Below are 224,501 nucleotides of genomic sequence, written 5' to 3'. Positions count from 1 at the left end.
GGAACCACTGGTCAACGCACTAACATGTTTGTATACGTACTTATAGGGGGATGTTTGGCTGTGTAACTTTGCAAACTATTTTCTGCAAGTAAACCATGCTTTAGAATAAAAAAAATAGAAAATCACCTCCCTAGAGAGTAATTTTATTAAACTCTCTCACAGGTGAAATACTCATTTGTGCGTGTAATGACTTCTTATAAAACTAAATTAAAGTATATGAGGTCCAAGGCAGCATGTACTTGTACATTGGGGGGAGGGGGTAATTCTGTATAGGTTGCCTAAGGAGGATATGCTCTAAGCATGAATTCTCTATTGGCAAATTATGTGTGTAATTGCAGTTATAGAGCACTAATATAAGTTTTAAGTTACACGCCTAACTTTATGCATGAGCACCGATTCTAGCTCAAAGGCTGGTGAAACGTTAGATATGCCGTCAACAACAACAGACAAAATCACAGCATCATCCCCTCCCCCCAACGATAATGCTAGTATTTTTTTTTAACCCAAGTGTTAGGCACACCCCTGACCACTGTTCCCTCTACGCTGAGCAGGAGTCCTCCACCGGCCAGTAGAGGGTGCTGTTTCACTATCACGTTTTCAATAGTGAGGGACAGACCAGCTGTGCCAGACTCCTAGTCAGTGTTGCCAGGTGGGCGGTTTTACCGCCCAATTGGGCGGTTTTCCGCAACCCGCCGCGGGAAACTTTTGCCCGTGGCGGGTTGCGGTTTTTTGGGCTTCTTTTTTTTCTTTTGGCCGGTTTTCAGGCGGTTTTTTCGGCCGCGGGGGCGGGGTTAGTGACGTTCTGGGCTGGGCCGATGAAGGGGGAGGCAGGGCCGATGACGGTGGGGTTGATAACGGCGGGGGCGGGGTTGATGACGGCGGGGGCGGGGGTGTCAGGGGCGGGGTTTGAGTTTGGGCGGGGTTTGGGCTGTTTTTAGGCTGGATTGGGTGGGAAAAAAATTTTCCACCTGGCAACCCTGCTCCTAGTGATTGCAACACACTGGCAGCAATGCAGCTTAGCGGGAACAGTGCCCCTGACTCACCCACATCTCTCGTTGCATGCACAATTGATAAAATACTGATTGCAAATAGTGCGAATTAACAGCAGTTACAGCCAATTATAGCGTAACACCAATTAGCAGCTAATTAAGCAATTAATTTACGCACATAACTGACACTATCCTATAACTTGCATGCACAGTGTAAAATTGCGCGTGCAAGATTATAGAATTAGGGGGTAGAAATGCTTGTGAGCAGAGTTGTGATGTGAAACACACTCATCCATTTGCACCTCTCAAGCAGAGTAATGTCCGTACCATCGGTCTAAGTGCAATTTCTGAACCCTCTAAGCGTCCTCCTCCAATAAAAATATTAGTGTGTGTTTTATCATGTCATTTCTTTATAAATGTACTTTCCTCTGAAGTAAAACTAAATGTTTTAGCTCAATCAATATGATAAACAGCAGCACCACTAATGCTTTCTTTTGTGCGGTATTTGCCTCACTCACCAGCTGTAGCTCACAGTTGGCATTTGGCTGAACACGGAGGTTTCTTACCATTACATTTTTTATTCTAATTTCCTTTAAAACTGGTGCAGTATGGTGACTCTGTAATGCTGCCCTTCTTATCTCTGTGAGCAAAGCTCGGCTTTGTTTGCTGTTGACAGTGCCGTGGTCTAGTTAGTAGCAGGGCCTGGTGCATTGCAGGGTGTGTAATTCCCTGCCCTCTCTATAGATCCCTTTCACGCTCTCTACTGCCAGCATCCATGTCCACATTGCTCATCTCACCCCTTGCCCCTCTTCCTTGATCTTCCCCCTTCCTAACCTAGCCTTTTCCCTGCAACCCCCCCCCCCCCCCCCAAACAAACCTCAATCCCTTCTTTTGGCCCTTAGTCGGACCACAGCATAATCCTCCTCCTTCCTAACCTACCTTTCAGAGCCTTGTCTAGTCCAGTGGTTCCCAAACCTGGTCCTGGAGGTTTTCAGTATATCCACAATGAATATTCATGGGAGAGATTTGCATGCAGTGAAGGCAGTGTGATCTTGGGCAAGTCACTTAACCCTCCATTGCCTCAGGTACAAACTTAGATTGTGAGCCCTCCTGGGACAGAGATGTAATTCACCTTGAGCTACCACTAAAAAAAGGTGTGAGCAAAATCTAAATAAATAATAATAATTCTGGGTATCCTAAAAACCTGACTGGCTGGGGTGCCTCCAGGACCAGGATTGGGAGCCACTGGTCTAGTACATTCCATGACCCATGCAGACTGTTGCGCTCACCCCAGTGGAATCTTTTACCCTCGAGGCAGGGGGTCAGTATGTCTATGCTTCCAACCCCAGACGGCCATGTGTCTGAGCCTCCAGTGTCATATGTTCTGGTGCTGCTGTTCAAAAGCTCAGACATGTGCATGTATGTAGTGGACATGATTGGATCCCGTTTTTTTGTTTTTCTATAGACAGGCAAAACACAGCATAAATATCTTTAAATGAGAACCACATCAATAAAAGGCACTGAAACTTTATCAATTTTCTTTTCACCAACATACTTTTTAAAGTTATGATAAAATTAACCAGACAAGTTAGCCTGTCTCTTCTCCTTCATGAGCAACACATCCAGGAGTTTAACTCTGTTACAAAAAAAATGTTAAATTTGTAGAAATAGGCTGAAATTGAGCAGTTGAAATATTTAGATTTGTTTTTGACATTTTGAAGGACTGTATTTCAGGATTAACAGCTTCACATTTGTGAGTCCTACAAGGTGTTTTTCCCCCTATTAATTATACCAAGGAACTTATTAGGGTGAATTCTATTGTAGCAAATCACCAAGCATAACATTTTTGAAAGCATGCAGTTCAGCAGTCTCATGAAAACATTCTTTTAATAGACACGTCTGTTTAATATTTACTGTCATTCAGCTCTAAAGGATCATTTACACTTGTGTAATAACTTGCAAATCAAAGTATTAACTGTGTCCTGTTTCCAGCCTACATAAGAGCATGATAAATGGTAAATTATTCTTATAACAGGTCCTGGGTGCTTAGTTTGAATTCATTCTAGTGCTGCAAGAGAGAACTCTATCCCCATGAGGCTTGATATAGTTTTTCATGTTTAAGATGCAAAATTAGGGGGAAATCATCTTCCTGAATCTGTTGAATCCCCAGACATATTGGCTTTTTCTGTGGCCAACCATGGAGAGACCCATCGAGAGAGAGGAGTAGCCTAACGGTTAGTGCAGTGACCTGAAAACCAGGGGAACTGAGTTTGATTCCTGCTGAGGCTCCAGGGGCCTTCTTACTAAGCTGTGGGAGGGCAAACACGCGCACCAAATACACGCTACCGCTGGGGTCGCGCAGCCGCCTAACGGTAATTCCAAAGTTGGCATGCACTGTTTCCCAAGGTAGAAAATCATTTTCTATCACGGGGCGGGGGGACATTTCCAGCGATTATCGGCAGCACGGCCGCATTGCCGTGTGCGCTGTCTGATTACCGCGCAAGTAGTGCATGAGCCCTTACCGCCAAGTAAAACGGGTGGTGGTAAGGGCTCAGGCAGTAAATAGCTGCATGCTTCTTTTTAATATTAGCACATGGTCATTTACTGCCCCATTTTAAAAAAAGGCCTATTTACCCGCCATGGTAAAAACAATGGCCCAGCGCGTGCCAATATGGGTCTCCCACACTAGCGCAGGCTACTTTTTACTGCAGCTTAGTAAAAGGGACCCTAAGAGGGTCTTTTACAAAGACGTGCTAGTGTTTTTAGTGCATGCTAAAAATTCACGTGCGCTAAATGCCAAGAAAGGAATATAATGGTCATCTTAGCATTTAGCGCACACTAAAAACGCTAGTGTGCCTTTTTAAAAGGGGCCCTTAACCCTCTATTGCCCCAGGTACAAAATGAGTACCAGTATATAAAATGTAAACTGCTTTGACTGTAACCACACAAAGGTGGTATATCAAATCCCACCCCTTCTAACCCTGTCTGCCTGTATTTTTATTTATTTTTTATTAGCTAAATTTGAAATTATCTAATTTTGGTGTTTCTAAAAAAAAAAAAAGGACAAACGTGTTGCGCTATTAAATCTGGAGGGCTCTGAAAAGACATTTTTGGTTTGGGTTTTTCTTGTCCTGTATGCCAAGACCAGGTCTAAAATCTGTAAGTTTGTAGTTAGTGTACAGAACATGATTTATGTATATTGCTGTAAAATATTATAATTTATGTACTATATAAAGAATGCCTTATTAAATTTCTACTTCAGTGTAATTTCATCTCTGCTCATCTGTGTGCCTTGCATGTACATACTGGAAAGCATTGTTCCAGGTACTGTTCATCTGGTTTCCTTTTTTTTCTTATATGTAACAGAAATAGGTTTAAAAAAGTTATAAGATTTAACACTGCTTATTTATATAAGGCTATTGCTTTTCAGGATGGTCTATATAGACTTACAGGTGTCCCTCTCCTTTTCTTTATAGACCTTACTTACTTACTTAACATTTCTAAAGCGCTACTAGGGTTACGCAGCACTGTACAATTTAACATGGAAAGACGGTCCCTGCTCGAAGAGCTTACAATCTAAAAGACAAATGTACAGTTAATCTGATAGGTCAGACAGATAGGGGCAACCTATATGTTCGAAAGACCCATAAACTAGGAGGTTGATTTAGTAAAAATTTAGCACTATTGCTCACACGATTCAGTCAGCAAAGTTCATAACTTTTCAGCTGAAAATTCATCTTAATTTAAAAGTTATGCTCTTAAAATATAAGCCTGCGGTTCGTTTGCCTGGATTTATGAGCCCAGTGCTGAAAATCAGTGCTAAGCTCCTAAGGGACCTGTTTACTAAGCTGCGCTATAGGCGTGCTAGCGTTTTTAGCAAATGCTAACGCTAGAGACACCCATAGGAATATGTGGGTGTCTCTAGCATTAGCACACCTTAGTAAACAATGCCTCAACTTCTTTTCTCCACTCTAAATCCATGTGCTCCTAAATTTAAGAGTTGAGTGAAATTTTGAGTAAAGCTTTATGCACTCATCCCTAGTAAATTTTCAAAGAGGTCTATTTCTGAGCATAACTCTTGAAGTGAGCCTTTTACAAAGGCACAAGCATTTTTAGCGTGTGTTAAATGCTAGAGACACCCATTATTACTATGGGCGTCTCTAGCATTTAGCGTGCACTAAAAACGCTACCATGCTGTTGTAAAAGACCCTCAAAGTTAGGAGCATAAATGTTTTGAATTTTGCAAAAGTCTTCACTTTAGTTGATTAAAATATACACAAATGGTCACTAGGTAGGCATGGAGTGCTCGTAAAAGAAATTTCCAGAAAAGAGAGAGTCTAAAGTCCCTGCTAAGGACTGTTGCATTTTCAGAAGTACTACCTATCTGTCGAAAGGGAGGGGAAAGGCAATGTCCAACAGACAACTTCCATAGGTGGCTCCAAACCTCATGTAAACAGGATGGCATAGTGGCTCAGGCAATGTATGGAAAAACAACAAAAAAAGCCTTTTTCATATGATATGTGGGTACAGGGATATAGAATCAAAAGCAACCTCAGGAAATAGGGGATGGATGAATGTTACCAACAATAATTTTACAGAGGAGTGATCATGAAGCTTTGACTCCTGAGAATGGCATTTCATGTTGAAACATGGCATTGTGTTACGTCCTGGTTTAACTTGATGTTTGAATAAAGGTTGACTTTTGTGTTTACCTTTGGAAGTCACCTCTTGGATTTGTTTTGGAAGCCTGTTTGACATCCCTACTTTGGTGTTTTTGGACTTGAACATAAGAACAGCCATAGTAGGAGGTCCTTTTACAAAGGTGCGCCGACAAATGGCCTGCACTGTCGTATTGGAAGTGAGCAGGTCCATTTTTCAGCGCACCTGCAAAAAAAAAAAAAAAAGGCCTCTTTTTTTTTTTTTGGACTTAAAATGGATGTGCAGCAAAATAAAAATTGGCGTGTGTCCATTTTGGGCATGAGACCTTACCACCACCTATTGACTTACATAAGTATTGCCATACTGGGAAAGACCAAAGGTTCATCAAGCCCAGCGTCCTGTTTCCAACAGTGGCCAATCCAGATCACAAATACCTGGCAAGATCCCAAAAAAGTACAAAACATTTTATACTGCTTATCCCAGAAATAGTGGATTTTCCCCAAGCCCATTTAATAATCGTCTATGGACTTTTCCTTTAGGAAGCAGTCCAAACCTTTTTTAAACTCCGCTAAGCTAACTGCCTTTGCCACATTCTCTAGCAACAAATTCCAGAGTTTAATTACACGTTGAGTGAAGAAACATTTTCTCCGATTCGTTTTAAATTTACTACATTGTAGCTTCATCGCATGCCCCCTAGTCCTAGTATTTTTGGAAAGCGTAAACAGACTCTTCACATCTACCCGTTCAACTCCACTCATTATTTTATAGACCTCTATCATATCTCCCCTAAGCCACCTTTTCTCCAAGCTGAAGAGCCCTAGCCACTTTAGCCTTTCCTCATAGGGAAGTCGTCCCTCCCTTCCCCTTTATCATTTTCGTCGCCCTTCTCTGCACCTTTTCTAATTCCACTATATCTTTTTTGAGATGCAGTGACCAGAATTGAACACAATATTCGAGGTGCGGTCGCACCATGGAGCGATACAAAGGCGTTATAACTTCCTCATTTTTGTTTTCCATTCCTTTTCTAACACTACTACTACTACTATTTAACATTTCTAGAGCACTACAAAGTGTACGCAGCGCTGTACAAACACAGAAGAAAGACAGTCCCTGCTCAAAGAGCTTACAATCTAATAGACAAAAAGTAAAGCATTTAAATTTAAAATATTTAAGCAGTCAAGCACAAGAGAACAGTCACAGAAGGACTGAAGATGTTGAAGGGTGGTCAGTGTGATTAGGTGTAACTCTGGTTACATTCTATTTGCTTTCTTAGCCGCAGCAGCACACTGAGCAGAAGGTTTCAACTTAGTGGTAAGGTTTCACATGTTAACCAGATGGTAATTGTCAGCACATGTACACTGCTGATTACCGCCCAGTTAGCACCATGCGGTAAAAAATAAAATATATTTTTGGACGCGCATAAAAAATGGAATTACTGCCTGGGGCATGCTGTAGACAGGTGGAAGTTCCAAATTTACGGGCGCTGGACACACGTAGGCACCCCTTAGTAAAAGGGCCTATAGGTCAGATCAGACTGAGGTCCATCTAGCCCAGTATCCAGCTTTCAGCAGCAACCAATCCAGTCGCAAGTACCTGGTAAAATCCCAAAGAGGAGCAAGATTCCAGAACCCCAAAGAGTATCAAGATCATGTTACTGATCCCAGGCTTCCCCATTTCTTGGACTTTTCCTCCAGGAACTTGTCCGTCTTTTTTAAACCCAGATATGCTAACTTTTGTTACCACATCCTCTGGCAATGAGTTCCAGAACCTAATTATTTGCTGAATGAAATAAGTATTTTCTTCTGCTTGTTTTAACAGTATTACCATGTAACTTTATGGAGTGTCCCCTAGTCTTTGAACTTTTTGAAACCATACACAATTGATTTGCATTTCCCTGTTCTACTTCACTCAGGATTTTGTAGACCTCTATCATATCTCCCCTCATCCATCTCTTTTCCAAGCTGAAGAGCCCTAACCTCTTTAGCCTTTCCTCATAGGAGAGGAGTTCCATACCCTTAATCATTATGGTTGCCCTTTGTAGAACCTTTTCTAATTCTACTATATCTTTTTTGAGATATGGTGACCAGAATTGCCTGAAATGTCCTGCTGAAGGAGGAGGTGAAGGACTGGGATAAACACAGTGTGGCCAATATTCAGGCAGTAGTGGTCAGTATACTTTTCGCCATCGCTGGCAACATTCCTGGATGTTCAATGCTGGGCTATGCCCAGTCACTGCCACTGAATATCCAGTTATACATAACCGGATCAGTGAGATCTGGATAACACGATATTCAATACTTAAGTGGATGTTAAACCAGATCAAGACAGGACTGTGTTTTATATGGTAGACTGCCTTTATTAAAGATGCTAAAATCTACAATGATTAAGATGTATACACACAATGATTAGCTATATAACTAAAAGAAACTATCTATAAACAATCATTACATCATTGGTCTCTACATCTAAGCAATACTAAAAGATCCTAGACCAGGAAAAGAAGCAATAAAACAATCATCGCTGGTCCTTATATCATCCAAGCTCTTATCAGCTTGGGGGGGGGGAGGAGGGGGCTGTTCACAGCGAAAGCCAGGAGCTTCTTTGACCAGGAAACATGGTTCTCTGCGCAGTTCGTACGTTACTCACAGATGAGCTCCCACTTCACTGCCAGAGGCCTCCCTTTTTTATTAGGTTTAGAACTCTTGTTCAGAGCTAAGGAAAATTACAGAATGCTTCTCTGTTTAGGTAAACAAGCCGTACTGTGGGAATGTGGTCACATGTTTCCTAGTCCAGGTGGCCAGTCTGAACTCAAAAACAGGCCCCATCTTTCCCTTCACATAAGACACAGCTCTAATTAATTTGTTATCTTCTACATTCCAACTTATTTTTACACAATCAAAGTTAAACAATCATTTCCAAACAGAACCACTTCTAATCAAACATATAGACCTCGAGTGCAATGGTCGGTCAAGGCAGAGTTGAAAAACAATCTTTAAAATTCACTTTTATTGCATATGGTCCTCTTTATCCAGTTCTACATGAGTATCAGCACTTAACCGGATAAGTGCCAACTCCACCTTGGACCGCTCACAAAATAGCTGAGTTCAACTTAGACGCTAACCCCCAGATTCTATAAACAGCAAGTAAAGTTGTGTGCACAAATCCGCATGCATAGCTGATTTGTGCGTGTAACTTAATTAACAAGCTAATCACCAATAATTGGCTGCTAACAGCAATTATCAGCACATTAGAATTTACGTATTCTGTAAAGTGGTGCCCATAAATTCTAATGTGCCGATCATAAAAGTGGGTGGGGCATGGGCACTGTTACAGAATATGCCCAATCTGTGCCTAAATAATATGTGGGCATTTATTCTAGGTTTTAGATGGTGTAAATGGCTGCGCCTAAATTTCAGTCATGGGATGGCCACATAAAGAATCCTGACCCTAACTGGGTATATTTAGCAGCACTACCCGTTTAAGTGCTGCTTGAATATACCTGGTTAGTCCCTGACAAGCAATTTAAATGGCCAGGAGCTTCTCCTGACTGTTGTAGAAAACGAACCTAACTATGAACATCGGTTCAGGCCTAAAATGATTATAAAAACTGACAGGCCACAGCTTGTGTGACACTGGCCTGAACTCCAGTGTGGCTCAACTCATGATCTGCTGAGACACCCTGGTGCAAGCAGAAATGAGGAAGGGGCGAGGATGGAAAAAGAGAGTAACATGGTTTAGCAACATGGTGGGCACAGATGTTTTAGTGAAAAATACAGCAAGATAACTCCTCAGGAAGATGATTTAGTCTTCCAAGAAGAGTTAGTCCATTATTAGCTTTTCCAGTAAGTACTAACCACATTTTTATAATAGCCAATCAGTGTTAACTATAATATTATCATATATCCAATAAGTGTGATTATTGTCAGATTACCTATGTATGGCCTGTTATGTTAATGAACGTATATAAGTGATTGTATTTCCTACTTCTTAGGAGACAGTCACAGCCAGTACCTTTGTGCAAGCAGGGCTGCTCTCCCATGAGAAACTAATCAATTGTATCTGCATTGGCAAGTAATAATAAAAGAATTGTTTTTCTTATAAGGAATAAATCCTATTGCTTTCTCATACGTAGCCTTGGGTCTTTTATCTCTGCAAATAGGCTTTGGCTGGTAATTTGGGGTGGGGGTGAAAAAGACCCTAAATTCATACTTATGTATAGCAGTTCTGTACTCTCATGAGAAATTACTATTTGTTATCTATGCTTGGTAAGTAATAAACAATTGCAATTCACATTCCTACATAGCCTTGGTTTATTTATTCCACCTATTAGGGGGTGGCTGGTCCATACTACTCTAGTAAGGGATAAATAAACCTAAATAATTCACTGTTTAAATTGCTTTATCAACCCCAGTGAATCCCTAAAGGGCAAGAGGATAGAAACCAAGAATGGAATACCTCAGCTCAAAAACAGCTGAGAAATGACTTGTAAACCATGGGGCAAGTAAGTGCACTGTGCAGCAGGTACTGCCCTGACCACCTTACTGGGCAGACTGGATAGTCCCTATTGATCTTTATCTGCCATCATTTACTATGGTACCATGATGCTCTGATGATTGGTGCTAATGCTCCCAATTTTCAGACCTGTGCTAATTCAGCCCCTTACTTTTTCTCCCCTGTTTTTAAGCCGTGTGCTAATGCTAACACAGCCTGTCCGGGGGTCCTTTACGGTAAAGAGGGCCCTGCACTAGCAACGGGGGCTGTTTTTGCCTCATGCTGCAGCGGGTAGAAAAGGCTAGAAATAGCCATGGCCATGCAGTAAGATTGCTTAGCGTGTGGCCATGCAAGAGGGAGCACTTAACCGCCACCCTCTGAGGTGGTGGTAAGGGTTCCTATGCTAACTGCCATGCTAGAAAATAGGGTCATGCGCTAGGGCTGGAACTACTGCTGGTGCGTGTGTTGGGCTGGCAGTAGCTCCCTATTGGCATGTGGTAAGCCTGCGTTGGGGTTACTGCCACTCTGTAAAAGGGCCCCTCACTTTGAATAGGCTGTGTCGGCATTGCCGTGTGGGTTAGTATGTATTCAATATGGGCTTGATTTTATAACAGGGCACCTATTGTAAAATAAGCTTTACAAAACAGGCTCCCAGAAGAAGCTCAATAGTGCATAAATGCACAGACACACACACGCACCTGCGGCATGTGTGAAATCTACACCTGAAACTACATATTTTATAAAATGCACAAGTAAGTCTTAACCTCCACCTCCTCCCCTGTAGATTTGGCCCTGCCCCCCCCCCCCCACTGCTGCCAACCCCTTCGACCCTCCCACCGCCAACCCTCCCCCACTGCCGTCGGGTACCTTTGCTGGCAGGGGTCCCCAACCCCCGCCAGCCGAGGTCCTCTTCTCCGGTGCGGCCGCGTTGCTGATCTGCAAGGGCAGGCTTCTGTTTCTGTGAGTCTGACCCAATGGCGGGGGAGGGTTGGCAGTGGGGGGGGGGGGGGGGAGGAGGGGGTCGAAGGTGGTGGTGGTGGCGGTGGGGGCGGGGGCTAAAATGTGCCCCTCACCTCAGGCTCTGGACCCCCCTCCCGCCAAAGTCTGGCTACGCCCCTGATGTGGGTACTTTGATAATACCCTTTCTAACTGTAAAGCAAGCTTTATAAAATTCCCCCACTCCCCCCCCCCCCCCCGCCCCACTATGCACAGGTATTTTCCTATATTTATTTTATCTGTTGCAGGTGCATGCACTTAAGGTTCTATTTAATAAAATTCAAATGCCACATCAATGACTGAAAATCCTGAAAATAATTTATATTTTCTTCTCATGCAACAGTTGCCGCAGATGTTCTTCCCTTCGTGGAGATTTATACTTGTGTATAATTTTTCCTGCATGGTCCTTCGGAGATAATAGGATCAAATTTAGGCATGCGGCTATTGAAACAGGCATGTCAAAAACCAGAGAGACTGTTTTTACTACATGAAATATCTAATACTATTCAAACATTAACTGGTCGACTGGTTTTTTTTTTTTTTCTACAGCTGTTTTGTAGGAATTGTATAGGTTAAATAAATTAGGCAGGTGTCAAAACCCTGCACTTGGAAGCACTGAAACATACGGACCAATTAATCCAGCGTGAGTCGCTACACTACCATCCTTTTAAAACAGCTGCTCCAGAGCAACAGAAAATACACACAAAGATTTTATAGTAACATCAGTGTGTTTTCTCTAGCAAAAAAGGTGCCGGTACTCAGGCACTCCTTCAGGAGTGGGGTGATCACTGAGGGACCCACCCCATAATAGACAGGCCCCCTGCAACTAGTCATAGAATCTATGACAAGACAGAATTGTTGTATAGAGCCTGAGCTCTATCAATAAAACTTGGGGTCCATGGATCAATTTTAGCAAACAGTGGAAAAGGTGCCGGTAGTTAGTAACATAGTAAATGACGGCAGATAAAGACCTGTATGGTCCATCCAGTCTGCCCAACAAGATAAATTCATTTACATGGTATGTGATACTTTATACGTATACCATAGAAGTCTGCCCAGCACTGTTCTTGTACTAAAAGTTCTGAAGCTAACATCAAAGTCCCAAGTACTCCCTCAAAAAAAAAAGCCCTGAGTAACATACAGCCATCAAATACACGTTGCTTTTACTGAGCATCGCAGAATGCAAAATATACAACGAATCACAAAAAGAATCTCACGCATGAGTGAAGCGTTTTACCTACTAATGTATTTGTATAATCTTAGCAGTTAAAGGGAATCACACAATTCTACAGCTCCAAAGCGCAAGAAGTGGCAGGGGAGCCAACTTTCCAAAATGTTTGGGGGTGCTAAACCTGGACACAGTCAAGGAGTTTTGCTCAATGTTGGAGGGGGGGGGGTGCTCAGGCACCCACAGAGTTGGCTCTTACTACGGTCAGTAGTTTACCCTTTCCTGTCTCGCTTAATGCCCAGTCCTGCCCGAATGCTCCCCCTCCCTCTTCGCTCACAAACTCACTACAAGGCGGAAACGCTCCCGGCTTTACCTTTCCCTGAGAATCAGATTCAATTGGCTTGTGTTGGGGCTTTAACTATGACGTCACAAAACGTCGGCATCCAAAGATTAGGAGAAGCCAAGAAACGTGTGGATCCTTGTGGGGAATAATGCAAACCACGAGGAGATGAGGTAATGTAATGCGCAGGCGCAGGGGAGAGGTTGGGGCTGTGCGCGTCGTTTCAATTGTGGTAGCCTGAGGAAGTGGAAATTTCAGCGTTCCTGTACGTTCAACGCCGTTGATTCTTATTTTTAATTTTGGTAACCTTGTTTATTTGATTAATGCTGTGATTTTGAACCCATGGACAAGATTAGTACTAGCTTTATGAGCAAAAATATTGCGAAACTTAAAAATAGTCTACACTCCTCTATTCATTAGTAAAACCCTTTTACCAAAATATGTTAGAAGTAGGGTAGAGATGGGGGGGGTAAAGCCGCCTTTTTGGAATTAACAGTAAATCCACTGTGGATTCATAGAGCTCTTGCTATTAGGTGGAAGAAGCTGTTTTAAGATTTTTTTTATCTGAAGCAATAAGTCATTTATAACATGGTTATTGGATGTCAAAAGCCATAGTACAAATACTGGACTCGTGCAGTGAAACAGACGTTTGAACTGGTGAGGTGTGTGTGCTTGTTTCACGGATAAAGGTAATCTGTTGCTAAATTTGATAGGCTCTGGCATTAATGAGACCAGCCTTTGTTGAAAGGGAAGGTTTGTTAAGGTTAGGACTGGTCTTGTAGCCCCCCCCCCCCCCCCCCGCAAAACCTGGTTTTCTTTGGGAACTAGAAAGAGAGAAATTCTATAAGTCTATAAGTGCAATGGGATAGAGCCAGGACTATTCTCTTAATTTGGTTGACTTGCAGCTATCCAACATAAGATACTCATCTGTTAAAAAGGAGGGAAGGGGGATACTAAGCTGCCAAAAGATTTGGAACATTGATTTGCTTTCTGTTCCTTTTAGTGACAATCCTATACTAATTAATTTGAGAGTCTGAACCACTTTAAATATTAACTTTGAAGTAAATTAAAATGTTCTATCATTCTCAGAAATGTGAGAATATTGTTAAATGTCCCCATGCAAAATTGTATAGCTTTTATTCTCCGAGGACAAGCAGGCTGCTTGTTCTCACTGATGGGTGACGTCCACGGCAGCCCCTCCAATCGGAAACTTCACTAGCAAAGTCCTTTGCTAGCCCTCGCGCGCCCGCGCGCACCGCGCATGCGCGGCCGTCTTCCCGCCCGAAACCGGCTCGAGCCGGCCAGTCTTCTTTTGTCCGCACTCGGTACGGTCGTGTTTTCGCCGTGTCGAGCCCCGGAAAGTCGACCTCGCGCGTCCAATTTGTTTGAGCGTGTTTTTTTCCTTCGGGAAAGTTTTCTACTTAGTCGGGAAGTGCTCCGGAAACCCCCCGCCGGGTTTCGTGTAAATCCTCCCCGTACTTCCAGCTTTTTGCCCCGGTAAGTTTTCTTTCGTCGTCGGGGTAGGCCTCTTTTTGGCCTCGGTCGAGATTTTTCTCCCTCTAAATTTTGGTGCTTCAATTTTCGCCATTTTGGCTTTTGATTTCGCCGGCGTGATTTTTCCGCCCATGACATCGAAGCCTTCCAGCGGCTTCAAGAAGTGCACCCAGTGCGCCCGGGTTATCTCGCTCACTGATCGACACTCGTCGTGTCTTCAGTGTCTGGGGGCCGAGCACCGCCCTCAGAACTGCAGTCTGTGTTCCCTGCTTCAAAGGCGGACTCAGGTAGCGAGACTAGCCCAGTGGAACGTGTTGTTCTCGGGCTCTTCGTCGGCATCGGCACCGGGATCTTCGAGTGCATCGACGTCGTCAGCGTCCAGACCATCTTCCTCGGCCGCCACTGCATCGAGTGCATCGAGGCATCGGGCCTCTGCATCGGCGCCGAGACATCGGATAGCTGCATCGACGTCGGTGGTACCAGGACCTCGTCTGCTGATGTCGTCGGACGGTGGTGCATCGGGTGGAGTGCAGGTGAGGGCTGTCCATTCCCCTGCTGGTGGCGGTGAGCCCTCGGGTGGGTCTCCGCCTACCCTGAGGGCTCCTGCGGTACAGCCCCCCCGAGATCGACCTTCTTCAGTCTCGGCCCCGAGGAAGCGACGGATGGATTCGACGTCCTCCTCGTCGGTGCCGGGGAGCTCCGGTGACATGCTTCGGAAGAAATCGAAGAAGCATCGACACCGGTCTCCTCCCCGTGTCGGCACCGAGAGCTCTGGGTCGCCGAGGGATTCGGCACCCAGCAGGCATCGGCACCGAGAGGACCGCTCACCCTCTGTTCAAGAGGTGTCGATGCGCTCCACTCTGGACAGCCCGGAACAGCCTCCACGCCCGGAACAGGTACTGACGTCGACGCCTGCATCGACCTCTCAGCCTTTCTCTGCAGCCACTCTAAACGAGAGCCTCCGGGCCGTTCTCCCAGAGATTCTGGGAGAGCTGTTGCGCCCTACCCCTCCGGTACCGGCGGTGCTTGCGCCTCCGGTACCGTCGAGCGTGGCGCCGGCTGGCCCATCGCCCAGGTTGAGGTCCCCGACGTCGGTACCGCGTGCGGTGCCGACCGCGGCCACCTCCCAGGAAGGCTCCCCGACCACGTCGGCGGAGGGAGCTTCGCCGATGCGGGCAAGGGAGTCTACCTCTCGACGCCCCCATCGTGGACGGGGTTCCACGGAGTCGAGCAGGGCGAGGTTGCAGACACAGGTCCGGGAACTTGTGTCTGACACCGAGGGTGAGGCCTCGTGGGAGGAAGAGGAAGATCCCAGATATTTCTCTGACGAGGAGTCTGAGGGTCTTCCGTCTGATCCCACTCCCTCTCCTGAGAGACAGCTTTCTCCTCCCGAGAGTCTGTCTTTCGCTTCCTTTGTCCGGGAGATGTCTACGGCCATCCCCTTCCCGGTGGTTGTGGAGGACGAGCCCAGGGCTGAAATGTTTGAGCTCCTGGACTATCCTTCTCCACCTAAGGAAGCGTCCACTGTTCCCTTGCACCATGTCCTGAAGAAGACATTGCTTGCGAACTGGACCAAGCCATTAACTAATCCCCACATTCCCAAGAAGATCGAGTCCCAGTACCGGATCCATGGGGACCCAGAGCTGATGCGCACGCAGTTGCCTCATGACTCTGGAGTTGTGGATTTGGCCCTAAAGAAGGCTAAGAGTTCTAGGGAACATGCTTCGGCGCCCCCGGGCAAGGATGCTAGAACCTTAGACTCCTTTGGGAGGAAGGCCTACCATTCCTCTATGCTCGTGTCCAAGATCCAGTCTTACCAGCTCTACACGAGCATACACATGCGGAACAATGTGCGGCAGTTGGCGGGCTTGGTTGATGCTCTTCCCCCTGAGCAAGCCAAGCCTTTTCAGGAGGTGGTCAGGCAGCTGAAGGCGTGCAGAAAATTCCTGGCCAGAGGAGTTTATGACACTTTTGATGTTGCGTCCAGGGCCGCTGCTCAAGGTGTGGTGATGCGCAGGCTCTCATGGCTGCGTGCCGCCGACCTGGAGAATAGACTCCAGCAGCGGATTGCGGACTCGCCTTGCCGTGCGGATAACATTTTTGGCGAAAAAGTCGAACAGGTGGTAGAGTCTCTCCACCAGCGGGACACCGCATTCGACAAGTTCGCCCGCCGGCAGCCTTCAGCTTCTACCTCTACAGGTAGACGATTTTTCGGGGGAAGGAAGACTGTTCCCTATACTTCTGGCAAGCGTAGGTACAATCCTCCTTCCCGACAGCCTGCGGCCCAGGCTAAGCCCCAGCGCGCTCGCTCTCGTCAGCAGCGTGCGACTCAGCAAGGCCCCGCGGCTCCCCAGCAAAAGCAAGGGGCGAGCTTTTGACTGGCTCCAGCAGAGCATAGCCGACATCCAAGTGTCAGTGCCGGGCGACCTGCCTGTCGGAGGGAGGTTGAAAGCTTTTCACCAAAGGTGGCCTCTCATAACCTCCGATCAGTGGGTTCTCCAAATAGTCCGGCAAGGATACACCCTCAATTTGGCCTCAAAACCTCCAAATTGTCCTCCGGGAGCTCAGTCCTACAGCTTCCAGCACAAGCAGGTACTTGCAGAGGAACTCTCCGCCCTTCTCAGCGCCAATGCGGTCGAGCCCGTGCCATCCGGGCAAGAAGGGCTGGGATTCTATTCCAGGTACTTCCTTGTGGAAAAGAAAACAGGGGGGATGCGTCCCATCCTAGACCTAAGGGCCCTGAACAAATATCTCGTAAAAGAAAAGTTCAGGATGCTTTCCCTGGGCACCCTTCTCCCCATGATTCAGCAAAACGATTGGCTATGCTCTCTGGACTTGAAGGATGCCTACACACACATCCCGATACTGCCAGCTCACAGACAGTATCTGCGATTTCAGCTGGGCACACGCCACTTCCAGTACTGTGTGCTACCCTTTGGGCTCGCCTCCGCGCCCAGGGTGTTCACAAAGTGCCTAGCTGTGGTAGCAGCGGCGCTTCGCAGGCTGGGGGTGCACGTGTTCCCATATCTCGACGATTGGCTGGTGAAGAACACATCCGAGGCAGGAGCCCTGCAGTCCATGCAGATGACTATTCGCCTCCTGGAGCTTCTGGGGTTTGTGATAAATTACCCAAAGTCCCATCTTCTCCCAGTGCAGAAACTCGAATTCATCGGAGCCCTGCTGGATTCTCGGACGGCTCGTGCCTATCTCCCAGAGACGAGAGCCAACAACTTGTTGTCCCTCGTCTCGCGGGTGCGAGCGTCCCAGCAGACCACAGCTCGGCAGATGTTGAGATTGCTGGGCCACATGGCCTCCACAGTTCATGTGACTCCCATGGCCCGCCTTCACATGAGATCTGCTCAATGGACCCTAGCCTCCCAGTGGTATCAGGCCGCTGGGGGTCTAGAGGACGTGATCCACCTGTCCACGAGTTTTCTCGAATCCCTGTTTTGGTGGACGATTTGCTCCAATTTGACTCTGGGACGTCCCTTCCAAATTCCTCAGCCACAAAAAGTGCTGACCACGGATGCGTCTCTCCTGGGATGGGGAGCTCATGTCGATGGGCTTCACACCCAAGGAAGTTGGTCCCTCCAAGAACGCGATCTACAGATCAATCTTCTGGAGTTGCGAGCGATCTGGAACGCTCTGAAGGCTTTCAGAGATCGGCTGTCCCACCAAATTATCCAAATTCAGACAGACAATCAGGTTGCCATGTACTATGTCAACAAGCAGGGGGGCACCGGATCTCGCCCCCTGTGTCAGGAAGCCGTCAGCATGTGGCTCTGGGCTCGCCGTCAGGGCATGGTGCTCCAAGCCACATATCTGGCAGGCGTAAACAACAGTCTGGCCGACAGGTTGAGCAGGATTATGCAACCTCACGAGTGGTCGCTCAATTCCCGTGTGGTGCGACAGATCTTCCAGGCGTGGGGCACCCCCCTGGTGGATCTCTTCGCATCTCAAGTGAACCACAAGGTCCCTCAGTTCTGTTCCAGGCTTCAGGCCCACGGCAGACTGGCGTCGGATGCCTTCCTCCTGGATTGGGGGGAAGGTCTGCTGTATGCTTATCCTCCCATACCTCTGGTGGGGAAGACTTTGTTGAAACTCAAGCAAGACCGAGGCACCATGATTCTGATTGCTCCCTTTTGGCCGCGTCAGATCTGGTTCCCTCTTCTTCTGGAGTTATCCTCCGAAGAACCGTGGAGATTGGAGTGTTTTCCGACCCTCATCACGCAGGACGACGGGGCTCTTCTGCATCCCAACCTCCAGTCCCTGGCTCTCACGGCCTGGATGTTGAGGGCGTAGACTTTGCCTCTTTGGGTCTGCCAGAGGGTGTCTCCCGCATCTTGCTTGCTTCCAGGAAAGACTCCACTAAGAGAAGTTACTTCTTTCATTGGAGGAGGTTTGCCGTCTGGTGTGACAGCAAGGCCCTAGATCCTCGCTCTTGTCCTACACAGACCCTGCTTGAATACCTTCTGCACTTGTCTGAGTCTGGTCTGAAGACCAACTCCGTAAGGGTTCACCTTAGTGCAATCAGTGCATACCATTACCAAGTGGAAGGTAAGCCGATCTCAGGACAGCCTTTAGTTGTTCGCTTCATGAGAGGTTTGCTTCTGTCAAAGCCCCCTGTCAAGCCTCCTACAGTGTCATGGGATCTCAATGTCGTTCTCACCCAGCTGATGAAACCTCCTTTTGAGCCACTGAATTCCTGCCTTCCGAAGTACTTGACCTGGAAGGTCATTTTCTTGGTGGCAGTTACTTCGGCTCGTAGAGTCAGTGAGCTTCAGGCCCTGGTAGCCCAGGCCCCTTACACCAAATTTCATCACAACAGAGTAGTCCTCCGCACTCACCCTAAGTTTCTGCCAAAGGTCGTGTCGGAGTTCCATCTGAACCAGTCAATTGTCTTGCCAACATTCTTTCCCCGTCCTCATTCCTGCCCTGCTGAACGTCAGCTGCACACATTGGACTGCAAGAGAGCATTGGCCTTCTACCTGGAGCGGACACAGCCCACCAGACAGTCCGCCCAATTGTTTGTTTCTTTTGACCCCAATAGGAGGGGAGTGGCTGTAGGGAAACGCACCATATCCAATTGGCTAGCAGATTGCATTTCCTTCACTTACGCCCAGGCGGGGCTGGCTCTTGAGGGTCATGTCACGGCTCATAATGTCAGAGCCATGGCTGCGTCGGTAGCCCACTTGAAGTCAGCCTCCATTGAAGAAATTTGCAAAGCTGCGACGTGGTCATCTGTCCACACATTCACATCTCATTACTGCCTGCAGCAGGATACCCGACGTGACAGTCGGTTCGGGCAGTCAGTTCTTCAGAACCTGTTTGGGCTTTAGGATCCAACTCCACCCCCCGAGGGCCCTGTTTGTTCTGTTCCAGGCTACACTCTCAGTTAGTTGGTAAATTTTTTAGGTCAATCTCAGTTATGTCCTCGCCGTTGCGAGGCCCAATTGACCAATGTTATTGTTTTGAGTGAGCCTGGGGGCTAGGGATACCCCATCAGTGAGAACAAGCAGCCTGCTTGTCCTCGGAGAAAGCGAATGCTACATACCTGTAGAAGGTATTCTCCGAGGACAGCAGGCTGATTGTTCTCACAAACCCGCCCGCCTCCCCTTTGGAGTTGAGTCTTCCCTTGAATTGTATTGTCTTGCTACATACTGGACTGGCCGGCTCGAGCCGGTTTCGGGCGGGAAGACGGCCGCGCATGCGCGGTGCGCGCGGGCGCGCGAGGGCTAGCAAAGGACTTTGCTAGTGAAGTTTCCGATTGGAGGGGCTGCCGTGGACGTCACCCATCAGTGAGAACAATCAGCCTGCTGTCCTCGGAGAATACCTTCTACAGGTATGTAGCATTCGCTTTCTCTAGGGAACTGGAACATATGACACATGTAAGTCTTCATGGTGTGGTGTTCAACTGGCATTAGTGGAATAGTTGTGTTGTCTTCATAAAATAGTTTGCCTTCTTTTCCAGGGAGGTGTAACTGAGTGTGTGGATCAGAAGACACTTTCTATCCAGGATTTTGTTTATTTCACGCTTATAAATACTGAGGACTCCAGCAAGTGTGAGCAATGGACCTGTCATCAGCGTCTCCTGCTGCTCGCTGGCTCAGAGCTCTCAGGAGGTAAGATGCACGATTGCCTGTCTTTATGAACAGCCTGACTCTAGTGAAAAAGCATCTGTCTGGAATTATTTCACTTATCAAAAGAATATGGGATCAATTCCTAAATACTTGATTCAAATTGGGGGGGAGGGATGTGCATATTTTTTAGTTTCTGAAATAAACTTGATGCTTTACAAGTCTTCACGCTTTTGTGCACTTTTTATATTCTGCTGTCTAAAAATACAATTCAGAATGCATTAACGTGAGTTTAATTCACTGATCTACATAAAACAGTTCATGTTTTCAATGTAAGATATTATATAGAAGTATTCAAAAAGTACGAATGAGAAACCAAATGTCTTGACTGCATAATCCTTCACATGCTGTGCAAAGTCAGTTATATAAGTACATAAGTAATGCCACACTGGGAAAAGACCAAAGGTCCATCGAGCCCAGCATCCTGTCCACGACAGCAGCCAATCCAGGCCAAGGGCACCTGGCAAGCTTCCCAAACGTACAAACATTCTATACATGTTATTCCTGGAATTGTGGATTTTTCCCAAGTCCATTTATTAGTGGTTTATGGACTTGTCCTTTAGGAAACCGTCTAACCCCTTTTTAAACTCTGCCAAGCTAACCGCCTTCACCACGTTCTCTGGCAATGAATTCGAGTTTATGCGTTGGGTGAAAAAAAAATTTCTTTGATTTGTTTTAAATTTACTACACTGTCGTTTCATCGCATGCCCCCTAGTCCTAGTATTTTTGGAAAGCTTCACATCCACCTGGTCCACTCCACTCATTATTTTATATACCTCTATCATGTCTCCCCTCAGCCGTCTCTTCTCCAAGCTGAAAAGCCCTAGCCTCCTTACTCTTTCTTCATAGGGAAGTCATCCCATCCCCGCTATCATTTTAGTTCTTAAAGGTGTTACATTAGTTACCTATTGAGTTTAGAATAAGATTAAAATTTTTGATCATTTCGATTCTTCTATGCTGCTAATATCCCCTTTCCAGGGTTCAGTACGGTTTACATTCTAGGTGAGACAGAAGCCGATAATGTTATTGTGAGGTATGAGAACAATTAGAGACCATTGGTGTAATGCATGAGACCAAAAACATTATAGGAAAGGATAATGGATGATACTAGGGGGTGGAATTCAATAGATTGTTATAAAGCAGTCTTTGGGAAGAGAGAGGTTTTTAGGCTCTTCTGAAGCTAAGGTAGCTGTTTTCTTTTCTGATGGCAATAGGTAGAGAGTTCCATATTTTAACTCCAAGTACAGGGAACAGAGAGCTGAAAGCAGTGGCGTAGCCAAGGGTGGGCCCAGGCCCACCCACTAGCAACCCACCTATGATGTGGCTGGCAGGGATCCTCAAGACCCACCAGCCAAAAACTCCCAACAACTGGCCCTCCTGCATACCTTGTAAATCGCAGATCTTTGCCTGCAGTGAGCAGCGACTGATACATACTGCTTCCAGCAGCCCCACAGCCTTCCCTCTGATGTATTCCCGCCTATGCAGAAACAGGAAGCATTAGAGGGAAGGCTGTGGGACCAACTTGAGCAGTGTGTATTAGTTGCTGCTCGCTGCTGGTGAAAATCTTCTATTTAAAAGGTATGTATGAGGGGGGGGGGGGATGTTTGAGAGACCATATGGCATGCAGGCGAGAGAGGGAAAGACCACATCAGTTGTGGGACATGGTGGAGTTCTTTTGCCCACCCAAAATTGGGTGTCTGGTTACGCCCCTGGCTGAAAGTCTTCTGATTTTGAACTGATGTTTGAAACAGTGACTCTAGCATCACTTGTTCTTTGTCTGTTAGACTGGACAAAACGTAGTGAAGTGGTCTTAGCAGTTCAGAGGTCAAACCCTGTAAGATTTGAAAAACGAAACAAGCAGCTTTGAACCTGAGTCTTTCTGCTATGGGAAGCCTGTGCAGTGTGATAAGGTTTGTTGAAACACTAGTACATGCAATCCGCTTAAAGTGCAAGGGTTTGGGACCAAAGAAATACATGCAGTTAACCGGAGCATGCACTTAACCGTTGTGACCCAAAGAAGCTTGACATCTGATAAACATATGTACAATACTGTTTATTATACGTACAGTATACAGTCTCCGTTAACTGACGTTAGGCTTACTTGAAGTAATCAGTCATAGTCCTCTGTACACTATTGTGTCTGTGAGTTCCATAGACTACGTTTGCAAGACGGTAAAAACTTGTCATAGCACTGACATCCAGTGGCCTCCAAATAGGCCCGCATGGTGTTGAGACTCTCCAGCGCTCTTGCAAAAGTGACAGGAGGTTGTTGAATTTCGTCAGCATGTGCCTCGCTGCTCATTTCATCATCAGCCGTTGTTGCCTGTGTGTAGGCGCGTATCTCGACATCAGTGCTGTCGTCAGCTGTTTGTAGATCGTAATGTAAACGAGGAAAAATAGAATAAATAAATACTGCTAGGCAGAGTGACTGCTGTGGTTTGGAGAAAGGACTTGGAAACTGTCCTTAAGAGGAGATTAGAGTTTATTTGTGCAATGTTTGAAGTTGTGGCATGTGCAGAGTTTAGAACTTTCACATGCAAGAGCCTGGTAGAATGAGTGATGTCATCAGAACAGTTCAGTTGAAAAACCTGAAGAGAGGCAGAGGCAAGTGTGGCTGCAGTTTGAGTTTTAGGTTAAATTAAGAGGAAAAAAGGTTATAGGTCTCTAATTTCAGGATTTTTAGTAGTCTGGGAGACTATTGTTCCAGTGAGAAAGTAGAAAGGAAACTTCTGTTTGTATGGAGTGAGGATAACACGGCTACCACACTCCTCTACTTATGGAGTGAGGCAAAACGTTGTGAACTAGAAATTTATTTCAGCTGATGTCAGAGCTCTGAAAAGAGTTTGAAGAGCTTGGGATTTCAGAGAAACAACATTCTCCTGAAGGATATGACAGGGGATTATTAAAGAAAGTCATTAATTTCATGATTTCATTTTTAAAAGAAGCTGGTGTTTTTTGAGAGGCTGGTTTTAGAGACAAGAGAGCCTTTTAAAGACCTGATTCAGGGAAGAGTCACTTTAGGGAAAACTGCGTGTTAATAAAAAAAAAAAAAGTGATTTCTGATCCCTTTCCTGAGTTTCTTGGGAGAAAGGGAAAAGCAGAGCTGAAAAACAGTTTAGAACGCCCAGTGCTGCATTGAAGCTGAAGTGTCTTAAAGCTTGAGGCAGCTTTAGAATGTTGGGGTCTGCAGTGCTGGAAGCAGCATAGAACCTTCAGTGCTGCAGAGGCAGCTTAGAATCTGAGCAGTGCTGGAAGCTGCTTAGAGACTGACAAAACCTGAACCTTGCTATTTAGTAGAATTTATGGTTTCTTAAGTGAGAGAGGTTTGTGTGCTGCATTGTTGAGAGTGAACTGTTTAGTGTGCATTAAAAGATTTTATGGGATTTTGGGGATATTAGCACAGGGACAAATAATTGTATTTTGTTTTCAGAATTAGTATACACGGCTTTTCTGCCAAAGAAGACACTGATTCAGCTGCACACACAGGGAGTCAGGGTTTTCCTTCTTTGATTTCTTTGAGAAGGTTAGTAGGTTCTGAAGACACCCTAAAGATCCAAGGAGGGGATCCAGAGACTGAACCTATGGTACCCACCGCAAGAAAGCGATGGAGACGGTGAAGTTGTTTTTAATATATATTTTTTTTGTGTGTGTGCACACTCAGTTTTCATTTTCAAATGCAAATGTCAGTATTGGTGGCATTTTTACATGGACATTGGGCCAGGGCAGAGCAATACTAAAGTGAAAAGCTGTAGTAGCACATTTCTGCCAGGAACATAAAGGCTGCTTAAGCCTAGTTGATTAAAGACCCTCGTTGAAGTATAGTTGTTTAAGGGTCTGAAACCGTTTAGTAATTCACCCAACTGAATCTAGAAAAGGATTAAAAGAAATTAGGATGTTAGAATAATTTTATGTTAGTTTTTTTAATAAACGTTAATTTGTAACCTTTACCTTAATTTGACAAAGGCTCTGGTAGTTTTTTTCTGTGGGGGAAAGCACTGTGACATTTTCAGGGCCCGCTCCTTCAAGTGAGCACTTATGACATCATAGTGGGGGTTTATAGTAATCAACAGCTATGTAGTGATGAAACTCCAGTAACACCGGCTGGGATGCCAATAGCCTGTTCATCTGACGCGTTTGCAACAGCTGCATCTGTTTCGTCCCTCTCCACATCCCTAACAAAGCTTGCCTGCTTGTAGCAGTTCACAATGGTTGCCTGTGTAACATGATTCCAGGCTTCTTTCTGCATATGTAGGGAATCCAACAGTGATAGATTATGAGCCGGTTCAACAGCATGTTTATCCTTGCCAGTCTGGTCATCCATAACGCTCATCAGACGACGTAGCACAAGAACCCGACAATGTTGTTTGAAATTGGCTATTATGCCCTGATCCATAGGTTGGATCAGAGAGGTAGTGTTTTGTGGCAGGAAGACCACCTTGAAGTTAGACAGCCTGACATCATCACTGTGTGCAGCACAATTATCACAAAGCAACAAAATCTGACGCTTTTGTGCCTGCATTCTAGTGTCTAACTTCTTTAGCCACTGCTTCCAAATTTCCCCAGTCATCCATGAATTTGCGTTAGCCTCGTATGACACAGGAAGTCGCTTAACATTCTTGAAGCAACGGGGCTGTTTGCTCTTTCCAATGACGAGTGGTTCCAACTTCTCACTCCCATCCATATTGCAGCAAAGGAGGATCATCAGTCGGTCCTTCGACGTTTTACTTCCTGTAGTTTCGGCTTGTTTGAATGTAAGTGTTCCATCGGAATCGCTCGCCAGTAGAGACCGTTTTCGTCAGCGTTGAAAAAGTCACGAGGTGCAAACTCGTTCAAGATGGTAGGAAGAACTGAAACAGCCTAATTTTATTTATTTATTTGTTGCATTTGTACCCCACATTTTCCCACCTATTAGCAGGCTCAATGTGGCTTACATAGTACTGTGAGGTGTTAGCCACCTCCGGTGATGAAACAAATACAGAGCGATGTTGTTACAGTCACATTAGAGACTCAAGAGAAGAAGAGTAATGTTCATTGCAAGTTTTGGTTTTGTTGTGTTGCTGAGTTCAGGCACTTAAGTTGGATCAATAGGGTATGCCTTTTCGAACAGATCGGTCAGCACCAAAGTCATCAGCGTCTTGTTTTTCACCATGCTGTTTCCTGAATTTTATGTTGTTCCTCTCCTTCCATCTTTCCAACCATCCAACAGTGGCTTTGAACTCAGTTAGTCCAAGACTTTCAGTTAGCTGATTAGCTTTCTCCATAAGCAGTGGACCACTGACAGGAAACTGTCTGCTCCTGACTCGAGAAAACCACCGAAGAAGAGCATCTTCTACATCCTCAGCTTTTCCCGCCCGTTTACGTTTCCGGTGTGGATTTGTATTGTTTTGCCAGTCTTCCAGAAGCTAGTCTTTCTGCTTCAAGATACGTGAAATTTGACTCGGATTGACACCATATTCTTTAGCAATAGATGCTTGACTTTGTTTTCTAATTTTTTAAGAACTTCTATTCATTCAGCCAGTGTTAGTCTTACAGTTGCACGACGATGACTCCAGTGTACACTCTAACAACATTCTTTGGCTTCTTCTGCCTGTGGCAGTTAACCAATGAGATTTCAAATTTACCGCCCCTTTGTCACGCGCCAATTGGCTTCCATATTCCGTGCGTGCGCTTATGTGGAGTCTTTCCTGCAGAGCAGCGGTCTTAAAACCATGCATATAAGCGAATCTTGCACTTACCAGTGGTGCGCTAAACCGAAGTTTGTCCCCATAGAAATTGATGGCGCCAAAAACAGGACCGAAGTACGGCATGCAGTTAAACAGACATGCGCTTATCCGATGTGCACTTAAATGGAGTGCACTGTATATCTGTTCAATCTGTATATTAATCTTGCAGCTGTATTCTGTGTAACTTGTAGTTTTTTTCTGATATTGACAATACCAAGAAATAGAACGTTACAGTAATCCAAGGGAGGTGGGACTAACATTTGGACTACTTGTGCAAAGGTGATGACGATACGTAGGATAATCTGGGGTGAATCATCAGCTAATTTGAATTAATATATTGTAGTACTGAGATCAGAACAGGATGCGCAAGTGCAGTTGTTTCCAAGCCAGAGTGAATAGATTGGCAGGAACAAGTTTAAAAAAACAAAAACATTGACCTGTGAAAACACTACCACTGTGATGCATTTTGAATTGTACTGTTTGGCAGCAGAATGTGACAAAAATGTACTTGGGTAATTTTTACAAGGCGGTCCTTTTACAGTGAGGTCCTTTATGTGAGTCTTTTTCATGCGCTAAGGTCATTTTTAGTGCAGAATTTAAAAATTGCTAATTTTTTAATTAATGGCCACGTAATAATGTTTCAACAACAAAAAAGGTTAGATCAATACACCATATAAAAATGAGAGAAAAATCTAAACATACACTAGGTACTGAAGATTGAACCGGTGGGCAGCATAAGCTATTTTTCGTCTGGTTCTCCAGAAGAAGCCGTTTGCCTAACGGGTCCCTGTCAGGACCTTAGCCGACCTTAGGAGAGAACCGACACGGCATAGTGAGCACAATGGGTGTTATCGCTTGAAGATTGGACTCTCCATACATTTGACTATAAGCCAGGCCATGGATGGTGCTTTAAATCTTCACACAGTGAAAGCTGCGCTGCTGTGCGCCCAAAGTGAAGTGGGATTTCTAATTTTGACATATTATCTGTTTGGTAGATATTACCGATGAGAATTAGTTTTTTATATTATTAAAGCTATCAAACAATATTCGGAGGTTTTTTAGACTGATGCTTATTTTTTGACTGATTACAATGTTAAGTGGCTATATTCAAATTTGGGCCTCAGTCTTTTCCTCCTTGTTTTTGAAAAAGTTATTTGCATATCCTGTATTTTCTTAGAAATTCACCAGTGTTTGTTTAGATTTTTTTCTGACTTTTTTTTAATATCGCGCAATAATGTTGCCGTTAATACATGAGCCCTTACTGTTATTTTGTAGGTGGTAATGGCTCATGCATTAATTATGCGCTTATCAGCGCATGGCAGTGCAGCTGCACTGTTTCTGCTGACATGCCCCCTGTATGGTAAAAATAAAATTTTAACGCGTTGTATGCACATGCTAACCTGAAACTTACCGCAGGGACACCTGAGCTTGCCCTGTGGTAAAAGGACCCCAAGGTGCTGTACATTGATCATGAAGAAAGCTTGCCAGCAATGGCGTAGCTACGTGGGGCTTGGGGGGCCTGGGCCCCCGTAGATTTGGCCCTGGACCCCCCTGTTGACGACCCTCTCGACCTCCCCTCCCCGCCACCAACCCTCCCCCGCCGTTGACGTGAGCTACCTTTGCTGGCAGGGGACCCCAATCCCCGCCAGCCGAGGAGGTCCTCTTCTTGCTCCGAAGGCTTCGTTCTGTTTCTGACGTCCTGCACGTACAACGTGCAGGACGTCAGAAACAGAACGAAGCCTTCGGAGCAAGAAGAGGATTTCCTTGGCTGGCGGGGATTGGGTCCCCCGCCAGCAAAGGTAGTCCACAGTGACGGCGGGGGGGGGGGGGGCATCAAAGTTGGCAGGGGGGTCAGCAATGGCGGAGCGGGGCAGGGGGTCGGTAATGGCCGGGGGGGGGGGGGGTCGGTGGCGCCAGGGGGGGCTAAATGTGCCCCCTCCCTCGGGCTCCGGACCCCCCTCCTGGTGAAGTCTGGCTATACCCCTGCTTGCCAGTTTGAGATGGAAGCAAAATCATAAGTCACCTGAAATCTTTTTATCTTGTTCATGAGCACACAGGGTGAATTATCACACTACAGAGATATTAATGTAGTGTACAATTCATCTAATCAGTAATAACTGTATTTTAGATAAAAGATAAAATAGCATTTTTAGACATCGAGAACTCTTTTCAAATGGACTTTCCTCTTCCTAGAACGGTGTCCGGTGAAAATACCTCGATGAAACCGTCCAACTCCGTCTGTGAAGACATACTTAAGAAATTGCGAGGGGCCTTCATAGCAGGAAGGACCAAGCCTTTCAAATTTCGAATTGCCCAGTTGCAGGCTATTGTTCGGATGCTTAAAAATAATGAAAATCTGTTTGTAGAGGCCTTGGAGAATGATATGCACAGGGTATGTATGAACAGGACAAATCTTATGCTCTGCTTGTTTCTTTTCCTCTTCTGGGGTGTTCAAAACACATTAATCTCTCGAGGTTTTCTGTCTTATCTCTGCTTGCGGGTTTCCAGTTGAAGGCACACCACTCCATTTGCAACCAGCTTGATACTTTTCTTTTTTTATATTAATATATACCCTCCTCCCAACCAAGCATAGCCATAGCTCAGTAATATAGGAAATGTGCCAGAGCCGGGGTTGGGAGGCAGGGCTGGGGAGGTGAGGATAGTGCTGGGCAGACTTATATGGTCTGTGCCTGTGCCAGAGCCGGGGTTGGGAGGCAGGGCTGGGGAGGTGAGGATAGTGCTGGGCAGACTTATATGGTCTGTGCCTGTGCCAGAGCCGGTGGTTGGGAGGTGGGGCTGGTGGTTGGGAGGCGGGGATAGTGCGGGGCAGACTTATACGATCTGTGCCCTGAAGAGCACAGGTACAAATCAAAGTAGGGTATACACAAAAAGCAGCAAATATGAGTTATCTTGTTGGGCAGACTGGATGGACCGTGCAGGTCTTTTTCTGCCGTCATCTACTATGTTACTATGTAAAGCAGATGCACAGACTAGATGGGCCGTAGAGGTCTTTAATAATTTGTTCACATTGTAGCTTAATCATACAATATAATGCAAAATGAATGTACAAAACAGTGTTCTGTTATATTCTTCCCTATACTATGCTTAATTACAGGGTGGACTAGCCTCAGTCACATAGTTACGATACCTGAAAGCTGCTAACTTTCTGGATTCTTTTCCAGAATTAAGCTAAATGTGTATGTATGGACCATAGCAGTCTCTGTATGATGCCATCCTTTTTGCTTCAGGAGGCCACAAACACCAGCTCCTTCCAAAACTTGGCTAATGTGGACCCTAACTTTGACCCATCAGTTTTTTTTGTCCTCTCTAAGGGGCTATAAATACTGCCTTCACGAGGGATAGGACTTTTGGGCACCACTGTGTAGATTCTGGACTTTTGGCCAACATCTAAAAGTCCTTCCTAGATCGGGGGGCTATCTGGATTGGCAGAAGCACAGTGTTGCAGGTGGCAGCAGTCTGGGCTGGCAGCGATGCACCTCCCTTCTGTGAGCAGCGGCAATCATTAGAGCAGAAGGGAGATCATAGCTGCCCCAAGCAGTGCCTGTGCTGGAGGACAGTGCCTGTTCAGTCCTCTTACAGGCACTGCCTGAGGCAGCTATGATCTCTCTTCTATTCCAAGGACCACCACTGCCTCACAGAAGGGAGGTGCCCAGCTGCTGACCCAGACTGTTGCCGCCCACAGCATTGTGCTGGCCTCTTACGCTGCTGCTAATTGTGTGTTGGCCTTACTGAAGTGACATCAAAACACTTTAATTTAATTTTAGTTTTTTTGTCATAACATCAGACATGATTTTAGAATATTTTGGCGGATATGTTGTCGAATTGTTCCATAGATGTGTATGTGATTTAGTGATGGTAAGTGCTTGAAATAATTGAGTTTAAAATATGATATGTCATTTATGATATATAAATCCATTTTTACATGCACATAGAAGCATTTCTTGTCAATAACCAGCAGCCCTTCCTTGGGACTCAGTCTCTTCTCCACCATGACAAAATTATATACCGAATACACTGCAAGAAAACTTTCACTTGCTAACCTTCAATCTCGCTAATTAGGGTGGTGCTTGTAACTTTTCACATTTGGGATGTACTTATTTTTTTTTCTGTGTGTTGACAATTATGGATGTAAGCCCCACCCCTAACCCCACCCCCTTTAGCCTCCCCAAACAGTTGGGCCACCGACCGCCTATGGACCTTAGAGGTCTTAAAGGCATGTAAAGGGCTAACCTATTCTTTAAGTACTCTGGCCTATTTTGTCTGAGCAGCTTGAAAATGAAAAAGAATTTTAAATTTAGCCCTGTAAGGTACTGGTAGCCAGTATGGTTTTTGCAGCCTTTTTATCAGTCGAGCTGCAGCATTCTGAATTAGTTGGAGCTAATGCCAGCTTTTTTTGGTTTGACCGGTGTACAGGGTATTACAGTAGTTGTTGTGGCATGGACGTTATTGTGTCATGGACCACTGTGGTCGCTCTTTTCAGTATATGGAGAGAGACTTCGTAGTTGCTGCAGGTGATAAGAGACCATTTTTAAAGGTTTGAATTTGCTGCCAAGATTCCTGACCTGTGATTTTAGGGGGAGTTTATACGGTTCTAAAAGATATTTTGAAGTTGGGTATTTGTCCACTTGTGTTCGGTACCCAAAGAATCTGTTTTGCTTGGGTTCAGGCAGGATTTGTTGTTGTTTTTTGCCCGAGTTGCAGTCGGTTTATTGAAAGCTGTGGGTAGATCTGGTTCAGTGGGCATGAGTAGTTGCACATCAGCACAGATATGGAATGTTGCGCCAGTTGACTGAAGCAGCTCAGCCAGAGGCTTAGTTGGATATTAAATAAAATGGGAGACAGTATAGATCCTTGTGGCACCCCACAGTCCAGTGCCCAAGGTAATGATGTTGCTGTCTGCCTGACAAATAGGCTTTCATAAAAAAGTAAAAAAACAAGAAGTAGCCTGATCAACTTTTTCCTCAAATAGGATTTTAACCATGTAAATACCATGCCGCTGATACCTGTTTCTGCCAGCCTCATAAGCATGATATTATGATCCACAGTGTCAAAGGCTGCTGAGAAATACAGCAACACTGGTATTGAGGCAGACCCAGTGGCGTACCAAGGTGGGGGCGGTCCGCCCCGGGTGCACGCTGCTGAGGGGGTGCCGCGCGCCTGCCAGCTTCGCTCGTTCTGTGCTCCCTCTGCCCCTGAACAGGTTACTTCCTGTTCCGGGGCAGAGGGAGCATGGAACGAACGAAGCCAACAGGCGTGCGGCACCCCCCCTCCAGGAGGTAAAAACGCACCCGAGGGGGGGGTGTCCTTTCGTTGGGAGGGGGGAATCGTGCTGCACCCAGGGGGGTGTCCTTTCGATTGGGGGGGGATCGCTGCACCTGGGGGGGGGGCGCATCGGTCACCCGCCCCGGGTGTCAGCCACCCTAGGAACGCCACTGGGCAGACCCTGTGTCACAGTTTCTGTGCAGATCATTGAGAAGGGACGTAGTAACTTGTCTCTGTTCCATGCACTGTTTCTTTCATTTAGCCAGTCGTTGAGTTGAATGCAGATTGTCTGTTCTATAAGTTGTTTGGGGTTTTTTTTTGGCCAAGAAAGGAATGTTAGAGACTGGTTGGTAGTTTTCAATCTTGCCCTGGTCAAGGAAACTCTTTTTAGTATTGCTGTCAGCTGCCCTTCCACAAGAGAGGAGTTAACAATGTTTGTAGACCCTTCAGTGAGGCTTGTGCTTGCTCACTTTAATATCTTTTGCTGGGCGCAGGGGTCAAGAGGGCAGCAGACATGCCAAGTCACATGCATTTGGTGTGTGACACACACACACACTTGCCCCTCTTTTTTCCAATGGTCCATCTGGCCCAGTATCTGTTTTCCAAACAGTGGCCAAGCCAGGTCACAAGTACCTGGCAGAAACCCAAATCATGGCAACATTCCATGTAGAACCCCAAAGAATAGCAGCATTCTGGAATCCTAAAGAGTTGACAGGATTCCATGCAGAATCTGAGTAACAACATTCCATGCTACAAATCCCAGGGAAAGCAGTTGCTTCCGATGTCTGTCTGTCTCAATAGCAGACTATGGACTTTTCCTCCACACTAAAGCATCTTTTCTCCAGCATTAGCTCCTCCCCTCCCCACCCCCAGTTCTGCATCTCTCTTCCACTTCTCAGCAGTTGTCACTCGCTCACTTGCTCCCTCTCCCACCCTTTCTGGCCGGCTGTAGCACTGAAAGCAGGCTGTGAGGGGCCTGCGAGGGGGGGGGGGCCTTCCCTCTGCCAGTCCTGGCACAAGGCCCTGCAGACCACTCAGATGGCTTGCTTTCAATGCTGCAGCTGGCCAGGATGTAGGAGGGAGCGAGTGAGTGACACCTGCTGAAGTGGAAGAGAGATGCTGCTGAACCAAGGGGGAAAGAGCAGGAAGGAGGGAAGGGAGCGAGAGATGCCATACTACAAGGGGGGGGGGGGGGAGCTAGAGGATGTGGGATCTTGAGGGAAAGGGAGGGAAATACAAGGGGGGAGGGGTAGGAAGAGAGAGAGAATGAAATGATGCCAGGATCTGCAAGGGATCTGTGGTGGTGGAAGGGGGGGGGGGGGGGGGGGGGTGACAGGAAAGAGAGAGGGTCCTCTGCTGAATTCCTGGGATGGAAGGCATTGTTTATCATTTATTGCTATACCACTTCTCTTGTGTGCAAAATGAAACAGTGTACAATATATAAGATAAACATAAAACAAATCTAATTAATTAAGGGTAGAAAGGGAGAGATGCTGAACATGGGGAGGAGGGAAAGAGACACAGAGGGATGATGCCAGACAGGTGGGGGGCAGGAATAGGGATACAAAGGGATGATGACACATGATGGGAGATGGGGACACAGAAGGGTGATACTGGATAGGGTAAGAATATAGACACACAGAAGAGGGATGCTTAACATGGTGGGAGGATAGGAACAGGGACACAGGGAAGGTGATGGTGACACAGAGGGAAGATGGATAGTGGACATGGAGAGAAAAGAAATGCCAAATGGACCAAGAGACCCTGGGAAGGGAGTTAAGAGAAGACCGAGGAAAGCAGAGAGCAGAGACTGGGACCAACTTGATGAGGAAAATTAAATGACCAGACAAGGTAGAAAAAGGAATTTCATTTTCTATTTATTGATTAGAATATGTAAGTTTTTGGAATGTGCATCTGCCAGAGCCAGTTTTAGACATAGCTGTGTCCCCGTGAGAAAAACCTCACGCTCTGGCTTTCAGATTTAAAATTGAAATGTTGGAAAATCAGGCTAAGGTCTTGAATCTTCGGGCTATTAACTTTCCAAAGATTCCATTAACATTGCTTCGAGAGGTATTTATTAGATATTTGATTGAAATTGTGTAGTTACCGAAAGAATCCTTGCCACCAATGACACTACTACTACTAATAGCATTTATATAGCGCTACCAGACGCACGCAGCGCTGAACATTTGACATATAGACACAAATGTATTATTTGCCTTCAAGTAAGAAGAAAGTAGAAAGAGGAAAAACAATCTGCTATTGGTGTGTATCGCAGATTTTGGAAAATTCTGACCTGAAATTAATGCTGATTATGATGTATACACAGAAGAACAAAAACCCTTGCAGACTTGCAGTCACACAGGAAACAGCGAAGGTGACTCAAAAAGGAGGACTGGACAATGCTCTTGGGTCTAGAGTTTATTGAACAATCTACAGACTCGTTTTCTCCTTTTGGACCAGTGATGCTTTGAGCGCCAGTCCAGCGATTCGTTAGAAAATTCTTCGAGTATTCCAGTAACGGCGGTTATTTCATCTTCCTGCTAAGACCTGCCGTCAGCATTGACTGATCTCACAATTCCAGCTTGAGTTGATGCATGTGCGCCATTAACAGCATTAAGAGACTCCTGAGGAAGGCCCGTTGGCTGAAACACGACTGAGGCTGGTCGCCACATTTCAAAAAAGATATAAAGGAATTAGAAAAGGTGCAGAGAAGGGCGACGAAAATGATAAAAGGGAATGGAACGACTTCCCTATGAGGAAAGGCTGAGAAGGTTAGGGCTCTTCAGCTTGGAAAAAAGGCGGCTGAGGGGTGATATGATAGAAGTCTACAAGATAATGAGCGGAGTAGAGTGGAGAGATGCGAAGCGTTTGTTTACACTTTCAAACAATAATAGAACCAGGGGACACAAGATGAAGCTAGAACACGGTAGATTTAAAACAAATAGGAGAAAGGTTTTCTTTACTCAGCGTGTAGTTGGACTCTGGAACTCGTTGCTGGAGAATGTAGTGACAGCAGCTGGCCTTACGGAATTTAAAGGGGGTTTGGACAGATTCCTGAGGGAAAAGTCCATTGAACATTATTATTTTTTTTTTTTGGGGGGGGGGAGTTGCCGGGTTCTTGGGGCCTGGATTGGCCACTGTCGGGGGCAGGATGCTGGGCTTGATGGAACCTTGGTCTTTTCCCAGTATGGCGGTGCTTATGTGCTTATGTCGAGTCTGTAAGCTGTTCACTAAATTCTTAAGAGCATTGTCCAGTCCTCCTCCTTGTTGAGTCACCGTCGCTGTTTCCTATGTAAGTGCTAATCGTCATATTTAACTGGCTTTTATTTTTGCTGTCCCTATATAGCCTTGTATATAGCCTATATAGCCGCTTGATAACAGTGATCATAATATGATCGGTTTTGATATTGGCATTGAAGGAAGTGAAACTAGGAAATCAAGTACGCTAGAGTTTAACTATAGAAAAGGTGATTACGACAAAATGAGAAAAATGGTGAAAAAAAGACTGAAAGGAGCAGCTCGCGGAGTAAAAAACTTGCATCAGGCGTGGATGCTGTTTAAAAACACCATCCTGGAGGTTCAGGACAAATATATTCCACGTATTAGAAAAAAGGGAAAAAAGACTAAACGTCAGCCGGCGTGGCTAAACAGTAAGATAAAGGAAATCATTAGAGCCAAAAAACAATCCTTCAGAAAGTGGAGAAGAGAACCAACTGAAAGTAACAGGATAGATCATAAGGAATGCCAAGCCAAATGCAAAGCGGAGATAAGGAGGGCAAAAAAGGACTTTGAGAAGAAATTAGCGTTGGAAGCAAAAATACATAGTAAAAATTTTTTTAGATACATTAAAAGCAGGAAACCGGCCAAAGAGTCGGTTGGGCCGCTGGACGAAAATGGTGTTAAAGGGGCGATCAAGGAGGACAAAGCCGTAGCGGAGAAATTAAATGAATTCTTTGCTTCGGTCTTCACCGAGGAGGATTTGGGGGGGACACCGGTGCCGGAAAGAATATTTGAAGCGGGGGAGTCGGAGAAACTAAACAAATTCTCTGTAACCTTGGAGGATGTAATGGGTCAGTTCAGCAAGCTGAAGAGTAGTAAATCACCGGGACCTGATGGTATTCATCCCAGAGTATTAATAGAACTAAAAAATGAACTTGCGGAGCTACTGTTAGAAATATGCAATCTGTCCCTAAAATCGAGTGTAATACCGGAAGACTGGAGGGTAGCCAATGTTACTCCGATTTTTAAGAAGGGTTCCAGAGGAGATCCGGGAAATTATAGACCGGTGAGTCTGACGTCGGTGCCGGGCAAGATGGTGGAGGCTATTATTAAGAATAAAATTGCAGAGCATATACAAAAACATGGACTGATGAGACAAAGTCAGCACGGATTTAGTGAAGGGAAGTCTTGCCTCACCAATCAAATGCATTTTTTTGAGGGGGTAAGCAAACATGTGGACAATGGGGAGCCGGTTGATATTGTATATCTGGATTTTCAGAAGGCGTTTGACAAAGTGCCGCACGAAAGACTCCTGAAGAAATTGCAGAGTCATGGAATCGGAGGTAGGGTACTATTATGGATTAAGAACTGGTTGAAAGATAGGAAGCAGAGAGTAGGATTGCGTGGCCAGTATTCTCAGTGGAGGAGGGTAGTTAGTGGGGTCCCGCAGGGGTCTGTGCTGGGTCCGTTGCTTTTTAATGTATTTATAAATGACCTAGAGATGGGAATAACTAGTGAGGTAATTAAATTCGCCGATGACACAAAGTTATTCAGGGTTGTCAAGTCGCAGGAGGAATGTGAACGATTACAGGAGGACCTTGCGAGACTGGGAGAATGGGCGTGCAAGTGGCAGATGAAGTTCAATGTTGACAAGTGCAAAGTGATGCATGTGGGTAAGAGGAACCCGAATTGTAGCTACGTCTTGCAAGGTTCCACGTTAGGAGTTACGGATCAAGAAAGGGATCTGGGTGTCGTCGTCGATGATACGCTGAAACCTTCTGCTCAGTGTGCTGCTGCGGCTAGGAAAGCGAATAGAATGTTGGGTGTTATTAGGAAGGGTATGGAGTCCAGGTGTGCGGATGTTATAATGCCGTTGTATCGCTCCATGGTGCGACCGCACCTGGAGTATTGTGTTCAGTACTGGTCTCCGTATCTCAAAAAAGATATAGTAGAATTGGAAAAGGTACAGCGAAGGGCGACGAAAATGATAGTGGGGATGGGACGACTTTCCTATGAAGAGAGGCTGAGAAGGCTAGGGCTTTTCAGCTTGGAGAAGAGACGGCTGAGGGGAGATATGATAGAAGTGTATAAAATAATGAGTGGAATGGATCGGGTGGATGTGAAGCGACTGTTCACGCTATCCAAAAATACTAGGACTAGAGGGCATGGGTTGAAGCTGCAGTGTGGTAAATTTAAAACGAATCGGAGAAAATTTTTCTTCACCCAACGTGTAATTAGACTCTGGAATTCGTTGCCGGAGAACGTGGTACGGGCGGTTAGCTTGACTGAGTTTAAAAAGGGGTTAGATAGATTCCTAAAGGACAAGTCCATAGACCGCTATTAAATGGACTTGGAAAAATTCCGCATTTTTAGGTATAACTTGTCTGGAATGTTTTTACGTTTAGGGAGCGTGCCAGGTGCCCTTGACCTGGATTGGCCACTGTCGGTGACAGGATGCTGGGCTAGATGGACCTTTGGTCTTTCCCAGTATGGCACTACTTATGTACTTATGTACTTATGGCCCAGCATTGAATTTCTGGGGATAATGTGGGCCTCTCTCACTTAATATCGGGCCCTTAGAGTTTAAACAGGTGAATTTGGGAAGAACTACTTATTATTCCCTGTATCTCATCCACAGAGATAGGCTTCTCCATATGTCCCCTTTGTTCTTCCGTTAATTTTGGAAGATCCACTCGCTCCAGATATTTCTGTATCTCTATACTGGACCCACTAGTCTCTGAGTATAAAGCTGTATAATACTGGACAAATTGATCCCTAATCTCCCCATCCTGCAGAAAAACCTGATCCCCCTCTCCCCTAATTTTAGCAATAGTACCACTTACTTGGGTGGCAGAGCCAGTGGCGGGAGGCGGGGATGGTGCTGGGCAGACTTATACGGTCTGTGCCAGAACTGGTGGTGGGAGGCGGGGCTGGTGGTTGGGAGGCGGGGATAGTGCTGGGCAGACTTATACGGTCTGTGCCCTGAAAAGGACAGGTACAAATCAAGGTAAGGTATACACAAAAAGTAGCACGTATGAGTTTATCTTGTTGGGCAGACTGGATGGACCGTGCAGGTCTTTTTCTGCTGTCATCTACTATGTAACTAGGTGGGATTGAGCAAGACAAGGCAATTTAAACTGAGTTTGCTGCAAGTGGTGAGGTCTCTTTAAGAGGCGGAACTCGAGAAAAAAAGTAATTCCATGAGATTCACTTGAGAACAGGAACCATTTAATGTGATTGGGGGGAATATCTGACTGGTTTTAGAGTGATAATTATCTGGGCAGGATTATCTCAGCAAATGTAAACATGGCAGAAATGTTTTCTCGGGTTTTATACAAAGTCAGTGGTTGGATTTATGTTCTAAAGTGCCATAGCTTGAATTTTATGCTATCTAGTAAACATAATCTCTCTCTGCAACCATTCTGAAACTTAAGTGCTTACTTTGTAACTTTCATGAATTTTTATCTCTAGCCTAAGTTTGAAACTATATTATTGGAGATCACCACCGTAAAGAATGAGGCACTTTATGCCATCAATAACCTGGAGAAATGGATGCAGCCAGAATACATCAGGAAGGACATGGTAAGGTTTCCTGGAAATTTACACCAATATACTACGTTTGAACGTTTTTTTCACATGCACAGTGGAAGGAAACCTCTAGTACTTCACACTGCAAACCTTTTCATGAGATACCAAGCAGCCTCCATTTTGCTTCAGTTCCCCTTTGGTCATCGTCTTGGTTCTCCTGCGTTTTTATTGGCTTACTCTTCACTTAGTAGCATTTGATAAGGTATTACTTATATTTATTTTTAACTATTAATAGCATTCTAGGTAAAACTGTGTTTTAGTCCTTGCAAAATACTACATAGCTGTCTTAGCGTGGTGTTTATTTATAATCCGCTCTATTATGTGGGTAACAGTAAAAACGTACGTAATGGGCTGGATTCAATAAATAGTTTATGATTTAATTCATTTGATAAAAGAAAGCTTTCTGGGTGGGGGAGACAGAGAAAGCTGTGTTTGAACCTGTTGCGGGGGGGAAGGATGTCGAGCCTGGGGGGGAGGGGGCTCAATTGGATTTGAGGAGAGAGAAAGCTGGGAGAATATTAGGCCTGCAGAGAGTAGGAATGGGGCCTTATGATGGAGGGACAATTCGCTGATATGTTTTGTTAACTTTAGGAATTTTTGCCAGTAGGTTCCTTGGGTCTCCTCTTTCCTTTGATATGCTTTTTTGACTGTTTGCCTAATATACTACCTGTATTTTATGGAGTTCCTTTTCTTGCTTTTATTATTTTTTTGTGATTGTGCATTGCTCTGATTTACTTTGTAATAAGGATAGTTTTATCAAGTCTTAGTGAACTTTGGTGCTCAAAATTGGGCGCTGAACGGTATTCTATACTGGGCGTTCTGGGATCAGCACCCTTTGTAACGGGAATCTGCACCCAACTTTGGGCTTCAGGATTTACACCAACTGAAACCTGGTATAAATCCTGGTGTGTAAGTTTTATTTTAGGTGCAGATCCCTGGTATTCACTAATACTGTGCATATTTGTAGTGAATGCCCCTCCCATGGCCACTCCCCCTTTTCAGTTGCACGCTATAAGATTTGCACCTGGATCTTAATAAAATAGTGCATAGCAGGATGCGCACGCTAATCCAAATTGTTGCCAATTAATGCCATTAATTGCTGGAATAAAAGTAAAACAAAGATGAGCGGAAGCTGTCCAGGAAGAAACATGGACCGTGTTGGGTCACAATAAACTATTTTGGCTTTTACATTTGTGGATTTAGTCTGGTCTTCCTGGACAGCTTCCGCTCATCTTTGTTTTACTTTTGTCGTTTTGCGGGAGACCTTGGACTCTTCTTTGTGTTGTATTAATTGCTGGAACCCAGTTATTGATGCTAGTTGGCTTGTTAGCCAATGTAGTTTTGCATTCATCTCGCAATAGTGCGCAGTTTTGCTTATAGAATCCAGCCAATATGTCAACATAAAACGCAAAACAAATCAATATAGAATTGCAACATATTTACAACATATTTATAAACAAGACATAAATCTTATGTTTTTCTTCCCATAAAACCATTATCGTGTCGCTCTTAAAAAGCTTTTTAAAATAAGTATGCTTTCACTGGTTTTCAAAACTGAAGATAGTTACCAACACGTTGTAAGCCCAGTGGATGTGAGTTCCATAAATATGCTTGCTCTGTATTCGTCTTATCTGATGAAACAATATCTAATAATTCAATAATAACTTATTGTACTTCCATCGTTACAATGTATTGTAAGCCACACTGAGCCTGCAAATAGGTGGGAAAATGTGGGATACAAAAGCAATAAATAATAATAATAACCTAATTATGACACCCTTAGCCAACTATTATCAAACCAAAACCTTAACCCATACATTTACACAGACGACGTAACGATCTACATCCCATTTAAACATGATTTATGTTTCAACAATTTTTATTGATGATATAACAAAATTAACAGTCAACAATCTCAGTATAGAGTGAAGGAGTGGCCTAGTGGTTAGGGTGGTGGACTTTGGTCCTGAGGAACTGAGTTCGATTCCCAGCACAGGCAGCTCCTTGTGACTCTGGGCAAGTCACTTAACCCTCCATTGCCCCATGTAAGCCACATTGAGCCTGCCATGAGTGGGAAAGCGCGGGGTACAAATGTAACAAAAATAAAATAGATACTATTGGAGATTCTACATGGAATGTTGCTACTGTTGGAGATTCTACATTCTACATGGAATGTTGCTAAACATTCCATGTGGAAGGCTGCGCAGGCTTCTGCTTCTGTGAGTCTGACGTCCTGCACAGAAGCACAAGCCTGCGCGGCCACATTGGTGATCTACAAGGGCTGACTTCTACATGGAATGTTGCTAGTGGAATAGCAACATTCCATGTAGAATCTCAAATAGTAGCAACAGTGGAGGAGTGGCCTACTGGTTAGGGTGGTGGACTTTGGTCCTGGGGAACTGAGTTGGATTCCCACTTCAGGCACAGGCAGCTCCTTGTGACTCTGGGCAAGTCACTTAACCCTCCATTCCATATCATCAAGCTGATCAATCCATAGACTGGTGGGTTGTGTCCATCTACCAGCAGGTGGAGATAGAGAGCAAACTTTTGCCTCCCTATATGTGGTCATGTGCTGCCGGAAACTCCTCAGTATGTTCTCTATCTCAGCAGGTGGTGGTCACACACAGCAGCAGCTCTGGCTAGGCCTCCAAGCCTAATTTTTAGGTTTTGTTGAGTGCCTGGGGTTGAGGGCTCTTTTGAGCAAGTGCAAACCTGGTGGTGCCAGGTCCCTCCTTTTCTCCCCCCTCCCGCTGGCTCCGTTTAAAAAAAAAAAAAAAAAAAAAAAAAAATTTTGAACGTCCTTAAAGGCGTTTATTTCGACGTTTATTTAAGCGTCTATTGCAGCTACTCACTGGGACACCAGGTCGTTACAACTTGGAGCGGACAGCAGGTAATTTTTACCTTTTTATAGCGGGCAGGGGGTTCCCCGATTCTTCTCCTCGTGGCATATGGCGTCGGAGGGCGAGGGCGCAAAGGGTCGCTCCCCGGGTCGCTTGAGCGCTTCTAGAGGGGATGCGGGGGTCTTAAAGCCTGATTCGCCCTTGTTGGGTGACAGTTTCGTGACCGATGAATGTCCCGGTCCTTCCTCCGGCGTGGCGGTTTTTCCCGCCATAAACGCCCATCCCCCGCTCCTCGCCTCCGCCATCTTGGCCGGCCACGCGGCTCGGACGGCTTCTTCTTGGCCGCCCTTGAGGTTGGAGACATTAATGCCATGAACGCCCTTAATTTGGGCGACGGCACAGAAGCGGCTAAAGTTAAGAGCCGTTCTTCCCGCGCGGCTCCTTCGCGGAGTTTCGCGCCGGACGCCATTTTGGATGCGCAGCATGTCTCTCCCCCGCTATTGCGAGCGCCGGTTGAGAGTGCGTCTAGGGCTGTTGCCCAGGCTGCGGAAGTGCACAGTCTGGGGGGTTTCTCCCCCGAGTTTGTTTTGCTGCTGCATCAGGCCTTCCTCATGCACAACGCTGCCCCTGCTCCCTCGTCTGGTAAAGAGGTTGAGGTTCCCAGAGGTAAACGCCCTCGGGTTGATTCCCAGGCCTTGGAGGAATTTGTCTTCTCCGATGTAGATGAGGGCAGCGTGTCTGAGGTCTCCCAACGGTCCTTTGCGGATTCCTTGGAGGAGACGGATCCCCGCTCGGATGGAGCGGATGACCCCTCTGCAGCACGGCTTTTTCGCCCAGAGGATTTGCCCAACCTGTTGTTACAGGCCATGGACACTTTGAAGATTTCCTCTCCGGAGGACGTCTCTCCCTCAGCCCCTGTTGGCTCTGCCATTATGCTGGGGACGAAGCGCCCGCCTAGAACCTTCCACGTGCATGATGCCATGCACACCTTAATTTCGGCTCAATGGGATGTCCCAGAAGCGAGCCTTAAAGTGGCTAGGGCTATGTCCCGCCTCTATCCTTTGGCTGTGAGTGAACGTGAGGCCTATCTGTGGCCTACCGTGGATTCTTTAATCACTGCGGTGACTAAGAAAACGGCGTTGCCGGTGGAAGGTGGCACGGCCCTAAAGGACGCCCAAGACAGAAGATTGGAGGCGGCCTTAAGGTCGTCCTTTGAGGCGGCTGCTTTAAGTTTGCAGGCCTCAGTTTGCGGCTCCTATGTGGCCAGGGCGTGCCTGACTATGGTGCAGCGGGCTTCCCCCTCGGATCATTCCTTGAGGGCTGATTGGCCGGCCCTGGAATCGGGCTTAGCCTATTTGGCAGACTTGCTGTATGATGTCTTGAGGGCCTCAGCGAAAGGCATGGCTCAGACAATCTCTGCGCGGCGGTGGCTTTGGCTGAAACATTGGTCTGCTGACCACGCCTCTAAATCCCGCCTGGCTAGGTTGCCTTTTAAAGGCAAGCTGCTCTTTGGGGTCGAGCTGGACAAAATCGTGACCGATCTCGGCACGTCTAAGGGCAAGAAGTTACCAGAGGTCAGGGCTCGGGCTAGTGCTCGTCCCGGTACCTCCAGAGGACGGTTTCAGGAAGCCCGTCGGTACCGCCCGGGCAGGTCGGGTTCTTCTGCCCCCTCTTCCTTTAAGAGGAATTTCTCCCCCAAGCAGCATTCCTTTCGCAGAGACCGCCGTCCCGGAGGTGCTCCCTCCGGTCCTCCCCCAGGGTCTCGTACCCAATGACGGGGTCTGGGTCCACGCCCCAGTGCAGATTGGAGGACGGCTGTCCTCGTTTCTGGGCGAGTGGACCACAATAACTTCAGACGCTTGGGTGCTGGAAGTCATCAGAGACGGCTACAAGCTAGAGTTCTGCCGACCCTTAAGAGACGGGTTTGTACTCTCTCCCTGCAAGTCTCCGGTCAAAGCTGTGGCAGTGCAGCAGACTTTGGACAATCTGATCCGCCTGGGTGCGGTCGTTCCGGTGCCAGAAAGTCAGCTTGGCAAGGGACGTTACTCCATTTACTTTGTGGTACCAAAGAAAGGAGGTTCTGTCCGGCCTATCCTCGACCTCAAAGGGGTCAATCGGGCCTTGAAAGTGCGGCACTTTCGCATGGAGACTCTCCGCTCTGTTATAGCGGCAGTGAAGGCAGGGGAGTACCTGGCATCCTTGGACATCAAGGAAGCATACTTGCATATTCCCATCTGTCCTCCTCATCAACGCTTTCTGCGTTTTGCAGTCCTGGGCCGACACTTCCAGTTCAGAGCCCTCCCGTTCGGGTTGGCTACTGCTCCGCGGACCTTTTCCAAAGTAATGGTGGTCATAGCGGCCTTCCTGTGAAAGGAAGGAGTACAAGTCCATCCTTATCTGGACGACTGGTTGATCCGAGCCCCCTCTTATGCAGAGTGCGGCAAGCTGTGGACCGGGTAGTTGCTCTTTTGAGCTCCCTGGGATGGATCATCAACTGGGAGAAGAGCCAGCTGCGCCCGACTCAGTCCCTGGAGTATCTGGGAGTTCGATTCGACACCCAAGTGGGCAGAGTGTTCCTGCCAGACAATCGGATTGTCAAACTTCAGGCTCAGGTGGACCAGTTCCTAGTAGCCTCTCCCCTTCGGGCTTGGGACTATGTGCAGCTGTTGGGCTCTATGACGGCCACGATGGAAGTTGTGCCCTGGGCCAGGGCTCATATGAGACCACTTCAACACTCTTTGCTGCAGCGCTGGACTCCGATGTCGGAGGATTATGCTGTGCGCCTTCCCTTGGACCCAGCAGTGCGCAAGGCGCTGAGCTGGTGGATGCAGACAGACAAGTTGTCTGCGGGAATGCCTCTGGTGACCCCAGAGTGGATTGTCGTCATGACGGATGCCTCGTTGTCGGGCTGGGGAGCCCACTGCTTGGGAAGGACAGCGCAGGGGCTCTGGTCTCCTGCAGAAGCAAAGTGGTCTATCAACCTCCTGGAACTCAGAGCCATTCGGTTGGCGCTTTTGGAGTTCATCCCGTTACTGGTGTTGAAGCCTGTACGGGTTCTGTCGGACAATGCCACGGCTGTGGCCTATGTCAACCGCCAGGGAGGTACCAAGAGCGCCCCTCTAGCCAAGGAGGCTATGAATCTTTGCCAGTGGGCGGAAGCGAACCTGGAGCAGCTTTCAGCGGCCCACATTGCCGGAGTCATGAATGTCAAGGCGGACTTTCTCAGTCGCCATACCTTGGAGCCCGGAGAGTGGCAGCTATCTGCTCAGGCGTTCTTGGACATCATGAAGCGCTGGGGCCAGCCGAGCCTAGATCTGATGGCGTCATCGGCCAATTGCCAAGTGCCGCGCTTTTTCAGCAGAGGACGGGACCCTCGATCCCTGGGAGTAGATGCTCTTCTCCAACAGTGGCCGACACAAGAGCTTCTCTATGTGTTCCCGCCCTGGCCCATGTTGGGCAGGGTGCTAGACCGGGTGGCAAAGCATCCCGGCAGGGTAATCCTGGTGGGTCCGGATTGGCCCAGACGTCCCTGGTATGCGGACTTGATCAGGCTCTCAGTCGACGATCCTCTGCGGCTGCCAGTGGAGCGGGGCCTGTTACATCAGGGTCCCGTGGTGATGGAGGATCCCTCCCCCTTTGGTCTTACGGCCTGGCTATTGAGCGGCAGCGTTTGAGGAAGAAGGGCTTCTCAGACAAGGTCATCGCCACTATGCTGAGAGCGAGGAAGCGCTCTACTTCTACTGCTTACGCCAGGGTTTGGCGTATCTTTGCAGCGTGGTGTGAAGCAGGCTCACTTTCTCCCTTCACTGCTCCAATTTCTTCAGTGTTGGCGTTCCTGCAAGAAGGTCTGGAGAAAGGCCTGTCGCTCAGTTCCCTTAAAGTCCAGGTAGCGGCTCTGGCTTGCTTCAGGGGCCGCCTGAAGGGTGCTTCCCTGGCTTCGCAGCCAGATGTGGTGCGCTTTCTCAAGGGAGTGAATCACCTGCGCCCTCCTCTGCACTCAGTGGTGCCTGCGTGGAATCTCAACCTGGTGCTAAGAGCATTGCAGAAGCCGCCTTTTGAACCCTTGTCGAGGGCATCTCTGAAAGACCTGACGTTGAAAGCAGTCTTTTTGGTGGCTATCACTTCAGCCAGAAGAGTTTCTGAGCTCCAGGCGCTCTCATGTCGAGAGCCTTTTCTGCAGTTCACTGAGGCAGGAGTGACTATTCGCACAGTGCCTTCCTTCCTGCCCAAGATTGTTTCTCGATTCCATGTGAATCAGCAGCTCTGTCTCCCTTCCTTTCGTAGGGAGGACTACCCAGAGGAGTACTCTGCTCTTAAATATCTGGATGTGAGACGAGTCATCATCAGATACTTGGAAGTGACCAATGATTTCCGGAAATCGGATCATCTGTTTGTCCTGTTTGCAGGTCCTCGTAAGGGTCTGCAGGCTGCTAAGCCTACAGTGGCAAGATGGGTCAAGGAAGCCATTGCAGCGGCTTATGTGGCCGCGGGGAAGGTGCCGCCTATCCAGCTGAAGGCTCACTCCACGAGAGCTCAGGCGGCCTCGATGGCAGAGGCCGGATCCGTCTCCTTGGAAGAGATATGCAAGGCGGCAACTTGGGCTTCGGCTCATACATTCTCCAAGCATTACCGTTTTGACTGTGGCTGCACGGGCGGAGGCCCGGTTTGGAGCTTCAGTGTTGAGGTCAGGGATTTCAATGTCCCGCCCTGGGTGAGTACTGCTTCGGTACATCCCACCAGTCTATGGATTGATCAGCTTGATGATATGGAAGGTAAATTATGTATAATCATACCTGATAATTTTCTTTCCATTAATCATAGCTGATCAATCCATAGCCCCTCCCAGATATCTGTACTGTTTTTATTCTGGTTGCATTTCAGGTTCAAGTTAGTCTTCAGTTACTTCAGAAAGACTTCGTGTTCAAGTTTTTTCACTTGGATTCTTCAAGAGTTAAGACGAGTTTGTGTTACAGTGAGCTGCTGCATTCCTCTCCCCTCCGTTTTACGGGGCTGGATTGAGACTTAAAATTCTGCCGGCACTCCCTCCCGCTTCGTGCGGCTGTAGGGCAGCTTTGTACCCCTCCCGCTTCGGCGGTGTTAGGGTCAGTCAGCTCCTCCCGCGGTTGCGGTTGCAGGATAAGCCAGATCCCCCCGCATCGGCGGGTGTGGTGTCCCTCCCCCGCTCCGCGGGGATGAGCTGGACGGATTCCCCTCCCCCACTTGTGTGGGGATGAGCTGGGTTAATTCCCCTCCCCCGTTTCGGCGGTGGTGAGCTGGGCAGAGTGTCCCTTCGTGGGTGTAATTCTCTAAGTGCTGAGTCCTGCGGATGGAGCTTTGATATCGACATACTGAGGAGTTTCCGGCAGCACATGACCACATATAGGGAGGCAAAAGTTTGCTCTCTATCTCCACCTGCTGGTAGATGGACACAACCCACCAGTCTATGGATTGATCAGCTATGATTAATGGAAAGAAAATTATCAGGTATGATTATACATAATTTTACCTTGCCCCATGTAAGCCACATTGAGCCTGCCATGAGTGGGAAAGCGCAGGGTACAAATGTAACTAAAATAAAATATATCCATTTGAAAACAAGACAAGAGTACCAGCATGGTGAAAATCTCATCATCAAAATATTTAACATTTTTCTCCCCCTCCCCCTCCAACTCCACCCCCCACCCCACCCCCTCAAAGTGTAGTCCACGCTGTTTATTAACTTTTAAGTATAGTTCCAACAAATAGAACTCATCATCTCAATCAATTGCTGTAACCATCAACATTCAAAAGAAGCGTAGAGAGCCTGGATTCTTATAGCTCCCCACCATTTTATGGTTCAACAATTTATCTTAATGATTCAACATTTACATTACAGCCTACAAATTCAATTTGAACCTCCTTAGGTAACATGTCATAGCCCCATTTAAACATGATTTAAAGGAAATTTCAAATGAGATCAACCAAAGCCTCCAGACCATGCAATCATGGGCGGATGCATTTCGGCTGAAAGTTAATGCAGAAAAGACCCAATGCCTAATACTCACCTCTCAACATAACAAGAACAAATACACTGCCATCAACACACCAAATCTGAACCTTCCAATCTCAGAAACCCTGAAAATTCTTGGAGTTACCATCGATCGACACCTAACACTGGACAGCCACGCGAAAAACACAACCAAGAAGATGCTCCACTCAATGTGGAAACTAAAAAGAGTAAGACCTTTCTTCCCAAGGACTGTTTTCCGTAACCTGGTACAATCAATGGTGCACAGTCACCTAGATTACTGTAACACACTCTACGCCGGCTGCAAAGAACAAATAATTAAGAAACTTCAGACAGCCCAGAACACTGAAGCGAGACTCGTATTTGGTAAAACAAAATATGAAAGTGCTAAACCCTTATGAGAAAAACTACACTGGCTCCCAATTAAAGAACGCATCACGTTCAAAATATGCTCCTTAGTCCACAAAATCATTCATGGAGATGCACCAGCCTACGTGTCAGACCTGATAGATTTACCACCCAGGAATGCCAAAAGATCATCCCGCACATTCCTCAATCTGCACTACCCTAACTGCAAAGGTCTAAAATACAAACTAATGCACGCGTCAAACTTTACTTACTTGAGCACACAGCTATGGAATGCATCGCCGCGCAACCTAAAAATGATCTACGAACTAATGAACTTCCGCAAACTGCTGAAGACCCATCTCTTTAACAAGGCATACCACAAAGATCAACCAATGTAACACACACAATTCTTCCACATATATTTAAAACTGTCTTATAATATCTGCTTGTTATACTATTATCTTGCTTTTTCATTATCGTATTGCCCAAGATTCTTCTTTAATACTAAATGTTTATTTTCTAATGTCTTCTATTTTTCAAGATGTATTGTAAGCCACATTGAGCCTGCAAAAAGGTGGGAAAATGTGGGATACAAATGAAATAAATAAATAATTTATTTGTTGACCGTGTTACTGTTAGTGGTAATGACAATAAATATACTTTTTTTTAATGCCAGACTTCCATATTTGATGATTGCTTTGTCCATCGTGAACCAATGGGTGTGGTGCTAATCATAGGTGCTTGGACGTTTCCAATCCAGCTTTGTCTCATTCCTTTGATTGGAGCTATTGCAGCAGGTAGGAAGTGTCGGACAGAAGCATCTTTTTCTTTTCCTGGACGGTGCGACTACTTTTTATTGAGCATTTTTCAAATTTATGTTCTTCTATCTTCTATCCTTTCTTACATTTTTCTTTCAAAATCCTGCTCATGTGCTATAGAGGGTTTAGTTTAGTCGGTAAAACATCGCTTTATAGTAGGGAAGTCAGTAACAATTGTGCAAGATAGGTGATTACAGAACTTGGCTACATTTTGCTTTCATGATTGGAATGTTCTACGTTTTTAGGGGCTGGTGGGCTGACAGCCTCTGTATGTGAGTGGGGTTTTTTTGTTTTGTGTTTTGTTTAATTGCAAAATTACATCATGTGAAATATTATCAGTAACCTGTTGGGCCTTGGGGTAAGTGACATCATTGTAAATCATCTTGGGAATTGAGCCAATCAAATGGCCAGAATAACCTGTCTTCCAGCTGTGAAATATGATGGGTTCCTCTTCAATTACTCTCTTTTTATTTCAGTTTGATGATAAACCTGTGTTTTCTCCCCTCTTTCCAAAGTTCTGTGTCCAGGTTATTGTAAAAGATAGACATGTAGGATTGACCGTCTTGGGCTGGGATAGAGGAAGGAGTGAATGAGTAAACAAACATTCCACACTGCCCTTTTGAGCTGTTGTGGGACCCTGCAACCTTTTGTCCTACCACTGATCTAATCTTACTGCTTAAGACTTTTTTTTTTTCCTCTTTTGGTTAGGTAACTGCATCCTACTAAGGCTTCCAGCGATAAGTTCCAGGGCTTCTGAACTATTACAGAAACTTCTTTCTAACTACCTTGATAGTGTGAGTACTCGCATCAGCTCTGGGGAAAGGAAGTGTTATGCTCCTGAAGGCGATATGAAATATTGGTCTTGAAAACTAATTCTGATACACAGTGGCGTAGCAAGGGTGGGGCGGTCCACCCTGGGTGTCAACGGGTGGGGGTGGGGGTGCTCCGCCCACCCACCCCCGGCGTGGCACGGCTCCCCCCCCCCCCATCCGACAGTCCCCACCAGCCTATCAGCTGAGCTCCATGCACCCGGCACCTCGAATCTGCAGCGCTGCTGACTGTAAAAGAAGAAAATTGTCTCGTCGTTGGCCCTTCCCTCACTGTGTCCCGCCCTCGAGGAAATAGGAAGTTACATCAGAGGGCGGGACACAGTGTGAGGGAAGGGCCAATGACGAGACAATTTTCTTCTTTTACAGTCGGCAGCGCTGCAGATTTGAGGTGCCGGGTGCACGGAGCTCAGCTGGTAGGCAGGTGGGGACTGTCGGCGGGGGGGGGGGGGGAGTGAGAGGCGCTGCGCCGGGGTCCACGCCAGGGGGAGGTGCTGTGCCACGCCGGGGGGGGGGGGGGCGGGCGCCGTGTTGCACTGCAACCGGGGGCGGGTGCGCGCAGCGGCGATCCGCCCCGGGTGTCAGCCAACCACGGAACGCCACTGCTGATAACAACTGTGCTCTGCAGATGTAGTTAGCAGAATTCTGCCTGGGTTGGATGTCTGTTGGTAGAAGATAGGAAAATCTATGATTCATTTCTATTTGAAGCTACAGCTGTCCCTGTTGCTTAATCTTTGCCCTATGGTACTTTACCCGATTCCTATTACTGAGCCCCAGTCCAAAGCATCTGTGTTTTTCTAGCCACTGACTGTGCATGCTGGTGTGTGCTGAATCTCCAACTTGATATAAGCAAATGGAATTAGAAATCTCCAATGATAGTGTACAACTTTTCACCCTGTTTTTGTTTTAATTTTTTTGCCATCTCCTCCCCACCGTTGTCCTATTTCTAATTTAAACGAACAATGTGATCTGCCGAGTGAGAAGGTACCAAAATTGGGGGGGGGGGGGGGGGGGGGTATGTGGTTATTTATACCACAAGATAGAGGGATATGGACTGCATAATCTGCAAAATTTCAGCCTCAGGTATTGACTAATTACATCTTTAAAAAAAAAAAAAAGAGAAACATTTTATTTCAATAAAATAGGGTAAAACACATTTGAAAAATAGCAAACTTAAAACATCTATATCTCTGTAATCCATAGGAAGTTACAGACAAAATGTTGACCATGTTTTGTACAGACCAAATTTATCCCTCCAGACTTCTATAGCCTTTATCTCTGTTATTTGTAACAGCATGTTTGGTACCTTTTCACTCAGTGGGTCACACACAAATTAATTTCCTTCTCAATCCATTCTCCCCCCCACCCAGTCTGGCTTTCTGCGTAGCTGCTATTTCTCTGGCTGAGGGGAGATATGATAGAGGTCTATAAAGTAATGAGTGCAGTGGAATGGTTAGACATGAATCATTGTTACTCTTTCCAAAAATACTAGGACTAGGGGGGCATGTGATGAAGCTACAAAGTAGTAAATTTAATACAAATCGGAGAAAATGTTTCTTCACTCAACGTGTAATTAAACTCTGTAATTCATTGCCAGAGAATGTGGTAAAGGCGGTTAGCTTAGTGGGGTTTAAAAAAGGTCTAGATGGCTTCCTAAAGGAAAAGTCCATAGAACATTATTAAATTGACTTGGGGAAAATCCACTGGTTATTTCTGGCATAAGTAGCATAAAATGTATTGAACTTTTTTGGGATCTTGCCAGGTATTTGTGACCTGGATTGGCCACTGTTGGAAACAGGATGCTGGGCTTGATGGACCTTTGGTCTTTCCCAGTGTGGCAACACTTATGTACTTGGGATTCTAAATGGAATCTTGCTACTCTTTGGGGTTCTACATGGAATGTTGCTACACTTTGAAATTCTGCATGGAATCTTGTTATTCTTTAGAATTCTAGAACCTTTCTATGGTTTGGGGTTCTACATGGAATGTTGCTACTATTTGAGTTTCTGCCAGGTACTTGTGACCTGGATTGGCCACTGTTGGAAACAGGATGGGCTTTGTGGACCTTTGGTCTATCCCAGTGTGGCAATACTTATGTACTTATTTACCCCTAAACAGCTTTGTTTTGCCCCTTGCACCTGCCCCGTGAGCCAATTCTCTGAATGCGTCTGAAATGAGAGCTCGTTTCAGGCATGCTCTTCTTTCCAAGCTCCTGTCACCGCCTTTCTCTTCTTTGCCCTTCAGGAGAGTCTCTCTCCAGCAGCTGGCCTGTACATCATCACTACGTGTTGTGTGTCTGGATCAGATAAGGACCTGGCTGCTGATACGCCTTGAACATTTAAGGGCCAGGTTCTATATACGACGCCTAAAAAAATCCACGTTGAAAACATTTCTGCCTAAGTGTATTCTATAAGCAGCAGCTTTTTAGGTGTGGTATATAGAATAAGCTTAGTTGCTATCCTAGTGCCTAAAACTACGCACATCCATTTACATCAGTGAAAATGTGGCGTAAATCCCGGCTCATAGATTTAGGTGCAGTGGGCCGTATTCTCTAACAGTCCGTGTACATTTTGGAATGCCCACGAAACGCCCATTTCACCGCCATAACCACGCCCCTCCTTGCATGCATTAAAATTTAGGTGCAGTACGTTATAGAATACGCTTAAGTTGTGCGTATAAATTCTAATTATTGCCAATTAGTCCTCATTGTTTTATTGCTGTTAATGCTGATTGGCTTGTTAAGCCAATTAAGTTCCACGCGTTGTTATGGAATACACTTGGATTTCAGCGCAGAACACTAGGTGCGCTATATAGAATCTAGGGGTAAATGGCTCACAAACGCTAGTGAGGCACCACCTGTTGCATTCAAACTCTGGAGGCTAGAGAAAAATTCTTCAGAATACAGCAGCTAGGTTTCTGCTGGGATTAACAAGGCGTGATAGTGTGTGACTGACCCTGCAAAAAATCTGTTGTTTTTTTTGCAGTACGGGGCCCTTTTACTAAGGTGTGCTGAAAGATGGCCTACGCCGGTGTAGACGCATGTATTGACGCGTGCAGTTCCATTTTTCAGCGAGCCTGCAAAAAAAGGTGGTGGGTTTTTTTTTTAAATGAAATGGATGTGCGGCAAAATAAAAATCAGTGCGCGTCCATTTTAGGCTCGAGACCTTACCGCCACCCCATTGCCTTAGCGGTACGGTCTCGTGCATTAACCGGGCAGTAGTCGTCAGTGCGCATACACTGCTGATTACCTCCCAGTTAGCGCCACGCTGTAGAAAATAGAAATTATTTTCTGCCGTGCGTTTTGGATGCATGTTCAGATTAGAATTACCACCAGGTAGCCAGACAGTAGTTCTAATTTGATACGCGTTGTACTTGTGTAGGTGCCTACGTGTCTTAGTAAAAGGGGTTCTTAGTGAGCAACAGGGGCGTAGCTACGGGGGCCTGGGCCCCCGTAGATATGGCCCTGGACCCCTCTGCCGACGACCCTCTTGATCCTCCCTCCTGCCGTCAACCCGCCGCCTACCTTTGCTGGCGGGGGACCCCAACCTGCGCTACCGAGGTCCTCTTCTTCCTTCGTTCTGTTTCTGAGTCTGACGTCCTGCACGTTGTACGTACAGGATGTCAGACTCAGAAATAGAATGAAGGAAGAAGAGGACCTCGGCTGGCGGGGGTTGGAGTCCCCCGCCAGCAAAGGTTAGGCAGTGGCGGGGGAGGGTTGGCGGCAGGAGGGGGGGTTGAGAGAGTCGTCGGCCGGGGGGGGGGTCAAAGTTGGTGGTGGTGGTGGTGGTGGTGGCGGCGGGGGGGGGGGGCTAAAATGTGCCCCCTCACCTTGGGCTCTGGACCCCCCCCACCCGCCAAAGTCTGGCTACGCCCCTGGTGAGCAAACACAATTTAAGGACAAAGGTGCTTCACCAGCAGAGAACAAAATATCTTGTCTCATTTGTTATGGCATGTCCTTGGAAGAGGTCCCCTCAATAAAGGTGATGAGGAAAACTGTTGGCATGGTTAGGACTTTTTGAGTAGTCGATTCTAGACCATGGAACAACCTCCCACTTGACGTACGAGTGCAGTAGAATTTGTTGATGTATAGGGGAAAAGGTGAAAGCTTACTACACCTTAAAAAAACAAGGCAAGCAATCTGCAAGATCCAACGTGGAGATTAAACGAGCAGATCAAAGTGACATCCAAAGGATTTTATTAGAGATATATAGAAGAAAGTTGCCCGACACAGGCCGTGACGGAGTACTGCTTGGTGATTTGAGCACATAATACCCCTGACGCAGCCCTCTGTGGGCAAAACACGGCCTGTGTCGGGCAACTTTCTTATATGATATCTCTAATAAAATCCTTTGGATGTCACTTTGATCTGCTCGTTTAATCTCCAGTTTACCACTTCTTGCCAGAGTGAAAGGCAGCGAATGGTGGCTATATGGGGGGGGGGGGGGGGGGGGAGTGCATAGGTTATTGTGGGTACAGATTACGGTCTCATCTTGTGTTTACTGAATGTGTTATTCTGTAATTATTTTTTATTGATTTATATTATGCAAATTGCCTTCAGTGGTGTGTGTACCAAGGAGGCGGTACATGCATTTTAAAAATTAATGTTAAATTTAATAAGCAGTACATTGTAGCATTTGGGAAGTGTGTGGAGGAGGGGGGAGTGCAGGATATTTACCTTGGAGTGTGTTAAAGTGAAGTCTTTTGAAAGAATAATTTGATGGACAAATCAAAATGTCCTTTTCATTTGGAAGAGTTGATCATTTTTATGATGGAGGATATGTGGGCTAAGACCGAGGTAAATTCTGGATCAGATGTGCCATTATCTTCTGTAAACCAGAATGTTAATTGTTCATAAAATTTGAAATGGCTATTCACAATTTAAAATTTAATCCTTAGTGTAGATAAAGCTTTGGGTAGGACAGTGTTTTTTTAAAGAACAGCAGTGGATGAATAAAGTCCTCACTACTGCACTGCTTGCAATGGGGCTTCCAGATCTGACTTGCTACGATTTCTAGGAGCTGGGTAGGGGTAGAAACCCAGGGGATTTAAGCACACTTTTTTTTATTTTTTTTGGGCTGACCCCTGCTTTCCTTCTTCCTGGCACCCTTTTTTTTACAGGAGTGCTATCAAGTCATTGGTGAAGGACTGATTGACCTCGCAGAAATACTAGAGAGCACGTTTGACCATATTTTTTTCACAGGTAAGCCAATCTGCCAGGATGATTCTGGTGCTGTTCTCCAGACCGTGTTCCAATTTAATTCTTAGGGCCCTGTTTACTAAGGTGCGCTAGCGTTTTTAGTGCACGCTAAAAATTACTCTCTAGCGTTAGCATGCACTCATTTTTTAGCACATGCTAAAAACGCTAGCGCACCTTAGTAAACAGGGCCCTAAGTGTTGACACTATAGGGATGTGTAGCCTAAAAATGAAACGCTTTTGTTTAGTTTCTCATGTTTAAAAAGGAAAAATAAATCCTGTAATTTCAGGCAATGTCGTAAATAGATGCTTTGGGGTGAAAATATATTGGAAATATTTCAAATGAATGCATGTCCTTAGTTGATACCGGAACTGATGAGGACACCAATGCATTATACTTGTCTGTGGGCATCTGACAGATGTGTGAAGCTTAACGGCTAGGTTCTGATACATAACCGTGTGAGGGATCAATATTTAAAGCAAGTTAAGCAGCCAGGGGAGGCTTCTGTCCGGTTAATCTGATTGTTCAGGGCTACCTGTTGATATTCACTTAATCGTTTAATGCCATAGACAGCTGAACTGAAAGCATTTTGTGGGCGGTCCGTGGCCAGAGTTAGCACTTAACCATCTAAGGGGCCCTTTTACTAAAGGGTTGCCCTGTGGCCACCCAGAACTACCGCAGGCCCAACGCGGCTGCTAACAGTACTTCCACCTCCAGAACGCGCCATTTCAGGTGCCGCTGGATTTTCAAAAATACACTGCAGTGGGTTACCTGGTGGTAATTGCTGTCCAGTTACCACCGGGGTAGCACAGGAGCCCTTAGTCACCTCAGTGGGGTGGTGGTGAAGTGCTCCCCCTTTCCGTATGTCCACGCGTTGCTAGCTTACTGCATGGCCATGTGTTTTCTCTGGCTTTTTTACCCGCCATCACTACTGCAGGGCCCTCTATTTTTTTTTATTTTCAACAGTTTTTATTGATGCAGGGGCGTATCTGCGTGGGGCCTCAGGGGCCTGGGCCCCCGCAGATTTTGCCCTGGACCCCCCTACCGCCATCAACCCTCCCCCGCTGCCGTTGCTTACTTTTGCTGGCGGGGGACCCCAACCCCCGCCAGCCGAGGTCCGCTTCCACCTGCCGCTGCCTTAAAAACTACTTCTTCAGCCGGCGGGGGACCCCCAAACCCCCGCCAGCCGCCCCGAGGTGTTTAAAGTTCATCTTCGGCCTCCGTGGCCGTGCTGCTGTTGATAGGAGCTGTTCAATCCACTTCGGAGTCTGACGTCGCAGCACGTACAAGGTACAACGACGTCAGACTCCGAAGTGGATTCAACAGCTCCTATCAACAGCAGCACGGCCACGGAGGCCGAAGATGAATTTTAAACACCTCGGGGCGGGGGTTTGGGGGTCCCCCGCCGGCTGAAGTTTTTAAGGCAGCGGCAGGTGGAAGCGGATCTCGGCTGGCGGGGGTTGGGGCCCCCCGCCAGCAAAGGTAAGCAACGGCATTGGGGGAGGGTTGGCGGCGGGAGGGGGGTGGAGAGAGTCATTGGTGGCAGTGGGGGCTCTGACAATGGCGGGGGGGGGGGGGGGGTGGGCTAAAATGTGCCCCCTCCCTCTGGCTCTGGCCCCCCCTACCGCCGGAGTCCAGATACGCCCCTGTATTGATGACCACTCCAAAAGTACAAATCCACCTGAACATAGCAGTCTCAAAACAGTTGTACAGAACTCAGTGGAACAGCACTTCAAACATGCAACATTACGTACAGCCATCAAATTTTGTAATATAACACTTATCCCTCCCTCCCCCCAAACCCTATTCTGTATTTAACATTTATGTATTAACTATTGTTATGAATGAAGACGTATTGCTAGCAATTCTTCGTTATACAAGAGACGTCTGATAACAGATAATTCTATCTTAACCCATAAACTTCCATATTAAACTCCAATAATTGTCTCGTGTTTTGCTCTGTGTATTATTACCTCATTTAAGTCCCAACAATGTTTACAGACGAGACTTCTGAATATTTTTCTTCAAACGAAACTTTTCCAAACTATTATTGCATGTGTAACCCTTCAATTTACATAGAATCTTACCTTTTCCAAAACGGCTGAGGGGAGACATGATAGAGGTATATAAAATAATGAGTGGAGTGGAACAGGTGGATGTGAAGCGTCTGTTCACGCTTTCCAAAAATACTAGGACTAGGGGGCATGCGATGAAACTACAGTGTAGTAAATTTAAAACAAATCGGAGAAAATTTTTCTTCACCCAACGTGTAATTAAGCTCTGGAATTCGTTGCTGGAGAAAGTGGTGAAGGCGGTTAGCTTAGCAGAGTTTAAAAAGGGGTTGGACGGTTTCCTAAAGGACAAGTCCATAAACCGCTACTAAACGGACTTGGAAAAATCCAAAATTCCAGGAATAACATGTATAGAATGTTTGTACGTTTGGGAAGCGTGCCAGGTGCCCTTGGCCTGGATTGGCCGCTGTAGTGGACAGGATGCTGGGCTCGATGGACCCTTGGTCTTTTCCCAGTATGGCATTACTTATGTACTTATATATCCCCTTCCTCCCTCCCCTCTAGCCTCTTAAACCAACTTTTAACTTCATGGCGTCCCTCTACCTCTCCCCTCAGTATAATTATCAGAGTGTAGGTTAACGTGTCCGGATTCCCCTGGCACTTTCCCCCAATTTTTATTTTATTTTTTTTAAACGCAGCTTGGTAAGAGGGGCCCCTAAGCTGCCAAATCGGACTGCATAAAACACAGTCCTATCTTTATGGAATGTTGCTTAGATGGTTATGTGCTGAATATCGCACTTAACCACATAAGAGAGAGCCGGTCACACAAACCTGAATATTCAAGGTGCCTGGACATGACCCAGCATTGAATATCTGGGGAAACACCAGCGGTGGCTGGAAAAACAAAACAAAACCACTCTCCACCACTGGAAGAAACAGCGGTTTCCACTCTTGTGAGTTACAGTAGTTTACTGCACCTGCTAACTTTCCATTTTTTTTTTTTTAATTGTTTTGCGTTGGTAAATAAGTAGCTGCTGCCGTCTTTGTAGAACTTCCAGACGGGACTATGCTGCTGACTTTATTGGGATTTATTAGCCATCTTTCTGCGGCGATTTCCTGCAGAGTAGGTGAAATCGGCTCCATTAAGATACTGGAAAATGTCGAGAGAAGAACCGTCTCGCTTTGACTTTTATTGGTGAGATTAACATATCCGTGTTGTGGCCTAGTTTTTGGGCCCAACGTATGACATAATCAGAATTGACACAGATTCCTGTTTTCTCCAGCTCCCTTGTCTGCTTAACAGTGAGGACAGGATGGATATGACATGCAGAGGGCAGTGGTTCCCAAAGCTGATCCTGGAGGCACCCCAGCCAGTCAGGTTTTCAGGATGTCCACAATGAATATTCATGAGAGAGACTTGCATGCAGTGGAGGCAATGAATGCAAATCTCTCTCATGAATATTCATTGTGGATATTTTGAAAACCTGACTGGCTGGGGTGCCTCCAGGACTAGGTTTGGGAACCACTGCCTTATGGTATAGTTAGGGTTACCATTTTGTGTCCTCTGAAAAAGAGGACACATGTCACGCCCACTGCCACGCCCCTTTCGGATCCTCATTCCGCCCCCTTTCCCCTCTCTCCGTCACATAGTCCCCTCCCCCGCGCCCCCCATCACATGCTCCCCTCCCCTTCAACTCTCGGCGGCCATTTTGAATCCCTAGCCGAGACCGAGAAGGAGGATGGACAAGGCAGCGCTCCGGGCAGGAAAGAGGGGGTTCTTTCCTGCCCCGAAGGCGTCACTAGACCACCAGGGAAGATGGTAAGGAAGGGGAGGGGAGAGCCATGGTGCCGATGGATCGCGCAACCGCACGCACGCCCTCCCGCACGCACGTTTGTCCAGAAATCCGGACAAACGTGCGTGCGGGCAAAACTCGCTGGATGCCCCGGACATGCCCTCAAAAGAGGACGTGTCGGGGAAATCCGGACGAATGGTAACCCTAGGTATAGTGGGAAGAGGATGTGGCATTGAGAACAAAGATGATGGGTTAGGATTGAGGGAAGTGTAGAAAAGAGGTCGGTGGGAGCTGCTGCTGCCTTTTTCAGGTAATTAGGTCTAGTCAGAACAGTGGCGTACTAAGGTGGGTGTGGTCTGCCCCGGGTGCACGCCGCTGGGGGGGGGGGGTGCCGCGCATCTGTCGGCAACGCTCGTTCCCTGCTCCCTCTGCCCCGGAATGGGTTACTTCCTGTTCTGGGGCAGAGGGAGCAGGGAACGAGCGAAGCCGACAGGCGCGCGGCACCCCCCCCCCCCCCCCCAGCAGGTAAAAATGCACCCGGGGGGGGGGGGTGCCGTTTTGCCGGGGGGGGGGGGGGAGAGGTGTCTGTTGTTTCGCTGGGGATGGGGGGTCGCGCTGCACCCGGGGGGGGGGACGCATCAGCAATCTGCCCCCGGGTGTCAGCCACCCTAGGAACGCCACTGAGTCAGAATTCACACCTGCATTTCTTTGTGGCTCTAGGTGACAATATCACTGCAAAGACCATTATGCAGTCGGCCTGTAAGCACCTAACTCCAGTCTCTCTAGTACTAGGAGGAAAGAATCCTTGTTATGTTGATAAAGACTGCGACGTCCTTGTGGCAGCCAGAAGAATCGCTCTGGCTCGCTTCACGAATGCAGGTCAGAGCTCCCTGGCACCCACCTACGTCCTCTGTCATGTTGACGTTTATGACAAACTGATTCAAGCACTTTATGTGGCTGTGCAAGAGTTCTACGGCAGGGATCCCCGTTCATCAGCACACTTTGGACGTCTGGCAACTGTGGAACAGTACAGAAACGTAAAACAGCTTCTCACCTGCGGAAATGTGGCTTTTGGAGGAGACGCAGAAGAAACTGATAAATACATAGGCATGTATGCTTTTTGTTCATTTTAAATTATTGAATACCTACCCTGGGGGAAAGGAGGGCACTATTTCTATTTTTACCCACTCCTTCCCTTTTTCTTTCTTTCTTTTTTTGTTTTAAATTGAATTTAAATACAATATAGGAACAAATCCTTACAGAAAATGAGTGGAAGTTCACATAAAATAAATCATGAAAATATATTCAACATATTGGAGACGCAGCAAATTACGATGATAAAGGACTTAACAAATCTTAGGCAAAAAATGGAGGTTTTTGATAATTACACTAAGAATCACAATTTGAGATTTGTTAACTTTCCTAGGTTACAAAATGTTCTTCCACTTGAGATGTTGAAACGTTATTTCCTTGAAACTTTGAATATTTTGGAAAAAGATTTTCCACCTTTTTCACAAGTTTATTACATCCCAGAAAAAAACACGAATCCAGAATCTGAAAAACCTATTGACGTTTCTCTTTTGCTTGAGACCTCTGACTCGGAATTGGCGACAGCTGCCACCCTGGTGACGACTGTCGCATTGATTCCTGACAAAAATTGGATTTTCCGTCTGTTTTTCCGTAATAAGGATAAACCCTTTTTGGGTTTTAAAGTAATGTTATTTCCTGACGTCTTCAAGGAGACGAGACGACGGAGGAAACAATTTTTGCTCCTCAAGCCTGGGGTTCTGCACTTGGGGGGTACCTTCTTTTTAAGATACCCCTGCAAGTGCATAATCAGGCTAGGGGGAAAAAAGTATGTGTTTACTGAACCTGGACATTTGTCTTTGCTAATCACCTCAGCTAAGACGGAGAAGCATTAAAGATAAAGTATAGTTCCTAATAGAGAAGGATTTCCTTGTATTAGTTCCTGAGTTATAGTTCTCTCTAAATTTAAATTCATGGATCTCTAATTATGGACTTGAGTGTCTTATATTGCTGAAAGTGTAAAGATTTATTTGCTCTTTCTTTTTCCTGTTTAAAAATTATTTGTCAATTGATGCTTTCCTAAACAAGATGGTTTCTTGTAAAAATTGTTTAAATGAATAAATAATAAATTTAAAAAAATATATATATATATTCAACATAATATTTCTATTCCAAACTAATTTTATCAGCCCTCAATTAGGGGAGATCCAAGTTTGTGGTTAACAAAACTGTGCCTGAAGATGAGTGACTAGATAATAGTGTTTTGCAATGGGTGGTCCTGGTAGGGGTTGAGGGACTGGTGTTTTTAAAATCCGTTTCTTGGAAAATTCATTCATTGCAGCTATTTTACAGTAGGTCATGGGGATCTCTCTATCTTCTATTCTTTCACAGCACCTACTGTGCTAATCGATGTGCGGGAAACTGATCCAGTTACGCAGCAAGACATTTTGGGGCCTGTGCTTCCCGTTGTGACGGTGAAAGGCCTGGAGGAGGCAATACAATTTATAAACCAGAGAGAGAGGCCGCTGGCAACGTATGTCTACTCTGATAATTCTCAGGTGCGTAAGAGGAGTGTGGTAGCCGTGTTAGTCCACTCTTAAGGTTATCAATAGAAATCCAACCAAATAAAACATGGAAAAGAAAATAAGATGATACCTTTTTTATTGGACAGAACTTAATACGTTTCTTGATTAGCTTTCGAAGGTCGCCCTTCTTCCTCAGATAGGAAAGAAGCAAATGTGCTAGCAGACAGTGTATATAAGTGAAAACATTCAAGCATTACTATGACAGTAAAATAGATACCATTGGAGATTCTACATGGAATGTTGCTACTATTGGAGATTCTACATGGAATGTTGCTATTCCACTAGCAACATTCCATGTAGAAGGCTGCGCAGGCTTCTGTTTCTGTGAGTCTGACGTCCTGCATGTACGTGCAGGATGTCAGACTCACAGAAGCAGAAGCCTGCGCGGCCACATAGGTGATCCGCAAGGGCCGACTTCTACATGGAATGTTGTTAGTGGAATAGCAACATTCCATGTAGAATCTATAGAAATCAAACAAAATAAAACACGGAAAAGAAAATAAGATGATACCTATTTTATTGGACATAACTTAATACATTTCTTGATTAGCTTTCGAAGGTCGCCCTTCTTCCTCAGATAGGAAAGAAGCAAATGTGCTAGCAGACAGTGTATATAAGTGAAAACATTCAAGCATTACTATGACAGTCTGACAGGGTGGGAGGATGGGGGTGGGTCGGAGGTATGCATGGGGACATCAAAGCATATCATTGATATTCTAACAGGATGGGTGTGGATAGGTGAGGGGTGGGGTGATCAACAGAGACATACAGCTTTATGGTTTATAATGGGCTAGGAACCCCAGATCCTTGTTAAGTCCTTTCTGTTGGGTGTTAAAATATTCAATCTCCCACCCTGTCAGACTGTCATAGTAATGCTTGAATGTTTTCACTTACATACACTGTCAGCTAGCACATTTGCTTATTTCCGATCTGAGGAAGAAGGGCAACCTTCGAAAGCTAATCAAGAAATGTATTAAGTTATATCCAATAAAAAAGGTATCATCTTATTTTCTTTTCCATGTTTTATTTGGTTTGATTTCTATTGATAACCAGGTGTGTAAGAGAAAGCCGTCTGACTAGAAATGATGTGGGTTGTTCTGAAGAAGCCTCATTTTTATTTAAATCACATCTTGCATTATTAAACGCCTAGAGCTGTAGCATATTGTGGTTATCAACATATTTTCTTTTTACAGATTAGAATAATTACAGATTAGAATATTGACTTTTTTTGGTAACAATTTTAGACTGGCAGTATTTCAGCTAACTTGGGGGAGGCATGTATCGTTGACATTAGTAACTTTCGAAATGTCATTGAGTCAAAATAGGTCTCACTTTCTCTGTAATTATCTGTCCTTAAGTTCTTCTCTATAGAAAAGACTTGACAACTTATTTACCATATATACTCCAAGTCAACATCATTTAGAAGTCGAGGGCAGTTTTAGAGCTAAAAATAGCTAAAAAAGAGCCCTCTCTCCCTCACCTGAGTCGTCACCACTCACCCTCCCTTCCACCTTCAATGGTCCAGAATTGCTCCCTCTCTCTCTTTCCCCTTCCTCTGCTAGCCAGTGGGTTCAGTATCTCAATCCCGCACCCCTGACTGTGTATCTTCTATAGAGCTGCGGCAGTGCATTGATACCCCAAGGAAGCCTTCGACCTGCTGCAGAGCACTGTTGCTGATCCATTCCGTCCCGCCCCTGCATAAACAGGAAGTTGAGTCGGAGGGGGGCAGGACAGACCAGCAAGAGTGCTCTGGAGCAGACTGCAGGCAGCCTAGAAGAACTGTTGCACCGATGCGGTTCTTTTAGATACTTTTGAAGGTACAAAGCAAGGGGTACGGGGATTGAGATGCAGGATCATGCTGCTGATGGGGTTTGGGGGGGGGGGACGGGTGGTGCTTAATTTTTTTTTCAGCCTCATAGATAAGACGACCCTGTTCATAAGGCATTTTTTTTTAGTCAAAATTTCTCCACTTATAGTCAAGTATATACCAGGGGCGTAGCCAGACACCCAATTTTGGGTGGGCCTGGGCCCAAGATGGGTGGGCAGAAGAGAACTGTGCCTTGTCCCACAAGTGATTTGGTCTCTCCCTCTCTTGCCTGCATGCCATATGGTCTGTCAAACATCCCCCCCTCCCCCACATACCTTTTAATTAGCAGATTTTCACGGGCAGCAACTAATACGCACTGCTCATGTTGGCCCCACAGCCTTCCCTCTGATGCAACTTCCTGTTTCCACCTAGGTGGGAATACATCAGAGGGAAGGCTGTGGGGCCAGTGCGAGCAGTATGTATCAGTTGTTGCTCACTGCAGTCAAAAATCTGCTATTTACAAGCAGGGGCGTATCTGGACTTCGCCGGTAGGGGTTCCAGAGCCAAGGTGAGGGGGCACATTTTAGCCCCCCCCCCCCGGTGACCCCCCCCCCCCCCCGCCGCCGTTGCCGCCGCCAGAACCACCTCCAAATGTCGCCTGCCCGCTTGATGACCCTCTCGACCCCCCCGCCCGCTGTTGCTTACCTGTGCTGGCGGGGGACCCCAACCCCCGCCAGACGAAGCCTTCATCCTTCGTTCGTTCTTCTTCTTTTTGAGTCTGACTCTGACATCCTGCATGTACACAACGTGCAGGACATCAGAGTCAGACTCAGAAAGAAGAAAACAAATGAACAAAGGGCTTCAGCTGGCGGGGGTTGGGGTCCTCCGCCAGCAAAGGTAGGCGACAGCAGATTGGCAGCGGGAGGGGGGATTGCGAGGGCCGTTGGTAGGGGGGTCCAAGGCCAAATCTGCGGGGGCCCTGGCCCCGTGGCCTAGTGGTTAGGGTGGACTTTGGTCCTGGGGAACTGAGTTGGATTCCCACTTCAGGCACAGGCAGCTCCTTGTGACTCTGGGCAAGTCACTTAACCCTCCATTGCCCCATGTAAGCTGCATTGAGCCTGCCATGAGTGGGAAAGCGCGGGGTACAAATGTAACAAAAATAAATAAAATAAAAATAAAATTACAGATACGCCCCTGTTTACAAGGTATGCAAGAGGGACAGTTGTTGGGAGTTTTCAGCTTGGGGGGCTTGGCCCTGCCAGCCACATCATAGGTATCCTGCTACCACCCAGGTCCACCCTTGGCTACGCCACTGGTATATACGGTACGTGCAGTTGCGTTGGGTTATGCTATCAGCTGTTTCCCCACCATCTTTTCATCTCTTCTGTAGGTAATTGCAGAGATGATGTCTCGAACTTCCAGTGGAAGCTTCTGCTCTAATGACAGCGCAGTACAGAACCTGTACTTGGGTCTCCCTTGCTGTGGAGCTGGTAAGTACAGTTTGTAACTTGAGTAATTACATCAACATAAAAGAGTTCCTCTTAAACTGAAAGCTTTCGATTTGCAGGTGGCATCGTAGGTATGTTGTAAGGTTTAGGGTGCTACTGGCTAATTTTGTATGCTAATTAATCCATGCCCTTGAATGAGCAGAAAGGAACAAACTGCTTCAGTCCTAGTTCTGACTTGTTTTGTTTTACTTGTGATGAACGTTTGGTGTTGCTGTTCCCTGCATCCCTAGACCATGTTTTGGCAGCACCATATCATGCACATTACAAACTTTTAGGGGTCCTTTTACCAAGCTGCAGGAAAAAGGGCCCTGCGCTAGCCAGGGCTGCCGAGAGACTGGGCCAGGCCCAGGACAAGGCCGCCCCCGGGCCCTCTCTCCACCCCTGGGCCCTCTGCACTGACCTTAAGCGCATCACCTTCGAAAGCGCAGCAAGCAGTGGCAGACCACGCCTTCCTTCTGTGTCCCACCCTCGTGGAAGTTACGTCAGGCGAGGGCGGCACACGGAAGGAAGGAGTGGTCTGCCGCTGCTTGCTGCGCTTTCGAAGGTGAGGCGCTTAAATTCAATGTCAGGAAGCAACGGAGGGCAGGCGGCCTGGACTGCAGTGGCGGCACCCCCCCCCCCCCCCCGGATGCCCAGGCCCGGGGAATTTTGAACCCCCTTTCGGTGGCCCTGGCGCTAGCCGTGGGGGATGTTTCCCCCACGCGTCAGGGCCCTTTTTACTGCAGCGGGTAAAAAGCCCCCAAACATGGCCATGCGGTAAGACAACTCTTACCGCGTGGCCATGCGGTGGTGAACCCTTACCGCTATCCATTGAGGTGGCGATAAGGGCTCCCATGGTAACGAGGCAGCGCATGGCGATACCCGATTACCGCCGTTACCGTCGTGCAAGCCGTTTTGGGGGGTTTTCTATTTTCCCCGGAAATGCCAGGCCCTTGGGGAAGAACTACTGCCGGTGGCCACGTTGGGCCGGCAGAATCCCGATTTAGCATTCGGTAAGGCTCGTTGAGCTTACAGACGCTTCGTAAAAGACCTCCCCCTCTTACCATGATGAGATCTGAGTTTTCCATAGAGTAATGCTACACACCCTCAGCTGGCATTTTAGCCTTCTGGATTGAGGTAGGTTGGAATATTTTAAAGTTAAAGCAAGGTGTGATTTGATAGTTCTGAAGTCGACAAAGATTTTTACACCTCCTTTAGAAATGTGCATTTTTCGTTTAAAAGGTCATAGCTACTTGTATTGGAACAGAAAGCTGAAGGCACCGTTTGTTTCACTTGCAGGAATCGGCGGTGGTCTATATGGAGGCAAATATGGTTTTGACACTTTTTCCCAGAGCCGTGCTTATGTACTGCGACACAGCGTGACCGAGTGTGTCACCCGTTTCCGCTACCCGCCGTACCTGGACACAAACTTGAATCTCATGCTGTGGGTTAACTATCTTTCCCACAAGGACGGGTGGTGCCAAATCTTATAGAATGGTGCTGCTTTAACTACAGACATAGACTGGATTTCTTTTTAACACTAAGACATTTAAAAAAAAAAAAAACCACACATGAATGCTCACCTACATAAATGAGCAACTGTGTGCAGGGCTGTTCTTGGCTTGCTGTGGTATTTTTTTTTTTTTTAATCTCTTTCTACCACCAGCCATTGAATCTTCTGATAAGATACTTTAAGGCAGTATTTTTATTACAACAAACACAATTAATCCACGCTCTTGAAATGTATTAATGCATCTTCACTCCAACTGGTTTATCTTTCAGACATTTGACAGGTTCATTCTGGCGTGGATCCGGCCTAGGTCTATTGCTTGTTTTCCTGTCAACTGGATTTATGGGAGTGGGCTGCTGACTAGAAACAAGTTTCCCACTGGCCTTTACCAGCCCTTCACACTCCATCTTTAAATGAATTTCTTCCCCCAACCCCTCAAATTATTGTATGTATTTTAAGTTCAGAAATGGATTTAATATAAAAATCAACCATATGCATCAAAATTGCACTCTACGAGTCAAATAGATTCTCTCACATCGCCATAGGTAACTCTTCATGAATGGTTTCTAAATCATATCAAATATTTATTATTCTCAAACCTATTTTGTTCAAGTAAGCTTGAAAAGCCTCTAGTTGTAAAGACTCCAGAAGTAAGAAAAAAAATACGGAGATGGCCAGGTATGTCTGAGAATGAAGTATAGAGGGAATGGCAAATGTACTACCTTCAGTCAATAGCATGGATTAAACATAAGGCTTGAAAGGGGAATTTAGCTAGTGATTACATGAAATTGGTAATAAATAGAAATAAAACAACCACAAAAAGATAAAAATAGGAAAATTAAGATGCCATAATTTCTTTTTTTTTAATTGGCCTAACTTCATACATTTTTTGACAAGCTTCTTGAAGGCACAACCTCCTTCCTTGGGTCAGGTAGCTTGAGAAAGAAGGTTCTTTTTTTGAAAAATTTGTGAAAAAAAAAATATGAAGTTTAATCTGTTGGACTATCATCTTATTTTCCTTTTATTATTTCACTACTACCTTTTAAAGTGGATTAAACATTGTAACTTCCCTACTTTTATAAAATAATAATTTAGAAATGAAATCTGAGTTCTTGTGATATCCTTCCAAAACTCTTGCTCCAACACTTGGCCTTGCAGGGGGTTTACAGCGCCCTGCCGATATGCATGGTGTACAAAGCCATAAGCTCCTTCATTACTTCCAACGGAGGTCTTGCTTGATTTGAAGATAATTACAGGTCAGCTTCTAGTTTATTTTATTTTCATTGAACAGAATAAACTGCCTTCCTCTCGATTCAATTCTTATCTACTGTTTTATATGCACTTGACTAACATAACATGATATAAATTCCATGAACATGCTCCATGGGTGCCGTCATGTTAAACGAGATAAATCTTGCCGACAACTTATTTTAAAGATTTAAAAAAATCAACATTGAGTCTGATTCTCAGAAGCAATGACCCACTCAACTTATTAGCTGTCTCAAAAATATAACAATTTGAGATGTTTATCTCAAGTGTTAACTGTTCATAAAAATGCTCCAATAAACCTACTCCAAACAAAAAAAAAATCCCACTACGAAGAGAAACTGTAAATAAAAAAAAATAGAACCAATCCCTATACATAAACAGGAGCCACAAAGGGAACTTTAAACAAATCAAAAGTTTACTACCAAAAAAAAATTAGGAAAATGACCAGGGAAGATTCAGCATGGGCTGCATACCACATCCAAGCACATTCTCTTAAATACTCCATACATCACTATTCAGCCTGAAAACATTTTAACAATATATTTTTTAAATATTTAGAAAACATTTTTAAATGTTTTTTTATTTGTAGTTATAATTGCTTTTTAATATGCAAGACCAAATAGTTCCCAATGAACGTATTGAGTCTACAAAATGATGAAGCCTCCTCCGTCTGCTACCAAAAAGTGTTAAATTCAAGTTGGAAATGGAGTGCGCTACTTTACTTTGAGAGACTGGAGAAATCTGCAGCACCAGTGTCCCAGACAAAGGAGTTTCCGAACCAGGGTGCTCTGCAGGACATTTTTACAATTATTTCAGCTGACTTTAGGACTTTGGTGCTCGATTGACTGATATCTCACAGACACTAATATTCTATGGACTCGAATTAACACCTTTTTGGTAGCAGATGGCGGCTTCCTCATTAGGTAGACTTGATACACTCATTGGGAAGTATTTGGTCTTACATTAGATTAGAACTAAAAAAAGTTATAAAAAATTTTATATATATATATATATAGGGATGTATGGAACATTTTTCTACAGTGTTTTCTCACTGAGAATGTGTTTGGCTATGGTATGCATCCCATGCTGAATCCTCCCTGTTTATTTTCCTAATTTTTTTGGTAGTAAACATTTTTGATTTGTTTAAAATTCCCTTTGTCTGGTTGTCTTTTTTGGAGCTGCTTTGCTTCTGTTTATGTATTTATTTTATTTATTTATTGTACTTGTATCCCACATTTTCCCACCTATTTGCAGGCTCAATGTAGCTTACAAAGAGGGAAGAAATACAATTGGTGTTGCAAAGAGATAAAAGAAAACAAGAGTATCTGGTTATGCAGCTATACGGTGAGATATTCTGAATGAAGGAGTGTAAGGGTTGTGTTCAGGTAGTTATGGGTTCTCGTGGTAGGCTTTGTTAAAGAGACAGGTTTTCAAAGCTTTGCGGAAGCTAATTAATTCGTTGTTTTCACATGAGTTGGTAGTGCATTCCACATCTTCGTACTCATGTAGGAAAAGCTGGACGCATGTGTTAGTTTGTATTTGGCCCCTTTACAGCTGGGGAAGTGTAGGCTGAGAAAGGTGCGGGAAGATCATTTAGCATTTCTGGATGGAAGGTCCACTAGGTCTAGCTTGTAGGTCGGAGCATCTCCATGAAAGATTTTATGAACAATCGTGCATATCTTGAACATGGTACGTTCTTTCAGTGGGAGCCAGTGTAGGTTCTCTCTTAGGAATTGGTTCCCAATAAACCTGCTAACATAAATGTATTTAAAAAATGGTTATGCCATTTGCACACATTTCCCCTCTAGCTGAAGTTTATTAAATAGAAATGTCACAATATATATACAGCAATAGCTTTACAGGTTCGCTGCTTTGTGTGAACAGCTTCATTGGTCATTTTTTGTGTATATGGTTTCTTGGCTCCCTTCCAGTTTTGCTGCATACCGTGCCAAAGTGAAGAGATAGTCACTGAGCCTAGGAAAGAGAACACAGAGCGTCAGACAGTCATGTGACAAAAGTATGTTATTTTAGGGCAGGATGAGAAATGTTCTAGTCCAAGGGCCACACGGAGCCATGCCTGGGGTGTGGAGTCTCCTTAGAGTGGGTAGAGGTACGAGGTGAATGGCAGGGATCTAAAGAACTAAGGCCCCCTTTTACCAAGCTGCGGCAAAAAGGGGGGCCTGTGCTGGTGTTGGCGCGTGTTTTTCACGTGTGCCAAGGCCCCCTTTTTACCGCACTGGGTAAAAGGGAAGTCTCTCTTTCCTGCAGGAAATGGCCATGCGGCCATTTCGGGGGGGGGGGGGGGGGGGGGGGAGGGGGAGCCCTTACCACCTCCACCCATTCAGGTGCCGGTAAGGGCTCCCGCGCTAACCCATTAGTAACTGATAACTGCTGGGTACACTCTGTCGCTACAAAAATAAATATATTTTTGTAGCACCGGCTACGACGGTGCGCTAGGGGTGGGAAGTACTGCTGGGTTGGTGCGGTAGCCCAGCAGTACTTCCAGTTTAGCAAGCGGTAAGCCTGCCTTGCACTTACCGTCGCTTAGTAAAAAGGGGCCCCTTATACTTTGAACTTGCTGGTATGGCAGTAGTAAAAATTTGCATCAAAATCTTGCAAATATAGTCCTTTAGCCCTTGAAGTTGCTCTTTTCACAAAAACACCCACGTTGTCAACCTTTTACTGATGTATGAATGTTGATATGTCAAAAATGGACAATTTGGGCTTTGAATGATGTTATAAGAGCAGCCACCTACTGAGGGCTTGAAGGCCAGGGGCCGAATGCAATTTTGCCAATGCCACCAGAAGAGAGGACCAGAAAGATGGGCTGGTAGTAGTTGCCCAGCCCTACTTGCACTGAAGAAGCAAAAGTCACTGGCAGCTTAAGCTGAAAGAACCTCTTATTCACCCACCAGTACTGCCTGTTGTTAATCTGCAGGGGGGGGGGGGGTCTCTGGGATTGTAGCTCCATTGCCCTACTTAATTCAGCCCTAAGCACAGGGAAATAATTCACTACAGGAGACAGGAGCAACTAGCAGAGTGACTCAAACTTGAGCATACAATCTGGTTCATGTTCCTTCCTTTAGGCATGAACCTTATGCCTTTGGCCAGAATAAAGCCTTGTAGGCTCCTCCCTTTGAAATACCCTCTTTCCCGGACTAAGGACTCTACTTACTTTGGGAGACTTTCAGCCTAAATCCCTGAGTTTAGCAGCTCTTGCCCTTTGCCTCCCTGTCCCCTGACCCTAGCTGTTTGGTACGGTGTAGACAATTATGTGACAGTTCATGGCTATCATCTCTGCCCTCCTTTCCTGAGACCAATGTAGTTCCTCTTTCTTGTATTCATTTTCTCTCTGCCTGCTCTACCTCTTGAATTAATGAATTGTGAACCACTCTGAAGGCCCTGCCCTAGGCTGGTAGATCAAGCCTTAATGAAACTTAAACTAATGGACAAATTGATTCTTTTTAAATGGAAACTTAAAGAGCTTGTCACAATATTACTTTGAGGCGCTGGAAACTATATTCTGTTGATAATCTGTACATTAATAGAGCAAGAACAGCAGGCCAACCCCTTCAGCTTTTGCTATCCTGGCTGAAAGGATTTAAAAGCTGGTCAACAGAGCCAGTCCTAGAGTATCTGATTCCTTAGAGCGGGAGTGGCCAACCTCTGTCCTGAAGGGCCACAACTCAGTTGGGTTTTCAAGATTTCTACGATGAATATGGATGAGATCTAGCTCCATCTAACTGATCTGCAAGTACTGCTTCCATCTCATGCATATTCATTGTGGAAATCTTGAAAACTCAACTGAGTTGCAGCCCTTGAGGACCGTTGTTGGAGTGGAGGAGTGGCCTAGTGGTTAGAGCACCGGTCTTGCAATCCAGCGCTGGCCGGTTCAAATCCCACGGCTGCTGCTTGTGATCTTGGGCAAGTCACTTAACCCTCCATTGCCTCAGGTACAAACTTAGATTGTGAGCCCTCCTGGGACAGAGAAATATCCAGAGTACCTGAATGTATGAAAAAGGTGTGAGCAAAATCTAAATAAATAAAAATAATAAAATTGTTGCCCCACCCCATACATTTTCCCTCCCCCAAGGCCAGCCACCATTGTTGCTTTACCTCTGCCCATGCCTGTGCTCATCAAAACAAAAGTTGAAAGGCCCTGTGCTGACTCATAGCAGCTCTTCAAATTCTGCCTTTGGGTGGATGCCTAGTCCACTTAGTTCCGGCACTGGCCCAATTGATGGAACACTAAACACTATCAAGTTTCCACCCTCTGCATGTTTAGGGACATCTTTGTAGGGTAGGACTCCTCTCAGGGGCGGCCTGACCATTAAGGCCACCTGAGGCAGGGGCGGCTCAGGGCCATACTCTTCCGGAGCGGTATCTCCCTCGTCACGTTCCAAACCCGGCAGTGATTCCCATACGCTGCCCTGCCACCCGCCTCTTCCCTTTACTGTGGCCGACTCTCTTGATGTAACGTCCTGTTTCATCAGAGGTCCAGACAGCCCCAGTAAAGGGAAGAAGCAGGGCAGCATATGGGAACGGCTGCCGGCTTTGGAACGTGATGAGGTAAACGGCATGAATGGGCTGGAGGTAGGAAGGGGAGCAGCATCTTGGCCTGGGGGTGGGGGTGGGTGGAAGCGGCATCCTATCTGCTCGCTACCAAAGACTATATATTCTGATGCGCAACAGCGAGGTTGGATGTTAGAAGGTCCAATAATTAAGCACATACCATTAGTAAATATTTTTAACTAAACCTGCTTAAAAAAAAACAAAAACCTACACTGTTCTAACATGTGGGTACTCTCTTCTACTAAGCTTACACCCCTCCTGACTAGTGCTTGTACGTATGGGAACCACTGAAGGGAAGAAAAGGGGGATTTTGGATTGAGCGCAGGTTCTATACTGGCACATTGTCTTTAAACATAGGAAAGGTGTCCATTTTAATATAATAGATGCTCCACTGCTGCCTAGGACTAACAGTCAATGTATTTCTGTAACTCAATAGCTCATTTTCTCATGTCTGTAAACTATGACCCTATCTATGCTCAAGCTACACTGGCAGCTGGTTTTCATTTTTCCTGGCGGGAGAGACTGTAAGGAAACGTGAAGCTTTCACCTGTTTAAGTATTTTGCAACATTTGGATCTGCCTCGCCGGCTTGCACTACGGGGAGGACACTGAAGAAGAGAAAAGGCAAAGGCAGTTAATATATGCTAGATAATAACGGGGGGAGGGGGGGGGGGTGTTAAACAGAGGGGGATGGGAGCATTTGTTCAATCAATACAGATTTCTACTATCAGGTCTCTTGGTGGTAAATGGTCAAATATACTTATTAGAAAGCAGCTTACAAAAAGCTGTTTGGTTTAGTTTACGCCGTTTTTTGTACTGAATCTAGTAGATGGCAAAAAGTATTGCAATTTGTATAAGTTGGGATCAGCTGGACTTAGTTCACTTTGTGCAGGTAATGACGGAGAAAGGATGTCAGACTGGTAAGGTGGCACATGGGGAAGGACTGAACAGAGGAGACCCAGATGGCTTATACTTTTCGACTGGTTTTCTAGACTATTCAAATAACTGTTCTTGAGCTTATTTCCCTCTGAACATGCCTCTTTTGTTAATTACGCTACAAAGGTTTTGGAGAAGCTGTTGCTTTGTCACCATCCGTGCCTCGGCCAGTACAGGCCCAGCTCGATGACCTATACAGGCCCTCCCGCGGCTGTAAGGATGACTTGCAAGCATGCCCTGCTTTTACTAAGTCAGTACCCTCTGCCTAAAATATGATATGGACCCTGTCTCAGTACTGTTAACAGTTCATAGATATTGATGTCTCAGCCGGCACCCCTGTTTTAATGGACACATTTTATGTACATTCAGATTACAACATAAGAGAACGTTTTGTTTTAGAGCTCTGCTTGTAGGTGAAGTAGCCAAAATTTATCATTTTGCACATTTTTGAGTCTTAGCTTTGTTCTACTATGCCCCATCGTATGGGGGTGGGGAAGTGGTGTACTGATATTCACAAAATGTATTTCCATCCATTTATCAGAAAAGCCTATGTTTTTAGCTGTATTTACTCCAAATGAATCAACAACTGCTGCTGAAACCTCTTTCTTTGCTAATAGTTACAGCCATCTGGCCCTTATTTTACATCTATTAGTATTTTGAATGTCTAAACCAGGGGCGTAGCCAGACAACAGATTTTGGGTGGGCCCCAAATGTTCTTCCCCCCCCCCCCCCCCCCCAAAAAAAAAAATAAAATCTCAGCTGGTGGGAAAACGCTTCTTTCCACCTTGACCTCAGGAATGCACTGAAAACTGAGCATGTGCTGGTGTCATGGAGAGTAGCGTTTTCGTTACCATCAGGGGAAACTCTTCAGCTGGCGGAGCTTGGGATTCCCACCAGTTACCACTAAACATGTACTACTGTTGGGTGGGCCTGAGCCATAAATGGGTGGGGCCCTGGCCCACCCAAGGCTACGCCACTGGTCTAAACACTCGCATTTAGACATCCATATTGCATAAATAGCTATAGCCCAATTTTATAAAGCCAGGATATGACTGTCTAAAACTGCAGTATTCCCTTATGGCAAGGTGTTTTTTTTTTTTGTTGTTGCGGGGGAGGGGGGTTGTAAAATATAGATGTCCAGTTTTGATGTCAGAAGGGAAAAAGGACATCCATGTAAAAAAAAAAAAAAAAAAAAAAGATGGATGTGGTTAGTAAGACCAGTGTTTCCCAAGTCCAGTCCTAGAGTAGCCCTTGCCGGTCAGATTTTCAGGATATCCACAATGAATATGCATGAACTTGATTTGCATACACTGCCTCCATTTTATGCATTTCAGTTACAACTGGAGGAAAGGAGAAACAGGGGTGATATGATAGACGTTCAAATATTTGAAAGGTATTAATCCACAAACGAACCTTTTCTGTAGATGGGAAGGCGGTAGAACTAGAGGACATGAAGTGAGATTGAAGGGGGGCAGACTCAGGAAAGATGTCAGGAAGTATTTTTTCACGGAGAGAGCGGTGGATACTTGGAATGCCCTCCCGCGGGAGGTGGTGGAGATGAAAAATGGGATAAACATAAAGGAATCCTGTTTGGAAGGAATAAATCCTCAGCAGCTTAGTCGAGATTGGGTGGCAGAGTCGGTGGCGGGGCTAGTGCTGGGCAGACTTCTATGGTCTGTACCCTGAAAATGGCAGATACAAATCAAGGTCAGGTATTCACAAAGTAGCACATATGAGTTTATCTTGTTGGGCAGACTGGATGGACCGTACGGGTCTTTTTCTGCCGTCATCATTTTGTAAAGAAAAGGGCCATGGCGGAGCCTGCTACCTCCAGTGATGACTTCGTTGGCGTGACAAGTTTGGTTTCTATATATGGTTGTAAAGTAAGAGAAATCTGCCTCCGTACTTACCACCTCTCTGCTCTGCGACACACAGCTCGGGCCAAGTGCAATGATGCACTACTTTTTCCACCAGACTACAAAAGATGACAGAGTAACCAGGCTGAAGCGACATCTTGCACCATTAAGCAGCATAAATTGCACACCAGCTTTTTAATAGTTCCACTACACATAGAATTTAACAGGAATAGCAACACACTGTACCTACAGGTAAGATGAATGAGGTAAGTGGTGGAAGCTGGTCACAGTACTCATCGATCCACTGCTCCAGTTCTAGGACAGGCTTATCATCAAACGACGTCCTTTCTACGAGATATGAAATGGAGCGCCTGAATTTAAAAAAAGAAATAGCACCCCCCCCCCCCCCCAAAAAAAAAAAAAGTACTTCTAAATGAAGAAATTGTTTTACCTAATAATTTTCTTTCCTTTAGTCCTACTAGACCAGTCCAGATTAAGCTGAAGGTAACAGAAAAAAATAGTTCTAAGTAATTCACCCCCTTAAGAGTATATTGTGCAGCCTTGAATGTTTAGTATTTTAAATAGCCAAGCAATGATGCTCATGACATCTACAGTGAAGAAGATTGCAAATGCCATAACGAAGACACTGGGCCTGAGCTGTAACATGTAGTGTGGCTCTTACCCAACTGACATATTTTGTGGAGTCAGGAGATCCAGGCAGAACTGTAATATGAAGCATGGCTCATACTCAACTGACATACAGAGCTTTCACTGAGTCAGGAGATGTGGCTTGAGCTACAACCTGTAGTGTGGCTCCTACTTGAACATTCCAGGTTTCATGATATACTTAAGAGGGTGAATTACTTGGAACTATTTTTTTTTACCCCTGTCACCTTCTGCTGATGGATGGACATAACCCATTAGTCTGGACTGGTAGAGATTTGGTAACCATAAGTTTCCTTATCCATGAGCTACACCTTGGAAAGAAATGTTGAGACTGTACTGAAATCCACTGTGATGCAGCAGGCATTTCATAAAAAACATTATCTGTTCATTTTGTAGGCAGGTAAAGGTTTTATGGATGGCTGCTTAGCTCTTTGGTAGACACTGTAGCCTAATCTTGGAACGATTAAAGCATCTTGTCCAACCTACAGCCTGCCAACTTAATTTTTCTGGCCCACAGAAACCTGAATTCCTCTGATGAGATTCCTGCTTCAACTCTTAACTGCGAGCTTGAGCCGTGTGGCACTGGAAGTTTGGGTTGGTCCTGCAGTTTCAAGTCTGGCAAGACCAACCCAAACTTCCAGCGCCATGCAGCACAAGCTCGCAGTTATGGCAGGGACGCAGGGATTGTGCCAGAGGACTCTTCTAGAGAGTTGCATGGGGACAGAAATTTCACCCATCCCCACCCATTCCCTGTGCTAAAGTAACCCAACTTGTGGTAAAAAAAAAAACAACAAAACCTCATCTTAACAGTAGTTCATTGATAACTTCCCCTGTCAGTGCTTATGGGGATTTCAATGCAATCAACCATTTCTATTAAGTTTTTAGTGCTATTATAATTACCATAAATATCTGAACAAATATATACCTTTCTGAGAAGAGAATATCACTAATAAATCTCCAAGTACGCTTCACTAATATAAGGATCATTTCACGAAACACAAATCCACAGGTGGTGGAGATGAAAACGGTAACGGAATTCAAACATGCGTGGGATAAACAAAGGAATCCTGTGCACAAGGAAGGGATCCTCAGGAGCTTAGGCTAGAATGGGTGGCAGAGCTGGTGGTTGGGAGGCGGGGCTAGTACTGGGCAGACTTATAGGGTCTGTGCCAGAGCTGGTGGTGGGAGGCGGGGATAGTGCTGGGCAGACTTATACGGTCTATGCCAGAGCTGGTGGTGGGAGGCGGGGTTGGTGGTTGGGAGGCGGGGCTAGGGCTGGCCAGACTTATACGGTCTGTGCCCTGAAGAGGACAGTACAAATAAAAAAAGTAGCACATATGAATTTATCTTCTTGGGCAGACTGGATGGACCGTGCAGGTCTTTTTCTGCCATCACCTACTATGTTTCGTTTTCCTCTGTCAGGAGCTGTAAGCGCAGTCAGCAAAATATGCAGTAACATCACGCCATCTGTTTTAATTTCATTGTGGATCCAGCTAAGTTATAGAATGAAATGCTTTGATGTCCCCATGCATACCCCCACCCTCCCACTCTGTCAGACTGTCAAAGTAATGCTTTGATCTTTCACCTATATATACAGTCATCTACCAACATTTGCTTATTTCCAATCTGACGAAGAAGGGCAACTTTCGAAAGCTAATCAAGAAATGTATTAAGTTATGTCCAATAAAAAAGGTATCATCTTATTTTGTTTGATTTCTATAGAATGATTTGAAAATCAACTGCATATTAGAGAGATTTTGTTCTGCATTTATGAAGCACTGAGTGATTTCTTTATACACCTATATTTCTTATTGTGTACAAGGTTTCAGTCAGTACATTGTGCATTTGTGTTTTGTGAAGCGATCCTTATACTAGTGAAGAGTAGTTGGAGATATAATTGCTATGGCACAAGGAAAGGAAAAGATAGCCTGGCCTGGCCTGGAACTACCCTTCTGCGAGATCCCTGAAGGAACTGCGTCCATCCCCACGGGAGTCCTGTGGAGCTGGAGGGGATCCCCATGGGATTCCCGCTAACCCCGTTCCACTGCAGCTCTCTATATGCCTTTCTTTTTTTCAGTTTTTCTTCCTCTGCTACTTTATGTTCAACTAAATGAACCAAAGATTGGGGGGGGGGGGGGGGGGGGGGGGGGGAAAGGAAGATTTGCATACAACAGAGAGAGAGAATGGGTGACAGTAAGGGGGGGCACATATGAGACAGATTGGGTGACGGTGGGGGGGGGCCACATATGAGACAGATTGGGTGACGGTGAGGGGGGGCCACATATGAGACAGATTGGGTGACGGCGAGGGGGTCACATATGAGACAGATTGGGTGACGGTGAGGGGGGGGGGCCACATATGAGACAGATTGGGTGACGGCGAAGGGGGCCACATATGAGACAGATTGGGTGACGGCGAGGGGGTCACATATGAGACAGATTGGGTGACGGTGAGGGGGGGGCCACATATGAGACAGATTAGGTGACGGGGAGAGGGGGGCCACATATGAGACAGATTGGGTGACGGCGAAGGGGGCCACATATGAGACAGATTGGGTGACGGTGAGAGGGGGGCCACATATGAGACAGATTGGGTGACGGTGAGGGGGGGGGGCCACATATGAGACAGATTGGGTGATGGAGAGGGGGGCCACATATGAGACAGATTGGGTGACGGCGAAGGGGGCCACATATGAGACAGATTGGGTGACGGTGAGAGGGGGGCCACATATGAGACAGATTGGGTGACGGTGAGGGGGGGGGGGCCACATATGAGACAGATTGGGTGATGGAGAGGGGGGCCACATATGAGACAGTGTGTGACAGCGAGGGGGCCACATATGAGAGAAAAAGATAGAATGGGCGACAGCAGGGGGGTACATATGTCGTTCTTAGCACGAGAGAGCGTGTGCACATGTATTTTGCCCCTCTGAATGTTACAAAATATAAAATATGGCCCCCAATAAAAAAAAGGTTGGACAACCCTGGATTAAAAGGTGCTGGCACTTCAGCTGACAATTTGCTTTAAAATGGATTATGACCTCTTATAAAAGTGAGGAGGGGAAAGAATAAGGATGTAAAACTCTTGACTTTCTACTGCTCCGGTCTGGAAAACCATTAATCTAGGTAAAATTAAAAAAAATAGCAAGTACTTAAGTGGCTTTCTCTTGCTGACGATATTGGTGTTGCGACATTAGAGCCAATGTCTTGAAGCATGCACTGAATCTACAATTACCAAGCAGAACAAAGATTAGCCTGATTATAGCAAACACAGAATCCACAAAACGGCAAATCACAAACATAACAAATGTCCATTCTCCAAGGAGAAAATTAACAACCTTGATCTCACAGGGGCGTAGGCATAATTGTCTGGATTCTACTATATGACTTCTTATTTTCAGTGGTGGGTCTATTGTGACATCGGTGGCTTTTGACTTTTGATGCCTTCTTCAACCCCCCCCCCCCCCCCCCCCGGCATGACACAGATCCCATGAACTCTATCTACTGTATGTCAGGGCTTCTCAACCCTCTCCTGGAGGCATATTTAACCAGTCAGGTTTTCAGGATTACCAAAATGAATAGATTCAACAACAGCCCCTCATGATCCTATCCCTTCGCTTTTTGTCAAATTTACTATCCAAGAGCTCGGACCATTTATTTCCCAAATGGTTTGTGCATATACCATGTGTAAACATACATGGTGAAGAAGAATATGTTTTGGTAGTGCAAGAAATTTTCTGAGCCGTAAGTTGGGTTATAGTATATGTTAGGTGATCGAATATAGAGAGATTCTATTCGATCATGGGTTTAAGGCGATGATGCTTGCTCGTTTCAGCAAGGAGGTAAAGTAGTCATTTGATAAAAAGTTTGATTATGTGGTGATCGTGTATAATGTTGTTATTTAGTGTTTAAGGTGAGTGATTATTGTATGTTTTTTTTGAAAAGATCTGTTTTCAGTAGCCTTCGGAAGATGGCCAGGTCTTTCGTTGTCTTTATGGCCTTCGGAAGAGCGTTCCATAACTGCGTGCAGATGTATGAGAAGCTAGTCGCGTATGTGGATTTATAGTTTAGATTAGGGCTGTGCCTCCAGGAGAGAGTTGAGAAACCCTGACACAGGCCATGTAAAAGATGCTACAGTATCAACCTACCCCTCTGACCCTTAGTGCTGCTCAGGGATTGTGTTTAAACCCCTTAAAGACCTCCCGCCGCCCCCTGTAATGATACAGATTAGAACATTTGTAATGAATTAAAGCACATAATTCTTTGGAGGAAAATGTGTTTTAAGCCCTGACGGCCAGGGCTGTTTAGTTGCAGTTTACTTTCAATATACACTGAATTGTTCATGGTACAATTATGGATTTGAATCCCAGTGCAGTTCCTTAACCCTCCATTGCCTCAGGCAGGGGCGTATCTGAACTGCGGCGGTAGGGGGGGGCCAGGGCCAGAGTGAGGGGGCACATTATAGCCCCCCCCCCCGCCGCCGCCACCATTGCCGATCCCCCTCCCCCCAGCCGCTGCCATTGCCGATCCCCCCCCCCCCCGCCGTTGCTGTCGCCTACCTTCGCTGGCGGGGGACCCCAACCCCCGCCAGCCGAGGTCTGCGTCCTCCTGCCGCTGCCGGCTGCCTGTAAAAGAATTCCGTCAGCTGGCGGGGGACCCCCAACCCCCGCCAGCCAAGCCGAGGTCCTTTCATTTCTAAAGCTGGCGCCGAAAGTTTCTTCTGAGTCTGACGTCGCTGCACGTTGTACGTGCAGGACGTCAGACTCAGAAACAGAATGAGCTTCATTCTGTTTCTGAGTCTGATGTCCTGCACGTACAACGTGCAGCGACGTCAGACTCAGAAGAAACTTTCGGCGCCAGCTTTAGAAATGAAAGGACCTCGGCTTGGCTGGCGGGGGTTGGGGGTCCCCCGCCAGCTGACGGAATTCTTTTACAGGCAGCCGGCAGCGGCAGGAGGACGCGGACCTCGGCTGGCGGGGGTTGGGGTCCCCCGCCAGCGAAGGTAGGCGACAGCAACGGAGGGGGAGGGTTGGCAGCGGTAGGGGGGTCCAGGGCGAAATCTGCGGGAGCCCAGGCCCCTGAGGCCCCACGCAGATACGCCCCTGGCCTCAGGTACAAACTCAGAGCTTTCCAGGGACTGAAAAATACCAACTGCGCATGAACATACACTGCTTTGATAATTTTTGGGCTTGCAGGTATGTAAGAAAAAGAAAATTTTGGATATGCCATTGCCTAATTCAATGAAGGCCAGTATTATTTTTTCAATTTTTACCCTAAGAGAGAGCATTTTTCAGTTACCGAAGCCTCGAGATCTGTGGTACGTAGATGAGGTCCTATCTGTCCACAACCCTTTCAGTCTTGCAGCAGTAGGAGGTGTATTCAAACACTTGACTTACAGTATCTTTCCCATTACGGCCTATACAGTTGGTTAGATTTAAGGCTTTCTCTACCAGGGGCGTAGCCAGACCTCGTGGTGGTGGTGGTGGGGGGCACATTTTAGTCTGCCGTCCCACCCACTGCTGCAGCAAATACCTTGGCTGGCGGGGTTCCCCAACTCCCGCCAGCTGAAGCTTTGTCCAGCACCGGTCTCCGGCGCCGCCGCATTGCCTGCCCTGCTCTGTCTTCCTCTCACGTCCTGCACGCTCCTCTTAGTGAAATTGAGCACGCTCAGTTTAACTAAAAGGAGCGTGCCGGGCGTGAGGGGAAGACAGAGCAGGGCAGGCAATGTGGCGGGCGCCGGAGACCAGCACTGGATAACACTTCAGTTGGCTGGGGTTGGGCACCCCCACCAGCAAAACCAGGGGCCCACAGGAAATTTTTTTTGGGGGGGGGGGGGGGGGCAGGGCCCCATGGCCCCACCTAGCTACGCCACTGTTCTCTACAGTGGATGGCTTACACTGCACACAGTATTTTTCTTTTGTCTGTTTATTGATAGAAATTTTGAAATAGAAACGAACAATCTTACTGAGCAGGAAAAGCAGAGTTTGATCATATCTAGGGTTACCATATGTCCGGTTTTACCCGGACATGTCCTCTTTTTGAGGACACTGTGGGAAATCCGAGCGGGTTTTTCCAGCCTGCCCGTTTGTCTGGGTTTGCGGACAAAGGGACAGGCTGGAATCTCTCGCCTGTACATCCCCCAGTGTCCTCAAAAAGAGGACAAGTCTCCCGCTTGCTAGTAGTGCCAGCTCTGCTTCAAAATGGCTGCCGAGACTTAAAGCGGCAGCCTCACGAGACTTCCAGAAGTCATTTCGAAGCAACCGAAGGGAGCTGTGCGGGTGTTCCATTTGCAGCCTGAGACCCTGAAGAAGCAGCGAAATGCTGGCCATCGTCAGCTCAGGGCAGCATATGAAGGACTGCACAGCGGAAACCAGCATCTGATTGATACTACCGCATAAAGATAAGTGGATTAGTATACATTGGACAGCTAGTTAGGCTCCAGTAGTCTCTAGCAGCGATTGATGCATTGAAAATTGGTCAATATTTGTTATTACTTTAAAAGAAAATATACACAAGCATTAAGTGTTTTTGACCACAGTGAATAGATTTTTCAGAACTGTGGCACCAGGGTTTTTTGTCTATGATGAAGAGAGGACCACTGTGTACGTTTAGCTCTGCGAGACCCATTTTTGGTCTCTGAGCTCTTTGAGGCTTTTTCCCTGAGAGTCATTTTGATTTGCGTGGATTTTTTGTTTCTGTTTATACGCCTACAACGCCCATTTCTTCCCCAACCCACTCTCTAGTATGCATTTGGGCCTATACAGCTTTTTCTGTCTTCTCAAGGAGCGACAACTGTATCAGACTGGTCATCAAAGGCTGACAACATTTTAACAATTCTACATTACACCGTAACAATGTATCATCCATAAATAAGTTACACCACAGCAGACAGGACCGTGAATGGGCTGCTGCTGCTACTCACCTTGTCCAACTGATCTACAAATGGATGCCCGTGGTCAATACAGAATTCCCTAGCCAGCCTAAATGATAAAGATGGAACAGAATTAACAAACTTATTAAAAGAAAACACCTAAACTAATCCTACTATGCGTGTGTGGTTTATTTTGTTAACCAGAAATGCTGATTCTTTCAGTTTTGAAGACAGATATGTCCGACTGCATTCCAGAGAATTTTGATACTTCCCGGCACAAGGATCCAAAGAATTTTGATCAATAAGAATGCTTATTGATCAAAGCACTTTTGCCAGCAACACACGAAAGGTTCCGAGGAATGCTGGACTATGGAGGGAATCTTGTAAGCCATAGACTACTATGGTTGGAGGCCTTTTATTCCCAGTGCTTTTGGTTTTGCACCTTTTTCCAGCCCTAAATTGAGCGTGCATGCAAGGTTTCTCCTACTTAAGACTTTGTACGGCCTGTTCTGAACATTGCAAAACTGTGTTGTCAAAGGATCATTTAAGGCCATTAACATTAAGCCGCAGAAATCCAGCAGCTGTGTTAGAATGAAAAAGTGAAGACATTTACTACCCAATGGCTGAACTTAATTCATCCGTTGTTCCCAGGGCTTCAAAGATCTGGTCATCTTTTGGTCTTCTCTCTCCAGTAAATGTACTAGAAAATCCTGATAAACGCATGAAAAGATGTCTCAGTTCAATCAGAACAGACCCAGAGTAACAGCACATTTATGTCCACGAATTAATTTAGCTTTTAAGCTTTAGTATTCACATTTAAATCTCAAAGAAGAGCAATCTAGGCAAGATGAAGGATTCATAATTGCTTATTAAAAAAACACTGATGAGGGAATTCAAATGTGTGTTTATAAAAAATCATGCTACTCTTTCTAATATTACCAGCCCTTTCAGGAGATGTTGAACAAGCACAGTTTGAAAGGTACAAGGATAACGTTAACGGCAAACGGGTCGGCTTAGCGACCAGCTCGCTTAAAGTCCCTGACTGTATAGTTTTAGTCTTAATGAAAACACACGCTTACAAAGGAATCGATATTTCTTTTATCCTATATAATAAAACTCACCCTCAACGTTCTGAAGACACTGACGTCATTGAAGCCAAGCCACTGACGTCACTTCCTTCAACACAGGTTCGAAGGGTTCATGGTGGTGAAGCCACCGAAATCGCCAAGTTGCTGGGCCCCGCCCTCGCGTCAAACATGATGACGTCGAGGGCGGAGCAATGGCGTACGGTGCGTGGAGCAATGGCGTCTGAACGACCAAGGGGACGGTAGGTACGTAGGGAGGGAGAAGGGGGGGTGTTGGGGAGGAAAGCCTTGCTAGCGCCTGTTTTATTTGGTCCAGAAACGGGCCTCTTTTATATCTTAAAATATTGGCAAAGTCCCCCCCCCCCGAAACACATGACGTGCCAGCAGTGTCATCAAATCATTTGGTCCATCATCCATCAGAACTTAAGATTTCACATCCCATGTCCATAGTCAGTTTTCTAATATGTATCTGTGGGTTTGTCTACATATAATTTTTTTATATACAGTAGGATGCCGATTACCCGGATTAACCTCAGCAGAGAGCAGTCCGGAAAATGGAAAATCCAGATTATTGGATATTCCTTTTTGAAACGAGAACACACTTTTGAGAGTTACATGTTGAGCGTTATTTTTTGTTTTCAAATGGGAAAAAATTTCAAGCCATTTGTGATGTTATAACTTTTTTTTTTTACTGTATATCAGGCATAATGTGATAACTGATATAGAGATTATGATAAAAAAAAAACTGGAAAGATAAAGAACTGAAGCAATCCAGATAAATGGACATCCGGATAATTGGAGTTCTTATAATCGGCGTCCTACTGTATTTAAAATTAAACACACACTTTTTGAAAAATGTTGTTTCCCTTTAATATGGAACCTGAGAGTAAGAGGCTGGATTTTCACTTAAGAAGAGGCAAACGCAAGGCACTCTTGTGAAACACAGACCATGTTAGTCCATGTCCTTTTCCAAAGGAAAGTAACATTTTTATAATTTTGTATGTGCAATTAAAAAAAACCATACATAAAAAAGAGCCATGACTATGCTCATTAGATGCTTCAAAACACTAACCAGCTTATTTTCGAAAGAGATTGCCGGCCGTCTTCCAACACAAATCGGGAGATGGCCGGCGATCTCCTGAAGACGGCCAAATCGGTACAATCGAAAGCCAATTTTGGCCGGCTTCAACTGCTTTCCGTCGCGGAGGTGGCCAAACTTCAAGGGGGCGTGTCGGTAGCGTAGCGAAGATGGGAAGGGGGCGGAACGAGGACGTGCTTTGAGATAGCCGGCTTCGCCCGATAATGGAAAAAAGGGCGTTCCTGGCGAAAATTTGGCCCGCTTTATTTGGTCCCTTTTTTTTCAGGTCCAAGTCCCAAAAAAGTGCCCAAACTGACCAGATGACCACCGGAGGGAATCGGGGATCACTTCCCCTGACTCCCCCAGTGGTCACTATCCCCCTCCCACCCTCAAAAAAAACAACTTTAAAACTTTTTTTGCCAGCCTCAAATGTCATACTCAGGTCCATCACAGCAGTATACAGGTCCCTGGAGCAGTTTTAGTGGGTGCAGTGGACTTCAGGCAGGGGGACCCAGGCCCATCCCCCCCTACCTGTTACACTTGTGGTGGTAAATGGGAGCCCTCCAAACCCCCCCCCCCAAACCCACTGTACCCACACATGTAGGTGCCCCCCCTTCACCCATAAGGGCTATGGTAATGGTGTAGAGTTGTGGGGAGTGGGTTTTGGGGGGCTCAGCACCCAAGGTAAGGGAGCTATTTTTATTTTTTAGAAGTGCCCCCTAGGGTGCCCGGTTGGTGTCCTGGCATGTCAGGGGGGACCAGTGCACTACAAATGCTGGCCCCTTCCACGACCAAATGCCTTGGATTTGGCCGGGTTTGAGATGGCCGGCCTCGGTTTCCATTATGGGTAAAAACCGAGGCCAGCCATCTCTGACATTTGGGTGGCCCGAACCGTATTATCGAAAAAAAAAAAGATGGCTGGCCATCTTTTTCGAAAATACGGTTGGCCCTGCCCCTTCGCGGCGCCATCCTCGGAGATGGCCGCCCTTAGAGATGGGCGTCCCCATTTGAAAATGCCCCTCTAAGTTTGTCATTTACTAACAGTTAATGTGCATTATCTGCTGCAGGGTCCAGAGGAATAAAATGGGCCTGCAGACGATAATGCACAGTAACACCTAACAGTTGGGGATTGACCACTTACATGTGTGTTGTCCTTAGGAAAAATATGCTAGGAAGAAAGGACACCACCTTCCCCATTTTAAAACTTTTCACACGGAACAAACTATTTCACACCTATTAACACAATAAACAAGAAATCTCAACCCTATCATGAAACTTTGGATGCGATGCAAGGTACAAACCTTTATCGCCGGTTTTTGTGTAGATCTTTGTTACTTTTGTTTTCTTCTGTTTATATTCAGAACTGGAAGAAAAAGGTTAAGATGGGTTACTGGAACAGAAGTTTACCGAGCTTCGCACTGTATTTCACGGCCTAGTCCAGTGCTTCCTTCCTTCTTAGGCCTGGTACCAACAATTCCTCCTCCTGGCCTGTGTTGCAGTTGATGGAGGCAGCATTGGACTGCACTAGTTGCAGGAGGGGACTACCTCTCCTGCTCTTCCACACTCCACCCATCTTGAATAAGCCAGTGCTTCTTAGTCCTCTCCTGGAGACACATCAGGGGCGTAGCCAGACTTCGGCGGGAGGGGGGTCCAGAGCCCAAGGTGAGGGGGCACATTTTAGCCCCCCCCAGCGCTGCCGATCCCCCCTGCCGCAATTGCCGACTCTCCCCGCCGCCGCCAGCACCACCACCAACAACTTTGACCCCCCCCGCCGACGACCCTCTCGAACCCCCCCCCCCCCGTCCGCCGTCCTTTGTTGGCGGGGGACCCCAACCCCCGCCAGCCGAGGTCCTAGGACTCAGAAACAAAACGAAGGACGAAGACTTCGGCTGGCGGGGGTTGCGGTCCCCCGCCAGCCAAGGTAGCAGACGGCGGGAGGGGGGGGTTGAAAGGGTCGTCGGTAGGGGGGTCCAGGGCCAAATCTACGGGAGCCCAGGCCCCCGTGGCCCCATAGTAGCTAAGCCCCTTAATTCTAGCCACTAACATTTTCAGGATTCTCACAATGAATCTGCAAATATTGGATACCTGTTGCATGCAGATCTGTCTTACGGATATTCATTGTGATAATCTTGAATCCTGACTAGCTCAGGCCTTGACAAATTTTCTCAGGACCTAAGAGCCAGACTTGGACCAACTGTCATTTATGTACTTATGCATACTATATGGATCACCCAAGGTGATAATACAACAAACTACCATTTAGTCGGCCCTTTAAAGAATAAGCTTTTTTTTACCAGCAGCGGTAAAAGGTGGCCTTGGCGCACGGCAATCCCACACGACGCCACCGCGGGCCACCTTTTACCGCCGTTTGGTAAAAAGGCCCCCCAAAAGAGGAAAGACACTGCCACCATTTTTGTTGGCAGCCACTTTTAGGGCATTTTTTAAAAACAAAGTTGTACTAGGGATTCCTGCGCGGTAAATGAGAGGAATCCCACTCGATTGCTATAGGCTTCCTCTCATTTGTCACGCAGGAACCGCTAGTGCGGCTTTGTAAAAGAGGCCTTTACTATTTTGTTCCAATGCAGTGGTGTTACACTGTGAAATGAAGACCCATGTTGGGCTGGGGAGGACTGGTTCACTGAAGAAGATTGTGGTTTGCTTATTTTTCACAGATCAGTTTTATGCTTTAAGTATTGAACACTCACAACACTTAATTTTTGAAATTTGAACTTTGTGCCTTATAGAGATTTTTTTTTGGGGGGGGGGGGAGGGGGACTGATGATTGAGTAAATCCCCAATAGTGAGAGTTACACAACAGGGGCTATATTCTGAGGGGTTTTTTTTCCTCCTATTTAAGGCAAAAGACTTCATTATAAGCAAAACTAACCCATTTGGAGATATTGCCCTGAAAGAATGATGTGATAGGAAGAAAGCAGGGTGGATAAAAATTGGTGATCTTTTTCTATATTAAAATTAGATTTAAACATTCTAAGGACGTCAGAAACAGAAGGAAGCCTTTTGTGAGAAGAGGACCTCGGCTGGCAGGGGTTGGGGTCCCCCGCCAGCAAAGGTAGGCGATGGCGGGTTGGCGGCGAGAGGGGTGGGCAAAGTCAGCAATGGCAGGGGGAGGGGGGTCGGCGGCACCCGGGGGGGGGGCTAAAATGTGCCCCCTCACCTCAGGCTCTGGACCCCCTCCCGCCAAAGTCTGGCTACACCCCTGTGTGGGAGGATATTCAATTGAAGAGTGACAGACATTAAGGAAATCAAGGAATTGTTTAGCATGTAGATTAGCAGCGTTTTCAAGATGTAAATTGATATCTCCAATCATAATAATTTATCAATATTGACACATATGCTGGATATAAATTCAATAAGTTCGGCCTCAGCCAGGTTCCACCTATTGGGAGGAGGCTATAATAATAGGAGGCAGATTTGGATAGGGAATCATTTTTCATAGAGCAGGCAACAATTTCTAGATTAGGGGATTGAAATTCTGTAAGTTTTTCCCTGGAGGAATGACTTATAAATAATAGCTAACCCACTTCATCTCTTAGAAAAACTGGGATGTTATTTTCAGAAACCCAAAATTGTGGGAATCTAAAATACGAACTGAATCAAAATAATAGAAGTAACAGAATAATCTGTTTAGTATATTAATCTTCTTTGAAAAAATATTTAATGGAATAAATGTACAGAGTACAGACACTAAAACCATAGTACATTCATGCTACGAGTGTGCCAATATACGAATGATAAAAGACAACTCCCCAGTCTCCTCTCTCTCCCCCCCCCCCCCCCCCCATCCCCATCCCCATCCCCTGACTCTTAGACCCAACCAAGCCAACACAAGAGCAGGTCAGGGAATGGGGCAAACATTAAGGTCACGTGACGCTCCAGCACCACTCACCTGCCCACCTTTATCCCTTTGCAATATTCAAGTGCCCGCAGTTGCTTTCCCACTGCCCTAGCCAGAGGCAGAGCTCTACCTGCTACCAAAGCCATGACAGCAGCAAGACGCCGACCCGACTAGCACTCGACAATCCCTTCCCGACCTGAGCGACGCTAGCCACACCCTCTCACGCGACTTCCGCACCAGCCCATTCTCCCACTTGATTGGCTGACGGATTCCTCGGCCACACGGTCACCTGCAACCCGATAGGCTGCTTCTATTGACATAGAGCACGGGCGGAGTTAAGCTTCTTGGTGCTGATAGGTTGGAAAAGGGGGCGGGGCGGGGGTTGGTGTCTGTTTGCCCGGCTGTGGGCAGGCGCTGGATGGTAAGGAAGGGATGGAACTTAGGCTCACTGGTCTGCAGGGTGGGCTCGCCAGGTAAGTGCGGAATTAGGGCGCTGTTTCGGGGTTCCTGGATGTGTCTCATCGCGGGAATCCCCTCGGGGATGGGGCAAGTGTGTGTTACCCTGGGTGTTCCCTCATGCATCCCATGACTCCTCCGGGAGGGTGGAGGGCAGGAGGAGTGCGTTACCTCTGGATTCCCTCCCGGAGTGGGCACTGGTATGTATTATATGGCAGTAATCTGCCCTCTGGAGCCATATGGTAACCCTACGAGTAGTGTCTCCCTAGGGGCTAGTTTTGTGGGTATTTGAGCGCTCTCACTATTCAGCAGACTTCTTTAGTGTGTCCAGAGAGGGCTCATTTTTTCGGGGTGAGGTTCAGTACGTTAGCCTCAGTCTCTGGCTGTCTTCAAGTCTAGGCTTAAAGCCCACCTCTTTGCTACTGCTTTCGACTCCTAACCATGACTCTCTTACTCAACACCCTCACTTATCACCCCTAGCTGTCTGTTCGTCTGTCCAATTTAGATTGTAAGCTCTGTTGAGCAGGGACTGTCTTTTTCATGTTCATTTGTACAGCGCTGCGTAAGTCTAGTAGTGCTATAGAAATGTTTAATAGTAGTAGTAGTAGTATGAGCCAAGTATAGGACAGTCAAGCCATTGTGACATCACTGATGAGGTTGACTCTTAGGCATTGGTTGACTGAGGCATTATGACATCACAATGTCAGCTCTGGTTAAATCACCGCAGTTCCTCAGTACCTTTCCGCTCTCATCTCTCCCTACACTCCTCCCCGTGAACTCCGTTTGCTGGGTAAATGTCTCCTGTCGTCCCCCTTCTCCCCCACTGCTAACTCCCGGCTCCGTTCCTTCTATCTCGCTGCTCCCTATGCCTGGAATAGACTCTCTGAGCCAGTAGGTCAGGCTCAGTCTCTGGCTGTCTTCAAGTCTAGGCTTAAAGCCCACCTCTTTGCTACTGCTTTCGACTCCTAACCATGACTCTCTTACTCAACACCCTCACTTATCACCCCTACCACTGCAATTTCCCCACCCCTAGCTGTCTGTTCTCTGTCCAATTTAGATTGTAAGCTCTGTTGAGCAGGGACTGTCTTTTCATGTTCATTTGTACAGCGCTGCGTAAGTCTAGTAGCGCTACAGAAATGTTTAATAGTAGTAGTAGTACCCACAATTGATTTTGTAAAGTTGGTCTCATTTGCTCGTTCTGGCCCCGGTCTCTCAAATGGACAGTTAGTTCTCTTGCATTGTGTCAGAGAGCCTGTGTCTGGCCTTGAGAAGTCATTTGACTGTGATGCTTGGTGGAAATTCGTTTAATTTAGGCCAGCGGTGCCCAGTACAAGGGGGACTGGTCTATATCTTTCTGGTACATTTCCTTGGATTCTGATTTCAGTTTTAGTACTTGAGGATTATAGTCACTTGCATTGCTTCTTCTGTTCTTCTTTATCAGGGTCTGCTCTATTGCATCAAGATTTTAGCTATTAAATGGGAATGGCCTAGCATTAGTTTCTTTATTCTTTGCAACTCTCTCAGGGTTTGAATCCCAGTGTCTTTTTTTTTTTTTCCTATGGCAATCTTGTACCATTTACACACTTTCCAGTGGATGAACTGCGCCACCTTTTTTTCCTCCCTTTTCCCTGTAGAAGAAATAGACTTAGGAAGAATCTAAGAAAATATTCTTTCCCGGAAAGGATGGCGGATGTGTGGCATGGCCTCCTGGTGGAGGTCATGGAGACGAAGACTGCATCTGAATTTAAGAAAGTGTGGGACAGGCAGGTGGGATTCTTAGGAGAAGGAAGAGTTAGTGGTTACTGAGGAAGGCAGACTGGATGGGCCATTGGGATCTTGCCAGGTATTTGTGACCTGGATTGGCCACTGTTGGAAACAGGATAGTGGGCTTGATGGACCTTTGGTCTGTTCCAGTGTGGCAATCCTTATGTACTTATGTGAAATTATTACCAGTTCTGTACTATAGCACCTCACGTATCTGTATTAGCTTTTTTTTTTTTCTTCTTTATTGGCTGTGATCCATCTTGGCCTTAATCCGCTGTGGGGTAGTGATCCAAGAGAGTTATCATGGCATTACCAGTGGTAATATGCTTAGTGCATAATGAAACAAATTGCATAGTCTCACTCGCTGTACAAAAAACTGTAACTCAGCACATACTCAGCATACCATTCCTATACTATGCTGTTGTAACTGTGATGGTGTGGTGAGGTAGGATTGTAGGAGGGGTTGCCAATGTGCCATCCCATGCAGGGTGTTGATGGGCAATGTTGCCTCTATTAATGGCAACCTAAATTCAGGGGGACTTACTGACCAGTTGCACCATTAGAAGGAATACACCTCCTCTGGGGTGCCTGAGACGATGAATAGGACCCCTGCTTACTGACTCTGTATGGTGTTTTACTCTGTGCCACTTTTTTCGTGAAGTATAAAAATGCATTGTATGATTTGTTAGCCACATCTGTTAAATAGAATCTGGTAAAGAGCTGGCATGACCCTTTATATAAATGGTGTGTTTGCTTTGCAGGATTCTACTTAAAAATGCTGGCCCAGGAGTCCATAGTGTCCTCCCCTGGGAAAGTTATCTTACATGGGGAACATGCAGTGGTACATGGAAAGGTAGGGAAACCCGTTTTTTTTTCTATGTTTGGAAACAATACTGTTTGATGTTTATAACATTCTCTTTTCCTTTCTTTCAGCTGTTGATGAACTAAATTTGCAAATAACATCAGCTAGCTCTTTGGAAATCTGTGTATTTTTTTTTCAGTACATGCTGGAATTGAACTTGCACAGAACAGGCAGAGTTAAGAGGGTGTCTGTAAAGCTTTCAAAATGTGCCCCTGTTTTTATAAAGGCAGTGTATGTGTGTGTGTCTGATTCCTAGATTTATTCTCAGTAGTGCACAATCCCTCATATATTTACATCTGCTCCTATACTCCAAAAAACCCTCTGAATATGGGTTTAAAATCTAATTCAGCACCTGGTGTATGCAAAGTAAAACTAACACAGATGAGAAGACCTTTTCCTTGGGGACTTGGTCACTGCTCATAGCCCATTTTATTGTTTCATAGCATATTTTTATTTATTGGGATTTATTAACCGCCTTTCTTAAGAGATTCACCCAAGGCAGTGTACAGCAGGTACGGTTTAACATAAAACTTAGAATTTTGTTAACAGCATAACAATAGTAAAATAACCAAGAATAAATATAAATACAGTAAATTGAAACCTAATAAAATAAGTACATAATGCCACACTGGGAAAAGACCAAGGGTCCATCGAGCCCAGCATCCTGTCCACGACAGCGGCCAATCCAGGCCAAGGGCACCTGGCGAGCTTCCCAAACGTACAAACATTCTATACATGTTATTCCTGGAATTGTGGATTTTTCCCAAGTCCTTTAGGAAACCGTCTAACCCCTTTTTAAACTCTGCCAAGCTAACCGCCTTCACCACGTTCTCCAGCAACGAATTCCAGAGTTTAATTATGCGTTGGGTGAAGAAAGATTTTCTCCGATTTGTTTCAAATTTACTACACTGTAGTTTCATCGCATGCCCCCTAGTCCTAATATAGAACTACAGTGAAACAGTATCAAAAATGTATACATTTAACAGCACTGGAATTTAAATATAAGAAACGGATATAATACAATGTTAGCATGATACTAATGATACACCTAATAAACATGTATTAGAATATTCAACTAATATCGATATGATGCTAAATAGTTTCTACAAGTCAGCTTACCGTATAGCTGAGGGACCAAGAGCAGATACATGATGGGAACAAGATGCATGGTACAGTTGGGATAATTTGTTTTGTAAATACCTGGGACTCAGTTAACACTTACCGTGTTTCCCCGAAAAAAAGACACTGTCTTATATTAATTTTTGCCCCCCAAAATGCGCTAGGTCTTATTTTCAGGGGCTGTCTTATTTTTCGGGGAAACATCGGGGTTGGCCCGCCCGCCCTCCGTCGCTCCCGGAACTAACCTTAAACGCCTCCTTTCACCTTTGCAGCAAGCAGCAGCAGGGCAGGCCACTCCTTCCTTCCGTGTCCCGTCCTCGCTTGATGTAATGTCCGCGAGGGCGGGGCACGGAAGGAAGGAGAGGTCTGCCCTGCTGCTGCTTGCTGCGAAGGTGAAAGGAGGCGTTTAAGGTTAGTTCCGGGAGCGACGGAGGGCGGGTGGAGGGGGGGGGGGCTGGCCCGGGGGCGGCCTTGTCCGGCTCTCGGCGGCCCTGCTTTCAAACAAAAATTTGCTAGGTCTTACTTTCGGGGGAGGCCTTATATCTAGCAATTCAGGAAAACCTCTACTAGGTCTTATTTTCGGGGGATGTCTTACTTTCGGGGAAACAGGGTATGTATTCAGATCTGGTATGTTTAGTGCTGTTTCTTGCTATAGGGTGGTTCAGAGAGCCAACAGTGTTCAGATGGCCCCCACAAGTGCAGGAAGAGAATTCTGCAGATATCATGGGAGGATTAATACTTTTGAAATGAGAAATTGATTTTTATCCCTTTTGACATAACAAAGCATAAAGTTGTTGCGCAAAGCAGCATTATACATTCACAACGCAGATTTCAATGAGTGGACTGTTCACTGTGTTCAAATGTCCCTTTTATTTGTGGAGGGTAATTCTGTAACTGAGCACGCGATAGGAGTCTATTTTGTAAGCACCTACATTCCTTTAGAGCAGGTGTGTCCAACCTTGGCCCGCGCTGGGTCAGGTTTACAGGATTTCCCCAATGAATATGCATGAGATATATTTGTATATAATGGAGGCAAATAGATTTTATGCATATTCATTGGGGGAAATGCTGAAAACCCGAATGGACTGCGGCCCTCGAGAACTGAGGTTGGACACCCCTGCTTTAGAGAATACTCATAAGTTTTTCTATCACGTGCAACAGGCAACAGCACATAACGCCAGCCATAGACCTGGTTCAACATGCCAGAGATACGGGTTAACATGCCTAAGTGAGGGTCCTGCCCTCGTTCCAGCCATGCACACTCCCTCTCCTGGCAGATCTGCGCTATAACCGTTCTGAAGTGCCACAGGCAGGTCAGGTTTGCAGGGTATACACGATGAATATGCATGAGATCTATTTGCATATAATGGAAGCGTATAGATTCATTCATATTGGGGAAATCCTGAATGGACTGAAGCCCTCAAGGACTGAGTTTGGACACCAGTGCTTTAACATAACTGTTTCTATGCACATGTAACAGGCAGCAGCACATAACGCCAGCCATAGAGCTGGTGTAAGTACAGTGGAGTACCTTTAGTACATGCACCATTAAAGCTCCTGATCATTTTACACGCGGTAATAACCTGCCTCCCAAAATCATAAAATGAATGTGTGGTACTCAATAATACACAGTAGACTTCCTGAGCCGTTACGTCAAGCTCCATCTCTGGCCGTCTTCAAATCTAAGCTAAAAGCCCACCTTTTTGATGCTGCTTTTAACTCCTAACCCTTATTCACTTTGTTCAGAACCCTTATTTTATCATCCTCACTTTAATATTCCCTTATCTCTTGTTTGTCTGTCCTAATTAGATTGTAAGCTCTGTCGAGCAGGGACTGTCTCTTCATGTTCAAGTGTACAGCGCTGCGTACGTCTAGTAGCGCTATAGAAATGATAAGTAGTAGTAGTAGTAGTCTTGGGATTCCGGAATCTTGCTACTCTTTGGGATTCTGCACAGAATCTTGCTACTATGGGATTCCGGAATCTTGCTACACTTTGTCCTTATCCCTTATTTGTCCTGTTTGTCTGTCCTCATTAGATTGTAAGCTCTGTCAAGCAGGGACTGTCTCTTCATGTTCAAGTGTAGAGTGCTGCGTACGTCTAGTAGCGCTTTAGAAATGATAAGTAGTAGTAGTAGGCTGTACTGGAAATGACCTTGTGGTAGCTACAACAAGGTTTCTTGGCTTGGAAATGAAGCAAAGCAGCGTCTTTGACACTATAGTATTTTGTTCTTGTTCCAGTAATAATATTGCACTGATAGTATGCGGTTGCATAGCCATGCCTCCCTAACACTGCGTACTAATGGTGCTCCACTGTATTTACATGCCACAGATAGGTTAACACGCCTAAGTGAGGGCCCTGCCCACATTCTACCCATGTTCACCCCCCCTCCCCTGGCAGATCTGCACGTGTCAGACTTGTGAGTTCTTGTACCAAGTAGGGCGCTGCTGAGAGGTTGAGCCCCTAGGTGTGGACGGCCTGCAGGACTTACGAGACTGAGCAGGAAACAGGGTGGTGAACGTAACGGCCAGACAGGCAGCAGGCAGGGTAATAATCCAGGAACAGACAATGCTAACAGGCAGTCAGCAGGCAGGGGAGTAATCCAGGTATAGGCAATGTCAATAGGCAAACAACGGGCAAGAGAGTAATCCAGGCATAGGTAAAGTCAATTATTAATTATTGGTGTTGATTGCCAGCCTTAAAAATTTGCACGCGTATCCTTCTATGCGCTGTTCTGTAAAGCCTAACTTCAGTCACTTGTGTTTGAAAAGGGGGCATGGCCAAGGGCATGTTGGGGGGAGGGGGGGTTGGGCACTGACATTTATACTTTCCTTTTACTAGGTGTAAGTGGTGCCCAAACGTTTGGCGCAGAATCCTCGCTGAGCACTGTTCTAGAAAGGGTGCACTCCCTTTCTAGAATAGCGCTTGGCACTCTTTCAGTGCCGGTTTTTCAGCAACATTTATTGAATTCCTTCCTATGTGAGTAGATACAGAATAGTACTCGGGTAGAATTTTGTCACTTAGGGCCAGATTCTATATATGGCACTTTAAAAATCCGCACGGAAAACATTTCTACCTAAGCGTGTTCTATATGATTTAGGCACAGTATATAGATTACGCTTAGTTGATATCCCAGTGCCTAAAACTACGTGCCTCCATTTACACCAATGAAAACGTGGTGTAAATCCCTGTGCGTAGATTTACACGCCCTGGGCCATATTCTATAACAATGCGTGTAAATTTTGAAATGCCCATTTCCCCCACTTTTGACCACTCCCCTTTTGAACTGCGCACTTTAGAACTTAGGTGCAATTCATTAGGGAATACGCTTAGAGGCTTATTTTCAAAGCACTTAGCCTCCCAAAGTTCCATAGAAACATATGGAACTTAGCCTCCCAAAGTGCTTTGAAAATATGCCTCTTAGCGAGTTGCATGTGTAAATTCTAATTATTGCTAATTAGTGCTCGTTATTGCTTGTTAGGTGCTGCTATCAACACTAATTAGCTTGTTAATCCAATTAAGTTATGCAGGTTTTTATGGAATATACTTAGATTTCAGCGTGGAACGCTATGCATACTATATAGAATTCGGCCCTTAACACACATGCATACGTGTGTATGTGGATGCCATTATCCTAAACATTCACCCTTGTAATGGGCACGTAAGTGTGAGTGTGTATGGATCCTCAGAAGCTTAGCCGAAATTGGGTGGCGGAGCAGGTGGGGGAAGAGGGGTTGGTGGTTGGGAGGCGAGGATAGTGGAGGGCAGACTTATACATTCTATGCCAGCGCCGGTGATGGGAGGTGGGACTGGTGGTTGGGAGGCGGGGAATCCTGCTGGGCAGACTTATACGGTCTGTGCCCTGAAAAAGACAGGTACAAATCAAGGTAAGGTATACACATATGAATTTATCTTGTGGTCAGACTGGATGGACCATGCAGGTCTTTTTCTGCCGTCATCTACTATGTTACGTAAGTGTGAGTGTGTATGTTATGGAATTACTCCTTGACCCTTGTCTTTCCTCGACACTTCGACTGTTTCATTCACTTGCAGTGTTTCTCTGTTTCTGCAGGTTGCCTTGGCTGTCGGCTTGAACTTGAGAACCTTCCTTAGAATAAGATGCAGTAAGCATGGGAAGGTGTTGCTAAATTTACCAAATCTTGGAACCTGTTTAAACTGGGAGGTTGCCACACTACAAACCCTTAAAACAGCATTTCCCGGTAAGTTAAAATGGCTGGTACAGATCTATAAGATAAATGCAGTTTTATTTTGGTTAGGGCAGGGCCAGTTGAAACTTCAGCCTTTGATCCCCTCCCCCATTAACTTTCAGACCCCTCGCACACTCTTTCCCCAAGATTTTGATAATTAAATTGATCATCACATTGCCTGCAGTCCTTTAAAATCATATAGTTGGATGCCTATACTCTTAAATATTAAGCTTTGCTTTGTGTATACATAAAGCTAATTTTCAAAGTTGTTCACCTGGGTAAATGGGCTATTTGAAAACTGCCCGGTGCCCACCTTCCCTGGGAGTAAATGTGTGAGCTGCTGTGGCTGTCACGACCTAGTGTTTTGCTTTGATTATAACCCTTTGCCTCCCTGTCATGGAACCTACCACCCCAGATGTCACGAAATGCCTAGCAGACTCCTGGGGTTAACACTCTGACCACCTGGAGGAGGTCTGTCCCCAGCAGTGCTCAGGCCCGCCTGCACCTGGGCACATGACCTTTACCGGTGTTTCCCATCCAGCCCTGGAGTGCCCCTTGCCAGTCAGGTTTTCAGGATATCCGCAATGAATATGCATGAACTTGATTTCCATACATGTCCTCCATTATATGCAAATCTGGTTCATGCATATTCATTGTGGATATCCTGAAAACCTGACTGGCAAGGGATACTCCAGGACCAGATTTGGGAAACACTGCTCTATACTAGCACCCTCTTCCCACTGACTGGGTCCCACTTGCCTCTGGACTAGTCTCCCACTCCAGGGGTCCCACAGTTCCTAGAAAGCACCCACAGACCCAAAAACGCAAACCATGATTCTTAGTTGGTCCAGGACAGCAGAGTCGATAAACTAATAAGGTTTATTGTCACAGAATTTGAACAGAGTGGCCTAGTGGTTAGGGTGGTGGACTTTGGTCCTGAGGAACTGAGTTCAATTCCCACTTCAGGCACAGGCAGCTCCTTGTGACTCTGGGCAAGTCACTTAACCCTCCATTGCCCCAGGTACAAATAAGTACCTGTATACAATATGTAAGCCGCATTGAGCCTGCCATGAGTGGGAAAGCGCGGGGTACAAATGTAACAAAAAAAAAAAAAACAACAGAAAAAGGTGAACTCAGCCCACAATAACATATAACTGAATATGGATCAATTATAAAACTATCTAAACATTTGTTTACTTCCTGAGTAGTACCTGGGGAGTTCAGGAAATATAGTCATAAGTTTCAACTCATTAAGAATTACATGCTTGAGATAGGTGTTGCACATAAGCTCCCCAAATTGCCCAAAAGTATATCAATTAGACAGGCATCCCAAACTTCCATCATCACTAAGTTGTGAAATACATTCTTCCAATGTCAAAAGATGGGCATATGATCCAAAACTCAATGCTGCATTATACATTTTATGCTAATTATGCATGCTTTATAGACCAAAATCTGTTCATTTCTAGTAAGTGGTCCACAGTGTTCCATTTTGTTAAGATTTCTGGGGATGCTACTGCAATCTAGCCCACTAATATGCATCAATGAACTGAGCCAAAAACGCATGAGACAAGGTATTTTCACGTACACCACATTTAGAACAGAGAGTAGAAATAACACAGCCAACATAAAAAGGCCTGTTTCTGTGGAAAATGTGATCTGGTAAGTATGCAGAATTGACATTAATACATGATTTAATAAATGTTTTAGCTTGTTTGCACTAACCATTTGGAACTGTGAAAACTTAAAATGTACCACTTTAAAAACAGAATTAGGAATAGAGGACATTCCACAAAAGTGGTAACAGTGGTTAGCGTATCTGGGTTTAAAAAAGGTTTGGACAAGTTTCTGGAGGAAAAGTCCATAGTCTGTTATTGAGATGGACATGGGGGAAACCACTGCTTGCTCCGGGATTGGTAGCATGGAATGTTGCTACTAATTGGGTTTCTGCCAGGTAATTGTGACAAAGCAGGATACTGGACTAGATGGACCATGGGTCTGACCCAGTATGGCTATTATGTTCTTATCCAGTTTTAATTCCCATTTTTAACAGGCTTTTTTGTCGGCAAACGGCTGGGTTGTGGAATTTATTTGTAGAGAAGGTGGCCAAGGCTAGGGGCGAGTTTCTAGAGAAGAGATCTATTAACAATTTTTAGCCAGGTAGATGTGGCTTCTCCACTTCATGCTTCTGGGAATGAGCAATATATCATATATGGGTCTGACCAAAGGGGAAATGGGACTTGATATACCGCCTTTCTGAGGTTTTTGCAACTACATTCAAAGCGGTTTACATATATGCAGGTACTTATTTTGTACCAGGGGCAATGGAGGGTTAAGTTACCTGCCCAGAGTCACAAGGAGCTGCAGTGGGAATTGAACTCAGTTCCCCAGGATCAAAATCCACTGCACTAACCACTAGGCCACTTCAAAGGTCCACCAGGGTCAGTATCCTGCTTCCAACAGTGGCCAATCCAGGTCACGAGTACCAGGAGGGATCTTATCGAGTAGACAGATTCCAGGCTGCTTTCCCCAGATCTACCTTGTTAATGGTTTACAGACTTCTCCAGGAATTTGTTCAAATCTTTTTAAAATCCCATTAGGATTTGCTGGGCACATCAGGTGACTTGGGGACTAACCACTGTCAGACAGGATGTAGGACTGGGTGGACCATTGACTTGTCTGGGCACAGCAATTTGTATGGACGTCATTAACTTGTTAAAGCTGAGTATAATTTGTTTCATGTGTGAAACCATTGTGGGGCTATTTTGTATGTATTTATTTTTCATTATTTATATCCTGCTTTAACCAAAGCAGGTAACAATAAATTATACGTAATTATAACCCCATAGAGACATAGCAAGAATCATTTAAACCAGCATCTTTGGACACCAGTAAAGAGTTAATTCCTTCAGAAAAGCTAATTACCTGCTTTTTGACTGTCGATGTTACACTATGAAGAAAGATTAAGAAGGCTAGTGCTATTCAGCTTGGAGAAGAGACGGCTGAGGGGAGAAATGATAGAGGTATATAAAATAATGAGTGGAGTGGAACAGGTGGATGTGAAGCGTCTGTTCACGCTTTCCAAAAATACTAGGACTAGGGGGCATGAGATGAAACTACAGTGTAGTAAATTTAAAACAAATCGGAGAAAAATTTTCTTCACCCAACGTGTAATTAAACTCTGGAATTTGTTGCCGGAGAAAGTGGTGAAGGCGGTTAGCTTAGCAGAGTTTTTAAAAAGGGGTTAGATGATTTCCTAAAGAACAAGTCCATAAACCACTACTAAATGGACTTGGGAAAAATCCACAATTCCAGGAATAACATGTATAGAATGTTTGTACGTTTGGGAAGCTCGCCAGGTGCCCTTGGCTTGGATTGGCCGCTGTCGTGGACAGGATGCTGGGCTCGATGGACCCTTGGTCTTTTCCCAGTATGGCATTACTTATGTACTAGCCTGCGTTTCAGAAGTTGATGTTCATGTTCCTGGTTCCTATTATTGTAATAGTCATGCTGCACTTCTTTCAATAAAAGACCTTGTTAAATTTTTTTTTTAAATATATAAAAGTCATTTTCTCTTCCAGAACTGATCCAGCTGTCGTTCAGAGAGCCTCTTATTTTGAGATGCATCTGAGCTCTGGCTCTATTTATTATAGTGCCTGAAAGTATTCCATTATTCTAACACTTTTGCTGCCCAACTGCATAAATCTGATTTATATTTTAAATAATAAAAAAGAACCCTCCTATAGTGTTTCGCTGGAGAGACATCACAAGGCTAAGGCTGAGAATCTGCATGCCAGACATGGATTTATGTATACCCTCCCTAAGTTGAGAAATAGTGCTCTGCATTTGTGAAAGAAAACTGGATCGTTTTTAAATAGTTTGTGTAATTATACTTTATAACAATTTGTTATATTAAAGCCCTTGAAGGGAATATCTATGTCTATAATCATTTGTATATCACTTGTATCTCTTTGGACACACAGTTAAATGTACAACTTTTATATGTGTGTTGACCCACTATCGCCTCTTATACACTTAGATTGTATGTATAAATAGTTCCACGTTCAGGGCCATGTCTTCTTGGCTGACTATCTTGCTGAATATTGATTTACATTTTTATGTAGCTGTGGCTTTCCCTAGGTCTACTTTAATAAATATATTGACTTTTTCTCCAGGAATTTGTCCAAACGTTTTTGTTAAACTCCGCTTTGCTAACTGCTTTTTAACACATCTCCAAAAATGATGTCCGGAGCTTAACTATGCATTGAATGAAAAAAAATCTTTTTTTTTTCCCGATTTTGTTTTAAATGTAGTATTCCGTAACTTCATGGAGTGTCTTCTAGTCTTTGTTTACTTTTTTCAAAAAAGTACTATCAATTCATGCCTACCCATTCTGCTCCATTCAGGATTTTATAGACGTCTATCATGCCTTGCCTTGGCCGTCTCTTCTCCAAGCTTAAGAGACCTAACCTCTTTAGTCTTTCCTCATATGAGAGTTGTTCATCCCTTTTATTTAATCGCACCAATATTCTTTTGCAGCTGACTCGGATGGTCCTAAATCCCCTTCTCCTGAGCAAATCGCAGCACTGAAAGTGTTTGTCGGGATAGCGAGTGAATCTGCAGATACTGAAAATCTGGCTGTCCTGGCCTTTCTCTACTTATATTTATCTATTGGTGCTAAGTACAGGTAATTTTTATGCACTGTTTAATTTTGTTTAGCGTTTGCAGGTGATCACTTCCTCTCCCCTCCTACCCCTGTTAACTAAGAATCGGTCAAGGCAAGAGTTCTACCTGCTAGACCTGTTGGGGGGGTGGGGGGGGGGGCAGAAAGGAGTTGATGTAGGTTAAGTTGAAGTGTATTAGTCAGATCATAGTAACTGTGTTGAGGTTGATTTGGCCCTACTGGAAGGTATGAGATGGATAAGAAGAATTAAATGGCCTTGGGTTCAACATCTTTAAATAAAGGTATTAATCCGCAAACGAACCTTTTCCGTAGATGGGAAGGCGGTAGAACTAGAGGACATGAAATGAGATTGAAGGGGGGCAGACTCCAGAAAAATATCAGGAAGTATTTTTTCATGGAGAGGGTGGTGGATATGTGGAATGTCCTCCCGCGGGAGGTGGTGGAGATGAAAATGGTAACGGAATTCAAACATGCGTGGGATAAACATAAAGGAATCCTGTTCAGAAGGAATGGATCCTAAGGAGCTTAGCCGAGATTGGGTGGTAGAGCCGATGGTGGGAGGCGGGGCTAGTGGTTGGGAGGTGGGGCTAGTGCTGGGCAAGACTTCTACGGTCTGTGCCCTGAAAATGGCAGATACAAATCAAGGTAAGGTATACACAAAAAGTAGCACATATGAGTTTATCTTGTTGGGCAGACTGGATGGACCGTGCAGGTCTTTTTCTGTCGTCATCTACTATGTTACTATGTTAAAGGGAAGACTATTTGGCCGGATTTTCAGCCATTGTGATAACTGGCTTAAGTTAAATTGTTGGTACCGGTGTTGTAACTTTAATGCAGTTATTTAGCATAGGCTTATCTAAGTTCAGTCCAGGTTTTCAGGATATCCCTAATGAATATGCATGCGAAAGATCTGCGCACAATGGATCTAGTAGGCATTTGGAGTAGGAAGACGGGGATTAATTGGAGGTTTCATGTGGAAGAGAAATAGAGGATATTAAGGGATTGGAAGAGGACAGAAATCAGGAGAGAGATGTCGGAGGACAGGAAATAATGGAAAAGAGGGGAAGGGAGAGACTCTGTGATGGAAAACAGAAAAAGTACAATAACCCCCCCCCCCCCCCCGTTGTTCAAAGCTATTTAACTGGCCAGACACTGCTGCTGATAGTGCCGATATGCTATTAACCAAACTGCGGATATTCAGTGGGACATAAACTGCCCACCGGCCATATGGAGCGACATAGCCTGTTAGGCGTAGATATTCAGTGCTTAACCAGCTATGTTCAGTGGTTAAAATAGGCCTCATAAATAGCAGGCCCATCTTTAACCGCTAAAATTTAACTGGTTAGTGCTGAATATTGGCTTAACCGGTTAACTTTTAGCAGTTAACCCCCCCCCCCCCCCCCCCCAGATATTCAATTCCAGTCACCGGAAACAGCCAGGCATTGAATATCCGGGCTTGACGCCAGGGGGCCCTATGTCATTACCACTGCCATTTTAAACTTGCCGAGCCACCTACCCAGGTTGCTTCCTGCAGGGAAGATCTGTTCACAGGAACTGTGGCAAAAAGTGTGTGAAGTTTTTTTTTTTTGCATTTCTGGATTTTTCCCCAGTCGGTGCACATCAAGGTTGATCTCTTCTGTGAAGAAATTTCTTCTTTTGAATGCTATGGTCTTTTTCAATTTCTTATTTATCCCATCTTGCCTGTTGGGGAAATAAAATCAGCCTCAGTATTTTTGGCAGTGAACTTGCATTGGCTTCCGATGGACAATCTCTGTGCTGCTTTTAAACCTGGTATACTTTTCAGTAACATGTAAAGAGACCAGCTCAGGGTGGAAGAGAGGGTTCTAAAGTAATGTTCTTCAATTTGGCTGAGGGTAGAAGGGGTGGTGGCCCATGAACACACTTTTTGAAAATGAGCTTCAGGACTTGTAGGCATGTATATATTTCTTATCCATTCAGCTAATTTAAAATTTGGTTCGTGTCTTATATGCAACAGGGCTTTGCCAAGCTTGGAAATCATAGTGTGGTCTGAGCTGCCCACTGGAGCGGGTTTGGGATCCAGCGCGGCTTATAATGTGTCCATGGCAGCAGCACTGTTAATGGCTCATGGAGCTGTTGGCTTCCCTGCTCAAGAAGAGGCAGAGTCAGCAAGGTAAACAGTACAGAGTATAACATTTTGTTTCCTGTTTTTAAGGTTATTTTATTTATTTATTTTTGTTACATTTGTACCCCGTGCTTTCCCACTCATGGCAGGCTCAATGCGGCTTACATGGGGCAATGGAGGGTTAAGTGACTTGCCCAGAGTCACAAGGAGCCGCCTGTGCCTGAAGTGGGGATCGAGCTCAGTTCCTCAGTTCCCCAGGACCAAAGTCCACCACCCTAACCACTAGGCCACTCCTCCACTCCATAAGTCGTCCCACTAATGTATGCAGGACTTAGATTGAGACTCTAGTTTCTCCATCCCTTCTGTGCCATAGAAACAGGTAAAGACCTCGGGGTCCAGATGATCTATCCTACTCATACCTGCCGTTGTGCTCTTTTGAGCTTTGGTTTTTATCCCATTTCTTCATAACCATACAAAGGCCATGCTGAGTCAGACCGAGGTCCATTGAGCCCAGCATCCTGTCTCTTTGAGTGGCAAATCTGGATCAGAAACACTCAGCAGATCCCAAAACAATAGATCCAATTTCTCCTAGTTTATTTCCAGGGATGTACAATGGCTCTCCCAAGTCTACCTGGATAATAATTTTCATGGACTTTTCCTCCAGTAACTTGTTCAGATTTCTTCTTTTGAATCTCTCTGTTGGTGTCCTTGCCTACACACTCCAGCAACAGATTCCACAGCTTAATTTTGTACTGCCTAAAAAAAAAATGAATTTTTTTTCTACAATTTGATTTGTCATTAGTTTCATGGCATGTCCTCCTTGTTTCTGTGTTCCCCGTTTAAGCATTCTGTCCCGCTCATGATTTGGTAAACTTCTATCATATCCTGTCTGGGTTGTCTTTTTTTTCTCCATGTTGTAAAGCCCACCCTGTTTTGCCTCTTTTCGTAAGGGTGGTGTTCTATCTTTTATCACCTTTCTCTGAACGTTTTCTAGTTGTATTATATACTAGTAAAAATGGCCCGTTTCTGGCGCCGATGAAACGGGCGCTAGCGGGCACGGGACTCCCTTCCCCTCCTCTTACGGTACCTATTCGTTCGGGGCAGGCAAGAAAGAGCCCCCTCTTTTCTGCCCGTAGCGGTGGTGGTAGCTTGCATCGTGTGGGAGTCCGGCTCTCGGCGTTTCAAAATGGCCGCCGAGAGTTGAAGTCTCGCGAGGCAGCTTGAAGTCTCGGCGGCCATTTTCAAACGCCGAGAGCCGGACTCCCACACGATGCAGCAAGGAAGCCACCGCTGCGGGAGGAAAGAGGGGGCTCTTTCTTTCCAGGCCCGACAGAGCAGGTACCTCTAGACCACCAGGGAGACACGTGTAAGGGGAGGGGAGGTGACAGGGGGGGAGGGAGGTTGGTGAGGTTAAGCGTGTGCTACTGTGGGCGGGGCGGTAAGTTGTAGGGGGCGGGGCTATGTGGCGAAAGGGGCCGGGTTCATCTGCACGTCGGCGGCGGCTGGGATTTGTTGGAAGGGGAGGAGTAACTTCTCCCCATGCGTTAATTTGTTTTGGTGTTCCGCCCTCGACGTCATCACGTGTGACGCGAGGGTGGGGCATGAAGATGTTGTGTGACTTCACCACCATGAAACCACGAACCGGTGTGTGAGTGACTTCAGTGACGTCAGTGTCCTCAGAATGTTGAGGCAGCGTTTTATTATAGTAGATTTTTGAGACGGGGCAACCAGAACTGCACACGGTATTCAAAATGCAGTCATGCCAGGGACCTATTCAGAGGCATAATGATATCCTCAGTTTTGTTCTCTATCCCTTGTTGGATAGTCAATTACATAGCATTTTTCAACTGGTGTGCCGTAGTAATCTGTAGGTATGCTGTGGGAGTTGAGGGTCATTTATTAGTAGACCCAGCTTTATTTATTTATTTAGTTGGATTTTGCTCACACCTTTTTTTCAGTAGAAGCTCAAGTTGAGTTAGTCAGGTACACTGGATATGTTCTCTGTCACAGGAAGGCTGACAACCTGAGGCAGTGAATGGAGGGTTAAGTGATTTGCCCAAGATCACAAGGAGCAGCAGTGGGATTTGAACCGGCCACCTCCGGACTTCAAGACCAGTGCTGTAACCACTAGACCACTCATACCTTTTAAAAGTTTTCTTGTCTCTAGTGGTCGGCGGCAGCAATTCATACATCTTGCTCGCATCAGCCCCGGAACCTTTTCTGTGATGTAACTTCCTGCTTCTGTATAGGCCTAAAAATATCCAACCACTATCAACCATGAAATAAACTTTACTATATATCAAAACTTCTAAAAACACTCAGGGTTCTATACGTAAAACAGCTTAAAACCCTCTCAATTCTCCAAACATTTCAATGTTTTTCATGACTAGTACAATAGGAATATCTCCCTAATAATAGAACACCATATCCTCATTCAATACCACACGTAATCACCAGGGGCGTATCTGAGGTTCGGCGGTAGGGGGGACAGGGGCTAGAGTGAGGGGGCACATTATAACCCTCCCCCGCCTACCGCCAACCCTTTCCCCACCTACCGCGGTCACCTACCCCCCGAGATCCGCTCCTGCCGGTTTTTTTAAACCCCAACCCCTGCCAGCCCAGCCGAGGTCTTTAACTTCTTCATCCTCGTGCTGTTAAACCTGCAATGCTTCCAGTTGGACGGAGTTTGACGTCGCAGCACGTTGACGTCCTGCACGTACAACGCTGTAACAGTTCACAGTTCTTTGAAGGGCTGTTTTACTATGGCGTGCCGAAAAATGGCCTGCGCTAGTCTAGGCGAGTATTTTGGACGCACACAGGTCCATTTTTTTCAGCGCGCCTGCAAAAAAGCCCTATTTTTGTTTGGCCGAAAATGGATGTGCGGCGAAATAAAAATCGGCATGCGTCCATTTTGGGCCTGAGACCTTACCGCCACCCATTCACTTAGCGGTAAGGTCGCACGCGTTAATTGGGCGGTAATTGTCAGCATACGTACGCACCCGGTTAGCACCAAGCGGCAGAAAATAAAAAATGTTTTTCGATGTGCCTATCGGTCGTGCGTAAATAATAGAATTACCGCCGGGGCATGCGGTAGCTCCAAATTGAGGTGCGTTGGATGCGCTTAGGCGCCTACGGGCCTTAGTAAAAGGGCCCCTAAGTTAGTGTGGTTGTCAGGACCTACTGTAGCATTGATTGCGGCTGCTCATTGCCACTCCCTAGAAGCCGCTGTCCTAGGTGGCTGCCTAATCTGCATGATGGTTAAGCCCTGCTCTGTTTGTTGGCATCTCCTAACTTGGGACCAGGAATCCTCTTAATTTTTCTTTGTTTCTGTCTTTGGCATGATAGGGAAGGTGTCAGTCTATGCACGCACCACCCCCATCCTTTTCATTAAGAAATAATTCCTGATGTTGCTCATGAATCTAACCCCTCTCCCCCTTGGAATCAGGGGCGTAGCCAGACCTCGGCGGGAGGGGAGGCCAGAGCCTGAGGTGGGGGTTCACTGTTTAGTTACCTCCCCCCGCCGCAACTCCCCCCTCCCTTTGGACCGCTGCCGCCACCCGCCCTGCCGCCGCTGCATCAGGTACCTTGTTTGCTGGCGGGGGTCCCCAATCCCCGCCAGCCGACGAGTCGTCTTCAGCGCCGGTCGACTCTGGCACATTTGTTGTGGGATCATCTGTTTCGGACGCCTTACGTCCTGCACGGTGCAGGACGTAAGGCATCAAACAGATGATCCCACAACGAAGGCAGGGGTAGGTGTGGCTTAGGTAGGCCAACAAAGTGTGCACACATTCTCTGGTCCTTCCCAGGGCTTTTGTTTATTTAGTACTGAGTGTGAATACTGCTTTTTTTTTTTTTCTTCTCTTCCTAGATGGACTGCAGAAGAGTTGAATCTGATTAACACCTGGGCCTTTCAGGGTGAAAAGATCATCCACGGAAATCCCTCTGGAGTGGATAATGCTGTAGGGACCTGGGGTATGTTGGGTACTGGGGGTTCCACAGATTTTTAAAGTGAAGATATGTGCATACGTCTGCTTTAAAAATTAGCCTAGGGAAATGTTATATGCTTAAATTTTACACCTGCTCTTTGGCACACACACATTTTCCTACCCTGCCCCTGGGAGGCTTCCATTTAGTTTAACGTGTACTGGCTGCATGTGCATATCAAGTGGGGAGCTTTATAAAAGCCTTTTTTTTCCAGAGAAATGCTGTGCAAAATGACCCTACCCGTAACCACTTTTTTGTTTCTCATTTTCTGCACACTAACTGGTGGAACCTCAGGTCAGCACATTCTCTGCTTAGACAACCTGCACTCACGGGCCGCTGATCAGAAGCAAACGCAGGTGCTAGAGGCTATTAGCGCCATACTACCACCCCATAATCAGAGCCCCTGAGCACATGAAACAATGTGCTTGCGGGCTCTGAACGCAATTAGCATTCAGATTCATGCAAAACAGGGCTCTTAGTGCAAGTAGCATGCAAATGTGTGCTAAAAGTATTCCTCCCCAATGATCAGCAAGCAGCGCGCCAAACCCTACGCTAGCTCGGAGCTGGCATTGGGGTTTGCAGACCATTGGGGAGGAATGGTGAGCCCTGTCCAGCATGCATTTGCATGCTAGCAGGCCCCCTATTCCCCCCAATGCAACCCCGACCTCCACCCCGACACAAATTCAGGGGGGACTGGAGGTCCAATGGGTCTCCATCCCCCCTAACCCCCTCTAGCATCCCCCCCCCCCAAAAGAAAAAGCACTGGTATCCCAGTGGGCTGCAAATCAAGCTCCCCCCAACCTGGTGGTCTAATGGCCGTCTTCCCCTCCCCCCACCTTTATTAGAGGAGGGAGGTAGACTCCCTCCTCGTCCAGCAGTGCTGCCTCTAAATTGGCGGCATCCTGCCCTGCCCAGTGCACCCTGGGATCTTTGGGCAGGGCTTCACACCCTAAAAAGGAGAAACTCTGATGATAGGGCGGTAAAGCCCCCTGCTGTTCCATTTTTAGAGCGCTGTTTGGAACAGTGCGGGGCTTTCGATCATCTGGGCATCAGATCTATACTGAGAACTTTTTATGCACCAGCTAGTCTGCGTTTAGTGCTTATACAACACAATAATATATAACTGCTAACTATTTTAAATTTGATTTAACACACACCACTCCTAGCATGTTTGAATTTTGGCATAGACGTGGGATTGTTTTTCCCACTTGGTCCTCATTGCTGTCGATGCTGTGGGTTGTAGACCACCTCCTGGTGAGCCCATTTTGAGGTTTCTAGTGCTTTTTCCGATTTATTTCAAAGCAAATTACACCACTATTTTAGAATACTTAGTACACAAAGAGGCATATTTTCAAAGCACTTAGCCTTCTAAAGTTCCATAGAAACCTATGGAACATTGGAATGCTAAAGTGCTTTGAAAATATGCCTCAAAATGAAATGAGTTACAACATAATCGCTACTTCTTCCACTTACCTGTGTGCTTCCTTCATAAATGTACCATTCAAAATACAGTTCATAAGCTTTCTCTAGGACTGTGACAAGTGGATTTTATGTACAAATGCTTAAAGGTCTCTTCTGTTTCCCCTTCGTTTTTAGGAGGAGCACTGAGATACCATGCAGGAAAAATAACCTCATTAGAGAGGTAACTTTGTTGTATAACCCTTTGTCTTCCTACAAGGATGTAATAAGTAACTTGCAGTCACACAAAAGAGACAAACCAAACAATTATCCCTGATACAGGCACAGGGCTGCCCAGAGACTGGGCTGGGTCCGGGGCAAGGCCGCCCCCCTGAATTCAAATCACAGCGCCTCACCTCGACCTCGCTCCGTGTGAAAGAAGCGCGGCAGTCTGCAGATTGCCTCCCTTCGAGCCTTCCCTCCCTGAGTCTGACGTAAATTGCCCCCCTTGGAGGCCTGGGCCCAGGGAATTTTGTCCCCCCTGCCCCCCCTCTCAGCGGCCCTGCACAGGCAGTGAGTTAAATAGTGGCCATGCTGGGTTTTTGTTTTTGTTTTTTGGTGGTGTTCTGTTTTAATGTGCTAATGAAGTTGGAAGGCTTGTTTTGAATTTTAGCTTAAAACTTTGAATTTCCATTATATTGCTTCCCACTATTCCAGAGCCTATAGGATAATTGTGTCCTTGCCCCTTCCTTGGCCACCTTTAAATCTAGACTGAAAGCCCAACTCTTTAACATTGCTTTTGACTCGTAACCACTCGCCTCCACCTACCCTCCTCTCTTCCTTCCCGTTCACATTAATTGATTTGATTTGCTTACTTTATTTATTTTTTGTCTATTAGATTGTAAGCTCATTGAGCAGGGACTGTCTTTCTTCTATGTTTGTGCAGCGCTGCGTATGCCTTGTAGTGCTATAGAAATGCTAAATAGTAGTAGTAGTAGTAGTGTCCGTCAAGCAGCAGGTGGAGAAGAAAAGACATTTGTTGGAGACCCTGAGGCTGAGTATGAGTCCTGAGCCTTTCTGATCTGTAGTCGGTGAGCTTGGTGGGGGGGGGGGGGAGCAGCCAGCAGGTGCAAGTCCAGCTAAAGTTCGACTCAGAACCGCTTGGAGGGCTGTAAGTTCTACTTGGTGCTGGAGAATGATCCTGACTCACTGCTTGGGACACATTGTGCTGTGCTGGTGACAGAGTGAATGGTGACTGCGGAGGCAGTTAAGCATTGGTCATGCTTTGGGACCCACTGGCCAGCATCGGGGTGTTGCAGTGGGTGCAAGCCTGGAATCCCACGGGGCACAGAGGAAACGGTCAGCAGCAGGCACATCTTTGGATTCTGCACAGCATCCGAATGTACTGGGGCCTTTGGGCTCTCCGGCAGAGCCGGTGCACGGTTTGATGCAGGAGAACATGGGAACGGGTGCCATTTTGTCAGGGCTAACTGGCAGTGAGGTGCAGCCTCTCTGATCACGCGTGGAGCACAGCTGCCGTTTTACAGACCGACAGGAACCGACAGAGCATTCATCTGCACTGGGATCTTTACTTTTGTCTGGAGTTTTTATATATTGCTCTTACAAAAGGCTTATTTACTGAAGCAGGGACAGTCAGAGTTGCTGCAGGGCGCTTCGGTTTTTTTGCCCCGCTGCTCCTCTGGCTCCTAAGAGATTTTGTTTAGCCTCATCTGCCCACTCCTGGAGGTCTAACTATGATTTGTCCCTCAGTCAGTGAAAACTAATGGGTTAAATAAGTCACCTTATATGGTGCTTCCTGAATATTTCGTGTTCTCTTCAAGTTGTCCAGAGATAAGAGGTCCACACATGTTTGCTCACCTGGTCAGTGTTAGGTTAGCTAGTTGTTTAAGGTGGTTGTGTTTTATTCTGAGTTTCTCCTTACTGCTTGTCTATGTAACGGTAACGGAATTCAAACATGCGTGGGATAAACATAAAGGAATCCTGTTCAGAAGGAATGGATCCTCAGGAGCTTAACCGAGATTGGATAGCAGAGCTGGTAGTGGGAGGTGGGGATGGTGCTGGGTAGACTTATACGGTCTGTGCCAGAGCCAGTGGTTGGGAGGTGGGGCTGGTGGTTGGGAGGTGAGGATAGTGCTGGGCAGACTTATACGGTCTGTGCCAGAGCCAGTGGTGGGAGGCGGGGCTGGTGGTTGGGAGGTGAGGATAGTGCTGGGCAGACTTATACGGTCTGTGCCCTGAAGAGCACAGGTACAAATCAAAGTAGGGTTTACACAAAAAGTAGCACACATGAGTTGTCTTGTTGGGCAGACTGGATGGACCGTGCAGGTCTTTTTCTGCTGTCATCTACTATGTTACTATGTAAATACTGAGGAGCTGGACTGGATGCCAAGAGAGATGCCTCGACTCAGTTTTTAGTTCTCTACCTCCTCCTGCTAGTTGATGGACACAGCCAGGGGCGTAGCCAGACTTCGGCAGGAGGGGGGGGGGCAGTCATTGTCGACGCCAACTCGCCGTCGCCTACCTTTGCTGGGGGGGGGGGACCCCCAACCCCCTGCCAGCCGAGGTCCTCCTCCTGTTTCTGACATCCTGCACGCTGTACGTGCAGGACGACAGACTCACAGAACAAAGCCTTGCAGATCAGTTGATCTGCAAGGCTTCGTTCTGTGAGTCTGACGTCCTGCACAGAAGGAAGCCCTTTGCGAGGAGGACCTCGGCTGGCGGGGGATTGGGGTCCCCCGCCAGCAAAGGTAGGCGACGGCGAGTTGGCGGCAGGAGGGGGGGGTCGAGCGGGTCGTCGGTAGGGGGGCCAGGGCCAAATCTACGGGGGCCCAGGCCCCATGTAGCTACGCCACTGGACACAGCTATCCTACAGGTTCTGGAATAGTGGGGAAGGACTAATGGAAGGAAAATTATCAGGTAAGACCTAATTTCTTCTTTGGTTCCATGAGGAGTTTTAATCTGGACTGACTAAGAATCCTGGTGGTTTGTGTTTTGGGTCTGTGGGTTCTTTCTAGGAACTGCGGCCACATTGGTTTGTGCTGCATGGTTACCACGCGGGTAGCGCGTGAGCCCTTACCCCGCTAGGTTAATGGCTGGCGGTAAGGGCTCAGGCCATTAATAGGCACGCACTCGTTTTAATTTTTGTGCACGCCCATTTCCCGGCCCATTAAAATATGGCCCTTTTTCAGCCGCGGTAAAACGTGGCTCACTGCGTGCCAAAAAGATGCGCCCACACTACCACAGGCCACTTGGTACTGTGGCTTTGTAAAAGGACCCCTAAGAGCAATATATCCTGCCATATAAAGGGCATCGTTCTGCCACTTGCTCTTCAGTAATTCTCTTGTCTGCAGAAGATGGTGACACGTATAAATTGCGGCTCAAGACTGGTTTTGATAAGATTGCTCCTTTCTGTTCCAAGTGCTATACGCATGTAACATATCTGTATGTGCATTAATGTGCTACAAACATCACTGCCACCGGGAGGTGAACCTGGGACCAGGGAAACACAGAAAAGAATGAGAATAGCAGAAGAATACAGCTACACAGTGACCTTTTATAGGGTAGGACTTCCAGGTCTTAGTTCTGTCTCCATCAGCTGGTAGAGAGGCATAATCCATTTGTTCTGGCATGGTCTGGTTGAAGGAAAGAAAATGAACAGGTAAGACCAAACTTTTTTTTGTCTGTTTTGTGTGTCGCACTACATACACGTATATCTTCGATGTACATATTTTGCAAAAATCTCAACGCTCCTAGTATTAGTAAATGATGGTAGATCAAGTATGCCCAGTAAGGTGGCTAGAGTTGGAAATGCCACTCTGTCCAGCTTGCTAAGCCTTTTGTAAAACAGTGGTGCAGTTTTAAACAGGCAGAATTTAAATGTCTCATCTGCCTACCTCCCTGACTTGTATACCAAGTTATCCTTTGTGTCTCTAACCTGCCACGCATTCAGTGAAATAAGTTCTTATGATCAACTCGGACCATACGTTGAGAGAGAAAAGCTCCAATGTATTTTTTTCTTCTTTTCAGGGTGCCAAAGCTAAGAATTTTATTGACGAACACAAAAGTACCTCGCAGCACAAAACTCCTGGTAGCTGGTGTGAAAGACAAAGTTCTTAAGGTTACAAATTTCAGTAATCTAATGATGAACAAACTATTGGTCAAGTGAACTTTTTTGAGTTTTTTATTTATTTATTTTATTAACATTGATTTTTCACCTTTTTGAAGAAACCACCCAGCAAATGTAACTGGTTCTTAAGTACTTGTTTTGGGGACATTGATGCAAGGGCTGCAACTTTTGATTCTATTAAAATTGTTCCCCAATAAAAATCTGAATCTGTTGTCCCCTTCTTGCTTTCATCTCTTTGACTTCCTGGATAGTTGGCTTGCACTTTCTTCTGTCCTCCACTTGGATATCTACATACCGTATTTTTCGGACTATAAGACGCACTTTTTTCCTCCCAAATTTGGGAGGAACATGTTGGTGCGTCTTATAGTCTGAATGTAGCCCCCCTCCCTGTTACAGGCACCTCCCTCCCTCCGTTACAGGCACCCCTCTCTCCCTCCATTGGAATTTTAAAACTCCTCACCTTGTCGGTGTGACTCGCGGTAGCAGCAGCGCTTCAGCGTGCACGACGCTCTTCACTCGGCCTTCTCTCTCTCAGCTCTCGATCTTAGAGAGAGAAGGCTGAGTGAAGAGCGACGTAAGGGTGGGACCAGAGATCTTAGAGAGAGAAGGCTGAGTGAAGAACGACGTAAGGGCGGGACCAGAGAGCTGAGAGAGAGAAGGCTGAGTGAAGAGCGACGTGCACGCTGAAGTGCTGCTGCTACCGCGAGTCACATCGATGAGGTGAGGAGTTTTAAAATTCCAACGGAGGGAGAGAGGGGAGCCTGTAACGGAGGGAGGGAGCCTGTAACGGAGGGAGGGAGTGCGTGCCTGTAACGGAGGGAGGGTGCCTGGAACAGGGAGGGGGGCCTGTAACTATTTTTCAGACTATAAGATGCACTTTTTTTTCCTCCAAATTTGGGAGGAAAACCTAGGTGCGTCTTATGGTCCGGTGCGTCTTATAGTCCGAAAAATACGGTAAGTTGAACATGGGTGAAATGAAGAGTATACAGAAAATCCAGAAGAGCAGAGAAGGGACCCCCCCCCCCCCCCCCCCCAGCTTTTTGAGCTTCTTGTTGGAGTTTTTTATTGTAGCAAAATCTTTGTTGGATTCAAAGGTTTTTTTTCAGTCCCATTCTCAATTCATGAGTCCCCTGGGACTGAGTATCTAAGGAAGAAATGAGCATGTTCAATTTCCAGGGTAACCTGAAAAGTATAATAATGAGAGGCTCCTGGTGCCCCATAGGATTGGAACACAGGGGATGATGCATTTTGTGTGGGGGAGAATATTCAGTGACATCATCAGGTCTCTGCTTTCTACCGAGGAGTGGGGCAATATAAAAGCTGAAAGTGATGTCCTTTTCCACAGTTCCAGAAGAATGGATGGCACAGAGTGCCACAGGGTTATCTCTTGTTTTCTTACCTGAGGTTTACAGGGGGAGGGTTTGTTGCAGAGTTGAAGGCATGATCCCTCTGAGTGAAGGTGCTTCACTACTTAACACATATCCAGTCATGGCTAATTGATGTGGATTGGTAAATAGCACCTTGATATATCGAAAGGAAATGTATTTTTTGCAATTACATAATCAGTCATAGGATAGGGAAGAAAGGGAGAGTGAATGTCCCCACCTCCTAAAACAATTTTGGTAAAGTCCTGCAATCCTTCATCTAATGTGGATTAAGTTCTTCCCCTTACATGGTACGATATGATGGAGCTATAAGATGGAAATGAGCAACTTGGTTGGAGTTGATGGGGATTTCCTAGAGAAATTGCTCATGTAACATAGCAATAGAGTCCCTGGTTGGGCGCCAACAGGCTGCAACTTCAAATCTCAAGATCCCCAGCTGGGAAAACCAGACCATTTGCTCGGCAAGTATGGCACCTTCTGTGCCTTCACATACAGTAGCAGTAGAGTGCATGGACTCTTCTGATGTAGGAGTTTTAACTTTGTGTAGTAATACCACCTTGGTGTGTATATGGCTGGCTTTATTAGGAGGAGATTGATATATAAGAGTTAGAGTTACTGCTTATAAACTGGAATAATGTTGAAGTTTCGAAATGTATTCATTTTTTTACCCTATTTTCACAGTTCCCTAATATACTGAATCCGGTCCTTTCCTCGATAGATGCCATTTCTCAGGAATGTGAGAGAGTTCTGAAAGAAGTGAATCAAAATCCTTCTGCGGACTGTTACACTGTGTTAGAAGTAAGTTGAATGTCTAATTCTGTGTATATTTACTGATGTTGCCTTTGCCCTATGCAAGGTAATCTGTGACCCCTGGCCAATTGATACCAGAGAAGTGGCTTTCACACAGTTATCGGAACTTTTTTTTTCACTAACAAACAGTAGGCCACATTTGAGCCTAATATTCAGCCCGTGATAGTAAGTGGCTTGCAAGCCACTGGCAGCTGTGGGCTGAATTAAATCCCGAATATTCAATGCTGGTGGGCATGTCTAGCTTTCGGCATTGAATATCTAGGTTAGTGTGGCAACCCGATGTGTCCTGGGCACCAGCCAGTATTTAGACCAGTGACAAGTTAACTTTGTGCATAAAGTTAGGTCAGCCTTTTTGCTGTCCCATCCCCTTTATTGCTTTTGTCGCTCTTCTCTATACCTTTTCTAATTTCACTGTATCTTTTTTGAAATGTGGTGACCAGAATTGAGGCATTATAACGTCCTCATTTTTGTTTTCCATTCCTTTCCTAATAATACCCAACGTTCTATTTGCTTTCTTAGCCACCGCCGCACACTGAGCAGAGGGTTTCAACGTGTCATCAACGATGACACCTAGATCCCTTTCTCATGAATATTCATTATGGATTTCCTGAAAACCTGACTGGCTGGCATGCCTCCAGGGTCAGGTTTGGGAACCACTGGGTTATGCTGAAATTCAGTGCTAACGGGCCATCAGCTAGCGCATAAAGATAAAACATCTATTTATGTGGTTCTGTTTATGCGCTATCCTTGCCCAGTTAGTGCTGAATACCTGATCGTAAGTGTGACCTGCCCCCGAGACAGCCGGCTCCCAGTTGTGCGCTAACCGTGATTGCACAGCAGAGATGACTTATCTCCCGCTGAATATTTGCAGGTAGCCAGTTATGTGCGATTTAATCGGTCAGCGCCAGTTGCTGACCGGTTAAATCACTTTGGAGATTGTGCCCATTGCTTATAAAAATGGCCTTATGTGGAAATAAATATATGTTTGATGAGAGTCCTTGCACACGTAGGTGACTCAGAATTCAGGTGGAGTCGCAGTTTATGTGCGTAGTTCATGAAATGTACACAGATATTGTAAACTTTTCTCTTGAGCAGATGTAAATGTCCACAGCTTTGTTTTAGGTGTGATTTTCAGGGGCAGTTTTAGAAGCATAGGGGTCCTTTTACTAAGGTGCGCTGAAAAGTGGCCTGCGCTGGTGTAGATGTGTGTTCTGGAATTGCGCAGGTTCCTTTTTCAGTGTACCTGCAAAAAAATGTCCTTTTTTTTTTTTGGTGCAAAATGGACGTGCGACTAAATGAAAATTGGCGTTTGCCCATTTTGGGCCTAAGACCTTACCGCCACCCACTGACTTAGCGGTAAGGTCTCATGTTAACCGGGTGGTGATCGTTGGGGGGGCGTACAATGCCGATTACCACTCGGTTAGTGCCGCATGCCAGAAAATTAAATTACTGCACGGGCCAATGTAGTAGCTGGGAGGTAGTTAAAAATAGGCATGCAGTGGGCGCGCGTAGGCGCCTATGCGGGTTAGAAAAAGGGTCCCGTAGGTACCTGCTTGACCTCAAATCCTAGGTGACCTGTTTACAAAATCCCCCTCTTAAGCAGTAATTCTATAAAGAACTTTTCATCCATAAACGTACTTGCAGTGTGGTGGTTATTGAGGGGTGAGATGGGGGTAGTGTCTGGCAGTATTAAAGGGAGTGGGAGGGGGGATTAGTATTTAAGGGTTGGGAGGTGGAGAAATGTTGGGAAAACTATTGTTCGTTGTCAGGGTAATCTTTATTCATAAACACCAACAAAAAAAGAAAAAGTACTTACTGTTTCGAAAGGCACCTACTTTTATGTGGTCCATGTGTAGGTGTGCCCAGGGATGGAGTTTGGATGAAACACGAGCAAAGTCTTAATTTTACCTGTTGAAAATACATGCAAATGTTTTACACATGTTCCCAAACGGACGTAAATGTCCATGGTTTCGATCGAGCCACAGCGTGGGCTGGTTTACCCCTAGTGTTTACACTGGCATCTACGTGGCATTCACATTTAAATCTGTTATCAAGTTACTCTTGAGTCTATATTTCATATAAACTTCAGTTTGGCTTTTACGTCTATTTCAGGACAGATTCATCGAAGTTGGGTAAGCTCCCTCCTGTGTGGAAGGTCATAGAGGGACTTTAGGTTTGGGATGGATTAGAGAAATTTTATTAAATATCAAGGTCTGATGAGAGCAGGTTGTCTTGAGCAATGATGACCCAAAAGTTTTCTGTTTTTCAGGAACTATTTGATATAAACCAGCATCACTTGAATGTGCTGGGGGTGGGGCACCCCTCGTTGGACAGGTTGTGTCAGGTGACTGCATCACATGGTCTGCACAGTAAACTGACGGGTGCCGGCGGAGGTGGCTGTGGGATCACCTTGCTCAGGCCAGGTAGGGCATGGTTCCTTGGCTGCTTCTCTGTATGGTTTTGCTTGAAATTTGGGAAATTTCCTTTGTGTATGTGACTTTAGGATATGAGAGGACGATAAAGAGTGTGTTTAAGTTTGGGATCCACCATATTGTAAGTGTAGCTCAGGCTGCAGCTGTTATGAAGAGGACGGCTGGACAAAGCTTTTCAGGATGTGTCGTGGTTGAGAGTGACATGGGGATGGGGACAGGGACAAACTTTGTCCCTGTGTCATTCTCTAAAAGCTTGAGACTATCCTTAGAAGGAACGGCATCTATAAAATGCTAGTATCACTATGTAAAAACTTAATATATCTTAGACAACTGACAGCTGAATTCAATGATTAAAAAAAAAAAACTGCAGAAGCTGTTCTTGGATTTAAATGACATCTGTGTCTTGTCTGCCAATCAAAACTCCTATCTGCAATATCCTTCCATCACGTGCCCAGTTGCACAAGCATCTTACTGTTACTACAACTGATTCATCCATTGTTGCTGGCATCAAGGAGCATTTCCAACACTTAAAAACACTTTAAAAAAAAATTTGACACTTAATGTTCCTGTTCATCCACTACTTGGTATTTGTTCTCTTGTACAAACATACCACGGAAGGAAAGGATGGTTCCCTGTGGAACGAAACAAAAAAGACCAGGTAGTAGGGAAGGGACGAAGACCAACAAGTAAAGACAAAGAATTCAAAGGTTCATTGCAGTAGGTTTATCAGACATCAAAATACATGCAGACTCGACATGGAACCTTGTTTTGGCAATAAAATACCTGCTTCAGGAGTCAATGTATCCGATATACAATACAATAACTGTGTATCACAGTGGCCTAGTGGTTAGGGTGGTGGACTCTGGTCCTGGGGAACTGAGTTCAATTCCCACTTCAGGCACAGGCAGCTCCTGTGACTCTGGGCAAGTCACTTAACCCTCCATTGCCCCCTGTAAGCCGCATTGAGCCTGCCATGAGTGGGAAAAGCGCAAGGTACAAATGTAACTAAAATAAAATAAATTATGGATGGAGATCCAAAAACCACTTTGATGTGCAACAGCAAACAAAAGTTTTTGCAGTGCAAAGCTGTTATGTTCGCTGTTGTACATCAAAGTGGTTTTTGGCTCTCCATCCATAATAATTGTGGTACACAGTTATTGTATATTGACTCCTGAAACAGGCATTTTATTGCCAAAACAAGGTTCCGTGTCGAGTCTGCATGTATTTTGATGTTTGATAAACCTACTGCAATCAACCTCTGAATACTTTGCCCTTACTGGTTGGCCTACATCGGTTCCCAACTACCTGGGTCTCTTCTACACTCATGTCTGAAAGACAATACAGTTATCTTCCTAGATGATGTAAAAACACAGGCAGCCGGATTGAGAAGGTTGTACCAAAACCAGATCGAAATGGAAGGCTTGAGTCCAACATCAACAGGATCCTCCACGTTCCTAGAAAGTGCTGCCTCTGAAGAGCCCCTCTCCAAAAGAATGTTAATGGATGTTAGCAGTTTTATGAGCGACTTTTATGGTACAATTCCTTCTTTTGAAGGCTATTGTTAATGAATTGGACCGTTATTTATATTCGAGTGATTCAGATGACGATGTTTTGACATTTTGGAAAAACAAACGAGTGCTGGCCAAACTGGCAAAATTTGCATGGGGATCCTTTGCATTCCTGCTACCAGCACTTCTTCTGAGAGGACATTTTCTATTGCGGGAAGGACTGTGGAAGACAGGAGAGCTAGACTGATCCCTGAGATTGTTGATGACTTATGATTTTTTTAAATCTGTGGATGAATAACAGTGCTTCGTAGAGCGTATTTTCCCCAACTAGGACATACAAAGCGTGTTGGACATTTTAACAGGGTGGATAGGGTTCCTTGCTGTAGCAGAAGCCAGATATTGTTGGGGTTGGGTTGGTTGTTATTTCAGTTGCTCGTTATTGTTGTAGAGAATATTGTTCCTTTTTATACTTTGATAAAAAGATTTAAATATAAAATCGTAAGTGTTCGAGGCTTGTGTAGATGGGGACAGAGTCCGCGGGGACGGGACGGGGACAAACTTTATCCCTGTACCATTCTGTAGTCTGTGGTTTTATTAATTAGGATGTGAAGGGAAGGCCAGAGATCAAATAGTCTAGATGGACTTTTTAGGTCTTTATCCACCAACACCCGTTTCTGTGACCTGTGAACTGAGCTTTGTTCTTAAATCCAGACTATTTTAGGCTGTTTAGATTCATTAATTCACTATTATCCCTCTTTAGATTCTGTTGAGACCCAAACTTGGAAAGGAATGGAATTGGCAGCTTCCTGCTTCTGGGCTATAAAGTAATTAAATTGACCTTGGGATACTTGTAGGCTCCAGGCAGAGTTTCCTAGTTGCTGCCACTGGAGTATCCCTGTTTCCTTCAACTCGGTGTATGCAGGAAAAAAAAAATTAGATATCAATATTTAAGACCAGCTCCTTTTAACATAAGGAAATGCCTGAACTCAACCTGTCAGGCTGACAGCTTGTGGCCTACAGTATTGGTAATTATACATTAACCACTGTGCACTGTGCTCTTCCCACAGCTACATGGCAGAGGTAACACTTGATTAATGGCACATTCATTAATTAATTGCTTTAATCACATCTGTGTTGTAAGCTGTCGTAGGCAAAATGGCCCAATGCCATTGTTCAGATATAAAATTCCAGATTAGTTCTACGGCTTTCACCGGAATTTGAAGCAGAAGGGGACTATATGTGTCTTTTAAAACTGCCCTGTGGTTTGTTATTTATTTATTTCTTTTAAAGAAGGGCACTCTGTAAAGGGATTTATGGTAGCAAATTGTGATGCTAATAACTGTCCCCCTGTGCTGTAGATTTATAGAACGAATGTTAGCAGAAAATATTAGTAAAATCTGTCTTGGACTTTGTTTCTTAGCTGTTTGTTTCCAGTTTTATGCTTGGCTCTGGTCTTATTCGTTGTGGACCCTGTCGATAAGATCTTACCACACATTGGGGCTCTTTTATTAAGCTGCTTTAGGTGCTAACATATGCCTAACGCAGCTTAAAATGGTGTACCATGGAGTGTGCTCAGGCGTCCTTCAGTAAACTGCGAAATTAGCGCATGATAACCCATGCACTAAAAAATGATTTGTATTATTTTTTTTTAAATTTGGGGGGGGGGAGGGGGACTGGAAGGGGGTGGAGAGTGGGCATTTTTGTACTAGATGGTGCATCTGCAGTAATATTTTTTTTATTTTAGATTTTGTTCACAACTTTTTCAGTAGTAGCTCAAGGTGAGTTACATTCAGGTACACTGGCTATTTCTCTGTCCCAGAAGGGCTCACAATGGAGGGTTAAGTGACTTGCCCAAGGTCACAAGGAGCAGCAGTGGGATTTGAACCAGCCACCTCTGGATTGCAAGACCGGTGCTCTAACCACTAGGCCACTCCTCCACTAGCAACATTCCATATAGAATCTCAAATAGTAGCAATAGAATCTCACATAGTACCAACATTCCATGTAGAATCTCAACTATTTATTTATATTTTGCTCACACCTTTTTCAGTAGTAGCTCAAGGTGAGTTACATTCAGGTAATCTGGAGGGCTCACAATCTAAGTTTGTACCTGAGGCAATGGAGGGTTAAGTGACTTGCCCAAGATCACAAGGAGCAGCAGTGGGATTTGAACTGGCCACCTCTGGATTGCAAGACCGATGCTCTAACCACTAGGCCACTCCTCCACTCCAATATACGCGAACGGTTAGCACAAGAATCCTGCTTGAGCCCTTACCACCTATAGAATGGGTGGAGCTTAGTGTTCACACAGTAGCTTCTTTTACTGGCCGTGTGCTAATGGTCTTCCTACTGCCGTCAAATGTAGAACGGAGTTTCAAAATTCTGGCCATTAAACCTTAGACGAAATGCTGGCCACCGTTGGTCTCGGTCTGTCTGTTTTTTGGAGAAAGGAGTGACTACACAGCTAAGTACTATTTAAAGTATTATTGAAGATTATTTTTATATGCTGTCACTCTGTAAGGAGGTTTTTTGCCAGTGATGAAGCAGTCCTGCTCCTGTGGCTTCTTTTAGCCGGGAGCTTCTTGAGGCTTTTTCCGCAAAGCCACCATGTTAACTGTTGGGAGTTTTCCCGATAGTCTTCTCTGCTTGTTAGCTCACATCATGGGGTCCTTGAATGTGGAGGCAGACTTTCTCAGCAGGCACTCCTTGGACTCGGGAGAATGGGAACTATCCAGCCAGGGGTTTCAGCTGATAGTGGACCGATGGGGTTCAACACTTCTGGACTTAATGGTGACAAAAGGGAATTCCAAAGTGCCCAAATTCTTTAGTCGTCGGAAAGAGCCAGGCTCAATGGGGATCGATGCCCTACTGCAGCCTTGGCCAGACACATCTACTGTATGTCTTCCCTCCTTGGCCCATGGTAGGCTGCGTGTTGAAAAGGATCGCATTGCACCGGGATCGAAGAATTCTCGTGGCCCTGGATTGGCTGTGGGAGACCATGGTACGAGGACCCGAGTTGACTGTTGGATAGGGGTCCTCTTCGTCTTCTGCGGGTACACGGCCTACTGAAGTAAGGTCCAGTGCTCATGGGGGGATCCGTGCCCCTTTGGCCTTATGTTTTAGCCATTGAAAGGGCTCGGTTGAGACGAAAAGACTATTCTGATTTGGTCATTGCTACCTTGCTTCAGGCTCAGAAATGCTCTACATCCATGGTGTGTGCAAGGGCGTGGAGGGTGTTCTGAGTGTGGACTATCTTCCTTCTCTGCTCAGATCATTCGCATCCTAGCGTTTCTCCAAGCAGGTCTTCAGAAAGGATTGATGTTGGGGTCTCTTAAAGTTGAGGTTGCAGCTTTGGCCTGTTTCAGGGGCCAACTACAGAAGACTTCTTTTGCAGCTCACCCGGATATCTTTTGATGCTTGCAGCCTCTCTTTCATATGCTGTTTTCAGATTGGAACCTTAATTTTCAGTATCCCATGGGTTGTGGAATAGTGCGAAGCAATGTAATGGAAGGAGAAATTAGGTCTTACCTGATAATTAGTCTTTCCCACTTGTCCAGAAGCCCGCCTGATGTTTCTGAGCTGTTTAGTCGGTGTGAAGTAATGGGTCAAATAATCACTGTCACCTTGCATGTTGCTTCTTGCATATCTCTTATTCTTTAAAAGTTGTCCAGAGATGAGAGGTCATAAGAATATAAGTGTTGCCATACTGGGACAGATCGAAGAGCTATCAAGCCCAGTATCCTGTTTCCAACCGTGGCCAATCCAGGTCATAAGTATCCGGCAAGATCTCAGAACAGTAAAATAGGTTTTATGCTACTTATCCTAGAAATAAGCAGTGGATTTTTCCAAGTCTATCTTAATAATGGCTTATGGATATTTTTCTTTTAGGAAATTATCTAAACCTTCTTTTTTTTCTTACCCTGTTAAGCTAACTGATTTTACCACATTCTGTGGCAACAAATTCCAGAGTTTAATTACACGTTGAGTGAAGAAATATTTTCCCTGTTTGTTTTGAATTTACTACTTAGTAGCTTCATTGCATGTCCTCTAGTACTAGTGTTTTTGGAAAGAATAAACAAGCGATTTCTGTCTACCCGTTCCACTCCACTCATTATTATTTTATAGACCTCTATCATAACTCCCTCAGCCATCTCTTCTCTAAACTGAAGAGCCCTAGCTGCTTTAGCCTTTCCTCATAGGGAAGTCATCCTGTCCCCTTTATCATTTTCATCCAGGGGCGTAGCCAGATACCCAATTTTGAGTGGGCCTGGGCCCAACATGGGTGGGCAGAAGAACTCTGCCTTGACCCACAAGTGATTTGGTCTCTCCCTCTCTCGCCTGCATGCCATGTGGTCTGTCAAACATCCCCCCTCCCCCGAATACCTTTTAAATAGCAGATTTTCACCGGCAGCAAGCAGCAACTAATACACACTGCTCATGTTGGCCCCACAGCCTCCCCTCTGATGCAACTTCCTGTTTCCACATAGGCGGGAATACATCAGAGGGAAGGATGTGGGGATGGTGAAACCAGTATGTATCAGTCGCTGCAGGCAAAGATCTGCTATTTACATGGTATGCAGGAGGGACGGTTGTTAGGCGTTATTGGCTAGTGGGGCTTGGGGATCTCTGCCGGCCACATCATAGGTGTGCTGCTACTGGGTGGGCCTGAGCCCAAAGTGGGTGGGCCTGGGGGCCCATCCGGGCCCACCCTTGGCTACGCCACTGTTTTCATCGCCCCTCTCTACCTTTTCTAATTCCGCTATCTCTTTTTTTTTTAGATGCGGTGACCAGAATTGCCCACAGTATTTGAGGTGCGGTTGCACCATGGAGTGATACAAGGGAATGATATCCTTCTTATTTTTGTCTTCCATTCCTTTCCTAATAATTCCTAACATTCTGTTTGCTTTCTTAGCCGCCACTGCACACTGAGCACAGGTTTCAACATATCAATGATGACACCTAGATCCTTTTCCTGGGCAGTGATTCTTAATCTTTGATCGTCTGGTTAGTGTTAGGTTAGCGAGTTGTTTAAGGTTGTTGTGTTTATTCTGAGTTTCTCCTTACTGCTTGGCTATTTAAATACTGAGGAGCTGGGCTGATGTCAAGAGAGAGGTCTCAGCTCAGTTTTCAGTTCTCTGTCTCCACCTGCTGGTTGATGGGTGCAGCTATCCCACGAGTTCTGGAATAGTGGGAAGGACTAATGGAAAGAAAATTCTGGTAAGAAATTTCTCCTTACTGCTTGTCTATTTAAATACTGAGGAGCTGGGCTGATGTCAAGAGAGATGTCTTAGCTCAGTTTTCAGTTCTCTATCTCCACCTGCTGGTTGATGGGTACAGCTATCCCACAAGTTCTGGAATAGTGGGAAGGACTAATGGAAAGAAATTTCTCCTTAAATTAGTCTCCTTATTTTCTAACTCCTGTTATTTCATCTTATCTATCTGTTTTTCATCTTTGCTTACATCCAATGCTATCTATTAAAGTGTTATGCATATTGCGTTGACATTATAATGTAGCATACTATGCCATTATTGTTTGAATATTTTTACTGTTGTAATTGTCTGTTGCCAATGTTTGACTTATTCTTGTTGTACAATGCCTTGAGTGAATGCCTTCAACAAGGCGGTAAATAAATAAGGTCAGGCTCACTATCCAAAATTAAATAACACCTTTTTCTTGGTGTTAACATCCTTTAAAAGGGCCCCTAGGTTAGTTGGAATACATAGTAAACATAGTAAATGACGGCAGAAAAAGACCTGCACGGTCCATCCAGTCTGCCCAACAAGATAAACTCATACCCTGTTTCCCTGAAAGTAAGACATCCTCCGAAAATAAGACCTAGTAGAGGTTTTCCTGAATTGCTAGATATAAGACCTCCCCCGAAAGTAAGACCTAGCAAATTTTTGTTTGAAAGCAGGGCCGCCGAGAGCCGGACAAGGCCGCCCCCAGGCCGCCCCCCCACCCAAGGTCGCCGGGCCCCCCCCTCCACCCACCCTCCATCGCTCCCGGAACTAACCTTAAACGCCTCCTTTCACCTTCACAGCAAGCAGCAGCACTGCAGATCTCTCCTTCCTTCCGTGCCCCGCCTTCACGGACGTTACGTCAGGCGAGGGCGGGACGTGGAAGGAAGTGAAACAGGTGGGAAATCAGGAGAAGAAAGGCAAATTTTGGTTCCAAACAAGGCAACTTTATTGCTAGCAAGTGAACAGCACCGAGTAGCCTCGGGACACTGTGTGTCATAAATCATCTGACGCTTACATTTATACTTCCCTACTGGGCCTGCGCATTTGGCCCCTTACACGTCACAACTGTCATGCGCAGTAAACATTTGTAGTTCTTACAGTACAAAATTGTAGTCCCAGTACGTACACACGTCATAACACTGAAATGATACTGGCAAGAAAAACGAAACTTAGCAGCTTATTCTTCACACACACACAATGCTCCTTTCTAGCACCGGAGATAAGGTTCGGCTCAGGAATGCAGGGGGGTGTCAGCACCCTCCAAGGTCGTCTATTCAGATGGCGTTGCTACAGGCAAGCTGGTCTTGTATAGGCCTTGCAAACTACTGTTACAAGCTATATGTCTAATAGCCCTGCATTCTGTCTGTACATTAGTAAACAGCAAACTTCTTTTGTTAGTAAACAGTAAAACTGGATAAGGCACAAATGTCCAGTGCAGTAATAAGGTGTGGCCAAACAGCCAAAAGCAGAGGTAGAGTGCATAAGTAAAAGTCCATCAGTAGGCACAAAACATGAGGTTGTCCTGTTGCTCAGTAGTATTCAGGTAGTACCGGCGTTCCACTCCTTCATTCCCCCCTTTTGATACTTGAACATCCATTCTGGTGGAGAGTATCACCTCCATGAACCCTGAAAAGGAAAGAAAGGACAAGGATAGTTAGCGAGGGAGGCAACAAGCGAGCCCTAAGCCCTTGCGCAGCCGTTGGTTGCTTCGCCGGGGTTGAGACGGAGGGCCCCTAGTGGAATCCCCCCCCCTTTGTATCCGGTCTTATGCTGACACAAGGGTGATGGCCCATTGAGTGACTCAGGGGGTGCAAAGTGCACATCAGCCACAAGGTGCTTCATCGTCAGCTTCATCAGACTGGGGAATGGGGGAGTACATCTGGAGAGCCATAAGCTGGGCAGCAGCACGGCGATCAGCGATGCTTTCCATGGTGGAGCGGAGACACCTGAAAACTAAGGGGAGAGACAAAGGTATTAATAGGCAAGACAGCAAGAACAGGCCACCCATGACGAGGAGGCCTTGCAGGCTCCCGGAGGTTGGGAGCCAGCTGGTGAGGGAGGAAGTCCAATCCCACGCACTGTTCCAGGTCTGGACGGGGACGTGGGCTAGTTTGACCATCCGGTCAGTTATCTCCCTGATGACATGGCTCTGGTCATCAATCTGTAAGCAGCAATTACTGAGGTTAAACTTGCCACACACCCCGCCCTCCTGGGCTAAGAGGTAGTCAAGAGCCAAGCGATTTTGGTAGACGGCGGTAATGAGCTTAGTGTTCTGTCGAGCTAGGATATTGAGGGCCAGGGCCGAATCGTTAGTAAGGATTTCGAGTACGGCCTGTAGGCGAATAATGCGATTCAGCATATAGATAGGGGTACGGTACCCGTATGTACCATCTTCAGCCCACGTGGCCGGTCCATAGTAGTGAATGATGCGTTCAGGCGGCCACTCGTTGTCTTTCCAGTCTCCAATTTGGACTTTGGGCTTGACGGGTGGGAAAGACCGTTTGCGTCTGGCCGGGTTATCAGGCCCCTTTTCCGCGTATAGGGGGATACCCAGGGTTTCGCCGACTCGCAGGGGCAGAAGGAAAAAACTAGGGCGGACAGTGCCCAAGAGACAGGTACCGTACCAGCGGGCCGGGAGCTGTTCGTAAGCCCTGCGCCCGCAGATATAGTAGTAGCCCTCCGGGGCTACCCACTTGAGGGAGGCATTACCTCCGTACGTCCATGTCGTGTTCAAGGTGGGTTCTGTCCAGATAGGCTCCGGGGCGGGCAGGTTGTCCGTTTGCCACCAGGTCGTCCGGCTGCCATTATACTGAAGAACCCCCGTACAAGCAGAGTCTCCCACTGGTACAGAGTAACGCTTCGATGGCGCTCGACTAGCGCAGAGGGTACCTATGATATTTGTTCTCAGGGCCCATTCGTACGGCTTCGGCCGTTGGGGAAAGGTAATGTTAGTGGTGTTGAGTGCATCCCATGTGTGTTGTCGGATCTCTCTCGCTTCCCAGGGCCATTGTTCACCCATGTCGGTGCCTCCACAGACGAAACAGTTGGCAATTCCGAGGGAGAGGGCGATGTTTTCAGCCAAATTGAGGAACATATTTCGGGCTTCTGGGGAAATGGGGAATTTAGTCTCGGTCTGCTCAGCACGAGCAATTTCATCAAATACGTCTTGGTAGCCGACAACAGTAGTCTGGTAGTGCGTAGGAGGCTTCGTTTCGAGACTCTGATATATGGTAATATATGTCAACGGATCCATTCCTCCGCCGTCAATGCCGAGGCCCCACGTTCCTCTCCAGGGCATGTCGTGTCCTCGGATGGGCCAGTCTAGGGACACATAGTTACCAGAACCTCGACGAAATTCGCCCAGGCCGGCGCATCCGGCATATCCTCCTCCCGTATAAGCACATACTCGGTCCCAGCCCGAGGCTCGAGTGTCGCCGGCGCATGGGAGCCACACCCACGGGGAGCAGCATCTCATGTCTGGACTGAAGGGGCAGACATACTTGTGGTCCTTAACGTATGCCTCTCGCCAACTCTGGCTACCACACTTGCGAGACCAAGGGTGCTTGTCCATGGCGGCACAGACGTCGAAGGTGAGGGTTGCTACAGTTTGGATGCCACCGACAAGGATACGAGTGGAATTAATGTAATACAGAATGCCATCTCCCTCGACTCCCGGAGGTCCGGCCACATACGCAGGGAGTCCTACGCTGAGGGTGACATTGTAGTATCTTGGTTTGGTAGGGCTGTGGCAGATAGTGAGATTTCCTTGGAGGCATCTGTGGAACTGTTGGAGGCCATTCGGAGTGATGAGGGCACAAGTCGGGAGAAGCTGGCAATCGCCTTCCGGGGGCTGCGTCTGGTGAATGAGGGTAGTGACTAGGTGATATCCTCCCTCTATACGGTGGCGCATGAGGCGCAAACATTCAGTGCAATTCAGGCTCAGGGTGGCAGGATGATAGCTCGGAACTGCACACAGGAGAAGGAAGATGGTCAGCATTATATATGTGGTGGGAGGTATCCGAGCTTTTGCAGCAAGAAGATAATGAGGCCCACGATGAAGGCTGCGATAAAGAGAGAGCCAAAAACGCAGTGGGTCCAGAAACTGAGTTCCTGTTGCTGGGCAGGCATGAATCTGGTGGTTCACGTCTTTCTTAGAGTCAGCCGTAATGGAGCGTCAGGATGTTGGTGCGCAGTCCAACGCTTCAGGGTGCTGCTAGTGGGAGCAGCAGGCTTCAGTCGGGTCCAATGTATCCACACTGGGCTTCCTGCAATTTTAACAGCGGTGGAGGTCGTTAGGAGAACAAGGGAGGGCCCCTTCCATTTGGGCTTTAGACAGTCAGATTCATCCCACTCTTTTACCCAGACCTCGTCTCCCACCCTGAACCTGTGCGTAGGATTGGTGAGGACCAAGGGAGCTACTCTTTCAGTGTACTGCTGGATGTCTTGCACTACCTGGTGTAAGGCTCTCATCTGTTTCACTAAGGAACTCTCACCCTGTATCTGCAAGGAGTCGGGAAAGGAGGGTAGTGGTGGTGGCCTAGCATACATCATCTCGTAGGGAGTAAGGCCGGTAGCCTTGGGGGTACACCTAAGATGCAGCAAGGCCAGTGGAAGCAGGTCGGGCCACTTGGCTTTTGCTTCTTGGCATAGCTTGGCAAGCTGGTTCTTCAGGGATCGGTTAGCCCTCTCCACTACTCCACTGCTTTGGGGTCTCCAGGCACAATGCAACTTCCAATCGAGGCCCAGTCTGGTACTGAGCTGTTGTGTTACTTCACTAGCGAAGGCGGGGCCGTTGTCAGAGTTTATTTGCTTGGGGAGGCCGTATCTGGGTAGGATTTGATGAAGCAGTAGGGAGGTAACTTCTTTAGCCATTTCCGTTCTAGTGGGCTGGGCTTCAATCCATCCGGTGTAGGTACACACGGCGACGAGGATAGCTTTGTAGCCGCGCGCCGGGGGCATGTGTGTGAAGTCAATCTGGCACACGTGGAAAGGGCTGGTGCCTCGGAGAACATGTCCTGGCATAGGGCCGGGCCCCGTTCGAGGGTTGTTCCGGGCACAAGTCGCGCATCGGCTGGAAGCGTTTTTGGTCCACAGGGATAGTTTGTTGATGTAGTAGGTCTTCTCAAGTAAGCGCCCCAGGGCGTCCCTTCCCAGGTGGGTGCGGTCGTGAGCCTCCTTGGCCACCGTCCAGGCCAAGGCTTCGGGTATCCATATGCGCCCATCCTGTAGTATCCACCAGCCATTGCGTGACTGTAGACCCTCTTGTTGGGCCCATTCCGTTTCTTGGGGGGTGTAGATAGGGGTCTCCGTAGGGAGCTGGACGACGAGTACGGGGTCAGGAGGGTGAGAGGAGTAGGGGAGCTGACTTGCCCTTTTTGCAGCGTCGTCTGCCCGCTGATTTCCCCGGGCGATAGGGTCCGTTCTTCCAGTGTGGGCCCTGCAGTGCATCACAGCCACCTTCTTCGGCTTCCATACCGACTCGAGTAATTGGCAGATCTCAGCGGCATTTGCAAGTCCTTTCCCTTCAGCTGTCAGAAATCCCCTCTCCTTGTACAAGGCTCCGTGCACCTGGAGGGTGAGGAAAGCGTATTTGGAGTCGGTGTAAATGTTGACAACTTTTCCTTCAGCCCACAGGAGGGCTCTGGTGAGGGCGATTAGCTCCGCTTTCTGGGCTGATGTTCCGGGTGTCAGAGCCATAGCCTCGATCACATGGTCCTCAGACACCACCGCATAGCCAGCTCTTCGAATTCCCTCTATCACCTGGCTGCTTCCATCGGTAAAAAGGGTGATGCCCCCTTGCCAGGGTTGATCCTTCAGGTCAGGTCTGCTCGAGTGCACAGTGGCCATTACCTCTTCACAGTCGTGGAGTGGTGGTTCAGGGGCCGGAAGGAGGGTGGCAGGATTGAGGTTGGTCGTGTCCAGGATCCGCACCTCCGGATTTTCGCACAGGAGGGCTTGGTATTTGACCAATCGGGAGTTGGTCATCCATCTGGGTCCGTGGCTCTCGAGTAGGCCGCGGATGGTGTGGGGTGTGGTCACAAAAAGTGTTTGGCCGAACGTGAGTTTATTGGCCTCGTGTATCAGGAGACAAGCAGCCGCAATGCTTCGTAGGCAGCCCGGCCATCCTCGTGCCACGTTGTCCATGCTCTTGGAGAGGTATGCTACAGGGCGTTGCCAGGTACCGACCAGTTGGGTAAGGACTCCAAGTGCCAATCCCTTCTTTTCGTCGATGAACAAGTGGAACGGCTTAGTCACGTCTGGCAGTCCGAGCGCTGGTGGGGCCGCAAGGGCATCCTTAAGGTCCTGAAGGGCTTTCAGTTCGCTTTTCTCCCACCGGAGATCTTGGCCCTCGAGTTCAGGTCCTTTCAGTTTGGCGTACAAGTCTTGGGTCAGGACAGCAAAATTGATGATCCAAATGCGGCAATATCCAGCGGCTCCGAGGAGTGCCCGTAATTCCTTCTTGTTTGCAGGAGTGGGTTGGTTGCGGATAGCTTGGGTTCGGGGGATACCGAGCCTTCGGGTTCCTTCTCGGAGGCGAAACCCCAGATACTCGACTTCGATCTCGCATATCTGTGCCTTCTTGCGACTGGCCCGGTACCCCTGGGCTTCCAGGGTCTTCAAGAGGTAAAGGGTAGCTTCTGCACAGTCCGTGTACGTTTCACGGGCCACCAACAGGTCATCCACGTATTGGACGACCGGCCCATACTCGTCCTGATACGTCTTCAGGTCCTGGGCGAGTTGGTCGCCAAAGAGGGTAGGCGAGTTCTTGAACCCCTGGGGAAGACGGGTCCATGTATATTGCTGCTTGGTTCCCGTCTGCAAGTCTTCCCACGTGAAGGCAAACAATTTTTGGCTGTCGACAGCAAGAGGGATGGAAAAGAAGGCGTCCTTCAAATCAATGACACTGTACCACTTGGTCTGAGATGGCACTTGGGCTAGGATGGAGTATGGATTTGGTACGAGGGCAACTATGTCGGCTACCTGGTTGTTGACTTTCCTCAGGTCCTGGACGGGTCTGTACTCGGATGTTCCTGGCTTCTTAACGGGCAACAATGGGGTGTTCCATGCGGATCTGATTGGTTTAAGGACTCCCTGTTGAAGGAGTTTCTGTAAATGTGTGTGCATACTATGCCGGGCTGCATAGGGGATGTGGTATTGTCCTTGGTTGACAACTTGAGCATTTGGTTTGAGCTCAATCCAGATGGGGATAGCGTTAACGGCCAGTCCGCCGGGGTTCAATTCTGCCCATACATCAGGCACTTCATCCATTATAGCTCGCCTCTGCTGGGCGAAAGGGGTGTTCTGGTCGTAACGGCAGTCGCCGGGTCCTACAGTTGGGGGAACGTGTAGTCTCCATTCTTCTCTTACTGGACAGATAAGTGTCACTGGCCGATCTTCAAAGCGAGCTTCCACTTCACCCGTAGTCTTGAACTTCAAGGTGGCCTGGAGCTTACAGAGTAGGTCTCGACCAATCAAGGGGACCGGGCATCCAGGGATGTGTATGAACTGATGGGACACCATCGTCCCTCCGATCTGGACTTGGCGCTCTTTGAGGAGGGGGGCCGCAAGGGATTTCCCGGAGGCTCCCACAATTGGTATAGTTTCTTTCGTGGCTGGGGCTATGGCAGTGGTGATAACAGATCGCTGGGCCCCCGTGTCTAGTAAGGCCTTCATAGATTCTGTCCCCACCCGAATTTCCACCAGAGGGTCAGTGGGGACTCTGCCCTCCCGGTTTCTTCATGCTGTGCTGTCTCGGGTAGCGTCCACAGCCATCTGCCATTCCCTCCGGTCATCCCGTCCTCTCTCTCTTCGGCCCCTTCCACGGCCTCGCCTAGGGGCCCCCGTGCGGTCGCCGGTCTCCTCCTCTCTCTGCCGGTCCCATGATTCCTCTTCTCTCGGGTTGTCCCGTATCTCCTCTGGACAATCAGCCCACCAGTGTCCTTCTTGTCGGCAATTTGCACACTGGTTACGCCCTATGGGGGACCGCGTTCCTCTTGTTCTCCTGCCCCTCCCCTTTGGTCTAGACCTCATTCGTTCTTCCAGCACCGTGGCCAACACATCTGCCTTCTCCCGCATCCGTCTGGTCGATTCCTTCCGGGCCTCCACCTTCTCCTCCTGGTCGCGATATCCGAATACGCGATCAGCTATAGCTTTCAGTTGGCTTAGGCTCATCCCTTCGAACCCCTCTGTTCTCTGTAGCTTTCTTCGTATATCCGGTGCCAACTGGCTAACAAAACTCATAACCACGGTTGGGAGGTTCTTAGGGTCCTCGGGATTTATCGGGCTGTGCCTCCTGAATGCTTCCATAAGTCGTTCAAGGAAGTCCCCTGGACTCTCGTCCTTTTGTTGGACCACACTGTGGATTTTTCCCATGTTGGTAACCTTCTGCTTCCCCTTCTTTAAGGCGGCCAGGTACGCCTGCTGGTATCGGCGGATAAAGGTTTGGCCTTCGGCGGTTCGGTAGTCCCACGTAGGGGCAGCGATGGGCGCCTCCGTTTCTATTAGGTTCTGTAAATTGGCATGAGCCGGATTCGCATCCCGGATGGCTTGCTCCATATTTTGTTGTAAAAGGCGGCGTTCTTCAGAGGTCAGGACGTGGGCGCTCAACTGCCTAAGGTCTGCCCAAGTTGGATTATAGCTGTATATAATGCCTTCCACCAGCTCTATCAGCTGCTCGGGTTTCTGGTCGTAGGACGGCCCATGGAATTTCCAGTTATACAAATCGGCACTTGAGAAGGGAACGTGGCTATAAACTGTTGATTCGATGGGCTGGCCCCCCCCTTCCGCCGGGTTAGGGGTATAGGTGGTGGACTGTCGAACTGGGAATAAGTGGGAGGTTCCCCCTTTTCGGCTGGACGGAAGGGCCTGTTGCGGACTCAATTGGGGGAACCGAGTAATGTTCTTCACAACCCGTTTACTCTTCCGTGTGGTTGCGAGGCCAGGTGACTCAGGTGAGGCTGGGCGGGACGTCTCCCCGGCATCCGACTCTGACCCGGAAGTCTCGGCGTCAGCGGGGCCTTCTGCTAGGCCCGTAAGGTCAGGGTACATAGGAGCATAGGGCGGCGGCGCAATGTCGTCTTCGTATGCTTCCGCCGTAGCAAGTATCGGGGCTTTTGGAGGCTTCTTCTCGGCCGAACCCTGAACTTTCCCTGCGGTTTTCTTTGGGGGTTTTTTCCTAGAAAGTGTGTTGGTAGTACTGGGCGTAGTTCCTGCCTTGACTCTGGTAGCAGGGGGCGTGGTCTCAGTGGCTTCAGTGCTAGGGGCGGTAGGCCGTATGGGGGCGGTCCCTGCGGCCTTCGGGACGGCAGCGGTTGCCGAGCTTTGGAGAGCGAAGGCATGGGTCGGCAGGGTTCTAAGTTTGGTTTTCCGGCCTTTTCTCTGCTTTACCAACATAAGGGCGGCCTTTTCTACCTTCCGTTGGGCCCAAGCCGGCGGATCCCGGACTACATCCAACCACGCTTCTATGTATGGAATGTCCTCGGGACAGCCTGGGTTTCCCTCAATTATAACAATATTCATGACCGCCGCCACTTTTTCATACTCGAATGACCCTTCCGGGGGCCATCCAGCAATTCCTAGCCCTGGCCACATAAATTGACATCTCTGTATCATCCCGGCCCTGCTACATTTATCTAGGTCGAACACTTCGCTAAAGTGTTCCGTCATTAAATCTAACGGTGAGGACCCACCCCCGCCCATCCTAACCTGAGTGCCAAAGGACAGGTGACGGACAAAGGGGGAAAGGGGAGGTGGAGGAGTAAGGGGTCTCGTTCCACCAGACACAGAAGGGTCAACACTCGGCCTGACCAGGACGCGGTCGCCCGGCCTGGAACTGCAAGCCCATTCACACACTCTCATACGCCACAAGAAACCCTCCCGTTCGCCGCTCGGTTTCGTCGTCGGAGCCTAGTGAGTTTCGGGACCTAGTCGGATACCAATAGTCCGTATTAGTCACTGGCTAAAAGAGGGTGATCACGCCTCTTCTTCGGTCCTTACTGGGCCGGTCACTACGTAGAGTATACTCGCCTGTCCGCCGGGGTCGCAGGCTGCGCCGTCGTACGCTTCTCTCTGAAATGGAAAAAGGTGCCTTGTCAGAACCACACAGCCCCCTCCACAGTCAGGCGGAGTGGATCGGCCCTCCTCCGGGAGATGGACGCTGAAATCAGCGGTGGCCACTCACCACCTTCTCAGGTGGGGGTCGATGACCCGATCCGACCGCAGTGGGGGAGGGGAAGAATATAATCCGATTCCCCTTTCTACTTCTGTCCCATCTGGGTCGCCAATGAAACAGGTGGGAAATCAGGAGACGAAAGGCAAATTTTGGTTCCAAACAAGGCAACTTTATTGCTAGCAAGTGAACAGCACCGAGTAGCCTCGGGACACTGTGTGTCATAAATCATCTGACGCTTACATTTATACTTCCCTACTGGGCCTGCGCATTTGGCCCCTTACACGTCACAACTGTCATGCGCAGTAAACATTTGTAGTTCTTACAGTACAAAATTGTAGTCCCAGTACGTACACACGTCATAACACTGAAATGATACTGGCAAGAAAAACGAAACTTAGCAGCTTATTCTTCACACACACACAATGCTCCTTTCTAGCACCGGAGATAAGGTTCGGCTCAGGAATGCAGGGGGGTGTCAGCACCCTCCAAGGTCGTCTATTCAGATGGCGTTGCTACAGGCAAGCTGGTCTTGTATAGGCCTTGCAAACTACTGTTACAAGCTATATGTCTAATAGCCCTGCATTCTGTCTGTACATTAGTAAACAGCAAACTTCTTTTGTTAGTAAACAGTAAAACTGGATAAGGCACAAATGTCCAGTGCAGTAATAAGGTGTGGCCAAACAGCCAAAAGCAGAGGTAGAGTGCATAAGTAAAAGTCCATCAGTAGGCACAAAACATGAGGTTGTCCTGTTGCTCAGTAGTATTCAGGTAGTACCGGCGTTCCACTCCTTCAGAAGGAGTGGCCTGCCCTGCTGCTGCTTGCTGCAAAGGTGAAAGGAGGTGTTTAAGGTTAGTTCCGGGAGCGACGGAGAGCGGGCGGGCCAACCCTGATCCAACCCCAATGTTTCCCCGAAAAATAAGACAGCCCCTGAAAATAAGACCTAGCGCATTTTTGGGGGCAAAAATTAATATAAGACAGTGTCTTATTTTCGGGGAAACACGGTATGTGCTACTTTTTGTGTATACCTTACCTTGATTTGTACCTGTCCTTTTCAGGGCACAGACCGTATAAGTCTGCCCAGCACTATCCCCGCCTTCCAACCACCAGCCCCGCCTCCCACCACCGGCTCTGGCACAGACCGTATAAGTCTGCCCAGCACTATCCCCGCCTCCCGCCACCGGCTCTGCCACCCAATCTCAGCTAAGCTCCTTAGGATCCATTCCTTCTGAACAGGATTCCTTTATGTTTATCCCATAAAATGCAGTGATGTTGCGTAAGTTTATACTAGGAACAATTCCAGTTTCATGAAAAGACCATTATTTATTTTAGTCTTAACTAGTTGGTGAATACATAGAAAAAAAGGACAGACATACATTGCAGGTGAGATCCTTTCTACATATTTGATGAGCTTTCAGGATTTACACTCACTTCATGAAGTCAATATAAATTGAGTTTTGTGTGCTGTTGCCCAAATATGAACTATTTGTGTCAGGTGTATTGAAGAGACCTTCCCCAGTTTCCTTCTTGATAATTTAAACTGCTTTGGTGCATAACAGGAAAGGCAGCTAATCAAAGGTGTTAAGCGTTTTTCCAAAATAGTTTAGTATATCTGACACTCTTTCAGATCTATCTTCCCTTTTGTTTGGTCAATGCACATAAATTGTTTGATCTTTATTATTTTATTTTATTTTATGTTATTTTTTTTTAGCTTGTGGTGGTTTTATATAACCTGAGTATCACTCTGGTCTTCTTGGGTTTTCTCCAGATGTTGATCCAGCTGTGGTGGAAGCCGCCAAGCAGCAGCTGAAGGCCTGCGGCTATGAGTGCTGGGAAACGCATATTGGAGCTCCTGGAATTTCCCTTCACGTGTTTTCAGCGCTCAGAGAAGAGGTTCAAAAGGTTTTCCAGACATTTGAGAAGGCGGAACTTTAATCAGTCCATTGAGGAATTTGGGAAAGCATCCGTGGGTCAGGGTGACGGTTTATGTACAGTAATTTAAAAAAAACAAACCGTGTAGCCCACTTTATCAAATGATTCTCGAGGCAGCTTACAGCATTAGTAGAATCCAGATACAATAAGTCCCCTGCTCCAAAGGAGATAGTGATGTGTCCAAGATCACAAGGTATGTCGGTGGTGGTGGGGGACAGCGAGATTTCAACTCTAATTCCATGATTCACAACCCATTGTGGTTTTTTTTTTTTTTTTTCTGTTGAGAGGGACTTGATGTGTATAGAGAGGACAAGGAGCTTCCAGGACACCTCTCCCTTTGGTCCCTGTGGCTGTGTGAGGACCATAGAAGAACAGTTGCTATTAATGATATGGGTGTATCCTCAGGGAGTCTACAGTTACCAGGCAGCCTGTGATGAATAATTGTCATGTTGTCATGGTCACTGATACTTGACTGTTCCGCAGTAACATAGTATATGAAAACCCATGCAGTCTGCTAAATTAGGTGGCTGAGGTTGTACCTGTAGCTCCATGCCTTTTTTTAAAGTATGAAAGTCTTGCTGTTTTGGGGGGTGGTTCTGTCAGGTACTGTTGGAAGCAGGATACTGGCCCAGATGGACCATCGATCTGACCTGGTATGGCTGTTCTGTGTTCTTTAGTGAGAAGTGATCTTTGGGTTTTGTATCTTCTTGCTGTGTAGGGATCCTCTGTGTTTAATCCACACCTTTTTTTTTTAAGTCTGCCACAGGCTTTTGTCTCTACTTCTGACTTGCAAGCAAGTTAAGAGCATTTTACATAAGTAATGCCATACTGGGAAAAGACCAAGGGTTCATCGAGCCCAGCATCCTGTCCACGACAGCGGCCAATCCAGGCCAAGGGCACCTGGCAAGCTTCCCAAACGTACAAACATTCTATACATGTTATTCCTGGAATTGTGGATTTTTCCCAAGTCCATTTAGTAGCGGTTTATGGACTTGTCCTTTAGGAAACCGTCCAACCCCTTTTTAAACTCTGCTAAGCTAACTGCCTTCACCACTTTCTCCGGCAACGAATTCCAGAGTTTAATTATACGTTGGGTGAAGAAAAAGTTTCTCCAATTTGTTTTAAATCTACTACACTGTAGTTTCATCGCATGCCCCCTAGTCCTAGTATTTTTGGAAAGCGTGAACAGACGCTTCACATCCACCTGTTCCACTCCACTCATTATTTTATATACCTCTATCATGTCTCCCCTCAGCCGTCTCTTCTCCAAGCTGAATAGCCCTAGCCTCCCCTGCTTACTGTCAAATTTTTTCCTTTCATGTTCGCTGTTCCTTCTTTTTAGTAATACCTACAGGAGTGGTTGCAGGTGATTAAAGTACATTTATGTGATCTCCCCCCACCAATCCCACCTCTAGGTTTTTGTAGGGCTGCAATGTCTCCAGAAATCACAGTGGGATAGCTTGTGGCAGGGAACTTGCCCAGGGAAATGGGAACCCCGTTGGTGGGTAGGAGGTTACCCTTGAAACACACATGCAGGTACATGAGAGACCTGTGCAGTGTTTTTATGCTGAGATTCTCAAGCAGTCAAGGATGTTATGCAATATGAGCCTTCTAGGACAGGGGAATCCCGATAAGGAAAGGGAATGAGACTTGATATACCACCTTTCTATGGTTACAGTCAAAGCGGTTTACATATTATATACAGGTATTTATTTGGTACCTGGGGAAATGGAGGGTTAAGTGACTTGCCCAAAGTCACAAGGAGCTGCAGTGCGAATCGAACCCAGTTCCCCAGGATCAAAATCCGCTGCACTAACCACTGGGCAACTCCTAGGACCTTCAGCTCAGGTTTGGAAAAAAGGAATAATTTAAAATAATAACTTGTTCTGCAGTTTACAGTAAATGATACAATGCAGATCACAATAAATTAAAGAAACTAGCCAAGTACTAGGTGCTACAGCAACCACAACATATTAGATGACAGGAGATAAAAGTAGTGGAGGAGTAGCCTAGGGGTTAGAGAACCTGTCTTGATATCCAGAGGTGGCCGGTTCAAATCCCACTGCTGCTCCTTGTGATCTTGGGCAAGTCACTTAACCCTCCATTGCCTCAGGTATAAACTTAGATTGTGAGCCCTCCTGGGACAGAGAAATATCCAGTGTACCTGAATGTAACTCACCTTGAGCTGCTACTGAAAAAGGTGTGAGCAAAATCCAAATAAATAAGACAGAGAAATGAGATAAAACAATTCAAATGTTTCACAGTTAACTAAGAAGCTAATCAACGGTGTATTACCAACTTAAATAAGTGAGATTTGAGGTATTTCCTGAACTGCAAATAATTATATTATAATGTAATCTTCAAAGAAAGAATTCCATAGTAATGCAGTTCTGAGAAAAAAATGCATGAAAAATCTTTTTGTACCCAATATTATTATTATTTAGATTTGCTCACACCTTTTTCAGTAGTAGCTCAAGGTGAGTTACTTTCAGGTACACTGGATATTTCTCTGTCCCAGGAGGGCTCACAATCTAAGTTTGTACCTGAGGCAATGGAGGGTTAAGTGACTTGCCCAAGGTCACAAGGAGCAGCAGTGGGATTTGAACTGGCCACTTCTGGATTGCAAGACTGGTGCTCTAACCACTAGGCCACTCCTCCTCCACTAGCAACATTCTGTGTAGAATCTCAAATAGTACCAACATTCCATGTAGAATCTCAACTAATTATTTATTTATATTTTGCTCACACCTTTTTCAGTAGTAGCTCAAGGTGAGTTACATTCAGGTACACTGGATATTTCTCTGTCCTAGGAGGGCTCACAATCTAAGTTTGTACTTGAGGCAATGGAGGGTTAAGTGACTTGCTCAAGGTCACAAGGAGCAGCATTGGGATTTGAACTGACCACCTTTGGATGGCAAGACTGGTGCTCTAACCACTAGGCCACTCCAATGTGATTTCCATGCATTTCTGCTTAGCAATATCTGTATGATTTTTTTTTTCCAATGTGTATGTCTGCACTATTTGCCTTTTCCTTTTTGGAAAAACAAACCTCTGTAATGCAATTGCATTGATTGAAGAAGGGGTATTGACTACAGGTGGTAGACACTGGTTTAGTAAGAATATGAATTTGCAATTATTTATATAGAGCATTTGAAAAAATTTATAAATCGGGTTCTAATAACTCTATGTAGGTAAGAAATATTGTACCGGATTTTATGGTGAGGCTTTTAGTGCTTTAATATTTTTCACTTCCAGGTTAAAACATGTAAGTCAGCCTGACAAACGAAAAGTATTTACTGGAATGCAGCAGTCGTATTTTAGCAGATGAACACTAGATGGCAGTCAAGGCTTGCTTTATAAAGTTGGACAGTATGTTGAGTAGTATAAGTTGTGGTTTTGCAGTCTTCCTGGTTTGGGGCCATATATATTCCACTCCCCCTTGGCTGGTGATAGCTAATACCATCTGTATAGGAACAGTATGAGCAGTGTAGCATAAATATACATCTTTGGGTTATTTTTACTAGCGGTTGTGGGATGTATTGATCTGTTCGAACAGACTGCCTGCTGCTCGTGGCCTGCCACGTGAGTGATGTTTTACTGGAAAGATACTGCTGTGGTTGTGTCATTGCTTTCTGTGGCCTATGGCCTGTGGCGCCCAGCTCCATAAAAGCTATGACATTAACCTGGTTTGGGCTCTTTCAGGGCGCTGGTGCTGTGGAATGATGGCAATCACTTTAATTAACAAATAGTTATATATAGAAATCAAACAAAATAAAACATGGAAAAGAAAATAAGATGATACCTTTTTTTATTGGACATAACTTAATACATTTCTTGATTAGCTTTCGAAGGTTGCCCTTCTTCCTCAGATCAGAAATAAGCAAATGTGCTAGCTGACAGTGTTTATAAGTGAAAACATTCAAGCATTACTGTGACAGTCTGACAGGGTGGGAGGATGGGGGTGGGTAGGAGGTATGCATGGGGACATCAAAGCATATCATTGATATTCTAACAGGATGGGTGTGGATAGGTGAGGGGTGGGGTGATCAACAGAGACATACAGCTTTATGGTTTATAATGGGCTAGGAACCCCAGATCCTTGTTAAGTCCTTTCTGTTGGGTGTTAAAATATTCAATCATTCTGACTTCAAAAGTCTTACGTTCTTGTATGGTTTTAAAGTTACCTTTCAGGATTCTTACTGTGAAGTCACTGGTACAGTGTCCAGGTCCTGTAAAATGTTGACCAACAGGTGTGGGAACCCTACTGGCACCAGTATTGTTCATGTGATGTCTATGTAAATTGAATCTTGTCTTAAGCATCTGGCCTGTTTCTCCAATATAACATCCTTCGTTACATTTTTTACACTGAATGATATATACCACATTGGAAGATGAACAAGTGAAAGATCCCTTTATGTTGAATATCTTTCCTTTGTGGGTAACTGTGGGGTCCTGTGAAATATTTTGGCATAGTTATATGTAAGCTTGGATTGAAACCAGGAGTGTAGCCAGACCTTAACGTTTGGGGGGGCCGGAGCCCAAAGTGGGGGGGACACAGTTTGGCCTGCTGCCCCGCCGTAACCCACATACCTTAGCTGGCGGGGGTCCCCAGCCCCCGCCAGCTGAAGCCTTTCTCCAGCGTTGTTCTCTGCGCATTGCCTGCCTTGCTTCCCCTTAGGTCGCGTGCATGCTCATTTTTAGTGAAACTGAGCATGCGCAATTCGCGCATTCTCAATTTCACTAAAACCGAACAGGCACGCGACCTGAGGGGAAGCGAGGCAGGCGATGCGCAGAGAACAACGCTGTAGAAAGGCTTCAGCTGGCGCGGGGGTTGGTGATCCCACCAAACCAAGGGCCCTGGATCCAGTTGAGGGGGGGGGGGGGATCAGGCCCCCTCGTAGCTACGTCACTGAGAGAAACTCCACCCAAGCCTCAGTTCCAGGTACTGTTTTCTTGTTATAAGTTCAACTAAGTAAACCATAGATTTGAAAATGCTGTCTTAAAGCTAATAAACTGCTTATTTGCTGGGGTTTTTTTCTGTTTCAATTCACGGTGACAACTGTGCTGTAATTGTCAGACTATCACTGATTTGAAATTTTGTATGTGTAAGTTTGGTTTATGAACCAGACCTTTTCAGCTATGTTTTGGAGGCAGAGCTCCCTCAAGCTTTGTGAAATTGCCTCAGAGCATGGCGTCACTGTATTTTCAGCAGAATCAGAGGACAACAGGACGGCCCCTTGTGCAAAGCCTTAGTACCTGGAGGAGCCCTGAGCTAGTGCAAACACAGATGTGAGTAAAATAACAGAAAAATGTCCCATTGCAATTAACGCTTTTATGCAGTGTTTGAAGTTGAAAATTGAAGCAGCTCCCAGGATTCTGCAGCGCTGTGCCTCTTCTGATCGAATAATTAGCATGAATCTGCTTTCATGGGTTTGAAGTAAAGGAATAGCTACATCCTAGCTAAGAACTGCAACAAAAGCCAACCAGGGCTGGACTTCACGACAACACTTACATGGCGCTAAAATTACTGCTACTACTATAAATCACTTCTATAGCGCTATCAGACGTACGCAGCGCTTTACAATTGGACATGAAGAAGAAAGACAGTCCCTGTCAAGGCACACCGTCACACATGGTCCAGCATTTTACCTTTTCTTCCCCCTCTCCACAAATAGTCCAGCATTTACCTTCTCTTCCTCCCCCCCACCCCACCAATCCTGATTTCATACAGCCTGTTCATGCCAACCCCGGAGCCTTCTCTCTGATGTAACTTCCTACTTATGTAGAAGAAAGTTCAGAGAGAAGGCTTCAGGGTTGGTGCAAGCAGGCTGTATAAATCGCTGCTCGCTTGCACCGACCACTAGAGACAAGGAAACTCTTTAAAAAAAGGTATGCTCTGTTCCAGCACAAATTAAGCTGGCTTTACTAATAAATGACTCTCAACTCCTACCGAGCAGCTGAAGCACACTGGTTGAAAAACCCTGACTTAAAGAGTGGTGTCTGTGCATCTGTCTTGCACAGAACTGATGTTTTTGATGTAGCTAAATCAAATTTGATTTGATTTCAGCTGCCATTCTGGCTGTGCCTTACTCAAGGCACTGGTTGTTAATGTTGCGATGGTCCACTTTAATGATATTAAGGTTAGATTCTGCTGACACCTGTTCATTGGTAACTCAAGCTGAGTTACATTCAGGTTCAGTAGGTACGTTCTTTCCTGTCACCAGAGGGCTTACAATTTAAGAGCCCACTTTACTGAAGTGCATTACGGTTTTAACCTGCGATATTGCAAATTATGGGCTTTGTAAATAGGCAACAGTTCCAACAGGCAAAAGCTACGTAACAGCTAGATTATACGAAAAACACAAATCAGACTCAGAGTCCAAAATAATAAAATGTGGAGAAAAAAGACCTCTGAACAAGAATGCTCAATAATACCTTTTTAAAATAGGCCCCATTGCTGTGGAGGAGAAGCTTAGCAACTTCAGCAGTGCAATAAGAACCAGGGAAGCCAGGGTTCAAATGCCTCTACCACTGCACTGTGATCCTTGGCAAGTAACAAAACCTCCATTACCTCAGATATAAAATTACATTGTGAGCCCCCCCAGGGACCTGGAAATGCCCACCATACTTGAATATAACTCGCCTTTGACCTACTACTGAAAGGTGCAAGTTAAATCCAAATATTGCCCGCCCCGTTATTTTATTTAGTTAATAAACATACCTCCAAATTTACACCTGAGGAAATGGAAGGTTTAGGGGCCCTTTTACTAAGCTGCATAGCACCTATGCGCTCCCAACTTGCACCAAATTGGAGTTACCGCCCACTTATCATGTGGCCCTTTAGGTAATTTCAATTTTGGCACGCGTCTGCAAAATATTTTTTATTTTCTGGCGCGCGGCAGCTATGCGCGTAGACCATTACTGCCCGGTTACCACATGAGACCCTACCGCTAGGCCATTGGCTTGTGGTAAGGTCTCAGACCCAAAATGGACGCGCGGCAATTTTCATTTTGCCGCACGTCCGTTTTCGGCAAAAAAGAAAAAGCATTTTTTTGTAGGTGCGCTAAAAAATAATTCTTCGCACGCCCCAAAACGTGCATCTATACTACCGCAGGTCATTTTTCAGCACACCTTGCTAAAAGGACCCCTTAATGACGTGCCCAAAATCGCAAGAAGCAGCAGTGGGGTTTAAACCCTGGCTTCCCTGATTTTCAGCCTGCTGCTCTAACCTCTAGGCTCCTTCCCCACTCCAACTTCAGATGTGCATTTCCTCAGTTGGGATTTTACTGGCTACCTCTGCTGAAATCAGGGGTGTAGCTAGGTGGGGCCATGGGGGCATGTGCCCCCACAGATTTAGGCTGGGCCCCCTCTACTATCGAACCCCCCCCCCCCCCGCTGCTATTGACCCCCCTCCTGCTGCCGCTGATGGCCCTCTCCCGCCAGGTACCTTTGCTGGCGGGGGTCCCCAACCCCCACCAGCCTTAGTCCTCTTCACTGGCGCTGATTTGTGCTGTGAGTCCTGACTGATGTCCTGCATGCATGCGGGGGTCGAAAGTGGTGGTGGTGGTGGGGGGTGCTGAAATGTGCCCCTCCACCTTGGGCTCTGGGCCTCCCCTCCCGCCAAGGTCTGGCTACGTCCCTGGCTGAAATGCTTGACCTGGGACCCTCATTACAATGACCTAGTAGCTGTTTGTGTAAGCATGACCTCTGCTGCCCATCTAACTGAGGTGTAATGGAGGCTTGAGCAGAGGAATAATAGACTACTGTGATTTGCATAACAAGAGTGAGATCACAAGTTTTACTGTTCTGTGCAGGGGGTAAAGCAGAGCAGGGATCCTGGATTATTTGTAATGATTGTTAATCCCTAGAAAATGACCTTGAGCAGGAGAAGTTTCCTGTCCCAGAAAGCAGAATCTCACATACTGTGGATTCACCCTTCCATTAAGGATTATAATGACCCAATCGGGCAACTTTTTGACTGCTGAGACCTGTTTATACGACCTCTGATGCTGGCAGTCTGCCGAAACATGGGACATGTTGAGTCTATGAATAAATATTGTTTCCTCATCTATGTGCCTGCTGCTTTATTGTCTCCTTTGCCCCAGTTGCTCTTGTGATTATCAGTCCAAAGCCAGTTGTGTGCCCTCTGTTCTTAATTTTTACGGTCTCACATTAAAACAGGATGCCTTACATGCTATTAGGAAGTAGGAACTGCAAGGCTGAACCAGTAAGTGTCTCATCAACTGTTGGACAGGGTTCTCCTTCATCTGTCTTTTGCATACTGCAGGCTTTTGAAACAACAAAATTCAAAATGACTCCAATACTTTTATGGTCAATTTAACACTTGCCATAAAATGTCTTCCTGAGAACTAGAGGCCACTCTGAAGCCTTATCTAAGCCATATTGTGGTATATCACAGTACTGCTAATAAATATAATAGCAGTTATTTATGAATACAGATAAGATATAGCGGAATTAGAAAAGGTGCAGAGAAGGGTGATGAAAATGATCAAGGGGATGGAACTCCTTTTATATGAGGAAAAGCTAAAGAGGTTAGGGCTCTTCAGCTTGGAAAAGAGACTGATGAGGGGAGATATGATTGAGGTCTACAAAATACTTGGTGCAGAACGAGTGGAAGTGAGTGGATTTTTTACTCATTCACTCAACAAATAGTTAAGCTCTGGAACTCTTTGCCGGAGGAGGTAGTAAGAGCGGTTAGTGTATCTGGGTTTTTAAAAAGTTGGGACAAATTCCTGGAGGAAAAGTCCATAGTCTGCTATTGAGACAGACATGGGAAGCAACTGCTTGCCCTGGGATTTGTAGTATGAAATGTTAGTACTCTGAGATTCTACATGGAATCTTGGCACTCTTTTGGATTCTGGAATCTTGCTATTCTTTGGGGTTCTACATGGAATGTTGCTACCCTTTGAGATTCTGCACATGGAATCTTGTCACTCTTTAGGATTCCAGAATCTTGCTATTCTTTGGGGTTCTACATGGAATGTTGCTACTCTTTGAGATTCTGCATGGAATCTTGTCACTCTTTAGGATTCCAGAATCTTGCTATTCTTTGGGGTTCTACATGGAATGTTGCTACTCTTTGAGATTCTGCATGGAATCTTGCCATTCTTTAGGATTCCAGAATCTTGCTATTCTTTGGGCTTCTACATGGAATGTTGCTACTCTTTGAGATTCTGCATGGAATCTTGTCACTCTTTAGGATTCCAGAATCTTGCTATTCTTTGGGGTTCTACATGGAATGTTGCTACTCTTTGAGATTCTGCATGGAATCTTGTCACTCTTTAGGATTCCAGAATCTTGCTATTCTTTGGGCTTCTACATGGAATGTTGCTACTCTTTGAGATTCTGCATGGAATCTTGTCACTCTTTAGGATTCCAGAATCTTGCTATTCTTTGGGGTTCTACATGGAATGTTGCTACTCTTTGAGATTCTGCATGGAATCTTGCCATTCTTTAGGATTCCAGAATCTTGCTATTCTTTGGGCTTCTACATGGAATGTTGCTACTATTTGAGTTTCTGCATGGAATCTTGTCATTCTTTAGGATTCCAGAATCTTGTTATTCTTTGGGGTTCTACGTGGAATGTTGCCACGATTTGGGTTTCTGCCAGGTACTTGTGACCTGGCTTGGCCACTGTTTGGAAAACAGGATACTTGGCCAGATGGACCATTGGTCTGACCTAGTATGGCTACTCTTATGTTCTTATGAATAACTTTTATTTCAGGAATCTTTCCTACTTCACTGTTTTTGTCCTAACCCTGTTTAACTTCCCATAAGACCCCTAATCACCTGGAAGCCATGCTGTTGGCCATGTTTAGCATATCAAATTTGTGTAATAAGTAAGTAAACACTGATAAGTTAGTCATACTTATTTTAGATATATTTTCTTTCAGGATTTTCTCTTTCAGGTATTTGTTATTTGGAACAGAAAGATGGCCAAGCACCCAGAAATGAGTTTCAGTGAATGCTGGGGTTTACTGCTTTCACTTTCGTGCTCATTTTCGAAAGAGAAGGACGCCTATCTTTCGACACAACTCAGAAGATGGGCGTCCTGCTCCCAGGGTCGTCCAAATCGGTATAATCGAAAGCCGATTTTGGACATCCCCAACTGCTTTTCATTGCAGGGATGGCCAAAGTTTAAGGGAGCGTATCAGAGGTGTAGCGAAGGCAGGACTTGGGCGTGCCTAACACATGGATGTCCTCGATCCATAATGGAAAAAAAAGTGTGGCCGAAATGACCAGATGACCACCGGAGAGAATTGGGGTTGACCTCCCCTTACTCCCCCACTCCCACCCTCAAAAAATATCTTTAAAAATATTTTGTGCCAGCCTCAGATGTCATACTCAGGTCCATCACAGCAGTATGCAGGTACCTGGAGCAATTTAGTGGGTGCAGTGCACTTCAGGCAGGCGGACCAAGGCCCATCCCTCTCCCTACCTGTTACGTTTGTGGAGGAAACAACGAGCCCTCCAAAACCCACTGTACTCACATGTAGGTGCCCCCCTTCACCCATAAGGCTATGGTAGTGCTGTACAGTTGTGGGTAGTGGGTTTTAGGGGGGTTTGGGGGGCTCAGCAGACAAGGTAAGGGAGCTATGTTCCTGGGAGCATTTTATGTAGTCCACCGCAGTGCCCCCTAGGGTGCCCGGTTGGTGTCCTGGCATGTGAGGGGGACCAGTGCACTACAAATGCTGGCTCCTCCTATGACCAAAGGGCTTGCATTTGGTCATTTCTGAGATGGGCCGAAAATCAGAAACGACCAAGTCTAGGGACGACCGTATTATCGAAACTAAAGATGGACGTCCATCTTGTTTTGATAGTACGGGTTTCCCTGCTCCTCCATCGGGATGTTTTGCGAGGACGTCCTCAACAAAACTTGGGCGTCCCTTTCGATTATGCCCCTCTTTGTGTTTTTTGGGGAGGTTTAACCTGTAAGTTTTCTTCCTTTTCCTTTTGGACTTCTAGTTCAGTTGAAACTTGTTTTTGTTGAGCTATGGCACCCCAAGCTTTCATTTGTAATATCATTGCCCCTAACCTCACCCCATTAACCCAGCTGTCCTAGCAGCAGTTGGAGGCTATGCAGTGTTCCAGAAGCTGCAGTTTCTAAACCTGACCACTAGGTATTGCTGTTGTACTATGGCGAGGACTCCTCCCCAAGTAGATCTGAGCACTTTCTCCAGAATATCCCTAGCTGACTCATGAAGCTGAAGTCCTGAGCTAGGAATCAATCTCAGGTCTCTTACCAAGTCACTAGCCTACTCCAGACTGTGTAAATTGCTCTTGTTTAGGATGGAACTGGCCAGAGTCAGTGCTGGGAATAAGGATTTTGTGAGACTGTTTTTTTTCCCTTAGTACACATGCAAGAAGGTACTCATTAATCTTAAACTCAATTATGATAATTTGGTAGGAACCTGATCAGAAAACCTGTTTTATTCCTTAGTTTCTAATGATCTGCCTTGAGGACCTTTTGAAGGTCTGCTGTGAAGGAACTTCAGATACTTTCCAATGAAACATCTTGGGGGGACCTGGCACTGTACATTTCTTTAATGATGTGTTCTTCTAGCCTGATTTGTACTCATCTGCTTTGTCTGTCATATGTAAATTGCACCGTCTGTGTAATGGAATGATGACACTTTAAAGTGGGGGGGGGAGGGGGCGCAGCGAGAAATTGAGCAGTACAGTGTGAATCCTCCATCAATCCTAAAGGAAGTGTAAAAGCTACTGAAAAGCTGTGAGTCTTCGAGACATTTACATAAAGCACTTTTCAGTGTCTGGCACTGCTTTATTAAGTCCCAGATGGAGCCGTACATCATCGTTTACTACCAGGATGGTAAAGAGGGACACCCTGGAAATAGGAAGAACTTTATTCTTGCTAACAACCCTATCCTTCAAAGCCTTCAAAACGCCGCCGAGGCATCTTGAAGGTAGAGAGGGATTCGAGAACATTTTTTTTTTTTCCAAATAATTTTTTAAAAATTTGTAATAGAACAATAACAATAAAGGAAATCAAAAATATATCAAGAAAACGACATTGTAAATTTTACAAGCATTTTCAGAAAGGCTATAAGATATAACCAAGGGGTCCTTTTTACTAAGGTGCACTGAAAAATGGCCTGCGGTAGTGTAGGCACGGGTTTTGGGCATGCGCAGAATAAATTTTTAGCGCACCTACAAAAAGATGCCTTTTTTTTTTTACCGTAAACACGTGCAGCAAAATGAAAATTGCCGTGCGTCCATTTTGGGTCAGACCTTACCGCATGCCATTGACCTAGCAGTAAGGTATGACGCGGTAACCGGATGGTAATGCTCTGCGCACGTCAAATGCGATGACACGCGTAGCTGCTACGAGCCAGAAAATAAAAAATATTTTTCAGACGCGCGTCAAAATTGAAATTGCGGCAAGGGCCACGCGGTAACCGGGTGGTAACTCTAATTTGGCGTGTGTTGGACGCGTGTAGGTGCCTACGCGGTTTAGTAAAAGGACCCCCAAGTTTGTCTCTCTTTTTCTTTCGCTATATATATATATATATATATAAAAGGCAACCCCAACGTTCTGAAGCCTCCACGGAATTTGAGGCGCCCGAGATATCCGGTGTGCCCTGGAGTGTCTGCACCGCCCTCGCGTCAAAACGTCATGACGTCGAGGGCGGAGCTATTGACACTCGAGGGCTGAAACGGCCCACAGCGAACAAGGCAAGTAGCTTCGAGGGAGGGGGCCCCTTTAGCACCCGTTTCATTCCGCTCAGAAACGGGCATTTTTTCCTAGTATATATATATATATATATATATATATATATATATATATATATATATATATATATAAACCAGTAGCAACAGAGAAAGAGGGGTAAATAGAAGAAATAAACTTTCTAAATAAGAGAACTAGGAGGAGGTCAGGAACGAAAGCTAAATCCACAAAACACTACAGGTACATAAGTACATAAGTAGTGCCATACTGGGAAAGACCAAAGGTCCATCTAGCCCAGCATCCTGTCACCGACAGTGGCCAATCCAGGTCAAGGGCACCTGGCACGCTCCCCAAACGTAAAAACATTCCAGACAAGTTATACCTAAAAATGCGGAATTTTTCCAAGTCCATTTAATAGCGGTCTATGGACTTGTCCTTTAGGAATCTATCTAACCCCTTTTTAAACTCCGTCAAGCTAACCGCCCGTACCACGTTCTCCGGCAACGAATTCCAGAGTCTAATTACATGTTGGGTGAAGAAAAATTTTCTCCGATTCGTTTTAAATTTACCACACTGTAGCTTCAACTCATGCCCTCTAGTCCTAGTATTTTTGGATAGCGTGAACAGTCGCTTCACATCCACCCGATCCATTCCACTCATTATTTTATACACTTCTATCATATCTCCCCTCAGTCATCTCTTCTCCAAGCTGAAAAGCCCTAGCCTTCTCAGCCTCTCTTCATAGGAAAGTCGTCCCATCCCCACTATCATTTTCGTCGCCCTTCGCTGTACCTTTTCCAATTCTACTATATCTTTTTTGAGATACGGAGACCAGTACTGAACACAATACTCCAGGTGCGGTCGCACCATGGAGCGATACAACGGCATTATAACATCCGCACACCTGGACTCCATACCCTTCCTAATAACACCCAACATTCTATTCGCTTTCCTAGCCGCAGCAGCACACTGAGCAGAAGGTTTCAGCGTATCATCGACAACGACACCCAGATCCCTTTCTTGATCCGTAACTCCTAACGCGGAACCTTGCAAGACGTAGATATGATAAGCTTTTTTGGAGGGGGTACTGAGTACCGGCACCTTTTCCGTTGTCTGCTAAAATTGACGTATGGACCCCAAGTTCTAATGAAAGAGCTCAGGCTCTACACACCAATTCTACCTTGTCATAGATTCTCTGACTGGTTGCAGGGGCCCTGGCCATTGTGGGATGGGTCCATCAGTGATCACCCCACCCCTGAAGGGTGGCCTAGCATTTGAGTACTGGCACCTTTTTTGCTAGAAAAAAACACAGTGAGCACACAAATGTGTAGCAACAGGAGAGACCCAGTTTGGTTTTAGATTATACAAAGTTAGTGTCCCGTATACCTGAGATCTCTGTGAACGCAAGTCTGCGGGAATGTCAATTTCGAATTTTACACAGAGCTTACATGACCAAAGCACAGGTGTTCAAGATGGGAGGGGTACCTGACCCGCTCTGTTCCAAGTGCTGGCAGCGGGAGGGCACACTCTATCACTGTTTATGGGAGTGCCCTGTCATACAAAGATATTGGCATATGATCCTAAAGTACTTGGAAGGCCTAGTACAATCTCGAATTAGCTGTACTCCCTTGGGGATTATATTTGACAAATATGAGCTTTTTGCCTTCCAGCGGGGGGGGGGGGGGGGGGGGGGGGGGCCGCGGCTGTTGATCCACAAGGCTTGCCTGTTGGGGAAAAAGGTGATTATGAATGGGTGGTTGAGTGCGGTCCCGCCAGACTTTTGGCATTGGAGAAACAAGTTGCACGAGCTACTACTGCATGAACGTAGGGCGGTGGGATCCTCCCAGAAGACACGAAGGCGTTTTCTAGAGACCTGGGGTCCTTATATTCAGTCCCTGTCTCCACGTGCGCGAAGTTCAGTTTGAAATGGTTTATAACAGAGGGGAGGTTTTTTTGTTTGTTTTTTTTCTCTCTCCCTCTTAGGGGAGGGGGAGTATAGAGTGGGGGGAAGGGTTGGGGAATGTGAATTATGCGGTGAAATAGTAACAACATGAAGAAGGTCTAGTTCGTATGTTTGGGATGGGGGATAGATATTTGAGGGTTGGGGGGGAGGAGGGATTTTGGGGGGAGTGGGAATAAAAGTATAAAATTGTTGAGCCGTTAAATTGTATTTCGCTGGTGTGAACTTATCTAAAGTTTACCTATGTCTCTTTAATTGGTATAACCTGTTTGCACGGTGTAATTTTGATTTCAATAAAAATTGTTGAAACATAAATCAAAACAGTGGAATCCATCGTTGGACTAAGGGGGAATAAAATGGGTCCTGCTGCAGCTAACTCGATCTAAGCTTTAGTAAAAGACCCCCTAAGTTAAGGTGTTGGAGGGGCCCAAAAAAAGAGAGTATCTCCAGGGCTTGCGTTTCTGTAGCCGGACTAATCTTCCATTTCAGAAGTTCTCGAAATTTGAGTGGGAGTGCAGGTGAGAACATCTAATATAATAAAACTCACCCTCAACCTTCTGAGGACACGGACATCACTTCCGTAATGAAGGGTTCGTGGTGGGGAAGCCACCGAAAGCACCATGTCGCCGGGCCCCGCCCTCGCGTCAAACGTGATGATGTCGAGGGCGGAGCAATGGCATCACGCATCGAGGGCGAGGCAATGGCGTCAGTGGCTTCACAACCAAGAAGCTGATGAAGGTGCATTCACGAGATGCGGACCTATGGCGTCAGTGGCTTCAGAACGACGAACCAGTGGGTAGGGAGGGGGGGTGTTGGGGAGGAAAACCTTGCTAGTGCCCATTTCATTTGATCCAGAAACGGGCCTTTTTTTACTAGTTATTAATAAAAGGGAGGGCTTAGCGTGCTGGGATGCTTGTCCTGCATTTTGACGAACTAATGTCCAAACATTAATGACCAGAATGTATTTATTACCCACTTGTAAGGTGGTGTGTGAGGGTTGTTGGTTTTTTTTTACCTTTTACCCTTGTCTCCCTTAGATAGGTTGAATTATATAGAAGTGGCTGAGTCAAACACTGAAATTGATCTATTCCACTTTTCATGCTGGGAAAATCCCTTCTGCTTAAGAGATGTCAAGTTTTTTTTTTTTTTTTTTTTTTTTTTTATTTGTACCCCGCACTTTTTCCCACTCATGGCAGGCTCAATGCGGCAGGCAATGGAGGGTTAAGTGACTTGCCCAGAGTCACAAGGAGCTGCCTGGGCCGGGAATTGAACTCAGTTGCTCAGGACCAAAGTCCACCACCCTAACCACTAGGCCACTAGTGAGTCTCTGCTCGTTCTTTCTTTCTTTCTTTTTTTTTTTTTTTAGCTTTTTGGATGACTTCGTTTTTTATAATGGTAAAAAGTGCCTGCTTGGCTGTTTCCTGTCATTAATACCCCCCCGTGCATTGTCTTATTAATGGACTAATTTCTTTAGGATTCAGATGCTACAGTTCTCAGCATACAATAGAATGACTTGTGGACCTGAGCGCATGAATTGTCGTCTTTGCTCACTTCAGCAGGTTACGGTTACATACCTTCTAGTTCAGGACTGCTCAATTCCAGTCTGTGAGATCCACAAGCAGACCAGGATATCCACAATGATGTAAGCATGTTACAATTTTATGTGCCTAGATTATAGAATGTTGTCATTTAGACGCAGTTTTGCCTGGTCTTGTCTTAGTGTAAATGCCCCAACTTACGCTGGTATTTTGTAATGGAACCTGAATACCCAGATGTAGAATTTATGCTCAGCGTACTGAATTTTGGTGCACTTAATGGATTTGCCTTCCCTCATGTGCATGATTCTGTTCCACATGGACCCCTTTTGCAGGAACCCCTTTTTCAGGAATACTCAATAAGAATGGTAGGGATGTACATTCATTTTGAAACAAAATAGCCCTGCTGGAATTCTGCAGCAAAAAAAAAAAAAAATAAAATCAAAATTCTGCACACAAAATTTGCAAATTCTAGTACTACTACTACTTATGCAAGTTTTCATAACTTGAACAATACTACAGCCCCCCTCCATGCACTCACACATACCATCCAGTATTTTTCATCAGCCCCCCATACCTATACATACCATCCATTATTTCTTTTCAAAGTCCCCCCCCCCCCCCCCGAGAACCCACACATATCAAATATTATTTTTTCCAGCTGCCACATTCCCTACTGAGCTACAGTGAGAGGAGCTGCATCAGGAGTACCTTTTCGGGGCAGGAGAGAACCCCACTCTTGCCTGCCCACTGCAGCTGCTCTGTGCTGCCACCACCGCTTCTTCCAAATGGCTGCCGAGACTTCCTGCAGCAGCAGGGGCGTAGCCAAACCTTACGGTGGGGGGTGGGGGGCTAGAGCCTGAGGTTGGGGGCACATTTTGAGTGCCGTCCCCCCGCCACGCCTTGCCTCACTTTGCCTCATCTCCCCCCTGCCACCCCTCGCCTCCTTGCACTCCCCCTGGCCTCGCAAATACCTTTGCTGTCAAGGGTCCCCAACCCCCGCCAGCCGAAGCCTTCAGCGACGCCCATCTCCGGCGCAGCCGCGTTCCTGCCCTGCTCTTCTTGTTCCTCCTGTCCTATGCATGCTGAAGCCAAACCAGGGGCCCGGACATAATTTGCAGGGGCTCAGGCCCCCCCATAGCTACACCCCTGTGCAGCAGCCTCTTGTGATTACCGCTTGACATCATGGTGGCCATTTTGAAGAAGCAGAGCACCGGCACAGAGAGCAGCGGGAGTGGGCAGGAAAGAGGGATTCTTTCCTGCCCTACGAAGAGGCCAATAGACCACCAGGGCATGTGAAGGTAGGCCTGGACAGGGCCCACTGAGGTGGGGAGCGGGGCAGGGTTGGATTGGCTGTCCGGCCAGCAAGCCAGCTAGTACTGCTAAAGTTTAGTGGCTAAAAAAAAAGCTAGTCCCCCTTGACGTTCTGCTGTGATCAACAGATACTGTGCGAAAATGCCTAATTCTGGGCAGCTGTGGAATTCTGTTCGAATTCTGCATTGTGCAGAATTCTGGCAGGAGTAACAAAAGGATAATAGAAATAAAACAGAGAAAGAAAGATAAAGTAATACCTTTTTTTTTATTGGACTAACAATACATAGCTTTTGAAGGAGGACACAGATGACTCTCAGACAACACATACTATAGGAAACTGACTGAAGAACCCACACAGGATTATACAAAACAGTTGAAAAATCTTATCAAAACACTTCCAAAGCAAGTACAGCCACATCTAAAAAAAAAAAAAAAACTTATTCCAATCCACCATTCTTTGGGCACATTCTAAATACTACCTAAAATCCATAAACCTGGAAACCCTGGCAAACCAATCATATCTGGTATTGACATTATAGAGGGGATTCTTAAACCCTTTGTTCAATAGACAAAAAGCTTCATCTAAGACTACTACTACTACTCATCATTTCTATAACGCTACTAGACGTACGCAGCGCTGTACACTTGAACATGAAGAGACAGTCCCTGCTTGACAGAGCTTACAATCTAATTAGGATGGACAAACAGGACAAATAAGGGATAAGGACAAAGAGTAGCAAGATTCCGGAATCCCAAGGAGTAGCACGATTCTGTGCGGAATCCCAAAGAGCAGCAACATTCCGGAATCCCAAGACTACTACTACTTATCTACTACTACTACTACTATTTAGCATTTCTATAGCGCTACAAGGCATACGCAGCGCTGCACAAACATAGAAGAAAGACAGTCCCTGCTCAAAGAGCTTACAATCTAAAGCGCTACTAGACGTACGCAGCATTGTACACTTGAACATGAAGAGACAGTCCCTGCTTGACAGAGCTTACAATCTAATTAGGATGGACAAACAGGACAAATAAAGGATAAGGACAAAGAGTAGCAAGATTCCGGAATCCCAAACAATAGCAAGATTCCGTGCAGAATCCCAAAGAGTAGCAAGATTCCGGAATCCCAAGACTACTACTACTACTTATCATTTCTATAGCACAACTAGATGTACGCAGCGCTATACACTTGAACATGAAGAGACAGTCCCTGCTCGACAGAGCTTACAATCTAATTAGGACAGACAAACAGGACAAACAAGAGATAAGGGAAAATTAAAGTGAGGATGATAAAATAAGGGTTCTGAACAAGTGAATAAGGGTTAGGAGTTAAAAGCAGCATCAAAAAGGTGGGCTTTTAGCTTAGATTTGACACCACAGTCTTCTGAACAAATTAAAAAGTCCAGTGCTAATGGCCTCTAGGACCCATATTTGCGTCTGAGCATCGGAGCCTGAAAGAGATTACGCCAGCTCCACCAATGCTGGCATTCCGATAACCACCTAATCTGAAACAAAACTTGGCGAAAAGCAAGTTCCCAAATAGAAGCTCAAAAAGAAGAGACTGGCACATGTCCCTGCAATATACCAAACTGTGCCAACACATTTCACAGGATCCCACAGTCACTCACACTGAAAAAAAACATTCGGCATAAGGGGATCCTACATATGCTCATCTTCAAATGTGGTATATATCATTCAATGCAGAAAGTGTGAAGAAGGGTGCTAGATTGGAGAGACAAGCCAGATGCTAAAGACAGGAATCAATTTACATAGACATAATATTAAATATTCCAATGCCAACCAGGATGCCACCTCTGTGGGACAGCACTTCACAAAACCAGAGCACTGCATCAATGATCTTATGGTATGAATACTCAAAGGAAATTTTGAGACAATCCAGGAACGTAAGCCCTTCGAAATCAAAATGATGAAATATTTTGACACTCACCAGACAAGACTTTAAAGATCTGGGTTTTCTATCACACTATAAAACATAAAACTATACTGTGTTTGTCACCTTCTTACCACCCATCCCTCTCTCCCTGTCTCTCGTTGGAATGCTTTTGTGTTTCTTTGATATTTGTCAACATTTGCTCATTTCTGATCTGAAGAAGGGGGGGGGGGGGGGGATACCTTTGAAAGCTAATCAAAAAATGTATTTAGTCCAATAAAAAAAAGGTATCTTGCTTTCTTTTTCTCTGTTTAATTATTTATTTATTTTGACAAACAATGTTTAGGTTCAGTGTGGCTTACAGATTCAAATATTTACAGAAATACATACTGTATAGTTCAGTTGACTGTAATTAAGTATCATGTATTTTACAACAAATCTTATAAGTCAAAACAGAAAAACAAATCAAATTGTTTCAACAGTGTTACAGAATGATTACATTTCAGTTTAGTGTTAAGAACGATATACAGAAATATTCAAAGACCATATATGATTGGATTAGCATTACCTTTAAAACTGAATTAACGCGGCTACCACGCCATGAAAGAAAATGATAAATTAAACAAAAATACTAAAACAAAATTAGATATTTTTGTTTTAACAAACGTCTCTCTTAGATCCCCCAAAATGAAGAGAAAAATCGGTGTGTACACCCCTAAATATTCAGAACAGTGGTAGCAGTAGCAACAGCTGTTGCAGTCAGCTCTCTGGGGGTAAAAGGGGGGGGGGGGTCCTGAGAGTGTGCCCCCTGTCCCAGGCGGTCTATAGTTCATGGACAAAGAGGCACAAAGAGGCCTGTACATCTTCCTGTATTGTTTGTGTACCCCATTCCTGCAGGCCAGGGCAGCTCCTGTCATGGTGCCACTTCAGCTGCTGATGGAATTTTAATAGTCACTGTGCTCTTTTGCTTAAATGGCAGGCCAGGGAAGAGAAGAGAGAGAGAGGGCGTTGGGCATTTTTTTTTTTGCTACATTTGTACCCCGCGCTTTCCCACTCATGGCAGGCTCAACTCTTCCCTGCAAGATGGGGATGGTATATTTATATTTATTTTATTCTCGCTCTGTCAGGATTCACTCTCCCCTCTGAATCGATTTTAAAGAGGCAGTGACATTATTTGAGATTACAAAGAGACAGGGAAAGGGTCACTAGCAGAGAGACGTGGAGGGGCATAATCGAACGTCGCCGGCCAAATAGATCGCCGGCGATCTATGTTGGCGGCGGCGCTACAGCTGGCTGGAACCAGGGCTGTGCCAACACAGTAAGCGAGGTAAGCATGGCAGGAGGGCGCCATCCTCTGGGGGGCGCCCCGCCGCACCATGCTTACCTCGCCCTCTTCTCCCCAGATCCTTTTCCTTTTTTTTTTGTTTAAATTTACCTCTGTCCGGCGGCGTAGCGTCAGTGAGAAGGAAGCAGCGCTCCCCCGCCCCGACGTGTCTACTAGTCTTCCCTTCACTGTGTTCCGCCTTCTTCTGACGTCAGAAATGATGTCAGAAGAAGGCGGGACACTTAGCGAAGGGAAGAAGACTAGTAGACACGTCGGGGCGGGGGAGCGCCGCCTCCTTCTCACTGACACTACGCTGCCGCCGGACAGAGGTAAATTTAAACAAAAAAAAAAGGAAAAGGATCTGGGGAGAAGAGGGCGGGCAGTGTAGCGATCGTTTTCAGGGGGAAGCGGCGCGGTGCCAACGGGGGGGGGCAGCGGTGGCGTGGTGCCAACGGGGGGCGGGGCGCCAGAGGCGCCAACTGCAGGGGGGCGCCGGAGACCCTAGGCACGGCCCTGGCTGGAACCGTATTATCGAAAAAGATGGCCGGCCATCTTTTTTTTCAATAATATGGTTTAGCCCGGCCAAATGCCTTGGAGTTCGCCGGGTTTGAGATGGCCGGGTTTGTTTTTTCAGCGATAATGGAAAGTTATGTCGGCCATCTGAAATCCCTTTTACAAAAGGCTCCATGCTCAATCTTTGGTAAACTGTGCCCCAGTTGGGCTTCCCTTTCCCCCATCTAGATGACCTATAGAAAATCAGGTATCACAGGGTTAATCTCCAGAGTGATTTATCCGGGTGGGTGGGCCTGTGTGAAAATTGTCCTGCTAAGAATACTCAAGAGCTTTCACAGCTTGTATGAGGACTGGAGTGTACAAGCCAAAACTTTAATTGTCTTGTTTTTCAGTTTTTAAAAAAAATTTAGGTCACTTATTTTTTTTTCTTTCTTTGTTCTTTCACATGTGCTATTTGCACTATTCACTTTTTTCCCCTGCTTTGGTTTCTGAATGATGCAAAATACTATCCTTGCTATCAAGTCGCACAGGTGCCCCCTCCTAACTCGTGTTCTTGTGCCTGGGTTAAAAGAGACATTCCTGAGGTGCAGGAATGTTTAGGGTGCATTTGTTTCATCTTATTTCCACAACTAAGGAAGTATTCAGTATTGTTGCCGTGAAACTTTGGAATTCTCTTCCGCTAGACATTCGGGGGGTCTTTTACATAGTTTAAACATAGTAAACATAGTAGATGACGGCAGAAAAAGACCTGCACGGTCCATCCAGTCTGCCCAAGATAAATTCATATGTGCTACTTTTTTATTTGTACTGTCCACTTCAGTGCACAGACCGTATAAGTCTGGCCAGCCCTTCCCTGCCTCCCAACCACCAGCTCTGGCACAGACCCTTTAAGTCTGCCCAGCACTATCCCCGCCTCCCAACTACCAGTCCCGCCTCCCACCACCAGCTCTGGCACAGACCGTATAAGTCTGCGCAGCACTATCCCTGCCTCCTCACCACCGGCTCTGGCACAGACCGTATAAGTCTGCCCAGCACTATCCCCGCCGCCCAACCACCAGCCCCGGCACAGACCGTATAAGTCTGCCCAGCACTAGTCCTGCCTCCCAACCACCAGCCCTAGCACAGACCGTATAAGTCTGCCCAGCACTAGCCCCGCCTCCCAACCATAGCTTAGCTCGAGTTATCTAGGGTTACCATATTTGGTCCCCCCCAAAAAGAGGACACATACCCCGCCCCCTTTCACACCCTGCCCCACCTCTTTCACACCCTCACTCCGCCCCCTGTCACATATTCCTCTCCCCCCTGTCACACACCCCGTCACCCCCCTTCCTTTACCTTACTGCCCTGGTGGTCTAGTGACCTCTTCGGGGCAGGGAAGAGCCCCCCTCTTGCTGCCCGGAGCGCTGCCCTGCATCCTGTTGCTGATCTCTGTGCCAATTCAAAATGGCCGCCAAGAGTTGAAGTCTTGCGAGGTCGCGTCAACTCTTGGCGGCCATTTTGAATCAGCACCGAGATCAGCAACAGGCAGCACTCCAGGCAGGAAAGAGGGGGCTCTTTCCTGCCCCGAAGGCGGAAGAGGTCACTAGACCACCAGGGCAGTAGAGTAGTAAGTAAGGGGAGGGGAGGGCCGGGAGGCTAGCATAGGACGGCCCGCTCGCCAGCCTGCCCGTTTGTCCAGAAATCCGGACAAATGGGCAGATTGGCAAAACCCGCCAAAACTTTGGTCGTCCCCGCGATTCAATAATTACAATAATCGTATTATTAAAAATGCATGGATATAAGTGAATTGAACTCAAAGTACTTCTTTATTGAATGGAGATTGCGAAGGACCAAAAAGCCCAGCTAAGTACCTGAGAGATTTGCTTTTTGAATGAAAAGTTTGAGTAAAAAATGATTCCTAACTATTTAAATTGTGGAGGAGTGGCCTAGTGGTTAGGGTGGTGGACTTTAGTCCTGGGAACTGAGTTTGATTCCCACTTCAGGCACAGGCAGCTCCTTGTGACTCTGGGCAAGTCACTTAACCCTCCATTGCCCCATGTAAGCTGCATTGAGCCTGCCGTGAGTGGGACAGTATGGGGTACAAATGTAACAAAAATAAAATAGATGCTATTGGAGATTCTACATGGAATGTTGCTATTCCACTAGCAACATTCCATGTAGAAGGCTGCGCAGGCTTTTGTTTCTGTGAGTCTGATGTCCTGCACGTACGTGCAGGACGTCAGACTCACAGAAGCAGAAGCCTGCGCGGCCACATTGGTGATCTGCAAGGGCCAACTTCTACATGGAATGTTGCTAGTGGAATAGCAACATTCCATGTAGAATCTCAAATAGTAGCAACAGTGGAGGAGTGGCCCTAGTGGTTAGGGTGTGGACTTTGGTCTTGGGGAACTGAGGAACTGGGTTCAATTCCCGGCACAGGCAGCTCCTTGTGACTCTGGGCAAGTCACTTAACCCTCCATTGCCCCATGTAAGCCGCATTGAGCCTGTCATGAGTGGGAAAGCACAGGGTACAAATGTAACAAAAAAAAGCCCTAAAGCCAGATTGTCTAGGATGCAGAACAGGTAGTATTGATATTTGGTAAAGAAGCTGTTCAAAAACAATTTTTTTTCTAATAGTTTAGAGATAAAACATAAATTTGACGCTGGATTAATTTTTTCTGGTAATACTGGGTTGAGTGAAGACTTTTACAGAAGAGATCTGACCGCTGCCTTTTTCCAGAGCAACAGAATGGAACCAGTCAAAAGGCGATTGACTATATGTAAAATGTACGCTAAAAGACAGCGAGTAGAGATAGCCGGTTAGATGGTGTCAGATCTAGTAAACAAGCGGTCCGCTTCATGGAAGAAAGAGTTCAAGGATAACTGAGTTAGGTGAGGGCAAAGTAAAAGGTGACCAGCTAGATGCAAACACAGGAGAGGAGACTGCATCATTTAATAATGGATTGCTACATGTGATAGGTGGAGCAATGTAATTTTTCTACCTTTGTTGTGAAATAAGGGGCTAGAGCATTTCTTCCAAAGGGTTAATGATGCAACTACATTAAATTATTTTTCTTTCTAGGATTATCCGAATTGTATATCAACTTTGAATAATAATTTCCTTAGTCTCTTTAAGCTAAAAATTGTAAGATTTATTAGCAAGCCTAGGGGCCCTTTTACTAAGCTGTGTAGGCGCCTACATGCACCCAACACAGTGGCATAGCAAGGGCGGGGCGGTGGGGGCGGTCCGCCCCGGGTGCAAGCTGCTGGAGGGGTGCAGAGAGCAGCCACGTGTCTGTCGGCTCCGCTGGTTTTCTGCTCCCTCTGCCCCGGAACAGGTTACTTCCTGTTCTGGGAGACAGAGGGAGCCAGCAGAGCCGACAGCCGCGCGGCTGCTCCCAGCAGCTAGGAATGCACCCGGGTGGGGGGGGGGTGTCATACTGCACCCTGGGGGGATGCATGCCGCTGCACCCGGGGGAGGGGGTGTGCAGCGGCGATCCACCCTGGGTGGCAGCCGACCTAGGAACGCCACTGACCCAACGCATGCCAAATTGGAGTTACCACCCGGCTACCGCGTGCCCCTTGTGGTAATTTCAATTTTGGTGTGCGTTTGCTATGTGTGTCTGAAAAATATTTTTTATTTTCTGACAAGTGGCAGCTATGCGCGTCAAGTGGAATTTGACACGCGTAGACCATTACCCTCCCCCCCCAGTTACCGCGTGAGACCTTACCACTAAGTCAACAGCTTGCAGTAAGGTCTCAGACCCAAAATGGGTGCGTGGCAATTTTCATTTTGCCGCACGCCCATTTTTGGCAAAAAAATTTAAAAAGGCATTTTTTCTAGGTGCGCTAAAAAATAATTCTGTGCGCACACAAAACACGCATCTACACTACCGCAGGCCATTTTTCAGCGAACCTTAGTAAAAGGACCCTCTAAACATGTGGAGGTTTTCTGCTATATTGTGCTTACCCCAAGAGTGATCCGCTCGACAGACCTGCTGTTTGGCCAGATGTAGCCTTGCGTGAAACCAGGGTACATGTTGAGAATTGCTAGTGTGTATACGAGTTGAGTTTCTTACCTCAGATAAGGTAAGAATTGAAAACATCATTCCAGGATTACTCATTTCTTCAAGAGAAAGATGGAAAAAATTATCCAGAAAAAAAGGGTACAAGGGGGAGGGACCAGTTGTGTGGTCAATGCCTAAAAATCTAGAACTAAAAAGTACTACTACTAAATGCGCTGTGATTGGCTCAGAGACTTCCAGGTCTCTCAGCTGAGTGAAGGACGTCCAAAAAGGCCGTTTTTATTATTGCGGGGGGGGGGGGGGGGGGGGGAGGACGTCCAAAAAAGACGTCTTTTTGGATGGACGTCCTCAATTGCACTCTCCTGCTACGATCGAGCCGCATCGAAGCCTTCCTGCAGCAGGCCGTGGAGGGGGTGAGCGGCATAGCGTCTTCTTTTCGGGCAGCATAGGTTTTTATTAAGTGAAGGAAGTCCAAAAAGAACGTCTTTGGAGTGGGGGTTTTTTTTTTCAGGTGAAGGACGTCCAAAAAGGATGTCCCTGACAACATTTTTTTCTTCCGATTTGACCCAACGAGAGGTGTAGACCTCCCGTTAAGTTTTTCACGGTAAAGGGATCGGAAAACCATAGTGCATATCATTATAATAGCCTTTGGATCATCTGCATTCCATTTTCGTTAGCTGCTACCGTGATCGGAAAATGGCTCGGAGAAGCCTTTAGTGCATGCCACGGTTTACTACTTGCTCGTTAATGGCTCGTTAAGTTTAGTGCATCTGGCCCTAAGTCCCATATCATTAATCACAAAGAAGAGGACAATGAATTCCAGTGAGTAGGAGCCAAACAAAAAAAAATGCAGAATTACGGGCTAACTCCAGCTGGGCTTGAGATAGAGAAGGAAAAATGTAAATGATGGTCATTCAAAGAATGGAGAGAACAAGCTGGAATATATGGGATTGTTAAAGATGCACGATAACATGCTAAGCTGGGACGCAATGCCCGAAAAGTAAAAATTAAAATCTTAAACAATATCCTATAGCATATTGAAAGCCAGTATTTTTCTATAAGAAATGTAATGGGGTGATCATGTTTTTACCAGCATGACACTGCATTTTGAAGTGTCTGTAGACTTTCATAGTGGTGATAGGAGCTCTTTGGTTATGGATCAGTACCAGTCCTCAGGGAGAACGATCTGCCGTGGACTACCCTGAGTGCCACTGCTCTGCCACTTCTACGCGAGTTCAGAGCACAGTGCTTTGGAAGAGCTCTCGGCAGTGTTTGCGGAAGAGTTGCTCAGGTCCGCTTCCTGGTTCCTCACTCTGGGAGGGTCCGTATTGGTACCATTCTAAGAGTACCCTACTCTATCAGCACTGCTCCAGTTTTCTGTCTAAGAGTAAAGTACTTGGTGCATCTATTCCAGCTCTGCCAACACTTGCATAAAAACTGCTTTCCTAGATTCTCAGCAATAACAACACCATCTGCATAGCTGGAATAGTACAATATTCACGAGACTCGACAGCAGCGTATATACGTTGTAGGAAAACAAAGAATACAAATACGACCAAATCCATTTGAATAAAATAAAATTGCTGTTTTCACTGAACAGTCACAATATTTGGTCTGGGAGGCTAAATGTGGGAAAAGAACACATTGAGTTCTGTTCTGTTCAGGTGCGGGGCTGTTTCCTATACCTTTTTACCTTCAGTGCCTTTTTTAGAACAAGGACAGAAAGCTGTTTAAGATTTTGCAATAAACTTGGCCTTAGAATATTGCAAAAAGTCCTACTCATGGAGTTACTTCGGAGAGAGGGGGAGGGGTTTGGTGCAGAAGGGGGACGGTGGCAAACTGTCTCTGAACTAGAAGAAAGATGTTCAGTTTTCCACCGGTGGAAGTTAAGGGACAAATAACATAGTAACATAGTAGATGACGGCAGAAAAAGACCCGCATGGTCCATCCAGTCTGCCCAACAAGATAAACTCATATGTGCTACTTTTTGTGTATACCTTACCTTGATTTGTATCTGTCATATTCAGGGCACAGACCGTATAAGTCTGCCCAGCACTATCCCTGCCTCCCAACCACCGGCTCTGGGACAGACCGTATAAGTCTGCCCACAAATGTTGGTGGAGTTCAAATGGAGACCCTACGGAAATGGATCCGATCATTAAAATCATCCAAAAAGGCAGTGGAAGTACAGTTTTGGAAGTGTGACACGCATACTGACCAATACATAAACATAACACATATATGAAAGAGATTATTACATTTAAAAATGTACAAAATGTCACAGTAGCAAACTTCTGGAGGGGCCTGTCCAATGTGACAGGAAAAAGGCTCGGTGCTGCTGACTCTTAATCACCAGGTAACGCAGCTTTTCTCTACACGTGGAGGGGCATTTTCGATATGACATCGTCTAAGTCCAATTTTGGCTGTTTTGCTGTAATGGGAAGCCAATTCAAATATATATCAGCAAAGGAGTAGCCCTCTCAAAGCGTGGTACATGCATGACAAGTCTAGCCGCAGTATTTTGGGCAGTTTGCAGTTTCCTTAAAATCAGTGCCATAGCGGGGGCGGCTGGCACCCGGGGCAGGTTGCAGCTGCGCACCCCTCCCCCCGGAGCGCATTGTAACTTACTTTGGCAGCGAGGGGCGGGCGGGAGGACCAATCCGCCCCGAGCCTACGTCGCTGGGAGCTGTGTCGGCTCCATTGGTTCCTTGCTCTCTCTGCCCCGGAACAGGAAGTAATCTGTTCCAGGGCAGAGGGAGCAAGGAACCAACGGAGACGACACCCCCCCAGCGGCGTGCACCCGGGGCGGACTGCCCCACTGCCCCCCCATCCTATGCCACTGCTTAAAATACATTCTTTACACCCTGCATAGATGGAATTACAATAATCAAACTGGGTCAGAACAAGAGATTGGACAAAAATGTATTAAGTTAGTCCAATGAAAAAGATATAATGGGGATTTGTGTCACCTGTTTTTTTGACTATTTGTTTAAAAACATTGAGCCAGTTCGTTGGCAACCCTAAATTCTTGGTGGGCAAGCACTAAATATGGGTAGCTTGAACCCTTGAAAGAAGGGCAGAAACGAGAATGAGTGTCTTTATTTTGCAGCCTGAAGCGTATGTAAATGATGCAAAAAAAAAAAATCTGTGTACGCAGCTCTGAGCTTGGCTGTGCGGATTTATAAATTGAATGAATGAAACTGTTTTCTCTCTGTTTAATGCTGCCTTTCTCGTGGAGGGTCCATGCATGTCTCTGCCTGTCACATTTCACTGGCTGAGCTTACATACAATCTATATGCCTTATGACTGTGTCTTAGATGAGAAAGTGTGAATTGTCCTGTCAGATTTAATACAGGGCACAGCCTGTTCTGTGCTGGGACGTATGGGCATATCTGACAGAGGGTGGCAATGAAAGAGAAAATGGTGTGAAACCCCCATGGCAATGATGCCATTCGGGAGATGGGAGTTGGTGTTTTCCGGGACACTTGCTATTAGGCTTTAAATCCAAAGTGGCCTAATCTCAAACAGTCTGAAAATGGCAATATTGAGCGCTCAACACGTATGGGAATTAGATCTCAATGACTCATTATCAGATACTCAATGGTCTCGTGTTTGGTTGACTGGCCGAACAGCCCCTTTATCAGCTGCTTTAATACAATCTCTTTTCTTTATGTATCATAGGGCCCTTTGAACGCCTAGAAAGAGTAAGTTGTCTGGTTCCTCAAATTATGACCTATGTTGGCCATGCAAAAAATACACTGGAACTCTTACACATCTTTTACTAGAATGCCGTAATCTAGTTTTATTTCGGTCAGGTGTCTGGGATAAGTTGAAAGAGATTTTTGGTTTCCAAGAATCTTTTTTTACTAAAATATATAATCTGGAAGTCCATTTGTATTCCAATTTTTTTCTCTCAGATGTTGATAAATTATTGTTTGATTTTGTAATATCTGTCGCACTGAAATTAATAATCTCGCATTGGAAAGACAACTCTCAAGTAAATGTTTATCTTTGGTGGAACTGGATTTTATTATACAAAAAATATGAATAGTTTATTACTTATTCGCTTACAAATGGAAAACTTTAAATCTTTTTCTCTCTCCTATTACCTAGCCATATAGCATTATATACTAGCCGTTGAGCCCGTAAAAATGGGCTAGTATAGGAAAGGGGGGGGGGGTTGAAAGCCCCTTCCCGTCGCCACTGCAAGGCCCCCCCGCCGCCGAGCTCGCCCCCCCCCCCGAGTCGCCGGCAACCCGTCCATCCGGCCCGGGCCCTCGCTCCGCTATTGAAACAGCGAGGGAACGCAGCACACAGCTAGCTCTGCTGAGCTGCTGTCGGCCTTCCTTCTTCTTCTCTGCCTGTGTCCCGCCCTCGAGTGATGTAACGTCGTCGAGGGCGGGACACAGGCAGAGAAGAAGAAGGAAGGACGGCAGCTCAGCAGAGCTGTGTGCTGCGTTCCCTCGCTGTTTCAATAGCGGAGCGAGGGCCCGGCCGGGTGGAGGGTGGGGGGAGCGTTAGCGACGGCGGTTTCATCCCTCGCAAATGCGCAGTAGAGACCCTCTCTGTTCCGCCCCATCATAACGTATTGATGCGGGGGCGGGGCAGAGAGGGTCTCTACTGCGCATTTGCGAGTGAGTACGACACTCGCCATTTATATGTTTGATTGTATTATTGTACATGTTTTTCTGTTTTGAAAATGTTTGTTGTATTTTTAAAAATTCAATAAAAATATTTTTAAAAAACCAACAAAATGGCAATATTGAGTGCACAAAACAACACAACGCAGCTCTTAAAAAGCTCTTTTAAAACATAAACTTTATGAAATAAAGAGTCTTCTAAAAGTTTTATAAATTTCCGACTCTCCTCTTCCTAGTGGATTTCTATAGGCAAGGCATTCCATAAAGTGGGCGTCATAATGAAAGTGTGTTAGATGGGGCACACACTTAACCTACCAACCCTGACTGAAGGGGGTATGTGTAACAGTGCACTGCAAGCTCACTAACCATATAATACTCAAGGAAGCACTTTGCCAGGTGCATTTCAATAGCATGAGTGCTACGACTTTATGATAAAATCTGTTTTCCATGGAAACAAGGTGGTAACCTCCTACTGGTGGAATAAAATTCATGTTTATGTAGAGTGAAAGCCGGTTCGTTTTACTTCCTCTCAGATGGATAGAGTCTGCAACTGAACAGAATACCTTTTTTTCTTATCATTCGTGGAAATAGTGATTGTTTCCTTCAACTTCTCATTTTGGGAACCTATTGATCTCTCTCTTGTGGTAGAATGAGCGAAGACACAGGTTACTGGGAATCAGAGTAGGGGGGGGGGGGGCCTGCCTTTCCTGCACACTCCCCAACTTCTTATTGGTGACCAGATCTGACATCAATGTTGATTAGATTTTGGCACGTTATCTCTACGTGTGCTATATGGAATTTGGGGGTAAGCCCGTTTACTAGTACACTTTGGCAGGGCTGCCGAAAGACTGAGCCGGGGCAGGGCCGCTGCCGGACCCCCCCCCTCCCGCAAGGATTGTCGCTGCTGCCACCGCCGCCCCCCACCTGCAAGGATTGTCACAGCCGCCACCTGCCGCAACTGGAGATACCTTGGCTGGTGGGGATCCGAAGGCCCCGCCAGCAGAAGAGTCTTCCTCCAGCGCTGCTCTTCTTCACTCTGTTGCGTGGCCTGCCCCTGCAGCTGCTTTTTCTCTCAGGTCGCGCATGCTCGGATTGAAAACTGAGCATGCACGGCCCGAGGGAAAAATCAGACGCTTGGAAGGCAATGTGGCAGACTGTGAAGAAGAGCAGTGCTGGAGGAAGATCTCTTTAGCCGGCAGCCCCCCCCCCCCCCCCCCCGCCACCAGCCTTCTGTGTCTGCTTCTCCGGGTCCTCCCCAGCCTCCAAGGTGGGGCCAGCACCGGAGTTTTATCTCTCCTGCTCCTGTCGGGACGCAATCACCTGGTTACCATCAGGACCAGGAGAGAGAGAGACCCCAGCGCTGGGCCCCCCTTGGAGGCCTGGGCCCGGGGAATTTTGCACCCATGCCCCCCATCAGGGCTGCCAAGAGGGGGGGGCGAGGACAAAATTCCTCGGGCCCAGGCCTCCAAGGGGGGCCCGGCGCCAGGGTCTCTCTCTCCTTCTCCTGCTCCCAGGCCATCAGCGCTGGCCCCGGTCTCACTGCCCACCCTCGGCTCCGTCGACAGCCCCCCCTCCGTCCATAACGGGCCCCCTGCATTCAAATCGGCAGCGCCTCACCTCTGTGTGAATGCGGCAGGATCGCCTCCCTTCGGGCCTTCCCTCACAGTGTCCCGCCCTCGTCTGAGGTAACTTCCTGTTTCCGCGAGGGCGGGGCACAGTGAGGGAGGGTCCGAAGGGAGGCGATCCTGCCACTTTCACACGGAGGTGAGGCGCTGCCGATTTGAATGCAGGGGGCCCGGTGGCGGACGGAGGGGGCTGTCAATGGGGCCAGGGGTGGGCGGGTGGAGACCGGGGACTGCGATGCCGGCGGCCTGAGAGCAGGAGAGGGAGGCGACAGTAGTAGCGATTGAGGGGGGGGGGGGGGGCGGCAGGCCTGTCTCAGTCTCGTGGCGGCCCTGCACTTTGGTAGCTGTATCCCATAGGTACCAAAGTAGGCTAGACCTTGGTAACTACTGACCTGTTATCTAATTCTCTTTGTATTACAGGAGTTGACATGGTGGGTGGGTGCTTTCCATCCTGTCATCAGATGGCACCATATTCTCTAGTGATGACACTGCCATGTACGCAGAACCCCCCCCCCCGACTCACCAGACCGATTCTATTGGAGGTTTATGCAGTGAGTGGAGAGCACTATCCTGCTTATAATCGAACGAGAAAAACGCCCAAGTTCCGACCTAAATCGGGAAATGGACATTTATCTCACAAAAACGAATAACGCGGTATAATCGAAAGCCGAACTTGGACATTTTCAACTGCACTCCATCGCTGAAGCGTACAAAGTTGACGGGGGTGTGTCGGAGGCGTGGTGAAGGCGGGACTGGGGCATGGTTATCACCCGAACAGAGATGGGCGCCTTTCGCCGATAATGGAAAAAAAGTATGCGTTTGTAGCTAGAATTTAGGGCACTTTTCCTGGACCCTGTTTTTTCACGAATAAGGCCCCAAAAAGGTCCTAAATGACCAGATTACCCCCAGAGGGAATCGGGGATGACCTCCCCTGACTCCCCCAGTGGTCACTAACCCCCTCCCACCACAAAAAAATGATGTTTCACAACTTTTTATTTTCACCATCAAATGTCATACCCACCTCCCTGGCAGCAGTATGCAGGTCCCTGGAGCAGTTGTTAGGGGGTGCAGTGGACTTCAGGCAGGTGGACCCAGGCTCATCCCCCCCTACCTGTTACAATTGTGCTGCTTAATGCTTATTAGTCGTCCAACCCCCTCAAACCCACTGTACCCACATGTAGGTGCCCCCCTTCACCCCTTAGGGTATAGTAATGGTGTAGACTTGTGGGCAGGGGTTTTGAGGGGGATTTGGGGGGGCTCAACACACAAGGGAAGGGTGCTATGCACCTGGGAGCTCTTTTACCTTTTTTTTGGTTTTTGTAAAAGTGCCCCCTAGGGTGCCCGGTTGGTGTCCTGGCATGTGAGGGGGACCAGTGCACTACGAATCCTGGCCCCTCCCATGAACAAATGCCTTGGATTTATTCGTTTTTGAGCTGGGCGCTTTCATTTTCCATTATCGCTGAAAAACAAAAACGCCCAGCTCACAAATTGTCGAATAAAACATGGACGTCTATTTTTTGCGAAATACGGTTCGGTCCACCCTTCACGGACCCGTTCTCGGAGATAAACGCCCATGGAGATAGACGTTTTTGTTCGATTATGCCCCTCTATGTGGCCTATTATTGATATAGAGCTTGGGTTTGAAATGGGCCTCCTTTCTTGGCATGGGCCCCCGAAGTTGTGCTTGCAGTGTAAAAGAAATTTAAGAAAAAGAAAAAAGAAAATCTTGCGTAAACACAGTATAATTCTGGAGTCCCGGTTTCTCTCCTTCAGCTTCATTAGTTTAAAAGGGGGGGAAGTACTAAGCAAATCCACACAACTGTCTCATTGAGTTATGATTAGAATAGCAGCCAGAGGTACATTTTTACTGTGCGCTGAAGGTTTTGAAAGTTAAAGTATTAGCGTCTGCTTTGTTGTTGCCTAACTACGCCAGACAAATTGAGAATAAGTTGTCAAAATGTCAGTGGAAAACAAATCAACATTCAGGATGAGTCTCAGCACTATGTGGTGTATAATTAAAAAATGAGAAGAAAAAAAAAATTCCTTTTTAAAAATTTCAGCAAGGGCTGGCTCCGCTTTCCATTTGTCTGCGTGATTAATAAAGGTAGCTAATTTTCAGACTTTAAAAACAGCTAGAAAATAGCTCCTAATTACATATTAGGGCTTCTAACGGCCCCTGCTGAGCTCCTGGGAATTGTGGCAGTGCTGGAGGTCGATGAATTTGGCAAAGCCTTTAATTGCATTCTGAGCATCATCTAATTTTAGTTAAATGTAATGCAATCAGTGGCAGATGTCTGAAAGAAAATATGAATTATGAATATGATGAAATTTCATTCTTGAATTTAAAAAAAACAGTATAAAATTTGCTGTTGGGCTCATTAAAGTGTTGAACGTTTCTTAGAATCAGGTAGGCAGTTTTTTGGGGGGAGGGGTTGGGCTTGGAGTTAATTTAAGGTGAGCAAGACTATCTGAAGGTGGCCACCTATTTACTTTGTATTTGATGAGTGAAAACTCATTGCAATTAATTTTTTATTTCCATGCATGACCTCCGAGTATATCAGTAGTATCTTATGAAGTAAAATACCCTTTTCTTTTCTCAGTCGCTAAAATGAGATTGGATAATCGCTAGCCAGGGATCTGCAACAACAGTTCTGTTTTCTGAGTGCTGTGGGCCAGACCAGGGGCGTAGCCAGACAACAGATTTTGGGTGGGCCTAGGCAAGAAGTGGGTGGCCACCAAGTTTTCTCCCCCTCCCCCCTCCCCCTGCACCATCACAAAAAAATAATATCTGAGCTGGCGGGAAAACGCTTCTTTCCACCTTGGCAGTCTGCAGCAGGCATGCGCTGAAGACTGAGCATGCGCAGGTCACGTGAAAGTATCAAGGAGAGTAGCGTTTTCATTACCATCAGGGGGAGGTCTTCAGCTGGTGGAGCTGGGGATCCTCACCAGCTACCACTAAACGTGTGCTACTATTGGGTGGGCCTGAACCCTAAGTGGGTGGGCCCTGTCCCACCCAGGCCCACCTGTGGCTACGCCACTGGGCCAGACAGGCTTCAATTTACACGCTTTCCCAAATGAAACACCCAAAGCAAATTTAATTGGATGGATCACAGCTTATAAGTGGACAGAATGCCCTTAATGTAGTCATTTTTGTTTTCTAAACAGGGGATTTAATGCTCCTTTGGGCCTGGTTGTAACAATTTAGTTTGTCCAATCAGGGCTGGCGTTAGGAGAGGGCAAACAGGCAACTGCCCTGGGCCTTCATGCTACAAGGGGCCCAAAGCTTGTCTCAAGCTGAAGAAGGCATATTCTACAGATGGACTTTAGGGCCCCCTCCCCAGTTTCTACTACTACTACTATTTAGCATTTCTATAGTGCTACAAGGCGTACGCAGCGCTGCACAAACATAGAAGAAAGACAGTCCCTGCTCAAAGAGCTATGTAATAAAGTGAGCCAAGTATAGGACAATCAAGCCATTGTGACATCACTGATGAGGTTGGCTCTTATTGGTGGCCTGAGGCATTATGACATCACAATATTAGCTCTGGTTACAAGAGACTACTACTACTACTATTAGCATTTCTATAGCGCTACAAGGCGTACGCAGCGCTGCACAAACATAGAAGAAAGACAGTCCCTGCTCAAAGAGCTTACAATCTAATAGACAAAAAATAAAGTAAGCAGACAAAAAAGTTTCTGCCCTGGGCCCCTGAATATCTAACACCAGCCTTGTCCCCAATGGGTTCAGGTGGGAGAATGTAAAACCTCCCCCCCTCCACTTCTTGTTCTCAATGTTTTAAAAAAGCACCAAGAAGAGGCCGTCCTCGGCTCATGATTCAAACCCTGCACTTTATCTCAGGGTTGAGTTTAAGGAATGGACAACATCACATTTTTGCAACTTACATTTGATCTGCAGCAAAATTTATACTGTCGGCGAAAGCTGCACCATTTCAAAACCGTCCACGCTGATGGAACATTGATGTCGCATGTCCAACTCACAATGTACTCATTTTTAACTGACAAGCTATTTTTTAAGGAGATGCTTCAGTGCAAATTTGGTGAAAGCAAAAAGCTGGACGTAGTGGCTTTTGCTTATTTTTTACCAGACTCAAATCCATGATACACTTTTCCAGCTCTTAAGCCAAGGAATTAACTTTTCACATTCTTTAGTAATGTTTTTTTCATACTTCAGAAGAAGTGAAAGGATTTCCATTGCCTGTAGTTTTGTCAGGGTCGATATTCAGAGCAATTTAACGGGTCAGAAATGGCTCCTGGCCAGTTGAGTGGCCTGTTTGGGGCTAACCACTAATTTTCAGTGCCAATTTAGTGCTACTGAAAATAACCAGAGAGCGCTGAACTAAAAACTGTCTATTTTGGGGGGCATTCTGGGGGCAGAGCCGGCACATGGCAGTGGCGTGGCCATGGGTGGTAATAACACAAAACAGCGAAGATGACCCACAAAAAAAGGGAGGGAAAACAGACAACGTAGTTTTCCTTTGAGTTAGACGCTCACTTTAGCTTCTCCAGTAGTTACAGACAGCGTTTGATGTCTTGAGTTCGAAGATCTTTGTAGTGACTGTTTGAAAGACAGTATGATTATAAAGGTTCAGCTTGTTTAATAAGATTCCGTTTGACAGAACATTCCATATAGATTTCCAAATGACAAAAGAACACAGATATGGTGTAAAGACTCCTGACGCAGGCCAGTTGGGCTGAAACACAGCTGTGTCGAGTCTTATCACCTTTCAATAAAATTTTGAGTTTTATTTTTTTGTGTGTCGTCTTGAGTTTTTTTTTTACTCTTTTATTTTAAATTTTTATTTTTTACATTTTATTTTTTATCATTTTCTTATTTTTTATCTTATACTTGGATTTTTTTTTTGTTATTGTTTATGTTTTCCCTCCCCTTTTTTTGGGTCATCTTCGCTATATTGTGTTATTGTCAATTTTTTGCGAGGACCAGTTTCTTTTGTTTTTTGGACGTAGCCATGGGTGGGCCTGGGTGGGCATGGGCCCATCCAGATTTGGCTCAGGCCCACCCAAAATTCTAGCATCTTTGTTATGGCTGGCAGGGATCCCCAAGCCCTGCCAGCTGGAAGAGGTCCTTCAGAGGCAAGAACAGCTCATTCCCCTACTTGCTGCAGCCGGTGGCACTGTCCATACATTGCAGCCGCACCACCTCCTCACCTGCGCATGCTCGGTTCAGTTTTTGTGCATGCATGAAAACTAAGCATGTGCAGGAGGGAAGAGGCCAATGCAGCAGCAGCAGCACGTGGATAGTGCCACTGACTGCAGTAACTAGAGGATTAACATGTTCTGGCCGCTGAAGGAATTCTTCCAGCTGGTGGGGCTTGGGGATTCCCGCCAGCTCAGTTATTTTATTTATTGGGGGTTACTGGTGCAGAGGCAGGGATGGGGGCCAAAATCGCAGGGGAGGGGAAATTGTGTGCCCACCCACTTTGGGCCCATGTCCACTCAAAATACCTTGTCTGGCTACGGCTCTGGCAGATGGCCAGTTAAGTGCCAATATTCAGCACTTAACTGGCCAGGTTAACCGCATAAAATTCAATCCTATCAATTATGCTGTAACCCACAGCTGGTTGAGCGCTGAATATTGCATTGAACCAGCTATACATTAGGTGGCTCTGAAAATTCAGGGCTCCTTTTACTAGGTGGTGGTAAGCCCAATGTGGGCTTACTACTCACTAAGAGCAACAGAGTTCAAATCTCCCACAAAAAGACACAAAACCAACAAAACAAGCGGAAGAAATCCAGAAAGACCAGACTGAAACCACAAATGGTAAGAGCACCAAAAACGTTTTATTGGGACCCTACACGGTCTGTGTTTTGGCCGAAAAGGCCTTCTTCAGGGGTCTTCAAATAGACATATATGGATATTCCTCCAAATGTTCTCATGAGTTAAGACGATTGCTGGTGCTGTTCGAACGGAGCATAGACATTACAGACTTGTTTTGTTGTTCTTACTACTCGCTATACATTGCCCCAGGTACAAAAGACGTAGGGCTCTTTTACAAAGCGGTGGTAAACCTAATACAATGGGGGCCTGCGCTTGCATTGGCATGTGTTTTCATGCGCGCCGAGGCCCCCTTTTACCACAGCTGGTAAAAGGGAAGTCTCTCTTTCCTGCATGAAATGGGCGTGTGACAAGTAAAGCACTTGCTGCGCGGTCATTTCGGGGAGGGGGAGCCCTTACCGCCACCTACTGAGGTGGCGGTAAGGGCTCCCGCGCTAACCCGATGGTAACTGGGCAGCGCACAGCACTACCTGATTACTGCCAGGCACACTCTGGATATGACGGTGAGCTAGGGGTAGGAAGTTACCGCCAGGCTGCTGCAGTAGCCCGGCGGTACTTCCTGTTTAGCGAGTGGTAAGCCCGCATTGGGCTTACCGCTGCTTTGTAAAAGGGGCCCTAAATTTCTTGTACCTGGGTCAGTGGAGGGTTAAGTGACTTGCCCAAGGTCACAAGGAGCTGCAGTGGGAAACAAACCCAGGTTGCCCGGATCAAAGCCCGCTGCACTAACCGTTAGGCCTACTCCTGTTCCGTTGCACTCTGCACATGCCTCACCCTAGCTCCGCCCCATAGCCTCACCTTAGCCCACCCACTTTAGCCTCCCCAAATAGCTGAGTCACCGACCGCCTATGGACACAGGCTTCAGTTAGTGTCGTACTGATCTGCCACTATGCTTCATCTCAATTTTTTTTTTTGTTACATTTGTACCCCGCGCTTTCCCACTCATGGCAAGCTCAATGCAGCTTGCATGGGGGCAATGGAGGATTAAGTGACTTGCCCAGAGTCACAAGGAGCTGCCTGTGCCTGAATTGGGAATCGAACTCAGTTCCTTAGTTCCCAGGACCAAAGTCCACCACCCTAACCACTAGGCCACTCCTCCACTCCTAGATTAAGAAATTTGCAGGTGAAGCACACAGGTAAGTTTCTGGAGCCAACTACCCCCCCCCCCCCTCGAGCCAGCCCCTGGTATCCTTTGACAGCCCGGGACAAAACTGTCCTGGTCTAAATATTTTCAGTCATGTAGTCCTTTACTTAGAGTTCAGGAATTTTGCCCAGCAGTGGCCAGTATGAATAAGGTACTCAGCAAACTCTCTCCTTCAGGAAAGATCTGGCATAAGGAATGTGCAGTCATTTAAAACAGCATAGAAAATCATCAATTGTTGTTTTGTATCATTTCTGTCCAAATAACATACAAATTCCAGCCTTTCTTTTTTTCCTCTGTTTTATTTTTTAGGTTTTAGCATGCACTGAGTTTAGCATGCGTTAAATGGTTTTAGTACACGCTAAAATGATTTTGAATAGCATTTCTTAAGGTGCGGAAAAAGTCAGATTTTTATTGCACCTTTAATTTTCCCATGAGAATGACTAACCTGTGGTATCTCAGTACTGCAGGTTAGTCACTCCATTAGTATATGAATAATGCAGCTTGCAGTCAACCTCACAAACTGCAGTATTCATAGCAGGGGCGTAGCCAGACCTCAACATTTGGGGGGCCTGGGGGCCCAAAGTGTGTGTGGGAGGGAGCACAGTTTGGCCAATTTCCCTGCCACAACCCCCGCCCTGCTGCAACCCTACATACCTTGGCTGGCAGGATTCCCCAACCCCCACCAACTGAAGCCTTTCTCCAGCGCTGTTCTCTGCGCATTGCCTGCCCTGCTTCCCCTCATGTCAGTGAAACCGAGCATGTGCAAAGTGTCACGCAGGCTTCAGCTGGCAGGGGTTGGGGACCCCCGCCAGCCAAAACAGGGGCCCTGGATCCAACTTGGGGGGGCCCAGGCCCCCCTGTAGTTACACCACTGATTCATAGTGCCCAGGAGCATTAATTCAGTTTATTTGTCCTTGATATAGTGCCTTTGTCGACTTTGCAGCAGGGGCGTAGCCAGACAACAGATTTTGGGTGGGCCTAGGCAAGAAGTGGGTGGGCAGCAAATGTTCTCCCCCCCTCCCCCACCACTGAAAAAAAATATCTCAGCTGGCAGGAAAACGCTTCTTTCCACCTCGGTAGTCTGAAGCAGGCATGCACTGAAAACTGAGCATGCACAGGTGCCAGTATCGTGGAGAGTAGCGTTTTTATTACCATCGGGGGGGAAGTCTTCAGCTGGCGGAGCTTGGGATTCCCACCAGCTACCACTAAATGTGTGCTACTTTTGGGTGGGCCTGAACCCTAAGTGGGTGGGCCCTGGCCCACCCAGGCCCACCTGTGGCTACACCACTGCTTTGCAGATCAAAACGGTTTACATATAGTAAAAAATGTAAAAAAGAAATGGAAAAGGAACTACAATATTTGGACAGGAAAGGTAACAGTTATTCATACAGACTGGAGACAAAAGAAAGAGACCGGGCTGGAAATGAAAGGGAAAAGGGAGTGGGGAGGGAGGGAGAGAGAAGACAGGCTAAGGTACTCCTTGGATTTGAGAGAAGTTATCAGGGACAGTCAAAAGCTAATGTAAAAAGTCAGGTTTTCAATACTACTTTAAAGTTATCAAATGATAGTTCACTTCTAATTTCCTTCGGGAGGGAGTGCCAATAAAATGGTGCAGTTAAAAAGAAGGCACTGTGGCGGGTAGAGTCGAAACTGGCCTTTCTTGGCCCAGGAAGAACCAAGCGGTGGTTGTTGAGTGAACGTAGAGTACGGGCAGGAGAATAAGGGAAAGGGAAATGGGACTTGATATACCACCTTTCTGAGGTTTTTGCAACTACATTCAAAGCGGTTTACATATATTCAGGTACTTATTTTGTACCAGGGGCATTGGAGGATTAAGTGACTTGCCCAGAGTCACAAGGAGCTGCAGTGGGAATTGAACTCAGTTCCCCAGGATCAAAGTCTACTGCACTAACCACTAGGCTACTCCTCCACTCATTCCACCAATAAGAGCCAACCTCATCAGTGATGTCACAATTGCTTGATTGCCCAATACTTGGCTCACTTCTGATATTGTGATGTCATAAGGGAAGGGGAAAAGGGAAATGGGACATGATACACTGCCTTTCTGAGGTTTTTGCAACTACATTCAAAGCAGTTTATGTATATTTAGGTACTTATTTTGTACCAGGGGCAATGGAGGGTTAAGTGACTTGCCCAGAGTCACAAGAAGCTGCAGTGGGAATTGAACTCAGTTCCCCAGGATCAGAGTCCACTGCACTAACCACTAGGCTACTCCTCCACTCATTCCACCAATAAGAGCCAACCTCATCAGTGATGTCACAATTGCTTGATTGCCCAATACTTGGCTCACTTCTGATATTGTGATGTCATAAGGGAAGGGGGAAAGGGAAATGGGACATGATACACTGCCTTTCTGTGGTATTTTGCAACTACATTCAAAGCGGTTTACATATAGTCAGGTACTTATTTTGTACCAGGGGCAATGGAGGGTTAAGTGACTTGCCCAGAGTCACAAGGAGCTGCAGTGGGAATTGAACTCAGTTCCCCAGGATCAAAGTCCACTGCACTAACCACTAGGCTACTCCTCCACTCATTCCACCAATAAGAGCCAACCTCATCAGTGATGTCACAATGGCTTGATTGCCCGATACTTGGCTCACTTCTGATATTGTGATGTCATAAGGGAAAGGGGGAAAGGGAAATGGGACTTATACACTGCCTTTCTGAGGTTTTTGCAACTACATTCAAAGCAGTTTATGTATATTCAGGTACTTATTTTGTACCAGGAGCAATGGAGGGTTAAGTGACTTGCCCACAGTCACAAGGAGCTGCAGTGGGAATCGAACTCAGTTCCCCAGGATCAAAGTCCACTGCACTAACCACTAGACTGAAAAGACAGCATGGAAGTCCTAATCTGAAAGCGCTAAAAATGGCAGACCGATGATACCTGGACTTTTTCTTAAAAGAGCCAGTGCTCAAAATGAGGAGTGGCTCCCTGTTCCCTTTTCCCTCAGTACCCCCAGATCACATCCCTGCACCCTGAAGACTCCCTGAATCACCCTTCTGGCCAGCAGACTCCCCTCCAATCATATCTCCCACCTTCCCTTAGGCCCGCCCCTCCCCCAGGACCTACTTTATGAATTCAGTGGTTCAGGGGAGGAGTGATTCTCAGTCGCTCCTGAGTCCTGTCTCTACTGGCTCTGGGTTCAAAATGGTTCTGGCGATCCTTAGCAATAGTCTCACGGTACTACCGCTAGGGATTAAGCTGCCATTTAACTCTTACGGTAGCTTAAACCTTACGCTTATGTTATTCAAGAACTTGATACACTACCGTTACCGAGGAACAGATCAAAGCGGTGCAAGACAAATAATAAACAAAACAAAAAAACAGCACCACGGGCCTTTAAAAATGGAACACAGTTCTTTAATGAATGAGCCTTGACAAAAAGACCCGACACGGGCCGTGTTTCGGTGACTAGCACCTGCGTCAGGGGTCACAGTGATGACGTGGAAAACTCGGGGACTAACTCGAATATATTCCTCTATAATATATTATTCCTTACCCCACGTCTCATATAGTAAAAGCTACAAAGCAACAAGGCACTTTCACTTTCTGTATCTTTTTGTCCGTTTGGATACAGAAAGTGAAAGTGCCTTGTAGCTTTGTAGCTTTTACTATATGAGACGTGGGGTAAGGAATAATGTATTGTAGAGGAATATATTCGAGTTATTCCCCGAGTTTTCCACGTCATCACTGTGACCCCTGACGCAGGTGCTAGTCACCGAATCACGGCCCGTGTCGGGTCGTTTTGTCAAGGCTTATTCGTTAAAGAATTGTGTTCCATTTTTAAAGGCCCGTGGTGCTGTTTTTTTTTTTTGGACTTTAGTTTGTACTTCGTTCCTCTCTTTTGCTATATGCAAGATAAACAATAAAATGTAACATAAAAAAGGAAAAAAAGAGAGAACAAGTGATGACAGGATAGAACACAATCATTCTACTTGATCAAAAAAAATTAACAAATCAAGTAAGATTGAGAGAAGAAAAAGATTTTAACAACGTAACGTCATGCAGCAATTGTAACCATGAAACAGGCAGCTCCGCTTTTAAACTGATGAGGGTAGATGAACTCCAAAACATACATGGAAAAAGTGTGTCTTAAGCTGAGCTTTAAATGTAATGAAAGAAAGCTCAGGCCATAGTGATGGAGGCAAATCCTATATAATATTTCTCTCCTCCAACGTTCTATGCTTGGGACTGTGGCTCCCTGGCTGCAAGTGGCCTGCGAGGCAGACACGCACGGACGCCACTGACGTCAACACAGCTGATTCCAAGGCAAGGGGAGGAGTAGGGAAACACGCGCAGCGTGTCTCCCTACTCCTCCTACTGCCTCAGAATCAGCTGTCACCCCCCCCGCGCTACGCCCCCCTCGAAACCCACCCCCCCTGGAACGCCGAAAACCGCACCCCCCCTCCCGCCGCTGTTGTGCACTACCTTCGGGTGGGTTCCTCAATCATCTTCTCAGAAAGTTTAACTCCGTGCGTCTGACGTCAGACGCACGCAGAGGAACTTCCAGACAAGATGAATGAAGAACCTACGGGAAGGGAAGAACAACACGGCGGCGGTGGCGGCAGTTTTCGCTCGCACGGGGGTGTGAACGACAGGTTCGCGGGAGGGGGGGGTTGAGGGGGCCGTAGCACGGGGGGGGGGGGGGGAATTGCCTGCCTAAGACCCGTTTCCTTGCCTACAGAAACGGGCCTTTTTTACTAGTTACTCCATAATTTGGGGGCTAAAAGGTAAAAAGAGAAATTTCTGGTAGCGTGATCCCCTAGTGGGTTGCCGGAGATGTTTCCCCCCCCCCCCCCCCCCCGATATTCAAAGCTATTTAACTGGGCAAACATGACTACTGACTGGTTAAATAGCACCTAAACATGGATATTCAGTGCTTAACTGGCTAGGTTCAGTGGTTAAAATAGGCCACACGAATAGCAGACCTATCTTTAATCGCTGAAAAGTTAACAGGTTAGTGCTGAATATAGGCTTAACAGGGCCGGTCGCTGGAAGCAGCTTGGCATTGAGGGCCCCTTTTACCAAGCTGCAGCAAAAGGTGTCGTCTGGTGTCGGCGCGTGTTTTACACGCGCGCTGAGGCCCCCTTTTACTGCAGCTGATAAAAGGGAAGGTCTCGCTTTCCTGCAGGAAATGGCCGGGCGGCAAAGAAAGCACTTGTAGCACGGCCATTTCAGGGGAAAGCCCTTACCCTCACCCACTGAGGTGGCGGTAAGGGCTCCTGTGCTAACCCGGCGGTAGGTAACCGGGCAGCGTGCGGCACTGCCCGATTACCGCCAGGTAGAATCCGGCGTTGCAAAAATAAATACATTTTTTGTAGCGCCAGAAATGATGGAGCAGTAGGGTTGGAAAGTACCACCAGGCTGCTACGGTAGCCTGGCGGTACTTCCTTTATATCGAGTGGTAAGCCTGCATTAGGCTTACCGCCACTTAGTAAAAGGAGCCCTGAATATCCGGATTTAACGCCAGTGGCGGATAGCAAAAGCAGTGATGGCTGAATATTTGGCCCTTTGAACATAGGTGGTGGCAGGGGCAGGAGTGACTGAGGATCATTCTTGCCTTGATTCCACTGGACCTGGAGGATTTTGCGAGGTAGGCCCGGGAGGCCTAGGGGAGGACATGGGAGGGGGGCTTTTGGGGACTGAGAGGCCATTTTGGGTGTGGGATGTGACCGGGGGAATCTTTGGGGTGGGGGATGTGGTTCGAGGGGCATCAGGGGATGGGGAGAGGGATGAAGCTCCTCATTTTGAGTGCTGGTTCCTTTCCGAAGCAGCCCTGATGCTCCATTATTTTTCCAGGAATAACAGTTTCCAGTGTTCACCACAAGTTGCATTATTCAATTTACATAGTAATGAGACTTTTGCATTCTTTGCCTCTCATTACTGTGTATCCCGCGATACCTTAAATGAACATGCATTACAGTATTATCATGCATGTTATTACCTCTAACATGTGTTAAGGGGCAAATAACATGCACTATGGGTGTAACACATCTTAATAACTCTATATCACCAATGAAAGGGAAGAGAGTACCAAATCCAGTCATATAAATATAACTCTCAAGGTAATTGGCAAAAGAAAACTCTCAAAAGAACACAACTATAACTCTGTGAGGTGCATTCGTATTGTTTGAAAGGGTAAGGGAAAAAGCCTCTGATTCAAGCCCAACCTCCAACCCAATAGTTATAGGTTAATAACAAGGGTGGAGTTTTTGTGTATGTAAATGTTGGGTATATTTTTCGTCATAGGCAAAAAAAAACCTTTGATATACATAAATGCTATCTCCACAGAGTATATGAGGGATCCAAATAAAACATGAAAGAATCAAATCTCTACCCTCATTTCCCCTTACGTTCCCGCCCGTAACCTCCGCTCACAGGACAAATCCCTCCTCTCAGTACCCTTCTCCACCACCGCCAACTCCAGGCTCCGCTCATTCTGCCTCGCCTCACCCTATGCTTGGAATCAACTTCCTGAGCCCTTACGCCAAGCCCCCTCCCTACCCATCTTCAAATCTTTGCTCAAAGCCCACCTCTTCAATGTTGCTTTCGGCACCTAACCTTTATACCTTTCAGGAAATCTAGACTGCCCCTATTTGACTGACTGTACATTTGTCCTTTAGATTGTAAGCTCCTTTGAGCAGGGACTGTCCTTCTATGTTAAATTGTACAGCGCTGCGTAACCCTAGTAGCGCTTTAGAAATGTCAAGTAGTAGTAGTAGTAGTAGTAGTAACTTAGCTTTCAAGTGCGAGTGCAGGGAACCAATGACTCACACATTTCCCTGCACTCACACTTGAAAGCTAAGTTTGGATTTGATTCTTTCATGTTTTATTTGGATCCCTCATATACTCTGTGGAGATAGCATTTATGTATATCAAAGGGTTTTCTTTTGCCTATGACGACAAATATACCCAACATTTACATACACAAAACTCCACCCTTGTTATTGTGTTTGTGCAGCGCTGTGTACGCCTTGTAGCGCTATAGAACTGCTAAATAGTAGTAGTAGTAACCTATAACTATTGGGTTGGAGGTTGGGCTTGAATCAGAGGCTTTGTCCCTTTCCCTTTCAAACAATACGAATGCACCTCACAGAGTTATAGTTGTGTTCTTTTGAGAGTTTTCTTTTGCCAATTACCTTGAGAGTTATAGTTATATGACACATCTTAATAACTACACCCCTTAGTGTAGAAACAAAAATGAATAACAATTTATGTCAGAAAAGCTAAATAAAATGGAATGTTGCTCATTTACTTATCCTGCTTTTTCTACAGCAGTTTTCCATGTCATATATCCTAAGAATGAAGGCTAAGCAGAACCAGGGTCTGGGCTACCATCTGCAGCAACGTAACATGCTACCCTGGGTCTCTGCTTAGAGGGACCAGCTGGCTCCATGTTTTCAGGCTAATCTGATTCAGTCCTGGCTTTACTATTTGCATGGACTTTATACAGAAATGAATAGGGAAGTCAGAACCAGGAGTTCATGCGGGCAGTGGAATTCCAACCAGGGCTGCATGACCCAGTCCTGAAAACATGGAACCAGTTCACTGTCATAGCCTGCTGTGGCATCAGATGGGATATTTTGCAAGGTATTTAGTTTAATAATATTCTGTTTTGCATTTATGATTCTCTTTTCTTTAATTCACTTCTTGTTTAACATCATGGTACAATGTGGAACATATGTATAGTCATACTGGGCATAGAAGCCAACTTTTCAAAATGATTGGGGGTGCTGAATTTTTTTTTTTTTTTTTTACAGGTGGTGCATTCTCTCCTCCCCCACCCCGGTTCCCCAGTCCCCCTCCCTCGTCCCACCTTCACCTCACTCCGAGTTCCAGGCCCCCCTCCTTTCCTCCCAGTTCCAGTCCCTCCCAGTTCCAGGCCCCCCTCCCTCCCTCCGAGTTCCAGGGCCCCCACCCTCCCTCCGAGTTCCAGGGTCCCTCCTCTCTCCCAGTTCCAGGGTCCTCCATCCCACCCAGTTCCAGGGTCATCGTCCCTCCCTTCCTCCCTCCCACCCAGTTCCAGGGTCTTCCCCCCTCCCTTCCTCCCTCTCTCCCTTCGAGTTCCAGGCCCCCTCCCTCCGAATTTTAAAAGTCATCCATCTTACCTCGTCGGGGTTAGGGCGGCAGCAGCGGTAAAAAGCATGCAGGCTCGGCTCGGTGCTTAATTGTTTTCCCTTCTCTCTCTCTCTCAGCTCTGGTCCCGCCCTTGCAGAAACTGGAAATGAGGGGGGACCTCAATCCCCTCTCAGCTGTCTCTTTTCCAAGCTGAAGAGCCCTAACCTCTTTAGCCTTTCTTCATATGAGAGGAGTTCCATCCCCTTTATCATTTTGGTCGTCCTTTTTTGAACCTTTTCTAATTGTGCCATATCTTTTTTGGGATACAGAAGCTCTCCCCATATACAGTGGTGGAAATAAGTATTTGATCCCTTGCTGATTTTGTAAGTTTGCCCACTGACAAAGACATGAGCAGCCCATAATTGAAGGGTAGGTTATTGGTAACAGTGAGAGATAGCACATCACAAATTAAATCCGGAAAATCACATTGTGGAAAGTATATGAATTTATTTGCATTCTGCAGAGGGAAATAAGTATTTGATCCCCCACCAACCAGTAAGAGATCTGGCCCCTACAGACCAGGTAGATGCTCCAAATCAACTCGTTACCTGCATGACAGACAGCTGTCGGCAATGGTCACCTGTATGAAAGACACCTGTCCACAGACTCAGTGAATCAGTCAGACTCTAACCTCTACAAAATGGCCAAGAGCAAGGAGCTGTCTAAGGATGTCAGGGACAAGATCATACACCTGCACAAGGCTGGAATGGGCTACAAAACCATCAGTAAGACGCTGGGCGAGAAGGAGACAACTGTTGGTGCCATAGTAAGAAAATGGAAGAAGTACAAAATGACTGTCAATCGACAAAGATCTGGGGCTCCACGCAAAATCTCACCTCGTGGGGTATCCTTGATCATGAGGAAGGTTAGAAATCAGCCTACAACTACAAGGGGGGAACTTGTCAATGATCTCAAGGCAGCTGGGACCACTGTCACCACGAAAACCATTGGTAACACATTACGACATAACGGATTGCAATCCTGCAGTGCCCGCAAGGTCCCCCTGCTCCGGAAGGCACATGTGACGGCCCGTCTGAAGTTTGCCAGTGAACACCTGGATGATGCCGAGAGTGATTGGGAGAAGGTGCTGTGGTCAGATGAGACAAAAATTGAGCTCTTTGGCATGAACTCAACTCGCCGTGTTTGGAGGAAGAGAAATGCTGCCTATGACCCAAAGAACACCGTCCCCACTGTCAAGCATGGAGGTGGAAATGTTATGTTTTGGGGGTGTTTCTCTGCTAAGGGCACAGGACTACTTCACCGCATCAATGGGAGAATGGATGGGGCCATGTACCGTACAATTCTGAGTGACAACCTCCTTCCCTCCGCCAGGGCCTTAAAAATGGGTCGTGGCTGGGTCTTCCAGCACGACAATGACCCAAAACATACAGCCAAGGCAACAAAGGAGTGGCTCAGGAAGAAGCACATTAGGGTCATGGAGTGGCCTAGCCAGTCACCAGACCTTAATCCCATTGAAAACTTATGGAGGGAGCTGAAGCTGCGAGTTGCCAAGCGACAGCCCAGAACTCTTAATGATTTAGAGATGATCTGCAAAGAGGAGTGGACCAAAATTCCTCCTGACATGTGTGCAAACCTCATCATCAACTACAGAAGACGTCTGACCGCTGTGCTTGCCAACAAGGGTTTTGCCACCAAGTATTAGGTCTTGTTTGCCAGAGGGATCAAATACTTATTTCCCTCTGCAGAATGCAAATAAATTCATATACTTTCCACAATGTGATTTTCCGGATTTAATTTGTGATGTGCTATCTCTCACTGTTACCAATAACCTACCCTTCAATTATGGGCTGCTCATGTCTTTGTCAGTGGGCAAACTTACAAAATCAGCAAGGGATCAAATACTTATTTCCCCCACTGTACTATCTTTAGAAAAATGCTGAAAGCTTATCTCTTTAAGCAAGCCTACCCAAATGCCCCAACCTAATCTCGCCAACTTCCACCCCCGATTCTGTTCTGACTTAAATACCAACCTCCCATCCTTCTCTTTCCATCTCTCCTTAATTTTATCCCTCCTTACCCTTTCTCCCAAATTACACTATCCTATCCTGTCTACCCTCTTTTATCCTAGTCTTATATTATCTAGCTCAACTTATCATACACTACTAAGCCCAACTTTACATTGTTTTACTACTGTTTTATTAAAATTCTGTTAACTTTGTATTTCAAACTACTATGTAAGCCGCATTGAGCCTGCATTATGTGGGAAAGCGCGGGGTACAAATGTAATAATAATAATATCTGGCAATTTTCTGTATCAGATGAAAAAATATGAGCTCTGCTTCAGGAATCCAGTTTCTTCTGCACCGTGCGGAGCAATAACAGAATCTAACATCCACACCCAAGACCGTGTAACGTCTTTTGACCACCAAAATGTTCTTCTTACTTAACAGCTTGCCCCAGTCAGATTTTTACCTCCTGGGAAGCCACTAGGGGTGTGCGACCAAAAAAAAGTATGGGTAGGGATACTTCTAGGAGCAACAAGGTACACTTTTCCAAGCTAAACTAGTGTAGTATCTTACAAGATTTAAAGTCTGCTGTCTAACCAGATACATGCTTCCATCAGATGGAAAAGAAAGTTGCTTTATCATGATGGATCCAAGCCAGAAGAACTCTTATCTGAAGCCTGGGGAGAAGAGCATGATTAAATGCTGAAGAAACTCCTAGCCACCAAAGAGGGGTGAGAAACCATGTGCAATGCCATTAGCTAATGGTATCCCCTGCTGGTCTACCGCCGACAGGCTGTGGGTTCCTGCTACTTTCCAGCCATCAACTCATGCTTTAGTAGAAATGTACAGTCTGTAAAGTAAAGTGTGCACCCCCCCCTCCCCACTTTTTTCTAGTGTCCAACGAGGTAACGCACTTTGCTCTCTTTTCAGCCGCTCCAGTCTTTCATTTTGCTTCTCCAGCATGTTATCACATGAGCAGCCAGGCAGGCATGCTTACTCGCTCAGCTTAGTAGCTGTCCTCCTTACTCTATTCATCAAGGGCGTGACAGCTAAAATTCATTTCAAGATGAAGAAAGTGCCGGCTAATCCTTCCTGTGAGACATTGATAGACTAGCAGCTCTGGAAGAATTGTACAGCAGTAATGAAATTAAGTGAAAACTGCTGGAGGACTGCAGATAATTGCCCTTGTCTGTCACTGGGAATAACATCTCCAAAATCCAACACTATCACTGGTAACGTTACAGGAATGTCTCTCTCTGTGGGACAGTCAGTGGCCTTTCTCACCATTTCGATTTACTGGCTGTCTGTCAGTGTGGTGGGGTGGTCTTATTAAAAGAACGCTGTGCTTTCTATGGTTGGGAATAGCTTGCATAGTAACATAGTAGATGACGGCAGAAAAAGACCTGCACGGTCCATCCAGTCTGCCCAAGATAAACTCATGTGTATACCTTACCTTGATTTGTACCTGTCTTTCTCAGGGCACGGACCGTATAAGTCTGCCCAGCAGTTTTTCCCGCCTCCCATCACCGGCTCTGGCACAGACCATATAAGTCTGCCCTCCCCTATCTTCGCCTCCGAACCACCAACCCCTCTTCCCCCCACCTGCTCCGCCACCCAATTTTAGCTAAGCTTCTGAGGATCCATTCCTTCTGCACAGGATTCCTTATGCATATCCCATGCATGTTTGAATTCCGTTACCGTTTTCATCTCCACCACCTCCCGCGGGAGGGCATTCCAAGCATCCACCACCCTCTCCGTGAAAAAATACTTCCTGACATCTTTCCTGAGTCTGCCCCCATTCAATCTCATTTCATGTCCTCTCGTTCTACCACCTTCCCATCTCCGGAAAAGATTCGTTTGCGGATTAATACCTTTCAAATATTTGAACGGCTGTATCATATCACCCCTGTTCCTCCTTTCCTCCAGACTGTACATGTTCAGGTCAGCAAGCCTCTCTTCATACGTCTTGGAACGTAAATCCCATACCATCCTCGTAGCTTTTCTTTGCACCGCTTCCATTTTTTTAACATCCTTCGCAAGATATGGCCTCCAAAACTAGGGAAGAGGCTAGCTGTAACAAAAAACATTTTCAGTAATCATGTCCATCAATGAAGTTGCTTAAATCTCATAAACTTTAAAAATCATGTACCATTTCTATAGTAATTTCAACGTCTCAAGAAAATTGGCTGCGGCGTCTTCCACAGCCCTTTCAATTTAAATAGGACTCAGCTGATCATGAAACGCCAATTCTGATAGGGCCCCGTGAAACCAGCGGCAACCAATCAGATCAGCAACCACCAATCTAATTCTGAATTTAACTCAACAGGATGTAGCGTATGCAATTGAAAAATCATTCTTTGTTCCTTATAATTCAGTAAGAATCCAGCATTACCACCCTCCCAACCCAACTGGACTTGATCTATAACACGCCACTTTATATCATCAATATGGTGATTCTTCTCTATCCAATGCTGAACCATGGGAGCAGATAAAACTTGATTTTTAATTCGAGATTTATGCAGAATTGCAGTTTGTATGAGAGCGGAATTGGAAAATTGCTTCAAGTTCATGCATGTTTTAAGGAACACCCTATTTGTGCCTTTAAAAGAGGCAAAACTATTGGAGAGATGCTGTCATCTAAAAGATTGGAGTATGTAATTGGAACCACAGAACGTTTAGGTCACTATAAGTGCGAATCCTGTCAGTGGTGTGAATCCACGATTGAAGGTGTGACGTGGATGCCTCCGGGTAGTGCCCGCTCTACAGTGGCCCGCTGTCATACAAACTGCAATTCTATAAATACAGTTTATGCCATTATTTGTCCGTGTCAACTGGTTTATGTTGGGCGCTCTGCTCGCCCTGTTAAAATCCGACTTAATGAACATAAATCTCGAATTAAAAATCAAGTTTTATCTGCTCCCATGGTTCAGCATTGGATAGAGAAGAATCACCATATTGATGATATAAAGTGGCGTGTTATAGATCAAGTCCAGTTGGGTTGGGAGGGTGGTAATGCTGGATTCTTACTGAATTATAAGAAACAAAGAATGATTTTTCAATTGCATACGCTACATCCTGTTGGGTTAAATTCAGAATTAGATTGGTGGTTGCTGATCTGATTGGTTGCCGCTGGTTTCACGGGGCCCTATCAGAATTGGCATTTCATGATCAGCTGAGTCCTATTTAAATTGAAAGGGCTGTGGAAGACGCCGCAGCCATTTTTCTTGAGACGTTGAAATTACTATAGAAATGGTACATGATTTTTAAAGTTTATGAGATTAAAGCAACTTCATTGATGGACATGATTACTGAAAATGTTTTTTGTTACAGCTAGACTCTTCTCTGACGAAGTGTAACGAAACCTGGCCATGTCGGCAGAGGTTTGAGCTGGAGGAAATCGCTGCTGCTATCTTCTATAAGATAAGTTAAATATAAGTATAAAGTATAAAGTTTGAACAAATAATTGAAGACATACAATTTCTTTTAAAATATAAAGAGCAAAATGTAAGGAAAAGATAAAGTAAAAAATTGACGGGTCGATCCATGAGGATACAAAGGACACCATTTACAATTTGTGGCAAAGTCCCTTATGGTGGAAACTTTTGAAATATCTGAAGATCCCCGAATAGCAAAACATTTATTTTTGCATGTTCATTGATGGTGATAAAGATGGAGAAGTTAGTGTGAGTAATGATGTGTTTGGGAGACTGATCATAGTTGTTTTTATAAAAATAGGCACCTTCCTGCACTATTAACTTAGGTATCCTGTTATAAAATTAACCTCACACTCCACACATCCCTTCACTTACTACATATGCACCACTTCACCAGCTACCTAACACTCCTTACTCAAAACATGTCCTTCACCTCCCCACACAACCCAAACAACTCCTTTCATCGAACAGACTTGGAGACGAGCTTAACCATAAGAACACAGTCTTATCCTTATTCAATGTCAGCATAAGTACATAAGTATTACCATACTGGGACAGACTGAAGGTCCATCAAGTCCAGTATCTTGTTTCCAACAGGGGCTAATCCAGGTCATAAGTACCTGGCAAGATCCCAAAACAGTACAATACGTTTTATGCTGCTTATCCTAGAAATAAGTAGTTGATTTTCCCCAAGTCAATTTTAATAATGGCTTATGGACTTTTCTTTTAGGAAGCTATCCAAACTTTTTTTTTAAAACCCTGCTAAGCTAACTGCTTTTACCACATTCTCTGGCAACAAATTCCAGAGTTTAATTACACTTTAAGTGAAGAAAAAGTTTCTCCAACTCGTTTTAAATTTACTACATTGTAGCTTCATTGCATGCCACCTAGTCATAGTATTTTTGGAAAGCGTAAACAGACGCTTCACATCTACCTGTTCCACTCCACTCATTATTTTATAGACCTCTATCATATCTCCCCTCAGCCATCTTTTCTCCAAGCTGAAGAGCCCTAGTTATTTCAGCCTTTCCTCATAGGGAAGTCGTCCCATCCTCTTTATCATTTTCATTGCGATTCTCTATACCTTTTCTTATTCCACTATATCTTTTTTTGAGATGCGGTCACCAGAATTGCACACAGTATTCAAGGTGCAGTCGTACCATGGAGTGATCAAAGGCATTACAACATCTTCGTTTTTATTTTCCATTCCTTTCCTAATAATACCTAACGTTCTATTTGCTTTGCAGCCGCAGAACACTGAGCAGAGGGTTTCAAAGTATCAACAATGACTCCTAGATCCTTTTCCTTATCGGTGACTCCTAACATGGAACCTTGCATCACATAGCTATACGGTAGTTCGGGTTCCTCTTTCCCACATGCATCACTTTGCACTTGCTCACATTAAACATCATCTGTCATTTGAATGCCCAGTCTCCCAGTCTCATAAGGCCATCTTGCAGTTTTTCACAATCCTCTTGCAATTTAACAACTTTTAGAGGGGCATAATCGAACGGGGACGACCATCTCTAAGGGTGCCCATCTCTAAGGACGGCGCCATGAAGAGGTGGGGAAACCCGTATTATCGAAACAAGATGGGCGTCCATCTTTCGCTTCGATAATACGGTCGGGGACGCCCAAATCTCAACATTTAGGTCGACCTTAGAGATGGTCGACCTAAATGTTGAGATCGCCAACCTTAGAGATAGGCGACCTCGGTTTTCGCTGATAATGGAAACTGAGGACGCCCATCTCAAAAACGACCAAATCCAAGGCATTTGGTCGTGGGAGGAGCCAGCATTCGTAGTGCACTGGTCCCCCTCACATGCCAGGACACTAACCAGGCACCCTACTGCAGTGGACTTCCTAAATTGCTCCCAAGTTCATTGCTCCCTTCCCTTCTGTGCTGAGCCCCCAAAACCCACTCCCCACAACTGTACACCAGTACCATAGCCCTACATGTGGGTACAGTGTTTTTTTTTTTTTTTTTGGGGGGGGGGGGGGGGGGTTGAGGGCTCAACATTTACCACCACAAGTGTAACAGGTGTGGAGGGGATGGGCCTGGGTCCTCCTGCCTGAAGAGCACTGCACCCACTAAAAACTGCTCCAGGGACCTGCATACTGCTATGATAGAGCTGGGTATGACATTTGAGGCTGGCATAGAGGCTGGAAAAAAATGTCTTTTAATTTTTTTGGGGGGGGTGGGAGGGGGTTGGTGACCACTGGGGGAGTAAGGGGAGGTCATCCCCGATTCCCTCCGGTGGTCATCTGGTCAGTTCGGGCACTTTTTCGAGGCTTGGTCGTGAAAAAAAGGGACCAAGTAAAGTCGGCCAAATGCTCGTTAGGGACGCCCTACTTTTTTACATTATCGGCTGAGGATGCCCATCTCTTAATCACACCCCAGTACCGCCTTCAGTACGGTGCCAACACGCCTCCGTGAACTTTGGTCATCCCCATGACGGAAAGCAGTTGAGGATGCCCAAAATTGGCTTTCGATTATGCCGATTTGGGTGACCCTGAGAGAAGGACGCCCATCTCCCGATTTGTGTCGGAAGATGGGCGCCCTTCTCTTTCGAAAATTCACCTGTTAGTGTCATCGGCAAATTTAATTACCTCACTAGTTATTCCCATATCTAGATCATTTATAAATATGTTAAAAAGCAGCTGGGGTGTAGCCCAATTTTCCACTTGATTAAAACAATCCTGTATCCTTTGTATAATAATTAGCATATTTCTATCAATAGAAACCAATAGTGTGATATCATCCGAATAAGTGAAACGTTTCACACCCTTGGTGGGTTAACAACTCTCCCAAATAACTCATTAAAAAATTTAAAAGAATTGGGGAGAATGGAGAACATTATGGCATTCCGCATCTGACAACCCAGGAGTTTGATAACCCCTTAGTCTTAACCCCATAGGTTCTCCCCTTCAAAAAGCCTTCAGTTAAGAACATCACCCATAATTTATTTTAGTTACATTTGTACCCCACGCTTTCCCACTCATGGCAGGCTCAATGCGGCTTACATGGGGCAATGGAGGGTTAAGTGACTTGCCCAGAGTCACAAGGAGCTGCCTGTGCCTGAAGTGGGAATCAAACTCAGTTCCTCAGGACCAAAGTCCACCACCCTAACCACTAGGCCACTCCTCCACTGTTGCTACTATTTGAGATTCTACATGGAATGTTGCTATTCCACTAGCAACATTCCATGTAGAAGTCGGCCCTTGCAGATCACCAATGTGGCCGCGCAGGCTTCTGCTTCTGTGAGCCTGACGTCCTGCACGTATGTGCAGGACGTCAGACTCACAGAAACAGAAGCCTGCGCAGCCTTCTACATGGAATGTTGCTAGTGGAATAGCAACATTCCCTGTAGAATGTCCAATAGTAGCAACATTCCATGTAGAATCTCCAATAGTAGCAACATTCCATGTAGAATCTCCAATAGTATCTATTTTATTTTTGTTACATTTGTACCCTGCGCTTTCCCACTCATGGCAGGCTCAATGCGGCTTACATGGGGCAATGGAGGGTTAAGTGACTTGCCCAGAGTCACAATCTCTATTTTACTTAAAGCCAAGAGTAATAAACCATAATAGAGCCTGACCGAAACCGGAATCTTTGGTTTTGATGCGACTGAAATTGGCTGCTGGGTTTCAGCAGAAACTGAAGCTGCCACTCTGGACTCACCTGTTGGAGGCAGTTTCCTCCCGGACCTGGACCCACCCCCCTCCTGAGTTCCCCTGGCGGTAACTCTCTCCTGGGCTTACCTTTTCATTGGCGGGTAGTGGGCACATGAGCATCCCCAGCCACCACAGAAGGAAACCTTAGGCTTGCCTTGTAATGGTTGCATTAGTCATTACTGCATAATAACAAGGTTAAAGCTGATGCAGATGATATGGAATGGGTGGAGAAGAGAGTAACATAGGCAGGGTCATGTATGCATTGTTTATTCTGAATGGGAATTTTATTTTATTTATTTTTTTAATTTCTTTATTTATTAGTTTTTTTTAAACAAACATAATATACTTTATGAGTGAAGAAATGTCTTCAAAACATAGAAATAAAGCTAATTACTCTATTTATATACTACTATCGTCCAATATTATTGATTTTAAAATGTAAACTACCTCAAACCCTAATAAGAGAAGAAGCAGGGTTTATAAATACCTATTTTTCCCCCCCAAATGCTTTAGTATAAATGTCTGTTTCAATGAAAATGAAATTACATATAACCTTTTACACAGCACCACTGAGGACCCATCATCGCCAGCAAAAGGTCAAGGCAACTGGTGAGCAGTCACAGCAACATCTGCAAGAGAAGCTAATCCTGCCATGGCCGCCAGCTCTCCTGGGCCCAGTGCTTCCGCCACAGCTGACCAGCAGCGATTTGCTGTATAATTTATTGAGAGAGGTAGACAGCGTGGCTGAGTAAGTGCACTGGCCAGAAACTACAATGTTTTATAAGCAAGGGCCGGCACGGGTAATTTACTGCGACCGACAGTAACATATTTCACTTTCCGTCTCCAACATGAAGATTAGTTGAGTTTGAAAGTGCCTGAATACACAGTCAATTCTGCTTAAATGTCTATAGGCAGCAGGCAAAGAGTTGCCCTTAAAAACCCACCTTTGAATCTCACAGAGCACAGCCTAATGATAACATTACAGTGATCCAATGTGCCTTTTTAAGGTAGTGCCACTTTTATCTAGGCTCAGCAAATATGCAAACAGGAACAGCTGTTGTGTGCCTATTGCTTTAATTAAGTTTCTCCCACTTTTGTCTTCTATTTTCCCAGTAAGAGGCCGGCTCTGTGCATGTGTTTTTCTTCTATCACCTCCCGTGACATTACTGGCCAATGTGTACCCTTCAGAGCCAGGATCCTAATAACTGGAGGGAGGGTCTTGTGGGCAGTACTGGGGGTCACCATGTTTGGGAAATGCCACACACTTGTTCTTCCTGCCACTTCTCCATCCCCAAATTTCATTAGAAAAACCATCTCTAGAAAAGATTCTGCTGAGGCACTTTTAATTTGTCAGCATGTCCTGCTCCCTAGCATGCCCTCATTCTCAGAAATACTTGCGTGCAGAAATCCTGGAATGCCTGGAGATAATGAACCCATGACAAAATAAAAAAGGTGTGTGTGTGTGTGTTACCGGCACCTTTTCCATTGTCTGCTAAAACTGGCCCATGGTCTCCAAGTTTTAATGAAAGAGCTCAGGCTCTACACACCAATTCTGTTTTGTCATAGATTTAGGGACTGGTTGCAGGGGGACTGGCTATTGTCTCTCGGTGATCACCCCACCCCTAAAGGGTGACCTGGCATTTGAGTACCGGCACCTTTTCGCTAGAAAAAATGCACTAAACATAGCTTGGCTGTTTTAAGTGTGTCTGTCCCATGAAACAGAGACCGCTTTGGCAGTCCACGAAGATTTTCTTCTTTGATTCTGGGTTATGTTGATACCCCTTTGTGTACAAAGTTTTGATAAGAATATTTCTTTTCAATATCAGCATGACATCATTAGACTCCTGAAGCAGGCGCTTAGGCACCGAAACACAGCTGCTGTGTCGAGTCAATTTTGATGTTTTGTAATAAACTCTTATCTACCTACACGTCGCCTTCGTTGTTTGAGAAGAGTCTATTCTCCCTACTCCTTTTCTGCTCCACCAGTGTGGCTTTCTCATGTTCCATGAAACAGGTGGGCACACCTGCCGAAACACAGCCCATGACAGGTCTTTTGTTTGTGTCATAATAAAGCTTTATTTTGGACACTCCATGTGTTATCCTGTACTCTTCTGTTTGCTTTGGATTCATGTAGTGGTCGTTTCCTTCTTTTTCCTGATTTTGGTTTAACCCCTTAAAAAAATGCATAGAAAACATACTTTATGCATAAAGAACAGGCATAGAATATCTGTATTTAAAATACAGTACTGTTTATTAACTCTAACCAGCAACAAACAAACAAACAAAAATTGTATAGGTCTCAGAGCAAATATGGCCTCCTTGCAGGATGTGAAGCCGGAAAACAGGAAGAGAACCTAACAGCAATGCAGTGGGATATGCCGGGTGGTCAATTTAGCTAAGGTCGGATAATCAAGACTGTAGTGTACATGAGAAATGGATGTCCAAGGGACAGAAAAATAGTTACTGTGATTTCCCTCCAATGGAAAACTGCTCAATCAGAGCACCTTTCTATAGCCTGGATATGCTGAGTACCAGGTCTAAATACCAATGTCCATTTTTTTTGGACACAGATGTCCCTTTCCTTTCTGAAATTCGAGTTGGATGTTCCTATTTTGGCTCCTCCCTAATCCCACCCACAACATGCCCAGACCATGCCGCTGTGCCGTAAGGACGTTCTGCAGTGTTAGATGTTCCTGTCCCAGCTTTATAAAATCAAGATCTGGATGTCGAAATGCTGGTTTTCAGAAGTTCAAAACACAAATGCTTCAGGCATCTTAGTAGACAATACCTTGAAATCCTCTGTTTGGGGAGGGGGTAAGGAAATGGGTTCTGTGGTTCTTACAACTACATTCAAAATGGCTGGGACAATGGAGAGTTAAGTGACTTGTCCAGAGTCACCATGAGCTACAGTGGGAATCAAGCCCAGTTCCCCAGGATCAAGGTCTGCTGCACTAACCACTAGGCCACTCCTCCACTCCTTGGGATTCCGGAATCTTGCTATTCTTTGGGGTTCTACATGGAATGTTGCTACTCTTTGAGATTGTGTATGGAATCTTGTTAACGGTACTTGATATGCTGCCTTTCTGTGGATTTTGCGACTACATTCAAAGCGGTTTACTTAGTATATACAGGTGCTTATTTGTACCTGGGGCAATGAAGGGTTAAGTGACTTGCCCAGAGTCACAAGCAGCTGCAGTGGGAATCAGACCCAGTTCCCCAGGATCAAGGTCTGCTGCACTAACCACTAGGCTACTCCTCCACTCCTTACTCTTTGGGATTCCGGAATCTTGCTATTCTTTGGGGGTTCTACATAGAATGTTGCTACTCTTTGAGTTTGTGCATGAACTCTTGTTAATGGGATTTGATATATACTATCTTTCTGTGGGGTTTTTGCATCTACAAAATGGTTTATGTAGTGTACACAGGTACTTATTTGTAACTGGGGCAATGGAGGTGGCAATGGAGGGTTAAGTGACTTGCCCAAAGTCACAAGGAGCTATATTGGGATCAACGTCCGCTGCGCTAACCATTAGGCTGCTCCTCCACTCCACTTTAATTTGGGGCAGCAGCCAAGAAAGCCAACAGAATGTTAGGAATCATTAGGAAAGGAACAGAGAATAATATCACTTCATGGTGTGACACATCTTGAGTACTGGGTGCAAAATACGGAATTAGAAAAGGTACAGAGAAGGGCAACCAGAATGATAATGAGGATGGAATGACTCTCATATCAGTAAAGGTTAAAGAGGTAAAGGGCTCCTCAGCTTGGAGAAGAGACAGCCGAGGAGAGATACGATAGAGGTCTATAAAATATTGAGTGAAATGGAACAGGTAAACGCCAATCAATTTGTTTATACTCTCAAAAAGTACAAAGACAAGTGGACATGCCATGAAATGATACATTTAAAACAAACAGGAGAAAATATTTTTTTCATTGATTCAATGCAGAGTTAAGCTCTGGAATTTATTGCCAGAGGATGTGGTAATTAGTGGAGATGGATTTAAAAAAGGTTTCGACAAGTTCCTGGAGGAAAAGACCACAAACCGCTATAAGGTACTACTACTACTACTTAACATTTCTAAAGCGCTACTAGGGTTACGCAGCGCTGTACAATTTAACATAAAAGGACAGGCCCTGCGCAAAGAGCTTACAATCTAAAGGACAAGTGAGTAGACGATACGATGGGGGCAGTCAATTTGGGGCAGTCCGGATATCCTGAAGGTAAGAGTTAGGTGCGGAAGGCAGCATTGAAGAGGTGGGCTTTAAGCCATTACTTATCCTCAGGGGTAAACAGCAAGAAATCTTGCTACTTCTTGGGATTTTTGGGTATGACAATTTTTATGTTCTTATGAGAACTAACTGTGAGACTTCCGTTGATTAGCACTCAGTCTAAAATCAGAGTAGAAACAGACTGAAAACGAAACCATTGCTTCATCACTACGGATGTACAAACCCATTTTTTAATAATATTTTTTTCTGAATATAGTTTTGTTAGCTTTCTTTTCTTTGTTTTTAATGATTTGTTTCTGGGGTTGTTTTTTTTTTTTTTTTTTGCAATATTGTGTTCTAAAAGCAAAACAAAACACATACCAAAATTCTGGGGATCTTTTGGGTTCCTTGTGAAACATAATAAGCCTGTATTGTTGCATTGTTCATTTTGTTTCAAAAGAAATGCACATCTCCATTCATCACTAGCAAACACTGTCAGATCCCTTTCCCTCAGTAAGACTTACCAGATGTCTCCAGGCCACCAAGAAAAAGGAGGAGTTGTTTGCCCTGGATTTCCCATCCCCTCCCCTTCATTTCTGTAAGAAAATCAGGAAAACCAAGTCCATCAGGGGGAAAGAAAAAGTGTAAAACCAAGATCGAACCCTCAGGGGCTCTTTTACTAAGCTACATTAGCACTAACACGCATGCTCAGGCGTCCTGCAGTAAGTTTGACATTTCTCTGTACCAGGGGCATAGCCAGATTTCGGCAGGAGGGGGGTCTGGAGCCCAAGGTGAGGGGGCACATTTTAGCCCCCCCCCCCAGCGCCGCCAACTCCCCCCGCCTGCCCGCCTGCCATTTTTGACCCCTCCCGCTGCCACCACCACCTTTGACCACCCCCCCCGGCGCGAACCCTTTCGACCCCCTCTTTCCGCTGTCGCCAACCCTCCCCCGCTGTCGGGTACCTTTGCTAGCAGGGGTCCCCAACCCCCGCCAGCCGAAGTCCTCTTCTCCGGCACAGCTGTGTTGCTGATCTGCAAGGGCAGGCTTCTGTTTCTGTGAGTCTGACGTCCTGCACGTATGTGCAGGACATCAGACTCACAGAAACAGAAGCCTGCCCTTGCAGATCAGCAATGCGGCCACGCAGGCTTCTGTTTCTGTGAGTCTGACGTCCTGCACATACGTGCAGGACGTCAGACTCACAGAAACAGAAGCCTGCCCTTGCAGATCAGCAACACAGCTGTGCAGGAGAAGAGGACTTCGGCTGGCGGGGGTTGGGGACCCCTGCTAGCAAAGGTACCCGACAGCGGGAAGAGGGGGTCGAAAGGGTTGGTGCCAGGGGGGGGGTCAAAGGTGGTGGTGGCAGCGGGAGGGGTCAAAAATGGCAGGCGGGAGGAGTTGGCGGCGCTGGGGGGGGGGGCTAAAATGTCCTTGCAGGATGTCCTGGCGAAGGGGCGGGGAAACCCGTATTATTGAAACAAGATGGGCATCCATCTTTCATTTCGATAATATGGTTGGGGCCACCCAAATCTTGACATTTACGTCGTCCCTAGAGATGGTCGTCCTTAGACTTGGTCGTTTCTGATTTTAGGCGATAATGGAAACCGAGGATGCCCATCTCAGAAACGACCAAATCCAAGTCCTTTGGTCGTGGGAGAAGCCAGCATTCGTAATGCACTGGTCCCCCTGACATGCCAGGAAACCAACCAGGGGGCACTGCAGTGGACTTCAGAAATTGCTCCCAGGTGCATAGCTCCCTTACCTTGTGTGCTGAGCCTCCCCAAGCCCCCCCCAAAACGCACTCCCCACAACTGTACACCACTACCATAGTCCTAAGGGGTGAAGGGGGGCACCTAGATGTGGGTACAGTGGGTTTTGGGTGGGTTTTGAAGGGCTCACATTTACCAACACAAGTGTAGCCGGTAGGGGGGATGGGCCTGGGTCCGCCTGCCTGAAGTGCACTGCACCCACAAAACTGCTCCAGGGACCTCCATACTGCTGTCATGGAGCTCGGTATGATATTTGAGGCTGGCAAAAAAATATTTTTTAAATTTTTTTTTGAGGGTGGGAGGGGATTACTGACCACTGGAGGAGTAAGGGGAGGTCATCCCTGATTCCCTATGGTGGTCATCTGGTCAGTTCGGGCCACGTTTTGTGGCTTGTTCGTAAGAAAAAAAAAGGACCAACTAAAGTCATCTAAGTGTTCGTCATGGATGTCTTTTTTTTTCCATTATGGGTCGAGGACACCCATGTGTTAGGCACGCCCAAGTCCCGCCTTCGCTACGCCTCTGACACGCCCCTGGGAACTTTGGTTGTCCCCGCGACGGAAAGCAGTTGGGGACACCCAAAATTGGCTTTCTATTATATCGATTTGGGCGACCCTGTGAGAAGGACGGCCATCTTGCGATGTATGTCGAAAGATGAGCATCCTTCTCTTTCGAAAATAAGCCTGTTAGTGTGCACTAATTCTGTTAGCGCCTGCTAAGCTTTTGTAAAAGGAACCTTATATGTTTCTAATAAAACCCTGAGTTTTAGCAAATTTTATAATGTGTGAAAGAATGTTATAATCCTTTAATCCTGTTTAGAAGGAATGGATCTATGGAATCTTAGTGGACATTGGGTGGCGAAGCCGGTATTTTGGAGAATAAAACCGGTGCAGGGCGGACTTCTACGGTCTGTGCCCTGATCGTGACTGAACAGATATGGAGGGGCTGGAGTGTAAATTTTAAGGGGTTTCGATGTTAGCTTCAGAACTTTTAGTACAGGAACAGTGCTGGGCAGGCTACTACGGTCTGTGCCCTGAGAAAGGCAGGGACAAATCAAACTCAGATATACATATAAAGTATCACATACCATGTAAAATGAGTTTATTTTGTTGGGCAGACTGGATGGACTGTTCAGGTCTTTATCTGCCGTCATTTATTATGCTACTATATAACGATTAGGAAAACCCTGAAGAAATCATTTGATGGTGACTGAGCAGCACACAACAGATGGAAGGGGGAGAGAAGTCACAGTAGTGGTGAAGGGAGATGCAATTTTTATGCCCTGCAAAGAGCTAGGCATAACTTGAATAGGCCCATTTTCCTCACTCCACCCCTCACTCTGGGTCAAAGGCAAAGCCATCGTACTGCCGCCCCTCCTCCTAACCAATAACTCTGTTCTGAATCCCGATCATCTTAGCAAGACCCCAGAGTCAGCGCAACCATAGAACACACATTAACCCAGCTGATTTGTTCAGTCAGCTCTTGGTTACCCACCACCCACTCCCCCTCTGCTGCACGCCCCTGTTCTTCCAGGGCTTTCATTTCATCTGTCCTGGCCAGCTGTTTTAGACAATGGCAGTCACAGTTGAGAAAAGGGTTGGCAGGACAATAGAGTGTTGTGTTGGAATTAAGCATGCAGAAAACTCGGCCTACCATAGCATTCACAGACTAACAATGGAAACACAGTGCTCATGAGTTGATAACACCATCACTGTTTGCGGAGGGCAAGAGGGTAGCGGCTGACACATGGTTCCAAGAGACAAAGGCCCAGAGTGGAACCAATCTGCCGCTGAGTGTGTCTGTGCGTACAGCCCAATGCAACAGAATTCTTTCGAACAAAAGTCAGTTTGTATTCGTGATGTGGACTTCCAAGGCCAAATCCTGAATAGCATACGAAAAAAATCACAAAAGGATTTGGTATGTGCATCGGGGAGGAGAGTGTCTTTTTTTCTTTAAAAATTGTTCATTTTCACCAACGCCAGTTCCAACAAACATTAAAGAAGTAAGCCAATGAAAAAATGCGAAAGAAAAAAAAAAATCTCAAAATGAGATCCATAACAACAGTAAAAGAATAACCGAAAAGGGTGAAAAACCAACAGGTTGCGGACTGTTTTAAGGAGCTGAGATCCACATATATCACGAGTTGACGGCTTATCGAACAGAACTAACCTCATAAAGATGCTGCTTTTCTAAAGGGGAACCTGTCCAATTATCTGAGAAAAATCAGAAAGTGGATTTGGTACTTAAAAATATATTGGTGACCTTTGTTAACAATACAATGTTTTGCAGAAGGGGGGCCTGCGCTGGTGTTGGCGCATGCATTTGATGTGCGCCGAGGTCCCCTTTTAGCGCAGTGGGTAAAAGGTAGGTCTTTCTTTTCTTTATTAAAAAATGGCCATGCGGCAAGTGAAGCACTTGCTGTACGGCCATTTCAGGGAGGAGCCCTTACCACCACCCACTGAGGTAGTGGTAAGGGCTCCCGCACTAACCTGGCACTGCCCGATTACCAGAGAGGAAAAAACCACCACAAGGGTGGAGGTACACTGAAGTCCTACGCAAAAAATGCACAAGAAAGGGAGTAGGAAAGGTAGGCTCTTCCAAAGGAACCGGAGACGACGTATGTAGAAAGTCAAATCTTTATTCAATTGAAAACACTGACATACTTGACTCTGACTCGACACAGCTGTGTTTCGGCGCAAAAGCGCAGCTTCATCAGGAGTCTATAAAATGAAATATATTTTTAAAAACATTGATACAATAATATCACATATATAACAGGGTGGGAACTACTGCCGGGCTGCTGTGGTAACCCGGTGGTACTTTCTTTTTAGCGAGCGCAGTGGCGAAGCAAGGTTGGCTGCCACCTGGGGCGGATTGCCGCTGCACACCCTCCTCCAGGTGCAGTGGCATCTGTCCCCCCAGGGTGCAGCACAACACCCCCCCCGGTGCAATGACACCCCCTCCGCGGTGCATCAATCCCCTCTGGCGCAATGACACCCCCCTTCCTGGGAGCATTCTTGGCTGTTGGTGGGTGCAGAGAGCAGCCGCGCGCCTGTCGGCTCCGCTGGCTCCCTGCTCCCTCTGCCCCGGAACAGGGAGCAGGGAACCAGCGGAGCCGACAGGCGCACGGCTGCTGTCTGCACCCTCCAGCAGCGTGCACCCGGGGTGGACCGCCCTCACCGCTCCGTCCTTCCTACGCCACTGAGTGAGCGGTAAGCCCTTGTTGGGCTTTGTAAAAGGGCCCCAAGATCCTGCTGCCGCCATCTGTGTTACTTTCAGGCTTATTTTCGAAAGTGATCGCCGGGCATCTTCCGACATAAATCGGGAGATGGCCAGTGATCTCTCAAAAGTGACAAAATCGGTATAATCGAAAGCTGCTTTTTTGACACCATCGCCGCTTTCCCGTCGCCGAGCTGGCGGAAGTTCAAGGGGGCGTGTCAGCGGCGTAGCGAAGGCGGGACATGGGCGGGATGGGCGTGACTACCAGATGGCCGGTTTTCGCGGATAATGGAAAAAAAATAAGCGACGTTAAGCAGTATTTCGCCGGGTTTACTTGGTCCTTTTATTTTCACGACCAAGCCTCAAAAAGGTGCCCCAACTGACCCCCTCCCACACGAAAAAAATAAAAATAAAGCACTCTATGCCAGCCTCAAATGTCATACCCAGGTCCCTGACAGCAGTATGCAAGTCCCTGGAGCAGTTTTTAATGGCTGCAGTGCACTTCAGGCAGGCAGACCAAGGTCCATCCCCCCCTACCTGTTACACTTGTGGTGCTAAGTGTTGAGCCCTCCAAACCCCCCCAAAATCCACTGTACCCATATGTAGGTGCCCCCCTTCACCCATAAGGGCTATGGTAATGGTGTAGAGTTGTGGGAAGTGGGCCTGCTGGCATCAACGCGTGTTTTTGATGCACGCCAAGGCCCCCTTTTACCGCAGCGGGTAAAAGGCATGTCTTTGTTTTTTTCCAAGAAATGGCCGTGCGGCAAATGAAGCAGTTGCCGCACAGACATTTCAGGGGGGGGGGGAGGGGAGCACTTACCCCATTGAGGTGGCGGTAAGGGCTCCTGTGCTAACCCGGCAGTAACCGGGCAGCACGCGGCACTCCCGGATTACCACCGGGTACACACCAGCGCTACAAAAATTGAAATATATTTGCAGCAACGGAACTGGCGCATGCTGGGGGAGGGAACTACTGCCGGGCTGCTGTGGTAGCCTGGCAGTACAGTGCACTCCATTTAAGTGCACGTCGGATAAGCGCATGCTCCGTTTAACTGCATGCCATACTTCAGTCCCGTTTTTGGCCCCATCAATTTCCATGGGGACAAACTTTGGTTTAGTGCACCAGTGATAAGTGCAAGATTCGCTTATATGCATGGTTTAAGTATGCCCCTCTTCATGAAAGACTCCGCATAAGCGCGTGCTCGGAATATGGAAGCCGATTTGCATGTGACAATGGGGCGATAAATTCAAATTCTATCACATAACTCTCATTGGTTACCTGCCAACGAACGTTAATTTGTTAGAATTAGCGAAACAAAGTTGTTAGAGTGTACAATGGAGTCATCATCATGCAACTGTAACACTTTAACACTGGCTGAACGAATAGAAGTTCTTAAAAAATTAGAAAACAAACAAAGTCAAGCATCCATTGCTAAAGAATATGGTGTCAATCCCAGTCAAATTTCGCGTATCTTGAAGCAGAAAGATCAGCTTCTGGAAGACTGGCAAAACAATACAAATCCACATGGGAAACGTAAACAGGCGAAAAAAGCTGAGGATGTAAAAGATGCTCTTCTTCGGTGGTTTTCTCAAGTCAGGAGCTGACAGTCTATGGAACTCACAGACACAATAGTGTACAGAGGACTATAACTGATCACTTTAAGTAAGCCTAACGTCAGTTAATGGAGACTGTATACTGTACGTATAATATACATGTGTTTATCGGATTTCAAGCTTCTTTGGTTCACTGTGGTTAAGTGCACGCTCCGGTTAACTGCATGTATTTCTTTGGTCCCAGACCCTTGCACTTAAGTAGATTGCACTGTACTTCCCTTTTAGCGAGCGGTAAGCCTGCATTGGGCTTACCACCGCTTCGTAAAAGGGCTCTTAAGTAGTTAATTACATCTGCTCCTAACTCAAGTTTTACTGGTCTAACATTATGGGCCCTGTTTACTAAGGTGCGTTAGTGTTTTTAGCACGCCTACACTTAGCGCACGCACTAACCATGGAGGCGCCTAAAGGGATATTGTAGGCACGTACATGGTTAACGTGCGTACATGGTTAACGCGTGTTAAAAATGTTAACGCGCCTATAACGCTGCTTAGTAAACAGGGCCCTATATGACGTATTTTACTTTCTGTTAATATATTTTGAACATGTTCATGCTTTTCTAATTGTTATGTAAGACACGTTGAACCTGAGTTCTACTCGGGCTAATGCGGGATATAAATGCCATAAATAAATAAATAAAATTATCAGCGCTAATTGTCTCATTATTCAATTAAATTGCATGTGCAAATTGGGTGTGTGCCCGAATTTGTGCATGCAAATATTAGCACTATTTATAGAATTCGGGGATGTATATACAGCGTATGTTTAGTTTATTGTCCGTTTAATATACCGGCCTTCGTAAAATCAGAGCGGTTAACAAATAGAATCAATAAAGCAAAGAAACGAAAGATACTGCGACTAATAAGAAAAGAGAAAGATGTGTGAAAGCTTTTGAAACTTTTACAGAAAAGAATCAAACGCTAGGCAGGTCCAGGGTGAGCGGTCATGTCTCTTCCCTTATGTTATTTTTACACAGCCAACTAATGCAAATCAACACAGATGGAGAGCAACGAAAGACACAAAATACAAGTAGGACAGTGTTAGAAAATGAAACGATCTTTTGTGAACTGTACTAATGTATGTCAGTCTATCAGGCTTTCATTGAACAGAATCCAGCTTAAAATGCCAGAAAACTAAAAGGTCAGTTTAGGATTAGAAAGGAAGAAAATTGTTAGAGTGGAGGAGTGGCCTAGTGATTAGGGTGGTGGACTTTGGTCCTGAGGAACTGAGTTCAATTCCCTCTTCAGGCACAGGCAGCTCCTTGTGACTCTGGGCAAGTCACTTAACCCTCCATTGCCCCATGTAAGCCGCATTGAGCCTGCCATGAGTGGGAAAGCGCAGGGTACAAATGTAACAAATAAATTACCATGTTGTCCTGCTGCTCGGTGGAAGTCTACGAGCAAGGTAAACACACCATACATTAAGTCCGCAGTTGGTCCTATTTTAACTACAATGCAGGTCCAGAGAAATAATTTATTGATACAATGCAGGGCCAGAGAAATAATTTATTGACCAAGTAGTCTTCAAAATGCAAGCTTAATTCATATGCTAAAACACTTGAAATATCTGTGTGGGGAGTGTGATGGAGGATGGATTGCAGCGAGGTAGGATGATGGAATGAATGATGAGGATAAAAACAATTTCACGAGCATTGCAATATTGGGTTAACACGCACTGTGTTCAGCAGCCATGGAACACCACAATTTTACAGAGAACAGATCACGGCAGGAACCAATCTGTTATCTAGCTGAATAATGACAACTGACGGTAACCAGAACCGACAAGAAATTAAGGCATGGACAGTCATTTTTAAAGCGATACCCCTGTCTTGTGTCATCGACAAAACCTTGATCATGCATCTGTTTTTTGAAAAGTATTTGGTTCCAGCATCAGGCAAAAAGATTCTTTCTTGCTTAAAGATTATTTAGTCTTCTCTTTTTACCCAATAATTCAGGTTTCTGGCATCGATACCCAGACAAAGTATTTCATGTTTTTCAGCTATGACTAAAGAGAGGAACTGTTCATTGGGCTCCTCCATCTTCCCAGTGGTTTGCAGATCTATTGATCTATTCACCTCTTTTTAAAAACATACAGGGACGCTTTTACTGAGCCATGGTAGCCACCAGCGTGGGATGCGCTGTGCCAATCAGCGTGCGCTAATCCTGCGCTAAAAAAGAATTTCTATTTTTTGGCATGGGAGGCGTGTCTATGGGTGGAGAGAAGGCGTGTCCTATGCTAATCAGGTAGCACAGGTGCATTGCTACACGCTGCCTGATTAGCGGAAGATTAGTGCGGGAGCCCTTACTGCCTAGTAAATAGGTGGTAGGGTTGACGTTAGGGGAGGGCAAACAGGGCAATTGCCCTGGGCCCCCATGTCACTGGGGGCCCCAAACCTGCCTGAAGCTGAAAGAGGAACAATCTGCAAGCAGTCTCCTTCCTAGCGTCTACCCTGAGACCTAGAATGCAGTGATGTACCGAGGACGGGGCGGTGGGGGCGGTCCACCCTGGGTGCACACTGCAGGAGGGGTGCAGGGTCAGCCGCACGGCTGTCGGCTCCACCGGTTCCCTCTGCTGTTACTTCCTGTTCCGCGGCATGCTCTCAGCAGGTAAGAAGAATGCACCTGGGGGGGGGGGGGGGTTGGAGGTGATGTGCCGGGGGGGGGGGGGGATGGTGATGCACAGGGGGGACGCTGCACCCGGGCAGGTGTCGTGCTGCACCCGGGGGGGACACACACACGACGCTGCACCCGGGGGAGGGGTAGGTGCGCAGTGGCAAACTGCCCCGGGTGGCAGCCGACCAAGGAACGCCACTGCCATCCTGTCTAACACCGGCCCTGGTGATACTGAAGTGTGTGGTAACAGGCTGCCATCTTCTGGAGAGCGATTCCACTTTTGAAAAATAACTGTGCTGGGGTTCTATTTTTTATCTGCTATGGTGCCGTGGAGAGGCATAATCGAAAGGGACACCCAAGTTTTCCTGGGAATGTCCTTGCAGGACGGCCCTGTGATGGGGCGGGGAAACCTGTATTATCAAAGCAAGATGGGCATCCATCTTTCATTTTGATAATATGGTCAGGGACGCCCAAATCCTGAAATTTAGGTTGACCTTAGAGATGGTCTTCCTTAGACTTGGTCGTTTCTGATTTTCAGCGATAATGGAAACTGAGGACGCCCATCTCAAAAACGACCAAATCCAAACTGTTTGGTCGTGGGAGGAGCCAGTATTCATAGTGCACTGGTCCCCCTGACATGCCAGGACATCAACTGGGCACCCTAGGGGGCACTGCAGTGGACTTCACAAATTGCTCCCAAGTGCATAGCTCCCTTACCTTGTTTGCTGAGTCCCCCAAAACCCACTACCCACAACTGTACACCAGTACCGTAGCCCTTAGGGGTGAAGCGCGGCCTCTAGATGTGGATACAGTGGGTTTCTGGTGGGTTTTGAAGGGCTCACATTTACCACCACAAGTGTAACAGGTGGGGGGGATGGGCCTGGGTCCGCCTGCCTGAAGTGCACTGCACCCACAAAACTGCTCCAGGGACCTGCATACTGCTGCGAGGGACTTATGACATTTGAGGCTGGCATAGAGGCTGGCAAAAAATATTTTAAAAGTTTTTTTTAGGGTGGGAGGTGGTTGGTGACCACTGGGGGAGTAAGGGGAGGTCATCCCCGATTCCCTTTGGTGGTCATCTGGTCAGTTCGGGTACCTTTTTGAGGCTTGGTCGCAAGAAAAAATGGACCAAGTAAAGTCGGCCAAGTGCTCATCATGGACGCCCTTCTTTTTTCCATTATCGGCCGAGGACGCCCATGTGTTAGGCATGCCCCAATCCCGCCTTCGCTACGCTGCCGACACTCCCCCGTGAACTTTGGTCGTCCACGCGACAGAAAGCAGTTGAGGATGCCCCAAATCAGCTTTCGATTATGCCGATTTGGGCGACCCTGGGAGAAGGACGCCCATGTCCCGATTTGTGTCGAAAGATGGGCGCCCTGATAGTCATTTGCCCATCAACTGTATATGGTGGAAACTAGAGTACACACCATTTAAGCCATTTGGTGATGAAGATCACAGTATAGCCCCTGACGCAACCCCTTTAGGCAAAACATGGCCTATGTCGGGCATTAAAATTAGACTGAAACCCTACAATAAAGATTTACCTGTATCTACTACCTGTACCTACTACTGATCTGGTGGTTGGGAGGCGGGGATAGTGCTGGGCAGACTTATACGGTCTGTGCCCTGAAGAGGACAGGTACAAATAAAAAGTAGCACATATGAATTTATCTTCTTGGGCAGACTGGATGGACTGCGCAGGTCTTTTTCTGCCGTCATCTACTATGTTACTATGAGGCATATTTTCAAAGCACTTTGGGAGGCTAAGTTCCATATGTTTCTATGGAACTTTGGGAGGCTAAGTGCTTTGAAAATAAGCCTCTATATGTTACTATCTGCTTTGCTTGTTTCCACATGCACTAATTGGGAAGTTAGCACATGGCCATTACAGGAAAATACAGAAATGCAGCCATTTTACCGCCACGCTAAAAGTGGCCACAGAGCATGGTGAACACATGCGCTACAAAACAGTGCCGGAAACTTTTGAGTGCGGCTTAGTAAAAGGACCCCACTTTAGATTAAACAAGTTGTTCAGTCCATTGTCTAATTAATGCGTAAATTCCATAACCATGGCCATGTCCCCTTTTCAACTATGCAACTTAGAATTTAAAAGCATCACGTTATAGAATACGCTTAGACGGTTGTGCATGTAAATTCTAATTAATGCCAATTAGTGTCACTAATTGCTTGTTAATTATCAGCACTGATTGGCTTGCTAACTAAGTTGTGCACGCAAATCCAGAATACGGCTGGATTTGCACGCGCAACTTAAATCGCGCTATATAGAATCCAGTTGAGTTGCTGGTTTAATCATGAATTGACCATGAATGTAACCATGCTCTGGACATAATGCAAAACCACTCTTCCAAGCTTTCATCATTGCTGTGTTTCTGTGGCAGGCGTTGTGGCAAATTGCTGATTGCCCTATGTGTGATGCCATTGTTTAATCCTGAAGGAATGTACCGTACCGTGCACAGAGTAGTGGGTGCAGATCTAGTAGCCATGATGGGCAGACAGGATTGACTGTGCAGGTGTTTATCTGCTGTCATTTTCCCACCTATTTGCAGGCTCAATGTGGCTTACATGGTACCGTAATGGTGTTCGCCAGTTCCGGTATGAACAAATGCAAGGTGTTATTGTGATAGAATAGGTTCATATATGGTAGAAATATAGGGGAACTTAGGGAGGAAGAGGGAAGTTGGGGTAAGTCCATTACGATCTTTGTTTTTGTTGTGTTGTAGGTACTCAGGCTTTTATGTTGGGTCGGTAGGACATGCTTTTCTATTTACTATCAGGCTTATTTTAGAAAGGGATCGCCGGCGATCTTCCGACACAAATTGGGAGATCGCCTGCGATCTCCTGATCCAGGCCAAATCGGTATTATTGAAAGCCGATTTTGGCCAGCTTCAACTGCTGTTTTGTTGCGGCGTCGGCCAACCTTCAAGGGGGCGCGTTGGTAGGGTAGTGAAGGCGGGATGAGGGGTGGGGCGGGGGCGTGGGTACGAGATGGCCGGCTTCGCCTTATAATGGAAAAAAAGAGGCCGGCTCGAACAAGCATTTCGCCGGCCGGACTTGGTCCATTTATTTTTAGTACCAAGTTTAGTAAAAGTGCCCCAACTGACCAGATGACCACAGGAGGGAAGCGGGGATCACCTCCCCTTACTCCCCCAGTGGTCACCAACCCCCTCCCACCCAAAACCCCCCCCCAACTTTTTTTGCCAGCCTGTATGCCAGCCTCAAATGTCATACCCAGCTCCTTGACAGCAGTATGCAGGTCCCTGGAGCAGTTTTTAGTGGGTGCAGTGCACTTCAGGCATGTGGACCGAGGCCCATCCCCCCCATACCTGTTCCACTTGTGGTGGTTAATGTAGAGCCCTCCAACCCCCCCAAAACCTACTGTACCCACATGTAGGTGCCCCCCTTCACCCCTTAGGGCTATGGTAATGGTGTACAGTTGTGGCGAGTGGGTTTTTGGGGGGTATTTGGGGGGCTCAGCACACAAGGTAAGGGTGCTATGCACCTGGAAGCTATTTTTGTTTTTTTAATTTTTTTAAGTGCCCCCCTAGGGTGCCCAGTTGGTGTCCTGGCATGTGAGGGGGGCCAGTGCACTACAAATGCTGGCTCCACCCATGGCCAAATGCCTTGCATTTTGCCGGGTTTGAGATGGCCGGGCCCGGTTTCCATTATGGCTGAAAAACGAAGCCAGCCATCTCATACAAACCCGGCGATCCTTCTCTAGATCCAGCGAGCGATTTGGCCGGCACCAAGCGTATTTCGAAAATACGCTTGGCTCCGCCCGCTTACGGCGCCAGCCCCGAAGATGGCCGGCGCCGTTCGATTATGCCCCTCCACGTTACTAAGGGGATCTTATCCTAAACCACAGTAAGTTTTGCACTTATTTATTTATTTAACAAAATTTGTAGCCCGCCCATCCATCCATCTGAGCGGGTTAGAAATAAAACAAACAAACCAACCAACCAACAAACAATAACAATAACACATTCTTTGAAAACCCTAAAACCAACCCAAACCCTTAGTAAGACCCACCAAAAACCTTGCAAAACCAAAAAAGCCTTCCGCTGCTTTCTAAACAATACATAAGAAGGAACCTGCTGCAAAGACAAAGGAAGAGCATTCCACAAGTGGAGACCAACCACTGCAAAGACCCGAGAACAAATCGCCTGTAACCGAACCTGTCAAAATGCAGAGTTAATGCCAAAAGGCTTTGTGGTAAATGCCGAGGGCATGCCCTGCATCTGCCTTGCAATTTCTGCACAGGGCAGACAGCGTAGAGGCACTCCATTACATGGCAAGGCTGATAGCACAGGCCCTCTGTGCTATTGGCTCAGGAATGTAACACAGCCCCATTGCTAACTGGGCAGTTACAGTTTGCTAGGGTGGCGCAGCTGGTTCATGATCCCCCCCACACCAGGGGCATAGCAACCGTTGAGTGAGCTCGGCAAAATGCCCAGGGCTGCCCAATAGTAGGGGAAGCCTGCAGTGGTGAACCCCCTCCCTCTCTTCATTTCTCTCTTATCCACCCCCACCCCATCTTAGGGTCTGAGGTCCCATCAACCCCCCTTCCCGTTCACATGAGGCCCGGTATCTCACTTACCCCCGCGTTCTCAAAACGTACACGGGTTGCCAGCAGAAGCAATGATTGAAACAGGTTGCCTCTGCCCGTCCCTGCCATGACCACGCCCCCTTGTTAAAAAGCAAATTATTGGCAATAATTGGCTCATTATTCTATCAAATTGTGTGCACAAATCGGGAATGTGCCTAAATTTGTGTTCACAATTTTTGGCAACTTTTATAGAATCAGAGAGATAGTGCATATTTCACAGGCAGGGCATACACATAGGGCTATACTTGTGACCTGGATTAGCCACTGTTGGAAGCAGGATACTGGGCTAGATGGACCATCGGTCTGACCCAGTATGGCTATTCTTACGTTCTTATGAGTTCTGGGCAGGGTACAAAGTTAAGCATGAATTATCGGCTCTACAGTGCAAACACTTAATGCCAGCTCGATCACTGGCATAAGTGCTCGCACCTAAATCATACACATGACTTATATTCTGTCAGTGTCACTATGCTCATATTAGCCTTCTCCCCAAGTCACTTCATTGTCTCCCTAGCCGTTTCTGTATACATTTCAAACTCCTCTTACTGACTTACAAGTGCATTCACTCTGCAGCTCCTCAGTACCTCTCTGCCCCTATCTCTCCCTACACTCCTCCCCAAGAACTCCATTCTTTGGGTAAATCTCTCTTATTTTATTTGTAGCATTTGTATTCCACATTTTCCCACCGATTTGCAGGCTCAATGTGGCTTACATTTGCCGTAATGGCGGTTGCCATTTCTGGGTAACAGAATTACAAATGGTATTGTGTTAAGGTGCAGACATACATGGTAAGATACATGGAACATAACATATATGGAACAGATCATGGTATATATATATATATATATATATATATATATATATATATATATATATATATATATGCCATGTGCATACATACATGGTAAAGCAGATTACATTATGGTATTGCATGAAGGTACCTGAGTAATAACTTGGATTGTAACATACATTAAGTCATCGACTATAGAGAGACCCTATTCGACATAAGGTTTAAGGTGGTAGTGCTTGATCATTAATAGTAGAGAGGTTATACAGTCATGTGGTAAGATTTCGGTTTTGTATGGATCGTGTATAGTGTTATTATTTAGTTTTTAAGATGGATGTTTATTGTATGCCTTCTTGAAAAGATCTGTTTTTAGTAGTTTGCGGAAGATGGCTAGGTCTTGCCTTGTTTTTATGGCCTTCGGTAGTGTGTTCCAAGATCTGTACCCTTCTTCTCCACTGCCAACTTAAGACTCCATTCTTTTGATTTTGCTGCACCATATACCTGGAATAGTCTTCCTGGGCCAGTATGTCAAATTCCATCTCTGGCCGTCTTCAAATCTAGGCTTGATGCTGCTTTTAACTCCTCACTCTTATTCACTTGTTTTATCTTCCCACCTTAGTATTTCTCATCTCTTATTTGTCCTGTTTGTCTGTCCTGATTAGATTGTAAGCTCTGTCAAGTAGCGCTATAACAAAGATAGGTAATAGTAGTAGTATATATTTCACCTATTATGCTAGTATTCTATAAAGGAAAGTAGGCCAAGAGCGCAACCACCTCCTCCTCAATGCCCCCTGGTCTCTCTCCTGTACTTCCTGCTCACTTGGCCTCCTGGCTTATCCTGTATTACTCTCATCTTCCTGTGCCACATCCTTATCGTCCACTAATATCTCGCAAATTGCTCTTACTCTATGGCATTGCTCTCCAGGAGCTCCTTGGCTGTTCCAGCACATTTTCTTCTGGTGTTCCTTTCCATATCCCCTCCTTATTTCTCTATCTACCTAGGTCCTCAATTGGAATTTGGATTAACTCATACATTTTCAGTAGTATTTCAAGGCAAGTTGCATTCAGGTACAGTCAGCCTTGAGGGCTTGCAGATATGTATGCTGGAGTCCAGGAGAGGGGGAAGACTACCTAAGTTAAACATGATACCAAAATACTATAGCCTTGATACTACTACTACTACTACTACTTACTACTACTTAACATTTCTAAAGTGCTACTAGGGTTACGCAGTGCTGTACAGTTTAACAAAGAAGGACGGTCCCTGCTCAAAGGAGCTTAAACATAGTAAACATAGTAAATGACGGCAGAGAAAGACCTGCATGGTCCATCCAGTCTGCCCAACAAGACAAACTCATATGTGCTACTTTTTGTGTATACCCTACTTTGATTTGTACCTGTCCTCTTCAGGGCACAGACCGTATAAGTCTGTCCAGCACTATCCCCGCCTCCCAACCACCAGCCCCGCCTCCCACCATCAGCTCTACTACTACTTACTACTACTTAACATTTCTAAAGCGCTACTAGGGTTACGCAGTGCTGTACAGTTTAACAAAGAAGGACAGTCCCTGCTCAAAGGAGCTTACAATCTAATGGACAACATGTGCAGTCAAATTGGGGCAGTCCAGATTTCCTGGATAGAGGTGAAATGGTTAGGTGCCGAAGGTGACATTGAAGAGATGGGCTTTGAGCAAGGATTTGAAGATGGGCAGGAAGGGGGCTTGGCGTATGGGCTCAGGGAGTTTGTTCCAAGCATGGGGAGAGGCAAGGCAGAAAGGACAAAGCCTGGAGTTGGTGATGGTGGAGAAGGGGACAGAGAGGAGGGATTTGTCCTGTGAGCGGAGGTTTCGGGTAGGAGCGTACGGGGAGATAAGGGTGGAGAGGTATTGAGGGGCTGCAGATTGAGTGCATTTGTAGGTTAGTAGGATACTAATGACATGTTACGGTTTTTCCTTGTTGCTTATTCAATAAGGTTGGGTTGATTACCTATATATGCCTAAGCATTGCACTGCGCTATGAGGACTACACTTTATAATGTATCAGTGAATCTTAATAAAGACACCATCAAGGCTATAACCTGCACATCGGCATCATCTATTGGTATCACAGAAATAAAATAGTATGCAGCAAAACTTACCAAGAGAGCTGCTATGACAAGGACACAAGGCCATGAAAAGATCAATATCAATTCCTCTGTGGAAGACACATATAGAGAAAAAAAAGTAAGATCATTGCATGCTGAGGTGTCACTGATAGATGAGTACCGCAATGGATTAAAGACACAAAAAATATTGAGAAAGATCGAAAACCTCAAGCTGAAATATACTGCACTACTAGACTTAAATTCGTATGCTTCAATAGCAAACCAAAAGTAACAGCTGAAGTGCGAAAGTTGAGGAGATATGAAGAAAAAACAGAAAGAAGAGACGGCAAAATAAACTATTCTGACAAAACCCAAAGCAATTCTACAGAAAACTGGGGAAGAATATTAATGCAGTTTAACACACTTTATACCAAAGATGAAACAAAGGTTCTGGAGAAGTTTAGATGAGGATCCTATAGAGCATTCTAGAGACGCAGAATGACTATGGGGCTCATTTTTGAAAGAGAAAAACGGGCATAAAGCAGCATTTGGCCATTTTTCTCACAAAAATGTCCAAATCAGTATTTTCGAAACCTATTGTTTAGCCATTTTGCTATGCAGTACGTCCAAATCTCAAGGGGGCACATTGGGGGTGTATTAAGGGCGAGATTTGGGCATTCCTAAGACTTGGATGTCTTTCAGCCGTAATGGAATAAAACAAAACAAAAACATCCAAGACTAAAACTAAGGCATTTTGAGCTAGACCTGTTTTTAGAACAAATAAGCCACAAAAAAAGTGCTCTAAATGACAGATGACCAGTGGAGGAATAATGAATGACCCCCTTACTCCCCTAGTGGTCACTGATCCCCTCCTACCCAAAGTTGCCAGGTCTGCAGGTTTCCTGCACAATTGGGCGGCTTTCCGCGACCCGCTGCGGGAAATTTTTGACCGCTGTGGGTTGCGGGTTTTTGGGTGGCTTTTATTTTGGCCGGGCGGGTTTTTTTTTGGTCGGCTGCGGTTTTTCGCACCATGGGGGGCGGGGTTGATGACCGTGGAGGCGGGATTGATGATGACGGAGGCGGGGTTGATGACGGCAGGGGTGGAGCTGATGACGGCGGGGGCGGAGTTGATGATGGCAGGGGTGGAGCTAATGACAGCAGGGGTGTAAGGTTTTGGGAGGGTTTCAAACTGGTTAATCTGGCAACCCTAATGTAAAAGAAACAGTACATACCAGCCTCTATGAAAGCCTCAGATGTTATAGCCAGTCCTTTTACAGCAGAAAGCAGGTCCCTGGAGTAGCCTAGTGGGCAGTGCAGTGCACGGTGGAGAAGGGGACCCAGGCCCATAATCCATTCTAACTGTTACACTTGTGGTGGAAAGTGTGATGTTATGATTGTGGTCATAAACCCTCTCAAACTTACCTTTTTCCTGGTGGTCAGCTTAGCTGGCTTCTGTTTCATTTGTCTGTCCTGTCTGAGCTGTCTCTCTCTCTCTCTGTGCTGGCAGCTTCCAGCAGCATGACTCTAATTGTCTCACTTTACTGCAGCTGTGAGTGTTGCCTCAGTTGCTCTACCTCTCTTTGGGTGTACTGGCTTCAAGTGCTTCACGGTGCTGCATTGGTGTGGGTTGGGCATCTATGGGTTTCAGTGTGCTCTCTGGGCCAGTGTGCTGTTGCCTGGGTCTAGGGAGTGTGACATCATCAGGGAGGGCCTTGATAAGGAAGTGGTGTTGTTTCCTTCAGTGCCTTTGCAACGGTGGTGTTTGCTTTAGGTAGGGTGGTGCAGTGTGCACTTCTGACTTTGTGTCTAGTTTCCCTGCTTGCTTTTGCTAAGGTTCAGGTTAGTGTTAGTGCAGTGTGCACTGGTGTCTGTGTGTTTAGCTTTCCTGCTTTTCCCTTGTGGTTCCCCTGCTTTTCCCTCTTGGTTTTGGAAGCACCTTGTTAGTTTTGTATCTAGCTTGCTAGAGTAGTGCTTAGGAAGCTTGTTAGTTTTGTGTTTAGCTTGTTAGTATAGGGCTTAGGAAGTCCTTTTGTTAGTGTAGGCCTAGGAGTGCCCTGGTTAGTCCAGTTCCTTGGAGCACTGCTGTCTCTTCTGTTTCCAGTCCTGGTCCTTGTGTCATCCGGTATCCGGTAAGTCCTGCCGGCCACTCGAACCCAAGGGCTCAACCCTTGGGGGGGGGGGGGGGGGGGGGGGGGGGGGGGTAGTGGCCAAGTGCAGGTGAAGCTGTATGGACCAGTCCAGTGTGCTCTAGTCCAGTGTGTTCCGGTCTGGTGTGTGTTCCAGTCCTGTGTCCTCCAGTCCGGGGGATTGCAGTCCAGTGTTCCAGTCCTGTGTCCTCCAGTCCGGGGGATTCCAGTCCATGTGTTCCGGTTCACTGGGCAGTGCCTGCAGTCCCTGCCGGTGTGCTTGCCCACTGTTGGTTGGTGGGTTTTGCCTGCTGCTGTTGCTCCTCGGCAGCAGCCCAAGGGCTCACGTTTGCTCCAGAGCCTGGCCCCGCGGGCTCTGAACCTGAGAACCTGACATGTGAGCTCTCCAAAACCCACCAAAAACCTACTGTACCCACGTATAGGTGATACCTGCAGCCATAAGAGCTACTGTAGTGGTGTAAAATCGGTTTTTGGTAAGTTTTGGAGGGCTCACTATAAGGGAGCAACGGTGAAACGTGTACCTTGGAGTTTTAATATGAAGTCCACTGCAGTGTCCCCTAGGGTCCTCCACTGCTCTCCTGAGATATTTGTGTGCCCAGTCTACTAAGAATGCTGGTTCCTCCTTGATCCCAATGACTTGATTTTATGCAGTTAGGCTTTTTTTTCCCCTGATAATGGACCAGAAAGATAAACACACAGAGCACAAAGACATCTAGCAAATAGCCATTTTCGAAAAAAATAAAAAAGATAGATGCTTTTCTGCTTTTCACTACTCAATTTTTAGACTTTTTCAGCAAAATGTCCAAAGTCGGACTTAGACGTCATATCGAAAATGCCTCTCTATGTAACATCAAAACATTCGAATGGACTGAAGCAACAACCAAAGAAAGGGAAACAAGGTTTAAAAAAACAGCTACAAAGTGGAAGGGTTCTGATTCTGATGGCATGTCCAATTGCAGACTCAAAATTTAACATTTCTCTATCCAGATCCTTTGTCACCCACCCTATTCAATATTTTGCTACAATCACTGGGAATTCTTTTGGAACAAGCAAATTTATCTTTCTTCTTATATGCAGACAATATATTGATAGTGTGTCTCGTCTTTTCTGAGTGGTCTGAGACACTTGCTGATATTATTAATTGTTTCACCACAATAGAAAATTGGATCACGAGTCATAGGCTTAAGTTAAACAAAGAAAATAACAAAATTCCTTTGGTTGGGATCTGCAGATCACCCTTTAGCTGTTTAAAATTTAAGATTGGGACAGACTGTTTTCATTTTGAAGTCAACTAGGGTGCTTGTTGTAGAGCTAGATAGCATGCTTACAATGCGATCTCATATCAACCTTGTGATCAAAAGGTCTTTTCATTTGTGGAAAAAGTTGAGTTATATTAAGAAATATTGTACTACAGTGATACCTCGGTTTTCGTTGATAATCCGTCCGAAAACAATCAACGAAAACCGAAACAGACGAAAACCGAGGCAATTATTTCCATATGAATCAATGTAAATCCAGTGAGCGGGAGAGCGCGTGGGTTGCCCTTTGCTTTCGCAAAATTAGCAGCGAAAACCGAGGCAACCAACGAAATCCGAGACAAATGTTTCACTGAAAAAATCAACGAAAACCGAAACCGACGATAACCGAAGTCAACGAAAACCGAGGTTTCACTGTACTTCCACTTTCAGAGTAGTCATCCAGTCTCTAATCATTTTCAGAGTAGACTAGTCTAATAGTGCGTTTTTGGTCTGCTCTAAAGCTTCTTTGCGAAGTTTACAAATAATTCAGAACACTGCTGCCAGGCTAATTTATTCGCTGACTCAATACGTTTCAATAACACCATATTCGTTGGATTTACACTGGCTGCGGGTGCAGTTTAAATTAGTGATTTTAGTTTTTAGGTTCTTGCGCGGTGAGGCTCCTTATTATCTAGTGAAACTGGTAAATATCTCTGCAAGTTACAAATCTAGTCATTTTAGGGAACAATGTTTATTATATTACTCACCAGTGCAGAGTCAGATATAAGAAACAGTTGTTTACTTCCATCTCTTATAAAGTAGTAACAATCTGGAATTCATTACCAGTAGAACTTTGAAGGATATATAAATATTTATTTTTCAGGAAATTGTTAAAGACTATCTTAGGCACCTATCTAGCTAATTTTCGAAGGAGATCGCCGGCCATCTTCCAACAAAAATCGGGAGATGGCCGGCGATCTCCTGAAGCCGGCCAAATCGGTATAATCGAAAGCCGATTTTGGCTGGCGCCAACTGCTTTCCGTCGCAGAGCCGGCCAAACTTCAAGGGGGCGTTTCGGTAGGGTAGCGAAGGTGGGACGGGGGCGTGCTTTGAGATGGCTGGCTTCGCACGATAATGGAAAAAAGAAAGCCGGCCTTGACGAGCATTTCGCCGGCTTCACTTGGTCCCTTTTTTTTTCAGGACCAAGCTTCAAAAAGGTGCCCCAACTGACCAAATGACCACCAGAGGGAATCTGGGATCACGTCCCCTTACTCCCCCAGTGGTCACCAACCCCCTCCCACCCCAAAAAAAAAAAAATTTTTTGCCAGCCTCTATGCCAGTTTCAAATGTCATACCCAGCTCCCTGACAGCAGTATGCAGGTCCCTGGAGCAGTATTTAGTGGCCATCTTTTTCGATAATACGGTTTGGGACCGCGGTTTACGTCGCCAGCCATATAGATGGCCGTCCATGTAGATGGCCGGTGCCGTTCAATTATGCCCTTTCACGTGTACCCAATGCATGTCAATTTGAAGTTACCGCCCGGCTACCGCGTGACCCGTGCGGTAATTTCCTTTTTTGACGCATGTCCACTACATGCGCCAGAAAATATATTTTATTTTATGGTGCGCAGCTAAAAATTGGGCATTAACTCCGACTTGACGCAGGTAGGCAATTACCATGCGGTTAACGCGAGAGACCCTGCCGCTAAGTCAATGGTTGGTGGTAAGGTCTCAAACCGAAAATGGACGTGTGCCAATTTTAATTTTGCCGCACGTCCATTTTTGCAGGTGCGCTGAAACATAGATGTGCACGCGTCCACAACACACGCCTACACTACCGCAGCCCATTTTTCAGCGCACCTTAGTACAAGGACCCCTTAATGATTAATTACTGGGGCTTAAAAAAAAACTCAATTTCTGTTTATTGTATTTGTAAATGTGACTGATTTGTACTATCTGAACATATGGTTCATTCTTGACTTTTGTGACCCCGCTTAGAACTAATAATGGTGTTAGCGGGATATAAGTCCAGTGTAATGTAAAAAATCCAACTGAAGAATAAAAACCAATTGTTCAAACAGGTTGAGCTAAATCACAGCGGTTAACAAGAGGAAGAAAACTTCAGTTTCCACAGGGAGACACAAGCAGAGACCCCTAAAACTAACTTGCTTATCTAGAGTTTGCAAGTTGTTTATAGCAATAGACCAGGGGTTCTCAACCCAGTCCTCGGGACGCACCTAGCCAGTCAGCTTTTCAGGATACCCACAATGAATATGCATGTGATAGATTAGCAGTATGCAAATTTATCTCATGCATATTCATTGTGGGTATCAGGGGTGTAGCCAGACTTCGGCGGGAGGGGGGTCCAGAGCCTGAGGTGAGGGGGAACATTTTAGCCCCTCTGGCGCCGCCGCCACCCACCCCCCGCCATTGCCGACCCCACCGCTGCCACCACCAACTTTGCCCCCCCTCCTGCCGACGACCCTCTCGACCCCTCTCCCGCTGCCAACTCGCCGTTGCCTACCTTTGCTGGCGGGGGACCCCAACAAGGGTAGGCGACAGCGGGAGGGGGGGGGGTAGAGAGGGTCGTCGGCAGGGGGGTCCAGGGCCAAATCTACAGGGGCCCAGGCCCCCCTGACCCCACGTAGCTACGCTGCTGGTGGGTATCCTGAAATCCTGACTGGCTAGGTTTGTCTCCAGGACTGGGTTGAGAGTATCTGCAATAGACATAGATAGGATATATGATCATAGAGATTCTCATATCATCAGTTGAGGTGAATAAAGTCATCATGGCCAACTGTAAAAATATAAAAACAGTATGATATGGATTAACTATATGAAAAAGTTCAATAGCAACTACTACTACTACTACTATTTAGCATTTCTATAGCGCTACAAGGCGTACGCAGCGCTGCACAAACATAGAAGAAAGACAGTCCCTGCTCAAAGAGCTTACAATCTAATAGACAAAAAATAAATAAAGTAAGCAAATCAAATCAATTAATGTGAACGGGAAGGAAGAGAGGAGGGTAGGTGGAGGCGAGTGGTTACGAGTCAAAAGCAATGTTAAAGAGGTGGGCTTTCAGTCTAGATTTAAAGGTGGCCAAGGATGGGGCAAGACGTAGGGGCTCAGGAAGTTTATTCCAGGCGTAGGGTGCAGCGAGACAGAAGGCGCGAAGTCTGGAGTTGGCAGTAGTGGAGAAGGGAACAGATAAGAAGGATTTATCCATGGAGATAATAAACTGCCTTGAAATGTATAGAGTGAACTTTGAATTGACTGAATACATCACTAGGAAGATATAGAAGAGAATACTGCCTCAGAATTATGAGCATGGATAATTTGTCATCCCTAAAGTTAATTTGCCTATCTCCAATTTACCTCAGTGGTTATATCGTATGAATACAGTGTAAGTTGTTTATGTCAAGCTATAGCTGTTGCCCACAACATAAAGGTTTTTTTTACTAAGCCACCACGGTAGCGTTTTTAGCTTGCTGTAGAAACCAGCTAGCGGTAAACGCCAAGACGCCTACGGCGACTTGACATTTGCTGATTTCTACCATGAGCTAAAAATGCTATCGTGGCTTAGAAGACCTCCAAAGGCAGTTAATAAATCCCAACAAATCAATCAATCAAGATCCATCAAAGAATGTCTCCTAATGAAAAGAATTTCCACACGCACCTTGATATGTTCTCTCTACACATTCCCCCAAATTCTTTTCAGGGTGCTACAAATTGGGTATGCAGGGGTCATTTATGTGTGTAACTAGGGGCCCTTTTACAGAGCGATGGTAAGCCCAATGCGGGCTCACCGCTCACTCTTTCGGGACCGAGTGCATGCCATTTCCGAGGGAAAAAGAAAACCCCAGAAATGGCTTGCACGGTGATAATCCCGTGGTAATCGGGCATCACCGCGCGCTGCTCAGTTACTGCTGGGTTAGCGCGGGAGCCCTTATCGCCACCTCAATGGGTGGTGGTAAAGGCTCCCCATCGCATGGCCATGCGGTAAGAGTTCTCTTACCCCAGTGCAAAACCCTTACGAGAGAAGCTACACTGGCTCCCACTTAAGGAACGCATTACTTTTAAAGTATGCACATTAGTCCACAAAATCATTCACGGTGAAGCCCCAGCCTACATGTCTGATCTAATAGTTCTACCACCCAGAAATGCTAAAAGATCATCCCGAACTTTCCTCAACCTCCACTTCCCTAATTGCAAGGCTTGAAATACAAGGCGCTGCATGCGTCAACCTTTTCTTACATGAGCACGCAATTCTGGAACTCACTGCCGCGCAACCTGAAAATGACCTACGAACAAGCCACCTTCCGCAAACTATTGAAGACCCATCTTTTTGAGAAAACTTACAGAAAGAACCAAAACACATAAAGCCCACACTCACTGTTCAACAATGTTTCAATACAGCCACTCTGAATTCTCATCCCCTGTAATCTCACCACACTCATACTTCTACTCACAGAAAATGTACGCCTTTATGCTTTCTTGTTGTTATGTACTGCCCCTTTTAGTTTCCCCTTGTTTCCCTAATGTTTAACTGCTCTTTTCCATTGTTATATTCCTTAATGATACTCTGAGTTTGTCTCGCTTAACTCCTCACAATGTAATCCATAACCGAGTAGTAACAAGCTGTATTTCTATCACTCACAACTTATTGTAAGCCACACTGAGCCCGCAAAAAGGTGGGAAAATGTGGGATACAAATGCAATAAAATAAATAAATAAAATAAATAAAAAAATATGTGCCTGGGGTCTTTTTATCCACTGCGGTGAAAAGGGCCCTGGCGAGCGGGAAATACGGCCCCCACCGCAACTGGCATTAAGTATCATGAACAAGCACTAATTTGTAGTTATGTGTATAAATGACATCTTCTCCTACTTTCTATGGCGTGCAACTCCAAGGGAGGCATTGGATGTGGGAGGGGCATGGATGGGTTGGGGCTATTTAAGATTTTGTACAGATTTTCAGAAATGTAAAAACTGATTGAAGACTTTTTATTTTGTAGAAGTGAATATGGATGGATAGGGATTAGTTTGTCTTGACAGCTCTTTCTAGAAGCCAATGACGTATTAATGAAATGTTATTTTGTTTGCCATTGTTCGATGTTTTTCTCAGATATTGTGTATGTTTTCATTGTAACCCGCGGTCCGAGAGCAACTCCTATCAGTAATGCCATAATAACGGCTAAAAGTAAAGCTCTCCTTATATCACAGAAAACCTCCCGTGCTAAACAAGTGAATTGTAAATTAAATAGTGTAAACAATGTAACATTTTTTTCATTATTTTATTTTTTATTTACTGTATTTATATCCCATCTTTATCCAAGGCGGGTAACAATGGTCACATACATAGACTTAAACAGTCGTCACATACGTAGATAGATAGGTAGCAGCTGCAATCATATGAAGATGAAACATGGCCAGTAAACTGGATGTAACAATGAAGAAAAAACAAAAAAAATAAAAATAAAAACAGAATTTTTAATTTTTTTTAATTAAATAGTCGTACAGATAAGTCCTCATGTGGCTGAAAAGGCCATTACAAACAGATGCATTTTGTCATGGTTTATTATTGAACTTTTTTTTACCTACATATCAAGATGATAGGGAAGCTTTCCTATTATCCAGAGAACAATATTGGATCTATACTTTACATACCTTGCAGACGATTTAAATGACAGTGTGGAATGGTCTATTGTCTTGTAGAGTCTGTCATCTCACAATAACGTTATTTGTATGATGTCATCACACTGTTCATTATTTAATTGTTTTCAGAGTGACACAGCCCATGTTCTCCATCTTGAATTTCATAAGGTGGACGCCGCGGTTTGTGTGTGGGCATTTTTCTTGCAATGTGGACTAATTTAACCACTCCTACCCTAGCTGAGATAATATTTAACCATCCCTCTGACCTCATGTGCAACTTTCTTTAAATTAGTCACCTTATTTTCTAACTCCTCTGACTCTCTTACCTATCTATATGTTCCATCTTTGCTTACACCCTACACAGTCAATTAAAATGTTCTATTACATATTGTGTTGACATTGTAAGCAGTATACTATGCCATACTTTGCGTGGAGGAGTGGCCTAGTGGTTAGGGTGGTGGACTCTGGTCCTGGGGAACTGAGTTCGATTCCCACTTCAGGCACAGGCAGCTCCTTGTGACTCTGGGCAAGTCACTTAACCCTCCATTGCCCCATGTAAGCCGCATTGAGCCTGCCATGAGTGGGAAAGTGCAGGGTACAAATGTAACAAAAATAAAATAGATACTATTGGAGATTCTACATGGAATGTTGCTATTGCACTAGCAACATTCCATGTAGAAGGCTGCGCAGGCTTCTGTTTCTGTGAGTCTGATGTCGTGCAGGACGTCAGACTCGCAGAAGCCTGTGCGGCCACATTGGTGATCCATGTAGAATCTCAAATAGTAGCAACAGTGGAGGAGTGGCCTAGTGGTTAGGGTGGTGGACTTTGGTCCTGAGGAACTGAGTTCAATTCCCACTTCAGGCACAGGCAGCTCCTTGTGACTCTGGGCAAGTCACTTAACCCTCCATTGCCCCATGTAAGCCGCATTGAGCCTGCCATGAGTGGGAAAGCGCCGGGTACAAATGTAACATAAATAAATAATGTTATTTGAATGTTTTTACTGCTGTAATTGTCTTTTGCTCATGTTTGATGTATTCTTAATGTACACCGCTTTGAGTGAATTATTTCAAAAAGGTGGTAAATCCTAATAAATAAATAAATAAATAACTGGTACCTGCTGGTGATTGCTTCTAAAGAAGATACTTTTGAAACGGAGACTCTGTCGAGTGGCCCAGACGCACTGCCTTTGAAACAGATATGTTTTAGCCTTATACATACACATATGAGCTGTTCGGCTTCCCTGTTGAATTGTTTGAACTATTTTTGAGAATTTTTTGAAATACTTTGGATTGAATGCAGACACGTTACATTGTTTTCACTATTTAATTTACAATTCTCTCGTTTAGCACGGGGAGTTTTCTGTGATGTAAGGAGAGCTTTACTTTTAGCCGTTATTATTATGTCAATTTTATTTTAGTTATATTTGTACCCTGCGCTTTCCCACTCATGGCAGGCTCAATGCGGCTTACATGGGGCAATAGAGGGTTAAGTGACTTGCCCAGAGTCACAAGGAGCTGCCTGTGCCTGAAGTGGGAATCAAACTCAGTTCCCACAGGACCAGAGTCCACCACCCTAACCACTAGGCCACTCCTCCACTGTTGCTACTATTTGAGATTCTACATGGAATTTTGCTATTCCACTAGCAACATTCCATGTAGAAGTCGGCCCTTGCAGATCACCAATGTGGCCGTGCAGGCTTCTGCGAGTCTGACGTCCTGCACATACGTGCAGGACGTCAGACTCACAGAAACAGAAACCTGCTCAGCCTTCTACATGGAATGTTGCTAGTGGAATAGCAACATTCCATGTAGAATCTCCAATAGTAGCAACATTCCATGTAGAATCTCCAATAGTATCTATTTTATTTTTGTTACATTTGTACCCTGCGCTTTCCCACTCATGGCAGGCTCAATACGGCTTACATGGGGCAATGGAGGGTTAAGTGACTTGCCCAGGGTCACAAGGAGCTGCCTGTGCCTGAAGTGGGAATCAAACTCAATTCCTCAGTTCCCCAGGACCAAAGTCCACCACCCTAACCACTAGGCCACTCCTCCACTATACCAGGGAGTCAACTGCTTAAAACGGCACCCCAAAACTAATCAACAACATAAAAGTGGCATATTGTTATCTCTCCTCAAGCAGAGCGATCCTCCTTTTTACAGCAGATGTATCGCATTGACTCTGATCTGTGCATCGTTGACAGAATGAGGAGGGCAGTTGGAGAATAAAGCTTCTCCTTGCATATTGGTAGGAGTTGCTCTCGGACTAATGGTTGATCCTTACTGATGACTTCTCCCCTTTATTATTTATTAAAAACATAATAAATCTAAATATTTAGGACAGTCTGCACTCTCTCCTTGTTTTTCTTCATAGGGCATGTTAGTAGTGTGTGTTTCATTACTGTCGCGGCATGCGCAAAACTAACCCATTTGAAGACATTACCTCCAGTTAAAAGATCAGGTTCTGAAGCTTCCCAATCTCACAGGTCCGCTTCTTTCCCTTTTCCAACCAACTCTGTATTCTTCCAGAGGGACTGATGTCCCCTGGCTGGCACGTACCACAATACACGCTATAGCAGGGGTGCATGAAACTAGGGCAATACCTTTTCTGCACTAGCAGCAGGAATTAAATAAATAAATAAACATTGAGTCAGGGACCACAGGACCCTTACATTTGCATCCACAGCTTGGGGGAAACTCTGCTTCTTTCTCTTCCAGCATTGTTAGAACAGGAGAGATGGACCTCCTCGGCGCTCTCCAGATTCATCATGGCAGAATGTTGCTTCAGTAGCCCCTGGTGAGGGATTTTTCATTAATGAATGCTGATGCACCTTTCAACCCATTTATCTTCATTTGGTACCAGCCAGCAGGGCTCTGGGCCTCCAGCCAGGGGCTGAGCACGGATTCTTAATCACTCTCAGACCATGGTATTTTATATTTGCAAGGCCATGGCAAGACGGAATGATTTCCGTTTTCTGAAATTGGAGGAGGAAAGTAAAGAAAAAAAAAAAGTAGTAAAAAAAATATGCTATCATTTCAAGTTCACGGTAGTTATTGAACGAGGGGTTGCTTCATTTATTTTTTAAAAACATGCAGAGAAATAAGATTCCTTAGGGA

The 224,501-nt window shown here is 46.0% G+C and overlaps 3 protein-coding genes across 9 annotated transcripts; 2 read left to right on the top strand and 1 right to left on the bottom strand.

The window, feature by feature from the left end:
• Positions 1-12,759: 12,759 nt before the first annotated feature.
• LOC115480105 (aldehyde dehydrogenase family 3 member B1-like) lies at positions 12,760-66,653 on the top strand. Of its 4 annotated transcripts, none has more exons than XM_030218574.1 (11): positions 12,760-12,816; positions 20,109-20,259; positions 28,191-28,389; positions 37,974-38,084; positions 47,962-48,082; positions 48,812-48,897; positions 54,049-54,130; positions 58,651-59,037; positions 60,349-60,515; positions 63,740-63,839; positions 65,136-66,653. In XM_030218574.1, exons 2-11 carry the CDS (start codon positions 20,207-20,209, stop codon positions 65,327-65,329), a joined length of 1,500 nt encoding a protein of 499 aa, XP_030074434.1. In that variant the 5' UTR covers positions 12,760-12,816; positions 20,109-20,206; the 3' UTR covers positions 65,330-66,653. The 4 variants fall into 4 exon arrangements, with proteins under 4 accessions (XP_030074434.1, XP_030074437.1, XP_030074435.1 ...); XM_030218575.1 differs by lacking the exon at positions 12,760-12,816 and adding an exon at positions 12,834-12,908; XM_030218576.1 differs by lacking the exon at positions 12,760-12,816 and adding an exon at positions 12,858-12,945.
• Positions 66,654-68,422: 1,769 nt separating this feature from the next.
• On the bottom strand, positions 68,423-87,737 carry MMAB (metabolism of cobalamin associated B). 2 transcript variants are annotated; one of them, XM_030220060.1, is made up of 9 exons: positions 87,585-87,737; positions 84,979-85,040; positions 82,131-82,224; positions 81,566-81,623; positions 77,796-77,868; positions 74,229-74,326; positions 74,033-74,097; positions 71,735-71,794; positions 68,423-68,589 (listed from the first exon to the last, which is right to left on the bottom strand). In XM_030220060.1, the coding sequence occupies exons 1-9, from the start codon at positions 87,677-87,679 to the stop codon at positions 68,502-68,504; spliced, it is 693 nt and encodes a 230-aa protein (XP_030075920.1). In that variant the 5' UTR covers positions 87,680-87,737; the 3' UTR covers positions 68,423-68,501. The 2 variants fall into 2 exon arrangements, with proteins under 2 accessions (XP_030075920.1, XP_030075921.1); XM_030220061.1 differs by lacking the exon at positions 71,735-71,794.
• Positions 87,738-87,926: 189 nt separating this feature from the next.
• MVK (mevalonate kinase) lies at positions 87,927-139,542 on the top strand. 3 transcript variants are annotated; one of them, XR_003943868.1, is made up of 12 exons: positions 87,927-88,006; positions 90,515-90,606; positions 95,805-95,952; positions 100,480-100,627; positions 102,618-102,776; positions 106,597-106,700; positions 108,309-108,354; positions 112,158-112,248; positions 114,324-114,440; positions 116,722-116,875; positions 135,571-135,927; positions 138,990-139,542. XR_003943868.1 is itself a non-coding variant. In XM_030219738.1 (11 exons), exons 1-11 carry the CDS (start codon positions 87,952-87,954, stop codon positions 135,735-135,737), a joined length of 1,278 nt encoding a protein of 425 aa, XP_030075598.1. In that variant the 5' UTR covers positions 87,927-87,951; the 3' UTR covers positions 135,738-136,599. The 3 variants fall into 3 exon arrangements, 2 of the variants coding, with proteins under 2 accessions (XP_030075598.1, XP_030075597.1); XM_030219738.1 differs by lacking the exon at positions 138,990-139,542 and having other exon boundaries at positions 102,621-102,776; positions 135,571-136,599; XM_030219737.1 differs by lacking the exon at positions 138,990-139,542 and having other exon boundaries at positions 135,571-136,599.
• The last annotated feature ends 84,959 nt before the right edge of the window (positions 139,543-224,501 follow it).

This window comes from Microcaecilia unicolor, chromosome 11 (genome assembly GCF_901765095.1).
Source record: "Microcaecilia unicolor chromosome 11, aMicUni1.1, whole genome shotgun sequence".
In the NCBI taxonomy this organism is placed as follows: Eukaryota; Metazoa; Chordata; class Amphibia; order Gymnophiona; family Siphonopidae; genus Microcaecilia; species Microcaecilia unicolor.
Note: the sequence above shows the minus strand (reverse complement) of the source record. Positions and strands in the feature narration are given on the sequence as shown.

Coding starts and splice junctions, on each gene's coding strand:
- LOC115480105 (XM_030218574.1), top strand. CDS start 20,207: ATGGACCTGTCATCAGCGTCTCCTGCTGCTCGCTGGCTCAGAGCTCTC. Junction 48,898..54,048: donor TTTCTAACTACCTTGATAGT/GTGAGTACTCGC, acceptor TTTTTTTTACAG/GAGTGCTATCAAGTCATTGG. Junction 59,038..60,348: donor AGAAACTGATAAATACATAG/GCATGTATGCTT, acceptor ATTCTTTCACAG/CACCTACTGTGCTAATCGAT.
- MMAB (XM_030220060.1), bottom strand. CDS start 87,679: ATGGCTTTGGTAGCAGGTAGAGCTCTGCCTCTGGCTAGGGCAGTGGGA. Junction 82,225..84,978: donor CACAAAAACCGGCGATAAAG/GTTTGTACCTTG, acceptor TGCGTTTATCAG/GATTTTCTAGTACATTTACT. Junction 74,098..74,228: donor TTACCTCATTCATCTTACCT/GTAGGTACAGTG, acceptor CATCTTTTGTAG/TCTGGTGGAAAAAGTAGTGC.
- MVK (XM_030219737.1), top strand. CDS start 87,952: ATGGTAAGGAAGGGATGGAACTTAGGCTCACTGGTCTGCAGGGTGGGC. Junction 106,701..108,308: donor TAATGCTGTAGGGACCTGGG/GTATGTTGGGTA, acceptor CTTCGTTTTTAG/GAGGAGCACTGAGATACCAT. Junction 114,441..116,721: donor ACTGTTACACTGTGTTAGAA/GTAAGTTGAATG, acceptor TCTGTTTTTCAG/GAACTATTTGATATAAACCA.